Raw genomic sequence first — 249,612 nt, 5'->3', positions numbered from 1 at the left:
ATGGCCTCATAGGGTGTTTCAGTCTTTTGCTACTAGGCACCCTCAGCCGAGGCAGGCCCACCACAGGCTGATCAGACCTTGGTGTGTGTTGCATGGTTACTAAGTGGTCATTTGGAAACCCATACTGCCTCCTTTTGCTTCAACCACAACCAGTGGTTGCTTCTTTCGGCGACCGTGGCAAGTTCCTTAATTGCCTTCTGCTAGGCCTGCCCTCTAATGTCCACTTCCTTCAGCAGCCTTTTTTAGTGGAACTGGCTACAAACCAACCTACCTCAATTGGACACACCTTTACCTTCCAGCAGATGCCAGATTAGCATACCACAGCTTTTTTCTTTTTTTATATGCCTCATCAATGGTATCTTCCCCAGGGACTGTCAGCTCAACGATGAAGACACAACGGCAGGAGTTAGACCAGAGGCCCAAATCTGGGCAAAGAGTGGTGAATGTGATTTCAGATAGGAAGGGGAGTCTCTAATTTAGGTCAACATAAATTTCCCAATCCCTGGATGTATTCAGCGGACCTGAATCTGGAGGTGAGGGCATGGTCCACTGTTTAGCCACTTCCCGGATGAAGTATATTAGCTGCAGTTAAGTAATCAGGCCATTTAGGAGGATAGTGTTGATTGACACTTCTAGTCCTCTAGTGTTGACGCCACATTAAAAATGCCACATTAATGACGCCACGTCCTTGCATTAAGGTGTTCTTACAAACTACCAGAATGTATTTGATGGTTGCCAGGGCCATACACTGGTGACAGACTGGATCCTCTCCATATGAAAGATGTACGTTTGTTGGCGAGGGAAGCACATCATTTGTGGCTCTGACAATGAAATAGCTTGCTCCTTGCTCTATGCCATCCCATCTCATCTAGCAGTCTTGCTGGGCTTGGAATACTCCTCTGGCACATCTGGTTGCTTACTCCTGGTGTCACACCTCCTCTACCACCAGATGCCGGTGTTCATTTGGTGTAGCCTTTTGCCATGTGGGTGTTGCTGGTCCCAAACCAAGTCCCCCTCTGCCATGTTGGACTTGCCCCATAATGTCCCAGTATTTGAGGGCGGCAGTTGCTTCTGCCACTGCTGAAGCTGTGTCCCATTTCGTCCATGCTGCTAGGATTGGTGCAGCATCTTTTATGAAGAGGTTGCTGGACTTTTTGATTGTCATATTAACAGTCTTGTTTACAGGCCTGTATGGCTAAGGTATTCCAAGCCACTTCCTCACTTGTGTCATCACCAGTCCCTCCAGCTGTTTGGTATGAGTTAATATGATCTCGTAGATGGTAACTGGCCACATGAGATGGGGCAGCAAATCAAACTGGGAGCACCAAAGCTTCAATTTTCCGGGGAGAGCAGTATTGTTAATTTTCTTAAAGCTACTAATTTTGTCCTGCCCGAGTTGTTTCACCTTTTCATGGTCTTTGAAGTCTGTGGTGTACCAATGTTGGAGGCTTTTGATGGGTTTTTCCAAGATTGTTGGTATTAGCTTGTTGTTTATGCAGAACCTCTCATTGGTAAGGCAGCTTTTGACAATGGAGATGCTGCGGGATTTGCAGGTTTTTATCTCTATTCCTGCCAATTTGATGTTTTCTTCGGGTGTATCCAGCAGGTATTTGGTGCATGCTTTTATTGTTGTAATTTTCACCATGTCATCCATATACGCACTGATTGAAGGAAGATGTAGCCCATTTTTCAGGCATTCCCATCCGACCACCAACCGTGATACTCAAATAAGGAGCTCCATTGCCATGATGAAGGCCAGGGGTAAGATGGTACAACTCGCCATTATGCCAATCTAAAGCTATAGCCAAGTGGTACTGTTCTGTATTGTGATGCAGAACTGGATGTCCTGGAAGTAGACTTTGATCAGCTTTGTTATGTCCTCTGGGACATAGAAGAAGAAGCTCATAGAATCTCATGCAGAACTGACCCAAAGGTATTGGCAAGATGTAGATTTAGAAAAACCATATACGTGTTCCAAACATCCTGAAAAGGTGCCTATTCCTACCTTCTGCACCGAGGTGTTGACAAAGTTGTTATTCTTCAAGAGTCTTTGGGCAACAACAATGAAGAACATTTTTCCTTCCAGGCTCAGGAAACTGATCAGATGGAACTGGTTGATGGTTGAGGAGTTCTTTTCCTTGGGAATTAGGATTCCTCTTGCACTTCACCATACTTTTGGCATGATTAATTTTTTTCCATGCCACTTTCATTAGCTTCCATAGGTACTTCAGGTTGCCAGGAACATTCTTATAAAACCTATATGGAACACTGCTGGGCTCAGAGGCAGATGCTGATCTAGTCCACTTTACTGTGTTCCCAAAAACGCTCCATGTAGGAGCCCTTGTGTCCATGAGGTGCTCTAGTGATTGTATTGGTTGCATGTCATCTGAAATGGTGATTGGCACATGCCTCTGTCAGAACAGATTTTCCACAGGTGTTCCTCATGTTCCCGTGCAGGTACTTTAAAGGTCCTTGTTTTCTCCTTGACGAAGAGGCTTCTGACAAATTTGTATGGATCCTGATTCACTCTTTCTTCTTATGTTGCTTCCTCAAGCTCTTTGCAGTGTTGCAAGACACTGCGTAATGTTGACCTACAGTACCTCGATACCTTTTCTTCTTCTAATTTTTTTCAGCTCCTTCTTTCTTTTACAAGTCTTTCAACCTCTTGTTGTGTCCTGGAATTGAGCTGGGCTGATGGTTCCTTCTGTACGCTTGGGTTCTCTCTTTTCACCCTGAATCTCTCCCATCTTCTCCAGTTTTCTTTCGAAATCACCTTTCTGACCTTCTAGCAAATGGATAAGTTCTGTGTTGATGGTTGCCCACTCTTTTTTCTGGCAGGATTTGGGCCATAGAATCTGAGGCTTTCTTCAATCCATCCTTCTTTCTACTGATGGCTATGGCTGGACAGGCTCTGGGCTCATTGGATTTGTACCTAATTGAACTTTGTCTGGGATATTCTACCAAAATCCTCCATGAATTAGCTCTCACTGAACAAATGATGAAGAAAAATAAAGTGGGCTTGCAAAAAAAGATGACCAGCATGCGGCTAAAGCAACAATGGTTTAAATGTAGACTTGGTGTTGTGAGACTAACAGCAGGAAACTGTAGAGACTTGGTGGTAAACTCTAAAGTAAATGCTAGAAAATGATCCAAAAGCCAAAAATGTGTGAAACACGAAAACGATAATCAAGGTACAAGAGCAAAATGTTCAAAACACTGTGTTGGTTAGAGGAAGGTTGAGGCACAAACAAGAAATGATTCATTATAAAAAGAGTACAGAATAACATCTCAAGCTTCCTTAATGGAACTGTTCTGTACTTCTGAAGTCAGCTATTTGTTCACAATTGTGGTAATTTACTCAGGTTCAGTAAAATATTCTTTATACATTAAAAAACCTCTCTCTCTCAGTGGCATACAATAGGGTCCGATGAAGCAGCAGAAGAAAGAAAATGTCTAAAACATACTGTAACAAATACATCTGATTCAATATCAATTATGTTTGCCTTCTTGAAAGAGCACGAATTCTAGAAAAAATGTGCAGAGGTCCAGTTTTTTTTTTAAGAATGTCTTCAGCTGCATTGCTTTTGAATATGAATATTCCAATTTCGACTATACTGCAGCAGTGACCACTGGACAAAGAGTTTATTCCTTGGATCAGAGGGATGACACTCCTTAGCCTGTATGGGAAAAGCAATACCAGTACTGGAACTGAGTCTTTGTTGGTTGTTGAACCTCTGGTTTAGAAGGAACAAGATTAATGATATCTTGGCCATGGAATACTGGACCAACTCTTTGTCATCATACAGATATTTGAGGAGATATAGGAGTTTTCAAACCACTTAAACATATACTTTGCAGGCTTAGAAAATGGTTACAGGTATATGGTCCATGGAATCTTTTGGAACTAAAAAAGTATGGGGTGAAAAAGCTGCTCCATGCCATTCTGTCCCTGTACTTAATGAGCAAGAAATGTGCTTGCATGTTGAGCATTAAGTCTGTTAATGTAGGTGTGGGACACTGCCATATATCATGCCTCCTCTGCTATTCTTGATTTTCATGGACAGCAAATTAAGAAGACATTGCTTGGGCAGTATCTAGTATGGGAACTTAAACATCACTGTTTTTTTTTTCTTTGATTTTTTATTTATTTGATTTTTATTTAATTTGTGCTGTTAGTTAAGTTCTGTATATAAAATACTGCTACTTGGTCTTCTTATGTGGTATTGCATTTCATTTAAATGTGTTAATGTTCCTTTCTCCTGTCACAACTGAACGATACAATCAGGATCACCTTTCAGAAGTAGGCATGTTTGTGTTTATCCATTTAATTCTCATCAGTTTGTTTTATGATGAATCCCCTCAAAACATGTTTGATATGTTTAGTGTTTTTGTGTGTATTAAAGAGGACTACAAAATCACATTCCTCTACTCAAAGGAAAAAAAAATTATTGCATTATTTTGCAAACATCTTGTCTGCTGCTGCCATTATTATCATGTACATGTGTTTCAGTCATCTAGTGACAGCTATTAATGGAGAGATTAAGCACATGTTTAACTTGTAATCAAGATAGGAGAACTGAACAAATGTTATAGGGAAAAATGTAGTTTTAATCAGGTTAAAATGTAGTGATAGCATAATGCTAGCATTCCTGCTTCACGGTGCCATGCTGAAATGATCAGTATTAGTGAGTGTTCCTGTTTTAACACTAAATACTGGAAAAGTGAAAGTAATACTTCTCAGTTTGGAAAAATATGTTTAGTCCTTCATGTGCTGTAAAGTAAATAATTTCTATCCCCTTTTCTCATACCTAACCTCAGCCTACAAACGTCTGAACGCTATCCACTGCGCCACCAGAGCACTCTGTTTCAAAATATTTATTTGCAAAAAACTGAATCTAAATTGATACTTTATTTATACAGTAGGTTTCTGTTACTCTACTGGATGCAGCACACTTTTTTTCTCATTAGCTGTATGATTGTGCTGTGCAAAAAATCGCCATACCATCCACTACATTTGTTTCTTGGTTAACACCCAGTGGTGCTGACATATTCACCGACTCCCAGTGACCCTAAACTGGGTGGATTAAGTTTACCACTCTGTGCATGCAGTATGAAATGTATACCCTATCATGGTTATACAAATCTTCTCACTTGCTTATAAGCTATGCACATGCATAACCTCACCCTCAACAGCTGTCACTAGACTTCCACAGCACATCTGTGTGCTGTAGCCAAAATGAGTTCTTGTGGGTGGTCACAGGACTAATTGTTTGAGACAGTGCTGGGATCTCAATGATGCAGAAGTACAAATGCTGTCTTTCCAGTCCAGATCTACCTGAGGCAGTAGAAATATTTTGTGAGTGTTGTTAGGATTCTACCTGGGCTTCTCTCACAGGAGGTGTATACCCTTTTGGAAGCCCATTAGAATAAGACTTGGGCAGACAAAGAACACAATGGAGAGACTGTATATGTTAGCCAGCCACGGAACAATAATTGGAGATTGGCAACCAAACTGTAATGTCAGTTGCAGGGAAGGTTATATAAAAAAAAACCTGTTGAAGAATGGGAACTAGAAAAAAGCTTATTTAAAATGATATTATGTTCAAGTCAGCAACATAATATATTTAAGAAGTTCATCAGAGTCTTATCTGTAATTAGAGAAAATGAAAGCCCCTCCTAATTGTACTCATTAAATCTTGGCCTCAACTGAGATATTTTCTCTGATTCAGACAGAGCAAATATAATGTAAGATTAAATTTTTCAGAACTGCACACTACCTCAGGGGAGGTGCACATTCACAGGATGCTCAGCAAATGGTAAAGACCTGAAATTGCCCAACACAACCCACGGCTACCTCCCATCTTTCCTTTCACATATATTTAAATGAGAAAGTGTTTAAGCATTGTTTTTAAGATGCTGGAAACAATGTTATTTCTCTATTATAAAAAAAAAATCTTGGGAGGGAGACGAGACGTGATCTTCTCAGAAGCCAATTTGACATCCCGCGAGAGACACTTTAATGTCAGGTGAGACAAGGCAGTGAGACAACATTTAAAACAAGTTCACGGACATCTAACCTAGCAGTTGTTGGAATGCTTTTGGCAGACACACTTCATGTGCTCCTAGCTCTTAAAACAACGACAAGCAGAACACACAGCTTGCCATCAGATGATATGACCGCTTCTCCTTAGTGTGCATTCAGACCCCACCCCCCACACCTTCATAACATGAGCGGCAGAGACACGAAGTGGCAAAAGGACAGCTGCTGTACAGGCTTTTAAATGATCGACGCGCAGCGTGACATACAGAACACGCACCTCGCCAGCAGCACAAAGACAGCAGATGATCCGACAGCATCTCCTTAGCATGTGTTCAGCTGCCCCCCTTCACAATGCGAGTACTGTCACGTTATACGTCCTACGAGAAAGATTTAACCATGCCCGGGGCCGGAAAGAAAGGACAAGTATTGTTTTTACAAAAGTTTTAAAGTAAAAGTGAAAATAATGTATACTGTATGTAACAATTTCCATGAAAATAACTATCTTTTTAAATTGTATATCTGGTAAACCAAACCCGGGGGTGAGTGAGCGAAGCGAGCAGGGGGCTGAGCCCCCTAGTCATTCATATTTGTATTGTCATTTTTCATTAAAAGACTAAATATTTGTTGAACAAAGCTTGAATATTGAACTTACACTGATACCTCCTTTAAACTATTCAAATCATCTTCTTGTGTTTATTCTGTGAACACGCTTATTTCATTATTCCCATCTGCTCTTCCTCATTCATTAAATGTAGTGAGAATCTCATTCATTAATTAAATTCATTGAAACACTCCCTAAGATGAGTATTTTATTTCACCCTGGATACACTTTGTTGTAAATCCACTTTTTCTTTCCTATTTTTAGTTTTGTCAACAATTGTCACGCACATACTATACAACTGTGAGCCCAAATCAATATCCAACGACACTTTAAACTATAATCAATCACCTTTCCTCACAATCAAAATTAAACCTTTTTTACTTCTTGAAACATATGTTTCAAACAATTCTTAGCTCATGGATACAAGTTCCCTTTAAAATATCCTAGTATGTACTTCAGGGCATGTTCCTGTCTTGCATCCATTGCTGTTCAGACTGAAACCAACTATCCGTTACCCATGGATACATTTGTAATGGTCCTAAATTACTTTTGACACCACATATCATTTTATCATACATTTTGTTTTGTTTTTCAGATTTAATCCAGACATTCCAACTTTGAAAAATTGATTTCAAGGAGTTGTGTCCCCTATTCGGGGGGGGGGCAGGTTGGGGTTAGGGGATGGGGGAACACTCAGAAAAGTAATTCTGGAGACCTTTAGCCAATACTTAAATAAACACATGGTTACAAATTTGAATAACTTAATTTGATAAACTTTCTGAATTGCAAACATTTAAAATAATATTAAATACCCTGTTAACCATTACTTAATAGATTGTGCTGACACAATAATAATAGTAAATACTTCAATTTACAATTGTAAATAATTTGAAATCTATTTTTTTTTTTTGTTAATCAGTAAAACTATGTGGTGGTAACTTAATCAAGTTGGTTGGGTGGCATGACTTCTCTCCACCTTCATCTGAAAATGTCTATGTTCCTGTACACTTAATACGTCTGTATAAGTTCATGTCACATTAGCTGCCCACTCACTGAACAACACTCTCTGTGGTGCAGAATCACTCATTTAATGTACTTTATTTACAATTACATTCATAACAATAAATCAATTTCTGTACACAGACTTTAGTTCTTATTATAGAACAGATTGTTTTATGTTAATGTCACAATTTAACTTGATAACCATTAAGAAATGAGATATAACTATTTGCAAGAACTTAAGTGTGAAATGTCGTTTTAAAGCTTTATAATTATAAAGAGACCAGAGTTTGTACCCAGGGAAGAATAGATGATGCTCAGAATACTTTAACACTTTTGAAAAAAAGAAGTACTTTGGAACAACTAAATTTTTCATGTTGCCAACTTAAAAACTTGGTTTTATACTATATTATCAAGTACATGGTAATTAAAATGAGTTTTAAATTTATAGGAAGTGCTGATTCATCTAATTATTAAGTACATATGTTGGATCTACTTAATTTAAACTGAAGCTGGCAAACTCAAAAACATAGTTACAAAGTGCAGTTTTGTTTTTTGTTTTTTTTGTAATGTTAACCTGAAACATTTGTTTTTAAGAGTGCACTTGACTATTAAATACTTGGCTTATGATTTTTCAGAATGGGGAGCAAACAACAGAAAAACTGGACGCTTAGAGTGATTTCTGGTGGACTGTGGATCACTTGCACAAGTCAGGAAGGTGATGTGGATATCCAGGAAATCCCCAAATATCTATCCATGCCTCTCCAATTTCTCAACCTGTTTTGTCCACATTCATGTGTCTGATGACTCTTCCTATGAACTCAGTAGATGGATTGGGTGAGCATGGGGGGGTCATGAGGTCACTGGATGAAGTCTTAAGAGGCCTGGTGCTTCTTGTCTTGCTATGCAGATGCGAGACATGGACGCTATCTAGTGACCTGAGATGAAGACTTGATTCCTTCGGTACTGTGTCTCTTCAGAGAATCCTCGGGTAATGCTGGTATGAATGTGTTGAATGGATGTTTGCTCGCAGTGTCCCAAATGAGGCACAGTACCTGCATTGTGATGTAGCATCAGTTATGGCACTACAGCCATGTGATGCGATTCCCCGAGGGTGATCCGGCTGACAGGATCCTCACTGTTGAGGACCCAAGTGGCTGGACCAAGCCAATGGGCCACCCACGTAACATCTGGCTGTGGCAGATAGATGGTCATTTCCAAAGGGTGGGACTGGACCACGTGTCTTCCTGGAGGGTTGCTAGTGTGGTGCGTGCGGCAGCAAGCTGTACCAATGTATCCGTCCCAACCTGACCTGACCTGATCCTTTGTCCACAAAATATGGACAAAAATAGAATGGGGCACAAGGTAGAACCAACCATGAGAAGAACCATACAAAACTGATATTCATCAGAGTCAATCTGACCATATCTTTGGGTAGCAAGAGTGAACAGAAAATACATGAAAATTCACAGACTCCACTGTGGCTAGTGACTGAACTGGGATTCAACCATTACTAGCACAGGACAACAAATGTTTTTAAAAGTTTTGCTTCTTGGTAAATTATGATTACAGCTTAAAGCTGAACGCAAATATAATTTCAGACCGACTGCATCACATACGTATTTGGAGAAACATGAAACATTTATTAAATTGAGCATGCTTAATCACTTAACCATGCTGACACACTGCATTAATTCGATTGAGATAATAATGCTTTGATACCAATTTTCATTTTTGTACTCTACATTTGCTTCTTCTCATTCCAATGACCAACAATAGTCAGTCAGCAGTGATGGATCCCACATTTCCATCACTGCAATGTTCTGGTCAAACCTTTCTCCAAATTTGTCATGGACTGCATCAAGATTAGCAGGGAAGAAGTCTGTAAGGCTTTGTGTGCTTAAAGCTTTTCATCAGCCAGCTGAATTAGTTTGCTGCTTTGTAGTGCTCTAGACAATTCAAAACAACATCCCTGAATGCCTACTAGAAGGACTTCCAGCCACTCGTCACTGATGACATGTCTGATTTGTGTACCAACAAAAATGCCTTCTTTAGTCTTGGCAACAGCCATTTGTGAAAACAGGTCTCAAATAGGTCTCATATTTCATTATGTTCATTGCTTTCACAACATTTTTTCATCAGTCCAAGCCTTACATGGACAGAAGAAAAAAAACGTGGTTTGTACACCATGCTTTTCTGCCCTGGAACAAAATGCTTACATGGCTACCTGTTCTTTTTAATGTAATGAGACTCTTTAGCACACCTGTCCCATTGGCAAATAAAATAACAGGACTTGGTATATCAGAGTTGCATTGTCAGTACCACTGTCACCACATTTACATAGACCTACAAGTGCAGCATCTGTGGTGGTTGTTCTATATATGTATACTTACAAAATGAGAGGAAATCACAATAGGCAGTTACAACAAAATAGTAAGCAACAGGGAAATTCGAAGGTCATTTTTGTGACCATCAGGCCAAAGTTTACAAGACACACCCAAAAGTCCTCAGAAAGCTAAAATCTTTGTTGTACAGTGCAACTATAGAATGAATCATGTACTTGGGGCCATTAATGTAACATACCATGAAAAGATGCTTTACAGAGCAAATAAGAGGACAATTATTAATCTTGTGGCTGTCCACACGGGCTACACTTGGCATGGGTGTAAATGGGCTGGCACAAGAAGTTGTGGTCATGGAGTAAAAAATTTAAATCCTCCGAGTGCTTGCTCTTTGGATGTTTACTGTAAATTAACACAACAAAAAAGTACTTCTACTGAGCCTAGGTAACTTTTTTGTTTAATGTTTAAATATACAACACAGCAATGTAAATGGATGATTAGGTAAACTGCAATAAAACTAGCTGTTGGCATGAAAAACAGAATGCACTTAGGCTCTGAGAGAACAAATGCGTGCTTGGCCCAAACCATTAACAAGCTTTCCAACAGGAGAAATAGTAAACAGAAACTGCCCCATAACCCCCAAACCCCCAATCATCATCCATCCGTTAATTCAGTTTCAATGCGTTGCCAGGCAGCACTCATTTGTTATACTGTCAGGCCCCTGTGCTTAAGCTACTGGATGTTAAGGCAAGAACAACATTACACACGTCACCACATTACGTTTTAACAAGCCATGCTGCAGGTTTGAAGGGGAACAGGTGGGGAGGGATTTTGGGGTGGCTAAGGAGCAAGTACCTTCCCAGGTGAGGGTGCCGCCGCAGCGCTTGATGTACTTGAACCAGAAAGGCTCCGTAACGGGCTCCCGTAGCAGCACTTCCCCGATCCACAGTGCTGGTTCGCGGGATGAGAGGGCTGCCTGCGCCGGCTTCATCAGCACGGCCTTCTCGCCGTCCCACTGACCCATCTCCAGCCTCGAGCCCACCACGAACACCTGAGTGTCGCGAATTTCCGGGGTTAAAATGACGCCAAACCTGAAGAGCATTATGCGGACAGGAAGCTAATGGTAAATATTCAAATTAATAATAATAATAATGTGCCGTTTGCGCTCCTGACGAAAGCAGACGCTTCTGGATGACAAGTGGCTCCCGGTCGAGCAGTTTGTCTTCTTGACAGCATCAAAAACCCCCCACTCCCCCGTGTCTTTCTCACTTTAAAAGAAAGAAATAAAAGACATTTTCCAAAAAGAACAGCGATGTGGCTGCCACCCCAAACATATTAGTGTTTTATTGATAAAAAAAAAACCAAAAACAAAACGGTGGCGTGTACCACTTAACGTTTCTTCTAGAGACTTCTCGTAGCTATTAATAGTAACACATGATAAACCCAGGGCTACGAACCATGCCGGAGCAGGAGAGGGGGAGGGAGGCAGCCGGACAAAGCTAAGCCGGCTTTCTTACGGCCACTTGTGCAGGAGCTTGTCACGCACACCTTCGCTCTCCTGGTACTGCCGGCGTGTTTTAAGTCACATAAAGACGCAAATGTCGGTGGCTGAAGATAAATAACTTCACATTAGACAACACGTGTGTTCAATAATGCCGATCCTATGGTACGAAAAGCTACTTCACGAAACACTGCGCTCGTTTTACATCCAATCAGCTGTGTAAAAGGCATTTGGGCTCCTCATGTAAGTACACTTTGCTGATTTTCTAAGTAATGTTAATAATAAGTTTTATATAGCGCCTTCCCCATGCTTGAAGAGCTTCACAGAAATTCAAAATGAACAACGGGGCATATACAACACTGGAAACAATATTTGCAACAAAGCACAAATCAGTGATACATACAGGAAACAAAGCTTTGAATTAGAATATGACACAGTAAACCAGAATAAATATACAATATGCTACAAGAAAACCCTGAACAAATTTGTGGGTCATCTTGAGCAGCCGGAGAGAGAGAGGGTAAACTAAAATTAGCATCAGACTGTTAGAGTAAGTATTTACATTTATTTATTTGGTTGACGCCTTTATCCAAAGCAACTTACAAGCTTGTGTTACAATTGGTTACATTTCTTTTTCCAATTGGAGTACAGGCAAGCGAAGTGACTTGCTCAGGGTCACACAGTTGACAGTATTTGAACCCACAACCTCGTGGCTTGAAGTCCAAAGCCTAAACCACTGCCCCACACTGCCTGCAGAGTTTTTAGATTATTGTTTATTTCCCCTTGAGGACAAATAAATTATTTCATTGAAGCTCCCAAATATAAATAAATGCATAAATAAATGTAAACATACAAGAATTTCCTGCCAAACCGATATATAAACTGACTTGGCTAACAGAGAGCTGCTGTAGTCAATAACAGGCTTGTACTCGTAGGTGGCAGTAAGAGGAGGTCAGACCTGTTCAGATTGACTTTAAATATAAACTATAAATCTGTGGTACAATATTTGGATAGATCACATCCAGCTTGTTGTGTTCCCAAATGGAATATGCATAACAAGGGGGGCTCCGCCCCCTGCTCGCTTCGCTCGCCTACCCCCGGCGTTGGATATCCTGAAATACATTAGTTGAGCTCATTCGTCTTGGAGCTGTGTCCGCTTTGCTTGCGGCATTTCAGACACGTGTTGTAGGCACCTGCGTTCATTGATTTTATCCAGCCGGGCTCATGTTTGTATATCCGTCAGTCGAGTTCGTTCGTTTTAAACCCGTGCCTGCTTTGCTTCCGCAATTTCAGACGCGCGTTGTAGGCGCCTGCATTCATTGATCTTATCTAGGTGGACTCGTGTTTGTATCGTTGAGCTGTATTGTGTTTGAATTCGGTGTAAAGCGTTCAGCGGTTTGTACAATCCCAAGCAGCACATTATTCCTAACTTCACTTCGCAGTGGTGCCACTCACAATATGGGGGTGACGTCTGCACCTTCCGTAGTAGTGCCACTCACAATATGGCGGTGACGCCTGCGCCTTCCGTACGATCATTGTGGAGCTGTGGGGCCGCCGTAGCCTCTTCCGTTTGAATCTGGGCTGCAGCGCAGAATCCTCTTTTTTGTATGGCTGTGTCGTTTGTCGTTAGCTATGGGCGCGTTGTTGCTTTATTTCTCATTCACGTCAGTTGAGCTCTTTTGTTTTTGGGCCGTGACTCCTTCGTTCGCGGTGCATACGACTTCGTGTGCGGTTTATGAGACGCGCGCTGTACGCGCCTGCGCAGTATGTCTCATGGTCCCATCGCCGTGTACCTGCGTCCATGCCATCCGGTTTACCATTCTCGGCTAGTAATATAGATAGACTTTTGATAACATGTTTGAAGTCATCACCATTCAGAATGATTCATGATTAAGAAACTGGTAAAGTGTGCAGTGAAATTCAGTTCACACTTCAAAGTCGGTCACATATTGTGGTTTTGATTGCACTGTTTTTATTATTGTACTGAGAAGTCAAGCAAAATGACACCTTTTATTGGCTAACTAAAAAGATTACTATGTGCAAGCTTTCAAGGCAACTCGGGTCCCTTCTTCTTCTGAAGGAGCCCGAATTGCCTAGACAGCCTGCATATTGTAATCTTTTTAGGTGGCCAACAGAAGGTGTCACTATGCTTGACTTCTCATTACATCCATAATGGCTAACACGGGTACAACACTCTAGTACTATTGTTTATTATTAAAATTAGTTGGGTTTTAAAAGAACAAATGGAGTCCTCTGATCTCATTAATTTAGGGAGGTGGTTCCAAAGTCTGGGTACTCAGGAGCTATCACAGGTTAGTTTGGGGATTGGGTAATGAGATTGCCAGAATCAGTGGATCTTAATGGGCAAACAGGCATATAGTAATGGAAGAGAACTTAACTTAGCCAGATGACGAAACATTGGAGTAGTCAGAATTACAAATTAAGTTAGGTGAGATTTATAAAATAAAAGCACAATGAGCTTTTGTAAGGTCTAGGAACAAGTAAATGGAAAAGGGGAACAGAATTCAACTTAATAATTCAACTTATAATACAGAAGAATCAGCTTCTCATTTTTTTGAAGTCCACTCAGAAAAGCAAGACAAAACCAAAAGACGACAGGATAAAAAAATAACTGAAGAAGGCATAGCATCCTCTACTATCAGTTCTAATAACAGCAATTCCCCTGGTTGTGACAGATTTGTCTCAAGGTCTGAGGCCATTCACTCTGTAAAATATACTCTGAGGATTTTGGGAAGGGGGCAAATACAGTGCTATGAAAAAGGTGTGTGGTGTAGTGGCTAAGCCAACCCCAAGGTTGATCTTCCTCTGCTCCAAATGTTAATAAAAAGTAGCTGGTAAACCTGCAGTAAGTTCTGATCTTATAAGCTATCTTGGATAAAGGCAACAGCCAGTGCATTATTTAAAGTGAAGTACTATCATTTAGGGGTAATGGCATCATATGCAGGATGAGTTGCTGTTAATACAGACACTACATCTCAGTAAAACTAATTTGGAAACAGATGGGTGGAAGACATCTACAACTATGAAGTCCAAGTTATATCACCATTTAGAGCAAAGCCCGATTAAAGAATTCAAAAGTAACCAACAGGACGAATGCATAAGATACTTTGCACATGTCCATGTTACCATGACATAGTTTAATTTTAATCTTCTACTCAGTATAGGCTATGTTGCTAGAGTTGTCATCCTGAACAAGGGCACTCTTGATTTTACCATTTTTTTTTTTTTACTGTTAAATCTGTCAAGACAGAAATGTTGATGTAAGTGCAATTCCAGATTCTGGTTGCAAGTACTGCTTGTTTTGATCTTTATTTCAATGAAAACACTATTCACCAGTTGGTTTATTATTCATCAAACTACAGAATCAATACATTTTAAGTTGACTTTGGCAAAGCAATGGGACACCTTAAACTCCTAAAATAAATACTGAAGTACTAGGGCAACCAAAGGCAATGTTCAAATGAAATCAACCAGCCCTTATGAGATGCATGGTGGGAATTTCTTTAGAAGCACTCTGTATACCTTGAGCTGAAGTGACAAAGTTGTTAATCAATTTCATCAGTTGCTAAGCAAGAATAAGAAAATATTTAGGTCATGGGGTGGTAATCAAACAAATGTAGTGGAGCACAGTTACTGAGCAGAAGTCACCATAACCTGTCGCTAGGACTGAAAACAATTCTTACAGTTAATAAAAGAACTGCATTTAATTAGAAACAAAAATCTGAAAATGTTAATGAGTAAAGAAAAAAAAACGTTGAAGAAAAAATGTTATATATTATATATATATATATATATATATATATATATATATATATATATACACACACATACATACACTAGCTGATTACCCAGTGGCTTCACTCACTGAGTGCAAGGGAAAAAAATAAAATGTAGTCTAAGTTATTAAACAGTAAAAATGTAATATTTAATAAATAAAGATACATTGAGCACTACTGGAGTGGTTTCAGGTAAACTACATTTTAAAGGCGCTATAACATAACAGGTAAGTAGTACTAACAGCAGCTAAAATGTATTTGGATCATTTCTCGGTAGTAGAACCCTTGTGAAAGGCGCTACACAACTGCTGTGATATAGAAATTACATTTTCTATGTGATCGTCCAAATTTCTGCCTGACAACCTTGCACTACGTGCCTGTGATTTACTTCTTAAAATAATTCATCACAAAAGCAACCTTGAATGTTGTGGGGTTTTAGTGACCCAAACTCACCGTTTAAGGGGCAGTAAGTAGTCATGCAGGGCAATTTACAAACAGAGTCCTGCTTCTATGGAGCCGATTACACTCATTCGCAAAGATTTCCACTCTCCCAGGAGCTGACAGGGCACTTGATGTGTCACAAACAGTGCGAGAAGAGAGGACGCTGCCCGAAACTGCGAAGCTCTCGACCCGGCGGAGCAGCCCGACATTCCGCGCCTCCCAGCGTTCACTTTGTTCTCACGACCCCTAGCCGCTGAAGGCGGTCTCGTCTTCACATTGTTTACAGCTCGGCGCAGTTAAAAAGTAGAAAGACGCAAAGCTGTTTTCCTCATCTCTTCTACTATCAAGTACTGCCAACTAAAAAAAAAGTTACAATGTGGCAGTTTCCGCAACAGTCACCTGGACGAATAAATAACTCTGTCAGAACGTGCCTGGTGGCGGACGGCTCAGCGCTGTAGTCCAGACAGGAGGGCTGGGAGAGGGCGATGCGGGGCGCACTTGTATGAGATAGATCGGCGTGTTTGTGTTTACTTCTTTTCAATATCAGTAAAATAACTCTCACACAAATAATAATTCTATCTATCTATCTATCTAATTCATAAAGACGATATAAAAATGGCATCCACAAACAAAGTGATTACTGTAGTTCCTGTATTATAACATGTTCTGTGGTCATATGTAATTTCTGTTTCAAACACAAATATATTAGATTTATATACAGTTAGGTCCATAAATATTTGGACAATTTTTTTCTAATTTTGGTACTGTACATTACCACAATGAATTTTAAATGAAACAACTCAGATGCAGTTGAATTGCAGACTTTCAGCTTTAATTCAGTGGGGTGAACAAAACAATTGCATAAAAATGTGAGGCAACTAAAGCATTTTTTTTTATTTTTTTTATAAACACAATCCCTTCATTTCAGGGGCTCAAAAGTAATTGGACAATTGACTCAATGGCTATTTCATGGGCAGGTGTGGGCAAGACCGTCGTTATGTCATTATCAATTAAGCAGATAAAAGGCCTGGAGTTGATTTGAGGTGTGGTGCTTGCATGTGGAAGATTTTGCTGTGAACTGACAACATGCGGTCAAAGGAGCTCTCCATGCAGGTGAAAGAAGCCATCCTTAAGCTGCGAAAACAGAAAAAACCCATCACAGAAATTGCTACAATATTACGAGTGGCAAAATCTACAGTTTGGTACATCCTGAGAAAGAAAGCAAGCACTGGTGAACTCAGCAACGCAAAAAGACCTGGACATCCATGGAAGACAATAGTGGTGGATGATCGTAGAATCATTTCTATGGTGAAGAGAAACCCCTTCACAACAGCCAACCAAGTGAACAACACTCTCCAGGGGGCAGGCATATCGATATCCAAGTCTACCATAAAGAGAAGACTGCATGAAAGTAAATACAGAGGGTGCACTGCAAGGTGCAAGCCACTCATAAGCCTCAAGAATAGAAAGGCTAGATTGGACTTTGCTAAAGAACATCTAAAAAAGCCAGCACAGTTCTGGAAAAACATTCTTTGGACAGATGAAACCAAGATCAACCTCTACCAGAAGGATGGCAAGAAAAAAGTGCGGAGAAGGCGTGGAACAGCTCATTATCCAAAGCATACCACATCATCTGTAAAACGCACGCCCAAGCCATCACACTGCCTCCACCGCATGGCTGCCAGTGGCACTGGGACACTAGTGTTTATTGATGCTGTGACACAGGACAGAAGCAGCCGAATGAATTCTGAGGTGTTCAGAGACATACCATCTGCTCAAATCCAGCTAAATGCAGTCAAATTGATTGTCCTTCTGTATCATGAAACACCGCCCAATGACCCAAAACATGCAGCCAAAGCAACCCAGGAGTTTATTAAAGCAAAGAAGTGGAAAATTCTTGAATGGCCAAGTCAGTCACCTGATCTTAACCCAATTGAGCATGCATTTCACTTGTCTATATTACTAAACGACAGTTTAATTTATGCACGGACAGCAAACGCACCGAGCGCATGTGCCGCAGCATCCCAGAGTCAAACCCTGCGGCTTCCCAGAGTCAGTAGGTGGCGCCTAAACAACACAACCTGTAAACTAAACTTGCTCTAATCCACTGTGCCAGCAGTCAGTGTCAGCAGAGGCAATGGAGTCACGGCTCCAAATGGAAAGAGCTCAACGATTTGTAATACAAAAGCGAGCCCGTGCTTCCCAGAGTCAGTATGTGGTGCCCAAACACCACAACCTGTAAACTACACTTGCTCTAATCCACTGTGCCAGCAGTCAGTGTGGCATATGTGAATCACATAATGGTAATTCAGTATTAAATGTAAGTTGGATCATGCTTCCTAACAGTAAACGACGTCTACCTAACGACACAGCCGCAGAACAACAAAGACGAGACCGCATGGATATATGCATGGATGCAGGATGATGGACGCATCGATTTACGAAGGTTGTACAGTGGTGTGAAAAACTATTTACCCCCTTCCTGATTTCTTATTCTTTTGCATGTTTGTCACACAAAATGTTTCTGATCATCAAACACATTTAACCATTAGTCAGATATAACACAAGTAAACACAAAATGCAGTTTGTAAATGGTGGTTTTTATTATTTAGGGAGAAAAAAAAATCCAAACCTACATGGCCCTGTGTGAAAAAGTAATTGCCCCCTGAACCTAATAACTGGTTGGGCCACCCTTAGCAGCAATAACTGCAATCAAGCGTTTGCGATAACTTGCAATGAGTCTTTTACAGCGCTCTGGAGGAATTGTGGCCCACTCATCTTTGCAAAATTGTTGTAATTCAGCTTTATTTGAGGGTTTTCTAGCATGAACCACCTTTTTAAGGTCATGCCATAGCATCTCAATTGGATTCAGGTCAGGACTTTGACTAGGCCACTCCAAAGTCTTCATTTTGTTTTTCTTCAGCCATTCAGAGGTGGATTTGCTGGTGTGTTTTGGGTCATTGTCCTGTTGCAGCACCCAAGATCGCTTCAGCTTGAGTTGACGAACAGATGGCCGAACATTCTCCTTCAGGATTTTTTGGTAGACAGTAGAATTCATTTTTCCATCTATCACAGCAAGCCTTCCAGGTCCTGAAGCAGCAAAACAACCCCAGACCATCACACTACCACCACCATATTTTACTGTTGGTATGATGTTCTTTTTCTGAAATGCTGTGTTTCTTTTACGCCAGATGTAACGGGATATTTGCCCTCCAAAAAGTTCAACTTTTGACTCATTAGTCCACAAGGTATTTTCCCAAAAGTCTTGGCAATCATTGAGATGTTTCTTAGCAAAATTGAGACGAGCCCTAGTGTTCTTTTTGCTTAACAGTGGTTTGCGTCTTGGAAATCTGCCATGCAGGCCGTTTTTGCCCAGTCTCTTTCTTATGGTGGAGTCGTGAACACTGACCTTAATTGAGGCAAATGAGGCCTGCAGTTCTTTAGATGTTGTCCTGGGGTCTTTTGTGACCTCTCGGATGAGTCGTCTCTGCGCTCTTGGGGTAATTTTGGTCGGCCGGCCACTCCTGGGAAGGTTCACCACTGTTCCATGTTTTTGCCATTTGTGGATAATGGCTCTCACTATGGTTCGCTGGAGTCCCAAAGCTTTAGAAATGGCTTTATAACCTTTACCAGACTGATAGATCTCAGTTACTTCTGTTCTCATTTGTTCCTGAATTTCTTTGGATCTTGGCATGATGTCTAGCTTTTGAGGTGCTTTTGGTCTACTTCTCTGTGTCAGGCAGCTCCTATTTAAGTGATTTCTTGATTGAAACAGGTGTGGCAGTAATCAGGCCTGGGGGTGGCTACGGAAATTGACCTCAGGTGTGATACACCACAGTTAGGTTATTTTTTAACAAGGGGGCAATTACTTTTTCACACAGGGCCATGTAGGTTTGGATTTTTTTTCTCCCTAAATAATAAACACCATCATTTAAAAACTGCATTTTGTGTTTACTTGTGTTATATTTGACTAATGGTTAAATGTGTTTGATGATCAGAAACATTTTGTGTGACAAACATGCAAAAGAATAAGAAATCAGGAAGGGGGCAAATAGTTTTTCACACCACTGTATATATACACGGACGCCAGACGCAACCCGTGCCAAAAGCACATGCGCACTCGCACAGCGCCCACCAGTCAAACCCAGCGGCTTCCCAAAGTCAGTAAGTGGCGCCCAAACAACACAACCCAACCTGTAAACTAAACCTGACATAAAGCATGTACGCCAACATGTTGCCATGGTGACATATTTAAACATTGACATAGAATAACTAGACGCCTCATGACTAGCAGAATCGTACGTCAACGTTGCCGCCATATTGTGAGTGGCACTGCTGTGGAGTGAAGTAATAAATAGATAGATACTTTATTAATCCCAAGGGGAAATAATGTGCTGCTTGGGATTGTACAAACCGCTATACGCTCCAACCCAGATCCCGGGGGATTACATTTCATAGGTACGGCTGAACAATTGTTTTGGTTATATTTGGCCGTTAGAAAATCCCGTTTTATAATCTTTACTTTAGCTAAACCAGGCTAAGCTAGCAAAGCTATGCATTTATGTGCTCAAGTGAGCCTCCAAACAACGTTTTGGCTAAATGTATTTAGTCACTATGTAGATTGTTGTTAGCTGTTAACATGTCTCAAGCTTGATGATGTTTTTTCTCAAGGAGCACATTGAGGAAACACAGTTTGAAATTGACAACCATCATTTTATGCTCATGTCTTTAGTTGTGTCTATCTTCCACAAACTAAGGCTGCACCATATTGCCAGACTGAATACTCTCAAATTACAAGATCTGAGTGAGCGAGAAGAGTGTGAAGGCGCAACACACCCATAGAAAAACAAAAACGAGACTGCATGGATAGACAATGAACGAAGGCACCTACAACGCGCCTCTGAAACACCAGAACCAAACGAGTCATGGCTCCAAAAAGAAACAGCTTTACTACAAATATATTTCTTTCATTAAATGAAAACTTTCCCAGGACGCTCCCACCCTCCATGATCTTACATCCCTACAAAGATTGGAAGGAACAGAAAGTAATTGCCAATCTTGGATTTGCGATTCTTTAGAGAATTGGGGGTTTACTGGTTGAAGACTAAATTTCAGACAGAAAGGCCCACAAACAGCAACTGAAAGCCGCTGCAGTAAAGGCCTGGCAGAGCATTAAAAAGGAGGAAACCCAGCATCTGGTGATGTCCATGAGTTCAAGACTTCAGGCTGTCATTGCCAGCAAAGGGTTTTCAACCAAGTATTAGAAATGAACATTTTATTTCCAGTTATTTAATTTGTCCAATTACTTTTGAGCCCCTAAAATGAAGGGATTGTGTTAAAAAATGCTTTAGTTGCCTCACATTTTTATGCAATCGTTTTGTTCACCCCACTGAATTAAAGCTGAAAGTCTGCACTTCAACTACATCTGAGTTGTTTCATTTAAAATTCATTGTGGTAATGTACAGAACCAAAATTAGAAAAAAGTTGTCTCTGTCCAAATATTTATGGATCTAACTGTATATAGATTATCCATAGAGATAGATATATACTGTACATACATAGGATATAGAAAAGAATCGCCATCTTCAAAATATTCCAAATTTTTTTGCTTTACAGCCTTAAATGAAAACACACAAACCAATATTTTTTTCCAGCTTTGCTTACTCAATGCAACCTAGAACATATAAGTGAAAGATATCACAGCTGCAGTTCAGAAGAATTTAAAAAAATAAAAAACAAATACTGAGATTAATAAAGGATCACACCCCTCCTAAACAATATTTGTAAACTCAATCAGGTGTAAGTAACCACCATTTCCATTGCAAACCATGGCTTCCTTCCACCTGTGATCAACTGTAATCAGTGTGATTAGTGAAGCATAAAAACAGCTTTTCCTGGAGCATTCCCTTGTTTGGTAGTGCATCTGACAGCAAACAACTGACTATGGGTGGGAAGCCACTTTCAAAAGATCTCAGGGATAGAGTTGTGGACAGACATAAGGCAGGAGATGGATACAAAAAAATCTCAAAAGGCATTATCAATCCCAAGGAGCACAGTAAAGTCCATAATAAAGAAGTGGCAAGTGTTTGGTACTACTAGGACCCTCCCTGGATCCGGCTGTCCCTCCAAACTGGATGGAAGAGCAAGGAGGAAACTGGTAAGAGAGGCTACCAAGAGGCCAATGGCCACTTTGAAGGAGTTACAAGATTTTATGGCAAAGAGTGGTCATTGTGTGCATGTGACAACAATTTCACAAGCGCTCCACAATTGTGGCTTGTTCGGGAGGGTTGTAAGGAAAAATCCACTTCTCCAGAAAGGCCACATTAAGGCTCCTTTGAGCTTTGCCAGAATGCACCTTGAAGATTCTGATGCCAAGTGGAAAAAGTCTTCTGGTCCAATGAGACCAAAATCTAAGTATTTGGCCACAATACCAAATGGTACACCTGGTGGAAATCCAATGCAGCTCACCATCCACAACACACCACACCTACAGTGAAGCATGGAGGTGGCAGCATCCTGTTGTGGGGGTGTTTCTCTGCTGCTAGGGCTGGGGCTCTCGTTAGGATAGAAGGAAAAATGGATTGGGCAAAGTACCGTCAAATTCTTGAGGAAAATCTGCTACCCTGTGCCAGAAATTGGAAGATGGGCAGAATGTTCACCTTTCAACACGACAATGACCTGACGCACACAGTAAAATTGACAACACAGTGGCTGAAGGAGAAAAAAGTGAATGTCGTCGTGTGGCCCAGTCAGAGCCCATACCTAAATCCCATTGAAATTCTGTGGAAAGATTTGAAGATAGCAGGCCACCAAAGCTCACCATCCAATTTGACTAAACTTGAACAGTTTTGTAAAGAAGAGTGGGCAAATATTGCTCAATATTGATGCGCAAAGCTGATAGAGAAGTATCCCAGCAGACTCAAGGCTGTCATTAAAGCAAAAGGTGGTTCAACAAAATATTGACATTAGGGGGTGATCCTTTATGTATATATAGTATCGTAATTGTCCAAAAACTGGACCTCGAGATTTTGATGAATCAACGTTTTAGACCTCCCAGAGTCCGAAAATACCATTTTTGGAATTATGTCTCTGTGTGTGTGTATGTATGTAAACACGATAACTTGACTATGCTTTCACTTAGGTCAACCAAATTTTGCATACAAGTATTAGGTACAAAATGTAGATTTCTATCAACTTTTGAGCTATTTCTGCTAACCGGAAGTGGAATCTACAGCTGCATGAATTAAAAAGTACCAAGTTATTTAACTTTACTTTTATAATAATTATTCAATATATTATTAATGTGGTTTGATGTTGATGGGTTTTTAATGTACATAAGATAAAAATTTAATCACTGTCTTGTGGGTTACTTCTCAAATATCCACCCCCATATCTGACTATACAAGAAAGTCTAGGGGAGATCACTCCCAATTTTTTTTTTTTGTGTGTGTAAGAGGCATTTTTCACAACATCGGATATGCCACACACCAGCAAAGCGGTCACAAATATGTCTAACCTTAAAGCGCCGTCTGTTCTCACAGATACACATGGTCTGTCTTTCCATTACAGAAATAAATAACCGACATTACTGAGGAATTTCACAGAGTTGCAGATAGGGCAATCAAATTTAAACAACTGTGGCATTTCTGAGCAATAATAACTCTTACAAGCTGCCCAATTTTAGCACCTTCTGCATAGTCCCTCACCTTTTAAACAAACGACTCTAAAGAGTCTCCTCTTCAGCAGATTCTTATACCTAATATTCTTATTAGTGCAGTTTCGATGTGGTGTTCTGTAATGGAATAAGGAAACAGTATTACTTCTGCATTGCATTGTAGTTCATTTACCCGATGGTTTTTATGAATGACACATAATGTATCAACTACCCAGTACAAATATCAATGTGTCCTCTTATTAAGTCTTAAAATATGAGATGCCACGCACATGCAGCAGGGAAAATAAGCATTGAACACGTCAACATTTTTATCAGGAAATATATTTCTAATGGGGCTATTGACATGAAATTTTCAACAGAGGTCGGTAACAACCCAAGTAATCCACACATATAAAGAGGTCAAAACAAATAAGTCCATAATTTATGTGTAATAAAGTGGAATGACATGGGGAGAAAGTATTGAACACCTGAAGAAAAAGGGGTGCAAAAAGGCATGGAAAGCAAAGAAACCAGCTGAAATCTGTCAGTATTTATAAAGCAATCCCGCCCCCTATCAGTGCAAATTAATACTAGCTGGTCCTAATAGATGGCTTATAAAAAGGTTTCTCATTACAAAGGTTAGTCTTAATAGATAGATAGATAGATACTTTATTAATCCCAGATGGCCTATAAAAGGGTTTCTCATTACCAAGGTGTCACACAAGAAGCATCTCATGATGGGAAAAAGCAAATAGCTCTCTCAAGACCTTTGCAACACTATTGTTGCAAAGCAACTTCTGAATGTTCCAGTGAGCACCGCTGAGGCCATGATTCGGAAGTGGAAAGAATATCATTTCACCTTAAACTGGCCATGACGAGCTCCTCGCAAGATTTCTGACAAAAGAAGAATAAAAACAGTTGTCCAAGAGCTAAGGACCACTTGCAGAGAGCTTCAGAAAAACATGGAATTAGCAGGTACAGTTGTTTCAAAGAAAACAATAAGTAATGCACTCAACCGCCATGGCCTCTATGTACGATCACCACATAAGACTCTACTGCTGAAGAAAAAGCATGTTGATGCTCATTTAAAGTTTGCTACACAACATTTGGAAAAGCCAATGAAAATACTGGGAGAATACAGAAGTCTCGTCAGATGAGAGCAAAACTGAACACTTTGGATGTCATTACACGCACCACGTTTGAAGCAGAAATAGCACTGCACATCATGATATGGGGCTGTTTTTCAGCATATGGTACTGGCAGACTTGTACAATAAAAGGAAGAATGAATGGAGAAATGTACTGGGACATTCTTGATAAGAATCTGCTGTCATCTACCAGGACTGCTGAAGATGAAACAAGGGTGGACATTTCAGCAAGACAATGATCCCAAACACACAGTCAAGGAAACTCTCAATTGGTTTCAGACAAAAGAAAATAAAGCTACTAGAATGGCCTGGTCAATCACCTGATTGAATCCAATTGAAAATCCATGGAAAGAACTGAAATCAGAGTTCATAGAAGAGGCCCCAGGAACCTTTAAGAACTTAAGAGTGTGTGTGTGTGTGTGTAAGAATGTCCCAAAATCACACCTGAGCAATGTATGCGACTAGTTTCTCCAACAAAGGCTTGTCTACTAAGTATTAAATAAATTTCAGAAAAGCATGTTCAAAACTTAATCTGTGTCATTCCACTTCATCCATAACTTAATTTATGAACTTGTTTTGATTTCTTTGTATGTTTGGATTACTTAATATTGTTACCGACATCTGGTGAAAATTTCATGTCAATAGCCCCATATTGCCTGAGAAAATCATTGACGTGTTCAAAACTTATTTTCTCCGCTGTCATTACGGTACAAATGTTATTAAAGCCAAATATCAGAGGTCTCATGACTGAACAAGTAGTTTACAATTGGGCACTGCAAAAATCCTGTTGTAGATTTGTGCATGACAGTAATTAACCATTGTAGCATAATTACCAGACAATACTGGGTTCATATTCAGTGCAACAGCTTTCGAGTAGTGACTAGAACAGCTCTTATGTATGCTGAAAACTTAAAATGGCATGGGTCAGTCTTACTTTTTTGATGATGTCAGAAATGGAATTCAATACATGGTGTATAACAATTCAAGTAATTAATATCAGTGGGGTGACATTTTGCATAATGCAACAATTTACCACAATTTACTGAAGTTTATACAGATTTCACTGATTAACTGTTTCATACATTCATTCTTTCAATGATATACCTCCACACCATCGCCCTTTCCTTAGTCGCTATGTTGCTCCTCTTTTATCAGATGTGCTTTACACATTGCCACCAGCACCTCTTGTTCTGCTGACATGAAGGTTGTTCCCCGTTTCTTAGACTTCTAATCTGTGGTTGATCAGTTGTTCAGTGATCGACATACACAGGCTTGTATATGTGAATGTTTCTGAAGTGAACGTGTGTAAACCTGGATCAACCTATCCAGGATCATGTGAGCCGATTGAAATCTGGTGCTCTGGAAGTGGCTAATTAGGTAGTGCTGAATAGAGCTAAAGTAAGCCAGACTTCATTCTGAGATCCAGGATTGCCTAATCACATTTTATAGAACAGACCCCCAAAAATAAATATAGCAATTGGATTAACCTTCTTTTTACAAGCTTCACAAACTAAACATTACAATGTAAGTTCTGCACGGTCTTTAAAGCATAACAAACTGTTCAGAATATGTAGATTTATATAAATACTGTTCAGCTAAATATTTTAAAATGTATATCATCAATCAGCTGAAATTAATTTCCAATTTCCTATTGCAATAAAACACAAGGTAAAATGGAAAACAAGAAACCCTTCTGTCACTGGATTTCACACTCCAATAAGTGGTAGTCACACAGGGTCAAGTCTGGACAATAAGATGTGGTATCTCTTTGAACTTACTATTTTACTGTCATGAAGCAGAAGGGAAACAGTGGAGATTTTTTTTCTTGACTGATGGGGACAAAGGGCAAAGCATATTATAGTAATACTGACCAGTTATTTGGGCCTTTTGAAGCATGTAATCAATAAGGACTAAGCCCTCAACTTCATAAAAAATTGTTTTGGGGGGAAAAAAAAAAAAAAAAATCACCATTCTTCCATTGTTTTAATAGTTGTTTGAACCCAATGTCACAGTGACGTACCCAGTTTTTATCCCCAATAATAAAACATTCCTTGAATTTTATATTGAGACTTCATTTCTAGAGTCAACATTCCTGCTGCCCAATGTGCACTGACTATTCAGGTTTAGCTGATACATGAAAATGGATCCAGCTGGTTCATAACAAATTCCTAATCTCAATTTAAACTCGGATTCTACATTAAGATCTATTGTGATAGTTTCTTCTTTTGCTGATACTGAAGGCCAGCCAAACCTTGGGTCAACTTCGAGGAATGTTATGTCATAACAAAACTTTGCAGCTCATCATTTAAATATGGCATATGGAGGAAACTGGTCCTGGTAACATGTTGACCAGTGGAAAATGTCTCTCCAAAGACGCAGTGTTCACTAGCTTTAAGAAATTCAATACTAGTGCAGTCCATGAGTTTAAAGTTTTTAGCATCAATGTTTACTAGTTTCTGAAACAAGAAATACTCTATAAACCCCAAATGCCACAGAAATGTAGAATTCACATATTTTAGTAGACTGTGGCTAATAATTGGATATATTTACATAATTAGCACCATGTATACTACTCAGGTTTGGTGCAAACCTCTATGATCACCTGATAAAATACAATATCTGTTCACGATTTGAAAAAGCTTCAAGTATTTTAAGGAGAAGTAATATAAAATATAATTTTTCCAACAATATTCACTGATTTTTGAGTGTGCATTACAAATGCTGGGAGTCCCAGTTATCGCGTGTCTCAAATTAAACAATTTCTTTTTAAGAACATAATATTTCAAAGTATGATGTTCAAAATGATCACATTTCAAATTTGCTGTAATGAAAAACATTATGGTGAATAGCCAATTGTATTTCAAGCTAAAAAGGGGCATTAATCTTGTTATTTCCTATTTGGTTACCAATGGCTGGATATAACTGACACCAACAAACCACACACTGCTGCTCTTTGACACCATTCCTAATATAACGTTCTTTCACTATTTAAAAATCTATCCTTATACGTACACCCATGTATCAGATAAAAGTAATTGTTAGTACTTTAGCTGCTTTGTCAAACACAGCCTTTTATGTAATTGTTTCAAACATAACTGCATAGTAACATCAAGGATAAATGAATTAAGAATATTAACACAACTGTAAGAAAAACTATATATTAATGCACATTATAGGAAAAAGAAAAATAGTCTTGACAGCTGCAGTGCACATCAAGATGCAAACTGTCAATCATTAATAAAAACATGCAAACTATAGAATGGTATATAGGACTGTGTGCACAAAATTTCATGAATTTCCTAGCAAACACATTCCCAGTCACTGCTCTATGGAAACAAAAAACAGAACAGACAATGTAAATTATATGCATTCTATCAAAGTGTGTCCAAGGAAATTTATTGCAGACAGCTACATTTAAAACACCCTTCTTGTGAATTTTGAATAGCCAAGTATTGTAATATGTCGTTGGTGAACTAATATCACACTACAAAATGACTGCTTTACAGACCCTATACTAAAATCTTGTCTGCATAGTCTGGTTAATGTAATTACATTTAACAATATACCAAAGTATTTTTTTGTCTAAGTAAATCATGCAATGTAATATAGTACATAAAACATACTACTGGGTAATATGGCTTTCTTTACATGATTTCCAAAGAATGTAAATACTGCATAATATTTAAATTCTTACCAATGTCTAAAATGCATAAAATTATAGGTTAAGGCTACAAAAGCAATTCAGTTCTTATTAGTCTACAGTTTTATTTTTTATTTTAACCACAGTGAATGGCAACAGAATTTCAAATATTACAACACCAATTTCTTTTCATGCGTTAAAGGACTGCAAACAAATTAATCTTGTGTGGGGTATGACATAAAAAAATAGCATAAAAAACCCCCAGCTTTTTAGAATTTCTTCTTAATATCAATTACACCCACCGATATTCAAAATGGTCAGTAAAACTTTAGATAGAAAACTTTTCATTTATGGCACACAAATGTGAAATTATACATAAAATGTACAGTTAATGGACTACTTTGAATGGTGTGCAAGCTTTAAATTTGGTAACTAGTTGTAAAAAGTTTTCACCACTGTATTTTAAAAGCAGGACTTCACTAGAAGTCTGTTTTACAATTCAGTGCCACAGACAGCTTTCAAACAAGTGCTCACAAAGCATATGTAGAATGAATATTGCTACTTCTAAATGTACCCTTATAATTTTAATATATGTACACAGAAAATGGGTGTGAAAATATTTACACAAAACAAAACCGGTTGTGAATAAAAAAACATCTTATTCAATAAATAAATAAATAGAATACTTGTGAATATTTATTTGGTATTTATTTGATAAAGTAAGCAAGCAAATAAGGCATTATCCACGGTGTGTTACTCAGTCTTGATGAAGAGAATAATATTGGATCCTGGCATCTTTGACTTTTGCCAAAAACTTAACGTAAACAAGACCCAAATGACCATAGTTATATTGCTAACCCCTGATGCAATTCAAAGCTACAATTTGTGTATTCTACCCAACTAAAGAAACTGCCAAAAAAAAAAAAAAAAAAGGAGGTATAAGTTGCGTAGGTTTGCAAACTAGCTAAAATGGAGTTGGAAGCTTCTAATACTAAACAAGCTGCTAAACAGAGCAGGACAGAGTGACAAAAATATTAGAAAGAATGACCAACCAAAAAAATCTACACTATTAAAAAAAAAAATAAAATCCAGATCCCCTCACTGTACTTTTGTAATAAAACATATTCGACAAACAATTTAATGTGCATGGTATTCCTCTATGTAGTGTATACATGCTGCAATTGTAAATAAGTGAATTTGATAATTAAAGAAAAAATTCTCCAAACTCTCTCCAAAACCTCAAAGGATTGTTGCTCTTAAAATAAATTTAATTAAAATTCCAACGAAGTAATTTTACAATCCCTGGAAATAATTAACATAATATTAATTTATATATTGAGGGATTTTAAACTCCTTTCCTGGAGAGTCACTGTAATTGCTTGATTTGCTGTTATGCTTTAAAACAAACATGAATGCAACTTTTTCTACTTTGAATTAAAAACACCTGTCAGTGTCTTTGTATGGTCAAGGCATCTGGTCATAGAGTACAGTGGGCAAAAAACAACAATATGCAGACAACAAACTGCATAATTTTGTCCTAAATTCGTGGTATAACTGACAATTTTACTCCACTGGCAGGATATATGCTACAGTCCTCATTTTTCTGCTTTGCATGCCTTAGGTTTTTCAATCACTGTGACTTTTAACACTAAAGCATTTGATAGCCAACACGTTTTTTGTATGTTTCTTAAATAAACTGCTTCCAAAACATTATAAAATAATAATAAATTAAAAAAGTATAATGACTGTGTAGAAGAAGGGAATATAACATAGTTCCCATTAGCCAGAATTATGCAGTTTTAGTAAAGCTAACACTTAAACAAGAATTGTGCTGCATTATTGGTTACTAGTACCTGGATCTACTATGAAAAGCACCATAAACTAGAGGTTTAAAATTGACTGAAACATCTCTCCAGGAAGCTAGTTTTACACTCTCAATATATTGATACAATCAAGCATTAATTCATACACTCTATAAATTGAAAAAGGATTCACAAGATATTTAACAGAATATGAAAGAAAATTTCTCACTGTTAACAATTAACTATCAAGATTAGTAAGAGCAGCAAAATACAGTATGTGTAATTTGTGTTTCTTTAGAGTTTATTAACCATACACTGTATATAAAAAATCCACACATCTTATTCCTTTTATGGAAAAAAAACATGGTGTTATTCATTTTACACATGCTTTTATGGCCAGGATTATGATGTATGTTTGCTGGTGTAAGAAGTAACCATTACTTCTAAGAATAATAAATATTTAAGGTTGGTTATGGAAGTGTGTTCAAATATTTTTGCACTGAAAAAAGTAACCACCAGACGTTACTTTTATCTCTTTGGATTTTCATCTTTAAACCAGAAAAGTACAAGTATGTCATCCAGACTCTAGAGACCATTTCTCATGGATGGATGTATACCAATAAGAGCTTCTTTTCACCCACTGATTTGGTTTCAATGGTGCAACTCATTAATGTGCAAGCAGTCATGTGTTGTATTTTAATCAATTGCAATGCTACTAATATCAATATAAAGAAATCCATGCAGAAAAGAATATATAGTTAATATTACATTGTTGTATTGCACAGAGTTAGTTAAGACAGATGAGTGGAACTTTTGTAAACGGTCCTTACCTGGTAAGCTGTTTTAATTAAAGAATATTTATTAAAAGTATATTCTAATGACAACTCAAAAAGGGACTTGTTAGTCCTCAATAACACAATGAGTCGGCCACGTATATTGTTCATTATAAAACAGCTTGTCTACTTATAATCACTTTCTTATTTATAATACAGCTTTAATAAATAAAAAGTGTGATGATATAGGCCTGTCTTTTTTTTGTTTACAGTGCTCAAAATAAGGAAGCTTTCTGAAACAGCACAGTCTTGTTCGTAGGTCTCATAATTGTAAACTACAAAACACAATCTATACGCAACAACAACGTGAAACACTGTAAAAGCCCTTTCTTCAATATTATTGCAAACATTCTGTGCATAGGGGAGAAACCTTCTTTTTCAAGGCAAACTTTAATCTTACAGGTGGTTGTTCTGTCATCTTGCTATCTCTGTAGAGATGCAAGAACCAAAGCAACACAAATAAAACTAGCAGATTTGACAAGTCAGACAAGTTTGTAAGCATGTACTATTTCTTCTTTAATTTCTGTAAACATAATCATTTAGAAATGAGTGACAAATATGTAAAACATTAGGAATAAAATGTTGCTCCCCTTAGTGTGATAAATATTAGAAATGCAGAAATATCCTGACACAAATATTCTGAATCAAAAATAAAGTGCTAAAGATGACACTGCCTAATGCACTAGCATTGTGTCTTAAAATATACTGTATCTAAATGAATTATTGTTTGTGCACAGTCTAAAAAGTATTTAAATTTCTTTGCACGGTGAAGATATTGCAAAACAACTTCAAACAAAGGGAAAGCACGCATTGTTTGGGTGCACAAAAATGATTACTGTCACAAGCTGTATAACAGTAAATACGTTCTGATGGCGAAATTTAACATAAAAACAAATTTGGTACGAACCTTGACTTGTTGATTGGAGGGGGGAAGAAAAGAAAAAAAAAACAAACACCACCACAAAAAAGCAACATGCAATTTATACCTTCTTGGGGATCTCTTTGCTGACTATTGTTTTGGTCAGGACCCAAAAGTAAATGTTAAAATTCAGCTGTGGTATTCATGTTTTTTTTGGTTTAGGTTACCCTCTTGAGAGGGTACAAATGTCTGAATGAACCATGCAAGAAAACCTATTCCTCATACACATCATAATCCCGCTGAGAAAATAAACAGATGTATAAATAATAATAATAAACAACAACTTACCATGTCCAGCAAGTTCAGGGTCATTACATATCAATTAAGGCGCCGGTTATTAACTTCGATGCAGCACAATATTATAATTTTTATATAAAAAATAAATTCAACATCTAAACATTTTATGTACACAGTGACAAATCAGATCTGACATACAGAAGATATCCGCAATACATTGGTAAAGTGTCAGAGTGGTTTTGAGTGCTTCAGTTTCTTTCAAGTTGGTACAATTAAAAAAGCCTACAGTTCTAGAGGACCGGCTTTAGAACAGAGCGTAGTGAACGTCCCTCTTTTGTGAGTTCTCTTGTTACACACATACATGGCAAGGGAATTGCCTCTTCCCGCTTCTCCACAGTGTTAAACTTGCACTTTTTCAGATGATCTGCCATATTGGCAATATTGGCAAATTTCCACTCATTCACAGTGCCAAAAGCAGTACTGAATTTCCACACCTGGAAATAAAAACAACACGGTCAGTAAATAGTAATCGACTACTTAGGACTATAAATTATACATATCTTATGAACATCAATGTTTAGTTTTAAGCTAGTAGTTTAGTTGCAATAAACAATTATTTGAACTTATGGACACCAGAGAAACATTTAAAGTTTTCTGCACTGTTTTATGCTTTAAAATAGATCTAGACTAACTTTCCACATACACACTGTGGGTATAGAAAACAATTAACCCATTTGAAGATATTCACATTTTGTTGCTTTACAGCCTAAAATGAAAACACACATAAAAATATATTTTTTCAGGGGGTGATGCTTTTTTATGCCTACTGTATACGGTGTATAATGCTAAACTAGCAAAAACAGTTATGGATACAAAAGACTTCAGGAAAAATACAGGAAAGACCAAAGTGATAGTTAGAGGTGTTGGGGCAAGATATGTGAAAAGTGCTAAAGGTGCCAGGAGAAACACAATCTAATGAACAGGTTATCAAAAGATGATGTTTAAAAGATGCAGTAATGTTAAGGGTAGTCTGCAGGCTTAGTACAACCTTTATTTATAGAAAATGTGAGAGAGGGGTGCAGAATGCCGATATAGTAAGTATAAATGTAGAAATCAGGTAAGTTCTACTACATAGACAAGATGTTTAGTGCAGACAGAGGTATAGGAATAGCAGGTAAGTGACAGGTAAATGGAAGAAACTCCAGAAGCTATCTCCATTTCTGGCTTAGCATTGTTGGAAAAAGTTTATGAAAACCATGTGAGGAGTAGTATCCTCTGTAGAAACGAAGAACATGAAGCAAAGTTGGAAAGAACAGAGGTGAGAAAAATCAGTTGCATGACTGTTGCAGAGTAAGATGAAAATGAGTGCTAGGTTAAGATAAAAACTTGGTGCGGAGGCACTAGGTTTTATGGTGAAAAGAAACAGACTAAAGTGGTTTGGGCATCTGGAGTGAAATGCAGAGCAATGGGTGAAAGAATGCACCAAAATGGACATACTTGAAGGTGGCATATGATGATGTGAGAACAGCGTGATTCATCCCAAATGATACCAAGGTGCTTAGAGCATGAAGAGTGAAGAAAAATTATTTGGGAGTAAGCAGCTAACCTGATCAAACCTTAAAAATTACAATTAAATCAGTAATGATGATGATGACAAGAAGTCCAAAGACCAGTAAAGTTAAGAAGCTTTGCCTTTCAAAAGGAAGGCTGCTAACATAATTAAATTCACTAAATAAGATAAAAAGTGAAGGGTTTCCGACAGCTCCTTCTTAAGTTTCCCAATGAGCGAGATGATCTGGGGTCTCATGTATAACGCCATGCGTAGACTTCACACTAAAACATGGGAGTACAGACAAAAACAGAAATGTGTACACGTACAAAAAAAATCCAGATGCATAAATCTGTGTGAACACCAGCTTTCACGTTTAATAATAATAATGAGAAGATAAACAATGAAAAATATACAATATGAAAGCATAAGTGGCTCATGCTGTTCAACATTACAACTGTAATTCGAATTTACAGTGAGGTAATTGTATTTATAAGTACAAACAGTTGTACCAGGAGCACTTGGACTGATTGAGTATGTTTATTGCTCTTGGGATGAAACGGTTTCTGAACCTCAAGGTCCCTACAGGAAAGGCTCTGAAACATTTGCAGAATGGGAGAAGTTCAAATAGACTGTGTGGATGGCTAAGGCAGCATGTCCTAGAAGCTGTATCCCGATAAGCTGCTGTACAGCTGTGATTCCACACTTAGATACAGTGGGTTAAAATACTCTGAGTGGTGCTCTGAGAGTAACAATGCTAAAGCAGCTATGGTATTTGGAATAGTTTGGCCACTCCGTGGACCATTATATTGTTGCAGGTTAATTACAATCAGATGCCTTAAACTAATAAACAATATGGTTAATTTCAGTATATTTGATAAAGCCACATCAGGGATGTTAATCTAAAAAAGAAAGGGAAACCACACAGGAATAGTAGCACTGCTTTGATGTTGGGTGCCGCCAGTTTGCAAAACCGTGCGGAGAACTTGCATATAACAGGGATTGAACTGGCGTGAAAATGTGTGCGGCTTTACACCAACTTTAGTTTTTATACATAATGATGTGAGCGTGGAAACGGGCATATGCAACATTTTTATGCTGGTTGGTGTTGAGACCAATTTTCAAAAAGTTTTATAAAAATTCTAGACATACCTCTTAACTCTTATTCTATTCCAAGCTTGTAGAGCATACTGTTTATTAGTCAACTACAGCCACACAAGGATTTTAACAAGGTGCATTATGGGTTTCAGTCCGGATTTCATATTAAACTTGGAATTAATACTAAGCAAACTGACTGTACTCAGCTAAGCATTCTTGTTCCACTTTCTGCACTTGCTTTAGACTGGAATTACAGTGCATCCGGAAAGTATTCATAGCGCATCACTTTTTCCACATTTTGTTATGTTACAGACTTATTCCAAAATGGATAAAATTCATTTTTTTCCTCAGAATTCTACACACAACACCCCATAATGACAACGTGAAAAAAAGTTTACTTGAGGTTTTTGCAAATTTATTAAAAATAAAAAAATTGAGAAGGCACATGTACATAAGTATTCACAACCTTTGCCGTGAAGCTCGAAATTGAGCTCAGGTGCATCCTGTTTCCCCTGATCATCCTTGAGATGTTTCTGCATCTTAATTGGAGTCCACCTGTGGTAAATTCAGTTGACTGGACATGATTTGGAAAGGCACACACCTGTTTATAGAAGGTCCCACAGTTGACAGTTCATGTCAGAGCACAAACCAAGCATGAAGTCAAAGGAATTGTCTGTAGACCTCCGAGACAGGATTGTCTTGAGGCACATATCTGGGGAAGGTTACAGAAAACTTTCTGCTGCTTTGAAGGTCCCAATGAGCACAGTGGCCTCCATCATCCGTAAGTGGAAGAAGTTCAAAACCACCAGGACTCTTCCTACAGCTGGTCGGCAATCTAAACAGAGATCGGGGGAGAAGGGCCTTAGTCAGGGAGGTGACCAAGAACCCGATGGTCACTCTGTCAGAGCTCCAGAGGTCCTCTGTGGAGAGGGGAGAACCTTCCAGAAGAAGGACAACCATCTCTGCAGCAATCCACCAACCAGGCCTGTATGGTAGAGTGGCCAGACGGAAGCCACTGCTTAGCAAAAGGCACATGGCAGCCCGCCTGGAGTTTGCCAAAAGTCACCTGAAGGACTCTCAGACCATGAGAAAGAAAATTCTCTAGTCTGATGAGAAAAAGATTGAACTCTTTGGTGTGAATGCCAGGCGTCACGTTTGGAGGAAACCTGGCACCATGCCTACAGTGAAGCATGGTGGTGGCAGCATCATGCTGTGGGGATGTTTTTCAGCGGCAGGGACTGGGAGACTAGTCAGGATAAAGGGAAAAATGACTGCAGCAATGTACAGAGACATCCTGGATGAAAACCTGCTCCAGAGCACTCTTGACCTCAGACTGGGGCGACGGTTCATCTTGCAGCAGGACAACGACCCTAAGCACACTGCAAAGATATCAAAGGAGTGGCTTCAGGACAACTCTGTGAATGTCCTCGAGTGGCCCAGCCAGAGCCCAGACTTGAATCTGATTGAACATCTCTGGAGAGATCTTAAAATAGCTGTGCACCAGCGCTTCCCATCCAACCTGATGGAGCATGAGAGGTGCTACAAAGAGGAATGGGCGAAACTGGCCAAGGATAGGTGTGCCAAGCTTGTGGCATCATATTCAACAAGACTTGAGGCTGTAATTGCTGCCAAAGGTGCATCGACAAAGTATTGAGCAAAGGCTGTGAATACTTATGTACATGTGCTTTCTCAGTTTTTTTATTTTTAATAAATTTGCAAAAACCTTAAGTAAACTTTTTTTCACGTTGTCATTATGGGGTGTTGTGTGCAGAATTCTGAGGAAAAAAATGAATTTAATCCATTTTGGAATAAGGCTGTAACATAACAAAAGGTGGAAAAAGTGATGCGCTGTGAATACTTTCTGGATGCACTGTATGTTTACATTTTCTGATTTATATTACATGAGGTCTTGTATTTTGTATTGAATCTATTTTATAATTTTTTGAGCTAATTCAGCATTGCGGCGTTACAGCCTACTGCATAAGCAGCAAATGCCAGTCAAGATGCCTGACCATTACAGACTATACTAACATAGACAAGGTTAACTGGGAGTCAGTACTTAATCTAAAGCACTCATCGTTAGGATATCTGAAGAAAGCCAGAGAAAACATCATATACTGTAGATAGGTCAAAAAAAACTTGTAGCAGATTATGATACAGATTATGGTAACAACCATGTGCTTCAGCAGAAACTAAATCGGTGGTAGGCAAAACATGGATCAATATTAAACTTAAATAACATATAACTATAGACAGAGTTTCAGCAACATTTTAAGTCCTAGATATATTAGATAATGACAATTAATAGGACTTTTGTAAGGTGTCTGACCTCTTTATGTGAGATTAACATGAATAATAGAATAAAATGAACTGTGAAAGAAAAACATTTTAAAGCATACCAAACATTTAACCTTTTCTACTACAGATAATTATGCATTTTGAGTTGATGTTGTAAATAAAATACATAAATCACTACACAAGAAAAAGAATGCATTAAAAAAAATAAAAATAAATAATACTTTTAAATTGTTTCATTTATGTAGTGAATTAAAAAAAACAAGAACAAATACATTAAAACCAAATCACCTACCTTATTTTTTATCTGCCAAGATGAAGTGGAGTTTGAATACTGACGTTTTTCCCACAAAAGAATCACCATTCCACGAACCTGGAGCAAACTGGCACAGACATCTCTCATCAATCGGGACACTCTTGACAGTTGGCACAAGCTAAAGCCGTCAAGAAACCCAGCAATGTGTTGTAAAACTTCAAAAGGTAGTGTGCTAAGATAATCGTACCGAGATCCAAATTGAAAATTAATATAAATAGATTCAGTCAATGGTTTAAAAACCCGGGGCTGAACCCCAAATGATCTTAAGTGCCGATCATGGATAACTTTTGAACCCTGAACAGATGGGCAAAACCTCCTTTGTGAATAGGTGCATCCATAGTAAGCAAGTGGACACCTGTGTTCCATCCAGCCATTCAAACCAGCATGTATATCACCATGTACATTTTTAAAATGAGATGAAAACTCATCTCTCCTAAATAACTGCCCACAAACAAAGGTAAACATGGAGCGTTGTTTAGTTTGGTAGCGAGCCACACATTCCAGAACAAGGTCCAGCCGTAATGTCTGGAAAGGGCTTGGGTTTGATAATTGAGGATTTGCATGATCACAGGCTGAAGCTGATGCTATTTCACCAACCATAGTGTTTGTAGCTAAAATTGCTGAAGGAAACGAGAAGGTCTGTGTCCCAAAATCAATTCGATACCCATCTACAAATCGGCTGTCAGAAATCCCTCGTCCTCCAGGAGAGTCACCCAGGCAAAATAACAAGGCAGCAGTGATAAGATCAATCCCATGAAGACCCATAGGGTCCTCCGCCACCTCCAAATCAGATGTGTCCACAGCTTTGTCTTCCATTTTAGCACGAAAAGAAAAAGGATCAGCAAGTAATAATCTGTGACCATTAAAAACACCCATACTTCTTAACACCTGAAGACTGTGCAATTTGCGATCTATTCTACGATCACCAAAATCAGAAGAATGATGCAGAACACCAAAATTCTGCTGGCCTTCAGAAACTGGTGGTAAATGCGATTCTGAGATTTGCTGCAGATCCAATGGTATGGAATACAAAGGCATTATTTGCTTGTCTGGTTCTTGCAATTCCCAAGATCCTTTCATCTCAGCATTTCTTCCAATTGTAGTATCCAAATCCATTTCATCATGATCAGAATCTTGCTGTCTACCTACACTGTGAAAACCATTACAAAATGAAACTTTGTCATTTACCATGTCCATTGAATTAACTATTTGCTCTTCATCTAAATCCCCCAAAATGTTGACAAATCCATTATGTTCCGACCAGGAAAACTTTTCATTCAAGCTTTCTGTTACAATTTTATGCTCTGCTCCTCCAACGGCTCCAAGCTCAGCTTCATTATCATCAACAGAGTCTTTCATTTCAACAATCTGCACATTTAAATCCTTCATCTCATTAACTAGGACCTGTCCATTCCTTTCAGAATGATCACCAGAAAAAGTACCATTTATGAGGTCCATGTCCTTGGTTGCATTGCTCAAGATATCCAGAGCTGCTGCTAAGCTTCTAGTAGTCTCAACTGTAGCAAGGTAAAGTTCATTATACGATTCTTCATCCATAGCAATTAATCCATTGGAAGGTTTTTCTTCTGGTATACTTGTTGTTACAGTTGTTTTTTCTGTAATTCCAGACTGCTTCTCTGCTGTTTTGGACACCATGGTTGCAACTTTAAGAGATTCAAGTAACATGCGCTGATCCTGCAGTGCTAAAGCCATGTCAAGTTGTTCAACTTCATCAACTTCCTTACTCAAGTTTTCATAAGATTTCTGGTCTGCATAACTCACTGGCCATCGGTTCCATTCCATTGTACAACACACTACACTGGCTGGACAGAGTGAAAGGTGTTCAGCTAGTTTATTACGAGCAATTAAAAAAGGACACCCAAAGTCACTGTTCAAACAAGGCACTCTCTCTAGTGGGCACAAAAGTCGATGTTCATCTATTTTGCAGGAATGAAAAATAGCTCCACACACCAAGGGGCAGCCAATTAGCTCACAGGAGACCCCTGTCTCTGGCCTTGCCATGCAGCGTCTGCTCACACAATTCAAACAGTGAATATGCTGTTCTTCCATCTTGATGGGGTTTTCAGGACCTGAAAGATACAAACATATTTTCCATCTTTTTAAATATGTTAAATTATAATTACATAAAACAATGCCTTTCATAATATAGAGACATGATGATGCCAAGGACCTTAAATTTCTATTTAGTAAATAGAATTTACTAAAATAAGAAATACTTTCTATTACCAGTCTCCAAGACAGACAACTTTTATATATACACAAGTGTTGTATCTTATTTTACAAGGCATGCAACATCTCATGTCTGTTTATGTGTCTTCCATACTTGTAGATATTTTGAGTGAACGGTCTATGGAACAGACACCTTTTTAGTTAATATATTCAATATTTTGTTATAAGATATGTTCTGTAATTAACTTCAAAGAAATATAACTGATGTTTAATGGTTCTTTTCCCCAAGAGGTGGGGCCAGAACCTACAAAGCAATTTTTGTTTCAGAATCACAGACCCAACTACATCACAATAAATTGTGGCACCGGAGAGTGGCGACATGTGGCATGCTGGTCAGACATTCAAGTAAGAATTTCACTATTCTCCATTTCATTTGACAATACCACTACAATGAAAATAAAATAAACAGAGACCCATCAGAATGTCATCAAAAGGTAGTGTCACCTATGCAGGTGTATTACTGGGGTGCTGAACTACCTGAAATACAGGGCTTACTGGAAACAGCAGGAGGCAGTCACAGTGAGAAGAAGAAAGAAAGTATTTGTATTTGTGGTAGTTGCTCAGTAAGCAGTGAAGCTGACTTACCCATTAGCATGAAGAAAACCCTGTTCAGGAAAGCAAAACACAGATTTGATTTTCTATATTTTGCTGATAAATGACCCATCCATTTTTTACCCTGGCTCTATTAGGGCTTAAAAAGAACAAAAACAGCAAGATTGAATCCAGCCCTTGAGAAGTTCACCTAAGGACAAACTAAAATCAGGATGTTTTACTGCAGCATTCTTCAACCTTTTTATACCTGTGGACTGGCAAAAATTTGGGAAATATTTTGCGGACCGGCTGACAGCTAAGACAGAAATAAAAACCAATGTAGATCGTATTTTACTTATTAAATCTAATGTTATAAAATTAAAATTTTTAGGTAGTGCAACATCTGCTACTGGGTTTCAAAATTTACAGAAGAAATAACTTGTTTTCCAAAATACTACAATATTAGAAAACAATACAGACGAGCAAGATAAAATAAGAATTTTTGCAATGCGTCATCGACAGCCGAGTTGATGCAATACTGGCATTTGGCAGCTGCGCACTTTGCCAATACTCATTGTCGTGTGCAGCATCCCGTTTGCCCCGCAACAATGTGGTGCCTGTATTATGTAGCCGCTAAATGATTCGGGCAAATTTTTTTGTCAACGGGCAGGAAATTTCCATGGACCACTGCCACCAGTTGGACAACACGGATTTAATATATTCTCTGTAGAGACTGAAGGAATATGCACACAACTGAAATTCTCTTTGAAAAAAAATGTGGTGGAACTATGAGAATTGTGAAAAACACTATAAAAAATGGTTTTGCTGAAAACAATCCACATAAAATAAACCATGCAAACAATACAACACAAAAAGCCACAACTACCTGCAAATCAAGTCCCCAAAAGTATAAAGGCATGTTGTTAAGATGGTCTGTAAATCTAAATAACATCTGTGCGAAAGGGTACATGTTCATGGCAAGAACATGATACGGACATGTGTGATCCTAAAAAAAACATGCCAAGTCGAAACAAGGATACTAGTGGCAGGGTCACATCTACATAAATGAATAAGACTTTTGTGGAAATTGCACTAAATGAACCAAATGAACTAGTTGTGAAAACACGTATATTCACAACAGGAGGCATATGAATTAACAACATCTGAGGGAAGAAAAAAAAAAAAAAACATGCACACAAAGTGATTACTAACCACTCCATAGCACATTGCACAAATAAAAGCATCAACCACTTAACTAGTTTTTACATGTACATACTCTTCAAGTAACAGAAAACTGCTTAGGAAAACTGGAGACCAGCAAAATATACCAAAATTTCTTATTTGCAATGGTGATGGACAGGTTGACAGAGTCCCCGTGGACTATGATGTTTGCTGATGACATTGTGATCTGTAGTAGGTCGAGGAGACCCTGGAGAGGTGTTGATCTGCTCTAGAGAGGACAGGAATGAAGGTCAGTAGGAACAAGACCAAATACATTTGTGTGAATGATAGAGGTCAGAGGAATAGTGAGGATGCAGAGAGTAGAGTTGGCAAAGATGAATAAGTTTAAATACTTGGGATCAACAGTACAGAGTAATGGGGAGTGCGGAAGAGAGGTGAAGAAGAGAGTGTAGGCTGGGTGGAGCGGGTGGAGAAGAGTGTCAGGAGTGATTTGTGACAGACAGGTACCAGCGAGAGTGAAAAGGAAGGTCTACAAGACAGCAGTGAGACAAGCTATGTTACATGTGTTGCAGACGGTGGCACTAAACAAAAAACAGGAAACAGAGCTGGAGGTGGCAGAGTTAAAGATGTTAAGGTTTGCACTGGGTGCGACGAGGATGGACAGGATCAGAAATTAGTACATTAGAGGGTCAGATCAGGTTGGATGGTTGGGAGACAAAGTCAGAGAGGCGAGATTGTATTGGTTTGGACATGTACAGAGGAGAGATGCTGGGTATATTGGGATAAGGATGTTAAGGATGGAGCTGCCAGGTAAGAGGCCAAAAACTGTACCCAGTGCTCTAGATCAGTGCTTCCCAAACTCAGTCCTGGGGATCCACTGTGACTGCAGGTTTTTGTTCCAACCAGCTTGTTTTTAATTGAACTCCTGGGCTAATTAAGTGAACTGTTATTTCCCAAGTTCTCTGTTTTGTGAAAAATACAGAAATTAGAAAAGTAATTTTGTAAAAAAAAATAATGAGTATTAGTATATTTATTAAAATGGACCAATCAGTTATATAGGAATAATGTATTTTTTTTCTTTTTAGCAATATTTTCATCTTGATTTTCACTCTACTTTTCCAGGTGTTCTAATTGTTTAGTTAATCCATTATTTACTAATTAGTGGGTCTGATGCTACAGTAGGTGCAGCCTTTGATTATTCAGTGTTGTTTGCCTGGGTGTTTGCTCTGCTAGTTTTTAATGGTGATTAATAACATACAACGAATGGGGAAAACTGCACAGAGAAACAGCAAAATATAATGAAATCAACAAAAGAGTTAAGCATTTAAATCTATAGCAAAGGCAGAAATATTTCTAAATGTCTTGTAAATGTAAAATCATGCTGCTGTGCTTTTCTGAATGTAAAACAAGAAATATCAGCTAATTAAATGAGATCAGTGCCATCAGGTGTTGTCATTGATTGTAAATCTGGTTGGAACAAAAACCTGAAACCACAGTGGGTCCCCAGTACCGAGTTTAGGGAGCACTGCTCTAGATGAAGCCTCACCAGTGTGTTATAAAGATTGGGCTTAACATCCCTAGACTTGTACTCTACATAAAGTATACCTAACACTCTGTTAGTCTTCTTAATGGATTCTAAACATTGTCTCGCAGTTGATAGTGTCAAGACTACTACAACTCCTAAATCCTTCTCATGAGGTGTACTTTCAAATTTTCAGACCTCCCATTGTGTATTCAAACCTAACATTTTTACTTCCTACATATAATACTTTACATTTACTTGCATTAAATTTCATCTGCTACAAATTTGTCCAAGTCAGTAAGCTGCCCAAGTCCAAAATGGTACTTTTGGTACCTGCTATCTAATCTGTGTGGGAGCAAGCCTTCTGACACTATTCATTTTAAATCAGGGAAACATGGTGGTGCAGTGGTCAACACAGCTGTCTGACAGGTCAAATCATAATTTTGTCCATCATCACCAGTCCGGCATAGTTGGCAGATGTTTTGCTAGCCATTAGGTACACATAAAACACAATTGCATCATCATAATCGACTCAAAAGATGTTGTCTTATTTCCCATTGACTTCAATGCATTTCATGGAGTTTGGCCAAGTTCCCAAACATTTTTACATTTTCACTGAACTCAAGGCGAAGGGAAGTCAAGACGTTTTGCTCTACACTACTGGAAATTAAAAATATTTGTAAATTATAGAACTGATCTGAAAATAAACAACTCCACAAAAATCAACAGCTTGCTATATAAACTACAAAATGAGGAAGAGGGAGGTGGAGTGGTCCAAACATATACAGCTTGCACACTGTTCTATTTGAAATGCGACTTCCATGTAACTTTAAACATGAACAGACTACATGCACGGTGCGAAAAAAACAATAAAAATTACCCTGTCTCAAGCTTTGTGATATTTACAATCCAGAAAGTGGGACAAGTTAAGCTTTTACTTATTTATTAAAATGTGGAAATGCATTGTTATCATTTCAGTCACAGTGTTTGGTAAATGCACTGATTAATGCCTAGGTTTTCAAATGTGAATTTGTGAAATTCACCTGCCATTCATAACCCTAATAACACCATTTAAAAACATAAACACATGGCAACATATCAACCCCACTAACTTCATTGTCCTTAACTCAGACAGTGACTCAGGCTTGGAATTCTATGTTATTATTAGTGATACACCGATATAAAAATTTGTTGCTGATACTGACAGCCGATTGTTTGAAAGAGGGGAGAAAAAAAAAAAAAAAAAAATAAAAAATAAAACCTGATACTGATGGCAGTTGCGATTGTTTGGTTTTCTGCTGACACTGGATAAATGGACTTGTTAAAGTGTAATACATGATATGATACTCACTAGGTATAAAAAAGTGCATTTATTTTCTGATATGAAAAGGATAACAACTCTTGCCATATAAATAAACAGTCGGAGTTAAATAATTTTATAACTTAACTGTTCTCATTTTAAGTCAATGGACAGTCACTTTAATTCAGTATAAGCAGCATTAACTTAAAGAAAATGCAGTCTTCAAGTTATACATTTTATAACTTAAATGCTCTCTGTTACACATTTCCCATAACTATTCTAGTTGAAATTAATAACAAATTTAGCCATAACCATTAAATTTAACTTAGTACTATTTATTTTTCTTGCCTTATATAGTAATTGCTTTAGAATCAGACTACCTATTATGGTGCGAGTTATTCTTGACAAAAAAAGAGCATCTCAGCTTTATCACAGCTCAGCCCATTTCGTTGTTCATCTATTACAAGAGATGCAGAACTAAATAGTCTTTCACTGTCTATGCTGGTACAAGGTGTTGACAGGTACTTTCTCACCAACTGTGTCAGTGCAAGGTGACGTCTTTGATAAGTTCCCCAGTAAACAAGTGGCTTCTTGTGTCTAGAAATGGCGGGCTCTGTTAGGCAGTCAACAAATTCCTGTCTGGACACACTTGCCCTCTGTGATGCAGAACTGCTTCTTGAAGGATCTTATTAAACATGTCAAACTGAGAAGCTGCATTTGAACCAACCACCTGTGTCTATTACACATACCTGCTTATAGCTGTACAATTTCTGCAAGAAAACAACACAGAAAACAAAACCTGTTGAGCTTCATATAATAACAATCACCACAAACTGGTGTGCTATTCATCACTTAATCCCAATGTCTTTAACTATGGAGAAAGGTTGATAGTCAAGTGTGATGAAATCTATTGCTTTCTGAGTAATATTTTGAGCTTTTACGCCATCTTGATTGAATTTTCTTCAGCTATCAAATGCTTTTTCTATTGACCGAGTTCTCCCTATCTTTTGCCAGCACTGGAACTTGAGTCCTTGACTGAAGCAGATTTTCTTCTCAGAAACTTGTCATGTTCTTTAGTATGCCTTGCCTTAAGATGAGCAATCAGATTTGTTGTATTGTAGTTTTTACTAATATTCACTCCTTGTGAATTTTTCACAGTACGGATCTTGCAAATAGCATTTCTAGTGTCATCTGCACAAACACTAAAGTAAGCCCACACCAGACATTTTTTAACTGCTAAGTTTTCTTGCTGAAACATTGTGGGAAATGTTTTTACCAAGGAAATAACTGGCCAAAAATATCTGCTTTTTTTTTTCTTCTAAAAATCGGCCAATAAAATTAATAAAGGAATGCCACAAAGGAATTTAATGCACTCTACGCAAACAGCTGAAAACTGAACTTCACAAATTAAACTTAACTAAATGCAATACACATTACTTAAACCCCTCAAATAATTTACTAAAATCTTCTGATCAGTCTAGTCCACTAGCACAAAAACACATAGAAGTTACTTGATTCTTGGAAAAATGTCAATCTTTGATAAGACTTCAAACCCTGAGGTTGTGTAACTAACTGTACCATAAATGTAAGTCACCTTGGATAAAGGCGTCAGCCAAGTAAGTAAATGTAAATCTGAAACTAAAAAAAGGCCAGGTTCAACCTCTGGATTGTCAATCTTTACATTACTAATTGAGAAAATTGCATCCACTGCTCACAAATACATAGATATTTTTGGTCATAGAATAATTCTTGTTCAATGGCTGGAGCAGAGTTTGAAATCAACCATGCTTGTGTTAGCCACTATTTAGCATGGGTAGCTCCTAAAAATTAATTTCTTCCACTGCTTCATTAAAGCTGAATTTTGGAAAGTTCTTTAATGGCCTAAAAATTCTATATTTTTTAAGATACCTACAAATAATATTTCTGGATACCACAGTGAAATTTCTCATCAACCTAAATCTCAGCAAATTAGGTGATGAGGGAACTTAACTTCTCCTTGGTTCTTTGTTACCAGCTCTTCTGACAGAATGTGTCATACAGTTTACTTCAAATGCATATTTTTCAGTTATTTTCATGAACATAGCTGCCAGTTCTTTCAAGCTTATAATCAATCCCTACACTACTGCAGTAACACTGAACAACAGAGAGCACACACAGCACCTGCAACAACATATTCACATTTACCATTCTTCCGTTGATGCTGTTGAATGGCAGTATATAATCTGATTTTTCCCTTGCACTGGAAAATGTTTATTTTTAAAATGTTCAATGAGCTCTCTGCACACGTGACCCACATTTACATGTCTAATACAGTTTTTAGGAGACTGACTGTAGATAGTTCATCGTAAACAGAAGCTGTCTCCAGAAATATTACTTACATATATAAAATACTTATGGTTGGCTTCATGGAGATTACCAATCAACCTGCATATGTCTTTTAGAATCAGTGGTATAAATCAGAGAATATAGAGAAAAACCCTAACACAAACAGAAAGATTGTGTGTTAGGCTGGGAATCAAACCCAGAAATGCAATATGGCAACATTAACCATTTCACCACTGTGGTAGTCTACCCCTAAAAATACTCTTGCCATTTTGAAAACAAATCCACAATCCTAAACCTAAAGAGTGAAAAAAGGTGTTTCCCTCCTGTTTCAACTGTAAAACAAACTAGTTTGGCAGTCAATCAAGGTTATATAATGAAAAAGCAAACATATGCCACCTTTTCAATACAACACTTTCTCAGAAGCAGCACTTCTGATTAGGAAACTATACTCTTCAAATATAATAGCTGTGCTGATGACAAGTTACTCCACATCAGGTGTAGTGCAATAAATCTGCTTACAACATACACTTCACTTCTTAGGCACTTCTAATCCTATATCCAGCTTTGACTTATAAATATATTGTTTTCCAAAACAAACAAAAAAAATCTACCCAATGAGAGCTGTAAGTCCCTTTTCTACTCTGAGCAGCCTTTTTATAATTACATACAAAAAAGCAGCATGATGTAGTAGAATCTTGAATAAAGCATTCACTACTCTAGTTGATGCAACTCAAACTCACTTGCAGCTGCCAGTCTGGTTTAAAGTATTGCTAGCTAGTTTCCTGCAGATGTGTTCTTGAAGTGTGAAACCTATTATTGAACAATCCTTGCATTTAATGTTGTCACATTTAGTTTTTTTTTCTTGAAAGGAAGATGACCTTAAACATGGACCATTTAGGACAGTAAAGTGCTATTGACATTTTCAAGCCTCACTGCTTTGTATCAATCATCAAACCAATTTTCCCCTTTGATTGTAAATGTGTTACACAGTCATAAATCATAAACATCCAAAGTCATCATTCAACACCTTTATGAGAAACAAAGCAAGACACATGCAAATACCTAGTACTGTCCTTTAAAGATATTCACAATTAAGGTTAACCTAAAAGCAAAAAATGCAGTACCTATCTTTGGCCTAACTTTAAGGGTAAATAAAATGTCAAAATGACACATTTAAGATGTTAAATACCTAGAACACTTAATAAAGGAACACTAATACAGGAAGAACTAAAAGTGTTCAGGATTCTTTAAAAGAGTCGTTTGCATAAGCCGTCAAGAAACCAAGATATGTCTAAACATCCAAAAAATATCTTGTTCTTGGCCTTTAAAAGGTGCAAATATTTGTTTGTATAACACTCTTAGAAAGTATTGGGTTGATATTCATATCTGTTATTTCAAATTAATGTAAAAAGGCAGATATGCATTTGTTAACTAAACAAAGCTGCTGTTCTGTTCTTTTGCAAAATAACAACTCCGGTATCAACTTTTCAATGGAGAAGGAAAAAGAAAAAAATTGACACACTACATAATAAGCAAGTCAGCATAATCCAGAACACAATTTAGGACAGGACAAGTACTAAATACAGTACACCCCCAAAATTCATTGGGGTTACTTTCCTGGAGCACCTGCAAATTGTGAAAAACCACGACTTTTGGATGTGGCAAAAAAAATGCCTTTTAAATAACTATTTTTATAGATTAAACCCTAAATACTGTATGCCCCCAAAGCACTTTAATTTCGCTGCAAACTCGGCTTAATACATTACCTAAAAAATTACCATAATACATTACCTAAAAACAGAATGTAAAAGGTAAACCTGTCTACTGTATAGTACTGTACTGCTATGTCTCCTGCGGTGCTAGAATATAAAATACCGATGTTACCACTATACGTACTGTAATTCATGCAAGTGCGTTTTCTTTGGTATGCGCGGCCGTTTTCTTTGTTATAAGTAGAGTAAATACATAATTTAATTTACTTAAAATACAGTACAATGTACGGGTACTCACCAATGATGAATGATATTGATGATGAAGTAGCTGTGCAGTACAATGCAGAGGATTTAAAACTCCTCGGGTGGCGCCTCTTCTTCAGGCGCTTCAGGAGAAGTCGTATCTTTGGACGGGTCTTCTTCTGGTGGGGTTTCGTGCTGGCTTTTCTTTGTAGGTTTCATGAACATTGTGATGGGAAGTTGCTACATTGTCTCCTGTAGCGAACTGCTGGTACAATTTCCGTGCTTTCTCACGGATGATGTTACTGTCCAAGGGGATGGTCTTCTTCCTGCAGTCGGTGATCCACAATGCCAAGGCAGATTCCATCCTGACGATATTTTTATTCCTTATGGTCGTTAACTTTTTGGCACTATCACAGAAACTTGCAGATACGGTACTCCAGATCGCTGCCTTGTTCTTTATGTAGCGTGCGGTGCTTTCATTAATGCCATAGTGGCGCACTACTGCAGCATAACTTTTTAGTTCCCAGAGCAAATCCAGTAGTTCAACCTTCTCCTGGAGTGTTTTAAACTTCTTCTGGCACTTAAGCTCAGTGCCAGAAGCCTTAGAAGGTGCAGGGCGATTCGGCGACATCTTGTGCGTTTATGAATAACAAAATGGATGCAATAACAAAATGGAAAACACAAAGACACTCACCTGGAGCAATCAATCAGCAGCAAGGAGAAATGAATAATGCTCTCGGATTGGCTACTTTCATCATCCCAAACCGCGTTTCCCTCAGCGGTTGCTTCCTGTTCTCTCTACAGCACAGTATTGCCACGAAAAAACCCATAAAAAATTGCAGCAGATAATTGCACTTTCCGCTAACAATTAATAGTTAGGTTCTAAGGAAAAATCCACAAATAATGGAGTCCGCGAACCCTGAACCGCGACTTTGCGGGCGTCTACTGTAACGCTTCCTCCCATAGTTCCAATCTACACCCCAGCAAGTTATAACAGACATATTAACATAAGGACAATATCTCTTACAGGTTATATATATTAAATATACTTTGGGTTCCGAGCCTTACATTTTTGTGACAGAGCAAAAAGTCAAAGTACAAACTATGTTGCTGCTAGAGCAAGCAGATTCCAGCCTACCCTAAATAAACATAAGTAAATGTCAATTGCCTTCAGTATCATCCCACAATCCATCATGCAAACTCCGCAGAACATCAATTAAACTTTACTGCTGTGTTTATTTATGCTGCAACAATACTATTACACATGTTGAACACCAATAGAATTCACTGGAGGGGATTTCGGGTGACAACCCATGCACTGTTCATTTTAGATTTACCAAAGCTACAGAATAATCCAATTGATTTCTAGAAGAATGTCAAATAGATGAATTTGTCTAAAATGGACTTTTAAGCCACAAAAAAACAACTCATATTTGGCAACACCATAACACTACCCACAAGTAAAATAATCTTATGCACAGTCAAGCAAGGTGGAGTGGCTGTCACAGTTTTGACCTGCTTTTGTACTCCACAAATGGAAGACACTCCATCAGAGAGAGAACTATGTTCTGAAAAAGAATGCCCCTCTGTCTGTGAATTGAGTGGGAAATTCTTTGTCACAATGATCCAAAAAACTGCAGTAAACGTACAAAAAAATAAGTGGACCAAGATAAGTAACTTCAGGTTTAGCAGTTTCTACACTCAAGTCCAGATATCTTAGCCTGTTACAAATGTTTCTGTAGGACCTGACCTGACCAAGCCGGTAAACAAATCTGAAGCGGTTTAAAGATTTCTTTTGTCAGCAGGAATTGACAAAGCTGCTAAAATGATATAATAGTTACTACAACATTTCTTTTAATAACCTACAGCCACAAAATGTATGCTAAAAAGAACCCTGTATGGTTCTATTACCTATGCATATAGTGATTTGTAAGCATCTGTTAAATATGCACGCATTATTTAACAAATAATGAAACAACATATATAGTATATGTACACAATCATACATACACATTTACATTCACTTGCATACACAGACACTGACAGACCCCTATCATCAAAAAGAAATTTCTGCCCACAAAACTGCTGCATGGTGGATTTTGTTTGTTTCTTACACCATTCTGAGTAAACTCTGTGGACTTCTGTGCATGAAAACCCCAGGAGATCAGCAGTTATAGAATTACTCAGACCAGCCTGTCTGACACCAACAAGCATGCCACGGTCAAACTTAATGATATCACATTTGATCTGATGTGAACATGATCTGAAGCACCTGGACTGTATGAATGATTTTAAGCATTGCACTGCTGCCACACAATTGGCTGATTAGTTGATTGTACAGATAAGCGCCCGTACATGTGTTCCTAATTACTTACTCAGTAAATGTGTACGTGTATATTATACACGTATGTGTATCTGTGTGTATTCAAGTGCATTATCTGGGTTAACTTAATAATGGTATTCTGATAAAACATTGTTGAAATGTGTCTGACATAAAAGAAATTGGGTCAAATGCTTTCAAGCAGCATCGTGCGTAATCGAAAAGCCAGCTATAAGAAAACAGAAGGAAACAATTTAACCTTTCTCCTAAAAGCAGATTACATGTTAAAACCACAGCCAAACTAGTGAAACCGTCCAAAAGCAAAAAGAATTAGCTTCTGATTAAGCAGGGAATTAAATCAGAAAAGAAGTCAAAGACAGGCCTCGGGACAAAGGTTGGGTTTAATGAATGGGTGTATCTGGATACCAAGAACTACTTAGAAATCAACTTTACACTGTTTGTTCGAGGGCTACCGTGACTCGAGAGATGAGGAAGGGCCCTACAACTAAACACAGTTTCTTTTGGTTTGGTTGGTTGGGTGGGAGGGTTGACTGACAGACATTTGTACCCGAATAAATTTAGCTTTTACAGAAGCTTTGTTCACCTTATTATATACTACACCGTGTGCACATTAAGCAGAAATAACAATCCTTTGTAGAATAATGCACTGAAACTAAAAATGTGAGTCACGCACATTTCTATCATTTGATACCCTCTTAAACGTCTCAAGTCCACTAACCATTAGCCTCTCCCTGGCTTGACGTGCTCTTTTCTCTTTTGACGATCTGCCCCAAAAGCCGCTTTTCATTTACACAACGAGCTGCCTTTCCGTTTACGCTGATCGGACTTAAGTACAATATTCATCGAGTCTAAAACATATAAGCAACTGTGGAGGCACGTGTGAAAACTAAATATTTTCGTACTCTAAATATTGTCCGCTACCAAACAAGCAATTTTTAACGAAACCATTAAGTACCAAATCTTGCTTAAGGAATTTCCTTTCTGTACTATAAGTTACAGCAGTAGTCCCGGGGCAAGTGCACACGATGATGACTTGTGGAAACTCTTACAATCTTCTTTAACTAATCATAATAATACAATTTCAAAACGTCCAAAGAAATGGCCTGCATGTTGCGCTATACAGTTCGTGCGTATATTTTAAGCAAGTCAGGCCGGAGCAAACAAAGTTTTGCGACATCATCGCGTCGGTCAGACAGCCAGCCAGCCGGTCGGCCTGGTATCGCTCCAGCTGCGCGAACTCTGTGTCGCTTCCAGACTGATACAATCGTGTTTAAAACGTTTTAAAATAAAATGATAGTGGCTTTTCATACAATACAATGTGATTCACAAAACTTTTAAAAATAGTAGAAAAAGGAAAAACTCGCTTAGAACACTTACCTCGTACCTTCCCGCATACACTCTGCTCGCTTTCCGTCTTCCCTGCTCTAACTGTGTCCGCCTGTTGTCGCAAACTCACCAGATTAAGCAATCCAGACAACTCTAGCTGTATTTCGTATGATGCCTTTGTTTCCTTCGTTTTTTTTTTTTTTCTGACCGGGAAATCTGCGACTGCTTGCTGCTTTTTTTTTTTTTTTTTGGAAATGTGTGAGCTAATTTTTTAAGGTCGCGACGCTCAACTATGACGTCATGACGCGTCGGTCAGAGGTCAAAGGTGAGATAGGAGTGAAATATTTGGAAGGAAGTGTGAGGAGTTTCGTAAACTTTTTTTTTTAGCCGAGCACAAGACTCGAGTTTGAAATAATCGGTAAATTTTAATCCGCAGCAAATCGCCGTACAGCAGTACCTGGATGAGAGAGGGAATTTGGTCTGTAGTGCACCTGTTGGATAACAAAGGAAATGAAATCTTCTGCTTTTTCGAGATTTCTGTTTAAAATATAAAAGTAATTACTCTAGAATATAATTTTTTTTATGGAAGTTGTTCCATCTACTGTTTGAATGATACTGAGTACCTTTTCAAATTATGTTACCGTAATTCCCATCTTTCTTTATTATTAATTCAATGACTTGATTTTAAGAACAGCGTCCTTACAAATAAAATCATACGTAGTTCTTTAACAACCTATTATATCCTTATGCAAATCAGAGCACCATATCAGCGCTGTGCAACATTTAAGAACTAAATACTGTATTCAGAGATTTCATGTTCCTCCCAAATTCATTTTAAAATTTTTAATGATACATAAAAGTTAATTAACCTTTAAGATAGCGATTTGGTTTTAACTTAAATTATTTTTTTTGTTATGATAATGTAAGAACAGATTGTTTCTCGTTTGCAGTTATTCCAGCGAGTTGTGTTTTGATTTGTATGAATGGTTATAGCAAAAAAAAAACTTCTCTAGAGATTATATTACTTTTGATTTTATGGTAGAAGGCAAAGAAAAGATTAACTTTTAGCTAATGTACGTATTAAGTATTTTTATTTATAAATGTAAGCATCTTAAATTAACTCATTCTTTCTCAGTTTTTTAAAAATGATTTATTTTTCTATCATAAAGTACGTCAAGAAAAATTGCAGAATGATTGGTAGATGCCTTTAAGGACTCCGGTTTAATGGATATTTACTGTAGTAGTTCCTTTACCCCATATACAGTAATTTATCTCATTTTATGACTACGTTTTTTGCTATTTAAAATTCACTTTTCCTTATTCTTACGTTGTATGTAATTTATGACTGGTTCTTTATTATTATAATTAAGTTGGTTAATTATATTGAGTTTCGCTTCATTGGTTGCATAATATGTCAATAAACTAATTTTTTTAGGTGTCGACCTCTAAATTTGTGGTGCAATAAATAGAAATGTGTGAGTGTAAACGACCTTCGGGGGGGGATTGATAAAGAAAATTAATGAAAAAGGAGAGCGAGGGTCACATGTGCAATATGAAAATGATTTGACTTAAATGTAAGTTATCAAAGGAGAATAAAATTAAAACAGCAGATTGAAAGATGGAATAAGTAAAAAGAAAAAAAAAAAGGAAATTAGAGAAACTATACCATGTGATGAAAAATAGAGAATTTAAGCTTTACAAGTAAAATATGCTGAATTTTTCAGGTATATTCCAAAGCACAGTTTATGAAGTAGAGAAGCTTAGAGAGATGCTAAATAAAGGTCAGTATTTGTAGGCATGAAATAAAATACTCATGGTGGAAATGTGAAAGTATCTATCTATCTATCTATCTATCTATCTATCTATCTATCTATCTATCTATCTATCTATCTATCTATCTATCTATCTTTATTTGTACAATCAGCTGTCAGTGATGTCCTAGGTTCTCCTCAATCTTGAATTAGATAAAGGGGAATATCAAATGTTTAGATTAATTTGTTGTTCAATACTGTATTTGGTTAAGAGGTTTGGATATATACCAGCTGTTTGTAGTAGCTTGAAGGGTGTGGTGTTGAACATGCATACAAGAAATGTGGGGGAAAAGTGCATATTATTATGGTTAACTTTGCGGCATATAGCATGTTCTGCCACACATTTATCTATTTATTGAACCCACATAGTCATTGTTAAATATCATTGAATGAGGAGAATGTCATACACTAACCCTAATCCTTAATATGGCAGTGAAAATATTTTTAAACATTGATAAGAAATTAGATACATATCTTTTGTAAATGTGTGATTCAATTGTACAGCTCAAGAAAAAAAACAGAAAAAACATAACATCAATGTAGCTAGTAAAAACACCAAAATGTTGCAAAATAATCCTTACATAGTATTAGTAATGTTCTTTTTTTCATATACAGTATATCATTTTTTCAGTTTTTTTATAATGCACTTCTATTTATAGACCCACATGTTTGCAAATGCACTAAAATATGCTACAAAAGACCAAAATAGTTTAAATTGTAAATATTACTGTATATGGATATATACTTTTGATTAACCAGAGAACACCCAGATGTTTCAATTCTCTCCTGCACTTTATTGGTTTTGGCATATGTCTCATGGATTTTGTTTTATTTCTTCTCTAAATTTATTTTATTTTTTCTGTGTAATTCTTGTTGAACATGAAGAAAAACATTGCTGATCTTAAGAGGTGATTTTATCAGAACAAACTTTTACTTTAGTTAACAATAATGAGTTAAAATAAGGGACAGTACAGTGGTGAAGATTAGTACTGCCTGGTGCAGTTTGTAGAGACATGGTTCAAATCCCAGCTTCTTCATTGTCTGTATGAGGTTTTTATTTTCTTTGCTGTTCTGTTTCTGGTTTTCTGTAGGTACAGCAATTTTCATCCTTTATCCCGAACTGTTTGGTTCATTGTCCTTCAGTTTTATTTCCTGGAAGTTTTCCAGATTATGAGCTCTTGTTGTTCTTTTTTATTTGATGATGAAGACACGTACCTGCTCAGTTTGTACAATAACATTTAATTTTAAAGCTAACTAAAAGGTGCAGTTTTTGGGAAGTGTAATTCTTAACAAACATGGGTTTGTGGTACTGCATGTATAACACCTTTCTATATTCTAGGTTTCTTGCAGCCAATCATAACTATCATACTGCATCTCTTGTCACTCAGTTGAGAAGTAACACTAAAGTAATGTTGGTCTGTATATGAAGTTTTGCCCATGTTCTTCTTAAAGCCATACTAATATGATGAACCAAATCATTGGCATTTTGCTCAGAGCCAGTTTTTTTCTATGCAATCTGAAGCAGATGGCCAAAATTTGTATTTTTTGTAAAGTGTATCTAGCATACCGCCGGGCTTTTCCAATATCATGTTCCACAGGGAAATGGTTAATGAATTGTATTAAAGTCTTTCTTGCTCCTGGAAATAATATTTGTTCTTTTTCTCAAAGTATAACAAATGTAACACAGCATCATATTAACTTTAAAGCAGTTATTATTAATGCCAATATACAGTATAACATTTACAGTCTATAAACCCTCAGGGAAAAATGCTTTAGTGAATGTTTAAATAGGCTTTAACAAAGGGTTGATAATCTCATCTATACATCTGCTGTTCATTGGTAGAATTGTTTGTAAAGCAAAATTCTTTCATTCATTTTCTGAATCTTTTCTGTGGTGTGGAGTATGTCCCAGCCATATCTGGTGCAAGGCAGGAACTAACCCTGGACAGGATACCAGTCTGTGAATGAATTATAGAACCATTCAAATGGATCCTCACAAATGTAGCATGGTTTTTTAAAAATGAAAACTGAAATTGTTATAATGTGGACATGAGTAAAATAACTTATTCATCCTCACAAAAACATAATAAACCAAATTAATTGGAATTAAAGGTTACACTACAGCCATATTAACAAGGAATGTCATATAATATTATCTGCCATGATCCTCAATGGAAATGGTTACCAATTAGCAAAATAATAAAATTCCTATTGCTATACAGTGTTAAGGCTGGCAGTAAGTCATAGTGGCTGTGGTACTGAATTTTATACACTAGGGTCAACAGCACATAGCTGCAAGAGGATAGCTCTTGGAAATCTAAATTGACTTGTAAGTCAAGAGGTCATCATCATCTGTAAATACGGGCTCTCTTCTATTGAATTGAAATGAATTTCTTTATTGTCATTGTATGGTGCAATGAGATTCAGTATGCAAATCCTCCATAAACTTATTTTCCTATAAAAACAATAAAATAATAATAATAATATGATTAAAAATAATGAAAAATATACAATATCAAAGTATAGGTATAATAAACATGTACATACTGTACAGTGCAGATAGTACAAATGGTTCATTAAGTGGCTCAGGTTGCAGCTATGATACCATACACACATGCAATGAGTTAAAATACTCTGAGTGGTGCACTGAGAGTAACCGTGCTAAAGCAGCTATGGTATTTAGAATAGTTTGTTCATTCTGTGCACCATTATATTGTTACAGAATGATTACAATCAAGTGAATTAAATTTGTAAACGATATGCAATTAATTTTGGTGTATTTGATAAATCCCACGTCACTGATGTGAATCTGAAAAATTGGTGACCACACAGAAACAGTAGCACTGCTTTGATGCTGGGTGCTGTCAGTTTGCAAAACCGAGCAGAAAATTGTATATGCAAGGGTGGAGGCTGCCGTTAGAATGTGCAAGGCTTTACACCAAGATTACTTTTTATACAGTGCATCCGGAAAGTATTCACAGCGCATCACTTTTTCCACATTTTGTTATGTTACAGCCTTATTCCAAAATGGATTAAATTCATTTTTTTCCTCAGAATTCTACACACAACACCTCATAATGACAACATGAAAAAAGTTTACTTGAGATTTTTGCAAATTTATTAAAAATAAAAAAATTGAGAAAGCACATGTACATAAGTATTCACAGCCTTTGCCATGAAGCTCAAAATTGAGCTCAGGTGCATCCTGTTTCCCCTGATCATCCTTGAGATGTTTCTGCAGCTTAATTGGAGTCCACCTGTGGTAAATTCAGTTGTTTGGACATGATTTGCAAAGGCACACACCTGTCTATATAAGGTCCCACAGTTGACAGTTCATGTCAGAGCACAAACCAAGCATGAAGTCAAAGGAATTGTCTGTAGACCTCCGAGACAGGATTGTCTCAAGGCACAAATCTGGGGAAGGTTACAGAAAAATTTCTGCTGCTTTGAAGGTCCCAATGAGCACAGTGGCCTCCATCATCCGTAAGTGGAAGAAGTTCGAAACCACCAGGACTCTTCCTAGAGCTGGCCGGCCATCTAAACTGAGAGATCGGGGGAGACGGGCCTTAGTCAGGGAGGTGACCAAGAACCCGATGGTCACTCTGTCAGACCTCCAGAGGTCCTCTGTGGAGAGAAGAGAACCTTCCAGATGGACAACCATCTCTGCAGCAATCCACCAATCAGGCCTGTATGGTAGAGTGGCCACACGGAAGCCACTCCTTAGTAAAAGGCACATGGCAGCCCGCCTGGAGTTTGCCAAAAGGCACCTGAAGGACTCTCAGACCATGAGAAAGAAAATTCTCTGGTCTGATGAGACAAAGATTGAACTCTTTGGTGTGAATGCCAGGCGTCACGTTTGGAGGAAACCAGGCACTACTCATCACCAGGCCAATACCATCCCTACAGTGAAGCATGGTGGTGGCAGCATCATGCTGTGGGGATGTTTTTCAGCGGCAGGGACTGGGAGACTAGTCAGGATAAAGGGAAAGATGACTGCAGCAATGTACAGAGACATCCTGTATGAAAACCTGCTCCAGAGCGCTCTTGACCTTAGACTGGGGTGACGGTTCATCTTTCAGCAGGACAACGACCCTAAGCACACAGCCAAGATATCAAAGGAGTGGCTTCAGGACAACTCTGTGAATGTCCTTGAGTGGCCCAGCCAGAGCCCAGACTTGAATCCGATTCAACATCTCTGCAGAGATCTTAAAATGGCTGTGCACCGACGCTTCCCATCCAACCTGATGGAGCTTGAGAGGTGCTGCAAAGAGGAATGGGTGAAACTGGCCAAGGATAGGTGTGCCAAGCTTGTGGCATCATATTCAACAAGACTTGAAGCTGTAATTGCTGCCAAACGTGCATCGACAAAGTATTGAGCAAAGCTGTGAATACTTATGTACATGTGATTTCTCTTTTTTTTTTTTTTTTTTTAATAAATTTGCAAAAACCTCAAACTTTTTTCGCATTGTCATTATGGGGTGTTGTGTGTAGAATTCTGAGGAAAAAATGAATTTAATCCATTTTGGAATAAGGCTGTAACATAACAAAATGTGGAAAAAGTGATGTGCTGTGAATACTTTACAGATGCACTGTATATCGCGACGTTAGCATGGAAATTGGCATATGCAGCATTTTTGTGTGTATGTATCATTTATGCATGAGGCCCCTGGTCATATGCTGGCTTGTTTTGCATTGTATTGTTTGGTTGCTGGTTAAGGAAAAAAAAGGGGGGATGAACCTTAAAAAGAAAGACAAAATTAAATTAAGGCAAATTAAGTATGATATGTTAGTACCTTGTTACTAATAAAAGAAAATTGCTGTAATGAAAACTTGCAGCCACTGTGACCCTCCAGCATCTGAGTTTGACACTCCTGCTGTAAATGATAATTGTAATTTATTGAGTTTCTAATTACACCATGGGCAACTTCTGAAAAATGTGAAATTAGAGCATTTCTAATTAGTTTCTATATATTTAATTTCACACTTAAGTGTTCCTAATACATGTTGTCTTGTCCTTGACTATATTTTTATATTCTGATATTGAAAGAACCACTTTGGGTCAATTTTTGTGTATTCAGCATTTTTTTTTCTGAAATTGCCTTTTAGCATTCCTAATGTTATTATCCTAATATTTTTTATATAAATTATAATTATTTTGTTCATGATATATAGCTTTTAATTTTGCATATTATTTTTGGCATCTTATTCATCCACTTAAGAGTCAGAGCCAAAAATACATCAGCAGGGATTTTCCTTTTGCATAACTAACTACGTTTATTTTATTGCAAATCTCTTGCTGTATTGTAGTCATTTAATATACATTGTAAAAGAAAAGACAGTAACGGAATGGAGAGTATAGATTTCTGGTGAGAAAACCTTATTTATTGTTTCTGATGTTAAAGGGTTGTGCGTAGACACAATAGTGGTAGTAATTATTGCATCTTCTATAAGTTTGCCACAGACAAAGAATGGACTAATTCCCAACTTGGTCAAAAAACAAACTGGCTGAGAAATTGAGACTATTTAAAAAATGTGCTAAGGGCAGAGGACAGGTCTAGGCCACAGTCCTTCTCCTTAGTTGGCAATGGAGAAAAGAGATATGTTATATGTCACACTTACAGATCTGGACACCTGCTTTCCCTTTAATTCTGTGAGTAGCAGAATGATCAAACATCTGAAACGATAAATAAGCCCTGTGTCCATTTATCCACAAGGCAGTGAATTCATACACACACTCATACCAAGAGAAGGTCATACCAATCAGCCCTGCAGAAAGGGGAGTCTAGAAATCTTTTGAAATTCTTTTAGTGCTGATAGGACTGTGGGTACAGTATTTTGTGGATCTGATATATATAGTACCGTATCATCTGCATATAGTGATATTTTCTTTTCAAGACCTTTGATAAACCCCTTTATCTCATAAGCATTTTGAAAGTGAATTGCCAGTGGCTCAATGGTGATTGCAAATATCAGTGGTGACCGGGGGCATCCTTGTCTAGTACCACGTTCTAGTTTGAAGTAGTCTGAAATAATGTTGTTGTCCAGCTTCTGGACTGGTATACAGTAGTTTGATCTATGCGCATATGTTCAGACCAAACCCAAATTTCTCCAATGTAGTGAAAAGGTAGTTGCTTTCAACCACATGAAATGCTTTTTCTGAATCCAACGATAATAATATCTCCGGGGTGTTAGACTTTGTGGGTGAATATATTATATTAAATAGGCATTGAAGATTGAAAGCTAAGTGTCTGGCTTTAATAAATCAAGTTTGGCATTGTGATATTACCAAAGGAAGCACTTTCTCAATCCTTCTAGCTAGAACTTTGTAGATTATCTTAATATCATTATTCAGATGTGAGATTGGTCTCTATGATACACATTGTAATAAGTCCTTATTTTTCTTAGGAAAGACAGTAATTAATGCTTGGCGAAAAGTTTGAGATAGAATTTTATTGTCTGTGGCTTCTGTAAATGGTGCTAATAAAAGGGGAGCTAATTTAATTGAAAATGTTTTATAAAATGGCGGCAGGGTAGCCATCAGGGCCTGCTTTTTTCCCACTCTGAAGTGAGTTTATAGTATCTAGTAGATCTGAGTGCCAGAGGTTTATCCAATTCCTCTGCACTGAGAGTATCTAGTTGTGATACCTGTAATGCATCCAAAAATGCCTTAGGTTGTGTCTTGTCTTCTTTAAATCTTACGGTGTAGTAGTATGTAAATGTGTACATTATATTTTTATGGTCAATGATTTTGCCTCTGTCTGTGTTGGTAATTACTGGTATTGCATTGCGAACTTCCTGCTTGTGGATTTGTTGAGCTAAGATCTTATTAGCCTTCTCTCTGTTTTCATAGTAATGTTGTGATTTAAAAATTAGTTGTTATGTTTCTTTTGTTGTCAAGAGGTTGAGTTCTGAATGCAAAGCCTGTCTTTTCTTATAAAGTGCCCCATTTGGAAACCTGGCATGTTCTTGATCTATTCTGGTAATTTCACTGATTAACTCTGATGCCTTCTTGGTTACCAATTTATTTTAGTTGGAGAGATATGAAATAATCGGAAGCCTCTGAGGAGGTATTTGTCTCTAAAAAAATCAATTTGCTTGGATATAAACTTGGTACATTTCTCGTCTGCTAATAACAGTGGGTTAAGACACTAGCTGTGAGATGAGAACGTGGGGCATAATGATTTGAGCTACATGATCAAAGGGGTATGGTTGGAGTTATCAATAGCGTCGTACTTGCAAGATTTAATCGTGGGCAAAAAATTGCTATCTACTGTATAAAGAAATAATTGATTCTTGAGTAACAGTGATGTACTGGTGAGAAGAAGGAATTAGAAATGAGGTTTAGAAATCTCCAGGGGTCTGATCAGTTGTGATTAATTGCAAACTGTGTAATTTTTTTTGTAGTGTTATATGTCAATGCCCCTGTGACAGGAGACCTGTCCAGGTCTGGATTAACAACATAATGATAGTCTCCAGCCATTATAATTTTATGAGTCTTCACATTAGGAATGGATGCAAATACATTTTGGATTAATTCCCACACCTCTACTTTTCATTGTATAGGTGGAGTGAAATATTTGGCCAGTCCAATCTCTGTGCAACTGAAATTGTTCCTTGCTTAATAAGTGGGTCTCATGTAAAAATACTATTTTAGCATTTAGACCTGTTAGGTGAGAGAAGACTTTCTCTTTAATTCTTGATTGAGACCTTTAAAATTCCAGCTCACAAAGTTAATTGCTTGAGACATTGCTTCTGAACTTCTATTGACATTTTGTAGTCTTATTAAGATAGTACATTATTACATAAGATACCTTTGATCTCAATTTCCAATTTGTTATTGCCATGAAGCCTATTGTTACATTGGCACTTAGAATTGTGAGGATTAAAACTATTGATTAGAAATAGCTTGCTCTCAACCCCCCCCCCCCCCCCCCCTTTTGCTTTCCCACTTAAGGCTAGACCAGATTTCGCGAAGTCCCAGTCCTCTGACATACCTACAGACAGAGCATCCAAAACAAAACAAGCCCCCCAGCAGCAGTGTACAAGGATTAAAATAAAGGTATCTATTGACAATACAGTCCAAATACTATAAACATAAAATATAATCTTAAACAGTCCTGAAAGAGTAAACCCAGGGAATGATTTTAAACAGTATCCATGGATAAGAAGATAACGTGTGATAGTAAATCCTAATACAGTAAACCAAGGGTATGATATTAAACAGTTGTCGAGACTCAGACTACGAATGCAATGAATGTAATTACTCTGGACCTACAGGCTGTCAAATAAATGAACCACATGCCGTGGCGCAGCGTAAAGGGGCTTCTCTTATGCTGATGTCCGAGGTTCGATTACCTGAGAGGGGAGCAGTAGAGTGTATACGCCTGATGAGCCCAAATGAGGGCGAAACATGTGTCACGTACTCTTTGCATTATTTGACAGTAAACTATGCAGCATTCCATGATCTGCTTCTTGCACACAACTGAAAGAGGGCACCATGGCGGATGTTTGCAGAATGGCAGACCAACCACAAGCGTTACCTGGTAGGTAACCACCCACACAATTCAGGTCGTCGAGACTCAGACTACGAATGCAATGAATGTAATTACTCCGGACCTACAGGCTGTCAAATAAACAAACCACACGCCATGGCGCAGCGTAAAGGGGCTTCGTCTCTGACGCTGATGTCCGAGGTTCGATTCCCCGAGAGGGGAGCAGTAGAGTGTGTACGCCTGATGAGCCCAAATGAGGGCGAAACACGTGTCGCATACTCTTTGCATTATTTGACAGTAAACTATGCAACATACTGTGTGTGTATACAGTTAGGTCCATAAATATTTGGACAGAGACAACTTTTTTCTAATTTTGGTTCTGTACATTATCACAATGAATTTTAAATGAAACAACTCAGATGCAGTTGAAGTGCAGACTTTCAGCTTCAATTCAGTGGGGTGAACAAAACGATAGCATAAAAATGTGAGGCAACTAAAGCATTTTTTAACACAATCCCTTCATTACAGGGGCTCAAAAGTAATTGGACAATTGACTCACAGGCTATTTCATGGGCAGGTGTGGGCAAGTCCATCGTTATGTCATTATCAATTAAGCAGATAAAAGGCCTGAAGTTGATTTGAGGTGTGGTGCTTGCATGTGGAAGATTTTGCTGTGAACAGACAACATGTGGTCAAAGAAGCTCTCCATGCAGGTGAAAGAAGCCATCCTTAAGCTGCAAAAACAGAAAAAACCCATCCAAGAAATTGCTACAATATTACGAGTGGCAAAATCTACAGTTTGGCACATCCTGAGAAAGAAAGCAAACGCTGATGAACTCAACAACGCAAAAAGACCTGGACGTCCACGGAAGACAACGGTGGATGATCGCAGAATCATTTCCATGGTGAAGAGAAACTCCTTCACAACAGCCAACCAAGTGAACAACACTCTCCAGGGGGTAGGCGTATCGATGTCCAAGTCTACCATAAAGAGAAGACTGCATGAAAGTAAATACAGAGGGTGAACTGCAAGGTGCAAGCCACTCATAAGCCTCAAGAATAGAAAGGCTAGATTGGACTTTGCTAAAGAACATCTAAAAAAGCCAGCACAGTTCTGGAAAAGCATTCTTTGGACAGATGAAACCAAGATTAACCTCTACCAGAATGAAGGGAAGAAAAAAGCATGGAGAAGGCGTGGAACAGCTCATTATCCAAAGCATAGCACATCATCTGTAAAACACAGTGGAGGCAGTGTGATGGCTTGGGCGTGCATGGCTGCCAGTGGCACTGGGACACTTGTGTTTATTGATGATGTGACACAAGACAGAAGCAGCCGAATGAATTCTGAGGTGTTCAGAGACATACCATCTGCTCAAATCCAGCTAAATGTAGTCAAATTGATTGGGCGGCGTTTCATGATACAGATGGACAATGACCCAAAACATACAGCCAAAGCAACCCAGGAGTTTATTAAAGCAAAGAAGTGGAAAATTCTTGAATGGCCAAGTCAGTCGCCTGATCTTAACCCAATTGAGCTTGCATTTCACTTGAAGACTAAACTTCGAACAGAAAGGCCCACAAACAAACAGCAACTGAAAGCCACTGCAGTAATGGCCTGGCAGAGCATTAAAAAGGAGGAAACCCAGCATCTGGTGATGTCCATGAGTTCAAGACTTCAGGCTGTCATTGCCAGCAAAGGGTTTTCAACCAAGTTTTAGAAATGAACATTTTATTTCCAGTTATTTAATTTGTCCAATTACTTTTGAGCCCCTGAAATGAAGGGATTGTGTTAAAAAATGCTTTAGTTGCCTCACATTTTTATGCAATCATTTTGTTCACCCCACTGAATTAAAGCTGAAAGTCTGCACTTCAACTGCATCTGAGTTGTTTCATTTAAAATTCATTGTGGTAATGTACAGAACCAAAATTAGAAAAAAGTTGTCTCTATCCAAATATTTATGGACCTAACTGTATATGTATATATATATATATATATATATATATATACATATATACAGTATATATATATATATGCGGTGCTACCAGAACATAGTAGGACCGTTTGTTTTAATAGCTGTTTGACCTATGTGTTTATTATCTCCTGTCAAAATTAGTCTCAAATCCAAAGTATTGACTAATATCCATTTCATGAGCTTTTATGAGACTGTATCTATATAATGGGCCTTTCTTATGTATTGCATGTTTTATAGATCCTGTCTTTTGAATTCAAGTTTGGGAAGTTGCATTTCCATTCTGCCTGCATTCTTCATTAATATTTTCCCCTCCTGTAAAGCCACTCATGTACTTTCTCATCTTTACATGCCATAGTGGAATATAGCCTTTTTGTTTTGACTGTACTTTTCAGATGGTCTTTGAACTTTTTCCTCTTCGGAAATGTTTTGTCATAAATTGCTTCAGAGTACAGCAAAGCGGGAATTACATGAGGAGTATACACAGTTTGCTAAAAGGTTAGGAACATCTATTCATCCATTGTCTAACCTGCTTCATCCTGCTGAGCAGGGCGGAAGGGGAGCTGGAGCCTATGCCAGCAGAAATAGGGCACGAGCCAGGAACAATCCCTGGACAGGGGAGCCAGTCCATCACAGAGAGAACCCACACACGCAGACACACACCAAACACACACTAGGGCCAGCTTACTATCGCCAGCCCAACTTGCCTTCATGTCTTTGCTCTGTGGGAGGACATCAGAGCACCAGGTTGTGAACAATGTCATTATATACCCTGCATGAACTACAATTATGTGTCTTTGTTACTAACATTCATATTGAATTTTGGAAGACTTGATTTACACATTAGATATGTCCTTGTAAATCTGCTTTTTCCATTACAGGGTCACAGGAAGCTATAGTCTATCCTGGCAGCGTCAAGGCCTCAGCAGGAGCCTGTCCTGGAAGATTTGCCAGCATAAGTATTGTAGATTCCTCTATTGTACATTGCACACCTGTAAATAATATGCAAAGTATAGAACTCAAACCAAGTTCCAGCACATGTACAGCTTAGTGGCCGACACCAGTGAGCTACAATGCCTCTATCAGTTAACCAGTTCTCCAGAAGTGAGGTTTACTCACAGTTTAACTACCAGCCACTAACACATTTCCTTTCATTTTCATACTGACAATTATAAACTTGATTTCTTTTATTATTTCATCTTTCATACTAATGTGAAGTATACCTTCATCTATAGAACTGTGCAAACTCTTAATACAGATTATATAAAATGCTGTTTCCACACTTTAAGAAAACGTATGCTGGGGTGAATATCACACTGTGCAGAAGCTGTCCTGTTGCCAACAGCATATAAAATAGCATGACTTGGTGTGGTTGTTACTTTGAATGGATGGACGGATGGACTTTATTTGTACCCAAGGGGAAATCAGAACTTTACAGAAGCTCAAAGAAAGAAAAAAAACCCAAAAAACAATAATCTTAAAAAAATGGTGGCAAAGTTAAAGTAAGTGAAGTAAATGACAGTGAGCATATACAGTAAGTAGATATAAAATTGATCATTAGACAACATGATTATTTTTATATTTAGAAGTGATCAAAGATATAGGGGATTGGCTATTGTTAGTCTTGTATTCATTCAGCAGGCCATTACAGGCAATCTTCCTTCTGTAAAAACGCTGCAGTGCAATCTGCGCCCGACTCCTGTAAATTGGAACTTGCTGCTGGAGGTGATGTTTATGAGCACCATGTTGCAGCTGGTATGAACAATAAAGAGCAGCTTTGTGCATTGATGATTGATTTTTGGCTATCGGTCACGATGGCACTTGAGGAGAGTGGGGAGTAAAGGCACTCAGAGCTGGCCTACTGTCTGTTTGTCTATCTATCTTTTTCATCATTTCAGGCAGTTAGGTTTCATTTTTTGTTCCACCTCTCGTACAGTATGCTATCACAGGCCAATTTATGCATACATTTAATAATAATAATAATTCATTACATTTATATAGCGCTTTTCTCAGTACTCAAAGTGCTATCCACACAGGGAGGAACCGGGAAGCGAACCCACAATCTTCCACAGTCTCCTTACTGCAAAGCAGCAGCACTACCACTGCGCCACCTGTTAGGACTACAGTGGTACATCTGTTATGAAAGATGGGCAAAACAAAATATGTCAAATATATTCAGAATAAATTATCTTGAAACAAATATACACACATTAGAAAATCACTGTTTATTTTTCCTTCATCACATGAAACTGTTGATTTATCTAGCTTTACTTCAGACATCCAACATGGTACAGTTCTGTAAGAGAGCGGTGGAAGAATTAATGTTTTATGCTTAAAAGAAGAAACTTGCACTATGTCTATACTTGGATATGTACATTTTTTCTTTATAAATTAACATTTGCGACCATATTCTTTCTCTTTTCCCCATATGAGAACATTTTAGTCTGTGACTTTGCACTGCATAGTGTCATTATGATTCCATAAAATGCTCTTCATGTCTTTTTATCAAAAATTTCAAAATACTCAAATTGGCTAAACAATTTTTTTAAAATAATAATTTGCTCAAATTGATTATTTCCATGCTCCAGGAAAGCAGATGAAAGATACTGGGCCATGGGCAAGGGTTTATACAAAAAATACACAGTGGTTAACCTGCCAACAGTTGTCCCTTGTAAGTGGGTGTAGAATGACATTAATAATCCTTTAAATTAAATATCATTTTTAATTTCCGTAATTTTGAAGAATTTGATAGGTAGGGGTAGGTTTGCTCTTGTAGTCTTCACTTCTATTTGGTGGAGGTGTTATGACTGAAGCACACACCAAATTGTCTGATTTTGTTTCAACAATTTCATGAGGCAACTTCAGAAAGGTGGTGAATATTTGATAAAGTCAGCTGAGCCTGCATTGCCGGGTAGTGTCCTCTTGAACGGAGCCAAAGTCTTCCAAACACTCCCATAACAAGCATGACAATCAAAAACAGGGATCCAAGGACGAAGCACTCCACGAGAGGTAGCAGACCAGTATCTGTAACAGAGTAGAGTAAGGTGAGACACAAAGCTGTAGCAGAACACAAGGACGGTGAAGCACTAGAAATAGAGGTAATTATCACTGATGAAATGAGTATTTTTAATAGTACAATCAAGAGCATTTTAAAAATTATAGTCCAAACAATATCATAATTAAAATTCCATATTAAATAATAATTTGTTTTATCGTAATAGTGAAATTCTTTATATTGTAAGTGCCATGGAGGAAGCACAGGCATCCTGGCCAGGATGCAGGATAATTTCTTGCCTGGCTAGGAGGCCATAATGGAAAGATGACGGGAATGGAGACTTAACCCAGGCGGAACGCCTGACAGCCTTCATCCCAACTGGGACAGAAGACTAATACGGCTTATTCTCCGATGGCCATTTTGGTTTGCCGCATGTACTCAATGACATGCATGTCAGATGAATTGGTGATACTGGTGCGATTATGAACTTGTGTGAGTATCCCTGTAATTGACTGACATCCCAACTTGACTTAGTTGCAGCCTTGTGCTGATACAGAAAATTGGTGGAGATTTAGAAAATTTCAAATGCTTTTGGTTATTTTTGTCCTTTATTTAGTGTATTTTTTGTGGTCGTTTCTTTGTGCATATGTTAACAGGTTTGCACTGTAAAATTCATCACATACCTTTGTTTTTTATCTTTATTGTTTTTAAATTATTTCACTTAACTCTTTAAGCAGGTTAGAACTTTTTTGTGATGTGGATAATTTTTTTTTTGGTACATGACATTTTTATATTTTGACAGCTTAATTTTTCAAGCTTTGTTTTTAATACATGAGTTTAAATGTTGTTTCTTTATTTGAAGATTTATCTTTGTTGTTGTTTAAATTCTAAGTGGTCAGATTACCATTTTAGAAGTTACAGGCAGATAATGGGTTGGTGGAGGATCCTGCCTAGCTACTACAGATCTCCTCCCAGACACATTTCACGAAGACTCACTATAAATTACAGTGCAATGCAGGAGCCCTTTTGTAAGAGACAGGGATTTGATTAGTGAACAAGTGTGGTCAGTTACTCATGATTTCAATATTTCATTTTGAACTCGACATGGTTTTCATCTTAGTGTTTTGACTCTGGTAAAATAATAGCATTTTGGTGAATGATGTTTGACGTTTCTTGTCCAACCGCAATTATGCATAAACCCTCTGACTTAAATTCCAAATCACAACCCTTAGAAACGGCTTGCTTCTTTTTTCAATTCTATTTTTAGTCTTTTTTGATTGTATTACCATAAGAATCACTCATCTCCTGGTTAGCTTCTTTAAACATCATAGCAGTTGTTCTTAAACACTCATTGCTGGGAGATTATCTGGTGTGGTTGGTTATAGGAAAAGGCAGAAGGTGGGCATCCAAGCAGCAAAGCTGTTTGGTTACTTCATATTTTCATAACTGGCATATAAATATCTTTTAGGTACTTCCTCAGAGATATCATTTTTCAGTTCATCCATTTTCAAACCTGCTTCATCCAGTTGCAGCAGCCAAAACCAACCCTGTATTGTGTGTCAGCCAGTCGCACAGCACAATTAACCTAACATTGCATACCTTTATGATATGTGACAGTTATTGATGACACATTTCACTTTCTCTTCGGAACACCCTGATGTGAGTTAATGTTGAGAGAAGTACTGTATGTATTGTAGAGCCTCAGGTAGAATGCTAAGCAACTCAGGAATGCACTGTATTCTAGATTTAGATTGTGTATTAAAATAAATATCAGTTACTTTCATATATTATACACTTTTTACAATGCAAAATAATGATAGAAAAGTTGTCAGACAGTAACCTCTTTTCAAGGACTCTAAAACACAAACGGACATTAAACAAACGTGTAGTTATAATAGATTGTCGACAAGAGCATTGCATAAAGGGATCAATTTCCCTGCAGATCATCTAATGTGGTCTTCCTAATTCTGTATATGAAATGTTCTGACACTGCACTTTGTGTGGGAGAAACTGGACAAACACTCCACCAAAGACTGAATTTACACAGGTTCCACATTAACCATGGCAATAGAGATGTTCCAATAGGAGCTCACTTCAGAAGAATTGGGACATTGTGAGAAGTACTTTAAAGTCACACACTGCAACCAACGAAATCTAAGCTAGGGAAAATATTCATAGCACGGCATGATATATTGTTTTCCTTATTGTAAGAATTATTGACTTATCAAAAAATTTGTATGTACGATTTTTTTTCTTGTCGAGTAAATTTTGCTCACCCCATTGGCAGATATTTTTGCTAAATAAAAGCTAAACAACTCCCATTTAAAGTTTTTTTGTCTAGATTTTGTACTGTATATGCATTTTTTGCAGTGCAGTGCTTATGGGCAACTTCAAGACACAGCAAGACAGAAAGGAAAGGGAAGTTAAACTGATGCTAAAATTTAACACATTACTACATGGTTTAAACAGAGACAAAGAGTTTTATGGCCAGATATGAGGATTGTTTACATCTCTCTTACTGACCCAGACAGTCTGACTACAGATCCACATTGTATAGAAAACTCATCAAAAACTTCAAAAGACTTTGTTGGGCAGTTTTCTAATCGAAAGATCTTGCCTACCTTGTTCTCCTCTCCTACTAAATTAATCTTAGCCTGGAGAAGTCTATTAATTTATGTTGTCTCAGTCCTGGTGTATATTTAAACACAGGGAACTCTATAGTTTCTGTATTACAAGTTACCTCAAGAAGGGACCTGAGCTTCCTCAAAAGCCTTCATATTGTAATTTGTACAGTTAGCCAATAAAAAATGTCATTTTTTCCTGATTTCTCATTGCACCCATTATGGGTAACACAACACAACATCCTACTGCTAAACAGAATAGAAAAATGAAACCCTGTTTCTCTATATTTCCCACTTAAGTTTATCTCTCTATCCCCAGCAGGCAGCTTCTCCAATTGTACCTTCTTGGGAAGACGTTTTGCACCATATGTTTTAATTCCCTTCCCTTATTACAGGAGGACTTTGACCACGGTCCCATGAGATCTTTCATTTTCTCAAGAGCCCCTTTCCCATGCTGAGCACTGTACCAAGGCTTGTGTTTTGGGTTTGGGTGGTAGACATAAAAGGTTTGTTCTCACCAGCATCCCCTTAGTCCTAAGCTACAGTGCATCCGGAAAGTATTCACAGCACATCACTTTTTCCACATTTTGTTATGTTACAGCCTTATTCCAAAATGGATTAAATTCATTTTTTTCCTCAGAATTCTACACACAACACCCTATAATAACAACGTGAAAAAAGTTTACTTGAGGTTTTTGCAAATTTATTAAAAATAAAAAAACTGAGAAAGCACATGTACATAAGTATTCACAGCCTCTACCATGAAACTCAAAATTGAGCTCAGGTGCATCCTGTTTCCCCTGATCATCCTTGAGATGTTTCTGCAGGTTGGTTAATTGGAGTCCAGCTGTGGTAAATTCAGTTGATTGGACGTGATTTGGAAAGGCACACACCTGTCTATATAAGGTCCCACAGTTGACAGTTCACGTCGGAGCACAAACCAAGCATGAAGTCAAAGGAATTGTCTGTAGACCTCCGAGACAGGATTGTCTCGAGGCACAAATCTGGGGAAGGTTACAGAAAAATTTCTGCTGCTTTGATGGTCCCAATGAGCATAGTGGCCTCCATCATCCGTAAGTGGAAGAAGTTCGAAACCACCAGGACTCTTCCTAGAGCTGGCCGGCCATCTAAACTGAGAGATCGGGGGAGAAGGGCCTTAGTCAGGGAGGTGACCAAGAACCCGATGGTCACTCTGTCAGATCTCCAGAGGTCCTCTGTGGAGAGAAGAGAACCATCCAGAAGGACAACCATCTCTGCAGCAATCCACCAATCAGGCCTTTATTGGAGAGTGGCCAGACGGAAGCCACTCCTTAGTAAAAGGCACATGGCAGCCTGCCCAGAGTTTGCCAAAAGGCACCTGAAGGACTCTCAGACCACGAGAAAGAAAATTCTCTGTTCTGATGACACAAAGATTGAACTCTTTGGTGTGAATGCCAGGCATCACGTTTGGAGGAAACCAGGCACCGCTCATCACCAGGCCAATACCATCCCTACAGTGAAGCATGGTGGTGGCAGCATCATGCTGTGGGCATGTTTTTCAGCAGCAGGGACTGGGAGACTAGTCAGGATAAAGAGAAAGATGATTGCAGCAATGTACAGAGACATCCTGGATGAAAACCTGCTCCAGAGTGCTCTTGACCTCAGACTGGGGTGACGGTTCGTCTTTCAGCAGGACAATGACCCTAAGCACACAGCCAAGATATCAAAGGAGTGGCTTCAGGACAACTCTGTGAATGTCCTTGAGTGGCCCAGCCAGAGCTCAGACTTGAATCCGATTGAACATCTTTGGAGAGATCTTAAAATGGCTGTGCACCGACGCTTCCCATCCAACCCGATGGAGCTTGAGAGGTGCTACAAAGAGGAATGGGCGAAACTGGCCAAGGATAGGTGTGCCAAGCTTGTGGCATCGTATTCAACAAGACTTGAGGCTGTAATTGCTGCCAAAGGTGCATCGACAAAGTATTGAGCAAAGGCTGTGAATACTTATGTACATGTGATTTCTCAGTTTTTTTATTTTTAATAAATTTGCAAAAACCTCAAGTACACGTTTTTCATGTTGTCATTATGGGGTGTTGTGTGTAGAATTCTAAGGAAAAAAATGAATTTAATCCATTTTGGAATAAGGCTGTAACATAACAAAATGTGGAAAAAGTGATGCGCTGTGAATACTTTACAGATGCACTGTATAATGGCTAACTTGTGTACCCCCTGCTCTAGTCTGCTCTGTTCGCAAAGATTTCTGCCTGCTTAAAAATGGCAAAAAGGTATTGTAAATTTGACCACTGTGTCTATTATAATGCCATTATGTGATTCTTTTAACATGGGTAGACAACTCTACAGACTCCACAGTTTTTGATAGCTACACCTCAGGATCTTTGGACATACAGTCTACCGTGAAGGCAAAGCCTTCTCTGCTGTAGCCCTTTTCGACCTTTGCAAAATGCAGAGTACATTACAGCATTACCATAGTTTGCTCATCCACCATTGAGACTATCTTTGGGTCAAGTTTGTGTAGCTGCTTCCTCTTCGAATGTGTCACCATGTGTGACATTTTCAGGATTTAAAAGCCTCTTCAAGATGGCAATTCCTTAAAGAATGATTGCAATAATATTATCACAAATAAGTATTGTGTATGGAGTCCTATTATAACAGAATCATTCTGTTTTTTAGACTAACAAAATGTGCAAAATCATTTAAGATGTTTAATTTGCATAATGTTTTGTTAAAACATCTGTATACCATTTGATGTTTGTGAATGTGAATTACAATATAAGAGGACGGTGTTATTTCAGGAATTCACACGTTAAAAAGTAGTTTTGATTTTAAATGGAGCTAGCCATGCATCTTTATATTACATCAAGCAAAAGACTGTGGTAATCACCCAGCAAGTATTTTACTTTTTGAGTGACTATGTATCAAAAGATAAGTTGTTACCTGCATACAACAAACTTTTTTGTCTCCTCTGGGTTCTGAATATCATGAAGGTGTGTACCACAGGAATTGGCAATCTCTGTCCCCGATAAAGTTAAGACAATTTTCAAATTTCATGCCAAACTGGAGCATCTCTGGGAACTGCCCTGTCTCCCTTCCTGCTCACCCTCTACACAACAGAGTTCCAGCACAATACCAGCACTTGCAACCTACAGAAATATTCAGATGACTCGTTCATCATAGGCTGCATTAATAATAGAGATGAGTCAGAGTACAGGAATGTCGCGGACGACTTCGTCTTGTGGTGCAGGGAAACAACTCAACATCAGCAAGACAAAAGAGTTGGAGGTGGACTTCCAGTGTGCCAAGAAGCCTCTGTGACCAGTCACCATTCAGTGGGAGGGCATGAAAGTACTGGAGAGTTCACATAAACAACAAACTGGACTGGTCTGACAACACAGTGGTTCTGTACAAGAAGGGCCAAAACAGACTGTAATTGCTGAGGAGACTCGGGTGTTTTGAAGTGTACAGCAAGCTGCTGGAAATGTCCCTAGTAGCCAGTGTGGCGATAAATGCTGCAGTCTCCAGGGGAAGCAACCTGAGCACAAAAGAAGCACAGTGCCTGAGCAAATTTATCAGGAAAGCCTCCTCCATCATGGAGTAAACACTGGACACATTGGAAGCTGTTGTAGAAAAGAGGATGACGGCAAAATTGGAAGCCACAGGTTCTATATATACATATATATATATATATATATATATCTATTTATACAGAGAGAGAGAGAGAGTGGTCAGTTGAACGAATAAATCGTCCCCAGGGTGAAATTTGGCTTTTTACAGCAGCTCTTCAAATAAATAAATAATAAATGTGTAGATAAATAAGTAAATACATAAATAAGTATACACAAAGGATGACTATAAAGCAAGAAAATTCAAAAAAAGAAAAGTTCTGATTTGGTGGGCACCGTCACAGTGAGGCATTATGCAGATGTACTGCGGTTGGTATAAATGAGCCCCAGTAGCGTTTCTTGACACACTTCTGCTGAAAGATTTGTTGGCTGAAAGTCCTCAGTGTTACGTGTGTCATAGAGAGAGGATGTGCAGCATTATTCATGACGACACTCAGTTTTGTTTTAATCCTCTCCTTCACTACGACCTCCAGGGGGTCCAAAGTATGTCATATAACTGAGTCTGTCCTTTAAGTTTGTTGATTCAGTGGGCTTCTCTTGAAGTGATTTTACCAGCCCAGCACACTACAGCATAGAAAATCATGCTGGCCATCACAGAGTTACAGAAGATATGAAGGATGTCACTTCCCACATTAAAGGAACGCAGTCTCCTAAGGAAGGAGAGCCACTCCATCCTTTCTTATGTAATTCCTCTTGTTCTGAGACCACAGCTGATTGGTGCAGTGAAAGTCAATAACCAGTCCCTTGGTTTTGCTGATATTAAGATGTAGACAATTCTCTTTGCACCAAAAAACTATATATGTATTGTCTGTACTAATTTGACCTGTGAATCTTTATCAATGTTTTTTATGTTTTTGCTGCTTATCCATGTTTATCTTATGTTATTTTATCTAATCTAATCTAAGATGAACCATAGGTTGCTTTTGACATCATTAACCCTAAGACACTTTCATTTTTTTGTTTAAATATTATATTTGCACTGTGCACAGATAAACACTTTTATAGTTTGATTAGTATTTCAGGTTATCTGAACATTACATTCTCATAGCTCATACACCTTGTTGCCCCACTCTTAGCCATACAGGCCAGCTCTGAGTGCCTTTACTCCCCACTCTCCTCAAGTGCCATCATGACTGATAGCCAACAATCAATCATCAATGCACAAAGCTACTCTTTTTTATTGTTTATACCAGCTACAACATGGTGCTCATAAACATCACCTCCAGCAGCAAGTTCCAATTTACAGGAGTCGGGCGCAGCTTGCACTGCAGAGTTTTTACAGAAGGAAGATTGCCTGTAATGGCCTGCTGAATGAATGCAAGACTAACAATAGCCAATTCCTATATCTTTGATCACTTCTAAATATAAAAACAATCATGAATATGTTGTCTAGTAATCAATTTTATGTCTACTTATATGTTCACTGTCATTTACTTCACCTACTTTAACTTTGGCAGCATTTTTTTAAGATTATTGTATATTTCTTTTTCTCTCACTCAATCTTCTGTTAAGTTCTAATTTCCCCTTGGGGTCAAATAAAGTACATCCATCTATCTAAAGTAACAACCGCACCAAGCCATGCTATTTCATAAGGTGTTGGCAAGAGGACAGCTTCTGCACAGTGTGATATTCACTCCAGCATATGTTTTGTTAAACTGTGGAAACAGCTTTTAAAATAATCCGTACACAGAGTCTGCACAGCTCTATAGGAGAAGGCATACTTCACATGAGTATAAAGGGTCAAGCTATGTGAAATCCCTGTTGTCATTTCTACTGCACAGTTTTAACTTTACTGCAGATGTATGAAAAATGCAAACTTACTTTGATCAGCGTTTTCTTCACTAGTGGCTCTTCTGATTGGTCCATATGAGACAGTATGAGACTGAGTAATGTCTCTCCTTGTTCTAGGTTTCCATTCCTCTGAGCAGTTCTGTTAGAAAAGATGTTAGCAAAGCTCTTAGAAATTCCATACACAGAAGAATTCTGAAGGGATTAACAAGATAGGAGAACTGTTTCTCCATTTTATTTTATAGCAGCCAAACAGCAGAATAAAAAACACTATAGGTTATTTTTTATATCTCTTCTCTATTATATTATAAAAAAAAAAGGAAAAATTGAAATTAACCAAAGATTATTTGACAGTGTCTTAAGTAGACAACTTGGCAAGCTGAACAAGCCTGAAAGTGTAATTCAAGGCAATCGGATAAAATGTAAACACAAATGAGACATGTCTTGTATATACATTTACCCAACCATTTTCTGATTCGACCTATGCAGTTTGTGGAAGCTACAATATACAATATAATGCTACTATATATATATATATATATTGTACTGATATTGATATACTGATATAAGCAAGGACATTTAAAGCAGGATGACAACAACTGTTAACAAAAGAATGTTTTGTAATTTCCAAAAAGCAACCGTTAGCAAAAGAATGTTCTATGCCTAAAAATAAAAATGTGATGACATACAAAAAAGCTTGCAAAAAGAGGAAACACTGAAGCAATTGTAAAAATATTTTGGAAAAGGGCACAGAGAGGTAAAAAAACTATATAAGCAGGCCAAAGATGGGGAAGTTAAGAGTTTTTCTGACTTGCAAGCAGAAAGCTCCATACTACTCACCTGTTTATTAATTCTTTAATAAACTAACATTGACTAATTGCACTCCTGTCTTCCTCGGCTTCCTTCCACAAGTTCTGGTTTTTTTTGGGAATCTTTCCTAGCAGTGCTGGGTGCAAAACAGAAACTAACCCAGGATGGGATGCTAATCCATTGCAGAAGGCAAACAAACACCTACACTTAGTTACACCAACTCCACATACAGTTTATCATCAACCTAACTGGTACATATTTAGGAAGTGGGAGGAAGCCCAGAAGAGAAGAGATGAGCCCGTGTAGGCATGGAGAGAACATGCAAACTCCACACAGACTATTTAGACAGCAACTGTTCTTTGATACAGCAACAGTAATCACGGACTGTGACTGTACTAACTATGTACAGTATGTGCATAATTTACTCAATGACTGACAAGACATTCTTGAGGAAGCTATTTTCATTAATGGAACGATCAGAAAAATCCAACCTTTCCAAAACATTTGTTGTGAAACAAAAATGAAGAAAACTGTGATGATGTTTTACATTCAATAGTCAGCAAGTACCAGTATTGTGTTGGTGTGTGACAGTTGCAAGATAGTGCAGATGTTAGAATACATTCTTTTTTGTTTTGTATCTTGATTTTATTTATATTTTCTATGCAATAATATATACTGCTCAAAAAAATTAAAGGACCACTTTTTAATCAAAGTTAATTAAACTTCTGGGATATTGATCTGGTCAGTTAAGTAGCAGTGGAGGTTGTTAATCAGTTTTAGCTGCTTTGGTGTTAATGAAATTAACAACAGGTGCACTAGAGGGGCAACAATAAGACAACACCCAAAACAGGAATGGTTTAACAGGTTTAACATCTTTTCTGACTGTTTTTTCAATAGTTTTGCATTTGGCTACGGTCAGTGTCACTACTGGTAGCATGAGACGATACCTGGAACCTACAGAGGTTGCACAGGTAGTCCAACTTCTCCAGGATGGCACATCAATAACGTTCCATTGCCAGAAGGTTTGCTGTGTCTCCCAGCACAGTCTCAAGGGCATGGAGGAGATTCCAGGAGACAGGCAGTTACTCTAGGAGAGCTGGACAGGGCTGTAGAAGGTCCTTAACCCATCAGCAGGACCAGAGGAACAGGATGAGCATTGCCAGAGCCCTACAAAATGACCTCCAGCAGGCCATTGGTGTGAATGTCCCTAAGCAAACAATCAGAAACAGACTTCAAGAGGGTGGTCTGAGTGCCCAACGTCCTCTAGTGGGCCCTGTGCTCACTGCCCAGCACTGTGGAGCTCGATTAGCATTAGCTATAGAATATCAGAATTGGTAGGTCCACCCCTGTTGCCCTGTGCTTTTCACAGATGAGAGCAGGTTCACCCTGAGCACATGTGACAGACGTGAAAGGGCCTGGAGAAGCCATGGAGAACATTATGCTGCCTGTAACATCGTTCAGCATGACCGGTTTGGTGGTGGGTCACTGATGGTCTGGGGAGGCATATTCATGGAGGGACGCACAGATCTCTACAGGCTAGACAACAGCACCTTGACTGCCATTAGGTATCGGGATGAAATCTTTGGACCCATTGTCAGACCCTATGCTGGTGCAGTGGGTCCTGGGTTCCTCTTGGTGCATGACAATGAACGGCCTCATGTGGTGAGAGTATGCAGGCAGTTCCTGGATGATGAAGGAATTGATACCATTGACTGGCCCCCACGCTCGCCTGACTTAAATCCAATACAACCCCTCTGGGACATTATGTTTCGGTCCATCCGACGCTGCCAGGTTGCACCTCAGACTGTCCAGGAGCTCAGTGATGCCCTGGTCCAAATCTGGGGGGAGATCTCCCAGGACACCATCTGTCATCTCATTAGGAGCATGTCCCGACGTTGTCAGGCATCATACAAGCACATGGGGGCCATACAAACTACTGAGTATGATTTGGAGTTGCTACAATGAAATTTCGGCAAAATCAACTAGCCTTCTGCATCATTTTTTCACTTTGATTTTCGGGCTGTCTTTGAATTCAGCCCTCTGTAGGTTGATTATTTTCATTTCCATCAAACGATGTGGCATACTTTCGTTCGTAACACTTTACCCAGTCCATGATTTTTTTCCCCATTAAGATCTGATGCGTTTTCAAAGTGTTCCTTTAACTTTTTGAGCAGTTTATATAGAAGATTATCAACAGTACATAATTGATGTTAAAATGACAAAATGGTTTATTTCGTCATCCTGTTCAGCTAGGAGTGTTTATAATATACTAATAGAAACAATAAGAATTGTATGCAGTAAATAAAAGTACCTCATATTAATAATAGGCTAGGAGCATACACTGCACCTACATGTTGCTGCAACCACCCTGTGTTTAATAAAAAGAATAATGAACTTTGTGCAACTTATTAAAATATATTTTCTAAAAAAAAAATAACTTTTCACACCATGAACATAATAACCTGTTTCTAATGGTAGATGTCACATTATGGAACTTTTAGTCATGGGCTTCATTTGCCCACTGCAATTGCTGATCTCATTGCCGGACCCTGTCAGTTACATGACTGAAAAGCACTGGTCACATGTAGACATTGCATGCTGACCTTCTACCACAGTTGTGCTCACCCCTTTTTGTGACAGCTAATAGTGTGCTGCTTGATACAGCCAATGCCGTACGAAGGGTTAACAGGTACAGCGTGTTCATTCACAATCTCAATGCTTTTTTCCTTTTCATTTTTTCCCCAACAGGTTTGATTTTGTTGGAGCGAGTTGTGGATTAGTTGAACTGGGAATGTCACCAATGTCATGGGAGCAACTACCTCCAACTACCACAGACTCACTAAGATTATGTAAATGAAGGCTACAACTGAAAATCACTGGAAAGGTCACGTTATATGACATAGCCTTAAAGAAACCACCATCTCTATCTCTCCTGCAATGTTCTGGCCCTGAGTTTAAAATGGTCATTCCAGTTCATTGTTACTAGTATTTTGCAAATTATTCACCTCAAGTACAGTATATACTGTCATGATAATTGTCAACCTCTGCACAATTTCATTGATCAATCTCACAATTTCTTCTACTGTGTGATGGTCAGGGTTGGCTGCAGCTGCCCATATCATTCTTGAACCTGGAACCATTAATAGCATAACTGAGATGAGCCACACAATGAGAACACAAACTGTCAAGGGTAAGGTATAAAACGTGCTAGTGCTTTTGTTATTCCAAACAAAGTGTTCAAACAGTGCAGTGATTTTCCAAATAAATAAATAAATTATCCAGGATAACAAACAGTGTCTTCTGTGAAGGTTAAAAAAATTATTAATCAAAGTTAAAATACGCAGGATTAGTTTATTTGAAAAAACAACACTTGCCTCAGTGCTCCCTATCTAAGCAGACATCTTCAGCCACAGCAGGAGTTCAGGAGAAGTCTCTAGTCCCTGGCTTTAAAAGTTCACTTAACAGAGTGAAGAGGTTTGTTCTTTATTTCGCCTTAAACAATTTCTTGTATTAGGAATTTGTTAGTTTTCCCATACCCCTTGGGGTCAGAGCGTAGGGTCAGCCATTGTACAGCATCCCTGGAGCAACTGCAGATTAAGGGCCTTGCACAAGGATCCAGCAGTGTAGGATCTCTTTTGGCAGTAATGGGGTTTCAAACTGGCAACCTTCCAGATACAGTACCAGCACAGTTACTTAAGTTATGGGTTCTTTTATAAAAGTGAAGAGAATTTGTGAGATAGCACTTACCGGGCGGCAGACTTCCACTGTGTTGTGGCATATCTGGACACTGCAGTGCAGAAATACGTCTTTGTAAGTGTTTCCAACAAACTTGAACATCTGTATCTGGAACTTTGCCTCTGGGCTTTCACCATTTTTTAAGACATGTAAAATTTGTGTTTTTGATACTTCAGGGCAGCTGTGAATACAAGTAGAGAGCGTATTGTAGAATTATTATGCACAGTTCAAAACCTACATTATTTTTCCCAAGATATGGACAGGATTAGAAATGAGTACATTAGAGGGGTCAGATCAGGTTGGACGGTTGGGAGACAAAGTCAGAGAGGTGAGATTGCATTGGTTTGGACATGTGCAGAGGAGAGATGCTGGGTATATTGGGAAAAGGATGTTACGGATAGAGCTGCCAGGGAAGAGGAAAAGAGGAAGGCCTAAGCGAAGGTTTATGGATGTGGTGAGAGAGGACATGCAGGTGATGGGTGTAACAGAACAAGATGCAGAGGACAGAAAGATATGTAAGGAGATGATCCGCTGTGGCAATCCCTAACGGGAGCAGCCAAAAAAAAGAAGAAGAAGATACAGCATCTATGGCAGAGAATTTGATCAGGTCTGTGTAATTCATCAAAAAAATCAACATAAATGATATTTAGATTAATGGTTACAGAGTCAATCACTGCATCTAAAATTACATAATATGAAATCAAATTTTACATCAACAATACAAATGTACCAGTCATTTGGAATTGCTAATTTTACCTTCAGAGAACCAAATCCTTAGTACTGGCGACATAGAAGATGCATTTAGAGGTTCTAGTAACTGTTAACTTTGCTCTTTGTTTTGCATGCACAGCTGCTGAGGTTAGAGCCCGAGAAGGCGTGGCCTCTTGATTATTATTTGTTGCCCAGGTGTTACCAATTATTACACTGTAGTCACTTAAATGAAGAGGGTAAGAGCAAATAAAAGAGGCAGGACCACCACAGCCCACAATGATGAGCCATTGTCTTGTGCCCCCTTTTTTGAGCTTAAGCTCTGTGCTTTGAGTGACCTTGACGGTTTGAACTATTTTGAATTTTGTTCTTCAGGTTTAGGATTGTGCTTGGGTTTCAGGATATCAAACCAAATAATCTGGATTATTGTTGGGAATCACAATTTAGGACTGTCACCCTAAAGGTAAGGCTTTAAAGTCCTGTTTACAGCTAAGGTATTCAAGTTTAATTTCTTTTGTTCTCTCTCGAGTATTTTTGCATAATATTTGTTATTTAAGATTTAATGTCCCAAGAGCCAGCTTCTGTAGCTGAGGATCGGACCGCCAAGGTCCCCGCCTTCGGCCACCACCCAACTCACACTGCACCCGACCTCCTTGGCCCCTCCCATAGGTGGTGAGCCCATGGGAATGGGGACCCACGTTGCCTCTTCGGGCTGTGCCCGGCCGAGCCCCATGGGTGCAGGCCCGGCCACCAGGCGCTCGCCATCGAGCCCCACCTCCAGGCCTGGCTCCAGAGTGGGGCCCCGGTGACCCGCGTCCGGGCAAGGGAAAACGGCGTCCAAAGTTTTCATTCATCATAGAAGGTTTGAACCGCTCTTTGTCTCATCCCTCACCTAGGACCAGTTTGCCTTGGGTGGCCCTACCAGGGGCATAAAGCCCCGGACAACAGAGCTCCTAGGATCATTGGGACACGCAAACCACTCCACCACGATAAGGTGGCGGTTAAAGGAGCTCTCAATTTACCAGTCGATCTATGTTCCTACCCTCACCTATGGTCATGAACTATGGGTAGTGACCGAAAGAACGAGATCGCGAATACAAGCGGCTGAAATGAGTTTCCTCCGCAGGGTGTCTGGGCTTTCCCTTAAAGATAGGGTGAGAAGCTCAGTCATCCGGGAGGGGCTCAGAGTAGAGCCGCTGCTCCTCCGCATCGAGAGGAGTCAGATGAGGTGGCTCGGGCATCTGATCAGGATGCCTCCTGGACGCCTCCCTGGTGAGGTGTTCCGGGCACGTCCAACCGGGAGGAGGCCCCAGGGAAGACCCAGGACACGTTGGAGGGACTACGTCTCTCGACTGGCCTGGGAACGCCTTGGGATTCTCCCGGAAGAGCTAGAAGAAGTGGCCGGGGAGAGGGAAGTCTGGGCATCTCTGCTCAAGCTGCTGCCCCCGCGACCCGACCTCGGATAAGCGGGAGACAATGGATGGATGGATGGATTTAATGTTATTTGGCTCTTCATTGTTTTTAATATTTGTTCTATTATATTAGGAAGTAAAGGTAATTTTTAAAATAAATACTAAAAATTACATGACAGAATTACATTGAAATAAACTTTGGGAATGGATTTTATTTACTACTTTTTTTGTACTGAGGAATTTCTTTCAGGAAATAATGACAGCAGGAGCCAAAGCTTGACTGGTCATCCCTCCATCGCACAAGGAAAATATGGTGCTGCCAATCTAACTTTGTGCAGGTATTGTTTATGACTGTGAGAAGAAATCCATAGATGGTTCTTAAAGATTGTTAGATAGTATATCCAAAGTGATTAATTTTTTATTACTTTAGAGTAGTGTCATTTGCACTGGCACATTGGAGATTTGTATGGTAGCTTGATTGGTGGCTGCAGTTTGGCCCAGTGAGTTAATGTGCCTAACATTAGACTGGCATCCCATTTGTGTAGGGTTTCCACATTTTCCTGTCTGCATTGTTTATGTTTTTATGATAGTTTGGGATGGGAACTGTGGGGACCAAATGCGTATATGTATGGTTATTTTATAACTGCAAACTGGTGCATGTGAATAAACAGGCCAAGCAATGGACTTGCACCAGGCTGAGAGCTGATTTCCTACCTTGTACCAGTGTGTAAACTTCATATACACTGCAACAGGACTAAATAAGAAAATGAAACAATGAATTGTGAAAGTTAAAAATGAAGCTAAAAACTGTTCTCAAAATAAATATGCTTTGCAAAAACTAACAATATTCCGCTTTGGATGTTCCCTTAGTTTTCCTTTAACCACACTGCTAAGCCACTGATGGAATGCTAGTCCATCCCAATGCATACTTGCTGAAACTGAGCCCAGACAATTTAGACCTGAAGGTTTACCCATCACTCGCATCTTTGGGTCATGTAAGAAAATTGAAGTTTTCAGAGAAAATCTGAACAGTGGCCTGGACTTCATGAAGTTCTGGGTCTCTGGAGTTGTGAGTTTAAGTACTGCATGACCATGCTGACTCAGCATCTTTAAACAACAGTAAATGTTGTCATTATTTCAACATGGATGAAAAATCTATTTTATTTTCATTATTTCAACATGGATGAAAAATCTATTTTATTATCTTCTGTACAACAGTTATAAATCAAAGTAACACTTTACAATGTAGGGAACCTCTGGTCCATCTATGAGTCAGTTGGTGCTGTGAATCAAAATCTGAACAAAGGTTTTGATCATACTTAGTATGATTTACGAAGCACCAATAATGACACATTATCAAATCCATTTTTCACATACTTACATATATTTAATGAGCACTTAACAGCTTTATTTGTGTTACATACCAAGACATGACCAACCGATGCATTACATTAATACCCTGTTGTATATACAGTATTTACCCAAATGATTATATTTTAAAATAGATACCCCACTAAATTGCACACTGTAAAGTTTGGCTTTCTAGATAAAGTGAATATTTGTGTAACATATGGATTCATCCCTAGTGCAATACTGAAATCTGAAACACAGCTATTTTGCTCTGTCATGCCTTTTTAATTAACAAATAGGTAAACAGTTAGTTGGTTTTTAACTTCCCCTACATTTTCATAATATTCTACATATTAAAGCTGTACATAATTAATTAGGTCAGGTTGGGGAGCATGCAGTGGTGTAGCATGTTGCCGCACCCAGCACACAACAAAACAGCTCAGGATCCTGGTTGGCAAACCCCCAGGCAGACACGGGTCTAGTCCCACCCCCTCAAAATGACCATCTATCTGTAACGTGGGTGCCCCCTTGGCCTGACCCAGCTACTCGAGTCCTCAGCAATGACGATTCTGTGAGCCAGATCACCCTCGAGGAATCAGGCCACATGGCTGTAGTGCCATAACTGACATTCCCTCATATAGATAGATAGATAGATAGATTGCAGGCAATATGCCTCATTTGGGACTTTGTGAGCAACCGCTCGTTTTACACAAAGTCAAAGCAGCGGTACCCAAGGATTCTCCTAAAAGACACAGTACCGAAGGAGTCCAGTCTTCGTCTTAGGTCACTGGATAGCATCCAAGTCTCACCACAATACAGCAAAACAGGAAGCACTAGGACTCCAAAGACTTAGACCTTCGTCCTTTTGCATAGATATCGGGAGCGCCACACACCCCTTTCCAGCGACCTCATGACCCCCTGTGCTCTCCCAATCCGTCTACTGACTACATAGGAAGAGTCACCAGAGACATGAATGTCACTGCCAAGGTAAGTACTGTAAACCTCTTGACAAGGTCGACACTCTCTCCACAAACAGACAAACTGCTGATGGCTGTGCCCAAGAGGTCATTAAAGGTCTGGATCTTGGTTTTTATCCAGGACACTCACAAACCCAGACACTCAGACTCCTCGCTTAGTCTCTTGAGCGCCCCGATCAGAGCCTCCTTTGACTCCACGAAGATCACAGCATCGTCAGCAAAGTCAAGATCCGTAAATCTCTCTTCAACAGCTGCCCCACAGCTGCTGGACCCCACAAATGTGCACAACACCCTGTCCATATAAGCAATGAACAGAGTAGGAGCAAGAACACACCCCTGATGAACTCCAGAATCAACTGGGAAAAACGCTGAGGTTCTGCATCCACTGTGCACAGCACTCAACAGTACCAGTATACAGGCCGGCTATGATATCTAGCAAACTTCAAGGGATCCTGCAAAGTTTCAGGATGTCCCACAGGGCAGCTTGATCACCTGAGTCGAATACTTGACGAAAATCGACAAAGGCTGCAAAGAAACTCTGCTGATATTCTTTTTTGTGCTCCACGATAACCCTCAGTGCCAGTGCATAAAAACAGGCTGCTCTGGTCGCTGGTAGGTGAGCAAGTGATCATGAATCCTATTGATGATGACCCTAGCAAGGACCTTACCTAGCACTGACAGCAGTGTTATGCCCATGTAGTTGCCACAATCCATTTGATGACCCTTCCCTTTCCAGATAGGGATGACAAGTCTTGTTTTCCAATCAGTTGGGATGACGCCCGTCTCCCAAATGGAAGCAAAGATTGCTTGCAATGCCAGGAGGACAGCCTTACCACCAACTTGGAGAAGTTCACCCCGGATACCACAGATCCCTGCAGCCTCCCTTACCCACTGCTGGTTCACCACCTATACTGTCTCAGTGTGAAGGGTGATTCACAGCTAATTGGAGTATCAGCCTCAAGTACTGTGGACCAGGAAATGTCCAACGTCCTTGCCGGAGTATCAGCTTTAAACAATTACTCAAAGTAACCAGCCCAGCGGGTCATGGTAATTGAATACATGCCGCTTTCTTCATTACCTGCTCTTCGTTTCTTATAACCTGTATAATCATCTTATTGTAGTGTTTTAGTGTTATGTTTTTTTTTTCCTTTGTTGCATATGGAAAGTTGTCATCAGAATTTCATTGTACAAAAGTATAATGACAATGAATAACAAACGGAACCTACCAGTTACTACACTGCCTCTTCTGTCAAGATGTAGATTGCTATTTTAGCATTACATGCATGTTATTGTAGATGGGTGTAACACAGCAAGATGCAGAGGACAGGAAGATATGGAAAAAGATGATCCGCTGTGGCAACCTCTAACGGTTGCAGCCAAGTAAAGAAGAAGATTATAAAGGAGATTAAATTCTTCCAAAGGCCATTACTCTAGTTTAAATAACATGGTCTAATTTTTCAATATTTAATACATTCCTATATTCTTTGTAGTTTCATATGTTTTATCTCATATTTTTAATTTTGTGCATAGTATCAGAGCACATACTTGTCTTTGATGAATGTGTATCGATTCTGACTGTATGGATCTTGAGTTGGTGTGGCCCAGCAACTATCAAGGCGCACTATTAAGTGAGCTGGCACCTAGATTGAAAACAAAAAGAAAAAGGAAAATCAACAAGCATCACAACAGAAGTGAAAGCAGTAAGAGGTTCATGATGTTGAAAACAGTTAAAATAATTTATAATAACATGTTTCTAATTTATTACTATCCAAAGTTCATAAGGAATTGTTTTCATTAGCTTTGTTTAATATACACGTTATTACTTAAAAATGAGAACACTTGTCTTGTCACATTTCTCACATGTTCTTACCCCGACTAACCAACTATCTAGAAATGTGAAAGACGTACTGTGGAAGAATAATTTTAGGGTAACATGGCATTCACCTTAAAAAAAAAAAAAGCATAAAGGCTTAATAAATGATAGAAACCTGTTCAGGCACACCAGGAAACTAGATAAAGGTCAAGTGAACAACTAATTGTACACTGAAATATAAGAATTGGTTTAGGAAAATACTGAGATGGTCAAGTAAATAAAGAATGTACCAGAAGAAAGGTTGATGTAATATACAAAATGTACTGAAGGTTGACTAAGAAATTAGCAGATGTCCTACAAATGAGAATGGACAGTCATTATATACACAGAAATTTCAAGGGTGGTGGCGCAACTCAAAAGTAGAAGAAGAACCAGAATATAATACAATAGACTTTTATTTTATATAAATCATTTGGGTGTAAAACAATGAATTTGACACTGTATGTAAATTCAGTAATTTATAAAATGAACCTCTATCCTTTGTTTCTCTGACCATTCTGATCATTCTGACCATGCTGTAACGGACTTTAAGTTTAAAGTATGTTATATTCTGTTTGTTAAATAATATATAACAACAGCAATAACGGCTGGTTTAGCAAAAACTGAAGAATATAAGTAGAAGCGACTTCTGAACTGGAAATCATTCCACACTTCTAATACAATAGAGTAGACTCATTAAACTGAAGAACTATCCCAGGAATGCAGAGTATGAGCTATAAGGAAAGACCAAAGGAATTTGATCTTTTCCTCTTACTGTCAAACAAATGAAGACTCAAGGATGTCATAAAAGAAAGGAGCTGTTTCTGGAAAATGGGTTGTTTAGTAAGACCACAAAGGCATAAATCAGGGGTGAGCAACATCAGTCCTTGAAGGTCGTAGAAGCTGAAAGTTTTTGTTCTAATCTAATTGCTTAATGAGAAGTCAATTATTGCTGATAAAGCATTTAATGCTCAAGCAACGTTTATATGCTTCATTTTAGTTGTCTTGTTAAGATTTCCCACTCTTAATTTGTTATTTAAATCTTAAACAGCTGCATTCACTGTTTTAATTGTTCCTTATCGCTATATATTGTGACGAACGGTCGGATCCCATGCCTGGCTGGGACGCCCCTGCTACTTATGTTCTGGGGGAGAAACCATGGGCAGTCCAATACCTCCCCTGGGATGCTTGGTGGCAGTCTCCCTGGCCGACAGTGATTCCCTAACCTCCCGCAGGGCTCCATGGGAGATGGAGTCCTCCACAGCCTGGTTGGGGCTCGGGGTGGCCGCTAGGGAGGGCTGTCTGGATGCAACAGCCCGGCTGGACGAATCTTCAGCCCCACCCGGAAGTGCAATTAGGACCAGGTGATCAAGCACCTGGAACGCTTCCGGGTGGGCTATAAAAAAGTCAGCCACCACCACTCGAGGAGCCAGGGTCGGGAGGAAGAGGACTAAGCTTGAGGAGGTGTGGTGGTAAAGGAGAGAAGATTGTGTTGGTGTGGGAATTGTGCTTTTGTGGGACTGTGTTGGGCCTGTGGGACACGGGGAAGGCGTGCCCCACGGCTGAAGAGAAAATAAACGTCTGTGTTTAAGACATGTGTCTGTGTCTGCCTGGGGCCTGGTCTTCTACAATATATAAAATCCGATGTCTGTCTGTCTGTTCACGTTTCATGAGAGAACTACTTAACAGATTTAGATCGGGTTTATTTCTACAATTTGCTTGAACATTCCGGTTGATTTTGTGACTTCTCTCATTGCGCTATGTATCATAGTTTGCTTGTGGCACCAATTTATATGTGTGAATCTGAGAGACGCGCAGCAGGCTGAGGGGAGGAGGGCGCTTACCTCCTCACTCATGCATCAGCCTCGGGGTGTGTGCCTTACCTCCACTTAGCTAGCGAACAAGAGAACTACTTAACGGATTTAAATCGAGTTGTTTTCTATAATTTGCTTGAACATTCTGGTTGATTTTGCGACTTAAGAATCATAGTTCACTTGCAGGAACGATATATTTGCGCAAATCCAAGACAGAGGCAGGGCTGAGGGGAGGGGGAAGCGTGACGTCAGGAATGGGGAGTCAGGCAGGGCCCTCCTCATTGTCCTGTTTCACTAGTACGTGGGCAGAGCACCGGGGGATGGCTAGTTAATAATAAAATGCAAATGACAAAGGAACCAGCAGTTCTCCATTTGGCTTGTTTCCATTTACATCTGTGGGTATTTGTTGTGTACCATTTGGTTTAATAAAATACTTCAAAGGACAGTGAAGAGAAAACAGTGAAGGACTGAAAATTGCTCATCCATTCCAGGCTTGAAATTATATGGACGATATCCTTAGAAAAAAAATATATAAGAATGACATGGCAGAGTTCAAATACTAACAAGCCATACAATGTATAAATAATATGTTATTGGAAAGGACGGTTTCCAGTTAAGCAACTGGGTTGGAACAAACACCTGCAGTGACTATGACCTTCCAGGAGCGATGTTGTTCACCCCTGGCATAGACGAGTGCTGGTTAACAGTATATGTACAATAAGTTGTCAAAGTGAGTAGCTGACAGTAGCTTGTCAGTGCCTTTAAATCTAAACTTGATCATTTTTTGCAAGAGTTACACAAATATATACACATTATCTGCGTTAAGCCGAATGGGCATTTGCCTTTAAATATTCTGTTATATTTGCTTATCTCAATTCAGAAAATTCGCCTGACATCTTGTAGGTTAAAAAAACTTTTAACCCTGCACATTATTATTATTATTATTTTTATTACTGCTACTTTAAGTATTTAATTACAGTTCATATCAAGTGAATATTCTGCAACATTGAACTGCAGGCTTCAAACTAGGTGAGGGAAAGGATGTGGTATTAGGAAGTGATGATTCAAGAGTAAGATTGTCTATTTTTCTCAAATAGTTTGTTTAATTTAAAATGGTATAATAAGCAAAACAACAAGTTAAGAATATTGGTAGAGTGACTAAGATACTGTACAAGATCTAACTAAGTATTCTGGCAACTGTTCTGAGGTCTTTCCTCCCATGAGACGAATTGCCATGGCAGCTTTACAGATAGGCCGAGACCTTCAAAAGACAAGAGTGCTCGATATCAATGAGAAATACCTGAGGTTATAATTCACTACACTGAGAATCAGCGCATCAGTTCTACGTTTGCAAGTTTCAATATATAGTAAGTAAAACTGCGGGATCAATTAACTGGTTGTACTGTTTTGCTTGTCATATTGTTCTGCATTGTATGTAGGACACCTTCATTGTTTATAATACGTGAACATCATGAGCATCTAAACTTTAATCAAACCATCATAAAGCGATATTTTATGCACAAAGAAAAGAAAATGATATTATGCTATTAAACTTTCAAACTCTGGCAAGTCAAGAACGCAAAATACAAAAAGTAGAATTTTAGGTAACATACAAATAATATCCTGATGCTTCTTTTACACTTAACTTTAGCCTACTCTACATTCTGAATGTCAATCCTTTCTGTTCTCCAATGATTATAATCAGATAAAGTCACCACACCAGAAAATCAAATCACGACACTCCTTGAGCAAATCTTACCATGAAGACTTTTACATAAATGTGGTCTTCAAGAGTTAGGAATGGGACTGTTGTCCATTTGTCTGTGAAATTCTCGTCCTTGTACAACATCATAGAAACGGAGAAGCTACCATTTTCAGTATTCAGTGTAATTGTCCTGTGGAAAAGTGAAATCAAAATATTGGTTAATGCTAAGCATTTCATATCTAAACATTTAGGTTGCATATGTCATTCACTCACTTGGCCTTTCAATGGTGAATGTGCTACATAAACTACAGACTTGTCAGAGACAAGAGTTTATCTATAAGCATTGGTCACAAGGAGTAGTAACCCCTGGATGGGCCACGAATCCATCCACACACACATAAACATCTAGGTGCCAGCCAAGACAACCTGGATGTGGAAGGAACTAGCGCTTCCCGAGAAAGCCCACAATGACAGCAACTCGCCCGGCATTTGAATCAGCTCAGCAGCCCAACACTTGTCCACCATGCTGCTTCAAAATGGAAATGTTCTATAAACATTACTCAATTTACTGCTAAAATAGATTCAACACTGTGTCTCACATACATAACAACAGATCACAAATTTATATAATTTGGGAAAACATGTATACTGCTTTAAAATGAAATGCTGGGATTACACTAATAGCAGAACTTACCTGATATCCACACTGATCTTGTTTTCTCCATTTGGTTGCTGTACTATATAGTTGACAGGGTAACGGCATGCAAACGTGATGTTTATATACGTTCTAGTGATGAAGTCAGAGTTGTTATTATGTATTGAGTTAGTGAATGTAATATACTTGTCATCTGAAGCCTACAATTAAAAAAAAGAACAGTTAAGACCGGAAAATTCACATAACATATTTCAAATGTAAAACAGTTTACATTTTTATTTTAAGGTTTCAAAGCAAGTAAAGCGTGGCATATGCACTTGGAAGGATTTGCCTCTTCTGAAATGGCATCCTTGACCGTTCATATTGGAAAAATAGTAATTCGATTATTACTTACGCATCTTTAATCAGCTGTCATTTCATTACAAAACAACATAAACACAAACAATCAGTATATTTAATTCTTGCCCTTGCCTGCCTGTCTGCGACTGTTATTTGCAAGCAGATGAATACAGGTACCTTGAACAAGTTATTTTATTAAAAAACTTTGCGAGAGAGCGCCGTGGAAGGTCTTGGAAAGAATACAATGAAAAACTAGAAGCAGCTGCCGTTGAATAGGTAAAGCATCATAATAAGATATGGCTGTTAGCTAATTCTTGTAAATATTCTTCAAAGCTTATGTCACTTTGGCTTTATCAGTCAACGACTGAAACCCACACCTTTTATAGACAGCAGGCCTCTCTTTTAACTCACACCCTTTACATAGGAATTCAATCAATATTTACTTATGGGACATCTTTCAGAGTAGCCATTGCTGAATGTGTTTACAAGATGGAAATCAAGAGTAATCAAGCAGTATAATTAAAGTATAGAAAGTTGCAGCAGTCAATATAAAACCATCAGGTGACCATTTGGGCGGAGTGGTGGCTCTGAGCGCTGGTATCCCGAAAGTTGCCGGTTCGAATCCCCGTCACTGCCAAAAGGCCACTGCTCTGCTGGGCCCTTGAGCAAGGCCCTTAACCTGTAAATTGCTCCAGGGGTGCTGTACAATGGCTGACCCTGTGCTCTGACCCCAAGGGGTATGCGAAAACTACCAAATTCCTAATACAAGAAATTGTATAAGGCAAAATAAAGGAAAAAAAAAAAAAGTGTGAGATCAATGAAAGCCATGCTTATAGGCTAGAACCACTAATGCACCAAAATAAGGCACCGCAGCTCCCCATTTAAATCTCTCCATGATACCTTCGCTTCACGTTCCATAATTTAATGACCAGACTTATTTCTTTATCAGTGTAAATTTTGATAAGCTAAATAGGCAGTTTAATAGAAGGTTATAAGTTAAAAAGAATTGTGTTGTAAAGGACACACATTTACTAAAATAAGACTTGCTTTTTGAACCTGCTTTTTCCATTACCAAGTCACAAGAATTCAGACTCTATCCTGGCAGTAGTGGGCACAAGGCCATAGCTGACCCTATATGGAATTCCATCGCAGGGATCTCTTATATACTTGCACCATTAACCTAACACATACTGCACAAAGACCCGGGTTTCCTTCCCGTGTCCTCCCTGCGTGGAGTTTGCATGTACTCCCCGTGTCTGCGTGGGTTTCCTCCGGGCGCTCCGGTTTCCTCCCACAGTCCAAAGACATTCAGGTTAGGTGGACTGGCGATTCTAAATTGGCCCTAGTGTGTGCTTGGTGTGTGGGTGTGTTTGTGTGTGTCCTGCGGTGGCTTGGCACCCTGCCCGGGATTGGTTCCTTCCTTGTGCCCTGTGTTGGCTGGGATTGGCTCCAGCAGACCCCCGTGACCCTGTGTTCGGATTCAGCGGGTTGGAAAATGGGTGGATGGATACTGCACAAAAATTCACTACAATTGAGGCATCAAAAATAATGAAAGAACCCAAAAAACAGCTGTAGTCAAACACAGAGCTTTTTTTAAATGGGGCTGCAAGCTTCAGAAACAAATAGGTAACAGTTTAGGCACTGCAAAAATGCATCTTCTTCTTTCGGCTGCTCCTGTTAAGGGTTGCCACAGCAGATCATCTTTTTCCATATTGCAAAAATGCATCTATTACTCATTTATTCTTATGTAACAAGATCTTAACAAAGGCTTCTTTGGGTCTTCATAACATTTATAAAACATCAGTAGATTATCCATTGTAGCAGTTGAGGCGTGGAGCCACCTCTAACACCCTCAGGTACCACTCGAGACACGAGGTAAAAGTACAACCACTATTTATTTTGTTGTCGTACAGTGCACCAAGCACCCTCCACTCCACACTCATATAAACAATAAACTACTCTCTATAATAACCAATCCTCCTCGCCCAGACACTTTGCCACCCTACCTCCCAGCTCAGCTCAGTGTACTGGGCTTCCCACAGTCCTTTTATAGCCCCTGACCCGGAAGTGGTTCCTGGCACAACCCACAAGTCCGTTTCCTTCCGGGTCAGGGCAAACAGTCCTCTTCTTCATCCCGGGAGCACGTCGTTTCCTCTGGTCACGTGACTGTGACGCACTCCCGGGTTATAGGGCACGCAAGAGCCCACTAGCCCCCCTACAGCGACTCCCGGTGGCCCCCAAGGTATCCAGCAGGGCTGTGTGTATAAACTACAAAGTCCATGAGGCCCTGCTGGAAGTCGGGGCACCATCCTGCTGTCCGGAGGGCTCCTCCTAGCGGCCTGGGGGTGGCGACCGGAGTCCATAGCCGGTCGTCCATCACACCATTGACAGTGTAAGTGCTGTGTGGCATATTGGCATGCTGGTAAAATGACTTTTCAATATGAAGAATTCACAGGTCTTACACTAAATATGCAATATTTGTGCAAATTCATCTCAGTTACGCCACCTCGGACCACTCCAAAATGAAGTCCTATTAGTAGGTCACATTGCAGAGATGTTTGTAAGTGTTATGAAGACCAAAGGAAGTGTTTGTTAAGGTACTGTTACATAGTACTAAAATAGATGCATTGTTTCAGTTACCAACAAATAATTGTTGCCTGAAGAAGGCTAGCAGGGGTAACTGACGTGTTAATGAGTGGCCCACCTTTATAAGAAAATGAGGTCAAGGGAGCTGCTAGTTGGCTGTGGGGTGGACAGACTGACGGATAACAAAGAGAGAGGGAGAGGCTGTGTAATCTGCAGACTGGAAGCCACACAAGCAAACTGAAGAACAGCAGATTTAATTACAGAAAACACAACACAGCTGCCACAATGCAGGACAATACGCCAAGCAGAACCTGCTGCCATTAAGAGTGATAGCCATGATTGAGCAAAACTGTGATTGGGCAGGATGACTGATGCCAAGCGAAAAAGAAAACTACCACCTGAAAGCTGGCGAACAGGACATGAAAGTTTCAGCTCATTGTGACACCAACAACTTGTACAGCCCTTGTAATATTTCACAACTAACTCAGCATGAGGCAGCCAGGCAAAGAAGAGCCAAAATAAACTGTACTCAGTCCTGAGCAATAGGTCCCTTATACAGGAAAAAAACAAAAATGTCATTAGTTATGTTTCTTTGATTAAAAGAGAAAAACAAAAATCTCTTTCTTTTCTCTTGAAATTCTCAACCCACAACAAAAGAATTTCATTTTATTCTTGTTGATGTACTTCCTTCCAGATTTCTAAAATGACAATAAATGTATACATACATTACACAATGAAAACATACCTTCAAGGGTGAGGATGAAAAAAACGGATCAGAAAATGATGAGAATGATAATATTTTTGGGGATCAAACAAAAGGATGATTACACTACTAGCTGGTGCTAGAATATTAAAAAAAAAAATTCACTAGGAGATGGCAACAAAATAAAAAAGAAAAGGCTCAACTCACGTTGAGGGCACGGTCAACAACAAAGCCCATTATAGCTAAAACCTATATTTGCAAGTAATCAAAACAAACTAAAGTGATTTCTTCTACAAAACTCCTAAAGCTTGGATGTAGGGAATCCATTCCCGGACGTTTCCCATTCCCACATTCCCAGGAATGAAACTGCTGGAATTCCCGGCTGAGCGGGAACGGCCGAACTCGCATATGTAGCGTGTAAAAGTGTAAAAATCGATCAAGAAATAACAGAGTTATAGTTGAAAATAATTAAGGTGGGGCCATTGCTGCAGCTTGCACTTCATGAGACAACAGCTTTGAACAGTAACTTGAAATTGCAATGCGTCAGTCTGTTGCATCCGGATTATCTGTGCCAAGAAACTTGCCATCACAGAATTATGACTAGAAACTGGATTACATCAGTAAAAGCTGAAACGGCCGTGTTTCATAGCAACGGCAAGTGCGGGTGTTGTTTAGAACATCATTATCTGATGACTGTGCCAACTACTTCAGTGGAGGCAGAGTGTGCTTTCTCAGCGGCTGGCATACTCTGCACGAAAGTGCACTCTAGCCTGGACGACCGCACGCTTGACACGTTGTGCTTTCTACACTCTTATTACCGCAACTAACTAGATACATGTACTTATATGACAGCAAGAACTGCTTGTAGTCAAGGTTAGTCTTTTATTGGTGTCAACATATTGCAGTAGTTTTATTAAATATAAATGTCGCTCGCTGTAAAACCGTTCACATGTGAGATGCCCGTGCACTGTGTCATTCCCAGAAGCCTGGGATTCCCAGGAATGACATGCGGGATTCCCGAATTCCCAGGAATGGATAAGCCTGTCTGGGAATGGATTCCCTACTTGGATGCCAGGTACAGGACACTGCCATGTTAATCATAACATAACAAATTTGACAAATGAGAGCCATGTAGCTATGTATGATGTCCCGATATCTCATCCAGATTCTTCTTAAAAGTTTTTTAAAATTTCTGTTTCAACTACATGGACCGGTAGTTTGTGCCAGATTCCCAAAACTCTTCACCTATAGAAGTGCTACCTGGATTTAGTCCTAAATGCACTTCTCCTTCATTTCCATTGGTGTTCTCAAATATGTGATTCATTGTTAAGATGAAAGAATTCATCTCAATCTGCTTTATCAATGACATTGAGAATTTTGAAGTCCTGGATTCGGTCCCCACATGACCTCCTCTGCTCGAGACTAAACAGGTTTAATTCACTAATTTTGTCACAGTATGGCATGTCCTTAAGTCATGGGATGTACCTGTTTGCTCTCCTCTGCATAACTTTAAGGGCTGCTATGTCTTTTTTGTACTGTGGTGACCAGAATGCACACATATACAGATGTGGTTTCATTAGTGCATTATATACTCTAAACATGACGTCCCTCGATTGGCAACAACACCCAACCACACAACCAGCAATGGATCTGATTGCTATAAATGAACAGAAAAATAAAAAAGTGCCACAATGACATCACTTGTGAAAAATAAATGTTCAAAAACAAGTTTAGAACACCACATAAGTGCAGACAAAGTGCCTGTGGCTAGTTCTTTATACACAAAATAGATAAAAGTGGCTTTAAAGGATTTAAAGACTCCAAAACCAGACGAGTATTCACTAGGTCTGGAGCCCAAAAGCAAACTTCACCCCAGGTAGTCAGACCCCAAACTCAGCAGGCAGGCCTCAGGGCCTACACAGGCTCAAAATGGGGCACAAGCTTTAAAAAAAAATCAAATATACTGTTTGAAGTGTTTAAAAATGCCCTTCAAGCAATAGAAAACCATAAAACTCTCTGATTAGAAAATACTACAGGCAACCAAAACTGTTAATTTGTAAAGATCTCTATAAACAAAACAAAAAAAAGTGGACAAATAAACAAAAAGGATAAGCCTAAAAAGCAATTCAAGGCAAGTCCCAATACATATCCTAAAGGCAACAACCCCCCCAAAACAGAGCAACAGAATCCAAAAATAGTATTTACAACTATCCAAACCTCCATGCCAATCTGGTGGGCCTGACCCTCTACCTGGACCTAAATGGGCAGAAGGTTGTCCTCTGGCAGTGCATCATGGTGGCCCTGCCACTGAAACTATTTAAAGGGTACCGGGCACATAACTAAGCATATATTAAATACAACAAATAAACACTCCGAGTGTAATTGGCAAAAAAAAATGCAATAATAATATACGATACAGAAAAAGTTCTAACACAATATAAAAACAAAACACATAAAACAATGAAACCCTTGCTAAGCCATAACAGTAGCACAATATGTGTAGTGCATATGAGGCACACACTCATGATATTACCAGCACAATTATGCAAAGACCAAAATACAAACAAAATGAACAGAAATCTCATTAATCCGCCCATCAAAATCAACAAGTGATGTGATGAGAAAAGAGATCCGTCTCTTTTGAGGGGCAAAACTATCCCAAAATCCAAAGACAGCCTTTGCTGGACATTTCTAAACCTTCATTAATTTGATTTAGATGGATATTTGGAAGATTTAGATTTCCCTTTTTGCAGACTTCAGACAAGTGAAAAAATAACAAAAAACATTTTTTTCAATAACAAGACAACATAATGAAATAAATAAACCAAAGGCTCCATATTCTAACAGCAGTAAGTGTAAAGAAATTTAAGAAAAGTAGAAGTGGTGTGATGACTCCTCAAATCCCTAAAATTCTGTTACAGTAATTTGTAATGTTATAATGGTCAATAGTTTATATCCAAGAGCTGCCCTCTTGACGTGACATTGATCAAGTCTGAGCATTTCTACTGTACAGTATGGCTTTCATGAGACGTGAAGAGAGCACAGCTTACATTCACCACTACGTCAGAGCAGTGAGATTTTAGGTGTACTGTAACGACAGTGGACTTCATTGCTGTCTTTCTTCCCTTATCCAGTGTAACACTTTGTCTGAAGTAATCACAGAACTTCTCTTGTTATCTTGACTCCAGTTGTATAATTTATATTTCGTACATTTCTTTACCACAGCAGTTAAAGTTGTCACTTTGCAAGAAAGCTGAAAAAATTGAGATTGTACAAATGACTGAGAAAAATGTAAGAGGAGATAAGCATTATAGGCTGAGGTGGCTGAAGAGACAAGACGAGCATGGTTATCAGTCCGAGTGACATGATTAGTGTCCTAATTGGGTGTGACCCTTAAAAACAGAAAACTATGTAGCATTAAAAAGAAGAATCCAGAAAATGGTGGGGAACGCTGAAGGCACACAGAGGTGAAAGCGCCACTGCCAGCGTCACCTGTTTTGCCATTACTGTTGCTGAACCCCTTCTGCAGTAATTTGGCTCATGTCAGTGATGGATGGTAATGGTGTGTTTGGCCACTGGGGACTACTAAATGATCAACATTGTTTCTGAGAAAGGCAGACAGAGCTTGGCTTTTACTGTAACAGTATGACTGGTCCAAAACATTTCAAGCCTTCTAGGAGTTTAATCTAACAAAGAAAAGTGTAATACTGACACTTGCTGTAGCCATCGGAGCCAAACTTTCCACTCATTTAATTCAGGAAATGTCAAGGAAAAGTAACATACATTTAATGAGCATCTGGATAAAACACAGTCTGAAAAAAATTGCATGCCTTGTTCAGAATCAATACTGGTGGACACTGCAGGAGTGCAAGTATTCAGAGCTTTGCCACACCAGGAATCTGTGTTTAATTCCTGTGGGTAATTAAATGAAAGATTCAACATTTACCCAGGTACGAATGTGGTTGCATGTGCCATCTTATCCACAGTTTATTCCTGCCTAATGCCCAGTGCTGTCAGGATAAGCTCAGCTACCTACAATCTTGTATTGTAATAAACATGTTCAAAAAATATTTGGTTGGACAGCTTTTATGAAAGACTACTAGTATCAGAAATTCCATCCATCCATTTTCCAACCCGCTGAATCCGAACACAGGGTCACGGGGGTCTGCTGGAGCCAATCCCAGCCAACACAGGGCACAAGGCAGGAAACAATCCTGGGCAGGGTGCCAACCCACCGCAGGACACACACAAACACACCCACACACCAAGCACACACTAGGGCCAATTTAGAAACGCCAATCCACCTAACCAGCATGTCTTTGGACTGTGGGAGGAAACCGGAGCGCCCGGAGGAAACCCACGCAGACACGGGGAGAACATGCAAACTCCACGCAGGGAGGACCCGGGAATCGAACCCAGGTCCCCAGATCTCCCAACTGCGAGGCAGCAGCGCTACCCACTGCGCCACCGTGCCGCCCCCAGTATCAGAAATTGAACAAGATAATCTTAGGGAAACATTTGACTATTTTATATTTTGAAAGTAAAAAGTGGGCCAGCCTGCTCAGTAATACAATATATTTGATTAAATTAGTTGACTTGGCTGACCTTCACCCTTGGACATAGCGAACTGCTACATACGGAGTGCCTTAATCACCAACAACAGTATTCAAAGACACAATTTAGTTTTTAATCTGCATTTAAGACTGTAGGGCAATGAATCCTATCAAAAAGGAATTCACCCCGTGACCCTGTAGTTAGGATATAGCGGGTTGGATAATGGATGGATGAAAGAGGAATTCAAAGTCAAAGTGAACTTTACTGTCATCTCAACCATATACAAGTATACAGATAGACGAAATTGCGAAGCTCAGGGTCCACAGTGTAACAACATGATGTGCAATAAATAAATTAAAAATAGAATTAAAATTTAAAATTAAAACACAAACAAGACAAGACATTGTGCAAAGACAAGACAAAGTAGTAGCAGCAATATTGATGTGTAAGATATGCAATATAATAAATAAATAATAAATAATAGATATAGATAATACAGAAGTGATCAGTGTATGGTAATAGTTGTTTAAGACGTGTAAACAATGACAGGTCAGAATGTTTCACAGCAGAAGGATATCAAGAGTGTCAAAATACTTAAAGGTCAGTATGAGATTTTCAGTTCTTTTCTACATGCACACTCCTCTTTGCAGGACAGTGGCTCGTATGTATAAAAGTTCTGTTTTTAGAGGTGGTTGAGGCCGTGTGGAAGGTCCCAGGGGGCAGCCTGGTGTTAAGGAGTCTAACAGCTTGGGGGTAAAAACATAACTTGCATATCTGGTTTTGATACTGCAGTATCTTCTCTCGGATGGCAGAAGTGTCAAAAGTCCATGTGAGGGGTGTAAGGGGTCCTGCACAATGCTGCTGGCCTTGCGGACACTGCATTTGTAAAATATGCCCTGTAGTGAAGAGAGAGGCACCCCAACAATGTTCTCTAGTGTCTTCACTATCCTCTCCAGGCGCTTGAGGTCGAATATGTTGCAGTTGCCATACCAGACAGTGATGCAGCTGGTCAGAAGACTTGCTCGCTTCAGCCGCCTCAGGAAGTGTAGTCTCTGCTGGGCTTTCTCGATTAGTGATGAGGTGTTATGTGTCCACGTAAGTTCCTCAGTTATGTGCACACAGAGGAACTTGATACTCCTAACAGTCTCCACATCTAAATCGTTGATGTTGAGTGGGATGTGGGCAGGATGTGATTTTCTGAAGTCCACGATTATCTCTTTTGTCTTGTCAACATTGAGAGACAGATTGTTGTCTTCACACCATGCAGACAGCTGCTCCACCTCATCTCTGTATGCTGTTCCATCATTCCTTCTTATCAGTCCCAGCACCGTCATATCATCTGCAAACTCGATGATGTGGTTGGTGTTGTGCGTAGCTGTGCAGTCATGAATCAGCAGGGTGAAGAGCAGTGGACTAAGAACACAGCCCTGCAGTGCTCCCAGTGCTCAGTGTGATGATGCTGGAATTGCTGCAGCCCATCCGAACTGACTGGGGCCTCACTGTCAAGAAGCCAGGATCCAATTGCAGAGGGTGGTGTTTGGGCCCAACCAGGTCAGTTTTACAACTAGCATTGGAGGGATGATTGTGTTGAAGGCATATGGAGCAGCAGTCCATTACAACATTAAAACAGAAGAACATTAGAAATTTGCCAAATGAGAGGAGACCATTCAAGCCATCAAGTCCGTTTGTTTAGCTAATAGCTAAGATGTCCCATTATCCCATCCATTCTACTCATCCACACATCCATATGCACACCAGTTCAGTTTAGAGTCGCCAGATGTGATAGAATCCATATGTCTTAGAAGCCTGTTAAACTCAGTATTGTTTTGCTTTGTTTAATTTTTTGGATTGCAATTACTGTTGTTGATGATTTCTAGCATTTTTTTTGATGACTTCTTTGTGTTGCTATTGTATGATCTTGTTTTTATGAGGACAGGGTCATTTTGCAAGTGATTTTCCTGGGCACCTCCATTTTGTTGCTTGGTATGCAGCACAGCAATTTTCTGCATAGCCCATCACATCACAATGTGTTATACTCTGTGAAGTATACTGTATATACTCACGTATAAGTCAGGTCTTGAAACCCGAAAAATCGATCATAAAATCAGACCCCGACTTATATGCCCATTCAAAAATACAACACTTCATTTTTTTTCATGTGCCAGCTCTGAACAGGGCAAATCTTCAGTGCAGGGCATACTCACATTTCCTCATTTTGAACCAGTGTATACTCACAAGTTAATTCTTTGGGATGGGGCAAATAAAACAGGTGTTCTCAGAATAAAAAAAGAAATAACAAACTACTTATACAGAGTTAAAGCAGAGCATCCTGGGTTTGAATCCCATGCCAAGTCCTGGGGCCTCATGCATAACGCCGTGCGTAGAATTCACACTATAACATGACGTAAGCACAAAAGCGGAAATGTGCTTACGCACATAAAAATCCAGATGCCTAAATCTGTGCGAATGTCAACTTCCACGTTCTTCCGCTCCATGAAATCCCATTCAGCGTGAAAAGTAATGTACATGCACGCACCTGCTGTCCCGCCCCAACTTCTCCCAGAATTACGCCTCTTTGAATATGCAAATCAACAAAAGGAAGTCGATCGAGTGACATAGCGTGTTGGAGAAACTCGAAAGCTCAAGTTCACAAAGTCACACAGTGCCCAAAATAAAAAAGAAGTTGTCACATATCAAAGTCGCCGTGAAAAGGCGAGTCGTATCCCACCGTCTGAGTGTCACATGAAAGCGTATTAGGGTACAGAGAAAAAAAAAAGGCACACGGTGTGAAAAGAGCACGAAACTTTAATTTCTAAATTTCCACTTTAATCACATAGTTTACTTTGTCATTAAAGTAGAACATCATAAACTTCATCTTAAAATCATTAATTTAATAGTTTCTCAATCCCATTGCAACTAAAGTAGCATGTTAAAAGCTTTGTTTTGTATTTGATCTTCTATGTTCTCTATGTGTGTGAATCACTACGTGCTTCTGGGCTTTCTCTTCCTCTGACAGGATATAGAATCCATTACATTCGTAATATTACAGCTCTCTGAATAATTAAAATACTGAGATGTATACGTGATATAACTTTCATGATGATAGGAGTTAAAGCATGTTATTAAACATGGGAACACGGTGGCGCAGTGATTGTTGATGTCTCATGCAAGATGCTGCACCATGCGTGACCTTCGATGAAATACTTTATTGTAGCAGTACTGTCTCTTTCAAATATACTAACCTCCAATTCCTGTCCTTATTTTTCTTTTTCCAAATACCTAATCGCCACACAATCAGCACTGTAACAGACATTAAGCCATCTGTAAGCTTAGAACACCGATTCCTCAAAACTTTTAAGGAACATCGAAATATCTTCATAGTACGTTTTTAATTATTCTATTCATCTATCCTTCCAGTGTCACGTCAGCACCAGCAAGAATACAGCACGAGGCAGGAACAATCCGTGAATGGAGCGCCAGTGGCTCGCTAGCGCTGCGGCACCGTGTAGTTAAAGTTAAAGTTTTATCTGTATAATATAATAAACATATTTTGCTGCATTTCATCTTAAAAATGATATCATCATCATATGTAAATACACACTTTATAAAGTGGCTCAGGTTGTACAATATTATAACTGTATCGCAAGTTTACAGTGAGGTAATTGTACTTATAAGTACAAACAGTTCTACAAGGAGCACTTGATGGACTGATTGAGTATGTTTAGAGTTCTTGGGATGAAACTGTTTCTGAACTGCGAGGTCCGTACAGGAAAGGTTCTGAAACATTTGTTGTATGACAGCAGTTCACATAGGCAGCATGGCTGAGGCAGCGTGTGTTTGATGCTGTATACCAATAATTCTCTTTCTGATCAGCTGCTGTACAGCAGTGATTCACACTAAGATACAGTGATATAAATATTCCGAGTGGTGCAGTGAGAGTAATATGGAAAAAGATGATCCGATGTGGCAACACCTAATAGGAACAGCTGAAAGAAGAAGAAGGTGCAGTGAGAGTAACAATGCTAAAGTAGTTATGGTATTTGGAATAGTTTGACCATTCTGTGGACCATTATACTGTTACAGGTTAATTACAATCAGATGCATTGAACTAATAAACAATATGCGGTTAATTTCAGTGTATTTATAAAGCCGTGTCAGGGATGTGGATCTAAAAAAGAAAGGGTAACCACACTGGAACAGTAGCACTGCTTTGACGCTGGGTGCCGCCAGTCTGCAAAACCGAGCGCAGAACTTGCGTACGACAGTGTATGAGCTACCATGGAAATGTGCGTGGCTTTACGCCAACTTTAGGTTTTATAAATTGCGATTTCTGCCCCAAGTGGAGGAGTTCAAATATCTCGGGGTCTTGTTCACGAGTGAGGGAAGAATGGAGCGGGAGATCGACAGGCGGGCGCTGCATCGGTCTGTCGTGGTGAAAAAGGAGCTGAGCCATAAGGCAAAGCTCTGAATTTACCAGTCGATCTATGTTCCTACCCTCACCTATGGTCATGAGCTATGGGTAGTGACCGAAAGAACAAGATCGCGAATATAAGCGTCTGAAATGAGTTTTCTCCGCAGGGTGTCTGGGCTCTCCCTTAAAGATAGGGTGAGAAGCTCAATCATCCGGGAGGGGCTCAGAGTAGAGCCGCTGCTCCTCCGCATCGAGAGGAGTCAGATGAGGTGGCTCGGGCATCTGATCAGGATGCCTCCTGGACGCCTCCCTGGTGAGGTGTTCCGGGCACGTCCAACCGGGAGGAGGCCCCGGGGAAGACCCAGGACACGCTGGAGGGACTATGTCTCCCAGCTGGCCTGGGAACGCCTTGGGATTCCCCCAGGAGAGCTAGAAGAAGTGGCTGGGGAGAGGGAAGTCTGGGCATCTCTGCTCAAGCTGCTGCCCCTGCGACCCGACCTCGGATAAGCTGAAGAGGATGGATGGATGGATGGATAGATGGATGGACATTGCAATTTGAATGTGGAAATGTTCTTATGCAACATTTTTGTGCGTACACACCATTTATACATGAGGCCCCTGGTCTTTGTAGAATCTGAACATTCTCCCAACATCTACATTGGTTTTCCTTCCATATCCTGAAAGACGTGTGTTGGGTTGAATAGCAAAGGACTCCAACCTAGCCCTGTGTGAGTGTGTATGTAACCAGGGGTGTGTCCTGCAGTGGACTCCTGCCCTTTCCATGACTATTTCTTTGTCTTGCATCCAATCCTGCCATGATAGGCTAAGGCACCAAATGGCCCTGAATTGGCATAATCAAGAATGTTATGTTATTTTGCTCAGGACCTTTAATGGAATTAACCTAAGTAGAAAGGGTTTTATTTTTGGGTATGTGGAATCTAATCTTTCAAACAATCCCATCTGTCATGTAATACAGGTTTTTTATTATCAGGTTAGAGGAGACCAGGGTCTTCAATGGCAGCATGGGTTTCAAGAAAATAATTGCGATGAAGGGGATGCCTTTTGTTTGCAGGTCACACTCACATACAAATTCATTCACTCAGGCATACCAGGAGAATTTAGTTAAGTTAACCAAGCATACACATATTGAATTTCCAGAGAAAATTCAGTAAATGACCAACATGACAATGAAACTCTAGTTCCTGTAGCTTTGAGGAAACCCCATCTAACCACTATACTAACCCAGTACAAAATACTTCAGTTTCACAGTTCTCTGACAATACCAACGGGTGCAAAAATGGCTTGTGAAATACTAGCTAGGAAATAGGAAAATCAGAAGAGCAAATCTGAAGTACAAGCACACATACAGGTTTTATTTAACCCCATGCGATGTAATTGTGTTAGATCAAAAGACAAAAGTTAGATTAAAACTTGAATGTTATATTAAAAAGACCTCCACATAATAAAATGGAGGACTGAAATTGAATTACAGGAGGTGTTCAGTTGCAGTCACTGCAGTGCACAAATCAGAAGTAAACAGGGTAGATTCTTTATTCACATAGTGTCAATTGTTTATCTAATAAAAGACATACAGTAAGTAAAAGAATGTGTTACTTGTTCACTCAGGTGTTCTTTATCTAATATTACTAATATTTAAAGTTTGCATTCTTTGTGCCAGTTCATTTTTTTCTCTTCAGCTATCATGTTAATACACACAGGAACAGTGAAATTCTTAAGATTATTAATGGTGTAGGGCAGCGAGGTGGCACAGTGGTGGTGCTGCTGCTGCCTCGCAGTAAGGAGACACAGGTTTGCATCCCAGGTCCTCCCTACAAGTGCTTTGCATGTTCTCTCTGTGTCTGTGTGGGCTTCCTCCCACTGTCCAAAAACATGCAGGTTAGGTGAATTGGCATTGTTAACTGTTGTTAAACTGGCCCTCACATCATGTGCGTGTTCACCCTGAGATGGACTGCCGCCCTGTCTGGGGTATGTTCCTGCCTTGTGCCCATTGCCAGCTGGGATAGGCTCCAGTCCCTACCATGACCCTGGTTATAAAATGACATGACTAAATGGTGTACTAATGAACTGGAGTGATTTTAAACTCTGGACTAAAATTATATAAATGTAATGAATTATTAATTATTATTATTATTATTGTGCAGATGGGTGAACTAATAATGAACACTGCAGGATTGATAGAGATAGTGACAGTTAAGCAACATTGGCAGTCGTCTTCTTCTTTCAGCTGCTCCCGTTAGAGATTGCCACAGTGTATCATCTTCTTCCATATCTTTCTGTCCTCTGCATCTTTTTCTGTTACAGCCATTACTTGCATGTTCTCTCTCACCACATCCATAAACCTTTGCTTAGGCCTTCCTCTTTTCCTCTTCCCTGGCAGCTCTATCCTTAGCATCCTTCTCCCAATATACCCAGCATCTCCCCTCTGCACATGTCCAAACCAATGCAATCTCGCCTCTCTGACTTTGTCTCCCAACCGTCCAACTTGAGCTGACCCTCTAATGTACTCATTTCTAATCCTATCCATCCTCGTCACACCCAATGCAAATCTTAGCATCTTTAACTCTGCTACCTCCAGCTCTGTCTCCTGCTTTCTGGTCAGTGCCACCGTCTCCAACCCATATAACATAAAGTAATCAGTTCAAATTAAAGAATACAGAAGATCCATCCTACCATCCATTTTCCAACTCGCTGAATCCGAACACAGGGTCACAGGGGTCTGCTGGAGCCAAGCCCAGCCAACACAGGGCACAAGGCAGGAACCAATCCCAGGCAGGGTGCCAACCCACCGCAGGACACACACAAACACACCCACACACCAAGCACACACTAGGGTCAATTTAGAATCGCCAATCCACCTAACCTGCATGTCTTTGGACTGTGGGAGGAAACCGGAGCGCCTGGAGGAAACCCACGCAGACACGGGGAGAACATGCAAACTCCACGCAGGGAGGACCCGGGAAGCGAACCCAGGTCCCCAGGTGTCCCAACTGCGAGGCAGCAGCGCTACCCACTGCGCCACCGTGCTGCCCAATACAGAAGATGGTGATGGAAAATTCAAACGAAAATCAAAAGATATTAGTATGCTGCCAGACAATGAAATAAGTGCACATCTTAACACATAACAAATGCATAAGCTATTGTGGAAGGTGTAAAATGTTAGTTTTCAGTATTGTCTGATTTTTTTAGTGTAGAAAATAAAATTTCCATAAAAAGTAAAATATTCTAATGAACTATACAAGGTTCAATGCCTTTTTGTCAAAGGAGATATTGATAATAATTAGGACTAATTTCAAAAAGTTTTAATTCTTTGTAAAGAATGAGCTGCATAAGGTGAAGGAATAAACAATTAATGTATGATATTTCTGCGATGGGTTGGCACCCTGTCCGGGATTGTTTCCTGCCTTGTGCCCTGTGTTGGCTGGGATTGGCTCCAGCAGACCCCCGTGACCCTGTGTTCGGATTCAGCGGGTTGGAAAATGGATGGATGGATGTATGATATTTGATATTGCAGCATTGATAATTATTCTTCTGCGTAGGTTTTTGTACACAAAACATAAGATGAAATAACAAGACTTGAACATCATAGCTACTGACCGGCAGTCAGACACACCACTGCGCTATTCGGCATCTGCCTTAGGTTGCTATGAAAAGTGGTGCTTTCAAATTTTTCTTTAACATTGTCACAGTTTTTTCTAATTTTTTTTCTATAATTAACTTAATGGTGAGGTTGGATTTTTCTTCATCTCTGAGCCATGAGATTGATGCATTTGTGAAAACTATTCTTCCTTTGGTTGTCTGGAAATAGCCAAGAATTTCTTGCCAGTCAGTGAGTCAGTCAGGGACACATAGCTTTACATATAGCACTTATGGCTTCGATTTCAGCTGAAGCTTTCATTTTTAAAAGTAAAAAACAATAGAGGAAACCAGGAATGAGGCAAGTACTTTTTTTATAACAGTATACTTTGACAAAAAGCTGGTTCCCAAATCATACTTTGGTCATCTTACAGTATTATTTGCAGAAAATAATTAATAACCTGGCTGTCCACATGAAGAATCCCGACACTTTACAGGCCTCAGAATAGTGTTAAGCTGCCCATTTAAGTCTACTCTTTTCATTTATTTGTTATTATTTTTTTAAACAGGCTTACACTAGATGAAACTGAGTACTGATCAAAAGAAAAGGTTAGACAATAAAAAATGGTTTATTTGCCACATTTCCACAACATGGGGGGCTTACAGGAGCAAAAACAAAACATTCCTCTGTATTTTGAAACCTTAGCAACATGTCACATTGGACAGACTCTTAAAGGAAACAAATGAAGGCCCCAAACGATATAATTTAACAAGTAATTGTGCTCAAGCCAAAGATATTTATGGTCACAGTAAACATGCAGATTGTATCACGTGAACTGCAGCAGTTAAACTGGAGGAGGTGGAAGTGTTTGCCGGTGGTGGATTTATGTGCAGCAATTTAGTCAACATTCTGCATGACACACACGGGTGTGCCTTTTTAAATTTAGGTGACGCTTAAATGCCTTCAATTGTTCAGATGTTTGACATTTACAGTGTGTGTGTCAATAAACAGCCCTGCAGTTAAAGGCTAAGCAGTTTCATTGGAGGTACGGCTCCAGGAATTAAAATGAAGAAATGAGATTAGCATTAGACAGAAATTCTTAAAGTGTTTTGTTTAAAGGTGCCAGTTTTCATGGGAAATGAGAGTATTTTAAGCTTCTTGCCTGTTCTGCAGAATGTTTTCTGTATAATTTTTATTTAATACTCTAGGGGATCACAAACACTGCCATTGGTTTAGGTGGTAAGTGCAATGAACTGCTAATAATTCCTATTAAGCTGTGAAAGTAAATGAGCTGTTGCCCACCCTGCTCTATGTCCCTTTCCACATGAAGTAAGAATTGTTAAATCATTTTCTGATAGCACTGCTCACTGCCTGTGTGGCATTTATATGCTTTGCCTTTGCCTCCTCGTGTTTGCTCCAGAACACTTTGCTTTAAAAACCCCAAACAGTTTAGGTTAAGTTGAGAATCAGAGTTCATCTGGCCTGAAATGAGACTGTGTAGCAATGTCTGCAAAAGATTGGCCTTCTGCACTAGGTAAGTTCATTTTTTGCATCTGTTATTGCCTAAAATGCCTCAAGCTCAAAACAATCAAAAGAAAAGACTTAGGAAAATAAATGAATGACTAATTATAAATATGATTTGCTCTATTGAACTTACACGGCCATGCTATTAGATCCTTCTATGACAACTTAAAGAGTTCTGCACACCAGCAGTAGCTCCCAATCCCAGCGGTGCTTTGTATGTAAAGGTCAGACAGCAGGATGGATGTTGGGTCATTGGATCAATGTATAGTTGAAGTGAAGAATTTGAAGGCTTTTAAAACTAATGTCTAAATTGTGTCGAGGTATTGAGACAACTCTGCCATCCACTAAACAAACAAGCTTATCTCATTTGTTACTTAGTGCTGTTACCTTTCTAGAAGTACCTCAAAGTCAGGTGTAGATCAATAGATGGCTTCTTTAGAGTATCTTATATAAACACATGGAAAACTTTAAGAAAACAGCTAGTAAAACATATGTAGCTGTCATGTAGGACTTGGAATAAAAGAGTGTGTCAAGCTGCAGCCATTTCCTAAGAGCTGTGGCCTTCAAATCTGTAGCCTACATGTTCTATCACTAAATGTCTGCTCTCCATCCATCACAACAAGTCTACTTCAGCATCTGAGCGTCTTTCCAAATTAAACATTTACTATAATAATTCTGATAATGGGTTTTCTCCATGGCATTCTGGCTAGTATTGTTGCCTCACAGCCTTTGAATCCCATCTATGAGTAATTTCCATGTTTTTCCTGTATTTGTGTGGCTTTCTTCCAGTTGTATCATTGTTTCTTGTGATTATACGCTATTGTTTACATGTTTTATATATAATGATCAAAATTAGAAAACCAGTTGTACTATTTAAAAGCTGGTTCTAATTTGGCAAAGCCTCGAAATACCAGGCAACACCAACTGATTAGTCAACCTTTGTTGGCATGGTAATTAGCAAGATGGTGAGCCGCTCTAGGGTAACTGAGACGCTGCGACGTCAGGTTGTTCAGATGAAGGCTGATGGGATGACCCTCTCAGCCATTGGAAGAGAAGTTGGTCAGTTAATTCTCAAACATTAAAGTTGTATAAAGAAACACAGTCATTCAAGTCCCAAAAAAAAGTTGGTAATCCATGTAAGCTGAGTGCACGAGATAACAGGATGATATGGAGACTCAGTGGAGGATCAGTTCAACACTGCCGCTGGAATTGCTCACCAATTCAGTACTGAAAAGGGCAAGAATATGTCTTGACAAACAGAGAATTGGGATTGAAGGGCCAGTCCACAGTGACCAAGCCTCCCATCAGCAAGAAAAATAAAAAAGCTAGACTGGCCTTTGCTGAGGACCATGTTGTGCGGACTGAGCAGAACTGGTCCAAAATTCATTTCAGTGATGAAAGCAAGTTTAATTTAATTGGTTCAGATGGGAAACATTTATTATTCAGCATTTAATTGGGGAAACACTGACTCCAAAGTGCGTGAAGAAGTCAGTAAAATTTAGAAGAGGAAGCATCATGGTGAGGGGGGTGTTTTCTGCACCAGGAGTCACACATCTCATACAACTACATTGCAAGGTGAATGCTAATGTATATCAAAACCTCCTTCACCTACATGTGATTCCATCCCTGTGAGCATCATCCAATCAGCCAGCCATTTTTATGCATGACAATGTCTCTCGCCACACTGCAAAACAGGTGAAACAATTCTTAGAAGTCTTGATCTAAACCCAATTGAGAATCTCTGGAAGATAATTGGTGAGAAGATTATGGCAAAGAAACCTGCTACAGTTACCAAGTTGCAGAAGAACCTGTAGATGAGTAGAACAAAATCAAGCCAGAACAGTGCAAGAAACCGATCATGTCCTGAGTGCGCAGGTGTGGCAAACTCATTGAAAACACGGGCCTCTATACTTCCTGCTAAATTCTGAAAGCTGTAATCGTCCAACAGTGATAACAAATCAATTTTCAGGCTTCTTTTCCAATACAGTTGTAACAGTATATAATAGTTGTAACACTCTTTTAAATAATGTGTTTGTGTTACATTCAATGTTTGATGTGTATTCATTATCTGTTATCTTTTTTCTCGTTGGTGTTGTCTTTCTGTCAATAGTTTGCACATTTGAGTTTGAACTTGAACACCCCAAAGATGTGTCTGAGATTACTTGGTGGCTTCCAAACATATGAGGGTGTGCTTGAGTGGACCCTTTAATTAACTGGCTCCCCAATACTCCTCAACTAGATTAAACAGGTTTAGTGGTAGACCAGTATCAGCTATCTTAAGACAGATGGGAATTTAATTGTCAGAGATTACTTCCATAAACACTCTTTGCAGATCAAGTTAAGCATTCATAACATTAAAGGAAGCACTACATATGCATGTCTAAGCTAATATTTTTGTCCAAACAGGTTTACTATTCATAAGCTCGTGAAACAGTTGTTTCCCAAGTTTGACAACTTTTGCGTTACAGTTTATTGATTTAACTACAAAGGACGTTCAAAAAGTTTCCGCACTTTTATCTTTTTGTTGGAAACGGTGAAGGCGGGAGGAGTAGTAACTGGGCATTAAAGAGTTGCTACAACACTGGGAAAATTACATCACAAAGGAAAGTGACTATGTAGAAAAGTGATGTAATTTGTTTTTGAAGAGTTAAAAAAAAAAAGTGCAGAAACTTTTTGAATGTCCCTCGTACCACACCACTCTGCCATTGTCTTACTACACCCGCACCAGCAAACATGGACAGAAAATGACAACTGGTGAACACTTGTATCATGGACAAGTTATTTGTGATGGTTTCCGATCAGTCATATGACAGTTTAACCCTTTTACAGGAAAATAAAGGACCGAAATGCAAATTTCCAAAATCTGCTAAGTCAGTTTCTGGTCTTTATTGTAATTTATAATCTATCCATTCCTGTAATATGTGTATCAAGTTATTTTACAAGAATTCACTAAACGCTTATTATGAGGAGGAGAATGTCAATAATGTCTTCAATAAAAAAGTTCATTTTTGTACATTGTTCTGGTTGACCAAATAAATGTAGGAATTTGCTTTTAAGTCTGGATGCCTTTCCTACTTAATGCAAATCAGATTTCCTCCACGTTATGTGAAGATCCTGTTTAGGACAAAAAAAAAAAAAAAAGAAAAGGTGCTGCCAAGAGAAGGATCTTTTCGAAATTACAGCCAAGTTAACCTTTTACTGAGCTTTATAGACAGAGCGCAATGTATTCTAAGGGACACATGAAAAGATACTAAATGTCCTTTCATGGCTCGATTTATATCATGTCAGAGAGAATGAGGCCATCCTTGTGGTCTCCGGAAAAAAAGAAGATGGAATAAACACTCTAAGTACTAATGTGGACATTGACATATGGGCAGCCTATTCACCACATAGAAAAACAACACCATTATGCCAGCATAAATTAAGACAATTCAGGGTTCGGAGACATTTTCTCGTTTGCAGTGTTATTAAGAAGCACTGAGGTAACGAAGGTACACAGAATTGAGACACACCCCTCCAAAGCTTACAATACAATCTTTTATTACATATCGGTTTATGCTTCATAGATTAAAAAACAGAACTCACGCTTGAGTAATGCCTTAGTTGTGACATTATGAAGCTAAGAACTTTTATGGAGATGCAATACTTGTATAGAATTTTTTGGTAAGTAGGAGCATAATTTACGTTTGACTCTTATCATGCCGGCTTTGAATAAAAGGTTAATGACTTGTAGAATGGACTCTACAGAGATGAGGTCATTACTCAAAAGGGCTTTCATTTAATATGATTTCTCAGGGTATGAAACATGGTGATACAGTATTTGTTTCTTTTATGCTTCAGTGACTGAGAAATTAACGATGGACCCAAGATTGCAACAGAACTCCAATCAATATGTTTGGTGGGTCGTGTATATGAAATTTATAGATGCATTTTTGTCATGTTCAGACTATTAACAAAGTTCTGCTGCTGCATTTTAACCTCACATCTTAAAGTACAAAAAATGTCAAAATGTACCTACCTTTAATGTACTTTCACAACTTTTTAAAAAACATCTGGATGAGAATTTGTGATAATTAGTTAAGCAGACAAGCCTGTTGGACTGATTGGTCTCTTTTCCTTTGCCTAAATTATCTTCTTGTATTCTGATCTTTCCCCTCCTTACACAGCTGTAATTTATGCTGTATGCATTCATGACAAATATATTTTGAGATGTTTCAGGTAAGGTAGTTATACTCACTAATCAATGCACCAGAGAGTGGCGACTAGTGAGGAGCAAAATGCTTCACACGGAATTGAATTTGCAGTGAAACTCAGTGTTTTGCTTCGCAAAAAAAATTTCATTTAGTTTCCAGTAAAATTCATGCCATTGTACGAAAAGAAATGTGTTTAGCATCTTTCAGGCAGTGCTTTCCTGAATTCATTCCAGATGCATCTGCCTGTTATTTATTTAAAGAGGTGTGTATATCCTCAACTAGGATAGTGACTGTTGCTATTTAATGACTGGGGGGTATAGTGAGATTTTAGTGTGGAGAGGATACAGTGATGTGCTTGTGGTATGGAGTGTCGCATTTTTAAAAAATATACTGCACACCTCCACAGTTATGTGAACAGGAGACATAAGTACGGCTGGTTTTTCCTGTGGGGTATGAATGAACTTCATACTTTTATGCAGCTATAGAAAGAAGCACAAGTAGACACAGAAGTGTGAACAATGCTCTAAGGAGCAAGCAAAACAAAAACCTTTAAAACACCCCAAAACTGTTGAGTTTTGCATTTTACAATTGCAAAATCACCTACAAAATGATTTTTAGTGTCAGTAAGGCAAAACTGTATGCAAATCGAAATTTGTTCACTTCGCTAATCACTAGTGGCGATGTGTTACATAGTAATTAGCCCTCGCAAGTACACGGGACAGTAAATACCCTGTAAACCTGTAATGTCTTTATATTACAACACAAATCTTGGCCGACCTCAATGCACAACCACTTACATTACCATTTTACTCGACCAATCATTCTTTATTTTAAACTAGCTGTGTAAGCCCATGCTGTAAAAAGCCCAGGGTCCTAGAAACTATTGAAATTGTCAGAAAAAAAATATAAATGTACAGTTATCAGGTAATTGAAAGGAACTACTCTGGTCATCTCTCTCCTAGGAGGATTCGTTTTGCCAATGTCCTTGCATCGCTTGTGTTATTAGCGGCTGAGCGAGTTTTCTGTTTCCTCAAAGGTGGAGCACTTACCCCGTCTACAACCCTCACATCCGGGCCGGACAGACACACACACTTCCACGTGTAGATGTTTATATAGAAGATAGGGACATTAACAGTAAGCAAGTAAATACAGTAAATGTACCGTCAGTTAAATTACAACATACAAAATCGTAAGTGTTGCACATTTTGCTATACAGTATCTTTATTTGTAGTGATGTATTATTTAGAATTGTTTTTACATACTCAGAGGATGGTGAGATGTATCTGTTACACTCTTCATCCTACCACATAGTCTGCATTACATTCAGGTAACCTTGTGCCAGCGACAGACACGTACACGTACACATATGCCCTTCTTGTCTCACATCATTAATAACCACATGATCACTCCCTAACCTCTTTCGACAAATTTTATCTTAGAGGCTTCCTAAGATATAGAAATCTAAGCGAGCAAGCTGGGGAAGAACAGTCCACTCAGGTTTTGTAATTGCATAGAGAAGTTGTGTGGTCTTGCATTGCTATGTTGGAGCAGGATTTCAGTGTTTTATGAGATCAGAGTCTGCTTCTGCACCTTTATAAGAGTTTGAATTATAAGTTTGAGTTAACTGTTTGACCACATGACATAATATCTATCAAGCAGTGGCCATGCCTTTTCCTGATGAAACAGGATAACATTAAATTACTTTTTTCAGAGAAAAAGGAGGATGAGGTTATTCTGTTGACAGTCATTTGGTCTCTAGCTCCAAGAAATGGTTACATATTTAATCCTTAGTGACAATCCATGACAAAAAAACTTTCACCCCCAGTTTTGCAATTGGAGGGCAAATGTAAACAAACCTTTCTGTGCACTGTTTTGTGTGTACACTGTCGATTATTTTAAACAAAGTGGGACATTTCAAATTATCCGCAGAGACGTTTGGAGACCTTTCTTGTTAATTTTGACTAAAGGATAGAAACAGCGCACAATTTTCAGGCATCCTTTGATCAGAGCAATAGAAATCTACCATATCAATTCATGTAAAGGGAAAGAATGCAGCAGTAACAGATTCAAGATGAGCCCAGACTTATAACTTATAATCACATTTTATCAGCAAGTGTGATCGATCACAAGTTAATCCCAAGTACTATATAAAACTAGATGGCATAAATGTTACAATAAAATATAGGCTCAGAACTCCTACAACCGATTTACAGATATAAATTATAGCAAAATAACTTGTTCCATCTATCCCCAAAGCAAGCTAATAATCCATTTTAGTGTTAAAGGGGGACCAGAGCCTATCCCAGCAGCACAGGGCACAAGGCAGGGGTTACACAAAGTCTCATACAAGTCAGCAGTTAACTCAACATGGGGAGAACATACACACTTTAAACAGGCACTGAACTAATTGATATTCAAACCTAAACCTCTGGAGCTGTAAGGCAGCAACATTAAACAATCCAGCGTCTACGCTACATGTGACAGCCCTGTGTCACCAGCACCTTCAAGTTTGGCCACGTGAATCACAAATGACTTACCGTAATGGTGCCACAGTCGGTTAGATTTGTTCTAATGCTAAAGATGTATGAACTGTCATTTTCAAATCCTCTGCAGCTCGGGTCATTCAGATGCAAATCCCATACCTGTGTTTAATTTAAATAACAGAAACAAAATTCAGTAAGAAGTTGAAATTGTAAAAAAAAAAAAAAAAAACTTGTGCTAGCAGTTGTTGGCTCCTATAATCATGGAACATTTTTAGTCTTAATTCTTTGAGAGGAGAAACATATGAAAAGCAAACAGTAATATCTCAAATTACCCCACTAAATATACAATTATAAAAGGGAATACATTCTTTCTTTGGATTAGTACTACTGTAAATTAAATATATTTTCCTAAAATATAGGGGATTGAATAATGTAGCTTTGAAAATGGATGGATGGGTTAATCAATAACATCACTTAAACCCACTTATCCAGGGCACAGCCACGGGACAGAGAAAGTCTATCCCAGCAAGCAGTGGGCGCAGCATTCCTGGACAGGTAACCAGCCCATTCACCAGCAGGGTGAATACACACACAGGGCCAAGGTAGCATTACCAGTGTACTCAACCTGCATGTCTTTGGACTGTGGGAAGAGGAAACTCTCGCAGACACGGGGACAACATGCCAACTCCACACATGGAGGACCCAGGAATGGAATCTTGGTCTCCATACTGCAAGGCAGCAGTGCTAAGACTGCACCACCATGGGTGTATAAATCAATATTTTTAAAATCTTGGAATTCATTTTATATTTTAATTTGCCTGCTCTGTCTGTGTTTATATTTTATGCCGAGCTTGTCAGTGGAAGTATGTTTTACAAGAACTGTACATATTAAAGTGAAGTTCAGACAAAACATAACACTCTCAAACTCTTTAAATCCACTTTAGTCGAGGCAGGACCCTGCCATGGACAGCACTTCAGAGCCCACTCACACACACACACCCCCACGCTCACACTTACTGATATGGCAGTCGGTCTTTTAAAATGTGGGAGGAAAACTGGAATGTGCTGGACAGTCTCACACAAGAACATGCAAAGTCAATGGCTGGACTTGGGACTCAAAGGCTAAAGTGCTAACTAAAGCACTGCCTTCAGGGAAAATCCTGTTAAGCTAAGTTTAACTTGAGTGAGAGCGGGCCTGACAGCGCACCCAGTGATGCCAGGACAGGCACCTGCTCTGACCCATGCACTGATTTGAGAATGTTATATTATTTAAAATTAATGACTGCAGTATCAGCATTGCCATGTTTAACCTTTATCTTAATGTGCTTTACATTTGTTTGCCGCAAAATACTAATTACATTAATGCTGACCTTTACTTACATAGACTGGTGGTGTCTTGTTGAGAAAGAAAGCGCTGGGAATGTCCACTATCATCAGGTCTTTGGAACAAATAACAGTCTCATTGATTTCTAAGGGAGATAAAGAAACATTTATCTAATTATACATAAGCAACCAAGGACTCTTCTACCACACTGGACTAACATGGCTTCCTATTTTGATAGAATTGGTCATCAATACCTCCAGTGAAAGTTTTACAAATTATTTGTTTCCTAATTCATATATGGAAGCAGAAAGTCCCTTAAACAAGGCCTTGTTCATGCTGTGGTTGCCAGCTGGGTTCAGCATACAAAGTCACTTAGGAAATGAGCTTTTAGAGGTACAGTATTGTTAATGCGGGTGACATTTTTAAACACTGTCTAAATCAGATTTATTTTGTGTTATGTTCAATTCACTTTATTCTTGTAAAGCACATATATGGAGTCACAAGAACACTGGACCACAGCTTGGTGTAGCTTGAGATGTTGTTAGCATTCAAAACATCTTGGAATCTTTTAACTCCAGCAAGCTAGTCAAAAGCAGCAAGAAGCAGTTTTTGCAGTGTAAAACAGTATCAGAAGAATAATTAAGAAAAGTGAAAATTAACAAATAGAACAGTTAGTGATGCTTTTATTTCCTCCATGTCCTCTATTTATATAAGTAAGATGAAGAATTTGTTGCAGGAATGTTTCCTTGCTTATTGATTGCTTGTGACCCCTTGGCCAGTGGGTGCTTCCAACTCTTACAATGAAGAGAGAGAGAGAGAGACGGGCCCCAAAAAGGATGGAAATGGCCCAATTTTGTTTCCGTGATTTAGTAGAATTGTAAAGCTCAATGGGGAGGTTTTACGGTTGATAATTTGATGAAATGGCTAAAAATGTATTTGCTATTTGTGATTGAGATACAAATGATGAAGGCATGTAGCCTTGTGAAAAGGGGGATGCAAAGTTATGAATGGTAGGGGGATATTCTCTTGGCAGAATGTTGTAGTCTACTGATAAAGTGAGACTAATGGATGTCCCTACGCTAGTGGATTAATCGGGGGCTGGGATGCAAGTGGTGAGGGTCCTGAAAACAGATTAAATCTTTTTTTTTTTTCAGTACCAGGGACAGCCTACCTTGCCATAATTTTATTCTTGGAAAAAGATGTTAATATCAAAATACCATTGCCAATACACTGTAATGTTTTGTAATTTGTTATTTACTTTTAAAGGTCTTAAGACATTACTTAGATATATACACATTATAAAAAGTGAAGCTATTTATAGCTTATAAACAATTACAGATTACATTACAAATTCCACAAAATATACAACATCATGTACTGAATACTTTCCAGCATACGCCAATTGTACATTGACACATACTCATAAAAGTCTATATATGTTTACAAGTAGATATGTGCCGTGAAAATATTTATGGCAGCTCCTGGACAAATCCATGAATATTGGCTGGATTAAAAAAGCTATTAAAATAACCTGCATGGAAACATTTTCAATATGCATGCATGAAAATACTCCATGTGACTGCAGTGCCCTGTGGCCATGGCATGTGAGGTGCACTCTTTTATACTTATTGTAAATTTCAAAATTTATTCAGTTCTGTTGGACATAGATTACTTTTTTGGGACAAAATTCCTGATTTATTAAGAAAACTGAATCATTAGAATTTTTAATTTTGTTAAGTGTAAGTGGATGGACCCAAGATGATAACATAACTGCCATCACTCAACTTCTGTTACTTTTAATAAAGTAAGCAGAACATAACATTTTCAAACCCACTTAGCCCACTACAGAGCATGAGGTTCTACAGCCACTCCTGGCAGCGTGGGCACAACAGAGAGTACTAGTAATAATTTATTGTAAAATATGTCACGTTAGGTTTGAAGTTCCACAGAAGTTAAAATTGAAGAGGCAATAGTCGATCATGGCTATCATGTACAGTATTTGCATAGATATGTGTATATCTGTGATTTGAAAAATGCTGATATCACTGTGACTGAACATACCATAATATACACTGAAAGACAATGAACTGATCCAGATATTTCTTTTTATAAACTCCTTTATTCTCTTCAGGGTGATGATGCACTGCTCTATTGGCCCCTTTAGTTTCCAACAACATGGCATGAACTGAAGGTGGCCAATTATTTCTTCATGCATTAAACAAACTGCCAGCATTTATCAAATATGATTAATTAATTATTGACTAAGCATAACAGATTAAATATTAATTATGGCTTAAAAATTATTAATTAACAAATTACTTCTTTTTTATATTCTTGTCCAACTGGCCACAGGTGAGTAGGCCAAATATTGTCTGATTATTAGCCTCCTGTTTTTAGCCTCACCAGCTTTTTTTTTTTTTGTAATTGTTAAAAGTTCAATGTAGTCCCTGAAAATGCACTCAAGAAGTGTAGGACACCCGTAAGTAGTAACGTCTTAAAACCATTCAAAATGCAAACTATGTCTTTGACTTTGAACTTCTTGGACATTAACACCCTTTGTTATTTGTTAATTAAGCATGGCTTATTACCAAAGAACTTCTGCATTCAGGCGTCTTTTGTTTAAACTGCTCTTCCAGTTTGGGGCCACATGGAGCGGTTCGTCGCCAGCTGTTGTTTTATAGCGCATCTCTCACATGTCAGCTTTTATTAAGTGCTTATCGAGAGCTTCAGAGAGTGAGCACATTATTGATAATATAATGAGATTTAGATTAGAGCAGCTCTAGAGAAGTGGTGGTTCAATGTTAAATTAAAAAAAGGAATTTGGGATATTTTGCTGCCTTAATTAAGTCAGGATGAGGAAATCTAGCAGAACGAAGATAAATGAGTTAGCATAAAAGTTTTAGAGGACTACAGAGCTATGGGCTGTTGGCACCTCTGCCAGAAGACACAAAGTTGCATGTGTGGGCAGTATTGGTATTTAATACATGCCTTGAAAGATACCATTTTTAACCTGGGCAGATTTTAAACATTGGGATAAGAAATTATATAAGTCTTCACCTTTTTTTTGTAGATTTAACAATGTGACCTTTCAGATCCTTATAAAGCAATGTGTCATCAGATAACAACATTTTATTTATTCATGCAAAGAATGTGGCTCGAAGTGCTTTACAAGTGAACATGGGAAAGGCACTATATAAATCAAATGTATTATTATTATTATTATAAAGAGAGAGATACAAGAAGAGAAAAAACAAGTAAAATTAGGTAAGAATATTAATGAATAAGTAACAAAGAAGAAGGAAATAAATAAATTCATATGATCTTATAAAACACAGATATATAATTAGTCAAAGGGTACCATCCTTATATACAATATCATAAAGATGAGTCCAGTGATAATGTACAATTAACTTGACAAGTTCCCATTTTGAAATAGTTTGAAATGAATGAGACATTAAATCATACACAGGTTTAAATAGCAGATAGAAAACACAAGTTAGTTAATTAAAGCATCCAAAGCCAACTCCTGTTGCGAGTGTTACACTACTGCATTTATATTGGATAGTTTGAAATCGGGCCACAGAGTGACGAAACAGGGAGAATGATTGAAGACGTAAAAAAATATCAAAGTCACAAGAGGAATTATTAGTAAGTTTTAAGTTCATACATTTTTCATGTGAAAACAAAAGGAAAATTGAGGTAATTGGCTGTGTAGAGTTATTGGTGTAATGAGTCTGTGGAATTACTTGGCAGTGCAGTAGATATCATATACACATATGCATATAGACTAACTGAACAAAACCTTTTGAGCAATAAAATCTGTAGAATTTCAAGTTTCATGTGTAAAACGTGACACTCATACTGGAGCCTTGTTGAAGGTTGAGTCATGCCTTGCACTGTTACAGTATTAGGATTAGTTGAGGCCTAATTGGGCTTGAACTGATGACTGATTCAATATGAGAACTCAAGATTATTTCATCACATACTGCAGCTTTTGTAAAGGCAAAAACACAAGTAAGTAATTTGAACTATTTCTAATTTCACTGTACTTCCTCTCATATTAACAAGTAAAAGAGGCTCAGGTTATTCAAAACTTTGAACTAGTATAAATGCTAGATAATAATAATAATCATATATTAGTAACAATTTACAATCATAATTCATAATTGTAAATTATTAATTCAACACTTGAAACCCTAATATATGATTACCTGTACAAGAAAATGGAGGAATGCTTACTGCAAAGCTATATAGACAGATAGGAAAGGTGTTGTACAGTAGAGCCGCAGAGACAGAAAATCTGTACCAATATAGATAGATAGATAGATAGATAGATAGATAGATAGATAGATAGATAGATAGATAGATAGATAGATAGATAGATAAGCATTCAATGTAATTTATAGAAAGTTAGTTTTCCAAACATTTACAATATTTTTTGTAAATTCATACACAGTGCAATTTTAGGTACTTACCACTCATCTCTTGCACTTTGATTCCTATAAGCTGACTCAGTAAAGTTAGCAAGAACAACACAGACGCCATTCTTCCAAGTGCCTGTGACAGGATAGATCCAGTCAACTTGTAAACACCTCAATTCTCCTCTTTGAATTTTCTCTTTTTTTCCTGTAAACTGGAGCTATTTTTTGGTATACGTAATTCTCACACCAAGGGAGACTTGTTGACTGTTCCTGCTGCTGCTGATCTCCCTTTGTATGTGGATGAGAGGCTCTCTTCAAGACTTGAAGTACTAGCTTGAATAATACCCCAGCCAACAATGAGATTCCTAACATGAATGAGGAAGCCCAGGCGAGTCCAAGGTAACAGAAGATCTCCGAAAAATCATAAACCAGCCCCTTCCTCACAGACACACCAGTTGGTTAACAAAAAGCTGAGCTCATTACCTTTGAGTTATTTCCATACTTCACACAGGAGTGAATCTTTTGGTCGTGTTTACCTTATAAATTTGTCTTGGATTGATTGTTGTGGATATACAGGAACAGTTGAGTTAAAAATTTCTTGTTATGTATGAAAAATAAGAACTTTTGGAAAGTTTGGGTTCTTCTTTTCCATTTACATAGTTTTGATATATACATGTACATTAAAATGCAGAAACCTTTTTTTTATTTAACACTAGAGCATTCTTTACTTAGTTTTCAATGAATTGATGCCACTGATCTCTTTACGAAAATTACATTAAAGGTGTTAATGGCAGCTGGTGCCTTTCATCCATGTCATTGCTGTCCATCAACTCATCCATCAAAACCAAACCAAATAGCAAACTGTCGAATCCCCAAGTGTCAGTCATGTTACCTAAAACAGACAGAGTGTGACATGTGGTGGCACAGACTTTCTGGAATATTATTTCACTCTGAAATAGTAAATAATTGAATATAGCCATCCACTAATGTCCTCAGTCCTCTGACCAAATTAGTCCAGCTATCCCTACATGCCCAAGTCAACAATCTTTCAATCCAATATAACGCCTGGAAAAACCATTGCCTGCCAGGTCTTCATAAGAAACCAGTGATGTTTGTCTGTTCCTGTATTTGTGTGTGTTTTATATTGTAAAGCAGAGAGCATTTCCCAATGATGGAAACGTAGGCAGGATTTGCCTCATTAATTTTAGTTGTTCCTGCCTAGTCTTTATTTCTCGTTTTCAAAATGATGAACTCTTAACAGAACTGAAAATGGTTAGGCTCCTTTGTGCTAAAATGCAGGATTCATCATTTTAAAAATCAGGAACACCAATAAAAATGGGTAGGATGACATTAAACCAACATGGTGGAGAGAGCTTAAAGACCCCTTGACAGTTTGTTTTATTTCCATCCAACACTTTTGATTAATATGTTATTCTAGCTTCTGTTCGTTGTAGAGTTTTTAGATAATTTAACTCCCTCAGATTTGGGCATCATGCTTTGATTTGTGTGGCTGTCAAAACAAAATCTATGACAGCACTTCACTTCATGTGACAATAACTGGCCAAAACCTTGTTGTATATGATTCCAGCATTCAAAACTAGAAACAAAGTTAACTTTTTAATTAGTCAAAGTGTTCACCCACCACCATTGCATCAATGTCATGAATTTGAAATTGTTCAGAATTAAATCAGAATTTAGGAAAGTCATGTGTAATCCTCCATCATCTTGCCATTGTATCATAGCTAATCAGTCTTACACCATCAGTTAGCATTCTCGGTCCAGCTCAGACAGAGACACCAGGTTCTGAAGCCTGGCATGGTTATCAGTCCTAACTTATTTTTGATTAAAATTTTTTGGTTCTGCCACCACACTAGTGTTCAACGATTTTCTAACCCCAATGTTTCAAATACAGGAATGGGAAGAGGCAGAGTGTTGTCCAACAACAAGGCAGGTAACCAACTGTAGACAGTAAAGATATTTTATAGTTCGTTCATTCCTGCCTCGTAACCAGTGTTGCCAGTCTCTGTGACCCTGCATTGTTTCCAAAAATGGAATTATAAATTTACACTAAACTGCAAATTTCATTCTAATATCCTATTGACATGCAAGGCTTTTCTGGTCACTTACCTTTATGTGTCCTGATGCACTGTGCAAAATCTCACTTTATTCACTGTTCATACCAGAAGCTGTATGCAAATTATATGCAAATTGTTCCACATCACAAGACATTGTGAAATTACAGTCAACAAATACAGCTACATCCTCCATCGAGAAGAGGGGAGAAAATCACAGGAGACAGAGTTCTTATATAACTGTTGGCAGATGAGGTTAAGAGGGGTGTACTGATGAGGATACTTAGGTTCTGATAGTTGGCCTGGCTTATTTAAACAGGCTTCACACAGATAGGTTACCATGAAAATACCTTGAAGAGTTTACCATTGATACCATTTTGATACCATTGATCACAATATTCTTAGAAATCATCTTAGTCAATGGGTGGGCCTCTCTGGCAGTGTCTTAAATTGGTTTAAATCCTACCTGGCAGGGAGAAAATACTTTGTTAGTTGTGGTAATTATACTTCAAAGACACATGATATTCTATATGATGTTCCACAAGGCTCTATCCTGGGTCTACTGCTCTTTTCGATTTACATGCTTCCGTTAGGTCAGATTATCTCAGGGCATAACATGAGCTACCACAGCTATGCCAATGTCACACAGCTGTATTTATCAATCGCACCTGACGACCCCAACACTCTTGATTCACTGACACAATGTCTCACTTGTGTTTCTGAATGGATGAGTAGTAATTTTCGCAAACTAAATAAAGAGAAAACAGAAATTTTAGTGATAGGCAATAACGGATATAATGAGTTTATTAGATATAAACTTGATGCATTAGGATTAAATGTCAAGACGGAGGTAAAGAATTTAGGGGTAACTATTAACTCTGACGTAAAATTTAAATCACATATTAATCAAATTACTAGGACAGGACTTTTTCACTTAAGAAATATGGCAAAAGTTAGACCTCTTATAACATTGCAAGATGCTGAAAAATTTGTTCACGCTTTTGTTTTCAGTCAGCTAGATTACTGTAACGCACTCCTCTCAGGAAAAAGACAGCAATCGATTGCAATGAGTGCAGAATGCAGCTGCTAGAATCGGAAATGAAAATCCGAGCACATCACCCCGTTTTGATGTCACTACATTGGTTACCTGTGTCATTTAGAATTGACTTTAAAATACTGCTTATGGTTTACAAAGCCTTAAATAATCTTGCTCCATCTTATATTTTGGAATGTCTTACACATTACACTTCCAATTGTAACCTTAGATCTTCAAATGAGTATCTGCTTAGAATTCCAAGAGCTAAACTTAAAAGAAGTGGTGAGGCGGCCTTCTGCTGTTATGCACCTAAAATCTGGAATAGCTTGCCAATAGGAATTCGCCAGGCTAATACAGTGGAGCACTTTAAAACACTGCTGAAAACACATTACATTAAATCCTGATGCTCTGTATATTCAATTAATTATCATTATTATTCATAGTGGCTCCAAAATCCGTACTAACCCCTACTTTCTCTTCTGTTCTTTTTCCGATTTTCTGTAGTGGCCATCTGTGCCACCACCACCTAATCAATGCACCGTGATGTCCTTACATTGATGGATTAAAGGCCATAAGTCCATGTGACCTTCATCATCAAATTCTTCCATGAAAACCCTGAATACAATGAGGACTGATTGAAGTCATTAATGTTAGGTAGAATGCTTAGAGGGGGCTGGGCGGTCTCGTGGCCTAGAACCCCTGCAGATTTTATTTTTTTCTCCAGCCGTCTGGAAATTTTTTTTGTTTTTTCTGTCCTACCTGGCCATCGGACCTTACTTTTATTCTATGTTAATTAGTGTTCCCTAATTTTAATTATTTATTTTGTCTTTTTTCTCTTTCTTCATCATGTAAAGCACTTTGAGCTACATTGTTTGTATGAAAATGTGGTATATAAATTATATAATTATATAAATTTACTTCCTTAGAAGGCTGGCGTCCTTCAACATCTGCAATAAGATGCTGCAGATGTTCTATCAGACGGTTGTAGTGAGCGCCCTTTTCTACGCAGTGGTGTGCTGGGGAAGCAGCATAAAGAAGAGGGACGGCTCACGCCTGAACAAACTGGTGAGGAAGGCAGGCTCTATTGTAGGCATGGAGCTGGACAGTTTGACATCCGTGGCAAAGCGATGGGCACTGAGCAGGCTCCTGTCAATAATGGAGAATCCACTGCATCCACTAAACTGTATCATCTCCAGACAGAGGAGCAGCTTCAGCGACAGACTGCTGTCAATGTCCTGCTCCACTGACAGACTGAGGAGATCGTTCCTTCCCCACACTATGCGACTCTTCAATTCCACCCCGGAGGGGTAAACATTAAAATTATACAAAGTTATTGTCTGTCTGTATACCTGCATTGTTATCGGCATTGTTATCACTCTTTAATTTAATATTGTTCTTTATCAGTATGCTGCTGCTGGAGTATGTGAATTTCCCCTTGGGATTAATAAAGTATCTATCTATCTATCTATCTATCTAAATAAATGTTGTTGTTGTTATTTAGTCTATGTCTGGTACAGCTAAAGGTGAATCATCCATTTAGTTCGATTTTAGTATTGCTGGGTTTTGGGACAGGAACAGCACTGGATGAGGTTTCAGTGCAATGCAGGTCATGCACACTCACATGTGACATGTTGTTTAGAGTAAGACTTTCACAATTCTCTGTACACATGACAATACCAGTACTACCACTATCTGGCTAATCTAGAGTTGCCAGACAACAAAACCTGCATATCTTTGACCTGTGATGGAAAAGTTGAGTACCTGATGAAAAGCCTACACAAATTATAGTGACCAGACCCAGGATTTCAACCCCAAATTCTCAAAGTGTGATGAAGAAATGCTAACCACTGTATCACCATATACAGTAGGTGGTTCACAATAGAAGATAAATATTTTTTCAACCAGCTCATCAGGGAGCCATTGTATGCATAAAATATAATAGGTAACATTTTACAAAACTTAGTCAACATAATTGTTCACAATCGCAAGTATTCATCCAGTGCTGTCAGGGCAGGGCAGATTTTTTTCCTTATAAAATGGCAGCTTTATTTTTATTCATACATTATTTAGATTCAAAGTAATGGGGGTCTATCTCAGAAGCATCGGTTGCAATACTACCTTACACACACACATTTTAAATTAGTTTTCTCTCTTCTACAACCAGTTTTGGGGGGCACATTACAATCAAAGAACTGTATCTACCATGTACTTTGTACTTTTTCCTGGACCCCCATTCTCCTTTTTTCTGATTTTATAATTATTTTGTACAGTATATGTCAGTGTATCACCGTAGAATTATTTTTATCTGCATGTTTATTGCTTTGCACCCTCCCCCACCATAACCTATCGTGTATGAGGGAGGAGAGAAAGCTTTAGATTCATCAACATTTCAATCTCTGGTTTTCGATGGATCTCAACATTTTAGGGTCCCCAATACCGAAAACATTGATATCTCAGTGATGGATCTGTGTACCACAGTTTCTTGAGGACAGTCTAGAGCTAAAACGACTGGATGGAAAAATACCAAACTTGAAACTTAAGCCTGTTATGAGAGGACGATGTACTGATTAGTTTTTGAACCAAATTGTGCAAGAGAAAGAGGCACTCTAGAGGAACCTTCAAATACTGTATTTCTGCAATTAATTATGAATTCTTCTCATCCATTGCTATCGTAATGACCTATTTTATGATCAACATCAGAGTGGTAAGTAATTAATGAAATGTTAAAGAATAGTTCGGGTAACTTGGTTCCTAGGGCTAAAAGCCTACTGACGCTCACGTCCGAAATTTTAATCTTGAATTTTGAAACATGCTGAAAGGGTACTTATTAACAATTCAGCAAACCAAAGTGAACCATGTCCTCCATGTAATACCCCACATAAATGCTTTTTCAGACGTCCCAACATTTGGTAACTTTTCAACAGTCTGAAAGGTCTAAACAACTTCTTCCCACATTACAGTATATTTTACATGCTTTAGCAGTTCCGCATTGGGTCTTTTAATCGTGGAATCATAAACCAACCCCATCTACAGGCCAATAGTCCATTCGTCTACCATAACATTTCAGGAATGCAGTTGGTTCTTTAAAACTGAACTATTTAGGCCACTGAACTGTTTAGAATAGTCTTTCAAAATCAGTGAAGCCAAACTGATGAAACATCTCATAATGGAGGTGCAAGGCCTTTGTCTGGGCTCAGAAATCTGCTTAGTGCGATCAGCCCTGTCTATCAGCTGCTGTCCTTCTTGAGATGACAGCAGTACGACTCAGGCTCATGGCCTTGGGATGGCCCTGCTCAGCCAGCTGAGCTAAATGGAAGACTCCACCAGCCAGCAACAAATTAGGCTGCTGAGTACAAAGGGGCTTCTTCTAGTAATTTCGCTGGTTAGCTCTGATACCTTCTTGGTTTCTAATTTATTTCTGTGGGAAAGATATGAAATAATCTGTCCTCTTAAGAAGGCCTTCAGGGTTTCCCAGAGTATTCCTGCGGAGACCTCTGAGGATGTATTTGTCTCTTGAAAAAAACTGATTTGTTTTGATATAAATTCTGTACAGTTCTCGTCTGCTAATAAAAGTGGGTTAAGATGCCATCTGTGAGATGAGTATGTGGGGCATAATGATTTTAGCTCCAAGATCAGAGGGGCATGGTCAGAAATAACAATAGCGTCGTACTTGCAAGATTTAATCGTAGGCAAGAAATTGTTATCTATAAAGAAATAATCAATTCTTGAGTAGCAATGATGCACTGGTGAGTAGAAAGACTATGTTCTTGAGTTTGGGTTTAGAAATCTCCTGGGGTCTGGTAAGTTGTGGTCAGTTACAAACTGTAATTGTCTTTGCAGTGTTAGATGTCATCACCCCTGTGACAAGAGACCTATCTAAGTCTGGATTTAAAACATAATTAAAGTCCCCAGCCATTATAATTTTATGACTGTTCACATTGGGAATGGATGTAAATACATTTTGCATGAATTCCTTATTATCCACATTTGGTGCATAAACATTTATCAAAATCACTTTACAGTTAAATAAATTGCCCATGACAATCACATATATCCCTTCAGGATCAGATACTACATCTGATACCACAAATGAGACTGTTCTATGTATAAGAATTCCCGCACCTCTAGTTTTCTTTGTAAAGCTGAAATGGAACATTTAGCCAGTCCAGTCTTTTTGCAGCAGGAACTGATCCTTGCTTAATAAGTGGGTCTCCTGTGAAAATACTATTTTAGTGTTTAGACCTGTTAGGTGAGAAAATACTTTCTTTCTCTTTAATTCGTGATTCAGGCCTTTAACATTCCAGCTCACAAAGTTAACTGTCCCGTCATGGAGACATTGATTCTGAATTTTTGATGTCATTTTGTAGTCTTAACTGGAAGTGAAACAGCTTTGACCTAAATTTCCAATTTTCCCAGGAGTTATTGCCATGCAGCCTATTGTTAAGTTGGTAATTATAAGGATTAAAAGGATAGATTAGATATAGCTTACTCTCTTTCCCTCTCTAGTCCCCCCACCCCCTCATTTAGCGTCCCCACATGAGGCTGGACCCCACTTCCCAGTCCTCTGACATACCTAGAGACGAAGCACATCCAAAACAAAACAAGCCCCCCAGCAGCGGCATTTGAGAATTAAAATTGAGATATCTATTGTTGATACAGTAATACTACAAGCATAAAATATAATCTTTAACAGTCTTGAAACAATAAGGTAGTAAACCCAGGGAATGGTGTTAAAAAGTGGCCCTGGATAAGCATAATAAACCCTAATGCAATAATAACAATAAACCAAGGGTATGATGTTAAACAGTCTCCTTTAGAATAGTAAAAAAAAAAAACAAACAAAAAAAAAAAGTTACTAATTTAATTTCTTCCACACATACACATATACGCGTATAAGTGTAATTAAAACTAAAAATTTTAATTACAAAGGGGCTTCTTGTGCAACAGTAGCTCATTCTTATCTTTTGGCACTTCACCCATCCCTTCTCTAGTACCTTTTGTCTCTGCTGAGGAATTCACTCACCCATCTGAGCCAAAGTCCTCCCTGAGGCAGTGGTGGTTAGGACTGACTGTGGATCACTGGAATTGCAAACAGTGAGTTCTGCCACTGTGCTACAGGAGAACAGCATAGCCCAATGGCTGATCAGGCTGCTAGCTGCGGAGGGACTCCTTATAAAACAGCTGGCTTTGACTGTGCCTTAAACTGGTAGCCCCTCTGGCTACAATCCCATCATCTCATGCAATTCTTTGCCAGTGACAATAATACAAAACATTTTTCAGTTTTTCTGATTGAACAGATGTCTTGTTTACCCATTCATCTACTCCTAGCAGAGTCTTGGTTGGCATAAAGCAGAAGGCCAGTCCAGGCCAGGGTACACACTCACTTTCACACACTAGTTTATTTTAGAGTTACTGTTCCTACTAGCAGCATAATTTGGAATGGAAATCCACAGGAACACAGGGAGAACATGTAAATACCACATTACAAAAGTCATCAAACTGTATATTCATAAAGTACCCTGCATGGTGTTCATTATGGAAAGATTCCAAACTTTTTCTTTCTTTTTCTGAACTGGGAGCTTACCTGAAGAAGTCGTATGAAAACAGTGGTAAGGAGGACATCAGGTAAACAGATTTGTGTTTGCTATTCTTAACATGAAATTATGTATTTTAATACATTCTTATTTATGCTGGAGCTGGAGAATGGCAACATTCTGCAAGTTGATTGGACGTATAAGTAAGAACTTAGTGTACTCTGCACACTGCTGCTACCACAATGATTATCCTCCATTCTTAATAAAGCTCCAAGATATTTTACCTGAAATATCCTAATATTCTCAAACCCATTTAATCGAATTACGGATCATGGAGTAATAGAGGCTGTCCTAGCAGTATCATGGCATAAAGCAGAAACAAGCGCTGGACAGAGTAACAGGACCCACTTACCCACTCACTCTCTCACACACACACACCCGACCACCCACCTAACCACAGTGGGAGGGTTTGGAATTTCCAGTTCATCTAACATTATGTTTTTGGAAATGGGAATGGAAAATCCAAGTACCCAGAGAAAATCCTATACAGATATGAGGAAAACATGGAAACTCAAGTCAGATAACAACTGAAAAGTGGGATATTTCTAAAAATAATTTGCATACTTACACCATTGTTGTACATTTAAGAAAAATAATTAAATTTTCTTTTTGACCATAAGTATGTCTAGGTGCAGGATTGAGGACAACTGACGCCCTAAGCACAGCGCCACTTCTGCAAATCTGCTGCTTAACTGAGAAGACATTAAAACTCAATAAGTTAAGAAGGCAAAGTAAGAGATTAAAACATGCCTAATTTATATGAAAGATCAATAAATGAAATAAAAGAAAAGTTTAAGGGTGCATTACTCCAATCAGCTGATGAATTAAATGCCAGCCAGCTATGCATCTACTCGTCTGAAGGGAACTCTTACACCATTGGATGGAGGCAAATGTGATAACTGATGACACGTTCAAACCAAAGGCTTGAACTTTAGTGATCCATGCTAAAGAATACAATTATTTTTTAACAACGCAGATTAAAGTTGAACATTTAATAGATAAGGACAATTAGAGAAAATCTGACAAAAGTTGAGTGTGGCAGTGAAAGAGTTAATGACATGATAAATTGTAAAAAAAATTCTGCGGTGCCTCCATCACTTGGTGCCGAAAGCCTGTGCTTAATCCAGAGCTGTATTTACATTGATTTTTTAATATACAGTAATTTGAAGCCCCTTAGTTTGGTAAAATGAAAAAACAAAAACAACTATAATAACTAAATATAACATGGATTATATTGGATTAATATATAACATGGATCATACTGTATTATCAAATGTGTACACACACACACACATATATAAATATAAAATATGGGTTATATTTTGTGAGAAATTATTTTATTTTTGATATAATAAATATATATTTTTTCTTTGTTAAAACCAGATGGGAAATTGATTTTGTATGTGACCTTTGGGAGTCAGAGTGCAGGGTCAGCCATTATACAGCACCCATATTAGAATTTTCAGGTTAAGGGCCTTCTGGCAGTGACGAGATTTGAACTGCAATCTTCCAGATACCAGCACAGAGCCTTAGCCTTGGAGCCACCACTCTGTCTATTGCGTTAGTTTTAATAAAAAAGGCATAAAAGAATCAGTTTAACAAAAAACTGTATGCTATGCTCTTCTTTAAAATCAGCAGACAAGGTTAGGGGATGCTAGTCCTGAAGACGGATTCATGTTGTGGAGCTCTGCTTTGTGTAAAGGTTGTGAAAGTCTGGCACCAACTCCAAGGATTGCGCAGGTCTTGGCGTCGACAAATCTTCTGTCTGCCCAGACAGAGAAAAATACACTCAGGGTGTTCGCTGCAGCACTTAACATGTCTTCCATGTTTGTTTAGCTATAAGCAAGATGATCTAGGCTTACACTCAACTGGATGACACCCAAAGTGTTCTTTCAATTATAATCCTGGGCAATTGATGCATTATAACTTAATTGACTTCAGAAAGTTAAGGCTGGCAAGATGTTATCAGAATTGTGCAACATGTCCAGACCCCTGGGTTATCTAGACACCGTATGAGTGGCATTTTAACTCTCTATCTGCGTCTCTGTGAATTTTTCTACAGCTTTTTCCAAAAGTGTGTGTGTGTCAGGCTCCTTGGCAGTTCTACGTTAGCCTCGAGTAAGTGAGAGTGCCTGTGCTAGACTGGAACCCTGTCCACAGTTGCTGCCTTACATCCAATGTTTCTGAAATAGGCATAGTCATGACAGTAAATATGTGGTTGTGATTCAGACAAACCAATCTGTGACATAAATAAAGGACAACCTTTAAAACACCCAGAATGCACTGCAAGACATCTTGAATCTTTGCTTTAGTACGACTCCTGTCTCACTCTTAAGCTTCATTCATTGCTTTCCAGTAGCTCACACAATCCAAACCCCAACATCACAGAACCAATTCAAACGTTCATATAACTGGATTTGCTTTCATATTGAAAGTGGCTTGAGGCTATTCATTCTTGTTTTCAGAATTGCACTCTCTTTCAGGTTTACTGGGTCACATTTTATTGTCAGTGGGTAACTTTTTGTGGTGCAAATTGAACAGGACCAGATGTGAAAGCCAAGCGCCTGACAAAAGACGTCACTTAAATGAAATCTTGTAAAGATGGTCTGCCACTTCCAGTCATTTAAGTTTAATCACCTAAAGAAAATGTTCAATACAAAGTATAAGTAATCATCAGTCACTCTTCCTGTGTATTAGTCTGACATTTAGAGGTTTTTACCCAGCCGTGCGTTGTTCAAAACCTTCTAAATTTCTGTCAGTCAGTCCAAAAGTCATTGTGCAGACTGGGATCACAACTGCGTGAATGTTTTGTATATTCTCTAACAGAAAACAACTTGATTTTATTTCCTAAAACATGAACTCAGTCACCCAGTTATGCCACATTACCATAATTAAATCATTCCTAGTTTCTTTCTTTCTTGTTTGATTAGCTTTTTGTTGCAAAAAGATCCAAACAAGACACTATATTACAATTCAGTCAAATACAAGAATACAATTTAAGCAATAAGAAAAAAATAAGAAACAAGGCTTTGAAACAAAGGAAAGAGACTCCCACCAACAAAAAGCCCTAAAGAATGAAAATACATGTTATGTAACTCAACAATCCTAAATCTCAGTAGGGCCATGCAAGACTAATAAGATCTGTGCTCATCAGGCGACTCAGACTAGGAAAATGGGCTGCAAAATCTCAAAGTGATAAGAAATTTGGTCCTACACTTAGGTGTAGGAGTAGACACATTTTAACGGTTTTCCTAATTTAGGAATTTACTCCTACATTCACCAGGATTCAGGAGAGCTGCCAGAAGATGGCATTCAGGCGGCATGTTTCAGAAACGCTAGACAATAATGAACTCATAAATAGATATCAATCGGAAAGAGATGGAATAATTTTCATAACTAATCTTGTATGTCACGTGATCACATCATCTATGCTGAGAAGTGATATGTTGTTAGCAAAAAGGTAACATCAGGGAAAATGTGGCTTTGCAATAGCAATGATTTGTGTTTGTCACAACCCGCCACTTCCCAAATTTTCCACCAAACTTTGAAATGCCCCTTTCAAAACGTGACGTAATATACAGATTTGCACATTTCCCCACCACTCCAAGTGAGGTAATGTTAAAACAAACTGCATTCATGCAAATCGCTGGTTCTCCTGGAGTTGTGTGTGTGATTGATGGCCTGCGCATAAAGATTATTGCCCCTAGTGTGGATGATCACACAAATGTAAATCTCAAGAGGTATCACAGTATCGACACACAGGTGGTCATGGATACAACCTGTGTTGCAGTAGCCAGCATTAATCTGAAGATAAGCAGGGCTGAATGGGTGATGGACAAGGAAACATCATACAGGTACAATGAGCTCTGCATTCCACAAATCGATGGAATATTTCTATTATATTTTACAAGACAGGCAGAAACTCGCAATTCGATAAATAGAGCCTTGCAGAAGATAAAGGAGGCTCATGGAGAGAAACATGGCACGCAAACCTGTTAGATGATTGGGAACTCTGGAAGAATGAACACAACTTCATAATCATCACAGGAATAGACGTGGCTGGTTTCAATACCAGTTATTTTATGAGACATTTCCTGTGGCCATAACAGTGGGAAGATGATTCTTCTGAAAGTATGGCTATGGATCGTTCATTGTGAAATAAATGTGCCCTTCATCAGGGTTTACTCTAATTCGGTGTGTGTCTTTTGGTCTTTCCATCTCGGTATTCGTTATAGTATTATTTATGATGTTATTGCGAGTGGCAACAATCACATGCACCTCAGCACAATATCCTACCTTAATTATTTTTTCTTTCTTCTTACACTTCTTTGAATATTATTATTATTATTATTGTTATTATCTTTGTGGTGAAACCTCAGCATTAGTATCAGAAAACAACAAAATATCACCATGATTTCAAGAAAACTACACATAGCTGTGTTTATCTGGTTTCCAAATCTCTGCAGGTTCTGCTTTCTCATGGGGTTCAGGCAATGAGTGCGACTCTTGGATACGTCTGTATGCAAATAATTTCACAATTCAATTGTCTTCGTTTTAAATGTTTTAGCAAAAAGCAAAGCTGTTTACAGAGAAAAAATTATAATACAAAAGTTCTTATATAACATGTTCCAGTTCAAGGCTTATATACTGTATCTTTTTATGTTTCACAAAGGTTCTTTTATAAGATGTTTCTGTTCCAAGACTTCTACATCTTGTTATGTTTCACAAAAATTATAATACAAAAGTTCTTATATAAGATGTTTCTGTTCAAGGCTTATATATCTTTTTATGTTTCTTTGAGTTTCTCTTATAAATTCTCTATTTAACATGCAGACACGTTCACATGTCAAACTTACAGATGTGATACATGAATGGTCAGAAATGAATGGTACGCTGTTGTTACCCCAATGAAAACAGGCAAATCAAACAGAACTGTTTCTAGCTAACTACAGACGGAGGAAAATTCTATTATTGCAGATTAGATAAATCTAAGCAATTTGGAAATTGCACTACAAGTTAGCTTTAGGAATTAAAGAGAATTGTCCATTATCTTTGCAGCTGTGAGAAACTCACATTCTAAACAAATTAAGTAATCACTCTTGCATTTTCACATTAACATTCCACGACTGGCTTGGGATGCCATAACATCACAATGTCATTTACTCCTTAATGTGAACTCCTACTCCTTGCTGGGAAACGGTGAGGACTGCCACTTCACAACTACTTCCCATGTCCTACTCTGGGGTAGGACAGATTGTTTGCTAGTAAGACTTTTAGTGCAATTCCTAGCAGTAATTCTGAGACACTTGATAAATACAAGCACAGATTTACAGTGGTGTGAAAAACTATTTGCCCCCTTCCTGATTTCTTATTCTTTTGCATGTTTGTCACACAAAATGTTTCTGATCATCAAACACATTTAACCATTAGTCAAATATAACACAAGTAAACACAAAATGCAGTTTGTAAATGGTGGTTTTTATTATTTAGGGAGAAAAAAAATCCAAACCTACATGGCCCTGTGTGAAAAAGTAATTGCCCCCTGAACCTAATAACTGGTTGGGCCACCCTTAGCAGCAATAACTGCAATCAAGCGTTTGCGATAACTTGCAATGAGTCTTTTACAGCGCTCTGGAGGAATTTTGGCCCACTCATCTTTGCAAAATTGTTGTAATTCAGCTTTATTTGAGGGTTTTCTAGCATGAACCGCCTTTTTAGGTCATGCCATAGCATCTCAATTGGATTCAGGTCAGGACTTTGACTAGGCCACTCCAAAGTCTTCATTTTGTTTTTCTTCAGCCATTCAGAGGTGGATTTGCTGGTGTGTTTTGGGTCATTGTCCTGTTGCAGCACCCAAGATCGCTTCAGCTTGAGTTGACGAACAGATGGCCGGACATTCTCCTTCAGGATTTTTTGGTAGACAGTAGAAATTCATGGTTCCATCTATCACAGCAAGCCTTCCAGGTCCTGAAGCAGCAAAACAACCCCAGACCATCACACTACCACCACCATATTTTACTGTTGGTATGATGTTCTTTTTCTGAAATGCTGTGTTCCTTTTACGCCAGATGTAACGGGACATTTGCCTTCCAAAAAGTTCAACTTTTGACTCATCAGTCCACAAGATATTTACCCAAAAGTCTTGGCAATCATTGACATGTTTCTTAGCAAAATTGAGACGAGCCCTAATGTTCTTTTTGCTTAACAGTGGTTTGCGTCTTGGAAATCTGCCATGCAGGCCGTTTTTGCCCAGTCTCTTTCTTATGGTGGAGTCGTGAACACTGACCTTAATTGAGGCAAGTGAGGCCTGCAGTTCTTTAGACGTTGTCCTGGGGTCTTTTGTGACCTCTCGGATGAGTCGTCTCTGCGCTCTTGGGGTAATTTTGGTCGGCCGGCCACTCCTGGGAAGGTTCACCACTGTTCCATGTTTTGGCCATTTGTGGATAATGGCTCTCACTGTGGTTCGCTGGAGTCCCAAAGCTTTAGAAATGGCTTTATAACCTTTACCAGACTGATAGATCTCAATTACTTCTGTTCTCATTTGTTCCTGAATTTCTTTGGATCTTGGCATGATGTCTAGCTTTTGAGGTGCTTTTGGTCTACTTCTCTGTGTCAGGCAGCTCCTATTTAAGTGATTTCTTGATTGAAACAGGTGTGGCAGTAATCAGGCCTGGGGGTGGCTACGGAAATTGACCTCAGGTGTGATACACCACAGTTAGGTTATTTTTTAACAAGGGGGCAATTACTTTTTCACACAGGGCCATGTAGGTTTGGATTTTTTTTTCTCCCTAAATAATAAAAACCATCATTTAAAAACTGCATTTTGTGTTTACTTGTGTTATATCTGACTAATGGTTAAATGTGTTTGATGATCAGAAACATTTTGTGTGACAAACATGCAAAAGAATAAGAAATCAGGAAGGGGGGCAAATAGTTTTTCACACCACTGTAGATACAGATGACCAGGTCCAACAGGGAGGAAAGTCACTTCCTCATGAAGGGTTAGAGGGTTGTTACAGATACCTTATTAGTGAGTGCCGCTTACAGCTCTCTCAATAAATGAGTTTATAAAACAAGGCTAGTCAGTACTGAGGAGTAACCAGGAAACTACAATTTAGCTGCTATGGTTCCTAAAAATGTTCTTTTCAACCTAAGCAGTGTTGTATGTAACAAAACGAACCTATGTGTTGACACCAGGAAATTACACTGTAGACACACAGGCCATAAATAACAAACAGCAGGCCATAAGAGATAAACAGGAGGACCAGAGCAGAACACGCACAAAGGGACTAAAAGTTTGCAAGTAGTACAAGCAAAACAACTGGATTCAGAGGCAATCCCCATGGCGATGACGGGGACTTCACTATAACCCCTAAGCAATGAAAACCGAATGAACTGCTGGTCTGTGCTTTTGAGCAAAATTTGATGTGTTCTACCGACAACTGACAGAGGAAGGTCACTAGTTCAGATTTAACAATGCAGAAACCCAGATACTAAACCCAGCGCTAACATTAAGAAATGGAGTTTGAGAAGGCCTTTTTGGTGTTTTTCCAAACCACCTCTCCACAATATACTGCTTTGAAAATACCTACAGTATCACTGCATCAAAATAAAGCTGAGCTATTTTTAATTTGATTTTATTAAATGGACGATCTTCCCGGATTGTGAGGAGCAATGAGGGAAGCATGCTATTTTAAGCAAGGTAGAGAGACAGGAGGATCAAAGCACCATCTCACAAGGAGATCCATTTACATTAACTTGTTTAGCAGATACGTTTACCAACATTATTAAGTAACATCAGGATAGAGACTGTTTAGGAACAAGTGTACAGGGCAAGGGTCAAAATGATTACCACACATGAAGAGTTCACAACAAAATAAAAAACAAGTTACAATTCCCAGATTTGCAAAACTTAATCTCACTTAGACAGAAATTCACCAAACAAGAGAGTCTGAAAATGCAGTGAGGGAGTCTGAATTTTGAATGGAGGTGAGCAGCTCATTCCACCAGCCAGGATCTACACAAGAAAAGAACCAGGACTGAGATTTTATACCACATAGAGGTGGCATCACTAGACGCCGTTCATGAGCAGAGCCGAGTGATCAAGAAGAAGCATAGGACCCCACAAGTGTCTCACTATATATAGTTGCTGATCCATTGACTACACTCTAGGCAGGCATCAAAGATTTAAATTTAATACGTTCTGCTACAAGAAGTCACTGTAGTGATCTGAAGAGAGGAGTCACATGAGTCCGCCTCAACTGGCTGAACATTAGATGAGCCTCTGAGATTTGAATCATCTGCATTAGTTTGGTGGCACATGCTAGTTCTAAAGTCATCAGAAAGCTGCAATAGTCCACCGGTAAGAAAACCAGGGCCTGGACCAGGAGATGTGCTGCATATACTGTCAGTTACCGTCTGATCTTGTGGATATAGTATAGAGTGAACCATAGAAGCTCCACAAGCTGCATGCTCACACTGCAAATCTTAGCCTTAAAGAAAACAACATGTTTAAGGTCCAGTTTCTGACCAGCAAGATGACTACAGTGAAGATGGGGTAATGGGGCCAATGAATTAATAAAATTGAAACAAGCATATTCAATTTGTCCTGGGTATGACGTTAAACTGCATCTGGCCCTGCAAGCAGTCCTCTAACTTGCTGTGAAATCATAGGGGTTGGTGGCAGGACTGGCACCCGAGCCACCGTAAAAAAAACTTCACACAGCTTTGAGACAACAGACAAGACTCCTTTCTGTTCTCCGCAGGAGTAACTCTCTGCTTGCATTTTGAAGGAGAAAGCCCTTGGGAACCCCATCCCCAGAAGAGTCAAAACTGTCAGAAGCCCAATGGGGTCAGGCCTTTTGGGGATCAGAACTGCTGTGGTGCTGAGGCATCGCTCGCTGCATGGCAGCACTCGGGTCCCAATTTCAGGTGGCCCATCCAGGTAGTTGCATGGAACGTCTTGTCTCTCCAACATGATGATCATCTTCCGCTGCTGTCGGAGGAGCTGCGTAAATTCCGCATTTCAGTGGCGGCACACTCTGAGGTGCACAGTCCTGGGACTGGTCAGATCTCTGTAGGTGGGTACACCTTTTATTGGTCTGGTCGCTCTGATGGCTGTCATACTCGGGGAGTAGCTGTTGCTGTAGTGAATCTGCTTCTTCCAATGGTGTCCGATGTCACTCCTTTCAACGAGCGTATTATGAGACTCAGATTATGGCACTCTCTGGGCCTTTTCTGTTGTCTCTGTGTATGCTCCGACTGCGATGAATAATGTCTTGGTGAGGGAGACATTTTATTCGCTACTTTGCTTGGTGTTTGATGTGTGCCCATGAGGTGACACTCCTCTGGTCATGGGTGACTTCAATGCAGCCACTGGCACTGACAGGGCTGGCCATGAGGATTGTCTCGGTCCCCATGGGTCTGGTGACCGTGGTGAAAGTGGATACATGTTCCTTGACTTTGCAAAAGGTCAGGGGCTGTGAATCGCTGGATCCTGGTTCCAGCGCCCTGAGCTGCACTACTCCAATACTGGTGGTGCGGTGAAGGATATTGATCACATCCTTGTGGGCAGATGCTGGAGGCTCTTGCAAAAGTGCAGGGTCTACAGAAGTGCTCAGTTTTTAAATTCTGAATACAGACTTATTGTTGCTACTCTAAAGATCCAGCTTAGGCCCAGTAGGCTACTACCTACTAGGAAAATGAAGCTGGACCTGGCCAGACTCCAAGATCAGGCTTTTTAACGAGTCTGCATGCAGTCTGTGTGAGGAACTTACGGATTTGTGTGCGACTGCCAATCCTAATGTGATTTTGGAGACCATCCGTGATAAGACCCTGAAGGTTGCTGAGGGTTGTGCTGCTGTTACCAGTGTTCCTGGAAGGAGGTGTTTCATCTTGCAGGGACTCTGGATATCATCGAGAGGAGTTGCAGCTCACAGTTTGATGGCAACTCCGGTCTGTACCAGAAACTTAGAAGTATGGCTGCGAGAGCTCTGAGGGCAGATAAGGAGGCGTTTGTTAGAGGAATCTGTGAGCAAGTGATACACCATCCATGGTCTGGTGACCCATGTCCTGCTTACAGAGGAATTGCACATTACGCATTACGTAGGTGAAAAGCAAGAACAAGTGTCTCACTGATTGATGTGTTTTCATCAACTCACTGTGTCTCATTCTGATATACTAGTATCTGCTCATCAGTAGTTGGTTTTAAATAAGTGAAATAGCATTATGATGTGCCATTATTATTGTTATTTGAAAGTTGAATGAAAATGTTAAAACAGTATCTTAAAATTTTTCCTTTGTCGATGGCTTGATTATGGTAGAAGTATGAACTCAAATTACTGAACAAAATAGGGTGGAGGTAAGTTTACTTTCCAAAAGTTGACATGGGGTAAACAGGGTGAAAATGGTTGGAAACCCCTGAATAAAATGAACATAAAGGCGTTTTCATACCTAATTTGTTTAGACCAGTGGTTTGTTTTTCTTATATGTGAACACGCGAAATGTACGTTGGTGTTGACCAAAATAACCAAACTGAGATCCTTTGTAAATAGTGGTGTTGGTGTTGTACCAAGTGAACCCTGGAGCGGTTTGCATGAAATCTGAATGTGATCCAGCATGAGACCAATATAATTACATGAACTGCTGTGCATTATGTATGACTGCTGTGCATTATGTATGACATTTTGCATGCCGTGGTACTTGTGATGAGCATGTCTTGTTAGAAATTAGGGAATCTCATTTAAAGCATTATGAGTTGAGGATTAATGTGGAGCATTGAAAACAAAAAGCAAACAAACAAAAACAAAAAGCTAACAAACAAAAACAAAAGCTCACAGGTAAACAACTCACTCAATCAGAGCAGCATCTCAGATACAGTCTCAGACCTTCTCAGACAACAGTTGACCATGTTTAAAAAAATAAAGAAATAAAGGAAAACATTGGTGCAAATTTAGTGACTGGGTCAATCAGAGCACATAGAGATTGCAAGAAATGGGAACAGAAGTGTGCCTTGTGAGACTGCCAATCAAATGATGATTTACAATTCATGTGCACATTTTAATTAATATGTTCTCTCAGTTTAGTTAATTCATATGCATGTTTTAATTGAAACCTTCCCATGATCTGGTTAATGCATGTTGCCTGCATTTTACATATTCCTGCTTTGCTTGTTTTTCTGTACTTTTTGGGACACACTGGCCTACTAAAAAGGGCCTTGAATTAAGTAAATCATATTTGAGATCACACACTCTTTCATTGTCCGTTTTCAGAAAATATAGAACACGCCTTTCCTCATAAACCTGAAAACCTAACACAAAAACTAAACTGAAACTAAATTGGCTCTTAGATCACTAGTGTGAAGAAAGAGATTCAACTTTGGTGGAATTATGAATAATTTATGTACAAACTATACTGTTTGAATGGTAAGGTGGAAAAGTAAGAACATAAACAATGGCTACACTCTCAATTTATACTCCATCAGAGCCTTTGATACAGCAATTGTGTCTTTGCTTGGAATTGCGTATGTCCATCCTGTTGCCATCACAAGTTCAAGTACTAAAAGCACATCCTGATGATCCATGACAGGTGTATCAGGACAGTATGGAAATGAGAAGGACAAAAATGATCTATGAGGATGAAAAAAGTTCAGTCTTAACTCTCTAGTGATGGGCATCTTAGCCATGCACCTTCATCTGCATATGTTGAGGGACCATCTATACGTTCAGGATCGGGAGGGTCTGCTAAGTCACTACTGAAGAGTCAGACTTACAGGTGTTTGTTCTCGGGTATGAGTTCTGCAGATGATCTGACCAGAACCTTAAATTAGGACATTGGTGATCCAGTATTTCTGTGTCAGGCAGCACGGGTTATCTTCTTAAAGTGACATTTGAAAGGGTCACAACAAGATTTCTGATCAAGTCTAAACAACTTCTCTACCGAAGACATTGTGAAAAAGTATGGTGCTGCAGCAAAGACAACAATATTATCTCCAGCAGGTAATCGACAGCATCTTCTATTGATTGATTACACCTCACTGATTTGCACACCTCACTCCCCTCTGACTAATGCAGGCTAACACATTGCCAGAACATTCTTACTAGGTTAAAAGATGAAGATGCTGTTATAACAGTGACATCACCACACATTAAAGCAGGAGCAATTTAATATTTCATGAAATACCTTAACAATAGGCACACTTCATTCAGCCTTCCTACATATTTTATTTACAGAACCAAATTATACAGTATCAAATCTTATGCAGTGAGAAAAGGAGGAAAACTACACATTTTGACCTATACAACAGAAACAAATAACAGCGACGTTTGTTCTGCTATTAGTTACCCACCATCATTAACTACACCACCATCAATGGCTGCCAAATCCATCTTGTGTTTGAAGAATTAATTAGTAAACATGACCAAACTTTAACTGATACACAGAAAGCTAGTAAGCAAAAGGTTATTTTTAGCTATTTTCAATTTAAGGAGCTTATAACATGGTCCTCTTTCTGAAAAGTGTAAAAGCGTATTTAAAAAAAAGTGCAAATGTATTATGAAAGTTGATAATAAAATAATTGACAGTAATGGATAAATTACTGAATACACAGTAAATATATACAGTATATTGTTTTTTTCACCAAATGCTAAAAAATAGTAATGAAGTTATATTTACAGATATTTTATTTTTTTTTGCATTTTTCCATCTTTCCACAGAAAATATCCAACTACACTAGAACCAGTGCATGCATTGGTGAAAGATCCCATTCTGCTAGGGGAGTCTGAACCACAGATGGGCAGACTTGGTCTTGGAGGATCACGGTGGCAGATGAAGTCTGCTGCTGTGTTCAACAGAAGCAAACTGCTACCACACACAGGTACTTCAAACCCCTTCCCCTATTTTTGGAATATGAACGTAAATTGTGTTCATCAGCAAATGACACCTCAGACTTATGTTGTCACAATAAAAAGCATCTAATTTCTTCTAAATATACATGCTAAACACACAGGTCATCAATATCCCCATTCACTTTTTCTGTTCATCTGAAAGTTATAAGAAGTAAATTCTAAGTGAAATGGCAGATAATAAAAAGTCATAGATTCTGGGCAGGAGGAGAACATTTTGTGAATACAAATTGGGAAAACAAAATCAGGCTTTCTGATTCTTACAAGGGATGGTCAATAATTCTGCTATAACAATCATGCTAGTTTGGCTGTCTAATTTTTATTTGTTGGTAATGATGATCATAGTTTTAGCTTATCTAACCAACCTGTGTTTTAAAATCATTCTCTTTACATGTCACTCTATACTTTCAGTATCTTCAGTGAAGAGATCTGCTAAATCGGCTACTGTCAGCACTGATGCCTCCGAATGTTTCATACTGGTGGAGCTATGGCTGCAAAAGAAACACATGAAGTTTTAAAAAAAAATGCACCGCCGCTTTCACATACCACAAAAATAAACAGAACCTTATCTTTTGGAGTAAAATATGTTTATTTTAGTTTCATTATATTTATGTATTGCCTGCTGATTCACTGAAACAGATTAAATAAATTGCCCCAAACAGTTTTGTCATCTCTGCATCTCTCTGAGGTTTGTTTTGATATAAAAGTGAAGTTATAAAGAGCAGTAATGTGGACTCTTTGAATTAACCCAGATAACACTAGAATTACGAAAGCCTATGAAAAAACTTGTAAATCTGGCCCACCTTAAATTCCTTCGGGCCTCTCCGTCAGCATATTTTGTCTTGTAAATGTGCCGATCAAGACAAGCAGCCTACTATTACATCCCCCCACCACCGCAGAATGGGCACAAAGGTCTCCCAGTTCATTCCTTGAAGTGCTGGAGTTTTAGAGTGGAAATAATAGATCATTATTTGGAACACATGCATTTCATGTGTTTTCCGTTTCTACAATAATCTGTGTAAGCATATCGTTAAAACAGAAACATTTTCATATTTTAGTAATAAATGTTACAAAATGTAGTAGGCACAAACTGTATAATGTGTGAAGCCTGAAGTCCTAAGATCAAATAAAAACTTTCACAAAAGGTTCAAGGATGCCACGATGATTTCCAAAATGTACTATATAGGTCATAAAATGAATAATTCCAAATATCACATATACCTATGTCAGTCAGTGCGGCTTTGACATAACTTTAAACATAACATAAATTTGATTAATTTATGGCAGCAAATTAAATTAAATTTGACTGAAAGAATAAAAGTGGGAAAAAAAATACTAACTTTTACAAGTACTATAAATGTACACTGGCTGTTACAGACACAAACCAAATGTATGTGTTTACTGTATAATATTAACAATAAGAGCAGCTCACTACTCAAAATGGTTAATATACGAGACAGTCAGGATCGAACTGGCGGCCTCTTGATTACAAATCAGCAATTCTTACCGCTGCACCATGGAAACTGTTGTATAATCCTTGACCCTTTTGTGAAAGTGTTTATTTGATCTTTGGACTCCAGGCTTCACACATTATATAGTTTATGCCTACATTTTGTCATTTATTACTAAAATAAGAACAACTTTTATGTTTTAACGATGTGTTTACACAGATTATTGTAGAAACAGAACACACGTGAAATGCATGTGTTCCAAATAACGATCTATTATTTCCACTCTAAAACTCCAGCACTTCACTCCCAGATAATCAAGGCATGTGCTGGGAGAACTTTGTGCATGTTCTGCGGCGGTGGGGGGATGGCATAGTAGGCTGCTTGCTGCTTGTCTTGATCGGCACATTTACAAGACAAAAGACGCTGACTGAGAGGTGCAAAGGGATTTAAGGTGAGCCGGATTTACAAGTTTTTTCGTAGGCTTTGGTAATTCTTGTGGTAAGACTCAGAGGCTTTTAAAAGTGTATTTACAACTCACAGAGTGAGCACATTGTTAAAGGAAAGAAACCCATCCACACTGAATATGTAGTCTTTTGCCAGCTACTTCTAACAAATTAAGTTTTGAACGTTTTATTCTCATTTATAGACCAATATTTCTCTCCATTGATCCAGGTTCTAACAGACCCGTGAGATTAGGGTCACATGGAGTTGGTGTCCAGGGTATGAACTAATGGCCAGAGTTGTGTAGAATGTGTTAAAAAATTCATAGTTCTGGCATGTTGGCTGAAGCACAGTCAGCAAATTATGACTACACCCTAACTCAGACATAATGTGAGGATTTTGCCAAAATGCACCCTGGGATGACGTTTCTTCTAAGGCTTCTCAAGGCCAAGGCACTCAGATGCTGGGAGGAAGAGACCAGAATCTGAGCGAGAGAAGATGAGGAAATGTGAAAAAAATGTGTTGCTTGCACTGAGGAAGGATGTGAAGAAGTCACTCCACCAGACAGAAAGGGGTTCAACAGGGTGTTGCTTTTATGAACTTTCATTTAGCCATTTTAAGGTTATTTTTTTGGTGAGTAAAGGTGAGTAAATTTTTGTTACCTTTCTACATTCTGCATGTTCATTTTGCTGAGAACTGCTGTTAGAAGCTTCTGCCTCATTTTATATCTGTCACCAGCTATACACATTTATGTTCATGCAAAATATTTAATAATTAAATGCTAACCTTCTTTCAGCAGCTTTTAGCATGGTTTGCATCTTTTCCTCAATAGTTGACTTTATTAAGAACCGATGAACAACTGTTGGCCTGAAATGAAGGGAAATTAGCTTCTATTAAAGAGTATTGCATGTAAACAGGAGAAATACATATACATAGAGAAGTTAAATTTAGCCCAAAAGCAGGTCATTCATTCCAACCAAGATATTTGATTGGTATTTCTCTTCTGTTATTAAAAACAAAATCCAATCAAGATGTAAAATTCACAATGGCTATCAGTACTTTAATATAGCTAAAATATGTGATGTAATTTTCTAACCTATTTAATCCAGACCAGGGTCATAGGGGTGGCTAGAGTCTATCCCAGCTAGCACTGGATGCAAGGCAGGAACAAACCCAGGGCAGGCTGCCAGGCAACCTCAAAGAGACAACTAAAATATGAAATTTCCAAATATTCTAAAATAATTGTTAGGTAACTTGTTCTATGCATGCTAATGTCCAAAATGGAGCAAACACTTATATGAAATACTGTGACTATGTTGGGCCAGAGTGTGCTGCCACCACAGGGTAGCACAGAATTTAACCCCCACCCCCCTAAAGCCCTAGTCCAACTACACAGTTCTAGTCCTGTTGTGGTTTAATCTATGAGTTTCAGTTGTATGCCTGTGTGATCATTAAGAAAAATGCCAAAGTCATTTCAAAGATGATCCAGCGCTCCCATTATAAGATATAAACTGACATGCCAAAATAATTACAGTAATATAAAGTGTGCGCACACTTGCATAATTTGTCTCCATAATGAAACTGCCAAAAATTGAAGACAGTAAATCGCTGAAATGTATCACAAAGCCGTACTATAAATGACAACTATTTTTCAGGCAATTACATTTTGTAAAAATATCATATGACCACATGAAGCACAGTGGTTAGTGTTTCATAGCAGCACGACAGATTCAGGAATCCTGGCCTGACCATCTGATGTGTGGAGCTTGCATGATTTCTCTATAGGTTATTCATCTGCTTATTCAATGACATCTCAGAGCTGTCTGGGAAAGACTAATAAGTAACTCTAAACTGGCCCCATATGAAGAAGTGTGGATGAACGTGCTCAACTATGTCCTGTGGCAAACTTGTGCTCTGACTCCCCTCAGCCTCAACTAGATAAGCAGCTCCAGGAATTGGATAGCTGACAAAAATCCATATTGGTCAACAGAAATGCAAAACAGTTCAATAAATAAATTATACAATTCGGGTGATACAGTGGGGCAGTGGTAGCACTGCTGCTTCACATTCCCAGGTCCTCAGTGCAAGGAGTGTGCATGTTCTCCTTGTGTCTGCATGGGTTTTCTTCCACCTTCCAAGGAAGGTGAAATGGTGACACTAAACTGGCCAAGTATGTGTTTGGTGTGTTTTGTTCACCCTGCAATGGACAGGCTGTTCCTGCCATGTACTTTATGCTAGCTGGGATAGTCTCCAGCATGCACACGACTCTGGTCTGGATTAAGCAGGTTAGAAAATTACACGACATGCTAACAATTAATCATCCATATTTACTAAGTAATACTAATTTCCACGATGTCCAGATTTAACAAAGTTACATTCAATTTCATCATACAAACAGTCCTATGATGGTATTTATTATGAAAGGCTCTCCATAAAAAATAGTTGATTGATTTATAATGAATACATATTCCAAAGACTTCCCCAGTCAGAAATTATTGAAACTGTTTTATTATTTATTACACATCCAAATAAACATTCTCTGTTTATAACAGTTTCTTAGTAACTTGTTAGGTAAGCCTTGTACATGGACTTCAGCATGTAATCATTTTCGATTTCTATCAGTAGACTAATGTGGAAAGCATGGAGCAGGTCAGTGCTGGGTTCACAGTTTTAAAAAAATTGCCCACTAAAGCTAGAACTAACACTACAGTATTTTTGGGGTTTAGATGTACACGTCTTTTACCTCATGGCACAGCATACAGAGGAACTACAGATGATACTTGACTAGCCTCATGCTATACTCTAAATTGGTTAAAATCAAGCATCAGACATTGAAACTATACACAGAACACAATGATTCACATCTTTGTGAGGCTGGCTAAACTAAGCTACAGATTAAAACACAACCTCTGCCACTTGCAAAACCACTACTACTTTCAATTTCTGTTGGTAAAATATAGTATAATTAAATGAGCACAATCAAGCACAATCACATAGAGTTGCTTTAGAAGCAGTTGGGTACATTTATATGAACCACTCATAAAAGCTGTTGGTGCAGACACTTCCATGAAGCAGATAAATTATTTTGTTAATCTGTGAATGTGGTATTTCTGTACATATAAATTTTCATTGATTATTTTATGTATGCAAAAGAAACAAATTTCAAAATAACAATTTAATCATAATGGAACTGATTGATTATATTGAACTATTCAGCTAGTGCATGTACTGATAATTTCCATAATAAACTTTTAAATGACTTCTTGATAAATCATTACACAATGAGAACCTGACTACGTGCCAAGTGATAGACTTACTTTGTTTGTCCTATGCGGTGCACTCTGCCAATAGCTTGGAGTTCATGAGCAGGATTCAGAATTGGTTCAACCAGCAGCACATGAGTGGCTTCAATTATGTTCAGACCATTGGAGCCAGTATGCAGAGGAAGCAGTAATATGTTGATCTTAGTACTATATTTAAATGAAGAAAGATTTTCCTGAAAATAAAAACCAGTATAAAGGTATTCAATTTACAATTAAAAAAACACCTGTATTACAGTATAATAATGTTTATTTAAAAGCGTGAAACCTGTAGCTCTAAAACAGCCGCACAAATAATTAAAAACAATGAGAGAGAAAAACAATTACAATTAAGGTTGCAGGTCCCAAGCCAGCAGCCAATACAGTATTCTGTAAACGCTTCATAATCAGTTATCTTGATCACCTGTGGTTACAAGTTTTTTAAATTCCTACCGATTTCACCATCCATGCATCACATGTACCTTTAATTGATCTCACTGTTTAGGGAACTGAACTGATTTATTCTCTTATTCTAAAAAGTTCAGAAATTTTTATTTTTGCCGCAACTTCAAATGGTTAAGTTTCCCCCTTCCCTTTCTTTTTAATTCACCCTGTTCTGTTGAGTTTGCTCGCTTAATTGTATCCAAATGCTGACAACACTGAATGCTGAAGGAGAGTAATTACTCCAGAGCTATCTTCACTTGTTATCCCATTTGTAAGAAATATTTCTTAATGAGCAGGCAAGTGAAAACAGCACGGAAGTAATTGCTCACCTTTAGCCTTCAATGTTGTTTGCATCTCTGTCTGCACTATTCATTGCTAATCATTAAAATTTGAGATATACTATAATTAGGGAAGAGAAATATGCAGAAAACTGAAAATTATAAAGAAAGTGGCAAAAGAACACCAACATTTAAAGATATGGCAAAGAATACAAATGTTTATGAATTTATTAGAATCATCTGTAGACTAGATAACCAAATAATGAAAACAATTAAAAGAAAGATATGCAGTTTGCACCTTCTATATGTACACGTATGTTAGCACTCACATGTTATTAACAACTAAACACACTAGCAACCCGTTTTAAATAAATACTTCACTGGCAGTCACCACGCTTTTGTTTTTTTTTTCCTTTTGGAATCTACATGTTTCAGTTTTCTTTGCATACTTACCTGGCCAATCCTATCATAAAATAACAGCTTAATTAGTAGTCATTTTTATAAAAACTTATGACTGGGAAGCTCAATAAAACATCCCCTGGTTAGTCACTTAAAGATAAAATAAATTTTTTAAAAATTAAAATAAATATATGCCATACCTGAAATTTGGAAATTCCATTGATCTGGGCAAACTCCATGTTGTTGTCATGAAGAGCTTTTGAAATTATATCCAAAACACCTTGCCACTGCAAAAATACATATTTAAGTATAAATGCATTTGAGCAAAAACTAGTTAAAAGATACAAAAAAATACTTGGCTATCTGATATAGTTTCACAAATATAATGCAGTGTTGTTTGCTCCACATTTTTGCAATAAGCTATTAGATAGAAAGCAGGAGTAACAACAGGAAGCAGCACGTGGATAAGTTTAAATAAAAGTTTCAAAGACAAGCCACTATTTCCTCAGTCACTTAAATCTATCAGTAATGAAGAATAATGTGGCTGTGCTACAAGTATACTACAGTAGATTGCATGGACTTGTAAAATGATGCACCATTAATTACCGTTGAGAAGACTAATGCTTTAGAACCAGGACTGTTCAATTGGATTTTCTTTAAAACTCGCACCACTGCTTCAACTTTAGTCGAATGACTTCCCTGTCAAAAAAAACAAATAAAACACATATTAGTTACCTCCTACAAGTAGTAAGTTAAATCCAAAAAGCAAGGGAAAATGAGTGGGGATGTAATTGTAGGATGAACTGATTCTGCTGCTGCTTCTGAACATTATGTTCTGGATTTGGGTGATTCCTGTGTTGAATCTATTTCTGTACATTACAGTTGATTTCCAGCTCTTCTGCAGTTGGTCTGGTATCATTTCAGTTAGGTCAGATGCTGTAGAGATCTTTGATTGCAGTGGTAAAAATTAACATGTGAAGACATGTGTTTTCACCTTGCAATGGATCAGCATTACACATTGTTTCATCCTGGCTTGCATCTACTATTACTGGGTAAAGATTCACTACTCCAAAATGTTGACAAGTAAAAAAATCAGATTTATCAGAAAATAGAAATGGGAAAAAAGACTCAATTTTCAAACAATAATCTAAATTAAAGCAAAAATTAATTATAACTGACAAACTACTAGTTTGGAAAAAGTACAAAACTAATGAAAAAATATGAACATCCACTAATTCATATTTTGTCCAGTTCAGTACTGTAGAGAGCCAGCATCTATCTCAGCAGCACTGGGCACAAGACAGGAACTTGAAATGGGATAGCTGTCCATTGGTACAAGCACACACTCACACACAGTCAAATTAGAGTTGCTTACGAACCTAATATGCAAGGCTTAAAGGAAATATCCAAGTTCATCTTATAAAACATAACCTCTGATTTTTATGTGGTTTGAGTAGTACCAATCAAACCTGCATGACTCTGCAAAACTAAAAACCTACATGTACTCTTCACTGTGTATTAACAACTGAATAATATAATGCATCAACAATGAAATGATGTATGTTTATAAAATATAGTAAAATCACAACAATGCATATCCCACTTCTTTTCCTTTAAAATACTTCAATTTCAACCTGTACTTTAATACATATTCCAATTTATCTACTCAAACCTTCAAAGAGAATAATTATGTGAAGAAAGAAAAAGAGGGAGAGAGAGAAAGAAAGTAATCAATAATTTTAAGCACTATATCAACACCCATATTCTAGAAGCCATACTAGAACTTCATTATCTGCATTGACTTTCTCCGCTCATAGGTTATATAGAAAAAAACTACTGCATCAAAGCATGATTAGATCTTCACACCTTGTATAGGCAGTTTCTTTCCCCAACCCCTCCCAAGTACCAAGTTTTTCTATCCTTATTTTTAAAACAATTGAATATGGGCTGTCCATAAAAGAAAAGGACCATTTCACATGCATCATAGAAAGAAGACATGTAATTAATGATTGAAAATGGACAGAAAATGTCTTGATGTGAACAATATTCCTATCTCTTACAATATCTAAGCAATTCAATCCAATCCAGTCAAATATGATGTGAATGCTGCTACTCCCCAAAGGTGGTTCATGTTACAGATGTTTTCAGTGTTTTTCATTTGGCTCAAACTAAAGAACATAACTATTCTGAAGAGTGCAAGGTGAGGACCTGTGTTATAACAACAACAACATTTATTTATAGAGCATTTTTTCATATAAACAATGCAGCTCAAAGTGCTTTACAAAATGATTTAAAACGAAGTTAATATACAAGATAAACAAATAAGATTAGGCAATAATATTATACAGTATGTAACAAAGATAAATGCAAGGTTAAATGGCCAAGAAGACGGGAAAAAAAACTCCAGTTATGGTGGGAAAAAAAAAATCTTTAGGGGTTCCAAAGCCAAAAGATCATCTAACATAATTATCTAATTCAGTGCTCATGGTTTTCAGGCTTCACATGGAAGAATTTGATGATGATGATGGTCATGTGGACATCTTGGACACCCGCCATTCAATCATAAACGCAGGGGGCAGCATGGCAACTTGGCAAAAAGGGCTGCTGATAGGTGGAGGCAGAGTATATGTAAGGAGTGCCAAGAATATAGTAACTCTGAGTGCAATGAAATAGAGCTGGCTTTCTGTAAGAGTTGGATAATGAAATTAACACTATTCTTATTGTTCATTGGGAGAATGGTAAAACACACTTTGTCAAGTATAAAGGTGTGTAGGGACACACACTTTGAAATATCTAGACAGCTGGTCAGCTAGAGTTTTGTTTATTTCCTTTGTGTTTCCATGTGTTATTTACTTACCTGTTATAGAGTTTTGTTAATAAAATACTGTTTGAAACATACTTTTTCCTATTTGGCATTTTGTCTGTGTTCAGGAATGACTTAAAATATATCGTATTGACAACACTATACAATAGTAGTGACAATTTAAAGTATACACTGTAGCTGAAAATAGTTGCATCAAGAAAAACATGACAAGCCTTTTATAAGATAAGTGATACATTGGTAAAACTTACTGCAACAACCAGAATACTGCGATCTAGTTGCACATAATGGGTCTACATATCGTATTTGTACTGGTGAAATCCCTAATTGCAAGTCATATAACTAGAAATTTATCATGACATGGAGTCAAGTGGTATTGTTCAATTAAACAATAATGGGAAAAAAAAGAAATTCTGACTCAGAAGAATGTTTCATGCACATTCTGTTGGGAGATAGTGAAGGATGCTTATCACGCTTAGGTGAATATGTAAGATGGTAGCTACAAATGCACTCAAAATTATACAATAGTAAATACTACTGTCCAACGCAGCCAGGGAAAATTGCCGTTAGTAAGACTAACTATAAATTTGCATCAAACATTCCATCCAGTGCTATATATAAGATATAAAGTGTAGGTAGTGGCCTGCAGAAGCATGAATGAATGCCATAAATGTGTTATGTACTCTTTCCTGCCTCTAAGCATTTCACCCTTTAAAGTCCATTGGGGAATTAAAGAGTAAATGATTTGAACAGTACAACTTGAAGCAGACATACTGAAATATCAGTCATTACTTGGTCAACTGACAAAAAATAGTGGTCTGATATTCCTTTCTTAACATTATTAGATAACAAATGGCATAAAGCATAAGAAAAAAAAAACAAAAACAAAATCAGTACTATTTCTATGGGAAAATAAAGCCTAAAGAAATCATTTAACAATCTTTAAGAAACAACTAAACATATGAAACAAGTGAAATATACTTTTACCCACCCTCACTGGAATGTCATCACCATGGTTTGCAGTTTCTGCTGTAATTACGTAGGAGATTTCTTTGTGCGAAGTGGTCTGTCTGCAGATGGCACATTTAATTGCCCTTCGACGGTTCCCCACACTGTACTGTTCAACAATAATTGCTATACATTCATTGCAAAAGCAGTGGCCACAAGTTAAAACTGCCCACTGTCAAAAGAGAAAAAAAAAATCAAACACAAGTTTCTGACAAGCAACTCTAAGTACAATTACTAGGTAAAGAGATTAAGAATCTTAAAGGAAAGACAAGATGTAATTTCCCTTGACAATTCTATACAGCACAGTAATGTTAACTATACTAAGCTCCAAGGTTTGTGTTGTACAGTTCTTAAGTGGGTTTTTAGTAATTTTACAGTTAGCATTTTACTCTGAGAAACATTGTTGTTGATGAGCTAAAATCTTCAACCAAAAACATTTCATCAGCTTGTCTAGATATCAGATATACAGTGGAATGCAAAAGTAGTCAGTCCCCTTGAAAGTCATCATAATTTTCTTCATGGCAAAAGATTCGTACCCATATTTATCCGTTCAGTATTTTTAATATGAACTCTAATTCTACAACATTTCCAAAGTCAAAATAAACCATTTTCTGTAGATATTTAACTGAAGAAGAAAAACTCAATAACTTAGTGTTTGCATAAGTATTTAAACCTCTGAACTTTGGAAGTTCCAGGTTTACACAAACAACAAATTAATTACAAATGGCACAAAGGTGACCTGCTGTGGGCAGGCGCCCTGCCCGGGGTTTATTCCTGCCTTGCGCCCTGTGTTGGCTGGGATTGGCTCCAGCTGACCCCTGTGACCCTGTAGTTAAGATATATAGCGGGTTGGATAATGGATGGATGGACAATGGTGACAGTCATTTGACCATAATTAAATATATTTAGGTACCACATCTGAGTCTTTTATATTTCTCTAGTTATAAAAAGCACTCTTTTTAAGGGCCACAGTCTTTGTTGGACAATCACTGCAAAAATGAAGAGAAAGGAACATTCTGTTGATGTGAAAAACAAAGTCATTGAAATGCACAAGGCAAGAAATGGCTACAAAAAATATCAAAGAGTTTGAATGTCCTGTTAAGCACACTTGCCCCTAAGCTAGGAATTTACTTACAAATTCCTGATGTCGCTGGGGAGTCTGAGCAGTATTTCACTATAACAATTTCATTTGATTGTATTTTTTTCTATTATTTAAGCTTAGCAGAATATTAATATTTCTACTAGAGTTCTGATGAGGCTTTTGTTATTTACTATTTTAATCCAGTTATATCTCCTGTCACTGAATGCATCATCACAAAAGACAGATCCAATGTCATACATCTTGTTGTTTGACACATGAAAGTAAGAATTTCACTGAACTCAGTACATATAACGATAATGACACTCACCATAAATCAATAATACAATTTGGCTTCCACTACATCTTCTAAAAATGGACTGCCCAGGAACATATGCAAGGATTTTTAAAGAGGATTTCACTGTTGCCTTTAATACAATCAAAGCAGATATTCTTCTTTTCAAACTTGCTCAGGTAAACATGTAATGTATCCATATGTATGGATTCCTGTTCCACAGGATTTTGTGCTATCCCCTAAAGTATTCTCCCTATATACCACTAACCAGGAAATTTTTACTTAACTCTAGAGGTTTAAATAAAATGCAGTATCACTAAACCCACAGTCAGTAATACTGAGTACAGACAAAGATTCACAGGAATGGAAAAAATTAAGCCTGATAATCAGAAAGTTGGGAGGATGATGATGAGTGGAAATGTACTATACTTTATGGAAAGTCTGATCAAGTAAGCAGTCACCTCTTGCGGTTGTTAGAGTGAATGATAAATGGAGTTAATCTTTTTCTTGACCAGAACTTTTTTTACATGCATATTGATATGGAATGTTTGAATGCATTTAGAAGTGACAAACAAGATTCAGTAACAAACCCATCGACTCTCTCTTTCACAAAATGTGAAAAAGTTTCAGAATGTTATTACTGTTTCGTTTAAATGACAATCATACCTGTTTTCCAAGCTGTCGTGCACAAATAGGACAAGGTTCTGGATTAAGTCCCCCAGTTGATTTATCTTGGGACTAAAGGAAAGCAATAAAAAAATAAAACATATATAGAGCTAAAAATATACCAAAGTTGAATTACTATATACAATTTACTAAAGACTGAACAGTGAGTTATGTGTATAAATGAAAAACATACAAGAAGAGACTGTGATTTTCCAGTTTTTCTACATTACTACAGAATTCATTCCAAGATTCATTTGGCTAAAGAGCAAAGCATTCTTTTAGACTTACAGTTTGTTTCTCATCTCATTCATGGTCAGGCTTGTAGCCAAGGCAGCAAGAGCAGGTCTAATCAAATTGCTGAGCTTCTTACCCTGTCACAGAGAATAAGCTAACCAGCTTTGTACAATATCCCAGTACAGTCAATTATACTTAAGATCTCTTTTTTTTTGGTTCATACAACTTACAAAAAGGGGTGAAGAACAGATGTATTTTTAAACACACGGGTAAATCAGTATTTTTATTTAATTAAGATGATAGCTCTGCTCGATTGACTTACTGGCTACTAGTTAATTTAATGACCCTCCTGCATTCCCATTCATGGGAAAGGTCTTGAGGTGCTTAATGACCTCTACTTAAGGCAGCTGCCCTCCTTTCATCAGTAGAGAGCAAGGCTTTTTCTACTTGGGATACACCCATAACCTCCAACTTGAAGGTACCAATTTTCATCCTGACCTTGTCACAGATTTCTCCAGTTTGTGTAAATTCACAGTCAAATGAAGCCAAAAGAACATTCTCATCCAAAAACAGCCGAACAACACCCTTTAGTTACCTACAACTGGATGCATTCCAAATCTTGGCGCCACCATGACATTGTTATTCAAAACAAATAATAAACAGAAGAGAGCAGGCCATCTTGGCATGGGGAGGTCAAAACTCACTTGAATGTGAAAACTCTGCAAATATTGGAATACATTTTATTCAACTGTGCCACCAGAATCATAACAGATTTTAAACTCCTTCCACAAAATTCCTTGTGGCACTACATTTCTCCTTCTGAATCCATGTTTCAATAACTGGCACCTTGCCACAGACCTTACCATAAAGATAGGATGGTCACTTAGTAAATGGAGCAAGCCTGTGCTTACCCTTTTAAACAACAGATATCATCACCTTATCTTATATACAACACTGAAGATGCACACTAATCAAAGCATGCCCAACAATACCCAGTTCCTTCAGCATTTTTGGTTATATTTGCTCAGTCTCTCTCTTTGTAATCCTTGCATTGCAGTACTTCTCAAACACCACAGAGATATGTTTGGATGCATGCTGAGCAGATTCTGATGACATTGCCTTCTCTGGGGAAAACAAGCTGGTGCTTCTACTAGGGTTCAGAGCTCCTCAAAATGTTTTGTATCTTCATAAGAAAAGGACCACATGGGCATGGGCAATGTTCTCACTACTAATTTCCAACCATCAAATGGACATACAGTAATTTGTATGAGACCACTTAAAAAATATTCTTCATGGCCTCACCAAACTTCTCTAACGAGCCTTTTCATCAGGCCCTGGCTACAACCTCTGTCTGCTTGTACCTCAGTTAAACATAATCTTATCATGAAACAATCCACTATTCTAAATGTTTTTTCCTTCTTGGTATTTAATGCTAACACCTGTGAAATCTATACCTCATGGCAGTTGGGAGACTCACTTATGCTCTGTTGCTGCAGATATGCATCAATATGCAGAAATGTTATGGAAACTATGTGCTCAAGTACTGACTGAACACATTATGCCTTCATTGTAAGTTTATATTTGAACTGTTTTTCAAAGCTTCTATTGCCACTGGCTCTGGTAATTTTCAATGTTACTTGCGGAGTGTTCACTTCTGTATTGTCAACAATGTGTTGAAAAGGCACAATCTAGGATTGCTCAAATGTATCACTGGTACTAGTAAATAAAATACTTATAAAATGAATTTAGCTTGCCATTGTGCCAGGAGATCTGTCGGTGTAGGCAGGGACCAGCTCTCCATATACTAAACAATGTGCATCCTGCTTTAATTCAATTAAATTCAGACCAATTTATTGCCATTATTTTTTGCAGTACATTAAAAATGATTTATTGAACAACAAACTTGAAAGAAGATGTGTAGCGACTGGCAATATTTTGGCCTAGATGGGTTTGGAGGTTGTTAGTCCAATCAGAAAAATTCAAATTGCTTTCCTTGAACTTCAAGCCTTAACTCAAAGATATACAGTATAAAATTATTTACATTAAATTTATCAATTCAATTATATTAGGGCATTGAACCCTGTTACCTCTCACCTTCTCTAGGTTTGTCAAGTACAAAAGTTGGCCAAGTTTCTTCTGCAGCTGGGATTTTGCAACCACTCTGTCATTTAACAGCTTTACCTTGTTCTGCTCCACCTATTAAAAACAACAAAAGTGAAAAAGTGAAATTATTCCTGGTTACTGCTGATAATCAGTATTTATTACTTATATAACACTTATATAGCTAAATGATATTTGGAATTGGAAAATGTGTAACTATATTCAATTATATTTTTTATAAAGTGTATAGAAGATGTTGAATTGAAGAATCAAACCTTATGAAGTCCTGCTGTGAGCACTTACATACTCAAGTAAAAGCAGTGGCATTCCTAGACCTGTCACCAGACTGTTATGAGCAAAATGGATGGGCAGCACATCATTAGTCTTCCTTAAATCATTGGCAAAAATTTAATATGAATTTCTGCCAACATCTCCTGCTCTGTGCACCTTTTTATGGATGTGTCATGGAGCAGAGAGAGCAGTTGAGAGACAGCCCTAGTAATAACAATGCTTGCAAAGTTAGGAGTGGATGCATACATTAAGTCCAGTTAATATATAAGACATTAAATTCTGCCCCCTCTGCATTTTTTGAAGAGATAATTGAAATGTATTCTATATTTAATGAGACCTAACAATGTGAAATCCTGGATTTTTTTTTATTTAAAATTACTTCAATTAATTTTTGAAAAATAATTTATTTAAGAAAATTACAAACCATATGTCTTTTTTTTTATATATAATTTTTAATTCTGTTACTTTGTAAATTCAGAAACAGATTAACAAAGTGTATGTCAGTTAATTGTATATACAAAACCTATGTACCTACTGGAATGCAAATGAAGGGAGTAAGATATTAATCTAAAGTCCAAACAGAAGTACATAGAATTAAAACATGTCTCATACTTAGCTATTTGCATGCACTGAAAGATCAAATTACACATTATTTAAATCATTAATTTGTAAAGTCAGAGCTAGGACTATGACTACTTGCATGCTTGTTTAGGATTAGAGATGGGCTACAAAGAATTTGAATAGATTAAAGTGATGGTGGACACTTACATTGAAGAACTGTAATTAAACCAAAACCACTTGAAGATGGGATATATAATGGAAGAACAGCAAGGGACTACAAGTAATTATACATAAGGCCCCCTATACCGTAATTTCAGTACCTTTCCCTGGACATAATCTGTGGGCAGTGAAAAAAGCCCCTTCCATTCACTAAGTGTGGAGTAGGGAAGAAGGATTTGATGTGCACTGAACTGATGGGAAATAGTGATGTCTAAGCTCAGGGGCGAGTTACTTCTCATGTACGGTACTTGGGATTAATTATAGTTTAGGCAAAAGGGCCAGTAAACAACAATTTAATTACTTTGCCTGTAGTTTTGATGCTTCTTTTTTGTATATTTCCCTTCATTTGTCTCAATTATTATTGTAGTTAAGGAAGTTAGTATTTTATTGAATTCAATGGAGTGCTTCTGTGTTCAGGGTTGACACAGAGGACATCAAATGTCAGGAATATTACATGCAATGTGCAATCTCTAGTAATTTTAGCAAGAGGCATGCTAGGCTATTATTGCACTTAAAGTATTATTATGTACTTTTTCTGAAAATGTGGTGTTGAAATGGAATTGAATTACTATTACAGCACAAAATAATAATTGTGAATAACTACAAAGTTACAATCTGTGTTTTTTATTAATAGATAAATATAATCTATTAAATATTTTGTATTAACTAAGCACATTAACAGCTAATTGTGGTATGCAGTATAGAGTTTAGAAATCTGAAAGCTGTTTATATTGATCTTTTAAATTAATTTATCACTGTTTATTTGTATACACATTTCAGATTAGTACAACATAAGATGCTTTATGAGTAAGGCTCATTTGTATAATGCCAAGTATTTCATATTATAAACTGAAACTACATTGTCCTTGTGAAAATTGGCATTCTGATTCAAGAAGTAGTTACAATTCAGTTTAAAATTTTAAAAATTTCAGCCTAGTGAACTATTCATACCGTTTATAGTGTTTATATAGATATAATACAAAATTTAGTGACTGACTCACTAATCAACAAGAACACCTTCCCGTTTAGTTAAAAAGATGAAATTTGTCAAGATGGTACATCTAGGCCAGAAGGTATCAACGCTAAGAAAGGATATTTCGATATATTAATATTTGGGGGTAAACAGGGGATAACGGGGGAAACCCCCAAATAGAAAAACTAAAAACCTTAAAATCTCTACAATGTTCTGACATATTCGATTGAAATTTGGTGACATTATAGAAAAGAAGACAATTAGCCAACCCGTTTTTTAATTTGTTACTACATTTTTTTTTCGAAATTTGTTAATACAGGTTAAATTTCATTAGAACAAATTGGTCTTTTAGTTCTAGAAAGGAACAAATGTCTGAAAAAATAATTTGTTTTAATAGGAATTTTGTTAAAATGGAATTGGAATATAATGTTGTTTTTCGGCACATACAGTACTGCATCATGCCGAACTCGATGGCAATGCCCATTTTATTTTTGTTAGCATTAATGGCAATGAGCAGTTTCAAGATTTCTGTAAAGTAAATTGCTTATTTACATAAAAGGGATTCCTCAGTGTCCATAGTGTGCTGTCAGTATTATAAGACCTCGAGGTCTGGGAGGAGAGGGTTCTCCAAATGGATTGACCATCTCTCTGGTTGCTGTCAGTTTTTAAAAAAGGAAATGAAGGTCACATTTATAAATACAAATCGCTGGATGTATAAATTTGTGAGCACAAAACTCAAAGTCACATTAAAATGCAACACATTTTAAAAAAAAGATAGTGTGCAGGTGTTCAAAAGATAAAACCGTGGTGAATTTATTAAGCACATTGAAAACTGGTTGATCATTATAAACATAAGGGAAGTCAGCAGTCAGTACCTTTTCTGAAGGGTAAACCAAAAATGAATCCTCAATCTGATCAATATACTAAGCGAAGTCAAACCATACCTCAAGAAGCCCAGAAATAAGTGAAAGAGTCTAGCTGTGGCTAACCTCCAGAGCTCCACAAGTACAGATGAACTCAAATTTGATTGAAACCAGTTATCCCACCACTAGATATGCCCACAATGCCTCCAGTCTGTAGCAATGCGGTTTGTTGTAAAGCATTTTACAGATAAAACAGACTCCACTGTAATGAGATTTTTTTTAAACATTAATTCTATAAGAAACTGGGCAGGACCAAAAAAAGGATTTTGCTAAACTGGAGATTGCTCTAAGAGAATTTAACTTATACTTTGTATACACTTTGCTCTGCGCTGAATATGGGCTTATGCAAATGAAGACAAAGCAGAAGTGATTGAGGGCCATACCGCTAGTGAACAGGGTGGACAGATAACTGAAGAAGTGGTGTCCTGGACAGGAAAAAAGAGGCATGATCATAGTGTAAAATGGAAAGAGAAAGTTTGGCAAAGCTTAAGGAACAAATGCTGTGCTTGAGTGAACTTTGTAAACATCTAATCTTGATAATGGGTAAGCCTGCATTATAAGATGCTATTAATAGATGCCAATCAGTAGTGGAGGGTTCTAGGCAGCGTTGAGAGGGATGGCTGGTGGACATTACATATAAAAATGTTGGCGCTCAGAAACTTTGAAAGAGTGGAAACCTCAAGGCAAGACTGAACAAAACATGGGTGAGCAGCATGGAGCAGACTGTCACTGGGAAGAAAGAAGTGAAGATATGGGGAACGGACCATAAGAAAAGGACTGTTGTGCAGTGGGATTCTCAGGTGGAACTTTCCCCGGGAAACAGGCATGCTCTGAGACAAGAACACAGGAGAAGACGATAGGGATTAACATTACTGTGTTCCGGGGTACTCAGATTTCACACTATTAATACTGATTAGCCATTTCAATTCAAAACAATACATTTGACTGTAAAACTGTTTTGCAATGGCCTTCAACAAAAGCCAAGTAACAATGAAAAACAGAAAAAAGCAGGAATTGATCTAATATAGGAACGCTCTTCTAGTGGACATCTGTGTCAAGCATGTAAGCAGATTAAGTGATCTAATATTATTCTTATTATTTGACTAATGCATTTATCAAAGGCGACTTACAACATTTGAAATACAACTGGCTATATTTGTATTTTTGCAATTGGTGCAAAGTTACACAGTGTCAGTAATGGGATATGAACACTTAGCCTCAAAGTTTGAAATCCTAGCTCCAAAGTGTAACCACTACAATGCAATGCCTGCCAATAATATTACACCTGGATTATAAACAAAAACAAAAAAAACCAAAAACTACAAATATTGTATACAGAAAAGTACTTTAGTTACACAGTACTTCTGATATACCTGATTAACCGACAGGACTATAACAGATGTTCATTGTCTTGCAAAATTTCTTGGTAACACAGTTAGTATTTTTATATACCTCATGAGGCTCTATGATGTGAAGTACTTTTGGCTTAGGTTCATCGGGATGTCGCACTCTCAGACGCTCAGTTGCCATACCCAGTTCATCGATTGCTGAAACATGATCCCGCAGGACCATCCAGTATTCATGTAAAAGCTGTGCAGAAAAAAGAAATCACATTTGTTACATAGAACTGGAATGTGCTGGGGTTTTAAATCTTGTCCTAGAAGTAGAGCTGCTGGATTCTTAGTTGTTAAGTAAGAACCTAATAAGAAATGTTAACAGCTAAAAAAAGAAGCACTAAATTTAAAAATACAAATAACACAAAAATAGATATTAAATATTTTATTTGTATTAACTCCATTATTTAATTTTTGATTTTAACACTGATATGCTCATTAAGGGATGACTGTTTACCATAATAAAAGTAACGTATTTTAACTTAAATTAATAAGATTATTAGGGGACATTCTTGGAAGGCTTCAGTGTAAGATTAGGTTACTGCAATGTTAATCTTATTATAGGCAAGACAAGTAGTAGGTTAGCTAACTCAAGACATACCAACAACAAAAAAAAAAAATCAAAACCCTTTGAAATGTAAAATAAGAATTAGATACTGGATGAATAATACATTTAAACAATAAAATTAAATAAATTCTTAAAGGTACAAATTCTTAAAAGGCATATTTAATAACTAAAATTTTTAAATGGATTGCAATTAAACAACTCTTTTTATCTCTTGAAATGGGAAACACAAATATGTAATACTACTGGAGGCTTTATCTTGCAGCTCACAATGTCTCTCTTCTGACAGGCTTACAACTGAAATGGTTCAATCATATAAGTCTGTTTTAATCTGAACATATTTATTACTCTTATTTATTCAAGCATATCATTTAAAATGAGAGAATGTGATTTTAAATTTAGTGCTCACAGTATAATAATATATATTGAGGTTAATACTATAAATATGAGGAGGCTAATAACAACAACAACACGTTAAGGTTAATGCTATATCCCTGTAACCTACAGAGTAAAATAAGAAGTATTTATTTTATAATACAATAATAACACTATTAAAAATAACATAGCATATAGAAGATGTAACCATATTATTGACCTCTAAATCAGAAAAAAGCATTTGTTTTCCTATTAAAGTACATGCAAATACTTTGCCAAATAAAGGACAAAACTAGAGCCTGTTTTCCTGAGATATAGAAAAAGAACTAGTATGAGGCACTTTATTAAGTACAAAGCATATCAAAAATAGGTATGCAAGAAATTTAATTAACAATTCCTCAATTCACAGCCTCATATTTAGAAGTTCTTTATAAGAAAAATTAACATTGCCTGTAATTTCCATTAATCAATATAACACAACGTTTCTGGTGTTGTAACCTTTTAATCACATGACCCTATGAAAGTATTCTGATAAGATATGAAATTAAATGAAAGGAAGAAGAAAAGGAAGAAAATAATTAAAACCAGACACTTCAATATTACTGCAGTTCAGAACTAAGAAAAGTTTCCCAAAAGCATTCTAATGTTAAGAACCTGATAAAACTCCATGTGAAGATCAATCATTAACTTACTAGGATTTGCTGAAACCCAGCATAATCTATGTGCCCTCTGACCCACTCATTAATAACTAAGTGCTTCCTAAACTTTACTGGCTACCTCTTGTGCTAACTTTATCAACAGACAGTGGTTGTCAAAAACAGCACATTAAATTAACATCATAACAGTTCTGTAAACATTTAAAACACTAAGATTTATTACCCGAGAAGATTTTCATGATGAAATACATTTGTATTATTATATTTACAGATAATTGCTTAGTAAATGTTAATTATTTGTGCCGTTAATAACTACAAATTTGCAAGTGCATAATATTTTAATATTCTCGAAAAGTATTGAAGAATCTGTGTTCTATAGCTGCATTTAGCTTTATTTTCACAGAGACATTTTCTGTATTGCAGTTGGTTATGGAGAGAGGTATGAAAAAGGGAAACATAAGGATGTGAATTATGTTTTAGTTCATTTGAGAAAAGGTAGTATGGCTTCATACACCAGCCTCTTGCAGGCTAATCAGACCTGCTGTAAAGTTTCTCTGAATTGAACATGCAGGTGATACTAAGGAGTATAGAAGATATATCTATCATGCATACCTGTTGACTTCTTTTACAATACCCTAGACAGCAGCTGAGAACCAGTTTACATCAGCCAACCTGCAGTGTAGTAGAAATTCAAGGTATTGACATAGCTATATAGAAAATTTGATTCTGCTTTTTTCATAAATCGATGTCATCCAATTTTCACCTTATCTTTGCGGTACTGTGACTGCTGCATGTGCAGTGCTGCGCAGCATTTTTATCAAAACATGCATAACTTTCTTAAAGAAAAAAAAAGAGGAAGAGGTATGGATGATGAAAATGCATCATTTCCTGATCTTAGGACAGAGGGTGTATTTCAGGCTGGTGTTGATTCTTGGCAGGCCATTAATACTACTGTTTTTACATAACTGTTGAAGCCTCCTAGATTTTCCAATTGAAAGACTTCTTTTTCATATTTTATTGCAAAGGAGTGTGGGGATCTTTCATACATAATAGAATTTATTTACTTTATTTAAGGATTGTGGTGAAATTTCAGAAAAAATGTATAATATCTATCTATATATATATATTATATATATACATACACAGTACTGTGCAAAAGTTTTAGGCAGGTGTGAAAAAATGCTGTAAACAAAGAATGCTTTCAAAAATGGAAGTGTGAATCATTTATTTTCATCAATCAACAAAATGCAGCGAATGAACAAAAGAGAAATCTAAATCAAATCAATATTTGGTGTGACCACCCTTTACCTTCAAAACAGCATCAATTCTTCTAGGTACACAGTTTTTGAAGGAACTCGGCTGGTAGGTTGTTCCAGACATCTTGGAGAACTAACCACAGATCTTCTGTGGATGTAGGCTTCTTCACATCCTTCTGTCTCTTCATGTAATCCCAGACACACTCGATGATGCTGAGAGGGCTCTGTGGGGGCCATACCATCACTTCCAGGACTTCTTGTTCTCCTTTACGCTGAAGATAGTTCTTAATGACTTTGGCTGTATGTTTGGGGTCGTTGTCCTGCTGCAGAATAAATTTGGGGCCAATCATACGCCTCCTTGATGGTATTGCATGATGGATATGTAGAAGAAGAATATTCTCCTCAGCACTATGTATTTTGTGTGTTTAGTAAATTAGAATTTTTATAACTATTTTGTAACTTGCCAGTGAGAGACGCTTTGGCTTATGAACTAACAAAAATATGTTATTCCAGGGTTCAGGAGAAATCGTGTCCACATGAATAAAATCTAAGCTGTTTCTTGTTTTCTCCTCTCTCAGAGTGAATGTTTCAGGGACAAGGTCACAAGGCTGCAGAAAGTACATGTAGTTTATGCAAAGGCGTCTCTCCTGTGCTTAGCTTTGAGAACACAGATAATGCTTAGCTCAACAGACATATTGTTTAACTTTACTGTTTTGATAAGGATGTTCTTTCTGTCTTATTAATCATGAAATGCTGAATTATAAAAACCCCTCCTAATTTTTTCTCGGTGTTCAATTGAGCTTTGCGGCAATAAGTTACGCTCTTTTGAATCTCTACTTACTGTGACTCCGAATGAATAAAAAAGAGAATTGAGAAATATTATCTGCCTGCTTTCAGTGTGCCTTTTTCGTCCACAGATAAGTATCTGCCTGTATTTCTCAGCATTGAGAACACCATTAATCCTGACCAAATCTCCAACTCCATTTGAAATGCAGCCCCAAACGTTCAAGGAACCTCCACCATGCTTCACTGTTGCCTGCAGACACTCATTATTGTACCGCTCTCCAGCCCTTCGACGAACAAACTGCCTTCTGCTACAGCCAAATATTTCAAATTTTGAATCATCAGACCAGAGCACCTGCTGCCATTTTTCTGCACCCCAGTTCCTTGTTTTCGTGCATACTTGAGTCGCTTGGCCTTGTTTCCAAGTCGGAGGTATGGCTTTTTTGCTGCAACTCTTCCATGAAGACCACTTCTGGCCAGACTTCTCCTGACAGTAGATGGCTGTACCTGAGTCCCACTGGTTTCTGCCAGTTCTGAGCTGATGGTACTGCTGGACATCTTCCGATTTCGAAGGGTAACAAGCTTGATGTGTCTTTCATCTGCTGCACTAAGTTTCCTTGGCCGACCACTACGTCTACAATCCTCAACGTTGCCAGTTTCTTTGTGCTTCTTCAAAAGAGCTTGAACAGCACATCTTGAAACCCCAGTCTGCTTTGAAATCTCTGTCTGGGAGAGACCTTGCTGATGCAGTATAACTACCTTGTGTCTTGTTGCTGTGCTGAATCTTGCCATGACATGAAACCGTCTTCCACAACCTCACCTTGGTAGCAGAGTTTGGCTGTTCCTCACCTAGTTTTAAGCCTTCCTCACCTAGTTTTAAGCCTCTTACACAGCTGTTTCTGTTTCAGTTAATGACTGTGTTTCAACCTACATGTGACACTGATGATCATTGGCACCTGTTTGGTATAATTGGTTGATCATACACCTGACTATAATCCTACAAAATCCCTGACTTTGTGCAAGTGTACCTATAAGAATTGATGCTGGTTCGAAGGCAAAAGGTAGTAACACCAAATATTGATTTGATTTAGAATTTTCTTTTGTTTGCTCACTTTGCATTTTGTAAATTGATAACAATAAACAATCATTATTTATATTTCTGAAAGCATTCTTTGTTTACAGCATTTTTTCACACCTGCCTAAAACTTTTGCACAGTACTGTATATACAAACTAACAAATTACCACCAAACTGCCCTGGTTGTATTTGTCTGAAAACTGCCTTAACACTAGAATTACCAAAGCCTACGAAAAAACTCGTAAATTTGGCCCACCTTAAATCCCTTCGCACCTATCCACCAGTGTCTTTTGTCCTGTAAATGTGCCGATCAAGACAAGCAGCAAGCAGCTTACTATTCCATCCTCCAACCGCCACAGAACGGTCACAAAGTTCTCCCTGCTCATGCCTTGATTATCTGGGAGTGAAGTGCTGGAGTTTTAGATTGGAAATAATAGATCGTTATTTGGAACACATGCATTTCATGTGTGTTTCGTTTTCTACAGTAATCTGTTGTGAGATATGGCCGGCCATTCATCCCGGCCAATACCCCCAGGCCGCTAGATGGAGTCCTCCTTGCAACGTGGAGATGCCCCGAATTCCAGCAGGGTATCATGGACTATGGAGTCCAGCCCTGCTGGATAACGTCGGGGCCGCCAGGAGTCGCTGCAGGGAGGCCCAGAGATTTATATTTTCCATATAGCCCGGAAGTATTTCCAACTCACAGGAATGGAAGAAATGATATACTTCCGGGCTGAAGAAAAAGAGAAGTTTTTACCTGACCCGGAAGTGCTGGATAATCACATGGACTGAGGGCTCATAAGCACTTCCGGGTTGAGGACTATAAAGGACTGTGGGAGATCCCAGACAGTTGAGCTGAGCTGGGTGGAAGGGTGGCAACGCGTCTGGGAGCGGAAGATTGGTTATTGATTTATTATTGTATTGAGTATTGATTATATGAGTAGTGTGGAGTAGAGGGTACTTTGTGCACATTATTATTACAAAATAAATAATAATTGTAATTTTACCAGGTGTTTGGAGTGGTACCTGAGGGTTCAAGGGAGCTCTAGCGCCACCTACTGTTACACTGTGTAAACACATTGTTAAAACAGAAACGTTTTTCATATTTTAGTAATAAATGACAAAATGTAGGCATAAACTATATAATGCGTGAAGCCTGAAGTCCAAAGATCAAATAAACACTTTCACAAAAGGTTCAAGGATGATACGATAGCTTCCGTGGAGTAGCGGTAAGAATTTCTGACTTGTAATCATGAGTGCCCCGGTTCGAGCCTAACTGCCTCCTGTACAGGTGCTGGTCATAAAATTAGAATATCATGACAAAGTTGATTTATTTCAGTAATTCCATTCAAAAAGTGAAACTTGTATATTAGATTCATTCATTACACACAGACTGATGTATTTCAAATGTTTATTTCTTTTAATGTTGATGATTATAACTGACAACTAATGAAAGTCCCAAATTCAGTTTTTATTTGAAACTGGGAATAACTGTAGATGTGAGTGATGTTTTGAGACAATGGAACTGGACATTCTCTGATCTGGATGGATAAAAGCTGATACACAAACACTGGTGAATCTGCCTTCTTCATATCTCACTGTCACTTGATTTTTTTTTTATTCAGTTTTGTTGAGTGTTCCTGCTCACACTAAATTAGTATGAACCTTATGATCCATGATGTGAAGGGTGCACTGACCCAAAAAAAAAAAAAAAAAAAAAACCCAGAGACATAGGTATATGTGATATTTGGAATTATTCATTTTATGACCTGAATAGTACATTTCAGAAAACATTGTGGCACGGATGCAACATTATTCATATTCATTCGCATAACATCTTGCCGTTGTAATCAGTGACCACATGGTTTTTTTTTTTTTCCCCCGATCTTGCCAGTTCCCACATGTTTCTGTATGGTGGTGTTTCTTTTGTACTCCAGGACATGCAGAGGAAAGAATAGTACAGAGAGGTCAGTTCAGCGCTATATGCAATCATCAAATTCAAATGTTAACAGTTCACATACATGCAAGGACCGTCCTTCCTGCATTTACGACATGTGTACCTGTTGCAATGTATACACTTCTCTGTATGCTGTGGTTTCTATTACACACCTGAAAGAAACAGACAATATATGTGACATTTTGAAGAAATCATTTTATGACCTGAACAGCAGAAATCAGAAAACATCATCGCACTAATGCAATATTATTTGAAAATGAACAGCGTCAGATCAGCTGTAAATGTATGGTATTTGTAAAAGTTAGCTTTTTTTTCAGTTTTACTCGCTCAGTCACGTTGACGCTCTCCCTTAACCCCCCCTCCCCCTTCTGATCCGACTCTAACTCACAGCGCTAGTATAAATTCACACCCGATCTGACGAGATTAATTTTCAAACAATATTGCATTAGTACAACAATGTTTTCTGATTGGTACTATTCAGGTCATAAAATGATTTCTTCAAAATGTCACATATATTTGTCTTTTTCTTTTTTGCCCAGTGCTGCGTTGACATCATGCACCAGAAGGAGTGAGCTTTTTCAGTGCAAGCAGAACCATACAGGTGGCTGGTTGCTTGTGCTATAACACGCTTGACCTGGCAGCGATCAACATGCATGTACTGTTCAAGGCATGCACGGGGTCCACTGAGAAAAGAAGAGTGTTCATGGCTCACCTTGCAGAGGAACTTCGTCGTCGCTTCTTACAAGAAAAGGCGATGGATAAAGCAAAAGAGGATGCAACATCGACAGGTACACATGTTGTAAACTTAGAAAGGACGGTCCTTGGGTGTGTGGGAACTGTTAACAGTTGAATTTGATGATTGCATAGAGTGTGGAACTAACCTCTCTGTACTATTCTTTTCTCTGCATGTCCTGGAGTACAAATGAAATAGCACTGTTCACCAAAACGTGCAGACTGCATGAGCAAGATCGAAAAAAAAAAAAAAATGCAGTCACTGATTACAGGCGCAAGAAGGCATACAAATGAATATGAATAATGTTGCATCCGTGCCGCAATGTTTTCCGAAATGTACTTTATAGGTCATAAAATGAATAATTCCAAATATCATATATACCTATGTCTCGTTTTCTATTTTTGTCAGTGTGGCTTTGACATCATGGACCATAAGGTGCATACTAATTCGGCGTGAGCAGGAACACTTAGTAAAACTGAATGAAAAAAATTCAAGTGACGGTGAGATACGAAAAAGGCAGATTCACCAGTGTTTGTGTGTCAGCTTTTCTCCCTGTAGATCAGAGAATTTCTAGTTCCATTGTCTCAAAACACCACTCACATCTACAGTTATTCCCAGCTTCAGATAAAAAGTAACCACGTCAGATCTGGGGTGGGGGGTGGGTGTTGTATCGTGATTGTTTTTTACAAGTCCTACAAATTGTCAGCAGCTGTTACAGACACAAATCAAATGTATGTTTTTATTGTATAATATTAACAATAAGAGAAGCTAACTACTCAAAACAGTAAATTTTCCACAACCTCTGGATTATAAGTTGGCAGTTCTAACCACAGCACCATGGAAGCAGTTGTATTGTACTTGCACCTTTTGTGAAAGTGTTTATTTGATATTTGGCCATCAGCATTCACACATTATACAGTTTGTGTCTACATTTTGTTGTTTATTACTAAAACACGAAAAACGTTTCTGTTTTAACAATGTGTTTACACAGATTGTTGTAGACACAAAACACACATCAAATTATTTCCCCTTACAATTCTGGGTAGCTCACGCCCAGATAATCAATTAAGGCAGGAACTGAGAGAACTTCTTGCCCGTTCTGAAGCGGTGGGGGGGGGGGGGTGGAATAGCAGGCTGCTTGCTGCTTATCGACACATTTAGAAGACAAAAGACGCTGATGGAGAGGTGCGAAGGGATTTAAGGTGGGCCGGATTTCCGAGTTTTTTCGTTGGCTCTGGTAATTCTAGTGTTAAGTTATGATGTGCAAGCTTATTTGTTTTACTGTTTCATCCTATTTGGCTTTTTCCTCTTTTTTGACAATTTGCTATCATTTGACAGAGAAAAAAAAACTCCTTTACAAAATTATATTTTTTTCTTTTACAAAAATGTGATAGGGGGCATCCTTGTTGAGCACCACGTTCTAGTTTGAAGTAGTTAGAAATAATGTTGTTAACACGAAGAGAGACTTCTGGACTGGTAATAAAGTAGTTTGATCTATGCACATACAGTATGTCTGGGCCAAACCCAAATTTGTGCAATGTGGTGTATAGGTAGTATCATTCAACCATGTCAAATGTTTTTTCTGCATCCAATGATATTAAGATCTGTTGTGTATTAGATTTTAGGAGTCAGCATATTACATTAAACAAATGTTGAAGATTAGAAGCTAAGCGTCTGCCTTTAATAAATCCGGTTTGGTCTTGTGATATTACAGAAGGAAGCACTTTCTCAATACTTCTAGCTAGAACTTTGGAGAGGATCTTAACATCTCTATTTCAAGCACAAGGTGAGTTACCAGAACTATAAAGATGACAAACAGCTGTATTTATCTACAGCGCCTGAAAACCCTGACGCTCATGACTTTCTGATCCAATGTCTTAGCAGTATTTCCGATTGGATGAGTAGTAACTTTCTCAAGCTAAAGGAAAAAACAGAAATCTTGGTGATTGGCAAACATGGATATAGCAAGGGTATTAGAAATAAACTCGATCCTTTAAATGTCAAGACAGAGGTAAAAGATTAGGGGTAACTATTGACTCTGACCTGAATTTTAAATTGCATATTAATCAGCTCACAGAATCCACATTTTTTCACTAAAGGAATACAACAAAAGTTAGACCTCTTAGAAATTTACAAGACACTGAAAAATTAGTTCACACTTTTGTTTTTAGTTGACAAAATTGCTATAATGCACTCCTAACATAAATACCCAGGGAAGGCATCAATCGGTTGCAATTAGCGCAAAATGAATCAGCCAGAATCTTATCTAGAAAAAGAAAATTTGAGCACATCTCACTAGTTTTAGCATCATTACATTGGTTACCTGTGTTATTCAGAATTGACTTTAAGATACTACTAACAGTTTACAAATCCTTGATTAATGTTGCTTAGTCCTACAGTGCATCCGGAAAGTATTCACAGCGCATCACTTTTTCCACATTTTGTTATGTTACAGCCTTATTCCAAAATGGATTAAATTCATTTTTTTCCTCAGAATTCTACACGACACCCCATAATGACAACGTGAAAAAAGTTTACTTAAGGTTTTTGAAATTTATTAAAAACAAAAAAAAAAACTGAGAAATCACATGTACATAAGTATTCACAGCCTTTGCTCAATACTTTGTCGATGCACCTTTGGCAGCAATTACAGCCTCAAGTCTTGTTGAATATGATGCCACAAGCTTGGCACACCTATCCTTGGCCAGTTTCCCCCATTCCTCTTTGCAGCACCTCTCAAACTCCATCAGGTTGCATGGGAAGCGTCGGTGCACAGCCATTTTAAGATCTCTCCAGAGATGTGCAATCGGATTCAAGTCTGGGCTCTGGCTGGCTCACTCAAGGACATTCACAGAGTTGTCCTGAAGCCACTCCTTTGATATCTTGGCTGTGTGCTTAGGGTCGTTGTCCTGCTGAAAGATGAACCGTCGCACCAGTCTGAGGTCAAGAGTGCTATGGAGCAGGTTTTCAACCAGGATGTCTCTGTACATTGCTGCAGTCATCTTTCCCTTTATCCTGACTAGTCTCCCAGTTCCTGCCAGTGAAAAACATCCCCACAGCATGATGCTGCTGCCACCACCATGCTTCACTGTAGGGATGGTATTGGCCTGGTGATGAGCGGTGCCTGGTTTCCTCCAAACGTGATGCCTGGCATTCACACCAAAGAGTTCAATCTTTGTCTCATCAGACTAGAGAATTTTCTTTCTCATGGTCTGAGAGTCCTTCAGGTGCCTTCTGGCAAACTCCAGGCGGGCTGCCATGTGCATTTTACTAAGGAGTGGCTTCCGTCTGGCCACTCTACCATACAGGCCTGATTGGTGGATTGCTGCAGAGATGGTTGTCCTTCTGGAAGGTTCTCCTCTCTCCACAGAGGACCTCTGGAGCTCTGACAGAGTGGTCACCTCGCTGACTAAGGCCCTTCTACCTGGTTCACTCAGTTTAGATGGCCGGCCAACTCTGGGAAGAGTCCTGGTGGTTTCGAACTTCTTCCACTTACGGATGATGGAGGCCACTGTGCTCATTGGGACCTTCAAAGCTGCAGAAATTTTTCTGTAACCTTCCCCAGATTTCTGCCTTGAGACAATCCTGTCTCGGAGGTCTACAGACAATTCCTTTGACTTCATGCTTGGTTTGTGCTCTGAGGTGAACTGTCAACTGTGGGACCTTATATAGACAGGTATGTGCCTTTCCAAATCATGTCCAATCAACTGAATTTACCACAGCTGGACTCGAATTAAGCTGCAGAAACATCTCAAGGATGATCAGGGGAAACAGGATGCACCTGAGTTCAATTTTGAGCTTCATGGCAAAGGCTGTGAATACTTATGTACATGTGCTTTCTCAATTTTTTTTATTTTTAATAAATTTGCAAAAATCTCAAGTAAACTTTTTTCACGTTGTCATTATGGGGTGTTGTGTGTAGAATCCTGAGTAAAAAAATGAATTTAATCCATTTTGGAATAAGGCAGTAACAAAACAAAATGTGGAAAAAGTGATGCGCTGTGAATACTTTCCGGATGCACTGTATATTTTGGAATGCCTATCCCCCTACAACCCCTACACAACATAAGCTTACTGTAGATCTTCGAATGGAGAACTGCTTACAATTCCAAGAGCCAAACTTAAAAGAAGTGGTGAGGTGGCCTTTTGTTATGTACCCAAAATCTGAAATACTAGCCTGCAATTCGCCAGGCTAGTACTGTGGATCATTTTAAAGAAAAACTGCTAAAAAAAACATAATTTTAATATGGCTTTTTAATACCTACATTTTTGTTGTATTTCCAGATATACTATATGGGCATAGACATATATTCTTTAGGGATCTGCAACCTGTATTTATCTCTACTATTCCCTGCTGTTTTTTCTGGTTCTTCTGTGGTGGAGATCTGCGCCAGCACCACCACCAACTGATCAAGGCACCATGCAGTACCCTGTGTTGATGGACTGAAAGCGGGTGTCTCAGCTGTCCACAAGATCAACTTCATCAATTACTATCATGTGAAACCTGAAAACAAACAGGACTGATTTATGACCATTTACAGTTGTGCTTGAAAGTTTGTGAACCCATTAGAATTTTCTATATTTCTTCATAAATATGACCTATAACATCATCAGATTTTCACTCAAGTCCTAAAAGTAGATAAAGAGAAACCAGTTAAACAAATGAGACTTGGTCATTTATTCATTAAGGAAAATGATCGAATATTACCCTAAGTTCTTGTCAATAAGCCGTGGCTTATCTAAGGAAAAAAGTTGTGAAAATGAAAAAATAGAATATCGGCTTATACATAAGTCCGGCTTATACATCCATCGCGGGGGTTGCGTTCCAGAGCCACCCGCGAAATAAGAATATCCGCGAAGTAGAAACCATATGTTTATATGGTTATTTTTATATTGTCATGCTTGGGTCACAGATTTGCGCAGAAACACAGGAGGTTGTAGAGAGACAGGACCGTTATTCAAACACTGCAAACAAACATTTGTCTCTTTTTCAAAAGTTTAAATTGTGCTCCATGACAAGACAGAGATGACAGTTCCGTCTCACAATTAAAAGAATGCAAACATATCTTCCTCTTCAAAGGAGTGAAGCAAAAAAATCAATAGGGCTGTTTTTTCTTTTAAGTATGCGAAGCACCGCGGCACAAAGCTGTTGAAGGCGGCAGCTCACACCCCCTCCGTCAGGAGCAGACAAAGAGAGATAGAGAGAGAGTTTGTTTTTCAGTCAAAAATCAATACGTGCCCTTCGAGCTTTTAAGTATGCGAAGCACTGTGCAGCATGTCTTTTCAGGAATCAGCTTTACAAAAGATAGCAACGTGAAGATAATCTTTCAGCATTTTTAGACGAGCGTCCGTATCGTCTAGGTGTGCGAACAGCCCCCCTGCTCACACCCCCTATGTCAGGATCAGAGAAAGCGCAAGAGAGAGAAAGAGAAAAGTTGGGTAGCTTCTCAGCCATCTGCCAATAGCGTCCCTTGTATGAAATCAACTGGGCAAACCAACTGAGGAAGCATGTACCAGAAATTAAAAGACCCATTGTCCGCAGAAATCCGCGATATATATTTAAATATGCTTACATATAAAATCACAATTTAAATGACCGCTACGCGCTCGTGTTGACTCGGCGACGCCCAGAGCAGAAAGAACGCGCTCCGGCCGCTCCAACCGCGCCATGCGGGGAGTGAGAGAGACGCCAATATCTCACACTCTCTCCCCCCTTAAAGAAATTAAATGGGCGCGAGTGAGACCACTGACCTCCCTCCCTTCTATTAGTTATAGGTTATAGTACGTTCGGCTTATCCATGAGTCCGGCTTATCTATGATACGATTTTATTTTAAAAATTCGTATGATTTTTGGTCTCCGGCTAATACATGAGTCCGGCTTATAGACAAGAACTTAGGGTACATATTTGTGAGTGGCAAAAGTATGTGAACCTTTGCTTTCAATATCTGGTGTGACCCCCCATTGCAGCAATAACTGCAACTAAACATTTCCGGTAACTGTTGATCAGTCCTGCACACCGGCTTGGAGGAATTTTAGCCCATTCCTCCGTACAGAACAGCTTTAGCTCTGGGATGTTGGTGAGTTTCCTCACATTAACTGCTCACTTCAGGTCCTTCCACAACATTTCGATTGGATTAAGGTCAGGACTTTGACTTGGCCATTCCAAAACATTAACTTTATTTTTCTTTAACCATTCTTTGGTAGAACGACTTGTGTGCTTAGAGTCGTTGTCTTGCTGTATGACCCACCTTCTCTTGAGATTCAGTTCATGGACAGATGTCCTGACATTTTCTGATATAATTCAGAATTCATTGTTCCATCAATGAAGGCAAGCCGTCTTGGCCCAGATGCAGCAAAACAGGCCCAAACCATGATACAACCACCACCATGTTTCACAGATGGGATAAGGTTCTTATGCTGGAATGCAGTGTTTTCCTTTCTCCAAACATAATGCTTTTCATTTAAACCAAAAAGTTCTATTTTGGTCTCATCCGTCCACAAAACATTCTTCCAATAGCCTTCTGGTTTGTCCACGCGATCTTTAGCAAACTGCAGATGAGCAGCAATGTTTTTTTTTTGGAGAGCAGTGGCTTTCTCCTTGCAATCCTGCCATGCACACCATTGTTGTTCAGTGTTCTCCTGATGGTGGACTCATGAACATGAACATTAGCCAATTCTGAGAGAGGCCTTTAGTTGCTTAGAAGTTACCCTGGGGTCCTTTGTGACCTCGCCGACTATAACACCTTGCTCTTAGAGTGATCTTTGTTAGTCGACCACTCCTGGAAAGGGTAACAATGGTCTTGAATTTCATCCATTTGTACACAATCTGTCTGACTGTGGATTGGTGGAGTCCAAACTCTTCAGAGATGGTTCTGTAACCTTTTCCAGCCTGATGAGCATCAACAACTCTTTTTCTGAGGTCCTCAGAAATCTCCTTTGTTTGTGCCATGATATACTTCCACAAACATGTGTTGTGAAGAGTAGACTTTGATAGATCCCTGTTCTTTAAATAACACAGGGTGCCCACTAACACCTGATTGTCACCCCATTGACTAAAAACACCTGACTCTAATTTCACCTTCAAACTAACTGCTAATCCTAGAGGTTCACATACTTTTGCCACTCACAAATATGTAATTCCTCAATAAACAAATGACCAAATATTATATTTTGTCTCATTTATTTAACTGGTTTCTCTTTATCTACTTTTAGGACTTGAGTGAAAATCTGATGATGTTTTAGGTCATATTTATGCAGAAATATAGAAAATTCTAAATGGTTCACAAACTTTCAAGCACAACTGTATGTTAGAAAGAATGGCCAATGGGGGCTGGACTGTCTTTTTGGTCTTGGAACCCCAGTAGATTTTAGCTTTTTTTTTTTTCTCCAGCTTAACTGAAGCTTTTTTTTTCCTTTTTGTTTGGAGACCTAATGTATTCTTGACCTATTCTGGTGGTTTTGTTAATTAACTGTGATGACTTCTTGCTTTCCAGTTTATTGTTGTGAGAACAGAAATGATTATTTAAATAATCTGTACTCTTAAAAAAGCCTTAAGAGTTTCCCAAGGTATTCTTACATAGACCTCTGAGGATGGATTTGTCTCTAAAAAATAATCAGTTTGCTTTGAGAAGAATTCTGTAAAGTTCTCATCAGCTAATGACAGAGGGTTAAGATGCCAGCAACAAGAGGAGTGTGTAGGGCATAGTGATTTAAGCTCCATGATCAGAGGGGAATGGTTGAAGATAACAGCATCGTACTTGCAAGATTTGATAGTGGGCAATAAAAATCTATAATATATATATCTGTAATTATCTATAAAGAAATAATAATTTCTTGAGTAACTGTGATGTACTGATGAAAGGTAGGAATATGCTCATGAGTTTGGATTTTAAAATCTGTATAGATTTGATAAGTTATGATCCATTACACACTGTGATTATTTTTGCAGTGTTAGATGTTATTGCCACTGTAGTTAAAGACCTATCCATGTCTGATTTTAAAACACAATTAAAGTCTCCGGCCATTATAATTTTATGAGTGTTCACATTAAGAAAAGATGAAAATACATTTTGGATGAAATCTCAATCATCCACATTAGGTGTGCATTTATGAAAATTACTTTAGATTGAAATAAATTATCCATTATCAAGACATATTGCCCTTTAGGATAAGATACTATGTCTGACACTACAAATGAGATTGGTTTGTGTATTACAATTTCCAGACTACTTTAGACTAGTTAGATGAGAAAATACTTTTTTCTCTTTAGATTGTGATTGAGACCTTTGACATTCTAGCTCATAAAGTGCACTGTTTTGTCAGAGAGATACAGTGCTTGTGAACTTAAGTAAAGGTATTACACTGTATCATACAATAGCTTTAGCCTTGGTTTCATATTGTTGCCAGGTACTGTGGCTACAGAGCCTATTATTAGGTTGGCACTTACAGTTATTGGGGTTAAAAGGACAAATAAGAAGTAACATGCTTTCATACCCTGCACCCCCCACACACCAGCCCAGCCCTCCCCCATTTTGCCTCCCCAAGTGAGGCTTGACTATACTTCGAAAAGTCATATGCCAAGGGACAGGGAACATCCACAACAAAACTGCTTTAACTGACATCTTTAACTGATCCCTAGGTTTCACAAAATAACTAAATGTCACTTCTTTAGTGTTCCAATTATAACATGTCCACTTGTGTAAACTCAGAAACCCCTTCTAAGGACAGCCTTGCTACTACAACTACATGAAACATCCTTGAATCATCTTAATCCTATTTATTACAAGATGATGCAGAGTCAGTCCAAGTCAGGAAAGCGATATTCTTCCTAGTGTGTTTAGTACACTCTACTGCTCTTCTGTGTTACAGTTCACTGTGTGTAAATCAGGCATATGTTTGTATGTGTGTTTTTCTAAGTGTTTGAACCTGTGATTATAGAGAAATTCTACAGTTGACAAAGTTATTTAGAACATATTGTCATTCACAAAACATTCACAAAAGTAAAACACAACTCTACGTGTAGCATGTAACTGTCAAGTATAATAAGTGTACCTTGTATTCTTTCTTCCATGATTCAAACAATTCCATAAATATGTTGCCTTCATCAATGAGAGTTCCATCCATTCTTCTGGCTTTGGCAAAAGATAAAATTGCCTTTAACACACGTTCCATTTCACTTGCTGCCCAAAGCCCTCTGCTAGTTGTTGGTAGACGATCATCAACCAAACCTTCCTCATCTTCGATCATTTCTTCAAAGATGGCTGTCTGTCCTTTCACACTGTAACAATATATATATATAAAAGTATATCTCAAGCATCACATTAAATGTATTTAAAATAAGTAATCTTATTAAAAGTTGTGCAAAAAGCAATGCAAAGCAAGTAAAATTCAAGTAGTTTTAAAAAGAGAATTAGGTGATATATTGGCATAAACACACTTAAAAGAAACACACTAGTGATACAAGAACAATCTTAAAATTCAGCCTGCAAAATTCTTCATATTTAAATTTTATTCTATAAAAAGAAAAGTATAATAATTACAATACCGCAAGCACCCCTCAAAAATAAGAAACCGTTTAGCCAAATAGTATACATACGTGTGGGAGAAGAGCTTAGATTCATAGTCTGTGAACAACTCGTCAGCTCTGCAGAAAACACAGCTGGAAAAAAAATTACACCAAATCTCAGTATAAAATAAATTATTCCTACAGGTTCCTTTTTTAAACTGTATAATAATATTTTACCACACTACACAACAATTATTGGTACTGCTTCAAAAAACTTGGACTACATATTCATATGATTATGACTTGAGTGCCCTCTTTTGCATGGCATGAGTTCAAAACCATACTTAGAAACATTGACTCTACGTTGGCTAAGCACAAGAATAACTATTTCTCTTAGAATAACCAGCACACATGGCAACCATGGTAAACTCTGAAGTTGAGGTGAGCAACAACATTCAATGTAATAGTGTACGTAGGGTGCACCTTTAAAGAATGCATTCAGGCTCAGGGTGACCAGATTTTAAATACACTGCATCACTGGCTACTGGCTAAAATTAAACTCACCTCAATTTTGCAAGCTTAGCTAATTAATTCCTATTGACTGCATATGTAAATGCCTAATATTTCTGTACTTTTCCTTGGTGAAAGCGAGCAGTTTTTGTTGCTAAAACTACCAAATACTAATGAATAAATACTATACTTCTTTATTTATTAACAGAAATATATACTTTAAAATGTGCATGAAAGACAGCAATGATTTACTTTCTTGTAAATGACAATACTATACTGTACAACTAACATAACTGTTTTAGTTTGCATGAATCAAGTAAATATTGCAATGGAAAACATTTTTATCGACATTATAAGCATACTATTAAACTTTACTATTGCATTTGTCTTCCATTTGATTTTAAAAATGATAAATTAATACATTTATTTACGTGCACTAATACGTGTTCTTAAACAAACAAGGCCTACAAGTTTGATTTCTGTAATAATGTTGCACTTTCTTCAGAGTTTCCTTCTAAACACATAAGTTCAGTATTCTGAAATTCTAGATAATTTGGGCCTCTTGTACTGCTGAATCCAGTTTATGTTCTACACATAGACAATAATTTTGGTGAATTTTACTTTTATTTAATATGATCACCTGTTGCATATTTGCCACATTAAATTGCACATACCAAATACTTAACAATGAATTTGGTAGATGAGTAGTTTTTCCTTTCTTCACAATCTTATCCATTAATGCTTAAGAAATTTAAATTCCAGTGCTTAAAACTTGCCTGTTCAGTGGTAATCTTACTGGACGCAGATGACATATTGTGGCTTCTTCAATTACTTCTTGTGAAGGTGGACCTTCCAACTTTTTTACAGCTTCTCTTACAGTCTTCTGAGACTTAATTAAATCATCCATTTGTGTACTTAGAAGGAACTGGAGGCCTCTACAGTCACGGAACCTACCAGAGAAAAACAATACTTGCAAAAATTACTGAAAGAAAATTGAAATAATTTATGTAATGAGCCACATGTGCAGCTGATAAGTCCAGTTAGTGGCTCTCCACAACTAAACACACGGTGAATAGAAGTAACTTCCCTCTAATTCCACAACAGAAAAAATTAAATTCTAAAATGCTTTTACTAACACCTGGAACCTAGTGGAACTTATAAAAAAAAAAGCCAAATAACAATGCATCTGCTGAGTAAAAATAAAAAAATAAATAATTACAGGACATACCCTCATATACAAAAAAATAAGAATGTTAAAAGCACAATGTGTCAGCTATTTGGCCTTCATTAAAGCTCAACAGTTGTAAACACATACAAAGGTCCTTTTCTCTTCTTCAGTATTGAAATAACCTGTTTTCTTTTGGAGCCACCTTAAGTTAGCCATGAAATGTTGAGGATTGTTCGTTTCTGTTCAATATATGCAAGATTTCATGCTGTAAGAACCCATTCAACAAAGCATTTCTGGAGTTATGGTCACTGACTGGCTTTAGGCCATGCCATCACACAGGCAACAAATGGTCTCTCTCAGCCTAGATCCTTGATTCTGGAGTAACAGAAACTCCCCAGGCAAAGGAAGATCTGTGCTAATGGTCAAAAGCCTTTTTGTCTTCACCCTACTGTTTTCAGTTCTAATACAGTGGAACCTCGAGATACGATCACCTCTGTATACGAGAAATTCAAAATACGAGGAAAGTATGAGCGAAAAATTCAGATCTAAATACGAGCATTGGCTCACGTAACGAGCTACGAGCCAGGCTGTGTGTATAGCTCGCGGCTTAGTGAGGGGGCGTGGTAGCTGTAGCGAGCCGCAGGGCGATCTGCGGTGTCTGCGTTTCTCACCTAAGTGCACAGGTGGGAAACTGCCCACATCCATGATTTGTCCTGTGGCTGATGGGCTGGGTAGGGTTGCCACCCGTCCTTTAAAATACGGAATCGTCCAGTATTTGAGAATGAAATTGCGCGTCCCGTTTTGAATCAATACGTATGCGTCCCTTATTTTTTTGTATTAAAAGTGGTAACCCTAGCAGCTGCCATGTCTTCCCCGCATATATAGAGAAGCACGAGCCGGTTAAGGGGGAGAAGAAGTAAAAGAAAAGAGAGGAGAGGAGAGGAGAGAGAACGGAGGTTGCAGGAGGAGGCAGGAATCCGCAGCAGTAGGAAGTTGGTGCGAGAGAGCGAGCGAGTACAGGCTCGCGTATAGCTGAACAGGCGAGCCAAACAGCTGAAGCAGGACGGTGTAGAGAAGGTCAGCTGCATTAAGTGTCTCGCCTGTTGCAGAGCCCGCATGGGAGAAGCAGGTGAGACGCTAACAGAGAAGAAGCACCGGGGATTGTCATCTGTTTTTTGAAGACTGCTTCCTGTTGACGTTTTAACCTCGTGTTAAAGGATTGTTATTCTTATGTAGTTTAAACCTCCACTTCACAACTGTTTTAAGGATTAAAGATTTATTGAATGCTCTACTGCACTTTGGACACCTGTTTTGATTCTTTTAATAATCAGTTATATTATTTACCAGTGTTATTTATTAAAGGTAGACTACAGTATATATAATTTATCAGTGTTATTTGTTAGGAAAATTGATTTTTATGTTAATATATTTGGGATGCGGAACGGATTAACTGGATTTCCATTATTTTCAATGGGGACGTTTGTTCTAGATACGAGAAATTCGCTATACAAGCTCAGTGCTGGAACGAATTAAACTCGTATCTAGAGGTTCCACTGTATATTTTTTTCACTCACTTCACATTACACTGTGCTCAGCAAAACTTCACAAGCCAATAAAATTAAAACAGCAGTAATTTTCTGTAGATTTCACTTACAGATTAGTGAACAAGCACTATATTTGTTTATACGTGATTTAATCAGTTTACAACTAACATCCCCTTTAACATTCATGCTTACAATGAAATACACACCTGAAAGACATGAGCCAGGTTCTGTTTTCTACTGTTTGATAGAAATTCATTATTTTATGTATTGTATTCTTGTATGTCAGAAGGTACTTTTAGTGCAATCTACAGCAATTCTATTATCTCTGAAATATATCCATACTCTGTCTACTATAAATCAGAACAACAGGCAATGAAGCACATAAACGTGCATTGTGTTAATTATGTATTTACTGACTACAACTATAAACGGTTGACTAAACCTTCCTACCAATAATGACAGTTTCACGAAGGATTTTATTGAATTATAAGCAAAGATTAGTTAAAATCTTGGTAGTAAGTAAACAATGTCTAACTTATAGAGCTTACTTGTCTGCCATGGATAATTTGCAGGCTTGCTGTTTATAGTTACTTGTCAACTCATTTTGGATTCGCAAGACCAAATCATCATCAATGGCATAATTAATAGCTCTCTGAATTACTTCCAGCCACCATGGAGACCCTGAACGAACCTGTTAAATAAATAGAAACAACGTACATTAAAAGAAGAGTACAACTTTACATTAAAAAGTCAAGAATTTGCCAAAAATACATTTGCCAAAATAATAGCATAATTGTCTATCTGTAAACCAGTTTCATCACAAAAACAATGAATAATTAATAGTTTTGTATCATAAAGACAAAAAAATGTCTTATGAGCACTGCTTCAGATTAGCTAGAGCAGGAATAATAGGGTTGTCTTGTCAAAGAGATTATGTTTCTTATTTTTTTTTTGTTTTTTGTTCTTTATTTCGCCTTATACAATTTCTTGTATTAGGAATTTGTTAGTTTTCGCATACCCCTTGGGGTCAGAGCGCAGGGTCAGCCATTGTACAGCGACCCTGGAGCAATTACAGGTTAAGGGCCTTGCTCAAGGGCCCAGCAGAGTAGGATCTCTTTTGGCAGTGACGGGGATTCGAACCGGCAACCTTCTGGATACCAGCGCAGATCCTTAGCCTCAGAGCCACCACTCCGCCTATTTGGATAGAGTACCCTGTGACATACTCTATCAATGCGTGATTTAGGGTTTTTTAATTTTTAATGTTATTAATTAACTACATTCAAAGAACCTATTCTACAGAAGTTTAAAAAGTTGGTTAACTGATACATATAAAATTAAACAAAGAGATAATAAAAGACAAGGGAGTTTTTTCTCAGTCTATAGTGTAACAACTATATGAATTTTCAGCCTTACTAAAAGATTCAGTTGTACAGACTACCTATGTTTTATTAACAGTGTTACTAATAAAAAGGACAGTTGTAGCATACAGCACCTTACGTTTTAACTCCTTGATTGTCTGAAGAACAGGCTGAAGAGCTTGTTGGGCATCTGATACTTCAGAGTTGGATTTGGTCATATAATGCTGACGGAGCTGTTCTGCCTGCAATGATGTGGGAGGAGAAAGAACACAACAAAGATGAACACTACAGCTCTGTGTACTTATTTTTTAACCCACTTCCCAAAGGCATGTTTGTTAAACCTGTTAAGACTATTTGGTAACTCTACACTAATGTGATTTAAGCATTGTGATAGACTGGTCCCTGCTTTGTGTCTGAAACTTCTGAGATAAGACTTACAGTAGCTTTGTACAACCCTTAACATGTATAAAGCATGTTCAGAAAATGGATGGATGGACATTAAGGCCAAACATTAAAAACAAAGACACTGCAGCTATTGGTAATTAATTGAAATATATTGTGTTTTATTTTGTTATTCTGAACAGTAGTATTGTTTGCTTTATAAAATGACTTGTGATAGTGAGTGCTGTGAAGGGTACTACATAAAATAAAGATTGCCTAATGCACTCTCTGGCAAGAGGATGGTTAAATAGTATGCTCTGCTCTTTCATAGCTGCAGGAGATTGTATGAGTTTGCACTTTTGATTGGATGAAAAGCCCAAACAATCCCAACAGATGTGAGTGTGGGTGTGCAGTTTATAATGCACTGGTACAATGTCCAGTATTCATCCTTGCATTGGTTTCAATGTTTCTACCAAAGACTCTATCCTTGCAAACCTTGAAATGGTCAGAAAATGGTTGGAAGGATGAATGGATAAGTGGTGATAAATTCCCAGGATTCCAACCGAATAACACCCAGTAAAGGGTTAGGCTTCAGCCAGTTGGTGACCTTGTATCGAAATAAGCAGGTTGAGAAAAAAGATGTATGGATTCATTATTTTCTCCGTGTTTTTGTTATTTAATATTACCAAATGTTTTTTCTCTCTGTAAAACTGGCACAAACATTATGAAGCGAAGACACAGCTTTGCATTAAACAATGTTTTAAGTCTTATTATACATAAACTGAGTAGAATGACCTTAAAATATGTAAAAGCTTCTGATGTTCTAAAAGGTGCACTAAATTTGAGACAGCAGAAATGGAAGTCCCCAAAGAGCTTCTTTCAAGTACATTCATGGTAGCATATTCCATATAACTGAATAAAGAAAAATATTATGAAATGTACATAAACCATTTCTAATCATCAATATTATTTCTATATGTCCAAGAATCGTTAATGCAAATGTATTTTTAAAGTAACAGTTGCATCCATCTACCTTATTTAATTTATTTTAAGCCCCCTTCAATTATCACTGTCTTATGCTGAACAGATTTAGTGCTTCAATATTTCATTAACTCAATCCCTTTGGGTCTTGGAATACTGTGTATCTAGTCATTCTATGGGCTTTCTTTAGTACTAGGATAAAAAATAAAGGACTCAAACTCGGAGTATAATTTTAAATTACTTTGGAAACTGATTTTTTTTTTTAAACATTTCTTGCTCAATGCAGCTTTTATGTGCTACACATATAAACGAAATGTACATACTGTATGTAATCTTTGCAATAATACCTGGATTTGTCCATGAAAATGCAGTAAAAGTTTTAAAAGAAAATAGTTTGATTACCTCCTCCTTTAGTCTGTCATCACGTAGGGTTGGTGGTATTCCAGGATGCTTTGCTTCTAGCAATTCCATTAAATTGTGTGTAGCATGTAACCTCTAAAGAAATATTGAAGTATTTATTTTCAAAATCACACACAATAACAATGGAAGAAAATCAATAAAACAAAGATAATAACATAAGAAATGTATAAATGTAAGAACTACATTCAACTCGTTCTTGATCTAGGTACATTTGACAAGTACATTGTACATATCTAAACCATTTGTGTAAATCAGTTTTGCCGATTATTGAAGGGATTGTTTCTATATGCTTTTTACTATATGCAGTCTCTTAATTAGAGGTAGGCCTCTTTTTCTAAACTCCAGGTTTAATTAACTTCTCCTTTACTATTCTCAGCACTACCTTAGTAAGCATAAAATGCGTATACAGTATATGTTTTTCTTAGGCACCAATGTATTGACAAAACATGCCATGATTTATAAGTTTTCTTGACATTTAATGTAAATGGTTTCTAAAATGGATTTCCATTACAAAACCTGTGCAAGTACAGATTACTGTCTTTTTTCAAGGTCTATTATCAATCAGTCATACACCTGTGTCTGCTGTTTGCATACTAACTGTTTTTTAAAAAAGTTATTTTGGTAAAAATTATATGTCAGTATTATATAACATATTAAACATGCAACAAGAAGAAGAACAGTTTATAAAAAAGGTGTTGCTTAAACAAAGAATTAGCTTTTAAATATATTAGGTAAAATAAAAATAAGCAGGCACTATGCCCCCCCCATTCCCCCATATGTAAGACCTAGTAAGTTAATCAATTAGTACATAAAAAGTTCATTATACCCAGGTTAGTAAGAGACATAGGTCAATGAATTGAGAAGGTCTGCATCAAAACATCAGTGAGAACTGGAACATCTCTAGCAATCAATCCAAGATGTGATGGCTCTATTTACAAACATCCACACATATTTATATGAGACCAGTTTAGGGTTATGAATAAATTTATACTGTGAAAGACTGCTGGAGCTCTTTCAGAGCCGGGAGGCTATCGTAAAGGAAAGCTCCAGGGGAGCAGATGTGCACACAGGGCACAGCCTCACCAGGAGTGCTTGATGGTAGCCCCCCTAGGTTGCAGTGGCACCTCGGATTCCCACAGGGCTCCATGGGAGTTGGAGTTTGGCACAGCCCTATTAGGTTCTGTGGGGGCCACCAGAGTGAGCTGCAGAGCCCTATACCTACAGCCACCACACCTGGGAGTACTTCCAGATAATGCTGATGGACCACCTGAAGTGCTCCCAGGTGCAGCATAAAAGGGACTGCCTCAATTCCTTCAAGAAGCCAGAGTCGGGAGGTGGAGGACAAAGCTTGCCCAAAGTGCAGTGGAGCCGGAAGGACTAAGAGAGACAGAGAATAAGAGAAGATAAAGTACTGTGCTTTATTATCTGTGCTGCTTGGTACTTTATTGTACTGTGTATCGGCTGGAAACGTTTCCCACATAAAAATAAAAATGTGTGTGTTGCTGGACTTGTGCCTGGCTTCTGTTTCTGTTGGGTTTGGGGAGCTAGTGTGCCCCCTACTGATCACACATTTGCATACTTAATGCCTAACATGCAGTTTAAGGAATCACTAATGTACATATTCCTAGTTGCAATAAGTTAGCAAACGCCATTGCACAGTACTCAAAATGAAACTGGTGGTAGACAGCCCTATGTATAGGGCAGTTAGTGTAACACTGTTCACATTAAATCTAACAAAAACAATTATGAAACTAATAATGAAGATTCTTATGAATGTGAGGTGGCAGCAATAACCATTATACTATAATGCCATAATGCAAAATCTAATTGAAGTCAACAGTAAAATAATGCAAATTTCTTTTTCTTTTTTATTCTTACCTGAAGAGAATCTGTTTTCAACTTTTCTTTGTGCTCTTCTGATGACCGCAATACTTCTCTGTAGAGCTCAGCTGCCAAATGAAATTCCCCTGTAAAAAGATAAATGTGTAGTTTTTTGGTCACTCTAAGCAGACAGCTTAAGAATAATTTATCACTCTATAGGCTATTACATGCTATCAAACAACACTTGGTCTCTGTCAGCTGAATATATGTTTTTCATCAGAAAAATAAATTGTAAAGCTTTTCCTTGATGAAGCTATGAATAGCATCAAGACAAAATATTTCTTGTTGTCCCCTCATCTTTAACTCTTTTGCTATCCCTGTTCACACTGTTTAAGTCAGGTTTCACATTCAAATCTTTAAAGTATATTCTACAAAAATGTAATAAACAAGATGCAGCAGGCACAGGTTGAATACTCCTATCTGAAATGCCTGGGACCAGAAGTATTTCATATTTTGGATATTTTCAGATTCTGGAATATTTGCTTATACATAATGAGATATACTGAGGACAACAACAACATTTATTTATATAGCACATTTTCATACAAAAAATGTAGCACAAAGGACACCCTTGATCAAGTAGGGAAATGAAGCCAAACCAGCTAAATGATAAATCATGGATATAATAATTCATATCACCAAGCCGTTGTTATAATGTGCATGACAAACATAATAGTCCTTAAAAGTGATGAATATGACGTATAGACTGTTTTAGTTCCCTTTTAAGACAGCCGATGCAGCGTATTTGCACCGATGAACTTTTCATCAGTTTATATCAACTACTTGTCACTTCTCAGAGTACTGGCTGACAGGTCAGAATGTCTTAGCCAACCATTACTTAATCATTCCAGCTGTGTTGGAAGTCATTAACAGACAAAGGCGGCACTAAATTCAGTTTTCATATGGTGTGGCCGCACACACATAAAACTTCACTCAAAGCTTCACAGGCAAGAGCCCCCTAATCCAAATGTTGATCATGTGTCGTTTCCTTGTGGTGTCCTAAGCTTCACAGGAAAACACTCCACCTCCATCCCACTCTGAAAGAATACAGCCATTTTGAATCTGCACATATGTTATTCACAACTACTTTTTGGCAAACAGATATTTTCACACTCAAGTACAAGCAAAGTTTTATAAATGTCAGTGCTCAAAAAGTTTCGGATTTTAATTAGAGATACTCAATCTTTATATCAATCTTCCACTCTCACTGACAATTCAGTAGTTAACATACCATCCTGTATAAGGTTGACCTTTTATAGGTATACTGAATCTCTTATTACTGACAACAGACATAATAAAATTATAGAGGGATATTAGTATACTTGAAAAGCAGAGCAAATAAAATATTATAATGAAAAATTTGCTCTCTTGAAAAAGTGATGTATGAAATGAACATATATTTACAAGTAGCATAAGAAAAATAAATTTAGGTTTATTTAAGGGTAGACAAAGGTAGTGGGTACTGTATAAAGCTAGAGTATAGTAGACTATTAATTTCATTAAAACAAAATTTATGTTTCATGAATTAGAAAGAGATCAAGTTGTTGATATCTTTATTATTTCATCTTAATTCTGGAAATACAAAAATTACACAAACTATTGCACAATATGTATCACAGTTCTGTGTATTAATTAAAGTGTATTACTAAAAAAAGTAAAATTATAATATTCAGCTATGTTTTTTTTTATTTTTTATATAAACTCAAGAATACCAAACGGACACAGAAGAAGCACAAAGACATATAGTTTCGTACATGAATAGCCCTGTTCTGAAACTATTTGACTAATCAGGCTTATATGTGAACAAAGACTCACTACTATGGACTGGAATAATGATAAGCAGCAAAAAAGCTGCTAAAATTATAAAATGGATACAAGTTTAACAGTAAAGCATATATGTAAATAGAACAAAAAAAAGAACTGTACCCCTAATAATATGAATTCCTGCCAAGCCATTTAGAGCACACACAAGCTGACGATGTGCCTCCTCACATTCAACTCTGCATTTCTTCTGCAATGATTTAAGCAGTTCTTCCATTGTCAATGTGCTTAAAAAAAAGACCAACATGTAAGCAATAATAAAATAAACATTGATAGCCCAGTACATTAACAAGCAAATATTATTTTGCCTGGTATCTTTAACAGTGAATACAATGCCAATGTGGTTTCAATGAACAGAATGATCATTTACACATTAGTGTCTGGAATTTCTTATTGTTTTATTTGTAATTTAAACAGACCTTTAGGTTCAGGGCCCTGGAGTCTCTAAACATAACATGAAGCAATCTGTTTAAAATTTGCAAAAGAAAACTGCTACAATTTAATAAATGCAAATGGGGAATGACATCAGACCAATCTTTTTCCTATTAAATGTTTGACAATAATACATTGTTGTTACATGCTTTTATGGGGATGAAGAATAGACCTTAGACAAGGTACACTGTGTATCATTCGAGTTTTGAATAGTTCCATGGACTATAGATTGCTACTTTGCTTTTACACAGTATTACAATTTAAACAACAACTGGCTAAATTACTTTCTTTAAAAAAAGGTGTTTAAGTTTACATTGTGAATATTGATTTAAATATTGAAACGTATTACCAGTTAAAATTTACTTAGGTGAATTTTTTGTAAACTGTTCTCTTAAATCCCTTTGAATGCATGTTTCTTCCTCCTTACCTATATACACAGTATCAAATGTACTTTAATATCCCTTTTTCGATTGTTCCTTTAATTGTTTTATTGAAATTACTTAATAATTTCCCATTTCACATTAAAAACATTTAGAGTAAATTATTTAAAGAAAAGGCATGGCAACCATCTTGCTTTAAGCATTTTACAATTTTATTCACACTATAAAGTATAATGCACACTTGCTGCAGTTACAGACAAGTTCAAAAGTAGTTGGCGTTTTACTATCATGACGCCTGTGGAACTGATTTTGATCAATTATACAGCAGCTTTCTTACGAAACATTAAGTATATTGGCTTTGAGGTTTTGTTTTTATTCTTTGTTTATTTAGTATGTATTTCACATAAACACACAAATCTCTGTGTACTGTATATATAAAATTCAACGTCTGTCTGTTCACTTTTCACGAGAGAACTACTTAACGGATTTAGATCTGGTTTTTTCTATAATTCGCTGGAACATTTTGGTTGATTTTGCGACTTCTTTCATCACGCTAAGTATCATAGTTACTTGCGGTACTGATTTATTTGTGTGAATCCGAGAGAGACACAGAGGACCGAGAGGAGGGAGAAGTGTGACGTCAGGAGTAGGGAGTTGGGCAGGACCCTCCTCACTCACACCCAAGCCTCCGTTCGAGTCACTGTACCTGTGCATTTTGAAGTGTACCTTGCCTTAGCTTAGCTAGCGATACCTGTTTGTTTATTGATTTTTAAAGTTTGTCCTGTATCACTACTACGCGGGCAGAGCCACGGGGGGCGGCTAGTATTTATATATATCAGGGAATAAAAATAATTTCTGGAATAAACAAGTGTTCTACAGAAGGGTTTCTTAAATTACTGGTAGCTGGTCACGAATTACTCTTTTTTTTAATGGTAATGGGTCGTGGATGGTTTGTAAAGTTACAGCAGGTTGATTAAACAATGGACGATGCCCAGATGATTATCCTCGAATGCCCCCAATGATCATCCATGATTCTACAAGCTGGATCACCCAATTTCTTTATGATCGGCTACAATTATACAAGGGGTCACTCTAATGATCACTTGGGCTTTCAACAAGAAATGGGTCTCAAAGACTCTAAAAAGGAAAAGGTTGGGTCACAACAAAAATAATTTAAGAAATCCTGTTCCACAGGGTTTTAGAAATAAACTTTCATATTTAACATGGACTGAAAGTTATTCTTATGAATAATGCTCATGCAGAATTGACAGATTGCCTCCATAACACATAATAGGGGATATGACTGTTTATTACATCAAGAAAAAAATAATAATTCTGCAGATACGGATGATAATCCAATTAATGTTGAAAACCAAGTGATGAGAGTTGTGTGCATGTTTACAGGCATTTCTATTTATACATTGTTTTGTAGAAAGCATAGAACTGATGAATGAAAATGTACTATTAATAAATTCGAAGTACAAAATAAAAAGTGCTCTAATCTTTACCTTTTCTGTAGAGGCAGGAACTCTCCTCTCACGGCTTGTGGGTGGCAACAGGCTTGTCTGAGTCTGAGCAAAGGATATAATATAGAGTTGACTGTTCTTCTATCAAGACTTCCTAGCTTCAAGTTCCAATCAGAAATCTTTCTCAATGTCAACAAAGCATCTTGGGAGCAGACCTCATGCTGCCGGTGATAAAAATGGCCTTCAACTGGAGAAAAATTTAACCAGTGGATCTCTTCTGTTTGAGGGGGGATTTGTATCTAAATAAACAAAGATTAAGTATGGAAAAGGGTGAACATTTGAAAATGCTTGATCTACAGTACATTACTCTTCATTTTTCATATAATGTATAAAATCAGAGGCATTGTTAAATTAAACTAGATGCCACTAACTTCATAGTAACAGACTGGAGATAAAAATACCCAGTGACAGAAAATCCTGAAATGAACCGACTACTATTATATAATCACATTCACTTTCCAGCAGTCCTGCATGCTGCTACATTTTAAAGTATACATAAAACTACAAACATAGATGCAACTATAATTGGAGCTATGTCGTTTAGGAAACTATGAACAACAAACACATTATTGTAGAATTCCCAAGATGATACCACATTATTTTTGTAATCCCACATAATCCTGAGCAGGGTTCAGGAGAAGAGTTCCCAAGATTATAAAACAGAAAGAAAAAGAAATATACATTATTTGAATCCTTACAACAGTGTTCACATGATACACTCCGGTAGTCCACTTTGGGTACACATATATAATGTTCAAAAAAACAAATTAATAAAAAAAAAGAATAGCAGTTAGTTTAAGTCATATCTAATAATAATTTCTATTTATATAGCCCTTTCTTTAACAAACAAATATTCAAAGTGCTCCACAACAACAGAAAAGATAAAACCACAATATACTGTATCTAAGGCATGACGAAACTTTTCTTTCATGACATCTTTTCCAGTGAGCTTTTAAAAGGGCGGCATTTTTAACTACTCTGAAAGGTTTTAATTTTTATATTCTTTCCCCATGCTGAAAGTGCAACTAAACATGATTGTAAATGAATACGATTTCATGTTAATTTATTTTATATGTAACGAAAATTGCGAAATCAGAACATTGCAAACAATTTTTATATCCCTAGGTCATAGGTTTTTTTCTTTATTTTTAGATCTGAAGATCCCTGAAACATGATGTGCTCCATTGTCAATGTTCTTGCATATGCTAAGAAATACGTACAAATATAAAAAACCTGCAAAGTCACTAGTTAAGATTGAATAAGCAATAACCTTCTGCATGTTATAGAACTCCAGAACAGTGACAACATCTGGACATAATGTATTATCTGTGGTCAATAGTCCTTGCCTACTTTAAAAGGCCAACAATTATCCCCATACCTAAGAAAACAAAATTGGACTGTTTGAATGACTACATGATGAAGTGCATTGAGAGTGTGGTCCTACAACAAACAAAAAATAGAATATTCCAGACAGTCACTCCACTTTACATGTTGTCACAACTAGTCCACAAAGAATGCCATATCTCTTCTGGAACATCCGAATAACAAAAGCTGCTATGCAAAAATCCTGTTTATAGACTACATCTCAGCATTTAACACTGTTGTACCAGCAAAGCTTACTATAAACCTCCTTAATCTACAATCTGCAGCCGCATTTTGCAATTGAATTTTTTTTACTTTCTAGCCAAGAGCTCAGCAAGTGTGGATTGGTAGCATCAAATGCTTTAAGCCAGTGGTTCCCATTTATTTCAAAAATAAAACAAAAAACATTTTAAAATGTAAAGAGTTAACTCTTTTTGGGTAGATGTTGACTTTTCGTGAAAGGTGGGTGTGAGGGCAGATGTCAACTTGGGTGATAATCAGCTGCTATGATAAAGGTAGACACTCTTTGCTTAGAGAAATGTTAGACTCATTTACTTGACGTCTAATCCTTGTGTGTGCATGAATAGCGAAGAGCAAACAATAGCAAAAAATGGCCACAGCATCTGGCAAAAGAACAAAGCAAAGGGGCAAAGCTAAATATTCAGCATGTGACGTTTTGCGTATTATCACTGAATTGGGCTCTGAGTTGTTGGACTCCAATTTTGGTTCAAGTGATCTGGAGATCAAGATCGAAAACGAAAGTGAGGTACCAGCATCACCTGATCACTCCCCAGCTGATCATGGTGCTGAACACATTCACGTAGCTGACACGCATATGGCAACGTTTGCCTGGTAGGACCACAACTTAAAATGACTAGAGATACAAACCAGATTGCATCGCACTGTGACTGCCGCCACCAGAGTTGTAAATATCTGTGGATTCATCTGTCTGTAGTGAGAAGTACAGCTCGTACTTATCATTGAATATTCAATATTGTATTTGTCACTGATCAGCACAGCGCACAACTTAGAAATTATGCTTCATCACACTTTGCTGCTTATATAAATAAAGACAAATAGAAATTTCCAGAAGACTTCAGTGACATTGAGCAACGATGCAGCATTTAAAAATAATTAGCAATCACTTTCTCAAATGTTGTGGTAAGTCCAGGAAACAAGGTGAACAAAGGAAAATTGTGCTACTGGGTGACTGAAGGTACCAGTATTTCTATTATTTGATAACTATTTTACTGCCAGGCAGTTGCTATTTATTTACAAATGGAGTTGAGTATGGTAGTGAGGTCCTCAAAACAAAATTCTCACCCAGAAGTGGGTCATATCTTAAAAAAAGTTTAGGAACCACTGCTCTCAGCTAAACCTCAAAATTAACACTCTACAGGGTAATATGCTCAGCCCCTTTCTGTAATCCTTGTTTACTTCTGACTGATTAGCCTGACACATTACATTATAGGCCTGATCATCAACAATAATGAGACAGCTTACAAAGAAGATGTCTATCTGCTGACTCAGTTCAGCCAGAACAGCAATTTCACCCTTAATAACAGCAAAACCAAGAGGCTGCTCAAAGATTTCAGAAAGCATAAGGCAGGCCAAAATGACATCTACATCGGGGGAGATGCTGTTGAAAGAATGAACAGGTATACATTTCTTGAGATGACCTTAACAAATGAACTGAAGTGGGCATGACACACATTTTGTCTCTTGTCAAAAAGGCACACTAGCACCTCTGCCTCCTCAGGCTTCTGAGGGCTGCTTGCACTTCACGAACTGTTCTCATAACAATTTTCAGGTGCACAGCACAGTCCAACCTCACTGACAGTATAACATCCTGGTACAGCACCTGCAGAGGGTGGTAAAGACAGCACAAAACATTACAGGCACCAACCTGTCTTCTACTCAGGACATATACAATACTATCTGCCTTAGAAAGGCAAAAACATGTAATTGAAGACCTCAGCCATACTGCACAGACACTCTTCTTATCTTTTTCTTCTGGCCAATGGTACACTGCCACTTGCACCAGTACATTCAGGGACATTTTCTACCCAGAAGTCGTAAGGCTGCTGAACAGTCAATCTTAAGAATCCAAAAACTGTGTTTATACTGACTGTATATATGATATGCATGCTATTTATACTTTTTACTTGCTTATGTATTTATTTTTGGTATTGTATTTTCTGTCAACTGTTCTGAAGAGACAATGAAGTAATAATTTCATTGTACCATGTACATACTAAATTTAAGATTATGTGACCTATTTCCTATAACAATCCTGAAAAATGTGCATGGTATACTTGCTCATAAGGAATGAAAAAAAAAAAAAAAAAAGTAATGTTATGACCAGAGTTTCGAAACATTAATTAGTTAAAATGATTTGATGCTTCCCAAAATAAGTTAAAAATAGTCTACATTTGGTTCAGACAATATATTTGCTATTAAATCAAATTTTTCATGTTTAAAATATTTATTAACAGTATGTTTACAAAGTCACCCAAAGTCCTCAGTTTAGATTTAGAATTTTTTTACACATTTTTACAGTGTAGATTATTCATTAAGGAATGTTAATTATACTTGTGTGACTGTTTCAGAATATATTTTTATAAAAGTCTTCTTAAGATATTAAATTTAAATTGAAATTTAGTCTTGCATACTTTTTCTGCAACCCTGGCAGTACTATATTTTGCGGTGTTCTAATCTCCCAAACCCAATTTATTTTGAAGAAACACAAATATACAATACTGCTGCCCAATACATTATTTTTCAAATGTCTATTTGTCTATTCCGCATAAAGTTACAGGCTAATGGTTATATTCAAGGGAAATTAAACTGCAATGCATGACTAACACAGCAAGGTAGTGATTCAATCCTGCCATTTAAAAACAAAATGCCACATGTGTTCACATGAAAAATTCAAAAGAATTTCAATCAGCCTTACAGAAATTTATTTAAAATTCTAATTTTTTAAAGCTTTTTAAAAATACAGAATATTTATTTTTTTAAACAAATATTTAAAAATAAAGGATCACATTATGCAGAGAACTACTCACAGTTCTTCCAACTTTTTCAAATTAACAACAAATGAATGCCCAAAACTTAACCCAACAAAGGGTGATGACTGATGCCAACTGAAGAAGAGATCTTGTAGTAGATGTTTGAAGCAACACTTAAAAAAGTGTGATCTCAAACGTCTGATATCTGATGCAGCAGTTTGTGAAGGATTGGACAAGGACTCAAAGACCATTCTTGAGACACTGTCCTTCAGCCAACATCAATCATAAAGCAACTGTAGTTTTAATAAAAAGACGTTTCAAATAGAATAACACTAGACGGGACAACATAATATACAGTAGTTACTTACTGTGATTTCCTGCACCACATATATATAATTATATTATTTCAAAAATTCTAAAAATTATGTGTAATAAAAATAACTTCAAGTTCTTGCCCCTTCTTCCATGTTCTGTTATTCAAAAAAGTTTCCCTTTTATACTTCTGTCATGCAATATGGTAAACATCCATTTCAAAGCAAGTTACATTTTTTAATTAAAAAACACCCATCTGATAAATTACCTGATCTAGTACATCCTTTTTTGCTGACCTCCACATTAGTTTTCCAATAAGATTATAAAGAGGCTGTGGATTTCCTCTACCATAAGGCCGGTAAAGTAGTTGATCCCACCAGTGTTTCACCCAGTATGGGTCAATTCCGAGGAAAAGAATGAGTCCATACAGATCTGGAAGTCATTAACAAAGACAAACCTCAGTCTTATAATGCAGGCGGTTTCCTGTGTGGTTAGGTGACACTGGACTATTACACAGTAAAATAAGTACACATGATGCTTTATTGTAACATTAGAACTTGCAATAATCAGAAAAACCCAGAACTAAAATTTTAAAATATATCTACTGTTCCTAAGACAATACACAATATACAGTATCTTCATAAATAACAAACACTAAATTACTACTATGCTCACCTTCAAGTCCCCGCTGTACTGGTGTTCCAGTAACACACCATCGATTGATGGCACTTAGTCTCAAAGCCATTTCAGCAGCCTAGATAAAAAAAAAGCAATTCTGATATTGGAAAAGGAAAAAAAGAGGATACTTAAGGAGCACTATTGACAGCTGGTTGTAATTTATTTTTTGTTTTAGGTATAGACAATTTATAGCTAACTGAAACTGCACTAATTTAATACATTTTTAAGTAAACTTCAAAACTTCAGCCTGAGCAAGATAAAATAACCTTAATTTTTAACATGATAATGCATCTTTATTACCAATCAAACCCACTGCATTTGTGCATTTTTTGGGAAATTCTTATAACTAAATTCTTTAAAATTTGCAAGATTTAAGCAGCAATCCATACAAAAAATGTATTAAAACTGACAATAATTCCATAAGAAGAGTAACTATTCAGTAGGGTACAGTAGTCTTCTTTCCATAGGGTAATAAGTGTCGTCACAACAGAACTAATGAGGATTTGACATTGAATTCCTGAAGCTACGTTGCAAAGATGTACATTTAAAGGCATCTGTTTTCCTTGTAAAGAACTCGGAAAAACCAGATAAGCACCTTTTTCACCTAAAATGAAATCTACAGAACAAAGGCAACAAGTGTGTAGTGGATGGCCGGGTCCCATGCCCAGCCGGGACGCCCCTTCTGCTCATGTTCAGGGGGAGCCACCAGAGACTCCTCAGTACCTTCCCCCAGGACGTTTGCAGCCCTCAACTGAGCAGGTGAAAGGACAGGAGTTTCCTGCCTGCTTCCACTCCTGCAAGAGTCGAGCCGAAGGGAGTCGAGTGTGCTACAACTGCGGCCACTGTGGCCACATCTGGCTGTGTTGTCCTGTGAGGATGTCCAAGTGGCAGGGACGTCGGGGCAACACCCCCAGACCATTTGCTTTTGTTTCCAGAGGGCAGAGTCGTAGTGTGGAGGACACCGACTCCCCATTATGGAGAAGACCAGCCCTCGCGGGATGGGCCACTGAGTCCCACGAGACTCATGTGGAAGAGGGGCGATGTAATGGATGGCCGGGTCCCATGCCTGGTCGGGACGCCCCTTCTGTATATGGTCCAGGGGAGCAGCCATGGACTCCTCACTACCTCCCCCGGGACGCTTGGTGGCAGCCTCCCTGGCTGACAATGGTGCCTCAGTTTCTTGGGAGATGGAGTTCTCCACAACCCTGTAGGGATCTGGGATGGCCACCAGGGGGTGCTGCATGGATCCTGGAGCCCACCTGGACATCTCTACAGCCCCGCCCGGAGGTGCAATTAGCCACAGGTGATTAAGCACCTGGAGCACTTCCGGGTGGGCTATAAAAGGGCCAGCATCCACCACTAATGAGCGAGAGTCGGGAGGAAGAGGACGGGGTTGCCCAAGAGGAGTGGTGGTGCTAGCGGAAGGATTGCTGTGTTAATAGTAAGGTGCTTTGGGACTGTGTTATACCTGTGGGGTTCATGGGGAAGACGTGCCCCACAGGGGAAGAGTGTTTGGGCTGTGTTTAAGTGCTTGGGACTGTGTATTGCCTGTGGGGTTCACGGGGAAGACGCGCCCCAGTGTGAATCTGTGCCGGGTCAGGTGCTTATATAGCGCCTTATTCACAAGTGAAATAAATAAAAAAACAAACAAACAAACAAACAAAGTTCATCTTTAGTTCAGGAGATAAACTTTGTTCAATGTCAGAAAATACTGATAGATTTAACAGAAAAAAACAAATTTCAAGAGGAGCATGAAGAGATAGTCATATTAGGTTGTCAATTTTTGCTTGTAGATTATGAAGCACTTAAATACCAAATGTATGGTTGTTAGATAATTCTGTCTAAAACAACTGCATAATTGTCTCCCAGATACAGCATTTATCCATTCAGCTCACCGATAAAGCATATAAACAGATTAGGATGTTGCTACTTTTTATGAGGAGTGTGCCTGACAATACATAATGGTATTAATGGGATCATAACACTTATACATAAATTGATATCCAGTGTTCCTGTTTACATTCCCAATTTTCATTATAGTGCGAACACTTGAGATACTCACACATGCTCATAACTTGTTTAGTGAGCTTAAAAGAAATGGGCGTGCTAAGTTAAAAAGCTGCTATCATTTTGGGTATATCAGCAACTGAAATATTACAGATGTTACAGCAGGCATTAGCAGCCTTAAATATACTAAACTCAGCTTTAAGAATGTTAAACTCAAAATGTCATTAATATAAAAAAAAAAAAAAAAAACAGTATAAGAATCAAAAAGGATGGTGTGCCAGAAAACTTGTATAGTCTGGAAAAGATGCAACTCTATAAATAAAGAAACTGAAATAAGCTAATGTGTGCTACTGATCTTATATGCAACATAGTGTGGCAAGCATTTGGAGATTATTGCAGATGCTAAGCCATTAAGGGGTGAAAAAACACCGAAAAAATGAAAAAAAAAAAGGAATTTTAAATCAATTGTTTTAAAGAAATTGTTCTACAAATCAGCAATCTGGACACCCGAGACTGCCGGTTTTTAATTCCAAGCAACCAAACTACAAATTCGCAAAGACTGGCAGACTATGAGATGTTTCGTATTTTTGATCCATGCAATTTTTTCCCAATCAAAAACAATTTGATAAAAACAAAGGACCCAATTCTTCATTTAAGATCTTAACTTTGGTGTCACTTTTAAACACAGCTGCTTGTAGAGCACCAAACTGCTGTATCGCCCATCCAAATCATGGGGGGTACTTGATGCATCCCTGCTGGTTGTGAGGGCAACACAGCAAAAATGGCATCAGATGCGGGAATACACAGTGGATTTATGCTGTGTGCTGTGCACAAAATTTTTTCTAACTTCATGGCAATGTGGGAGTGGTGCTGTGTACACTAAACAGTGAATTTTGAGGAGATGCTGGTTACGCGAGTGCCAGAATGATGAACAATGGGCTGAATATGATGCAACAAGTCATCAAAGCAGAAGGAAGACATGCAAGAATACACGAAGTGCATCTCCTTGTCATGAAGACCACCAACTCAAGAAAATATTGAACTTGCATGTATACACACACACACACACGAGTGAACAATACAGAGAAATTGTGAGGCAAGTATATTAAGCAAGTGAGAGAAACAATAACATTAGCTATAAAGAAATTGGGTCAGTAAGGGCAGGAATACCAAAAGTTAATCATATTCTTTAATCATTTACTGTAATATAAATAAAATAATAAAGAATACACACTTTGTTATGGATTAAAAAAAAGAGGAGAGCACAAGGCCATTCCACTACTGCTTCAATACCAGTTATAAATTAAATTAATCACAATTACAAGCTGTATTATGATGAAAACAAAAAGAAAATAACTTTAAAATACGGAAAGAACTACTTTGGTATATTAAATACAAAGAATATTCTGCAAAGTAGCGATGACTGCAGGGAGAGGAAAGCATCACAACCAAGTCAGGGATATGTACTGTACTATATCTAAAGAGGATTGTGCTCCTGTCACAAAATTTCAAGTGGACATTAACCTTTGGAACCATTAACCTTTGGAACTCAGAGGGATACACTTTATTACAAACAGATCTTGCCTTCACAAAAAAGACAAGAGACAAATCTTATAAAGAATTAGAAGCTCACTATTAATCAATATGTACTCTGATCTCATAACAGGTTGTGAAAATACCCCTTACTATTAGCCCAAAAACTTCAGAGTATGAACATGCTTTTTTTCAGGCCTAAACCTTATCCTCTTTAATAAAATCCCTGTGTGTGTCCAGGTGTCCGTATGTGTGTGTCTTCTGGTGAAGTGCACATGCGCGGGGCACGGTGCGATGTGCGATATTACTGTCAGAGAAAGTTACAGGCGTTTTACGGAAATACAAACCAGTATTACTGCGAGAGGAAATTAACGGTACACAATACAGTGACGCATATTACAGCCACATACAAGCCAGTATTACTGTCAGAGAAAATTAAAGGCATATTACCGACGCGCACGCCTGTATTACTGCCAGAGAAAATTAAAGGTATATTACGGACGTACAAGCCAGCGGACGTACAAGACAGTATTACTGTCACAGAAAATTAAAGCCACAAAATACACGGCGGCAGCCCATGAAGAACAGTCAGCTCAGCAACTAAACATCAACAAAAGAAAGGCTGAAAGACAAAAGAAAAATACGACCAACAAAAATAATGAGGTTAAAGTCCCTTGCCATTTAATATAGACTGTTCCTATTAATGTTTATGCACTACTGTTCTAGCGCCTGTTATTGTAATGATCCAAGCATGACAAATCTTAATGCAGTTGTATACATAGATCGCTGGCTGTGGTTAATGAAAGATGTATGACATTGTAAAGGACAAATTCTACCTGAAAGTCAAACTGATAATGTTTTTGACAGAGAAACTAATTGGTGTGGTCCACATTAGGTCTGAATACAAAGTTTGAGAATATAATCCAATATTTCTGTTCATTTTTCATAAAAATATTTTTATGTATATTGGAAAAAAACATGCATTAGGATGGCATAATCCTTTAAAATTCATGTTTGCTAAAATGTTCTCTTCTAAAATGCAGATTGTTTATATTTTGTGGTAGAATTGTGCTATACACTTGTGTACAACAAAACTTTACAAATAAACATTGCTGTAAAAAGTTACAGGTAACCACCCACCCCATATACAAAGCTGGGCTACCAGAAAGCGCACTTGAGCTATCAGGTTTGCAAAGATGGAAGCTCAGCAGACTAACATATTTACAATTTTTCCATCCCAAGGAAGTCAGTGAAGTATACTCTCCCTCTCTCTCTCTGAACTGCCTTTCCCAAGATGTCTTCCATTTTTTCCCTACTAGGGTTTTTTTGGGAGTTTTTCCTTGTCTTCTTACAGAGTCAAGGCTGGGGGGCTGTCAAATGGGAGGGCCTGTTAAAACCCATTACAACACTTCTTGTGTGATTTTGAGCTATACAAAAATAAATTGTACTGTAAATAACTAAAACATGTTTCATATGCTTCCTCTTACAGGTGTTAGTGTGTTCAGCAGCATCATTGTGAACACCTTAATCTATTATATTTTCTGGTATTCATGTAAACAAAAAACTACAATAATCTAAATGAGAAAAAATAAAACCATCAGTCAATTTTAGCATCATGTAGTGTGATAGTGTCTCAGTCATGTGTGTTGCTGAGATAAAAAATGCAGTCTTAATAACGCAATGTAAGACAGAAATGCCAAGCCAGAATCAAGAATTACACTCAGATTTTCAACTTTTGTCATTATTGATTAAGCTAGATTGCCCGACTTGCCTAAAACCTTGTTTCTATTTTGTTCACTACATATATAGAGGATTTCTGTCTTTTCGTTATTTAATTTCAAGAGTTTTCTGTATTCAAAGTGCCTCCCATTTTTTAAATAATTTTATTTAAAATTAAATAATGCTTAAAATTAGGTTACATATAGATTACAAGTTTTAAAATGCTGGAAGAATAAACAACTGAAGATCAACAAAATTATATGAGAATAATCTCAATGGCCGTGGCTCATTTAAAAAAAGGACAATATTATGGCATTAAGAGTTCAACATGTTTGGCTGTTATTTCTCTGTCAAAATCTCATGACAAATACCTTGTGCTGACTTGTATTTAAAATAGACTACCAGCAACCAAGGAATATTGACGATTTGTATTTTGTGTTGTCAACTTTCTTTACATTTTAATTTGTTCACACACCACAAGACTGATCAAACTGCACATGCAAATAGCATTTTAAAAGAAATAGCTATTCAAAACATATCAATGTGAATAAATTATCCACCATTAAATATTTTGTAATAACTACTTATTGAACTCTTGAACACCAGTATAACCTCATATAGAGAGCACCTCATATGGAGAAATCTAATCAATTTCATTTATTTCTCTTACCTTAGTGGCCTATCATGTTGGATCTGGTACAAAACTGTGATAACAACAACTAAGAAAATCTTATGACACATTACTTCACCAGAATACATTTTTCTAAGAGTTCACAGTAAATCTCACCTTCGCAGTGGCACACTCTACCATCTGTGCTTCATCTAAACAGACTCGCCACCACTCCACAGCAACTAGTGGACTAGGAATAGCCATGTAGCGCTTCTGATTTCTGAAACGACGACCATCTTCGCTGTTACTGTGAGGTATATCCACATAGTTAAGCTCTGTTCGAAGAACATCATAGGTGGTAATAACCACATCCTGCTCAGCTAAAAAGTGAGGCTGAATGAAACCATGTTTCTTCACTCCTTGGTAAACCTGCAGTAGAACCATATTCAAAAATTGCACTTAAAAGGACAGAAATAATTTAATATTTTAATTGATTTAAATAATTTAGGATTTACATTTTTATTATTGGCAAGTGAACATATACCTATAAAGTCTGAACTGAAAAGACTATGCTAAGTCACTCTACATGTAGCATGCAACAGCAGGTCATTAGAATAGTTAAAAAGCTTATGACATCTACTGATAAAGTCAGAAACATAAATAACAAATAAACAGTTCGTGAGATTTTGACAAATGTCTGTAGAAATAAACAATTACTGTATATACCAGCATTTCTCAACCTTTAAGTATTTGTGATCCGAGTTTTCATAACAGTTTTAATCGCGCCCCCCCTAACGGTTTTTTGAAAGGAGCCCACTAATACCAATTTGTTCTTTTTTAATTAATGATATATCATAGATGCATATTTTATTATACCTACTTAACTTTTATCGACATTTATCTAACTCTATATTTATTTTTCTAGTATCAGAATGTAGTTTAAGTTAATTTGTTTTGGTTTCAATAGATGTATTTTTCATATTTTCGATTCTTGTTTTCTTTTTTTCCACATCTTTTCACATCACATCTTTTGTTACTTCGTGCCCACCTAGGGGGGCCCACCCCACAGTTTGAGAACCACTGGTATATACTATGTGCAGTAAAGAAACCTTTATATCTTGGTGTTTCATTTTACTATTAGAAAATGACAGAATAAACTAATTTCCAAGTAAGAAAAAAAGCAAACATGCAAAAAGTTAAAAAAAAAAAAAAAAATGCTTCAGATTACATAAATATGATTTACTTTTGTTACTAAAGCATTCTGCAAAAATCTATAAAAATGGCCCAAAATTAACCAGAATTTGATACTCTTCCAATTGTAGAAATTCTTACTCACCAGAACCCGAAGTGATGAAGATCTTACATGCCTATTAATTTCATCAACCCACTGGTGGCAGATGGAGCTGGGTGAGATAATGAGTGTGGCACCAGTGGGAACGGGTGTCATAGCAACAAGACAATGAGGACAGTAAAAAGGAGTGGTATCCAAGTTCTCTTCCTTGTAGTTCACACACTCTGCATGTTGCCACAGAAAACAATTCAAGCACTGGACCCTTGCTTTATAGTCAATAAGTCCTAACTCTCCACAAATGCATTCAAATCTAAAATCAGATGTGTTAAAAGGAAAAATTGTGGTGGTTCGAGAGGGAAAGTTTTCTACTTGATCTGAATCTTGAATTTCCAAACCATCTTCCTTTAGCCCTGTCACTGATTCAAAACTTGTATTGGTCATGTCTTCATCATTAAATCCTTTCAAATCTTTGGTGTTCTGGCTATCAATGGACTTGAATTCAGCTGAGGTAACTTTAATTTCTTTCTCCACACACAAGTCAGGTTTTTGGAGTGGGTTCTCTATTAAGCTCTGGTCACTGTCTTGATTGCAGTAATCATGATCTACTGTTGATCTTAAATATACACCATTTTTAGAGTCATTTGGAATTTGTTTATCGTGTTTTAATAGATGATCTTGTGGTGGTTCTTCAGCAGCCAAAGGACAATTCAATTTTCTTCTAAGGCTGATTTGTGTTTTAATTTGTCGATTATCTGGATTCTGAAATCATTTATGAATACAAAAACATTTATTTAGTAAGCTAATTCAGACTTTTATTGCATATATAAATGAAAAGTACAGTTAATTTTATTTTTATATCTTTATCATTTAGCAGTAGGCTTTATCTCATACCTGCAAAGCTGAAGATTATGGTACAAACTAGTATTTTTACAAAACCAATAATAAAACAACTACAATACTTATCAAATAACCACATTTTTGAGAAGGACAAAAAGATGTTATACAACAAAGGACAAGAAAGCAATATGGTGGTATAAATGTATCAAATCTAAACACATAAAATAGTAATAAATATAGATCTATTTCACTCAGTTTTTTGGTTATGTTAAACTCATTTTTTCAATATTTAACTATTATGTTATTATCTTTTTTTTAAATTTTATTCAATCATTTTTATAATGAGGAGCCTCTTCAGGTATGTGGAGAGAGGAAAATGTTTTAAAAAATTACAAAATAACTCGGGCAATTAAGTGTAACGTTAAGCATTTAACAGCTAAAAAATAATCTGAAAAATCTGTTGACGATACAGTGGCCCTTTCTCTCCAGAGAACTTAAAAGAAAATTAAGGGTATCCCAGGCTTAAGCCACATCAGCCATGTTTCCATTAACCTCTTTCAGGTGCATTTTGAAACTGCAAAACAAAAAAAAAATGGTAATGGAAACATGGATTTTGAAGAGAAAAAAACTTCTAAATTTGCAAAAAAAAAAGTTTATACACTCACTTGAGGTGGTTTTTCAGGCGATTCAACAAAGCAATAATTCAGAAAACAGCAACGGAAACACTTTTTTCACATTTAGGTCCCATGACACAAATACAGCAGGATCATGAGCACTAACAGGTGACCCAGCACAAATTTAGTTGATCATTAATCTGTTGTTAACAACCGCCTTCAAAAAAAAAATACCCAGCCTTTCCTGTTAGCATTATCCTGATACCCATCACTTGGTGCAAGAATATGGATATGTGAGCCGTCGACTGCACCGTACACCTCGGGTATTATGTGCGTCTTGTAATTGCACTGTGAAATTCGCCATTCTTCTTCCACATTTGGTAGAGTGATATGTTTGGAGCATATAGCCTGATAACCCCATATACACATGTGAATGGTGGTTTTGTTAACCAAAAGTCTTGGCAACAGCCTTGTACTCCACACAGGTAGTCAGTTTATAAAGTGTGATGGCTATGCACTTCTTGGTCTGGACTGGCTACCTTGTGTATGCTACAGCAGTGGACACAGCAGGGTCTATTATACTGCATAATTCCATGAATGTTGAGCTGCTCATCCTAAAATTTTATACCTACAGTTCCTCAGTAAAATCACTGTGGACAATTTCAAAGAAATGCCTAATGTGTGGGCTCTGCCAAGTATAGGGAGTTCGCCTTCCATTTATTGTATTCACTTGCTCTCATCACCTCCAACTAAAAATGAACATGGCGATTATAGATGCAACTAAAATAACTGAAGCAACACCTTACAGCCACCATTTTTAATTTCAGGTGATGAAACAAACTTTATTTGCATAAAATCTGGAAACACAGACAATTTGCATTTGTGGACTGTCGACTGTCGACACTCAGAAGTGTCGCAAGTATTTTGCGCATACATTTTCAGCTGCTAACAATGAATTGCTATGAAGAAGTGTAAGGAAGCAAACCAGAAACTGTTGTGCTCAGAATAAATTATCAGCAGCTCATGTATGAAATGGAACAAGCAATTGGGTGCAGAGATCAGTAACCAGCAAGTTTGTAGGAACTATGAAACATGGGTGAGCATTCTAGAGCTGTACTTTTAATTTCAGTTTATTCTAGTAAAGTGCACTTTTGCTTAAAAGCCTGGCATGAGAATAATCATTACAAATAAAGAAAACTTAACATAAAGAACAAAATTATATGTAGAAAAAAAGGAAAGGCAAATAGAAAAATACAACACCACGTGCACACTGTACTTTACATATAAATATTTATTTTTATACCTAACCAGTTCTTAAACTTTCCACATTACTACTCCCAGAGCCCAGTTGTGTAAGTTCAGACTGCCAAACAGTCATATTACAGACAGACATCAAAGACACTGAGTTCACATATTTGGAAATTTAGGATGTTCTAAAATCAAATGGGGGGACAACCTGCTTTTTGAGAGATATAACAAAGTCCCCTCCTAGGACTATGACCTTGGGAACAATTGGTCCTTGATATTGTCACAAAACTTAGATTCTAATGATGGTGTTTAAAGTAGTCTTTTTGACACTGATGCAAGAATAGAATTCATAGCCCACTCAAGCTGTTTGACCCATGTTACTCATTTGGGTTAAGACAAAAGACAGTACATAGAGCTTCCATGTGGGTTCACTACCCAAAAAGAAACAGTGAGCATCAGGTGCAACTTGAGGCTTATCTAACCATACACGACTTCTGTGAAAGAAACATTCACTTGGGTTGTAAAAAATAATTTCTGTGCCGGAGAAGGAGCCTATGTGGAAGAAAAAAAATTACCAGCTGGATATTCTGGGCTCACCTCTATAATTGATACTTGCTTTAAAATTACTTCTTCATTAGCTGTGGTCTTCCTTGGCAGTCCAAGTTACCCAAATGACAGGCTTTGAGAAGGTTTGGGAAAGCATACACATTTCCAGTTTACTACCATATAATTTGAGTTAGAGTTGGTTAGAGTGTTTAAAGCTGTGGACTAAGGGATGAATTTCTGCGCTCATCATGGACTGTCCATAACAAATACAATATTTGCCTTTGTAGTTGTATTGTGGGACCTTAAGTTGTATTTTCAGTTGTACAATGCTCAAGCACCAAATTCATACCCCCCACCAAATCATTATCTCCTCCTTCATATGCTAATTTTTTTTTTATCTTTCTTAAGGTAAATTTGTAAGTTCTATCGAGTAATTATGTAATACTATTAGGAGAGCCTATAGTGATCCTAAGATCACATTTATTTATATTTTGAATATTACTGCATTGAGCGACAGGCAATATTATCCAACTGCAGTTTTTGATGAATTTTATGATGTTGACGTCACCCCTCTGGAATTAATCCCTCCCATTTAACCCCAAACTGGAAGGTGAGAATCACTTCAAATTTCATCTGCTGTCACTAGCTGACCTGTAGAGTATGCCCTGGAAATTTCACTCCTACCTGAAAGTAGCTGTGTTGCTGCAATTTTCACGAAATTTCTAACATCTTGCCCTCTTTCAATAGCACCAGCATTTTTCTGTTTCAGTGGTACATATATGCGGTGACCTGTACATTATTGCACCACTCCTTGATCTAATGTAAGAGTGACCACTAGCTTAAATCTCCAAGGGAGGCCACCACCCAGGCGTATTTCATTTTTACATGCGATATTCATAGAGTACATGTGTAAGACACTCTGGAGCCTGAGTGGTGTTTTTAATCTGGTAATGCTATACCACATTTTCTAAATTATGTAGATAATAAATAATAAATAATTCAACAGTCACCAAAGCATATAAAATACCAAGTCAGAAGCTGGACAATATTCAGAAAGAATCCCTCATTGTAGCACACACTTCACAGTAGAGCACAGGAGCTATAAAATACATAGTGTGAGAGATCTTATATCAAATATGGAGAACACCTGCAATATGGAATGCAATATAGAGGAAACTACCATCATCTTTCAATCCACACTGTCTGAACTGGTGGCTGAGCAGTTTCTTAATTAGAAACTTAATTAGAAACTTAATTACTTAATTAACTTAATTACTTAATTAGAAACCCAGTCTGCTTCTTTTTACTGAAGATTAATCTTTAAAATTATGTTGATCTGTATTGTTTTATTTCTTGTATTACAGCAAGTATTTCCATGCATCGTTTGCCTTTTTCTGTTGCATTGACATAAATATATATCAGTCCAAATAAAAATCTGAAATATAGTTTCTATATATTTTAATAACATTTTTGTGATTTTTTGTGTCTGTAAAAGTTGTTCCCCATCTTTGACTCCAAAAAGAACACTGCAACTGCACTTTGTCTTAGTCTGGTGCTAGTTCACAGCTCTGAGGCGCACTCCAACGGTACTAATCCACAAAGTTAGCCTTTGTACCGCAAATACGTACTAAGACCAAACCAGCATGGGATCTGACCCTGTGTAACCATAGCCAATTCACTTCACCTGCCTGCGCTTCAGTTGTAAAAACAAAAGAAATGTAACCAATTGTTTCTCTCCAAGTGTTGTAGGTCGCCTTGGGTAAAGGTGTCAACCAAATAAGTAATAATAATAATGTTATTAAAGAAAAAAATACTACTGTTATTTAAAATAACAGTGCTATTTTCTTCCTTGTTCCCAAAGTTTTGCTAAAAATGTTATAAGATTCCATAAAATATGTATTTTGCCATTGCTATATTGGCATTAATATTGTTAACTAATTCACCTCTCAGATTACCTATTAAATGCAGTAAAGTTACATAAGTAACAAGAGTAAAAATGCAGAGGAGGACACCAGAATTTCTTTGGATATTAACAGTGATCTACAAAAGCAAAATAAATCAAATGTATTTTAAATTATATCAGATATAAAAAATAGCACAAAACATCATTAAATAACTTTTATACTTCTCCTCAACATCAAAGATAACAGACAATTAACTGAATGAAGTTCATTAAAAAACACACACTTTTTTCGAACTTTTGAATACTTGGAACTTTACCTGTTTGGTTGCTAATCTGAGTTTCTTTGTTTCCTTGTAGTTCTTTCCCAGTTTAAATGAACCTGCCAACCCTCGCCCTTTAACTTGCTCCACCATGTTTTCTCCAATCAGCTTCCCCAAAGTCCTTTTGATGAGACGCCGGTTCCTCTGCAGGTCATACCTGTAAGTGGCACGGATGTAGGAGAAGATTGCATTGATAGATGCCCCCTTACCAACTTTCATCTCCTTGATAGCTGTAAGCAACATGATTCTTAAAGCTGAAAACAAACATTAAGAACAATTTAATCACAGGCATACTATATATTCTACTACAGCATCTACACTGTGTATAAAGTCACAAAACACAGCAAACATGATTATCTATAGGCATTCTAAAATTATTTTATTAGTTACATTTTTATAATAAATTTAGAAAACGATTTTTATTTTGGATCTAAAGGAAATTATGATGTAAAATTATAGACATTTTTGAGGGGCAATTACTTCTTTGTGTTCATGCACTACTACATCATAGTTCTAAGTAAAATAAAACCCCAAATGATAATCCATAAAAGATCAGAGTATGAATATGTATAATAATGTATAATTCAAAAGATTGGAATCACCCAGAAAATTTCATGTTTAAAAAAATTGATACTTCAATGTACTATTAAACAGATTTTAAAAACATAGTCAAGGCATTAGTAATGTTGCAAATGACTTACTACTTGAAATTACTGGTTTATAATTTATTATTCATATATGACGGTAGAGCCTCATTTTCAGCAGCCATTACTTCAGGGTTCTAATGGTAAACTAAACTCTAAGCTCATCCTTAATTAATCAATCAGGTTTAAATGCTATCTGGTTATTTTGGTAGCACCAATGAAACAAGTTATTTTGTTTAAGAAAGCAAGTACATTGCCGTTCCTTGGGTTGCAAAGTGCTGGAATTCCTAAAGTTCAACTCTGGGTTAAAAAATGGCCAAAACACAACAGCTCTCTCAAATGTTAATCTATTGCTGTTTTGTGAAATTAAGGTTATTCCATAGTACACACTGGCAGGAAACTGAAGGTTTCATACAAAAGTGTAGTTATTTAATGAGAGAAACAGGAAAAGTGAATCTAACCAGGGTAGAAAAGAAGCAGAAGGGCCAAATGCACAACTGCACAAAAAGTTAACTACATCAGTGTTTGAGAAACAGACAGCTATATAGAGATCTTCGGCTGGCTGCTTCTTTAAATAATGTTATATGATTTTAAGTAGCACAATTCAACTGCAAAATAACTTTTACTTTATTAAATTATGTTTTTCCCTTTATGTCTAGATAACGTAATATGTTTATTACTCAACAAAACATATATCCTTAAATTGTATGACAATATACTATAGATCATTAAATGAATGCCTTTTGTCAATCCAAATTCACAATTTATTACCATCATATTAATTTGCTCAAAAATAAAATACCCTTTTAAATTAATTGTATTCTCTTTTTCTCTCATTTAACCTATTCCATTACTATATCCTCCTTTCCTGTGCTTACTGTGTAAATATACCTTCATCTACACTGCTGATAAAATGATCACTCAGAAAAGGAAGAACAAGTTGTGTAATTCATAATACCAGTTTCAAAACAACTTTCAGATAGTACTTTTCACCTACTGCTACTGTGACCTTGGACACTACATAGTTGCCAACTGTGTATTGGCTGGCTGACAGCAAGTGAGTTTATGTGCATGTAAAAATCATGTGATGTGACAAATGTACTGTACACAATGTTAAGAATTTAGACTAACACAACAAGTTGGTGTATTCATATTTCATTAAATCACTTATGCTGCTTACACTTGTATTAAATTAATTAATTTTAATTTAATTTTATTAAATTAATATCTATTGTTTAACTTTCTTCTGTTTTGGTCTGATATAAAAAAATAGAATAGTTTTCTGAAAATGGATTTCAAAATTGTAAAAAGGAGAGGAATTGTGTCTCAAGGACAGCAAAGGTTTTAAAAAAAGTTTGCAAAATCCATTAAGATATGATTTATATGGTTTCATCAGGTATTCACAGAAGTCCATTACCATAGTCAATACAAGATTTAAGTACAAGTTTAGGTTAATTGTGTTGTGAGCAGAGTACACTATAATTCTTATTAGTAAATATTTTCAGGATACCAAAGTGATACTGGATCATTTTACAAAAGATAGTGTTAAAATTTACTGAATGAATAGAGAAAGCAAATAATATGTTAAAACAATTTATATATGGTTGCTTAGAAATTCAAGCTTATAGTATGATTGAAGGTGGCCATGTTATTGAGAAAGGATTAGCCTTATTTTTTTCTTTTGCCAAAATGTCTAGTAAAAAACATAAAAGCCATTAAAGGATCATTTTGTCATTTAAATGTTTACATCAGTAATATACAGTGATCCCTCGCTATATCGCGCTTCGCCTTTCGCGGCTTCACTCTATCGCGGATTTTATATGTAAGCATATTTAAATATATAATCGCAGATTTTTTGCTGGTTCGCGGATTTCTGAGGACAATGGGTCTTTTAATTTCTGGTACATGCTTCCTCAGTTGGTTTGTCCAGTTGATTTCATACAAGGGACGCTATTGGCAGATGGCTGAGAAGCTACCCAACTTACTTTCTCTCTCTCTCTCTTGCGCTGACTTTCTCTGATCCTGACGTAGGGGGTGTGAGCAGGGGGGCTGTTCGCACACCTAGACGATACGGACGCTCGTCTAAAAATGCTGAAAGATTATCTTCACGTTGCTACCTTCTGTGTGCAGCTGCTTCGTGAAGCGACATGCTGCACGGTGCTTCGCATACTTAAAAGCTCAAAGGGCACGTATTGATTTTTTACTTTGTTTTTCTCTGTCTCTCTCTCTCTCTCCCTGCTCCTGACGGAGGGGGTGTGAGCTGCCGCCTTCAACAGCTTTGTACCGGCGGTGCTTCGCATACTTAAAAGCCAAACAGCCCTATTGATTTGTTTGCTTTCCTCTCTGTTTCCTTTGAAGAGGAAGATATGTTTGCATTCTTTTAATTGTGAGACAGAACTGTCATCTCTGTCTTGTCATGGAGCAGAGTTTAAACTTTTGAAAAAGAGACAAATGTTTGTTTGCAGTGTTTGAATAACGTTCCTGTCTCTCTACAACCTCCTGTGTTTCTGCGCAAACCTGTGACCCAAGCATGACAATATAAAAATAACCATATAAACATATGGTTTCTACTTCGCGGATTTTCTTATTTCGCGGGTGGCTCTGGAACGCAACCCTCGCGATGGAGGAGGGATTACTGTACTTTCCAAAATGTAAATATAATGCTGAAAAAATTCATTAAAAAGTAACAGCACTCTTAATTTCATGGATGCATTCTCCAAAAATAAGCATCCTTACACGGATTTATTTTGAAAGAGTACATTAAAGACAACACTACCAGGTTATATGTATTGTTAAGTATACATCTATTGAATCAACTTCTAAACATCCTGATCATTTCAGAGATGGCAATCACAAGGTAGTTCATTTTAGCTGCTCCAGATTTTGGTAATAAAAAATAAATAAATAAATAAATAAAAACTGTGGGTACATGCCTTCACAACTCCTTAATGCCATGTCTAATTTGTCTATTGGGTACTTTGGTGCCAAAGGAGTATGTGTTAGGATAAGTGGGAGTATGAGTATGTGGATACCATGGTTTTTATCTGGGATAGGCTCTGGGCTACCAACACTGAACTGCGCAAGAAGGTCAGGAGAATGGAGGGGTGAGTGAAGAGGTCTCAATGGTCTTGATGCCACAGGTAAGGCACATAATGAATACTATGTATTTTAAGAAGGTTGGACACTTGTGCCTAGGCTATTGAGGTGTGATTGATAGCAACCTTTCTGCCTTAAGATATAACCTACACTAAACACCAGATTCTAAGTGTTTGGAGCTGTGTTTATGACAGTTTCTGCATAAAGCATATAAAGACGCTGGACTTCCTTTCCTCTGAAAGCCATGCCAATGTAGGATCAGAGTTATACAGTATATCCTCAAAATTTATATGCAATCATGTATTAAAATTGAAAATGAGTCCAGACCTACCTACCTCAATCCCTTTTACTTTGTTGCTAATAAATACAAATAACTGTAAACAGTGTTAAATAAGATTTCTCTCTATTATAAAAAAAATCTTGGGAGGGAGACGAGATGTGATCTTCTCAGAAGACACTTTAACGTCCTGCTAGACAAGGCAGTGAGACAAAAGGACTGCTGCTGTACAAGCTCTTAAATGATCGACGTGCAGTGTGACAAGCAGAACACGCAGCTCGCCAGCAGCTGATCTGACCGCATCTCCTTAGCGTGCGTTCAGGTCATCTAACATCAGTCGTGTGAATGCTTTTGCCAGACACACTTCCTGCGCTCTCAGCTCTTATAAATGTTATCAGGAAAATCATTTTTATATGTTCTAGATGACACGTCAACGACAAAGCGAAGAAGAAAGAGCATGGACAAACATTCAAGAAAGTCATTTTATTTATTAGAGAGAAAGAAACGATATTTTACTCACAGGCAGTTATATGTTGTATTTTCACAATGAAAGTCCAAACACAGAATCAAAATTCAATGCGATCTTGAAGAAAAGTTAATTCCAAATATTGTTTTTACTTAAGTTTTAAAGTAAAAGTGAAAATAATGCATATGTAAGATTTCCCATGAAAATAACAATCTCTTTAAATTGTATATCCGGTAAACCAAACCCGGAGGTGGGCAAGCTAAGCGAGCAGGGGGTAGAGCCCACTAATTATCTATATAAAAAGGAATACACTGAAAAATGATTAGAAGTTTAGATTTTGATATTCATTTAAATTAAACTGATATACCCCAAGGGTGGCACGGTGGCGCAGTGGTAGCACTGCTGCCTCACAGTTAGGAGACCCGGGTTCGCTTTCTGGGTCCTCCCTGCGTGGAGTTTGCATGTTCTCCCAATGTCTGTGTGGGTTTCCTCCGGCCGCTCCGGTTTCCTCCCACAGTCCAAAGACATGCAGGTTAGGTGGATTGGTGATTCTAAATTGGCCCTAGTGTGTGCTTGGTGTGTGTCCTGTGGTGGGTTGGCACCCTGCCCAGGATTGGTTCCCTGCCTTGTGCCCTGTGTTGGCTGGGATTGGCTCCAGCAGACCCCCGTGACCCTGTGTTCGGATTCAGCAGGTGGGAAAATGGATGGATGGATGATATACCCCAACTGGTGATATGAGGATGCAAGATCAGATAAAAAGGATACACACTTAACACACCATTCCTCAACTGTAACTCCCTAGATTATAACTTCTAACTTGAAACATTAAACAGAAGTGTTCAAGTGCATACACTTTAAGATATCTCAGACGGCTGCCTCTTAAATCTCTGAAGTGTAATAGGGTTCAACAAAAAGGTGACCTGTGCAGACAGATTTTTAACAAAAATCATTACCTGCTAAAAGATTGGGTGGAACTTTTCATTTCTCTTTAACTCAAATGGACATGTTATTAAGTACTACATGCCATGGTAAGTGGATCATAATTTATGATTAATCATAATCTAAGATTAACTGAAGAATGTAAGTTATTATCAATGGTGATATAGTCAATTTATGAACTGTTGCAGTGTACTTTTTCATTATTCATACGGATATCTGCAATGATCTTGTACTTTATGCATTTTTAAGAAGTTTTAGATTACTGAATTACTATACATTATGATGTCATAGTTGAAAGGGAAAGATCCATAATTAAAACCTTTACCAAAAGAACCAAATCATATGGACTTGATGTTTCCAGTGTTGACAGATGACGTGGGTAAGCACAAGAGGTTATGATATAATTAAGTACATTGCAGCTATTCAGTATTTACTTGAATGAAAGCTTTAAACTAAACCATTTGCATCATTTAATGGTTACTGTTAAAAAGTTGTGAGTTCCATGATCATTATCTGAAAGCTTTGTTTGGTTACTGTTAAAAAGTTGTGAGTTCCATGATCATTATCTGAAAGCTTTGTTCCGGCCTTTCCCAACTCTTCAAAGTGAAATGGACAGAAATACGTTAACTGCTTACTTGGATACACAAGTTTTTCTTTGGGCTTTAATGGAGATTCATTTAAATGTTGTTTCTTTTTGCCATCTTTAGGTGGAGGTGGAACAAAATAGTTCACAGACCTTCCCTGCAAAAAAGAAAACAAATTGATCATTCAAATAATAGAGTAAATACAAATACCTAAAAGATATGTAAATAAAATTCTAGGTTATGTTTATCTGAATTGGTAAGAGTTCCAAGATAAAAGAGGTATTAGTTTTAGCAATTTTATATTTGCTCAATTTTAATGTCAATTTACTTATAGCATGTTTTAATAACCAACTGTAAAAGTGCTATACAGTATAATTTAAAACACAAGAAAACAAACCCCAAAATAAACAACAAAATGAAAAAGTAAGGAATAAAACAAATAAAACATGTACTAACAAAACCACATTAAATAATAATAGGACTAATAATAGGACTAAGCTCCACCAAAATGGCCAAGAAGGCCGTGAACTGGGCCTTAAAGGATGGTGCAGGACTACTGCAAAGCCACATAGCTGCTATTGGAAATGCACAGTTTCCCTTTGATTTAAGGTAACAGCAGGGAATGCTCAAAAATGACTCTACTACTGATCTTAAAAATCTCGCAACTGGCGCAAAAGCTCAGAGTTAACAGGGAATTAGACTATGGAGGGCTTTGTAAAGCATTACCTTAAACTATTATGAACTTCACCAACAATCAATTGGGAGTGGACAAAATTTGCACTATATAGAACCTCTTTCCAATATCTGTAAATATCATAGCAGTTGCATTCTATACCAACTGTAACCAAGATAAAGCAGAGTGATAAACACCCAATTATAGTGCACTGTTGTAATCAAATTCTTAAAATTATCAGAACTGCCAAAAACAATTAGCTCAGTTTTCCTTTCATCTATGTGCAGAGCGTTCTCTGTCACTCAGATTTTGATTTCAACAACACAGTTAAGAAGACATGCAAATTGTTGAGTATCACAGTCTGGGACAAATACATTGAAATATTATCTGCATAACAATGACACATAATGAATTGCGTCTTTAATGTGTTTGCTAAGGGAAGCATATAAAGAGAGAACAATATAGCATACAAAATAAATCACTGAGGAACTACACATACCAGTGAAGCAAAGTCAACTACTGATTTGAACAGAATACATCTCTAACATGTGACAAGTTGAGTCAAGTTTAATGTCATAAGTAGACAGTATTGTAAACAATATACATGGTACATCTGGAGGTTTTTTTTTTGTTTTGTTTTTTTCTCTCCTCCCTGGCAATCGGACCTTACTTTTACTCTATGTTAATTAGTGTTCCCTAATTATATTTTCTTATTTATTTTGTCTTTTTTCTCTTTCTTCATTATGTAAAGCACTTTGAGCTACATCATTTGTATGAAACTGTGCATCCACTAAACAGTGTCATCTCCAGACAGAAGAGCAGCTTCAGCGACAGACTGCTGTCACCGTCCTGCTCCACTGACAGACTGAGGAGATCGTTCCTCCCCCAAACTATGTGACTCTTCAATTCCACCAGGGGGGCTAAACGTTAACATTATAAAAAGTTATTGTCTGTTTTTTCCTGCATTATTATCAATCTTTAATTTAATATTGTTTTTTTGTATCAGTATGCTGCTGCTGGAGAATGTGAATTTCCCCTTGGGATTAATAAAGTATCTATCTATCTATATAAATAAGTGTTGTTGTTGTTGTTGAAATTATTATTATATTCTGAATAGATGTACAACATTTGCTCTTACGATGGACTAGTCACCAACCTTATGAACCTTATGGAGAACAGGAGCTATCCTTGAGTCTACTGGTGTGAAAGCCTATGGCCCTGTATCATTACCAGAAGAAAGGTAAATGGTACAGGACACAATATAAAAAAATCTATAATGCTCCATCATTTCTTTTGTTATTGTTATTTATTGGTACACTATATTCTAATTTTGAAAAACTGACTGACCTATTTTGGTTATATATACATTTTTTTAGTTTACCTTGCAAGTAGGAGTGGGTGGTATGGCCAAATATTTATAACATGATATAATTAAAAATTATCATAGTTAACAGTATACATTACAGTGTAATCTATGTGCATATATTTTTCAGACTGAATCCAGTTTAGGTGTTTCTGTTGGCATAACTTTATAGCTTGACAATAGGAAGTTCTAATGTGATGTTTCTTTTCATAAAGGTTAATTTAAATCAACTAAAGTAATAATAGTACAAAGGTGCTTTTATATAGCAACATCTCTATTCTCAAAATGCTTCACAGAATTCCATAATGAACAACAGGGGTAAAAAAAAAAATAAGAAAAGAGATCAAATATACAAAATTGAGTAACAAAATACTATCTACATAAAAAATTGACTTGAACCTAGTTATGTAAAATTTGACTTGCTTGTATGAAATGTTGTTTGATTTGAATAAATTCATTAAAATGTTATTTAAAAAAAAACAAAAGAGAAATACATGAAACGCAAATAAAAAAGTAAATCTTGAAAGACATAGTCTTCTCAATGTATATGGTTCCCCACTAAACAAAAACAAGCAAGCCTAATTAGACTTTCACATTGACTGAATTTTGCCTAAGCAGAGTCTATCATACCACGCCCTACAATACAGCCTACTAAAGAAAGCTTTCATACTTGTCACACTGCTGACTTTCAAAATCCTGATTGTACAGAAATCGATATTGGTGGACAATTCTTTAAAAAGATATTCTAATGAAGAAATATCATTATTTGTATGAAATAAAATGCCTTCAATACCACTGCCTGCTTTCTAACTTTGAATATATACAGCATTTCAATATACATGGGTCAAACGATGTAAAAGTAATGCGTATTGTTAACCTACTTAGCTTTATTTATACTTCAAAATTTTCCAATATTTTTCAAAAACTCATTGGTGCTCTGTTTCCCTTGGTGCCCTAAGCATTTTATTTCATTTATTATCATTATCATGAAGGGGAGTAAATAACCATACTCAGCAATCATGGTGGTGGGGGAATGGCCTCTTCAAAGTCTGAAGACATTATCAAATCCAAAAATTATTTTAGAGAGGAAAAGGGAGCAGTGTTGATTGGGGGTAGAATCTGGGGTCCTCTTGAAAGTCCGAAGATGCGATCGTAAATCGTTCAGAGGCTATTGGTTGGGTTGGGGTGTACTGTGTATTGCCAAAAGTGCTGGATGTGTCAGAAAGTAACAGAATGCTAACTCCCTTTCACAGGCCATCTCTTTGGGGACAAGAAATAAAGGTGGCTCCCTGATGTCCTCAACCTCAATAAATATGATAAATGAAAATTTCTATATTGTCATATTTCAATTGTCTCATTTCTACCTGTATATCACACCACCTTTACTTCCAAATGATAATTTTTTTTATTTTTTATGATTTTGATATAGTTATGTACTACATTTCATGTACTTGTGTCTGAAGACCAATAAAAGTTTTGTTTCTACTATTAATATGAATGAATGTAATCCTATTTCTGTTGTTTTAATAGTGTTATGCAACCGGCCCTGAGAAGTCTCAAAATGCATGAGCCAATATGCACTTCAACCTATCTGTCATTTATTAACCCTTGTCACAGGCTGATCTGAGTGGAACATAACTTCCACATGCAAATTATCTCTCTGACCTGGTAAACAGAAGTAGTTAACAAAACAAGATAACCACATATAATAATTACTAGAGCAAAAATAAAAGTTTTTGAACATTTTTAATTTTCTTGCAATATTTTTTGCATTCCAAGACTTTTGATGATTTATGTTAATTTTATGATTTGCTATAATTAAATGTTTGTAGTATGGTAAATCTTTAGTTACTCGTTTTTCCACAATGCAAGGTCTTTAAACTAATGTTCTTAACTCGTACTGTGTCACCTTTTTGTAAATATTTTCCAGTCTTTGATAATTACTGATCTCCAGTAGTAATAAGTAAAAGATGCTGATATTTTTCTAGGATATTTTTCTAAGATGCTGATCATTTTTCTAGAAATGGCACTTTCAAAGTTGGTCTATAATCTGTAATTAATTAGAACCATGGAATCCAGAAGCTGCAGCATGTTAGCAATCTGAGGGAATGACTCTGCCAGCCAAACTACTATTGGTTACACACAGAAACACAGGAGTAATCATTTCCCAAAAGTTCCTCACAGGGATAACCTCCACAGGACAGTTTATTAGTTTCATGTGCATTACTATTTCAGTCATATTTCCAAGCATCACAGGAGCAAACCTAACAAAGCAGGGAAACCAATCAAAATAAGGAAGAAAATGTTACTTCCTAATAAATACAACTAGATAATGCAATAACATACCTGACGCTAGTAATTTTATCAACAAATATTTCCAACATTTTTTACAACTAAAATTTACAATTGTAAATCCTAATGTTATTTATTAATTATGAATAATATTTATAATATTAAACAGAGCTTTTGGACTGTTCAAGCAATTATATCAAACTTCATAGAGTTTTCACAATTCAGCCAAGCTGTATTTGAAGATCTAATATGAGCTTCAAACCTTACCCTTCATCCATTGCCATTCTGCTCTTCTACATCTTATTCTTAACAAACAGGCAAGTTTTCTTTTCTTAGTTTTCTAGGACTTGTTTCACACAAATGAGAAGTACTCCTGAAAGAGCAATCAGCTCAGCTACTGAATATAATATATTTGATAAAGGGCTATCCATCCATTTTCTTAACTCACTTAACCTAACTATATTATGGTTTTGGGGAAGTATAGCTTTTTCTAGCAGCTTTGGCCATTAGGTAGTAACCAACCCTAAAAGGAGAACAAATCCAATAAAGAGATACATTTTGTAAAATTCAAATATGCATACAAATACACAATGAAAATGTTTAAAAAGGTGAAAGGCCTGAAGAAATTTGTTGTAGCACTTTAAAGATCTTAATAATTGTCATCACATCCTTTTCAGGTTCTTCAGGGAGCAAGAGACAAATCCAGCAGGGACTAACCCTGGATAGAACACAAATCCAGATGGGCACACAAACACCCCCATAAAAATGTGGTCACCTTTACAGATGATAAGAAACCTGGGAGTAATTTTTTGGACTATGAAATGAAAATAAAGTACATGGAGACCCAAGAACATACATTATGAATAATAACTAAAGCCAAAGGGTCTCAGTACATATGGGTTGAATCAGACAGATTTAACATCTACCTTTCCAGCTCAGATCAGATTAAGTAAACAGCCTACTTTCCTCAGTCTATCCATGTAGAGGCTAAGCTTGTTTTTTCTTTTTGCTTGCAATATGCGCAGCCCAGATACTATCCTGGTAGGAACTGGCAGAAGACCATCTCCTTATTTTACTTTTCTCATACACTATGCAAGCAAGTTACTATTCTGTTCTCTTTACATTTCTCCGTAACAAGAACAATAACTTTCACTTTAATATTAGAGAGGGGGACCTACACTCATTACAAGAGAGATAGACCAAAGAGCCCTACAGTAGATGTAATCCTTTTCTGTTTCATTGATGAGAAGAGCACCACAGGTAGGTTCCCGCAAAAGTGACTTTAGCTGGTTACTGATAAACTAGCTTTGCTCTTCCTTATATTTTGGATGATCTGCTCCCTTATATTCACAGTAGTAATCTTAGATTCTCTAACACTTTTTATTTATTATTTGAAGAGCCAAGAATAACAGAAACAGTGAGGCAGCACTTTGCTGTTAGGCACCAAAAATCTGTAATGCTTTAACAACAGATTCAACAAGGCTAATACCATTGGACATCTTAAAAAAACAACCAAAAATCAATTTTTAGTGGATTATAATATGTATTGTAATATCACACAATTTATAGATTTGCAGTCAATATTAACTTCTGCTATTCTCTATTTCCTTTTCCATATTTCTGCTGTGGTGTCATGAGCCACTGCCATCTCATCAAAGTACACTGTAGCCGCCTAAGTGTTGGAAGGAATGTGGATACTCCAACACCAACTCTCAACAAGGCCCCCTGCATTTAACTTTCTAGGACAGTGCTTGAAAACAATAATGAACTATTTCAGCACATTTATGTTTTGTAGAATGAACAGTAAATGATCTTTTAGCCTTAGAAATATTGCAGGTTTATTTTCCTCTCCTCCCTGGCCAAATTACCATAGAATCAGACATATTGTTATAGACATTAGAGAGTAAAAAATGAGTTTAGTACATACTAGACTATACCATATATATTACTTATTTATCTGCATTTAGAAAGTTGGTATTTATTTTTTATTTATTGTTCTTTGTATTTCATTCCTTTCATTTCTTGCGAAGCACTTTCAGCTACATGTTTTGTATGAAAATATGCTATAGAAATAAAATGTTGACTTCTAGGTGCTTAAAATTAATTCAGATACACCATACACACACTAGATGCAAGCAAGGTATTGTACATAGACATTTTATTGACAGTGTACAATTTCAGGTCATTGGGCTTGTAACATTTTCATCTTCCACATAACAATCTTACCTGAGGTTTTTGCAAAATCAAACAATATTTTATATGAGCCATGTCACTTTTACAGATGACTACCAATTTAATACTCTGTTTAATGAAAGGACCTATTACATTTGTAAAAAAAACATTTTTTAATTTTACACATTATTTAAATTGAAATGCATACCTCAGGTAGTGTTAGACCATGCTGCTCCACCCCTTGTCGAGTATTGTTCAGAATGAGAGAGAGAACCTCCACAGTTTTTCCCAAACCCATTTCATCAGCCAAAATTCCACCTGGCCATTCTGGTCCAGCCACAGGAAACTCTCTTATCATGCTATAGATATGGGGACAAAACAAAACTATTACCATGCTACAGACTGCTATTATAGATATGAGGGTAAAACAAACTATTCCCCAAATCAGAAACAGTTTGTTTTGCCAACCACAATTCAAAAGCAGTCTTTTTTAAACTTTCCCCCCTTATCAATGTGAAAAAGCACTTTCTGCTTTTGTTCCATCAACAATGTGACACATTCTTTTTGTTGTCATCTTCTGTTAACCCAAATCACAAAACAAAAATAAAAACACCGGCGGTAAAGGATGCCGTCAAGCTGAAGAAGGAGTCCTACAGGACCCTTTTGTCCTGTGGGACCCCGGAGGCAGCTGATAGGTACCGGCAGGCCAAGCGGAATGCGGCTTTGGTGGTTGCTGAGGCAAAAACTCGGGCGTGGGAGGAGTTTGGGGAGGCCATGGAGAATGACTTTCGGATGGCTTCGAGGAGATTCTGGTCCACCATCCGGCGTCTCAGGAAGGGGAAGCAGTGCAGTGTCAACACTGTATATGGTGGGGATGGTGCGCTGCTGACCTCGACTCGGGACGTTGTGGGTCGGTGGGGGGAATACTTTGAAGACCTCCTCAATCCCATTAACATGCCTTCCAATGAGGAAGCAGAGCCTGGGGACTCAGAGGTGGGCTCCCCCATCTCTGGGACTGAAGTCACCGAGGTGGTCAAAAAACTCCTTGGTGGCAGGGCCCCGGGGGTGGATGAGATACGCCCGGAGTTCCTCAAGGCTCTGGATGTTGTAGGACTGTCTTGGCTGACACGCCTCTGCAACATCGCATGGACATCAGGGACAGTGCCTCTGGATTGGCAGACCGGGGTGGTGGTCCCCCTCTTTAAGAAGGGGGATCGGAGGGTGTGTTCCAACTACAGAGGGATCACACTCCTCAGCCTCCCTGGAAAAGTCTATTCAGGGGTCCTGGAGAGGAGGGTCCGTCGGATAGTCGAGCCTCGGATTCAGGAGGAACAGTGTGGTTTTCGTCCTGGTCGCGGAACAGTGGACCAGCTCTATACCCTTAGCAGGGTCCTGGAGGGTGCATGGGAGTTTGCCCAACCAGTCTACATGTGTTTTGTGGACTTAGAAAAGGCATTCGACCGTGTCCCTCGGGGAATCCTGTGGGGGGTACTCCGAGAGTATGGGGTACCGGCCCCCCTGATAAGGGCTGTTCAGTCCCTGTACGATCGGTGCCAGAGCTTGGTCCGCATTGCCGGCAGTAAGTCGAACCCGTTTCCAGTGAGAGTTGGACTCCGCCAGGGCTGCCCTTTGTCACTGATTCTGTTCATAACTTTTATGGACAGAATTTCTAGGCGCAGCCAGGGTGTTGAGGGGGTCCGGTTTGGTGGGCTCAGGATTGGGTCACTGCTTTTTGCAGATGATGTTGTCCTGTTTGCTTCATCAGGCCGTGATCTTCAGCTCTCTCTGGATCGGTTCGCAGCCGAGTGTGAAGCGGCTGGGATGAGAATCAGCACCTCCAAATCCGAGACCATGGTCCTCAACCGGAAAAGGGTGGAGTGCCCTCTCAGGGTTGGTAGCGAGATCCTGCCCCAAGTGGAGGAGTTCAAGTATCTCGGGGTCTTGTTCACGAGTGAGGGAAGAATGGAGCGTGAGATCGACAGGCGGATCGGTGCGGCATCCGCAGTAATGCGGGCGTTGCATCGGTCTGTCGTGGTGAAAAAGGAGCTGAGCCGCAAGGCGAAGCTCTCAATTTACCAGTCGATCTATGTTCCTACCCTCACCTATGGTCATGAGCTATGGGTAGTGACCGAAAGAACGAGATCGTGAATACAAGCGGCTGAAATGAGTTTCCTCTGCAGGGTGTCTGGGCTTTCCCTTAAAGATAGGGTGAGAAGCTCAGTCATCCGGGAGGGGCTCAGAGTAGAGCCGCTGCTCCTCCGCATCGAGAGGAGTCAGATGAGGTGGCTCGGGCATCTGATCAGGATGCCTCCTGGACGCCTCCCTGGTGAGGTGTTCCAGGCACGTCCAACCGGGAGGAGGCCCCGGGGAAGACCCAGGACACGCTGGAGGGACTATGTCTCTCGACTGGCCTGGGAACGCCTTGGGATTCTCCCGGAAGAGCTAGAAGAAGTGGCCGGGGAGAGGGAAGTCTGGGCATCTCTGCTCAAGCTGCTGCCCCCGCGACCCGACCTCGGATAAGCGGGAGACAAAGGATGGATGGATGGATGGATAAAAAATAATACAGCAGGTAAAGAACTGAAGCACAGTGTATGCACAGACAATCCTGTGGACAGCTGTCAACTTTCTACAACAATTCATCATCTGATTTGTGTTGGTGGGGCAGAGGGGCTAGTAAGTATGTCATTCCGAAGAATTCATCCCCCTCCTCTTCACTACTCAAATGCAACAGTGCATTTCCTCATTCACTCTTATCCAGTGCAGAAGGTAGTTACTGCTTAAAATATATGGACTAGCTGTAGTACCTTTACTTAGTCAGTCATTGTCCAACCCGCTATACCCTAACACAGGGTCACAGGGGTCTGCTGAAGCCAATCCCAGCCAGCACAGGGCACAAGGTGGGAACAAATCCCAGAACAAAAACCCACACATCAAGCACACACTAGGGACAATTTAGGATCACCAATGCACCTAACCTGCATGTCTTTGGACTGTGGGAGGAAACCGGAGCACCTGGAGGAAACCCACACAGACATGGGGAGAACATGCAAACTCCACACAGGGAGGACCTGGGAAGTGAACCCAGGTCTCCTTACTGCGAGGCAGCAGTACTACCAATGCGCCACCATGCTGCCCCGTAGTACTTTTATCCCTGTTCATTTTTGTTCACAATGATGTTGTTAATATAAACCAAAGTAGGCAAACTCATGTTGGTAAACATATTGTCTAATTTGCAGAAAAACCACAAGTAAATTAGTTATTTTTATAATTCCTTCCATACACATTTTTCTTGATAGTTAATTTTTTCCCATTACAGGAAATCTAGTCCAGATTAAAGAAAAGTGTGGACCATCAGGATCAAGATATATGGGGTTCTGCTGTAAATGATGAAAAAGAGATTGATAGTGTTAAATACATTAAATTAATAACACTAAAGAGCCCCAATAACAGAAATGTGATATGCTTTGTAATTATATATGGCTGAAAATTACTTATAACATCCTTAATAAAGATTAACAAAACAACTAACACCAGAGACAATAATTTAAATTTTATTGCTAAAAAATATACAAGCTACAGAGGAAACAACACACATAACCATTACATTTAAAAGAAAAAGACAACTGCTGTTTTTTCTCACTCTGATCATCATAGAACTAATAATATCTAAAGCCACTGTAGACATATCATCTTACAGACTTGTATAGAAATACAGCTGCATCTCAATAAATCAGAATATCATTGAAAACTTAATTTATTTCAGTAATTCCATTCAAAAAGTGAAACTCATATATTATATAGATTCATTACACACACAATGATATATTTCAAGCGTTTATTTATTTTCATTTTGCTGATTATGGCTTACATGTAATGAAAACTCAAAATTCTGTATCTCAGAAAATTAGATTACATAAGACCAATAAAAAAAAAAGATTTTTAATACAGAAATGTTGGCCTACTGAAAAGTATGTCCATGTATGCACTCAATACTTGGTCGGGCTCCTTTTGCATGAATTACTGCATCAATGCGGCGTGGCATGGTGGAGATCAGCCTGTGGCACTGCTGAGGTGTTATGGAAGCCCAGGATGCTTTGATAGCAGCCTTCAGCTTGTCTACATTGTTGGGTCTGGTGTCTCTCATCTTCCTCTCAGCAATACCCCATAGATTCTCTATGGAGTTTAGGTCGGGCAAGTTTGCTGGCCAATCAAGCACAGTGATACAATGGACATTAAACCAGGTATTGGTACATTTGGCAGCTTGTCAGCAGAGGGAAGCATGAAGTGTTATAAAATTTCTTGGTAGATGGCTGCTCTGACTTTGGACTTCATAAAAAACAGTGGACCAACACTAGCAGATGACATGGCTCCCCAAATCATCACTGACTGTAGAAACTGGACCTCAAGCAACTTGGATTCTATGCCTCTCCACTCTTCCTCCAGACCAATAGGTCCTTGATTTCCAAATGAAATGGAAAATTTATTTTCATCTGAAAAGAGGACTTTAGACCACTGAGCAACAGTCCAGTCCGTTTTCTCCTTACCCCAGGTAAGACACGTCTGACGTTGTCTCTGGTTCAGGAGTGGCTTGACACAAGGAATGCGACAGTTGTAGTCCATGTCCCAGATACGTCCGAGTGTTTAGTGACTCTTGAAATACTAACTCCAGCTGCAGTCCTCTCCTTGTGAATCTCTCCCAAATTCTTGAATGGGCTGTGCTTCACAATCCTCTCATGGCTGCGGTTATCCCTGTTACTTGTGCACCATTTTCTGCCACAATTTTTCCTTCCACTCAACTTTTCATTAATATGCTTGGATACAGCGCTCTGTGAACAGCCGGCTTCTTTAGCAATGACCTTTTGTGGCTTAGCCTCCTTGTGGAGGGTGTCAATGACTGTCTGCCGGATAACTATCAAGTTGGCAGTCTTCCCCATGACTGTGTGGCCTACTGAACCAGACTGAGAGACAATTTAAAGGCTCAGGACAGCTTTGCGTTTTGGATTAATTAGCTGAGTGGAGTGTGACATCATGAGTCTACAATATTGAACTTTTTCACAATATTCTAGTTTTCTGAGATACTGAATTTTGGGCTTTCATTAGCTATAAGCCATAATCAGCATAATGAAAACAAATAAATGCTTGAAATATATCACTGTGTGTGCAATGAATCGATAGAATATATATTTCACTTTTTGAATTGAATTATTGAAACAAATTAACGTTTTAATGATATTCTAATTTATTGAGATGCACCTGTATAACCTTACTCATTCTGCTATTCTGATATTATATAAACCAGAAACCATCACAAATTTAATTATCAGCAATACAGTGAAATTTTCTTAAAAAAGAAAATTGACGAAAACAACAACGTATAAATATGTAAACGGAAGGATCCTAACCAGCCTGTGTAGGAGTTGTAATAGAGCCTTTTTCCACAAAGTGTAGCAATTTCTCGCCACAAGGAATGCAGTTGTTTATCTGTTAAAAAAAAAAAAAAAAAAACAGTAACATAGCACATATCATTACCTCAAACAATCAATATCAACTTTGAAACTGTATTAAACCAGCATTACCAGGTACTGCATTTCAAATTACACCTCACTTAAATTATGCTTAATTTAAAAATGTGTGTCAGACATAAATTGTATTGCTTATATATAAGTTATGGGTCATATTGCACTTAATTCTCCTAATGTTAAAATTTTAATGAAAGACAATTTTTCATTAATTTTAGGTGTGAAGGCTCCCCTGTTTTTTGCACATTTGAGAGGGTGTTCATCAGTCCACTTGGGCTTACAGATTTAGATAGGTTTACACTGGATGAGGAAGCAGAGCTGGCATAGGAGCTAACAAAAAGTGCTGAAATCCCTACTGAATAAGGAAAACAGGGCCTTCAGGACTAGTGATAAGAAAGCTCCATGAAGGATAAAGCTTACAGCAGGGACAAACTCGAACACCAGTAACAGCAGAACAACGTAAAGGAGGCGTGGAATAGAATAAGGACTATCACTGTCTACAAGTAGTCAGCAAAACCTGCACAGGAAGGGAACAAGAACAAAACTAATGAACTGAACTGAACAAGGTCTTCAACAAGTTTGATTCATTCTTATCAATCCAGTCCTCTCAACACTGCTAGCCACTGGGTATATCCTGGGGAGGTTCCAAAATCCCAACTGCCATCTCTACCATATTCAACTCCTATCACATGTAGTCTTCAATCCCCTTCCACTTCCTGGACAGTCGCTTGCACTATGTACAACAGACTTCCAGTATAATAGAAGCATGTGCCATCTACAGAAATTCTCAAAGGTCTCCTCCATCATAGGGCACATTAATAATGGAGATGAGTTGGAATACATGAGGCTTGCGGAGGACTTTGGCTTATGGTGCTTGGAGAATCAACATCAACAAAACAAAAAAGTTGGTGGTGGACTTTCGATGTACCAAATAGCCTCTGAGAACATGGAAGTGGTACAGAGTGACAAGTACCTGGGAGTTCACATAATACCCTGTGCAAAGAGCAAACTGGACTGGTCTGATTACATAGTGGCACTGTACAAGAACAGCCAGAGCACACTATACTTTTTCAGGAGACTCAGGTCTTTTGATGTATACAGCAAACTGCTAGAAATGTTTTGATGAAGAAAAAGAAAGGGTAAGGTGGTATGTGTGATGTCTGGTTGGTAGAGAAGACATGTGATTTAGATGGTGTAATACTTCATGGATTTTTTTTTTCTTAATTTTAAATTAAGATTTTTTTTTCTGATTATTAATTTAATCTTTTTTGTGATTCTGTGATGCTGCCATTTAAATGACTTATAGACAATATAAGTACTTTGAGAAACACAGACAATGATAAAATATAAAATATCAATAAATATGTATTTACTATATGCATTTTATTTTGTTTCGCAAATATTGTACAGTATTGGACACAAAAACTATGTACTAATGTAATGAATTCACACAGGGAATAACACTTACCATAACAAGGGGAACATTTGTAATTCTCCCTTTTCAGCATCCAACTGACTGCCTCACATTGATAAGGTCTAAGCACAGGGATAAGTGCTGGATGTTGTACATCTTCCCTGTGTTTTAAATCTTCATTTTGGTGAGTATGCCTCACAAAATCATAAAGTTCTTCAATGTTTTGCCTTTCAAGTTCTGTGTCCAATTGCTCTTCTTCCTCATCTTGAATGTCTAGGAATAAGTGAAAAATATTAATAAAAAATTAATATCTCAGCAAGAAAAAGTAAAATTTGTACATCATCAGAGTAATACATGTGTAAAAGCAACCGCATTATAATTGTTTTGCTATGTATTGTTCAAATTTCTGCAAAATTTTGTTTCACTTCAGTAATAAAATGTGGCTTTGGGTGCTAATGCAGAACACTTTTTCTTTTTTGGTTTTTTACAGATTTCTTGTTACTGTTGAAAAGGGTGTTTGTGATACTGGGTAGTGGGATAAAAGGCACAAAAATGTGTGTAATTTTTATTGGATTAATGAAAACATTTATTAACAATACTTTGCAAAACAGAACTTGTGTGATACCTGGCTTTAAGAAAGGCATCCTCCAAGCAGAATACCTCTGTGAATGACATCACTTTTCTCAAGCACTGAATGTAAGCACCATGCTAAATTTACAGAGAAGTGAGTATCTCAACAGTGGTATGAGATGAAACTGTAGACCAAGTCAGCATTGGTATAAATGCTATGCAGGTGGCAAAGAGCATCCAAAAGCATAAAAACCTGGCAGCACTAGCTACATGTTAATTAGCAACTCCAAACAGGCATCAGTCTTTCTAATAAAGAAACCTGTCAGTATAATATCCATATTTGTCTCACTGTATTATCTTCAATGTATTATCACTTTAATCTGCTCATGATTCACTTGGAAAAATAGTACAGTATATATTACCAAGGGCGGCACGGTGACGCAGTGGTAGCGCTGCTGCCTCACAGTTAGGAGACCCGGGTTCGCTTCTCGGGTCCTCCCTACGTGGAGTTTGCATGTTCTCCCCGTGTCTGCGTGGGTTTCCTCCCACAGTCCAAAGACATGCAGGTTAGGTGGATTGGTGATTCTAAATTGGCCCTAGTGTGTGCTTGGTGTGTGGGTGTGTTTGTGTGTGTCCTGCGGTGGCTTGGCACCCTGCCCAGGATTGGTTCCCTGCCTTGTGCCCTGTGTTGGCTGGGATTGGCTCCAGCGGACCCCCGTGACCCTGTGTTCGGTTTCAGCGGGTTGGTAAATGGATGGATATATTACCAACTACTATATTCCACTCAGTATTCTCTATTTTGTATAGTGCCTTTCTGTACAGGGTACGTGCTTCATTCAATACAGAAGCTGATGAAAAATATATTATAAAGAATACTTCATTAAATGCACAATCCATTTCTAAATATAATTAAAAGAAGGAAAAGAACAAGGATAGCTAACGTGTAAAATCCAAAAACAACAATAGCATTAACCTTAAAAGCTGAAAGATCAATAGAATATTACAAATGCTAGATCAGACATAGATAGATAGATAGATAGATAGATAGATAGATAGATAGATAGATAGATAGATAGATAGATAGATAGATAGATAGATAGATAGATAGATAGATAGATAGATAGATAGATAGATAGAAAGGGGAAATTCACAATATTAAATTAAATAGTCATAAAAATGCAGGTATAACAGACAATAACTTTGCATAATGTGGAGCAGGACAGTGATAGCAGTCTGTCGCTGAAGCTGCTCCTTTTTCTGGAGATGATACTGTTTAGTGGATGCAGTGGATTCTCCATGATTGACAGGAGCCTGCTCAGCGCACAGATGTCAAACTATCCAGCTCCGTGCCTACAATAGAGCCTGCCTTCTTCACCAGTTTGTCCAGGCGTGAGGCGTCCCTTTTCTTTATGCTGCCTCCCCAGCACACCACCACATAGAAGAGGGCGCTCGCCACAACCGTCTGATAGAACATCTGCAGCATCTGATTGCAGATGTTGAAAGATGCCAGCTCTTGCACAGAGCATCAGTATTGGAAGTCCAGTCCAGTTTATCATCCAGTTGCACTCCCAGCATTTTATAGGTCTGCACCCTCTGCACACAGTCACCTCTGATGATCACGGGGTCCATGAGGGGCCTGGTCCTCCTAAAATCCACCACCGTCTCCTTTGTTTTGCTGGTGTTCAATTGTAGATGGTTTGAGTTTGAGATCAAGGGAACTGCAGGTCTGACATTGTGGTCAGCAACACAGGAGCGCCGCAGGGGACTGTACTTTCTCCGGTCCTGTTCAGCCTATATACATCGGACTTCCAATACAACTCAGAGTCCTGCCACGTGCAAAGGTTCGCTGACGACACTGCTATCGTGGGCTGCATCAGGAGTGGGCAGGAGGAGGAGTATAGGAACCTAATCAAGGACTTTGTTAAATGGTGCAACTCAAACCACCTACACCTGAACACAAGCAAAACCAAGGAGCTGGTGGTGGATTTTAGGAGACCCAGGCCCCCTCATGGACCCTGTGATCAGACAGACTGCTGTCAATGTCCTGCTCCACTGACAGACTGAGGAGATCGTTCCTCCCCCATACTATGCAACTCTTCAATTCCACCCCATGGGGGGGGTGGGGTTCGGGTAAACATTAACATTATACAAAGTTATTGTCTGTTTTACCTGCATTTTTTAATCACTCTTTAATTTAATATTGTTTCTTTATCAGTATGCAGCGGCTGGAGTATGTGAATTTCCCCTTGGGATTAATAAAGTATCTATCTGTCTCTCTAAAAGTTTGGTTCAGAACTTTCAATAACATAAAAGATTAAGGAATTGATAAACTGCAATAAAAAGTATAAATAAATATAATATTATAAAAAAACCATGCTAGTTGCTCATTAGGTCATATTAAATATTATATAATTATAGGAATCATCATGTGTTAAATAATAAAATATGTATAAATACAACCCCAACTCCAAAAAAGTTGTGACACTGTGTAAAATGTAAGTAAAAACAGAATGCAATAATTTAAATTTCATAAACCCACATTTTATTCACAATAGAACTTGGAAAACATATAAAATTATTAAAATGAGAAAATGTACTATTTTAAGAAAAAGTCATTTTAAATTTGATGACAGCAACACATCTCAAAAAAGTTGGGACAGGGACATGTTTACCACTGTGTAGCATCCCCTCTTCTTTTAACAACTAGGGGGCTCCGCCCCCTGCTCGCTTCGCTCGCCAACCCCTGGTGTTGGGAATGACAAAGAGCGTGATGTATGAATGAGATATAGAATAGTGTGACGGTGTAGATGATGCAAATAGAAAGCAAACAATAAAGTGTGTGGCACAGTGTAAAGATTTATTTGAAAATTTCTTTGTACACGCCGTTTAAGTGTAAAAGGTAATTCCAGCTCAGAACTTGTAAGGTCATTTAAGATGGTTATTGTTGTGATCAGAGTCAAGTTTATCAGAGCTTAGAAAGAGTTGTGTCTCTCCAGGAAGTAATGGAATGACTTGCGTATTTATGTTTTCCACATTAATATTTTTTGGACATAATATAGTGCGTTGTGTTAAAAGGGGCATTTGGTCTAATGAGATTGCTGTTCCAAATGTCTCTGTAACTAAGTCGTCGCAGATAAAGGCTTGAGGAATTGTAATAATATGTGGCTGAAGTCCATCTGTATTGGTGAGTGTACCATCTCTCAGTTGTAATAAGCAATTGTTATGATCTGGTTCTGGACATCGTATCTTTTTTACTAACTGTATCTTTTGAAAGCAATGCCAATTGTCTGCGTATTTTAAGGTGCACTGAACAATAGCTGAGTGCATGGCATCTGGAAGAATAGCTAATCACTGTCTAAAATCTCCTCCTCATAAAAGTACCTTTCCTCCAAATCGAATATTATTATTCATAAACGTTTGTAGAAGTTTATGAATGGTGTTGAGTAAGTGACTGGATGCCATTGAACATTCATCAATAAACAACATTTTTTCAAGACGGATGTCACGTGCAGTGCCACCGTTAATGTTCATAGTGAATACCGATTTGTAGGATCTAATGTAGTTGATAAAGATTTCACTTTCAGGTACATCGTCAGTTATAAGCTTCTGTAGATATTCAGTATATGAATGTAAAGAAGGCAGTCTAATTTGACCCTTTTGACAACAACGTGTAAATGTATAACTTGTATTGCCAGTTGTTTCTTCAGGGAAGTGAACTGAATGACAATGATTGCAAATGACATTCATTAATCCGAATGAATTTTCCTGGTGTATGTTTTTCTTGTGCCGTTTGAGAGGCGCGTTGTTGCATGTGTAGTATTTGGGACGTGTTATTTTGGAGCTGTAATCCATTTGCCTGTGCTGTGTGAGAAGCCCGTTGTAGCCTTCGCTGCCATTAACGTATGTCTGAGACGGGAGGTGTTTCGTTTTGAATCCGTGCCTGTTGCGATGCAGCACTTTGATTGATAGTTTGCGTCATGTGGATCTAGGATGTAGATTTGTGCATATTTGCGTTGTTGATTTGTTTCAGGGTGCACTGTTCCAATGCGATGCAGTATTTGTGCACATATGCGAAAGCAGTATGGGCCATTGCCTTTTGGTGGCCTGATATTTACTCCGGTATATGCAAAAGCAAATGAACTATTGTAGGATCTAATGCAGTTCATAAAGTTTTTACTTTTAGGTACATCGTTAGTTAGAAGCTTTAGTTGAGCTTTGCGTTTTTGGAGTCGAGACATTTTTTCTTTTAGAAATATGGATAAGTAATAAGGAGTATTGCACTCACTGTTAATATGGAGCCTTTTCTGCGGTTGAACGGTTAATAGTGTCTTCTTGTAATGAGATCCACCTATGCTGCATAGCCGTCTATTTTGTTGTTTCTTTCGTGTTCGTCTGTCGCAGATAAAGGCTTGAGGAATTGTAATAATATGTGGCTGAAGTCCATCTGTATTGGTGAGTGTACCATCTCTCAGTTGTAATAAGCAATTGTTATGATCTGGTTCTGGACATCGTATCTTTTTTACTAACTGTATCTTTTGAAAGCAATGCCAATTGTCTGCGTATTTTAAGGTGCACTGAACAATAGCTGAGTGCATGGCATGTGGAAGAATAGCTAATCACTGTCTAAAATCTCCTCCTAATAAAAGTACCTTTCCTCCAAATCGAATATTATTATTCATAAACGTTTGTAGAAGTTTATGAATGGTGTTGAGTAAGTGACTTCATGCCATTGTACATTCATCAATAAACAACATTTTTTGAAGACGGATGTCACGTGCAGTGCCACCGTTAATGTTCATAGTGGATACCGATTTGTAGGATCTAATGCAGTTGATAAAGATTTCACTTTCAGGTACATCGTCAGTTAGAATCTTCTGTAGATATTCAGTATATGAATGTAAAGAAGGCAGTCTAATTTGACCCTTTTGACAACAACGTCTAAATGTATTACTTGTATTGCCAGTTGTTTCTTCAGGGAAGTGAACTGAATGACAATGATTGCAAATGACATTCATTAATCCGAATGAATTTTCCTGGTGTATGTTTTCCTTGTGCCGTTTGAGAGGCGCGTCGTTGTATGTCCAGTATTTGGGACGTGTTGTTTTGGAGCTGTAATCGATTTGCCTGTGCTGTGTGAGACGCCCGTTGTAGCCTTCCTTGCCGTTAACGTATGTCTGAGACGGGAGGTGTTTCGTTTTGAATCCATGCCTGTTGCGATGCAGCACTTTGATTGATAGTTTGCGTCATGTGGATCCAGGATGTAGATTTGTGCATATTTGCGTTGTTGATTTGTTTCAGGGTGCACTGTTCCAATGCGATGCAGTATTTGTGCACATATGGGAAAGCAGTATGGGCCATTGCCTTTTGGTGTCCTGATATTTACTCCGGTAGATGCAAAACCAAATGAACTATTGTAGGATCTAACGCAGTTCATAAAGTTTTTACTTTTAAGTACATCGTTAGTTAGAAGCTTTAGTTGAGCTTTGCGTTTTTGGAGGCGAGACATTTTTTCTTTTAGAAATATGGATAAGTAATAAGGAGTATTGCACTCACTGTTAATATGGAGCCTTTTCTGCGGTTGAACGGTTAATAGTGCCTTATTGTAATGAGATCCACCTATGCTGCATAGCCGTCTATTTTGTTGTTTCTTTCGTGTTCGTGTGTTTGTTCCTGTTATCCTTTCCTTTTCGTTTTGTACTCGTGACCGTGTATTCATGACTTGTTTCTTTCTCAGCATCCGAAATATGGATAAGTAATAAGGAGGATCGCAGTCACTGTTAATATGTTTCCTTTTCTGCACTTGAACGGTTAATAGTGCTTTATTGTAAGGAGATCCACCTATGCTGACACCTATGCTGTCTAGTGTGAAGGTGTTGACGTTCACTTTAGAATATGTGGCTTTGGGTGTGACTTCTTATGGATGTGTGTGTGTGTGGGGGGGGGGGGGGGGGTTGGGGGGGGGGTTGAGGATTGTTGTTGCGCGAGCGTCTTCTTTCTTTTTGTGTTCCTGTGTCTTGTTGAATTCCCTTCTTTGTGTGTTTCCCGTCCCTCGCTTGTAGGGTCTGTGGGGTGGTTTTGTGTTCTTTTTTTGTGTTCCATGGGCTTGTTGAATCCCCCTCTTGGTGTGTGTCCCGTCCAGTGCCTGTAGGGGGGGGGGTGCCTTGCTGTTGTGCGCGAGCCTCTTTTTTTTTTTTTTTTTTTGGGTCTAGTTTCGTGTGCAATGTGTTTCGTGCTTTTCCTGCGTTTGACTTTGCGCCTCATTTCTCCTTTTTGTATGTGCTCACTCCTTTTTCCTGTGGTCTTGTCCGCCACTCGCGGCCCCTCATCCGCCTTTGTCGCCCTGTTTTGTCCGCCTTTCTCCGACTCTCGCGGACTCTTTTTGCGCTTGCGCCTCTCGCGGACCCTTATCCGCCTCTCTCGCCCTCTTTTGTCCGCCTTTCTCGGCTCCTCAGCCGACTCTCGCGGACTCTTTTTGCGCCTGCGCAGTACGTCTTTTTGCAGCTACGGCCCATGGCCGGATGTGCCTGCGTCCATCATCCGGTTTAGCATTCTCGGTTAGTAATATGGATAGTCCGTAAACATCTGGGAACTGAGGAGACCATTTGCTAGACTTCTGGGTGAGGAATGTTGTCCCATTCTTGTCTGATAAAGGATTCTAGCTGCTCAACAGTCCAGGATCTTCTTTATCATATTTTTTTGTTTCATGATGCACCAAATGTTTTCAACTGGTGAAAGGTCTGGACTGTTGTAATAGATGCAGTATGCAGTTTAGCATTGTCTTGCTTAAATATACAGGCCTTCCCTGAAAAAGATGTCGTCTGGATGGCAATATATGTTGCTCTAAAACCTGTATATACCTTTCTGCATTGATGGTGCCTTGCGAGATGTACAAGCTGCCAATTCCATAGACACTAATGCACCCCCATACCATTAAAGATGCAGGCTTTTGAACTGTGTGTTGATAACAATCCAAATGGTCCCTCTCCTCTTTAGTCTGTGGCATCCATGTGTTCCAAAAAGAATTTCAGTTTTAATTCATCTGACCACTGAACAGTTTTCCACTTTTCATTTAATTTTAAATGAGCTTTGGCCCAGAAAAGATGGTAGTGTTTCTGTATCATGTTCACATAATGGCTTCTTCTTTGCATGATAGAGCTTTAACCTGCATCGTGGATGGCACAGTGAACTGTGTTCACAGACGGTGATTTCTGGAAGTGTTCCTGAGCCCATGCAGTGATTTCAGTGACAGAATCATGCCTGTTTTTAATGCACTGCCACCTGAGGGCCTGAAGATCACAGGCATCCAATATTGATTTATGGCCTTGTCCCTTGCACACATTTCTCCAAGTCTTTGCAATTTTACATTGACAAACATCATTCTGAAATTGTTCCATAATTTGTAGATGCAGTTTTTTGCAGATTGGTGAATGTCTGCCCATCTTTACTTCTGAGAGACTCTGCCTCTCTAGGATGCACTTTTTATACTCAATCATGTTACTGAACTGTTGCCAATTAACCTACAGTAATTAGCTGCAAAATGTTCCTCTACCTGATTTTTTTAGGACCGCTTACTTTTCCAGCCTTTTGTTGCCCCTGTTCCAACTTGTCTGTGACAAGTTGTTGCCATCAAATTCAAAATAAACCAATATTTTTAATGAAATAGTAAAACACACTTAACATTTGATGTTTTCTGTGTTTTACTGTTAATAAAATATGGGTTTATGAGATTTGCAAATCACTGCATTCTGTTTTTATTGACATTTTACCCAGCTTTGTAGATACAACTCAACATCCTTTGCATCTTAAGCTAACTCGTAGGTATTATTTGAAAACTCTTTAAATGACAGACCACTTATCTAAAAATGCATTACATTTAATAATGGAAGCAATTATTAAAAGATCAAAAAGAAAAAAGCAGCTATCCAAAACAGGTTTATTTAAGTCAATCAACATTGATGCACACTGAGATTTTTTTCTTATGAAAATGCATTAACTTCATGAGCAAGCAAAACATTTCTGTTCCAAGGAGTGTAAACCTGGTGTGTTGAAGAAGCTCCTTCATATCAGTAATCTGTATATGATGAATAAATGATCTTATCAATGAAGGAAAATAGACTTTCTAACACTGAATGAAATGTCGCTCAACAGTGGTGGTGGTGCTGCAGTGTTAATTAAAGCAGCACCTCCAAATTATAATTTTGTTCACTCTGTTTTCCAAGTTAGGAGAGTTGGAATTTTAGCAAGAATTTTTTTTTTAAATTTATACAAGATTTATTTATACATTTAAAATGTAAATATACTAGTTTTCATACTTTCATGCCTTTCAAGGATTTTGCTGCAGTTATTAAAGGAGTGTGGTAGTCTCTTCTATTGGCCATCTCTCGGCCCCCAAAATATAATGTTTTTATCAAGAAATTCTCAGTGTGAAACCAAAGCAAAAAAAAGATTATCTTTCTGTACTCTTTTGATCATAGTCAGCATGTCAACAAGCAAATGCATAAGGAAGGATACACGCTGGATTTAGTCATTTTAAAATGACTACAATTTGACATGATGCAGATAATGAATTTTGATCGTCATACAGTATCTGTATTTTATATCACATAGAAATATTAGTGACTACAACTAAAAAGCATCGTATTGTTAAAAACATTATCTTGATACCACCAGAATGTCTATGGCTTTGCTTTCTGTCTGAATTTACAGCTTCCTAACATGGACAGCAATGTTTCCAATAAAGCGGAATACATTGATGCTATGGTTAGACCTGCCAATGACATGGTAGTCCCTAAAAATTGTTAAGAAATCCAGCGCCAGAATACCATTGAAGACTCACAGAGAGTCTGAGCTTAAGATAAAAAAGATGCAAGGCTGAGCACAAATGGGGAAAACTAAATTAAACAGTTCACTAGGAAATATTTAAAGCACATAGAACTGAATACATCAAAACAGTCCTTCTTGAGAAGCGGTCCTACTTTTTTTTAATTATAAAGGATAATACGGGAAATACAAGAGTTTTATTTTCAACTATTGATTTCTTCTAAACCTAGCTGAATCTATGTAATGCATCTTGAAAACTTCAAGAGAAACGTGAAGTGTTTTTGCAAGTATTTTTTAAACATAAAATAAACAATATTACATATGTAAGGTTAACATAATACATCCCCTCAAAGTTAATCCTGTTCAACCTCAGCACACTCATTTTAGCAAATGAAATTCCTTAACTAAAACAGGTTTACCTGAACTTCGTAGAATAGTTGCTCAACTAAAATGTGCACTTAACCGAGTCTCAAAAGACTTTTTCAAAAAATGTATCTGAAGTGCTAACTGATAGTATAATGGACATAATTAACACTTCATTAAATACTGTCTTCCCAGATTCTCTAAATACTGCAGTAGTGAAACGTCCTGTTTAAGAAAAATAATCTTGACTGCTCTTTTTTGACACCTCTAGGCATATTTCTAACCGGTCTTTAAAATTCTAGAAAAAGCTGTTTTTAGCAATGACATTATTGTTTGAATAAACTCTCTATTCCTGATAAGTTTCAGCCAAATTTTAGAACAAATTGCAGTACCCAAACTGTACTAGTTAAAGTAGTAAATGACTTGTGGTTAATTCTGACATAGGTAACGTATCTGTTCTTGTTCTCAGTCATGAACACAGTATCTGACACCATAGACAACAGAGTTCTCTTAAATTGCCCTAGACGATGGATGGGTTTCTTTGCTAGTGTCTTACATTGGTTTCAGTTTTATATGAAAAGGTAGAAAATTCTTCCTTAGTTGTGGTGATTGTAGCTCGGGAATCCACAACATTATATATGGGCCCACTGTTACTTTCAATCTACGTGTTCTCATTATTCCAGATTATCTCAAAGCAAAAGGTGAACTATCATAGCTATGTAGATGACACACTGCTATGCTTATCTATAGGACCAGATGACCCTGAAGCTCTGAGCTCTCTAATCCAATGTCTGACTTTTATTTTTGTATGGATGATAAGTAATTTCCTCAGCCATAACAATGAAGAAAAAAAAAAACTTTTGGCAAAAACGGAAATAGTGAAGGTCTTAGAAATAATTTTGATTTAGTATTAAAAGTCAAGGTGAAAGTAAGGAATTTAGGTGTAATAATGAACTCTGACCTAAACTTTATGTCTCACATTAAGATATTACTAGGACTGCATTTTTTAATTTAAAAAATATTGCAAAGTGCAGAGAATTCACACTTTTGTTGTTAATCATCTAGACAGGCACACAGAAAATACTGCAGTTAACTCAGAATGCAACAGCAAGAATCTTAACCAGAAAAAGAAAATTTGAGTATACATCATCCATTTTATCACTGTTACATTGGTCACCTGTGTCCTTTAGAATTTATTTTAAAACACTACTCATAGTATATAAAGCTGTACATAATCTTGCTCCTTCCTATTTTTGGAGTGACTGCTCCCTTACATTCCCATGAGGAAGCATCTTATATTTATGCCCCAAAAATCCAGAATACTTTAACAGTAGAAGAAACGACAGGCTAATATCATGAAATATTTTAAAGATGTCTAAAAACCCACATTATTAATTTTTGACTTTTTCTTAGCTGCATTTTACTTCTATTTGTAATAGATTATACATGCATAGAAATATCAAATCCTCTATAGATTTGCAACCATTATTAATTAAATTTAATTTTTTTGTACTTTCTTAACCAGTTTTACCACCACCAGCTCAAAGTACAGTGTTTTTTAGCTCCAGCTCCAACTGTCGATGTGACCCACTGCATCAAATCACCTAGGACAAAGCTTAAAAAACAACAGGGAACTACTTAAGTATATTTGAATAAGATAGAATGCACAGTGGGATCTGGACAGTCTTTTGGCACTGGAATCCCTGCAGATTTTGTTTTTTCTCTGGTATTTCATGCCTCAAGTTTTTTTCAATTTTTTTTTCCTATTCTTTCCGGCCATTTTACCATATATTCATACTTATCTTTAGAGACATAAAAAAAAAAAAAAACTTTGTATAACAACTCTGCTTTTTCTATTACTTGTACATCTATGTTACACAAGGGAATATTCATTTATTCTTAACCTGTTGTTTTTCGCATCTCTTCATTCTTATTTTTAACTATAAGCTACATAATATGTATGAAAATGTGCTATAGAAAAGACTGTTGTTGTTAATGTTGTTGTTGTGCTTCTGGCTGGGGTATTTTTGCTATTCATGGAGATAGGATAGAAAAAAAACTTTTTCTCACAGCAAAATATTTTGTGTACAACATTAATTATTTTAGAGGAACACATGTGAATTTCCCATTGGGATTAATAAAGTATCTATCTATCTATCTATCTATCTATCTATCTATCTATCTATCTATCTATGTTAACCTCATTATAATACTGTGAGCAGCTTTAGTTAATATAAAATTAATTTTAATGTGTACTATTCAAAAATATACTTAACTCGCAATACTGTGTATTGTAATAGTATTGATATTAACAGATAAATAAATATCAGTGCAGTTATATCTCACAATAATCTAGCTCCAAACTATATACAATAAAGGTTGTACAGGCCCTACTAGAGCATTCATGACAAACTAATAAATGAAGAAATAGAATGACAATTATTTAGATGTAGATATTTTAGTCTACATTAAAATTTACCTGAAATAATAAAATCATAGAAGTGTCCCAGCAGCTTCTGGATGAGTTGATTAGACTTTTTTAATCTTCCACTCCCTTCACTCAAGAACTCTGGCTTTCCAAGTCCAGTTTCCAAAAGGAAAATACCTGCCTGAAAATGTTTTCATGATAAGCATAAATATCATTGTAAATTCAGACAAATGCACTAAATCCAAAACATGAAATACACCCACATGTTTTAGTTAAAACAGAATAAAGACATTCAAAGAGCAATAAAAACTTTACCATGTTTCAGGGATGCAATTAGGGTTGTCAAGTAAGGCTGGACAATTTAACAAATTTTACATTTGATTCAATATTTAAGAAAAATAAACATGCAGAAACCAGTGTCACAATGCTCAACACTTTTATTTGGTTATCCACAAATTTTGAACAGTAAATAAAACCTACCAAGTCTTCAGCACTTTTTCAACAGGTAGGGCTAACTCTGCTTTTTGAAAATTGTTTGGTTTTCCTTGGGATTACAGTTCAAGCAGGACATCATCTAAAGCAGGTGAATTGAGCTTCCTTATTATAATAATGAATATTCAACATGCAGTATAGCGTATTCATTTTGCTTTAACATTTATAAATATGCTGTCCTAGTAACCTTTAAATCTGTTAAAATTATTGAAGAAACTCAAATATACAACCATATTACTTTGTGAGCAAATGTTAGCAATAGAATAATAAATTGAATAAAAATCTGTGTGATTTTATAAGGCCAAATTTTAATAAGGTGATATTACTTTGCTGTTCAATGGGATTGAAAGTGAAAGCAAAATTTCAGATAGTTTAAAAGTCTCTGTTTCCAACAAAATATTATCTCGTTCCTCAGAATTTCAAACACCCGTTACAGATACTTACCTGCCACCAGTTATATATAATATCTTCTGTATCAAAAAGCTGTTAAGAACACTGGATGCAAAATGTGAGTTGCCTGGCTATAAATACAATACTTACTATACAGGTGAATGTTATAAAATAAATACCTACACACATCGTATAAACTCTTACATACAAGGAAAAGCATGTATATGGAAATGCATCATTTTGAACCATTGTAAATTATGCTAATCATAAAACAATTTAAGTTAAAAGGAACATATGCATATATTATGATCCGTGATTTGTGTGGTAATAAACTTAGAGCTTTGTCCCAAAAACAGTCAAGTAGAGAGAGATAACAATGGTTACTGGCTGGAAGTCGCAAATGCCAATAAAGCAGACAAGGTGTTGAACTTAATGAAAATGAAAACTTAAAAACAAGTATCAGAGACATAAAACAAAAATTGTCCGGAAAAACATGTTATCTGAGAGGTTTGTTTGAGTCACAGCAAAAAAGTTAATATTTCTAATATAATATTTCATATATTTACTATGAGACAATATACCATGTTATTGTATATACTCATTTTCTATGTATAGTCATGTCTCCATGATGCTGATCTTCAATCATTAAGGCACTTGGAGAACATACCAAGAAATTCTGAATACCGCATTGTGGATCAAAATAATTGCATTATCAAATTAAGCCCATATCACCCAGCCCTAGGTTTAAGGTGTCCATTTTTGTTATTTTGTCTCTCAAGAAATCAATAACAAAAGACAATAAGACATATTTACAGACAAAACTTGCTGAGCAACCTTAGTTTAAACTGTCTTAAAAAATACTTTCACCATACATTTGTGCCTTTGGACTTGTGTGACACAACACAGGGTATAATCAGGACAACACACAGGATAAAGTGCCTTGCCAAACCATTCACAACAATTTTCACAACAAGTTTAGCGAATAATAAATTCTACACCTAAATTGTTTACTTTGTAATTGTATCTTAGCACATTGAAAACTAAAGTTATTTTTCATGTGACATATTTTATGTTAGAAAAAAATATATTAAGAAGAAAAGAAATTTGCTCTTTGAATAAGTCAACAACATCATGAGCTCTACTTAACACTATCTCGTATGAGAGGGTAGCTGAAAAGAACCTATTACTCACACAACAGGAGTTTGCCAAAAGTTTGATGCAATGTGGTAAAAGATTGTGTTCACATGAGATGAACATAGAGCTTTTTGGACAAAGTTTAAAAGTGCAAATGGAATATCATCCACACCTCTACAAAACGACATACCTTTAGTTATGTATAATGCTGTAAGTCTGCTTTTCATCAGCAGGGAATGAGCATCTGGTTCAAACAGAAGAACAGAAGGGTGAAAATAACAAGCAAATACTGCAAGACAACCTCTTATTGCCTGTTAAAAAAAACGCAGCTTGAGTGAAAGTTTGTCTTTCAACATGCCAATAATCTGAATCATAAAGCAAAGTAAACTTGCTGTGGGTCCAGGATAAAAAGTGAATATTCTACGACGTCCTAGTCAAAAACTCTTATCTCAATGTTTGTGAATCTGGGGCATTACTCGAAAATTACAGTGTACCAACATCTGGCTAACCTGGGCAATAAGGAGCACACCTGACTAGAAGAATTATATATACGAAACAAAAAAAAAAAAAATCACATTTGAACTGCATGCGAAACGGGTAGGCTACATATACTGTATATCCCAAAAGACTTGCAGCTATTAGTGCTATAAAGTGCCACTCAATATCAACAATGAGGGGGTTGGGGGACTGAATACTTATGCAACTAGCATAATCCTCTTTCTTCTTAATATTTTTGTAATATAAAACAATGTCACATAAAAAACCTAACTTTCCAAACTTTGAAATAAAACTATCACACAGGACAAATATTCAACATACAATTTGTTATTTAGTAAAATTAAACAATATGTTTGCAAGACATTGCATATGCAAATACAGGTATAAATCTCATTTATTATTCTCTACTTTAGTTTAACTAAGAGCTAAGGAAAATTTTACATAGATTTGCTATAAGGTACCTGTGCTAATTTGTCCTGTGAAATAATATAAAAAGTCACTGAAGTTATTTCATATTAGATTACAAGCATATAAACATTTAAAAGCATACCTTTAAATAATTGTTCTCAGATTTTAGCTGGCCCAATTGAATAATCTTTTTTTTCTGCAGCCACATCAGATCTTCTAACATGGTACTGCCAAGGGAACATTCAACAGTGCAAATGGTTTGGGGGATGGACTCAGGTTCTTTAGAACTTACATTACTGTTGTCATCAAGAAGGCACACACTAAGCAGTTCATTGGTACCTTTAAGGAGGAATCCCCTATTCTGAATATCTTCTGCAAATAAAGAAGCTGGACCAGGAATCACATTAAATTCACCAATTAAAGCTTTCCAGGTTTTGTCTGATTCACAAAATGGATCCACTGTGAGATTTACAGGAATGGAGATTAATGGTGTGACACAGAAGGTTTCTTCATCTGGTTCTGTAAGCCACGACCTGCCGAAGACATTGGCGCTCCCCACTTCATCAGCATTTTCATTTCTTAAAGGTTGGTATTCAGCTGACGTACTTGGCTCACAAACAAACTCGTCATCATTAATAGTCTTTAGGTCTTCGTGCATATTCCAGCATAGTTTTCTCTTGGTTTCTTCATCCACCTTTACAGGTGGAGCACGCTTCCGTCTGCTGCTCATAACTCTAAATAAATTTAAAATACAAAACATGTCACACTAACAATTTTTGGCTCTCACTTATTGTCATGCATAATGTCAACAATCAGTATTATATTTTAAACGTTTCCATAGCATTCGTTGACTAAAATATACATTTCCTACTTTCACATATTATACAGAGGGTTGCTAATGCCCAGGTTTATTCCATACAATTTGGATTTTTTAAAGCTCTGCTGAGCAAACAAAGATTGACAAATTCTGCAAAATTAAGCAAGGGGCAAAAAATATTCTGTACAAGTTTAGAAAGCCATGTTCATGTCAAAAGATTTATAAGATTTCTAAGGATACATAAACTGACAAACATCTAAGTGGAATAACAAGGTTAGTTCAGAAAGCATTCAACAATGCATCACACGTGATGGCACTTTCAAAAATCCTTGGTGATGATTCAAGAAGATAGTGTATGAGGCAGTCAAGTAACCTAATGTGGTTTATTATATTTTGGAGATGGTTTGGTGTTAACGGTGGGTAGAACAACTGCCTCACACTAGAGGTCCGCAAAGTATTGATTTTTCAGACCCCTCCCTCCATAGTTTCATTCATCAGCATTTGCTGATCCCGGCAAAATTTAATTCCATTTCCAGCCTGCATTCTCCTCTGCCTCTGTAAAGTTCAAATCCGCTCCCAACCATTTTCCCGCTTTCCCCTTTAAAAGGCACTTGATTTGGGCACATTGCCTTAAAACAGATTAATCTATAACAGGAAAACATTCACAAAGATGATAGTAAATCTGTTTATTACATTTTTTTCCTGTTCATAATACAATCAGAGTTGATCTATTGACATTGTTTTAAAAAATAATAAAAAGATGGATGAACAGATAAAACTGTGACAAGACATTCTCTTTTTCCTGGAAAGTTCCACTTTTTGAGATCTTCTTATAGCTGTTATTTAAAGAATTCTTAAAATTGTCCAGAATTTTGTGTTGATCATTACTTAAACCAGTGGTATCCAAATTCAGTCCTGGAGGACCACTGTGGCTGAAAGTTCTAATCCCAACCAGTTTCACTTTTAATTGGACTCCTGACTTAAATAATCTGTTATTTGCCAGTCTCTGTGTTTACAATAATGACAAAACTGGACTCCTACATTTTTATTAGTAAGCATTTCTGCATGGTACATGGAGATACTTTAATGTTTTATCTTTCCTTTTAAGACTTTCACCATCACTATTAAGCTTTTCACTCCTAATTTTCCAGGTGTCCTATCTGCTATTTCTTAATATGCACTCTAGTGGGTCCGATGCTCAAGTGACTGCAGCCTTTCACCATTCTGTGTTGTCTTGTCTGGTGTCTACTTCGTTCATTGTTAGTACTCATTATCAGAATGCAATTATGGAAGCAAAAAATGTTTATAAATTTATTATGAAATTTAAACTTCACACTACTGTCTTTTTTTAAAGGAGAATAAAAAATTGATTCAGGTCCTATGGGATTTCCACAGGAATGCAGACCTCTGCCTCACAGGTCTGAGAGATTTGAATCCCATATATCTGTACAATTTTCTCTCCTAGAAAAGAGATGTGTTACTGGTGATTTACCATCTTGGAGAGACAGTACTTATGCAAGGAAATCTTTTACAGTACACATTCAAGAATAAACCTGTATTCACTCTAAATGGGCCTATTTATTTGGCAATTAAGCTAACATGTACATGTTTTAGATTTGGAAGAAAGACTGGAGTACACAGAGATAAACATACTGGTACATGGGGACAATGTGCAAAATACACAGCTGGAAGGGTAATTTGACAGGGATTCAAACCCAGGACTATGAAGCCGGGAGACCAACAGAACTAAACACATTTCCTACATGTCACAATAGATTAAATTACTGAGTTGATTTTTTTTTTTTTTTATTATTTGTTGGATGATAATATCTCACAATGAAATTGTGATGCATCTACTTCTACTTGTATCCCTAAAACAAAAACATTGCAGTAATTAAAACGCTAACAATATTTTAGCTACTATTACATATACAGCAGATAGATAGATAGATAGATAGATAGATAGATAGATAGATAGATAGATAGATAGATAGATAGATAGATCTTTATTAGTTTCGAGTGGTGAGAAGTTAAGCAAAATGACACCTTTTATTGGCTAACTAGAAAGATTACAATATGCAAGCTTTCGAGGCAATTCAGGCTCGAAAATGCTTGGATCCCTGAACTAGGTGGGCCCCCTAAAGGATGTCCATTTACATAGGTACTCATGATAATGACAACTCGGCAGTAAACCAGCGAACCACCCCAACTTTGAAGCATTGCACCAACTTACTGCAACAACAATTAGGACATCCCACAAGGGAGGCCCCAATCTCCATTGCTGAAGTGCCTGTGATGAATGCTACTATTTTAGTAATATTAAATATAAAAAGCACCATTTTCATAAATCATGACAAGGATTTACATGTCTGGAAGGAAAAAGTGGAAAAAACAACAGGACGAAATGACTGCAGTAAGCAGTATTAAAAAAAAATCTGTAATATTGATTCAATTAAGTATAGGCATACTTAATTAGAGGGGGTTAAAACTGAACAGCAGAATACGATGAGAGTCTCACAAACTCTGAACAAACTGATGCGAGTGTTTTACAGCAGCAAAGGAGAATAGCTGATAACTTACCTGGAATGAAAAAATAAACAAATCCACCAGTAAAACAAGAATTACACCAGAAATAAAATGTGACCTCCAACTAAGAGTAGAAACCAATGACCTGACGTTGATTGTCCAGCCAGTGGTGAAAGCTTGAACGAGGGTATCTGACAATGAACCAGCTAAACTTTGAATTCACTGAAGTAGCTGAAAATGCCAAGATGATGACAAATTCAGCACTAAGTTCGGCTCAATTTGTTCTCTGAATGTTGATGGCAAATTGATACATTGTGTGTTCTAACTCCTGCAGCCTTTGGCTTTACATTCACAGTGATTTTGTAACGTTACAATATTAACTTTACAAACCTTTTTTAAATTCCCATTATGTGCACTTTTTTAATGTTACAATGCACATTTAGCATTTATTTTTATTGCAATATGTGCCTTACATTTATTTTGCATTTTCTTTTGTTCTTATTTAAATTTACTTTATTGTATTATTATTGCTTTTCTATTTTCTATACAAATGCTGTTTTATGTTGTGTTATTTTATTTATGTCCTTTTTTACTAAATAAAAATAACGGATTTGTATTTACTAAATTGTCCCTAGTGATCTTATTAATTTACATTTTACATTAAAACAATGTTAATAAATTGGACAATGTCAGGAGAGGGAGCTGGAAGGACCCCAGAATCGCCTCTGCACACATTACATCATACTTCCAGCCTTAAGAATAAAATAACTGAATATGTTAAACTGTTGCACAACATTATTTTGTCGTAACAATAATTCACATTAACCACATGTAGGCCTACCATTTTTGAGGTAATTTACAGTTTTGCCCTTTTTTATTCGTTTTGATGCATGTTAGGTTAACTAGCCTTTCTCCAGATGCCACCAGTGCAAGGACCAACCCGAAGACACGATGAGGTGGACTAAACGGGTTAGTTAACGCATGGAAGGATGCAACACTGACCGGTGTCCTTGAGTGTTTAGAAAGGCGACTACAAATAAATTTAATGTATTATTATTATTATTATTCGAGTTTTCCCATCCTGGAGATGTACTCTACATGTTAGATCGGCAAGACTGAGTACAGTTTAGTGACTTAAACCAGTTAGGGTTTTTTAGGGGGGGGGGGGGTTAGGGGGTGGGTAGGGTGAACTTGTCGGGATGTACTCTTGCTTCCTGCTACCTCGTACAGAAAATGTATGATTGAATTTACAGCAAGCGGTCAGCTCGGTTACGCAGCTGGCGCACCATTAGTGACATCATCACTGTTCGCCAGGCATCTTTCTTGAACACCAGTCTATCTCTTAATTCAAAGTAATGCCGATGAAATGGACAAGTAAGGAGAAGTAGACGTTCCTTATGCCGAGGTGACAACCATTAAAATACGTGTACGAGTAACACAAATGAAACAGCAGTCTCAAATGCCTTGAAATAGACACTTACAATAGGCATCACGCAGACATCACGCTTACACATAAAGTAAAGTAGCCAATAAACACATTCTTCTCTCGTATTGCGCTGCGTTTTTATTAAAAGCTAAATGAAGCAACACTTACGAATTCAAATGAGACAAGAGGCGCGTTCAACAAAACATCGTTCACAGCCAGCCAGCTCTCAACATTGTTTACATCGCCATCTTAATAAATGACAGGAAGTAAAACCTTTGCACGTCACAAAAACCAAATGCCGTTTGTACTCTGGATGGCAGCATAGCTCTATGACATAGAGTCTATGTAGAAGATAGCCGGCCAGCAACTGTATGGCCGAGCAAACATCTTGACAACAGTTTCACACCCGGCGCCCCCCTAAAAAGGATGGGCTGCCGAGCTTGATCTGCCACCTTTAAATTAGGGGAGGTCAGCTTAGCGCGACCTGTGATCAAATGGCGGCCCGTCCAGGCGACCCCTCAAGTAGAATAAGCAGGTGCAAACATGAATGAACACAAGTATACACTGAAATTGTAGTTTTAATTATTTCATGTGAATGCTATATATTTTTGGGCGCTTCATTCAAAAATAATAACCATTTTTCTCCATCATGTAACATTTTTTCACAACACATTTTTTCCTTGCCATTTATAGTTTTTTATTGTTTTCACACTATAATTTATTAAATATCAGTATTTTAATAATAATCTGTTTTAATATTGTATAACATTTAAAACAATGTTTAAAGCAAAACTAATTTCTTTAACAGTTATTAACTACAATTAGCACCTTTGGGGATCAGAAAGTTCTGTGTATCCTATTGATTCATCAGTCAGGACCTCCACCATTCCCATGTTTTCTCTGTGAGTGGGACAACACAGTCAGGAATTGACATTGGGTTCTGAAGGAATGGCTAGCTGGAAAAAAAAGCTATAGGTTGGTGCAAAAACCATCATCAGACCTAGCTTGGTGGATCTGGATGAAGTACTGCTACCACGCTTCATACTAAGCTTGGTTTATTATAGCAGTATGCCAAAGTCCTATCAAAATTTGGAGTCACTTTTATGTATTTGTGCCAAAAGGGCATTTTTGCCAGACCTGATATTAGAAAACTAATTTCTGATGTTGAATTTGATGGTGCGATGAACATCCTGGAACAAGAGTGTACCAATGATGGACCACCATACAAATTTTTGGATCAAAAAAGCTTAAGAAGTGACAAAAACTAGAGAAGTCATATGTGAATGAATGAATATGTATTGTTGGTTTCTTTATGTGTATGTATAAAAATGTTAGATTGACTAAATGTTTTTATGTAATATTGATTTAGAACAATATTGTATACAAGAAAACATTTTTATTAAATTTCTTTTCAAATAAATATAACATGATGGAAACATTCTAATTATATTTTTTATTGTATGCATGAATGGAAATAGGCGGCACGGTGGCGCAGTGGGTAGCGCTGCTGCCTCGCAGTTGGGAGACCTGAGGACCTGGGTTTGCTTTCTGGGTCCTCCCTGCGTGGAGTTTGCATGTTCTCCCCGTGTCTGCGTGGGTTTCCTCCGGGCGCTCCGGTTTCCTCCCACAGTCCAAAGACATGCAGGTTAGGTGGATTGGCGATTCTAAATTGGCCCTAGTGTGTGCTTGGTGTGTTTGTGTGTGTCCTGCGGTGGGTTGGCACCCTGCCCAGGATTGTTTCCTGCCTTGTGCCCTGTGTTGGCTGGGATTGGCTCCAGCAGACCCCCGTGACCCTGTGTTCGGATTCAGCGGGTTGGAAAATGGATGGATGGATGAATGGAAATAAAAATAACTATTCACAATTAAAACAATTTTTATGAGTTTAATTTTGCAGACCTGTGGAATGAGTGGATGATTCTTATTATCATACTAAGAACATATCTGACGTACAAAAATGAATTCTGTGCAAAAATAAAGATACACCAATTTTATATGACTTGAATGCTATACTTGAAATAAGTTGATAAATTGTAAGAAATCCTAAAATGTATATTTGGAAAAAAGTAAGACATTGTACATAATATACACAACAATGCACCTAATTTAGAATATTTTTCTTTGTCAGAATGAA

At 37.7% G+C, this 249,612-nt stretch overlaps 4 protein-coding genes across 5 annotated transcripts in view; all 4 read right to left on the bottom strand.

The window, feature by feature from the left end:
* The window catches only part of epm2a (EPM2A glucan phosphatase, laforin), a 187,719-nt gene extending 176,459 nt beyond the window's left edge, over window positions 1-11,260 (bottom strand). Inside the window, exon 1 of the mRNA XM_028797889.2 lies at window positions 10,838-11,260. Within this exon, the coding sequence (XP_028653722.1) occupies window positions 10,838-11,084 (247 nt within the window). The 5' untranslated portion in view covers window positions 11,085-11,260. The remainder of the gene's footprint in view (window positions 1-10,837) is intronic.
* Window positions 11,261-28,820: 17,560 nt separating this feature from the next.
* On the bottom strand, window positions 28,821-52,295 carry fbxo30a (F-box protein 30a). The gene is made up of 3 exons (XM_028797888.2): window positions 51,995-52,295; window positions 37,191-39,301; window positions 28,821-32,447 (listed from the first exon to the last, which is right to left on the bottom strand). Exons 2-3 carry the CDS (start codon window positions 39,279-39,281, stop codon window positions 32,244-32,246), a joined length of 2,295 nt encoding a protein of 764 aa, XP_028653721.1. The 5' UTR covers window positions 39,282-39,301; window positions 51,995-52,295; the 3' UTR covers window positions 28,821-32,243.
* Window positions 52,296-64,843: 12,548 nt separating this feature from the next.
* Window positions 64,844-120,685, bottom strand: si:dkeyp-110a12.4 (pancreatic secretory granule membrane major glycoprotein GP2). 2 transcript variants are annotated; one of them, XM_051925292.1, is made up of 9 exons: window positions 120,446-120,685; window positions 116,027-116,115; window positions 114,701-114,805; window positions 90,298-90,458; window positions 89,658-89,793; window positions 85,778-85,872; window positions 79,798-79,966; window positions 75,274-75,382; window positions 64,844-65,208 (listed from the first exon to the last, which is right to left on the bottom strand). In XM_051925292.1, the coding sequence occupies exons 1-9, from the start codon at window positions 120,513-120,515 to the stop codon at window positions 65,117-65,119; spliced, it is 1,026 nt and encodes a 341-aa protein (XP_051781252.1). In that variant the 5' UTR covers window positions 120,516-120,685; the 3' UTR covers window positions 64,844-65,116. The 2 variants fall into 2 exon arrangements, with proteins under 2 accessions (XP_051781252.1, XP_051781251.1); XM_051925291.1 differs by lacking the exon at window positions 64,844-65,208 and adding an exon at window positions 66,441-67,240 and having other exon boundaries at window positions 120,446-120,684.
* Window positions 120,686-141,565: 20,880 nt separating this feature from the next.
* Window positions 141,566-247,729, bottom strand: shprh (SNF2 histone linker PHD RING helicase). The gene is made up of 30 exons (XM_028797887.2): window positions 247,650-247,729; window positions 242,855-243,446; window positions 239,842-239,971; window positions 227,664-227,882; window positions 226,079-226,157; window positions 220,885-221,035; window positions 214,228-214,333; window positions 208,168-208,424; window positions 202,748-203,461; window positions 201,589-201,840; window positions 195,540-195,618; window positions 195,133-195,296; window positions 190,162-190,418; window positions 187,947-188,068; window positions 186,018-186,106; window positions 184,122-184,214; window positions 182,492-182,599; window positions 181,548-181,690; window positions 179,064-179,237; window positions 177,868-177,930; window positions 177,324-177,549; window positions 160,929-161,066; window positions 156,504-156,605; window positions 154,176-154,247; window positions 152,120-152,308; window positions 148,914-149,006; window positions 148,508-148,594; window positions 147,205-147,383; window positions 144,674-144,754; window positions 141,566-142,486 (listed from the first exon to the last, which is right to left on the bottom strand). The coding sequence occupies exons 2-30, from the start codon at window positions 243,440-243,442 to the stop codon at window positions 142,390-142,392; spliced, it is 5,052 nt and encodes a 1,683-aa protein (XP_028653720.2). The 5' UTR covers window positions 243,443-243,446; window positions 247,650-247,729; the 3' UTR covers window positions 141,566-142,389.
* Between the last annotated feature and the right edge of the window lie 1,883 nt (window positions 247,730-249,612).

The sequence above is a fragment of the Erpetoichthys calabaricus genome, chromosome 3 (assembly GCF_900747795.2).
Source record: "Erpetoichthys calabaricus chromosome 3, fErpCal1.3, whole genome shotgun sequence".
In the NCBI taxonomy this organism is placed as follows: Eukaryota; Metazoa; Chordata; class Cladistia; order Polypteriformes; family Polypteridae; genus Erpetoichthys; species Erpetoichthys calabaricus.
Note: the sequence above shows the minus strand (reverse complement) of the source record. Positions and strands in the feature narration are given on the sequence as shown.

What these genes read in the sequence shown, in the direction of transcription:
- fbxo30a (XM_028797888.2), bottom strand. Translation starts at nt 39,281, where the DNA reads ATGGAAGAACAGCATATTCACTGTTTGAATTGTGTGAGCAGACGCTGC. An exon ending in CTTGGCAGATAAAAAATAAG is followed by an intron (nt 32,448 to 37,190) that starts GTAGGTGATTTG and finishes TTTTATTTCCAG; the next exon opens with GTGTGGAAATTCAGTACTGC.
- si:dkeyp-110a12.4 (XM_051925291.1), bottom strand. Translation starts at nt 120,515, where the DNA reads ATGGCGTCTGTGTTGTTCTTGCTAACTTTACTGAGTCAGCTTATAGGA. An exon ending in AAGATCAGTGTGGATATCAG is followed by an intron (nt 89,794 to 90,297) that starts GTAAGTTCTGCT and finishes ACTTTTCCACAG; the next exon opens with GACAATTACACTGAATACTG. An exon ending in TACACATTCATCAAAGACAA is followed by an intron (nt 79,967 to 85,777) that starts GTATGTGCTCTG and finishes TTGTATTCACAG; the next exon opens with CTGCCCTGAAGTATCAAAAA.
- shprh (XM_028797887.2), bottom strand. Translation starts at nt 243,442, where the DNA reads ATGAGCAGCAGACGGAAGCGTGCTCCACCTGTAAAGGTGGATGAAGAA. An exon ending in CAAATGTTCCCCTTGTTATG is followed by an intron (nt 226,158 to 227,663) that starts GTAAGTGTTATT and finishes TTTTTTTAACAG; the next exon opens with ATAAACAACTGCATTCCTTG. An exon ending in ACTTGACAAACCTAGAGAAG is followed by an intron (nt 154,248 to 156,503) that starts GTGAGAGGTAAC and finishes GCTTTCCTTTAG; the next exon opens with TCCCAAGATAAATCAACTGG.